The sequence below is a fragment of the Uloborus diversus genome, chromosome 10 (genome assembly GCF_026930045.1).
Source record: "Uloborus diversus isolate 005 chromosome 10, Udiv.v.3.1, whole genome shotgun sequence".
NCBI classification, from domain to species: Eukaryota; Metazoa; Arthropoda; class Arachnida; order Araneae; family Uloboridae; genus Uloborus; species Uloborus diversus.
This window is the reverse complement of record NC_072740.1, coordinates 61,137,074-61,425,431: the sequence shown is the minus strand read 5'-3', so window position 1 is coordinate 61,425,431 and position 288,358 is coordinate 61,137,074. Positions and strand designations below refer to the sequence as shown.

The following is a 288,358-nucleotide window of genomic DNA, read 5'->3' as shown; positions in this document are numbered from 1 at the left end:
CGGGTTTTAAAAAATTGTTATATTTTTTTAAAGAATTGTATTTAATAAATCAGAAATTATTCTTGAAATACATAAGGTTACTTTCTTGTGTACTAACGTTGATACTAATATTAGCTCTCTCTCTCTCTCTCTCGTTTGACTCAGGTTCCAACTTAACACAAAGTTTTTCACGATAAAAATAATTCTCTGAAATTCAAGTAATCATTTTAGATGAAAATAAAACATTAACTGCTCTAAATATGAAGTCGAGAAGATTCTCTGAAAATATTTTAGTTGTGCAACTTCACAATTTCAAAAACTGTGTTTAAATTCTTAAACATTTTCGGTCAATCACATATTTTCAATATGTTAGTATACAAACATAGGCAAAAAAAAAAGTGCAAATCTAGGTTACAAAATTTCATTGAAAAATGTATCTTGAAATTATGAAATGCAAAATTATACACTGTAAGAAACGAAATTTTATAAAATAACTATTAATTGAAAAAAAAATCAACTCTCGAGTAACAAAATGTTTTAATTCTCAATCATTTTTTAACAAATCAAAAATATATTAACCAAAAAATGTATGAACTTATTAAATGATTGATAACTCTATAATCATTTGCATCGAGAATAAAATCTTTTGCAGCTTTTTCTTTTGCGTGGAAAATAACGCACTTGATAGTTTCAGAGCTAGTTCAGTTAGGATACCACGATCAACAATGTTCAATAGGGTGGAGCGAAAAAAAACGATTTTTTATTTATTTATTTTTTATTTTTTTTGCGAGTTGCAATAGCACAGAAAAGTTGCAATTGGTGAAGACTTAAAAAAAAAAAAGAAAGAAAAAAGAAATTGGATAATATCTTCCAATTGTGCAACGAACCTGAAAATTCAAAAAAGTGGAAAATTTTATGTTTTTTCACGAATTTTTTTTAAACTTTTGAGTCTATGATGTTTTTAATGCTCTAAGACGGAAATGTTGCAAATGATGAAGTCTTCAGAAATTAAAAAGAAATGTTGAAATACAATAATACCTTCTAATTTAGGAACAGGCCTAAAATATGGAAAAAATTGAGAATTTCAGCTTTTCTTTGAGATTTAAAAAAATGGTCTTTTTTTTTCAGTAATATAGGGAAAACTCTTTTATAAAGCACTATTACACAAAAGCATTCATTTATTTATTGATTCTGAAGGTATCTTTTAGCCATGCAACCCCATACTTAACAGTAGTAAGCTATTTTCAAATATTGGAAGATTGTAAAATATTTAGCAAAATTTTTACCTTCTAGTAAATTAGTCTTACTTTTTTAAGTGTTACTTGTTGAAACGAATTTATAATCAGAGTTTTTGGAAACTTGGGGTTTAAACCAGGTTTTTTTTTTGGTTTAAACCGGGTTTATTTTGTTTTCATTACTATTTGTAAGAAAAACAATTTTATTTTAGGAAAATCATGAAGGTTTTATTATTAACTAGACGCCTGCGGCGACCAGCTGGTCCGCCTTTTTACGCCATTCGCCTTTTTACGCCAGGGATGCCGCCTTCGGTGACTGCTTAAACAAATTAGCGACGACATTAATCAATGTTTTTATCTATAAATCAGTATTATCATTCGTTTTTTTTACGCCAATGTTGCCGCCTTCGGCTGCTGCTTAAATAAACTTCGTGGCGGCGTCAATCAATCTATATCTATCTATATCATTAATAATTTGAATAAAATATTTTCTAGATCTGTCTCCAGTTTCGTCGTTTGAAATATTTTTAAAGGAGGGGGAGGGGAGACACAAACGACGTACTCTTCATGCAAATTTTGTCGAAAAATAACAAAAAGCACTTTCACTTTTATGTGAAAGCATTGTTTTTTCAAAGTCATGGTGTATGTGGAGGAGGGAGGGGGGGCCATTGACACCCAATGTGCAAGCAGTCACCTACGGCGGCTGTTTGGTTAACTTGTCATTTACCTTTTTACTTCAAGATTGCCGCCTTCGGCGGTTGTTTAAATAAATTTGGCAGCAGTATTAATCAATCCATTTCTATATTTTTTTTTTTGTGCCATTCACATTTTTACGCCAAGATTGCCGCCTTCGGCGGCTATCTACCTTTACAATCTATCTCTACATTTTCTTATCCATCTCTATTTATTTTGACCTCCTCGCTCATTTCCTAATAAAAACAAAGAACACTCAAAAAACCGCTTTTTTAAAATTTAAGTAGAGCAAAAAAAAAAAAAAACCTCAAACTCCCCGTAGTGTGCAAAAAGTAGCGTTTGACAAAGATAAAAAAAATCTCGCTGTTTTTATTGAATTAATGCGCACAACTATGAAATGTAACGTAATATAGATACAGCGAGCGGTCCAGCTTGGGGGGGGGGGGGTGGAAGAAGAAATAAATGCAATCCCTAAATAAAACAAGAAAAAGGAAAGAAAAAAAAGCAAGCGTTGCCAAAAAAACACGTGGTCATCACGTCAGAAAATGTAGAAGTAAGCTATATAGTAAAAAAAAAGATTAACATTGCTTGCGATTAAGATTCCATCGTAAATATCGAATCGAAACTCAAGTAGTGACGTCACAGGCATAAAAGATTGAAGAACGCTTTTTTCGACTGATGCGTGAAAGGACATGATGTGTTCAGCATTAAAAAAATTGTAAAAAAAAAAAACTATTGCGTATTTTTAAGAACTTTTTTCTTCTGAAGAGGGCGAAATGTTTTTACTATTACCAACTTAAATTTCAGAAATGAGGCTTTGATACTTCTCGCAGGATGATATTAGAAAAAAAATAAAACCCAGGAAAACATGCAAATTAAAGATTTTTTCAAAAATTCATAAAAAATACAAAAATTGCTCTATCTTCAAAATTTTTTTGTTCATCATATTTAAAATTAAACTTCCGACACTATAGTACCAAAAATATTTGTCTGGCGCGATTGGTTCGGGGTCTGTGAGGTTAAAAGTACTAAAAAGTGCTAAAAATCACATAAAACATTAGATAACTTTTTTTCTAATTAAAATATCAAAAATCGAAGCCCGAGGTGCAAAACTTCAGCAAAAACTACACCTGTATACCAAATTTCATCTTTCTAGGCCTTACCGTTTTCCCGGGATGCGCGCCACACACACACAAACATCTTATTTTATTATATGTATAGATTGTTAAGGAATGTTTTATATTCATATTTGTACCTAATTTCTTCGTAATTAATTAAATAGTTAAGAGTAAAATCTTGTAATATCATTTTCTCATACTTGGAGATTTCTATAGGAGAATTGTTTGAAAATCTTTAACTGTTATAAAACATACAATACGTAAATGGGTCTAGGTATAAATAATCAAATAAATAATTTACTGTAATAGTTCTTACATTATTAATTGCAAATAACCAAGAATAAATTCTTGCAAATTAATTTCCTCATAATCATAGCTATCTACTATAAATGAAAAAATAAAAGTAAAATTAAAATCACGCATTTTAAAACATGGAAAGTATTTTGTAGTATCTACAAATGAATCATAAGTTTGATGTACATTATACAACTTTAAAAATCAAAAGTTCAACGCATATTCTGTTTAAAGATTTTACCTAATGTATCAGTAACAACAGTTATAGAAACAGGAGAAGTAAGTTTTAAGAAAATTATTGTTTTTCATTGTAGACATTATTTCTCTTGGTTTAATGCATGTAACCAAAGAAAAAAAAATCATTTTAATTAAAAGCCTCAAACTTAAATGAAAATACTCTTTAAACATATTTTAATAATGAAGACTATCAAAAAAAAATAATGTTTATTGATTCTTCCACTATTCTGAGTACATGAGACTTCTTTTATTATATTGGGATAAAAAAAAAGTTCTTTGAAAGGTGAAAATGTAGCATTATTTATTTATTTTTTTCAAGAACACAGAGTTGCATGAATGTTTTCTGTTTTCGTTTTTATTTTATACATTTTCTTTTCTTGCTTTGACTGCATCGTCTATCGGGGATGCAAAAAGTGTGCAGGTATAAGCGCAATTTTATGCCTACTCTAAGTGTTCTTGGACTTAAGTTATTCTTTCTCTCTTGTCAAGTATTCTAGGGTGAAGATATTTTTACACTATGCATCACTTCAATGGTACATAGTGATTACTTAAGATTTGCTTGATTACTTAAAATTTATCCTCAATAAATCTTAAGTAATCAAGCAAATTAGGTAGGAAGATTTGGTTAAAATATGCATTTTGGACTATTTCGAAATGCAAAAGGCTGAAAAATAATGATAAATCCAAATAGCTCTGTTATAATTTTTATTTTTTTTTTCCATGTAATTTTAGCAAAACTTACATGGTCTGCCCTCTATATTTATGTACCTAATAGAAAAGCTGCATAGGTTTTTAAAAGGAAAAAAAAATGAAAACTATTCAGCAAACTTTCATTACATTAAAAAAATATAATTTCTTAATTTATTAAATCGGTAATTTATCTATAAAGCTTTGCTAGTTACTTTGCATTAATTAGATTTTACTCTTTGCAATCATATATTAAATTGATGAAAACATTTGGTGGAAAACAAGAAAATGGTTTTAAAAAAAACACTTGGTTTAAACCACGGTTTAAACCAAACAACCCTGCCTATTATGCACTATTTTTCTTTTACCAATAATAAAGCTGAAAGTCTCTCTGTCTGGATGTCTGGATGTCAGTAGGACCCCCCCCCCCCCTTTCTTTCCGAATCAAAGTTCCATTCGAATGAAATGACATGAAAAAAGTCTATTTTTTTTTGAGTTTTCAGCTTTTTTTTTTTTTTTTTTTTCGCGAAGTAAATCAATCCACTGAGCAGAAAATTATTTTTCGATAGATCACTAATTTTTACCTCCGAAAAGGAAGGGAGCAAGGAAGTCTTTACTTTTAGGAGTGAGGAGGCAGCCACCCCCTTTACGACCCACCCGCCGCTGGGATGTTCATTATACAAAATTCGTTAAAGGTTAGCTAAACTTAATAGCAGCTAAGCAGTTTAAAATGTATTGGCTGCTCTAGAATTAAACTAGTTATTTAATACGTTTTTAGAACGAACCAAACTCATATAAATAGTCTTCAGAATTAAAAACCATTTTGTGCATTTTATCTTAAAGTTTTTATCGTTTTGAAATTTATTTGTGGTGAAACTTCTTTAAAGGTGAATTTACCTGTTACTTTTTTTAAGTATAGACTTTCATTAAAAATATATATATATTTCGCTTAAAGAGAGAATAGCTCATGTTTCCCATTATCTGCTCTAAACATTGCAACTTTTTAAGCTCGATTTCAAAAACCATTTTGAACAATTATACTGAAAAAAAAAAAAAAAGAGACTGTTAAAAACGCTTTTGAAATGATTACTTGATTTGAATCACAGAAAGCTCAAAAACCTGCATCATTTGAAAAGTTTAATCCTCGATATTAATTCGTTAAATTCATTAGCTAAACTTTAATTTAAGAAATAGTCTTAAGTTAAAAAATAAAATGAGTGAGAACGACTATATACTGAATGCTGTGACTCATCTCTTATTTCTTTTCTATCACCCGTTGCACTGCAAAGAGCAGTTTCACGGTTTCCAAGAATTTTTGAAGAACTGCGAACAGAGAACACTGGTCCCTCTTTTGGAAGGATTGCAACAATTTGGCCTGTTATCCTTCTTCTTTTGGCGAGCGTCTATCCAGAGATTTACAATTTTGCGTGACCAGTAATGGCGAACGCATTGTACCTGCTTTTAAAAATTGTTTCTTTTGACAAAGGAAGTGTCTACAATGGATAATCTGACAGGTGACGTCTCCAGGGAGAGGAACTTGGGAAGAAATTGGATGTAGCCCTCTTAAGCAGGGGTGCGTGAAAAGAAAAGAGAGAGAGAAAAAAAAAAAAAAACACGTGTGTCCAGTTTTTACGATTTCAAAATGACGGACGTATCATTCATTCAATCTAACCTATTTAAGACGAAACTGTTTGAAATTTAAAACATATATATACTTGCTACCTATCCTTTTTTTGTTTGAATAAAAAAATTTTCGCTTAAAGAGAGGATTGTGTACCATTAGCTGCTCTAAAAGTTTTTGTGTTCGAATTTCAAATGCTAGTGAAAAAGAAAAGAGATTGCAAAAGTGCTTATAAACTAAATCACAGAATGCTCGAAAACCTGCATTATTTAAAAATTTTAAAATGGCGTATTAGTCACGAAATGTTTTTGACAAAACTTTAACTTTATAACATTTAGGGACTTGAGGGTAGGGGCACAGGGTTCCGAACCTCCCCCTCCCGGGAATAATTTAACAATACCATTAACTATTTTTCAATATACTAGGGAGCTCTGCCCCCCGCTCGCTAACGCTGACCAAGCCCCGAAGGTTGCTTAGCAATCTTATTTGATTCTCAACGATTTAAAACGTCAATTATAAAGAAACAGGTTAAAAATGCATTATGAGCTCTCTTTGGAACAAAAAGCATCCCTTTCACGGGTTTCAAAATAATTTGTACTAATTTGCAGAGCGATAAAGATTAGGAGTAGTGATGTTCCGGATATCCGTATCAGCGGATATCCAAGGGAAAGTAAAGATCCGTATCCGTATCCGCTTCTTTTTGACGGATCTTAAACGGATCTTTTCTATTCTAAAAATTCCTAAATATTTGAATAAAAAACTCTCCGTTTAAATAAGGTTTTATTCCCTTTTTAAATTATAAGGTATCATTTCAGAAGCAAATTTCTACCACCCGTTGCAAAACCGGAGATATTAATAAAAACAGACTTAACGTTTTTCAGAATTATATTAGTAAAAACTTACCCGTACGTTAAAAATATTGGCCTCAAATTGAAAGAACTAAGTTTTTCTTCATTTGATATTTGTTTGGAACTTCCAAGTTATATGCAGTAAAAGCTATAATCTTGTTAAGGAAATTTTAAATGCAATTCAAAGCCTTTATACGCGTGATAGGTAGCTATTTCATAGTCGGTAAGGAGAAAAAGTTCAATGATTTAAAATTTCTATCCGCTGTCAGTTCATATTTGTTAACAATGTGTGTTCTGACCCGCGAAATCCATCTCAATATCAGGTCGGCCCTCTGGGACATGTTTTTTTTTTTTTTTTTTTTAATTTTTAGTTTAATATTAGTTTCCGTTATTTATTTGGGGTTTCTGTTATTCTTCATTTTGGTTTTTCTAGGCATTCTACAAAAAAAGTGAGACTAAATTCTCTATTTACTGTTTGTAAAGGTGTTCCTGGCTCTGTTATTCTGTCGGTCGGAGTAAGTTGGGTGGAATGGGCCAGCGCTGCATTTATGCTGAAATAAAATGCGAAAAATTATTTCTAGCCTGTCCAGTAGCAGCTTTACACTCTTGCTCCAGTATCTTACATCTACCGAGCAAGCTAGAAACAATTTTTTATATTCTATTTAAGCATTAATGCTGCGTTGACCCATTCCTTCCAACTCTCCCTCAATTTTAACGGAGATTTCTTTAAAGAGTAAATCATAGTCTTAATTATATTTTCGCCGTAGATGACATTTTTTTAAGAAGCAGTGTTATTATTCTGACGGGAATACCTTCCGTAACAAATTAAATACTTGGATAGTTTAATTGGGTAAAACAAATTGAGATCCGTATCCGTGGATCTTGACACTAACGATCCGTATCCATATCTGCGGATCTACCTTTTTGACGATCCGGCACTTCACTAGTTAGGAGGCTCCTGCGCATTGCAAAATTGCAGTTGTATACGTTTGAAAAATCGCATTCATAATCATAATCTCTAGTAATATATTTTGCTCCTTAGCTCGGCGCTTGAATTGAGTTGAGCCTAAGATTTTCCGTTAAAATCACAACCTTAAAATTTGGGACTAAGAAAGAAGAAACAAACGAATCCAAAGGACGTAACTATGGCAACGCCAAGTAAAGCATTAATAATTTGAATGGAAATGAGATTTTTCGAACTTGATAAAAACTGCTTGTAACTTTTTCTTCTTTGGAGCTAGAAGCTAAGTTTTTCGACCATAGGTCGTGTTACATCTGGAGTAAAAAAAACCACTAATTCCAATGGTGTCCAAAAAAAAAAAAAAAAACTGTGCGACAATTCCTTCACTTTTTACTGATAAATTTAATGAAGAAAGTAGTGCCTAAATTTTAGCTTAGCCTAAACAAATTCGAGCTAAAAACAATAACTAGCGCCGTAATTACGTTAGAGCATTGAAACAAATTGCGTAGCACGCGGAAAATTCTACCCTTTCCAACGATATATAATATTTATATATACAAGTAATTTTTTCACCCTTTTAATAGGCAATAATAGGCGATTTACGCAAAGTTTGAGCTAAAGAAATTAATTACAGAAAAACTAATTAGACTTTTAAAAAACAAAACCGTAGGAGCAAACACCGGAGCGGGACTCGAAGTAATTTCGTACAAAATTTCAAGGCTGTAGGTGTGTAGGTGCTATAGGGTCTCCTTGACGCTGTCCCGCCACAGACTTTCTTTCAAAATTTTCTTTGATCTTACTTTTTTTTAATATAAAGAGATTTCTTCATAACATTACTCACAATTTTAAATTATTTCTTTTAAAACACACACACCTACGCAAGAAACAAATTTCAATAAAATTACGTTGGTTTGCTATGAGAGTAATATTGCAGTCGGCAGTGAATCTAAAAGAATACATAAGACTTGCGAATTTCGAAGTCAAGGGTAGATAGTTTCACGATTTGTTTATTAATTCTTCATTAATTCTTTAGTAAATGAAAAAAAAAGATAATTCCTTTTTATATATAAAGGGTGTCCCAAAATTAACGCAAGATTTGAATTTGCCACAATTTTTGCTCTGAATTGTTGGCAGCCACGGAAAAAGAACAATTTGACAGCTGGAAGTTTAGGCTTATTAAAAATGGAGTGTTATGCTATTATACAGCCAGCGAAACAATTCAATCACTGCATAAGGAATTTCCTGTTCGTGTACTCTCTCGTTTCGGTGATGTACCCTAGATCGTGTGATTTTACATCATTAGACTTCTCCCTATGGGGTTATTTGAAGTCAAACGTCTATGTCAGCAATCCCACAACCACCTGCGCATTACCTTATTGCGATATCGAGCGATAATAACAGTAAACTGCTTGACCCGCCCAAACTTTCATTATTTTTCAAATACTTGTTCGATAATGAAAACGCATTATAGAATCGAAAACGCTCCATTTGTAATAACCCTAGACCCTCAGCTGCCAAATTGTTCTTTTTTCAAGATTGCCCACAATTTATTGCAAACATGGCGGCAAATTCAAATCTTGCGTTAATTTTGGGACACCCTTTATAACCTCTTTTTTAATAATTATGACAATGATTCTATGTATTACTGAGCATTTTATGTCAGTTAATAGTTAATCAGCTTAAATTGTTTTTAAAAATATTTTATCACTACATCCGAAATGAATTAGTACGTAATTTTATGTACTTAAAAGTAGTTTAATTGGCTCTAAGAGATCTTTAAAAACATTTTAAAGGGACCTCGCGGGAATAGACCGGGATCCCGCGCCCTTTTTCGTTATTCGTTACTAACAAGCTAATTTTCCGTTTGTAGCTTCATTTTGTCGAGACGCCCAACATTAGCCAGTACAAAAATTTTGCAAGTGGTAGCTAACAGGGGTATAAAGGACATAGTTTGTTGATTTGGCGGTTATCAAATACTTATAACTAACTGTTTTTTTTATTTTTTATAATTCTCATAATAATTATCTAAATCAGCCGGAAAAAAAATCGTCCTACAAAATGCACGATTTGATCAAAGATGTCCCACTTTTGCAACATGTACTACTTACGAAGACTTACTAACAAGCTGAATTTTTTTTGGTCAGTTAGTTAATATTTATATAATTTAAGACACACATTGTGCTACAAATTGCGTGGTATGCTTTCCTGGTCCGACACTCCAAAATTGTAGTACAAATCCCAAATATAAAAATAATTACTATCAAGTTGAATCTTCGTGAGTAGTTTCGTTTCAATGAGACGCCTAACAGTTTCCTTTGCAAAAATGCTCGATTGTGGCAGGTATATAATATGTTGATTTGATGATAATAAAAAATGTATTACTAACTGGGTTTTATTTTTTTAATTCTCAAAATAATTATTGATATTAGCCGAAAAAATATTTGTCCTACAAAATTCAAGATTTTATCAACGAGGTCCCCCCTTTCTAACATGTATCATTAACGAGATCATGAAATATAATTACTAACCAGCTGAATTTTATTTGATCAGTTAGTTAATATTTGTGTGATTTAACACCCACATTGTCCTACAAATTGCGTGGTACGTTTTGCCGATCCTCCAATGTAATTTGAAATTCATACAATTGAAAATAGATTCATTCACTACATTTTGCTTGAGGCGAAAAATCCTCTTTTTAAATAAAATAATTTCTATTACTTAAAAAAAAAAAAAAAAAAAAAAAAAAAAAAAAAACTTAAAACTCGCAGAAACCACACTCTATAATAGTAAAATAATAAACTCTCACAGAAAAACATTCTAATTAACTGGAGTGCACAGACAGACGGGGGAGGGGGGGGGGGGTCCATATCGCAAATTGCGTCATTGGAAATTTTAAGGCAGTTTTTTCAAGGGGTATTTCTTTCTCTTTTGAGGGCTTTTATTTTGGATGGATTCACATAGGAAAACGAAAATAACAATTATTGTAGGACTAGGGATAGATACCTGTTTTTTCGTAGGACATTGTTTTATTTGGGCACAAAACACACTAATCTATCACGTGATATTTGTGTCCTACGGTTACTAAAAAAATGGTCCTGTGGTATTGACAACTTTGGAGTGTCGGACCAGAAAAGCATACCACGCAATTTGTAGGACAATGTGTGTTTTAAATTATATAAACATTAACTAACTGACTAAAAAAAAATTCAGCTGGTTAGTAACTATATTTCATGTCTTCGTAAATAGTACATGTTGCAAAAGTGGGACATCTTTGATCAAATCGTGCATTTTGTAGGACAATTTTTTTTCGGCTAATTTAGATAATTAATATGAGAATTGTAAAAAAAACCCAGTTAGTTATAAATATTTGATAACCGCCAAATGAACAAACTATGTCCTTAATACCCCTGTTAGCTACCACTTACAAAATTTTTGTACTGGCTAATGTTGGGCGTCACGACAAAATGAAGCTACTAACGGAAAATTAGCTTGTTAGTAATGAATAACGAAAAAGGACGAGGTATCCCGGTCTAGAACTTTTTTTAATAAAAAAAGTTTTTATGAAGGGGGCACTTTTTACTTTTCGGGGCCTCTCCCAAAAACTGTCTGTATCCGCCCCTGCCTTTTAATTACTGTTTTATTTTATTGTTACTGCTAATAATTAAAAAGCGGAAGTGCAGTTTAACCGAAGCGCCAAACATCGAAGCATCGGCCAAATGGTGACCGAAGCTTCGGCTGCTTCTTTTCTTGAATTTTTAGCCATGAATACTTGAATTCATAATAAATACATGCAATATGATACTGTACTACAGATATTTTAATATGTAAAGTGTCACAAAACATTTCCTGCTTACTGTCTTATTTTTAAACTAATTTCACTAAATCTTAACATTATACTTAATTTGAAATTTTTGAAGTCAAATTAAAATTGTTCTAGTTATGTACATGTATTTTTTCTTACTTTACTTATCTTTCAGAAAAAATTCTTTAAGTAAGAGAGTTAACGCATTTATTTTGGATCTAGCCCCGCTTAATCGAATAACGTCGGTTCCAAGAAATATTATTCGATAAAGCGGGTTATTTGAATATGCAGGAAAATTTTATTTAGCTTTCTAATTTGACAACATTTGTCTTAAAACATTATACTAATAATAGATAGATCGCTGCATAAAGAAATGTTATTGCTAAAATATTTTTGAAATAAGGTAAATTTAACAGCAAAATAGTTCAACAATTAGTACAATACATTACAAGTAGGCATGGATATTATAAAAAGTAACCTACAGCTTGAGTTATGAAATCTTTGTTTTGGCACTTTTTTTCAGTACGTTATTTTTTGAAAAATTCCATAAATTGCTTGTACTCAAGATCTTTTTGGGAACACTTTTCTGACTCCCTTTTTTCCCTTCTCGTCTACCGTATCTTACATTTAATATTTATTAATTCCTCATCATCGACTAAAGTGCGTATATTTATTTGCATTATTTAATTTCATTATCGACTGCTTTTTTTTGTAATGACAAAGACAAAAGAAATTTTTAAATTTCTTTCACTGTTCTTTTAAAAACATTGAAAACGTTTTCTTGGACTATGGATGTTGTTTTTCACGCCTTCAACTACAATCAATGTTCTTGCTTAATTTTTCTCTAATTTATTCAAAATTTTTCCCAACAAAATTATTTTCTAAAGCTGATTAATATTATTAGATTGTCCGGGGAAATTGTTGCATTAAGCGAGGATATTTAACATTGCGTCTACGTGGAAATATTCAGTTCCAGGAGATTTTGTTCGTAAACGCGGGGTATTTGCATATCCGTTACCCGATTAAGCGGAGCTGACGTACTTATTTTGAAAAAAAAAAAAAAAAAAAACAAGTAATCACAAATAACTATTTTCTTTAAAGTGATAAAACGTGGATGTGCAAAGAATAGTCTCTTTCTTCATATTTTGCTTTATAAAATACAAATAATAAAAATTCATTTTCAATTAACTTTTTTTTGCTTAATTCGTGGGATGTTTTATAATCCAGGACTATTTTTAATGATCTTGAACAATCTTTACGGGAAAATATTTTATGGAAGAAGCCGAAAAAAGTTTACCCCTCCCCCCCCCCATTTTTTTACTTAAAAGAAAAAAGTTCTCTTGAGACTCTTTTTTTTAAAATGTTTTAAAAGATTATCCTTACCTCCCCTTATCCTTACAGCCAGTGGCGGATCTAGAACTTGGACAAGGGGGGGGGGGGGGGCTAACTTAGGTCTGTTAAAAAAAAATCCAGTATAATATCGTTCAGCATCCTTTTCACGAGAATGTTACGACATTTGTTATTTAAAATAAGCATATGTTTATTTTTAACTTGTAAAACATGAAATACACTAAAAAATTGTCAAAAGAGTCTATTTTTTAAAATGATTATGAAACAATTTTTCAAAAACACAGTCGGTACATTAGTTGTAAGAAAATAAAATGATTTAATTTGTTACTCTAGTTTAAAACAAAAAAAAAAAAAAATACTTTAAACATTATTTGACATGTTCCCAGTTTTCCAAGCACATTCTCCTCTTCTTACTTTTGCAGAAGAGTTCAATTATTTTGTCGACAGATACATCTCTATCTCTTGCCACATTTGCTAGAGCAAGTCCATTTAACCGTACTTCTCCCATTGTGCTTCTTAAATAGGTTTTTATCCTTTTTAAGGTAGAAAAACTACGTTCAGCTGTTGAAGTCGTTACTGGGATTGTTGCGAAAATTTGGAGAAGAACAGCAATAGATGGGAAAAACGAAGGGTCTAGCTCTTTCAGTGCCCCGATAGCTGTTGTAGGAGGACCGCATATCGGCAGCCATTTATTCCTCCACATCTTGATTTCTGCTAATAGCAAGCTCAAACTTCCTAGTTCATCTGTAAAATTCCTGTATTTGTCTGCAGCAGTTATAATATTTTTGTCAGTATACCTCGACAAGTTCGATGGAATTAGACCTTCGAGGAGAAGCACTCCAAGAAAATCTCTGCTAAATCTGCAATCAATCTCGGAAATGAAGTGATCTATCAGAGGAAGAAAGACTGTTCGTCTGAAATAAACTTCTGGATTTTCTGGAGGTGTACAGTCTCGAGCACTTTTACGCTTTCCTGATCTGGGTATTTCTAACTCCAGATCCAATTCTTCAGCAATTTCAAGGCAGTTTTTGTAAATAGTTTGAAATTCGAGTTCTGCGTTTTGTCTTACACTCTGAAAAGTGTCCAAAACTTGAGACACATTAGCTAATGCAGAAGACAAATCCTGCTTCGGGCTTTGCAACTGCTGACTTAGCCTCAGTGTCAAACTGAGACAGTACACTGATATTTCGACGCCAACAATAAATTCACTCCTTTTTATTGAAGCATTTAACATATATGCTTTTGTTGACGCTTCGGAAGAGGCAGTTGTATGTAAACTTTCCAGCACAGTCACAACAGGAACAAGTAGTTCCTTTAATGTTATTAGGCTGTCATGCCTTTCTACCCACCGTGTAGGGCAAAGTGCTTTCAATCTCTTTTTTTTTTAGTTTCCGAAAAGTCTTGCTTTTCTACAACATCGATTAATGCATTTGTTCTGTGCGCAGAAGCCGAGAGAAACACAGAGACAGTCTCAACTGTTCCCATTACGTTTCTTATAACAGGAATTTGGCAGCTTTTTATGATGCACAAATTCAGGGAATGGCTGAAACAATGAGTATAAATGGCGAGGGGTTGCTGCTCGGAAATTAGAGTTTGAACGCCCTTAAATGGCCCAGACATGTTGCTTGCTCCATCGTAGCCTTGTCCACAGAGGTATTTGTAAGACAAATTCAGTTTTGTCAGTTCTTCGTCTATTGCGGATTTAATCGATAAACCAGTTGTCGCTTTGAGTTCCACGAATCCAAGGAAATCTTCCCTGGTTGTGAAACTGTCTATGTCGACATATCGCACACAAAACGTAAGCTGCTCCTTCTTACTTTCATCTGTGGTTTCATCACATATTATTGAGAAGTATTTGTCTTTTTGTATACTACTCGTAATCTCCGAACGGATATAATCGCCAATGCATTCGATTATGTCGTTTTGGATTGTTTTGCTGATATGTGTACTGTTTTTTCTGCAAGTGGTAAGGTGCGTTTTCAAATCTTCATCACCAACATCAATTCTAAAAGCCAATAGACTTTTGAAAACACCCTGATTTCCTCTTAATGCATTTTCTTGCTCTTCCCCGCTGTTCAAATTGCCATCATCCCTATGACCTCTCAAAGGCAGATTGTTATGGGCACAAAACAGTACGGTTTTTACTATAGGCTTCAAGCGTTTTAAATTTTGCTCTATTATAGAGGCTTTTCTAGCGTCTATCAGGAGGCCAACATGACTTACTGAACTTCCAGGAATAGGCTCCATGGATTGTTTAAAATGCAGGGCTTTTTCCACAGAAAATTAATGGTATTGGGTAGTTTGGTGATATTTTAGTTCTTCTGTAGCTTTCTTAAACTTAATCAACGGCTCCTTAAGGAATGTTTTAAGCACCTGAAAATAAATAAACATCTTATTAAACTGCAATATAAAAAAAAAATTGACGCTCAATTAATATCCCAATTAAGGTGTTAAGAACCGGGTGGAACATTAGAAGCAAAAGTCTTTCGAAATTATTCAAACTAATTTATGTTGATATTCGAGGTTTTATCTTTTAACAGTATGCATGAGTTGCTTATTCCTTTGTATTACTTGATTTCGAATTGAGGTAATTTCAATAATTCATTAAAATTACCATTCTTCCTATTTTTATGGACTTTGCTTAGACAATTAAAAAAATTTGTTATAAATAAATACAGCTTATGAATTTACTTGTCTAATATGATAACTTTTAGTTTACAAGCCTTAAACATATGTAAAAAATATGATGTATCGATGCCATCGACGTTAAAACTGTTAACATAGATATTTTGTCATTGATGTTTCAAAAATAATTAAAAATTAATTTAAATGAACTGTTTTAATAATAATTTTTCTATCTACGAGGTTGTTTTGGTCTATTTCTTCCTTTGGCTTGTGAATGATGGAAGCTTGATCGATATTGACATCGTGAAATGTATTCAGTGGGTCATGAGATTTGCGTAAAACCTAAAGCTGAGTTCGCACTAAGGCGCGGGGTTGCGCGATTCCCGTTTTTTAAAAGATCGCGGTCTTTCTTATCTTGAATTTTTCTATTTTTCAAATGTATTTAATAACGACAGTCAGTATAAATGAAATAGCCGAAAAGAACTTTTGACCACCACTTTATGGAAGAATCTAAGAAATAAACCAAAAAAAAAAAAAAAAAAAAACAGAAAAAAAATATCGAGAAGAGCGCTTAAACTATTATTTTGCCTATAAAGAATATTGACACTATTAAAAAAAAAAATTCAATTCAATTCTAAAAAATGCCACTTATGAACTGATGGAATTTCTCACCTGATTTCCAATTCCAGCTCCAGTTGGTGCAAACAGAACGCACATTTTACAAAATCCACCAGACGAAAGCTCACTGTAAGCAAGCCAATTGTACTGCTCCAACCATTCTCGTCTAAATTTACGGTTCTGCTTTCCTTCAGCTCTTGTTGGAAAGCTATAACTCACCGGAGGCTTCCATGTTTCATTTAAATATTTCAGCTTTTTATCGTCATCTAAAATCTTTCCAACAGCTAATCCAATATCATATAATTGATAATTTGTTAAAGATGTTATATCAGTAGGATTCTAAAAAAAAATACATTTATAAGTTAAGTAATTTAATATATTCCCTACAAATTATAATACATATTCCTATCTTAAAAATACATTCAAATAGAAATAATTTACCTGATACAAAAAATCTTGAATGTGCAAAACGGTTTAAATGCATTTAAAATGCAGTTGACACTCAATTTTACGAAACTCTATTTACGAACACTCACGATTTTAAGAATTATTCTCTAGAAAAAAAATTTAAAAACCTTAAATTTAAGCACTATAATTTTTCATTATTTTTTGTGGTTAAACCAATTTTCTGAAAACGAAACTATCTTTCTCATGCAAAAAGATAGTTATTTAATAATATATGAACAAATAAGATTCCTTTTCAAAGTTTTAGTAAATTTCAAAAAAATTTGTCTAATTCATTAGCAAACATTCTAAATTCACACCTTTATTTTTTCAACGTATGAGAGTCCCAATGTAGAAGAGAGAAAAAACTATAGTAGTATTGCAAAAAAAAAAAAAAAAAAAAAACCCTCAGTATAAAATGTTGAAACTTAACATGTGAAAAATAAATAAATGAATTAAAAATTGAACAAAGGCACCTGATTTTTATCAGATTGCTTTGAAATCACCTCATCTTTTGCCCATGTTTTGGGGTAAAAAAAAAAAAAAGATTTTTCAATGCAAAAAAAAAAAGTGCAAGCTTATGGATGCAGAAATTCGTTAAACGTCTTAGACTCCATAATCTCACACCTTTTTTTACATTGAAAAAGGGGGTTCCTGCTAACATGACCCCCCCCCCCCCCCATGTACCAGCAATCATGATTACTATTTTAATTATTTATGCTTTAAACGATAATTTTAATTTTATTTTTGTATATCAATATACAGTTGGTATGTTATAACATATTTAAAATACAGCTGAATTTTAAAGAAAATATATTTACTTGTTCTTTAGAAGTCTCACATCCAGCTGTACAGTTGTTCACATTCTCAACGTTAGATGTAGTCGGCATGCGTTGTAGTAGTCCCTTATTAGAATACGGCTGTTTGGAATCTGATGGTATTTTATCGATACTAACTCCATCGTGTCCTTGGAAATCATCAGTTATATGCGTATTGCTTTTACTAAAATAATCTGTAAGTCGACGCTTCATATTCACTCGACAATACTTATATTTAAAATATCAAAACAATTGCGAAATAAATCAAGTCAAACTCCAATTTAGCGCCCGCCCTTTAAAGCGCCAGTCCAACAAAATCGCCACATTTGTTTCTTAACAAAACTTCCAAGTGTGAAAAAACCAAGAATCCAAGTATGAATTTTAATACAAGCAATTCGTTAAAACAACAGTTCAATACTGCGACAACCGATGCCGCGTCCCAGAAAAACTTTTCCACAATTTTCCACCTTTTATTATTTTAACTATATTTTCGCTCTTGGTGTTTCCTTATCAGTAACCTTAGCATATTATGAGCATTACTACTTCGTTGTGCTATTGCTGGTTGTTCAAAAGAGGAGTACTCAATGTTATCTCTGGGCAAAAACAGCCTATTAAGAGTTCATTTACAATAAACATAAGTCCTAACGAGACACATGGTCAGCAATTCAACATTACAGAAAGGAACTATTGCTTTTTTTCTAGTCCGACTGCATATTCCTAATTCAGTGGGAGGGACTCTATTATCGGTTTCCGCGGAAATAGGGATGCACCATACCTGCTCCTGATGATACCTGTCAGTAGCCATTATGTATCGTCCTCTCCGGCTTGCTTAGTACACTTGCTTAATTTACTGCCTAAACGTTTTGAAAAGGATTAGTGAACGACAGGTTTTCATTCTGGATGTCGCGAGCTTCAAAGAAAGAACAGTGGTGTCCGTTGACAGGAAGAGAATTTAGTAAACATAATCCTAGCTTAAGTTTACAAAAGTGGTGTAGTAATGAAAATCGCTGAAATTTCATTTTCTATGAATGTAATTTTTAACCAAATGGTAAGGGTTGCTATAGTATCCTTAGCACCTCCCCCTCCTCCCCACTGCTCTACAGATCCACCATTGAAGCTGTATAAATTTTATGAAATATTACAAACTTAGTAAAAATATTGCAGTATTAAAAATATCTAAAACTGAAATTTTATCGAGTGTAAGTTCTGACCTCAAGGGGATACTATAGACCCCCTTAGCCCCCCCCCGCATAGATCCGCCAGTGAAATGTATAAATTTAATTTAATATAATACAAACATAAAATATCCATAAGTAGTGCAGTATTAAAAAATATAAAATTTCAGTTTTATCTAGTATAAGTTTTGACCTCATGGAGGTAGGGGGGGGGGCTATACTTTCTTGCCCCCCCCCTCATAGATTCGCCACTGACGGCGTTAATTGGAAAGTAATAACTTCAGATTAAAAACCTCGATAGCAGAACAAAGTTATTGTCTCGAAGACTTTCCATGAAATTACAAATCGCATTGTAATCTGTTGTAAGTTTTAGCCAAATGGGAGAAGGGGTCACAGTCCCCTTACTACCCCCCCTCCCTCCCCAAACTCGCCATTAATAAACCACCGTATATAGTGTACATATTTAATAAAATATAATGCATGTTTGTAATTCGCAGAAGTATTGACGTATTTAAAATCTTCGAAATTTCGGTTTTATCTAGTGTAAATTTTGACCTTATGGGAGAGGAGGGGGGGGGGGCTATAGCTCCCTTAGCCTTGGAATGATGTAAAATATATTACGGCTAACTTTCAGATTAAAAAATACCTCGATCGCAGAATGAAATTATTCCCTCTGAGCCGTTCCGTGCCATTGCAGATCACAATTTAATCTGTCGTAAGTTTTGACGAAATGAGAGAAGAAGCTACAGTCCCTTATGCCCTCTCCCCTCCCCCATGTATACGCCGCTCTATGTAGTGCTTCTATATTTATTTAAATATAATACAAACTTAAACATGTTACAATATCGCAGTATGAAAAATCTCTGAAATTTCGATTTTATCTAGTGTAAGTTCAGACCTCATGGGGGGGGGGGGCTATAGCCCCCTTAGCCCCCCCCCCCGGTGGATCCGCCACTGCTTACAGCCAAATAATCTATTTTAAAATAAAGAAACGCTACGTACTTATTTACTTCGAATATAGAGGTTAAACTTATTTTTCTCCAAAAACGTTCAAGTTAAAAAAATATGCAATTAATTTCTGGACAATTTCTGGTTCCAAGTGTTCAATACTTACAATCAATTTAATTAAATGTACTTATCTACTTTATTTCATTGTATGGCATAATTGCGTAAACTTAAAGGACACTATTTTATATAATTACAATTGTAAAATAAAACTGACAACATAAATCTTTATTTATTTCAACATAATATATCTGCTGAAGCGGCAGAATCACTTCTCATGATTCGGCCAGGACGATGCAGTGGTGAAATAGCCGAAACTTCGTACCATGTCTATTTATAGTAATAATTATTTTTCATTGTTTTTGCCAACCGGAATTAGTATGCGAGCATTATGACATAGAAAGTACGCTAAGAAATCGTCTTAAAGTTCTGTATCGGAAAATAATTTTAGCGAGAAAGACTATTGAAATTTGGGAAAAACGACCACATGAAAGCACCCTATTATTTACGGCTAGCTGCACACTTTACAAGGCACATTCCAAGAATTTTCCGGAGAACCGGATGCTCTTTCGAAAGGAGTGCAACAATTTGGCGTGTTATCATTCCCTTGGCGAATGCTTTCCGCGGGGATTTACAATTGTTTTCGTGACCAGTAATGGCGGACATACGGATTTGTATTGAACTTGCTTTTTAAGTTTCTTTCCTTGCACAAAGGAAGTTCCAGACAATAGTTACTCTGACAGCTCACCTGTCATCCTTATCAGCAAGGGGAAGAATTTGGATGTAGCCTAACCAAACATATTGAAAAACATTCGAACTCTCATGAGCTGCAATCTTCAAAGACATTTCAGTTGTTAAAAGACAACACATGTTTCTCCAACTCGTAACCTCTTTGTTTTCCTTTCTCCTTTCTGAAGGTTATAGCAGAGACACGCCGGGGGATAGGAACGCCTAGTAGAGTACAAAGCGATTGCCAATGGGGTTTTCGGGGAAATTCTTTCAATGACACACCACCCAATGAACGACAAGAAGGTTGGGGGGAAGACACTTGTTATCAGCTTTTCTTTTATCCGAGTACTCGATTGCCCAATTTGGAAGGGATACAAGAAAGCAGTTTGTATTTCCTTGTCCTCCATTCAGCTCAGAAAAAACATCCGATTGTATTAAATTTGGCTTTCGACAGTCATTCATCGCTTTCTATGGTCGAAGATTACGAGGACATACAAAACAGTTTAATACACTATAATTCATAATTTAAGTAGCATTTTTGAGTTTCAGATTTTTTTAACCATATTCTATACCAATATCTCTTTGCAAATCCCAAAACCATTCCCAGCTTGATCTGTATTTGCTATTAAAAGTTATATCGTAGATAACTTTGATATTTACGGTAAACTGTAACAGGCAAAGTTTAACACATCTTGTCGAATTATTGTATACTATATCTCTTCTACTTTTTAAATGTTGTGATATGAGGTACCACCAAATTTAGAATGGTTGTGTTAATACGCAAGTATCGAAATATTTAGTAGCTTCAGAATCAGCGGAAATAGGGGGAGGGGGCACGAAATGACTTTCATGCCCAGTGTCTTCAAAAATCTTAGTCGGGCTCTAGGGGGCCCTGAAATAGAAATGTGCCCTATGTCCAATATCAGAATGATCGGGCTCTGATACCAGCGGTCCCCAACCTTTTTATACCAAAGGGCACATGCTAACATGCCGGTCGCACGCAGAGCCTGATTACTGAATAGACTGACTAACTATAGAGCCCCCACTTTTTAGGGGCTTCCAAATGCCTTAAACTGTTTCAGCCAACGACAAAAATTGTGAGGTTTAGACTTATATACAAAACGGCCTAGAAAGAGCGTTTGACCTAGGTTTCTGATAACTTAATCGGGCACTGTGCACCCAGGGCTGCTCACCCCCTCTAAGAGTAAGGGCACACACCCCTAAATATCACAAAGACCCTCCCCCCCCCCAAAAAAAAGCAAGAGCCCCTTCCCAAATGAGAAAAATATCCATCAGAGCATCCCCCGTAAAAATTTTAATGGTGCAGTCTGCGCCTTGACCCCCCTTTTCCTAGGTGGGCACCCCTGGGGGTAAATTTTCTCAAATGCCTTTCGAAAAAATTCTTACATGTAAAATAAGTTTATACTACATAATGAAAGCGAACTATACGAAGGAGGAAAATGAATTGCAGTTCAAAGTCAATATAAGTTTCGGAACTTCATTTTATTGGTTATCATGGGCGCAGCTAGAAGGGGTAAGGGCAAGGGAAGGGAGGGCAGCTGCCCCCCTCCCATCCAAAATAAAAATTGTTTAAGGCTACAATAGAGTTTTAAAATGAGAAAAATCGACCAAAATTTGGATTTTTCATTTTTTCCCTTACATTAATCTTTGAACTGTGGCTCTAGCGCAGCCAGAAATACCTTCTGGAGGAGGTTTTTTTTTTTTTTTTTGATCAAAATACTTTCTGGAGGTTTTTTTTTTAAATGACTATCTGAAAAGGCATAAGCAAGTGCTTGTATTTTATGGCTCTGATAAAAAGACGCATGACCTTGAGAGAGTTCATTTCTGTGTGGAAAGAAAATATTAGTCGTGGAGAATGGGGACTCCTGGCAGAGACTGCACCATTGGTATAAAAAGGGGAAGGGGATTTTAGGAGATTTTAAAATCGTATTTGGGGGGGGGGGGAGTCTCGTTAACGGGGCGTGCTTTTTGCATTTGAAGGTGTGTGCCTTCCTCCTAAGGGGGGGGGGATATTTCTCGTTTGGGTGCAAACGGGGATAAAAGGGTAGTCTTTTTTACTTAAATTAATAGGGGGTAATTTTAGAGTTTTTTTAAATTTCATTTTAGGAGTCTTGTCATTGGAGGGCGTTCCTTAGCGTTCGAAGGAGCGATACGTTGCCCATCTACCCAAGAACGATGACACACCCTTTCCATTGCACGGAGCTCCCTCCCCCCTCCCAAAGGGGACTGCATGAAACAAGATCGAAAACCTTCTTCAATTACTCCCCCTTGAAAATTTCAATGTTCTAGGTGCTACACCTATCCCCTCTCCCCACTAGGCACCCAGACATAACTATCCGAAAAATCATAAGCAAAAGCTTGTATTTTATGGCTCTGATAAAAAGATGCATGACCTTGAGAGAATTCATTTCAGTGTGAAACAAAGCAGACAGCGAAACTCAAAGCGGGGCGGGGTGAATCCGGGTTAAGACAGTTAATCATTAAATCATGTCCCATGAGGTCAAATAAAATTCTTAAACTACCTCCTAAAAATTTCAGCACTGTCTGCACCAGGACCCCACTCCCCCCCCCCCCCACCCACCTGTTTCCTTTCACATTGAAATCAATTCTCTAAAAGGTCATACATATTTTTTATCACAGTCTTACAATTATGCTTCTTCGGATTGCTATATACGTTAGGAGTGACCACAGGGGGTGGGGGTCATAACGTAGCCTGTACCATCAACAATTTCTGGGGGGGGGTAAAAAAGGTTTTTGATCTCATTTTGTTGAATCTCACAATTGTAAGAAAATGCCATCTAAATGGGGCCGGGGGGAATCAAAAGTTTTAAAAGTTTTTTTGTTTTAATTTATTTATTTTTGATTAAAATAGTTTTTTTGAAAACTGTTTATACTTTTTTTATTTAGTTAGTTTGTGTGTCTGTGTATGTCATTTGTGTAGCACAGAACTTTTCTAATAAAATAATAGTAATAATTAAAAATAAATAATCATAAAATATTTTTTTAAAACAAATTTATTTAAAAAAAAAGAGCAAAAATAAGAAAGGAAAAAGGGTCGAGAAATTTGTTTTAGGGGAGGGGGTGATTTTTGTTCGTAAGCTTGGGGGGGACACCCCTGGATTTCATATGTTTAAAGAAAACTGCTTTCAGAAAGTTAGGTTTTAGCATCTAATGAAACAAAAAAAAAAAAAAAAACCGCATTAAAAGTAAAAAAAATACATTTGGCAAAAACAAAATGTTATCTGGTAAATGCACCGAGAAGAGTAAAAGAAGTTTTTAACGAAAATTTACGAAAAACAAGGACATTCTTTTTGTTTGAAATTATTACTTTAATTATCTGACCGGAATTTATCTCATTTTCGATGCTTGTTTTCCTCGCGCTATTGTGACTCAAAGGATAATATTTTTCATTTCCAGGTGTTAAGGGAGAGTATCCTGGGTTGCCTTAGATGCTTGAAAGTTGAAAATTTGAAAAAGTATGCATATTATAGCAAGATATCTAATAAGTTTGACAGTCCAAAACACATTGTGTTTGCCTGTCAGAGAGCTTTGTTGGCCTCGCTATAGGCGCCATCTAGGGGCGAAATTCCCTGCCCCTGTCCCTCGCTTTCGAAGGGAAAATTACAGGCTCTTCAAGCAACAGCACAGATTCTCGTAGTACGTCTATACCTTCCAAGAATAACCCTAAACCCAAAGAAGTTCCTTCCTTCCGGAGCGCATGAGGAAGAGAGCCTCAGGTAAAACCAAGGAGGATAGAAGAAAGGGGAGACGCCCAAAGCCGTAAACTTAGACCCCATTCACATGGCTACCGATCCGTCCGTCCGTTCCGATATTTTTGCTGCCAAACTGGTTTTCGGAATCCGTTGCCATGACAGCACGCCGAATTTCTCGGCTCCCGTCACGTTCTGGCGATGCTGGATTTTGACGGCCGTCCGATTCGGGGAGCGAATGTGATAGCCAATCAAAGGAGAGACGCCGTTTTTACTTTTGCGGGATTTGTTTCTCGTTTTGTTTACTGCTAGTTTCATACAATATTTGTGGTTATTTTTAAAAAGACAGTTGATGTTTTTCAAAATGAGAATGCCTAGAAGTTATATGAGGGTTACTACTCAATTATCTTTATTTTGCGTGGAATGCTTAATTAGATATAATTACGTGAAAATTTAGTTTTGCAATTCGTTTTTTTCGTTCAAAAATAATTCTACTGCTCATAGTAACTTGCAAAACCAGCTTCTAACGCTAAACATTGGCCGTGAGACCATTAACGAAACCCATTATTATTATTTTTTAAATTAGTCAGTATAAGTTTTTGAATCTTTGTTTGAATAGTCATTGTTTCGAAATGTGATGAAGCAAATCATATTTTAACCAAGCAAAAAAAAAAAAAAAAAAAATCATACAAGTTAAATCTTTTATGGTTACGCGTTAAAATTCAGTTTAATCCTGCTATATTATGGCACTTAGTTTCAAAAGTCGTCAGATTCTAATGATATTAAACTGTCTTAAACATTTGCTGGACTTTTCAAAATTTTGAATAAATAGGCTTTGCCACGAATTTATTCATGAATATAATATGTGCTATTTTGCCAGAAATATCCTGACTTTTTCAAAAATTGTCACTTTTTCGGATTTCTGGATAAATATAATAATCGAATTCTTTTGTAACTTTTGTCATTTTAAGAGTATGCTTTAGCTCACTTCCCAGTAAAAATTTAGTTACGCAACATGTTTAAGAATCCAACAACAAATTGAAGAAGCCAAAGTGTTTTATCGATTATCCTGAATCGTAAAAAGAGGAAATTTGTACCCAAATTTATCTCAATATAAATATTTTAAGAACACTGTTTGTAAACAGAGCCTGATTACCGCAGGGGCATGCGGGGCACAGGCCCCTCCTCTTAGATTTCAGTGGGACCCAAAACCCCCTTTATTTATCATGTTAATTAAAAATAAATAATAATTTCCCTCAGAATCTGGAGTATAATGATGTCATTGATATTTTTGCAAATGCTAAGCAAGGAAAAAAATCTCTTATTTGTTGATAAAAATTCCCCTTAAAATCTTGATCTCTGTGCAAATCCTAAAACCACTCCAAGTTTAGTCTGTATTTATTATTAAAAGTTATATCAGAGATAACTTTAATATTTACGGTTTACTGCAACGGGCAAAGTGCAACTACATCTTTAATAATTATTGTACACTATATCACTTCTACTTTTTAAATATATAGTACTATATTTTGATATGAGGTACCACCAAATTTTGCATGGCTGTGCTAATATGCAAGTATCGAAATATTTTATAGCTTCATTACGTAGAATAAGCAGGAATAGGAGGGGTGGGGCACAAAATGAATTTCATGCCCAGTGTTCTCCAAAACCTTTGTCGGGCCCTAAGGGGGCCCTGAAATAGAATTGTGCCCCATGTCCAATGTCAGAATGATCAGGCTCTGTTTGTAAATTTAAGAAATAAATAGTAATTCAAGTGAAAATCCATGTTTAAATATAGAGAACTCCTTTATTTAAAGGACAATGTTTATATATTTAAGGACATTTTTTTGCTATTTTTAACAACATTTTTTCAGTTCTTAAGAGCATTTTTAAAGATTTTTTAGGCCATCAAAGTACGGGACCTAATCATATAACGCTCAGTTATTACTAAACGATTGAAATATTAGACCAAATTTTTTTTAAAAATGTTTTAAGAGACGAAGAGTGCTCTGGCTTGAACTTATATGAAATATCAACACCTATTGTAGTAGCATCGAGTCAAAGTTTCAACTGTTGCATGCAGTGGCGTACTGGGTCGATAATGTGTGCCGGGAAAAAACACTTGACCGGCGCCTTCTCCTATTTTCGTAACCCCCCCCCCCCCCCGATCCGCCAAGCTCAACTAACAAATTAAACTTGACGAACTTCCTATTAGAGGAGTATATAATCCTCAGCCCTTTATGAGGACTGAAGCTTTTGCGCTCCCCCCAGTTCGTCGAAATGAGAGATTTCTTTTCTTTTTTATCTTCCTTGGGTGATATTAGAAAAAGGGGTGTTCTGGGTATTTGTGGGGGAGGGGGTATGCTCAACCCGAAGTTTTTAGAAACTGAAGTCCAAAACGCGATTGCGGGAAAATCTTAGATAACGTTAGTGAACGTAGAAGGAATGAGATTTGGGACTCTTCATGGAAATTTTTCGAAATAAGTCTCAAATGCGCAATATAGTAAGCCATCGTAGGTGAAGTTAGGAGGGTTGGGGTTCGGAAAAACTCCTCGGAAGTTTTCCGATATTGCAGTCCTAAAAACGAAAACTCAGACTGTTTTTAAGAATTTTGTAGCAATGCTGAGGTCTGAGGTTCTCCATCGGAGTGTTTTTGAATACTAGGTTCTAAAAAACGAAATTAATGATGTGGGGAGGTGAATTGTTCAGAACTTTTCCTCCGGATTTTTTTTAAATTAAAGCCCTAACGTAACTGTAGACTATCTTTGTTGACTTCAAGGATGAAGATTGGGCATTCTCCTATGAAAATATTTAGAAGTTCGAGTCCTAAAAAAAATAAAAGAATGACTATTTTTTAATAATTTTGGGGAGGGATAGAGTCGGGGACACACTCACTGAAATTATTCAAAATTGAAATCCTAATATATGCTTACGTCTGTCATCTTTGATAACTTCAGGTGAAAACATGGGTTTTGGGGACTTTCCCTGGGAATTTTTTTCAAAATTGAGGTCTTAAATACGAAATTTTAGACGATCTTTAATAAGGGAAAACGGTGCGTTTGAGGGGTTGTCCCCGAAAATTTTTTGATATTGAAGTCTTAAATACGGAATTTCCAGACTTTTGGCTATCTTTGATAAAACCTGAAAATGAAAAAATGGAGATCGGGTTACTCCTCTCCGGAAATTTTTCGAAATCAAAAGTTCGAACATCTAAAAATTAAACTTTAGACGAAGTTCTCTAAATTTGTGACAGGATTCTCGTGGACGTGGGAGGGGGAAGCTTTCCCACAAAGTTTTTTTTTAAATTGATGACATGAAACGCTGTTTTAGATGTTATTAAATGTGGGACTGTTACTGTTGCTACCTTTTTCAGGGGTCAACGATAGTAAGAAGCCTCCCCCCCCCTATGAAATTGATGGCCCATTAATTGTTTCAAACGTATTTAAAATTAAGAGAAAGAGAATGTCTTCAGCTTCTGGTTTAAGAGTCTGGTCATTACTACATCTAAATATTGACAATATGAACCTAATCATGAGAATAATATTCACTCAAAAATAGGTGTGGGGTGTGAGGACTTGTCCCCCGGAACTTTTATGATTTTGTAGTTTTCAAAATGCATTTTAAACGATTTTTGGTCATGTTAGGAGGAGAAGAGGAAAGGCGGGGCTCCCTCGTCCATTTTCGGGATTGAAAACGTTAAAATTAAAAAAAAAGGGGTTCTGAGGCTCTCCCGGGGAATTTTTTTCGAAACTTTGGCTCTTGAAACACAGTTTTAGACGATTTTGGTTGTATTATGGAAAGGAGATATTCGAGGGTCCACCCCGGAAAATTTTCTAATTTGGGGTTTTAAAAGTGCATTCTAGATTGGCTTTGGTAATGTTGGGCTGAAGATGTTCGTTGATGCTCCACGACCATATTTCGAAATTGAAACTTTAAAAACGCAATTGTTGATTATATGTGATTTTTTAGAAAGAGGGGGACAGAAACTCCTCACCAACCATGCGAATGCATGGAAGTGCTTCTCGCGGGACAGGAAGGTGAGTCTCTACTCTCTAGTTTCGCAGGCCGAGTCCCGGCTACAGAGCCGACACTACGCCCCAGTCAAGGGGTTTACCTACGATGAAACCAAACAATTTTCCCCGCCTGGCCGCCGGGTGGTGGGTATAGACCTACCACCGTTGCGGACGGGGGATTAGAAAGAGGGGGTTGAGCTCTCCCCCGATATTGTATCTGTAAAAACGCAGTTAGACTATCTGCGGTGATGTTATGGGAGGAGAGTTTCGGGGGTCCCCCCTCGGGATTTTTTAAACGTAACACGTATTTTTCGTAAAAACGTAACTGTAGTCTATCTTTGGTAACATTAGAAGGACCGGCAATGTTTTGACATTGAAATCTTAAAAACACGATTGTAGGTTGTCTTTGGTAACGTTAAGAGGACGGGCATTTTTGTCCGAATTGGAAGCTCTAAAAACGCAATTTTAGTTGACTTTCAATGATGTTAGGGAGAGGAGTTCTTTGAAGCTATACCCTGAAACGTTTTGAAATTCAAATCCTTAAAACAAAATTTAAGACAATCGTTAATTATGTTGGAGCGAGGGAGAGGATTGTTCCCCAAGAAAATTTTCGAGATTAGCTCCTAGACCGCAGCTTTTAGACGATCATTGGAAGTGTTAGCAGGCGACGACGTTTGAAGGCTCTCCTTCGGAAATTTTCCAAAATTGAAATTCCAGAAAAGAATTGTAGATTATCTCTGACGATGATATTAGGCAGTTCGGAGGCTCCTCTCAGAAAGCTTCAGAAGTCTCAAAAAAAAATCAGAAATCCAAAGGACGACCACCATTGGTGTATTAGAGGGAAGGGAGGGTCGGGAACCTCTGGAACTTTTAGAAATTCAAGTCCTAAAACCGAAATTTTAGGCTATCTTCAATGATGGAGTGGGGGCATTTCTCGAATGTTTGAGTGGGGGCGCTCTTCTGGAAGCTTTTTAAAATTTAAATCCTAAGTACGTTCGTAATTTTAGGCCATCTTTGATGACGGTAGTGTTGAAAACGCTCCCCCAGTTTTCCTTTTTTACACTCAAACCATTTGAGCGCTTTGGTTTTTCAATGAGGAAATTTTAAATTACCAGCCTGATAATTTTTATTTGTTTGAAATGCAAGCGTTTGCGACCCTAATGAGAAACTTTAAAGATGCGGTAGTGGATTTGTGCTCAGGCATTCTTGGACATTTTTAGACAATGGTAATAATGCATGGTGATGGACCGTCTTAAGAGATGACGGCGCCCAGGGCGAATATTTTCTGGCGCCCCAACCCTCCCAGACTCTAACAGAATAAGGAGCGTATAATGGAAAATTACCTAATATTTTATATTAATTTTTACACAGTTGAATATGTAGTTTGAAATTTATGTCTGTCATAATAGTAAGAAATTAAATCAATTGTGTTGGTTAAAAAAAAAGAATAATATTTAAAGAAAAAAAATGAAATACAATTCAGCAAGCCCTTCATATCTTGGGGCCCGAGGCGATCGACAACCTTCTTATTACTACCAATGCTTAACGGATGACTGTATGATAAAAAAATCCTGCCCAGAAGAAAATTCTGGTAGCACCACCAACTTAAGCCACTCAATACAATCCTCAAACAAAGCACATTTTAATCACGTACGGTTCCTGAATTCAGAATATGAAGCATATTTTAATATTTCCAGATTTTTTTGGGGGGAAGGGAAGTGCAATGCGAACAAGCTTCGAAAAAAAATTGTTTCAAGAACATTTAAAAAATTTCATTTCGCCCTTCTTTGGCACTCCCCCCCCCCTCGTGCTCGGCGCCCTACACAGTCGCATGCCAAACTCGGATCGGCGCTGTATATATACTATCTTCTATAACACAAGTATTAGACCTGTAATTTCGATTCCCAAACTGTTTAGGGGGGGGGGGGGGGGTAAATCAAGTCTTCATGGGAGCACAGCGCCGGCGCCACGAAATTTTTAATTACTTCACAATAATTAACGAAATATGAAACTGTTGTAATATTCCGCAGAGCTCCTGAATCATGAATAACACTAAAGGACTATGCAATGCTGTTTACCAAATTTGTTCATTTTTTTCCTGTTAGTTATGATTAGTTACATTAATGGCAAATATAGGGAAGGAGCTATATGTGTGTGTGTGTGTGTGTGTGTGTGTGTGTGTGTGTGTGTGTAAGGCTGCAGCCGCACTCCCCGCCCGCAAACTATAGTGAAACCGAAGTTTTTGCTTTTCTTTTGCTTCGCTGGAAGCGATATCAAGATGAAATAAAAAAAGTTTCGACCTCAGCCCATCCCCCCTCCCCGGACTAAAACATTTACTTTGCTACTGAGTTATAGAGAGAAGGGCGCCGTAGGAGGGTTAGATGTCCAAAATGTGATGTAGGCGCCTTGATTCTAAAAAATATTGGAACCACGGGAATTACCCAAAAATTTTAATCTAAAGGTTTATTAGTTTCTAATGAATTCAAGTCGGCGCTGAATGTTTACTTATTGTTGTTTTGACGATTCGTGAATTGATAGTTTTAAAAAAAAATCCTATGAAGTATATCACTTTTATTTTGAAAAAAGAGGGGAAAATTCCGACACCATTTTTTTTTTGGGGGTGAAGGAAGTAGATTTGGATGGGAACGAGAAAAACATTTTACATTAATGTTTTTGAATAAACCAATAAATGGGAGTTACTTTGATTTTAAAAAATCCTATTACGTAGTTTTATGATGTCAAGTCGTCTTATTCTGGCGCCGCAATATCCAGTACAAAGTCCTTAAAAAAAAAAAAAAAAAGAGTATGGCACCGGCGCACCGGGAATTTTCCCGGTATCCCGGCGGCCCAGTACGCCACTGGTTGCATGCCTAGATTCCTTTCAGACTAAATACATTTTTTTATGTATAGTTGTCATTAAATTTTTACTTTTTTGCGAAAATTTCAACCAGCAAATTTTTTCAAAATATTTGAACATTTAATATTTCTCTCATATATTCTATTGAAGATCAAAGGGGGGGGGAGGGAGGACTTGAATGTTTTACAGATGTTTTTTTTTATGTACAACTCTCATTCAATTTTTACTTTTTTGCTAAAACTTCAACCAACAAGTTTTTCAGAAAAAAAGTATAATATAATAATAATAATAATATTTCTCTCGTAAATTCTATTGAATATAAGAGGGTGAGGGAGGTGTGTAGACACGTTTTTGACAGAAATGTTGTAGACAAAAATTTGAAAAATTTTCTGTTACACTACTTGCTTACCCTTATCGTTCGGCCATTTTAATTTCTACTGCCCAAAATTCTTCTGAACGTTCAAAGTGATCCTACTAACCGCTTGCTTGACGTTCGTGACAAACAATAATGTATTTTTAAAAGGCTTATTGCAATCACAGCAGTAGCGCTTATAACTTCTTGTTAAATTTATTTTGATTAGGAGAGCGACAAAAGAACGGCATTAGATGCGCGCTCTTCATCCCTAGCGGGGGAACACCTTCACGTGGCTATCGGACGGAGCTAGTATGAATGTTGCAATATTTTCACACCCGTCCGTCACGTCCGATAAATCGGAACGGGCGGACGGATCGGTCGCCATGTGAATCGGCCTTTTAACTGTGCGCACTTGAAGCCGTGAACAGAGCGCGTAATAAGGGAGAGGGGAAGGGGGAAGCTCTACCCAAGAAAGCAATGGTATTCAATGTAGAGTAACAGGGAAAACGTTAAGAGAAATAAATGTGCGGCACTTTTATAAGTTTTATTGTCGGAGCAAAAAAAAAAAAAAAAAATGCTTTATTTATCACATACAACAATGAAAAAAGCTATTTCTTTCGAGATTTTTTTCTTATTTTTATTCATTTTTGTTGTTAGTGAATGCATGTTTGGAATGTAGAGTAGTTATTTATTTCCCCCCGATAACCACACAATTTCAGAAGCTTAAACGCACTTAATTAATGAAAAAGTATGTCTAAAACTGTGCTTAGTTAGAATTAGAGTATAAACACATAAGAAATAAATTATCTAAAAAATGTGGATGTCTTTAATCTTAAATTTTGAACATTGTTTGAAAGAACTACAGAATGTACCAAGTACAGAAAATGTTTTTATTATACACAACAAATGTTGACACATTGAAAGTAAAACACAGGTGTATGACAAAAATTTAAATTTCTTAAAAAATAACCTTAAAAGAGCCAAAAATTTAAATATTTTTTCTATTTACATTTTCTTTTGTCAAGAGCTCTCTTTAATAAGTTTAGTTAAAAAAAAAATCTGCTTTGTAGTTCAAAATTTATGTATTGCTTAAGCCATTTGCACAAATGAGACATTTTTACTAACTGTATTTCTGGAATATTAAACTTGTTCTTAATTGTGACAATTAAAATATGGTGAATCATTATATATCATAATATGATGTAGAAAATTTATAGTTTTCTTGCATTTAAAACAATATGTGCTCTACCCCCTTTTTTCTATGGTTCTAGTAGATATATATCGAACAAGAAATGAGTTTTTCAAGTTGTGTTGCCAGGGTTGGCCAGTACTTCGCCACGGGTGGAAAAAAAACACGGTTTTCCCCTTCTAGCAAAAATAGATTTTTTGCCAGTATTTAAAAGGGAACAAAAACTTATGTAGTTTTTTTTTAATTTTGCCCTCAGTAAATTAATAAAAGATATTAAACATGCTTTAATTAAATTCTAGTTTTGGTTTTCTTTGACATCTAGCTTAAAATAAATGTAATATTAAACCTGCTTAAACGAATGCTTCCAAAGATTTTTTTTAAATAAAAATTGAATTTACAATTTGTATTTAAGACAGGAAAATAAATGCAAAGATGATTGTCTAAAAGGACTAGACATTTACAGTTCTCAACTACTTTTCCTCAGGTATCAATTCCCTGAGTCCCGATTGCCAGTATTTAAAAGGGAACAAAAACTTATGTAGTTTTTTTTAATTTTGCCCTCAGTAAATTAATAAAAGATATTAAACATGCTTTAATTAAATTCTAGTTTTGGTTTTCTTTGACATCTAGCTTAAAATAAATGTAATATTAAACCTGCTTAAACGAATGCTTCCAAAGATTTTTTTTAAATAAAAATTGAATTTACAATTTGTATTTAAGACAGGAAAATAAATGCAAAGATGATTGTCTAAAAGGACTAGACATTTACAGTTCTCAACTACTTTTCCTCAGGTATCAATTCCCCCAGTCAGGAGAAAAAAACGTATTATTTCTTTAGAAAAAAAAAAGATAATTTTCTATATTATTTGACTATCTTCTGTCAAAATTAAATAGCTTCAAAATCGAAATGAAATCTGGAAAAAGAATAACAATTTAAATATTTGATGAGGTTGGTCGTCCTGCTAGCAAAGGGTTATTTTTGCCAGGATAGTGGCAAAAATTGGGAAAATAAGTACAACAATTGTACAATTTGAATACTCCAATTGAAATTTAAATTAAAGCAGACCAAGACTAGTTTCTTCAGAAATATAAATGTATAATAAAAACAATTTAAAGTAAACTAGGGGAAATGCATAATAATTTAAAACTTGCATATTGCGATGCAATGTTTAAAAAAATGTCCTGATATACCGGATTCAACTGAATTTGAATAAGCTTTGACAATTTTTATGAGTAATTGTCAATAATAAAATTTCATTTAGTATGAATTATACATTTTTATCACATTTATATTTCACACTATATAATCATAGTTGACCTCTTATAATTTTTATTACTCTGCTGGTATTGAAAATTTGCACTACTTTCCTGCTAAAAATTAAAAGATGAAAATTTCTTATTTAATAGTTAGGACAGTTTAATATTTTGTACCAAAGTCAGTGAGTTGATTTTTATTGCCTTTTACTCTCCACTTTCTTTCTGCATTCATAAAATAAAAAAAGAAAAGCATTTCACTAAAACAATGGATTACTGTTCCACTGATGCAATTTAATATTTTACAAAAACATGAAAATTATTAGAATGCAGTTAAAATTACTATGATATTAAACACGTTATATCCAATCCCCATAAATGAAGCAAATCTAGTTTTGCCACTTTGGCAAATGTGGGCAAAAAATAGTTTTGCCAGGACACTTTTAGAATTTTTTTTTCTACCTTTGGCAGAAATGTGCCAAGCCTAATTTTTTAAAAAATTTACTTATCTGAAATTTTATGTTTAAAAGAATTAGGCTCATAGAAAAATTTTACTGCATTATATTGCAACATGTTGTGGTGGAGGTTTAAAAGAATTACGTTGTTACTAAACGCAAATTTTGCTAATTATAAATAAATGTAATAAATAATAAAATTGATAGCTAAAAAATGTCATTCCTATATCTTTGTTAGCAGAACTCAATTCAACTTTCTCTAATTCTGTTCTTGCCATTTTTTCCACTGTCCTGGCATAAATGACTTCTTGCCTGCAAAATATCTAACCCTTTGTGTTGCCTAATATTGCCCTTTAAAGTGCAATAATTTTGAATATAATTGTTTAAGTGAATTGCTTCCCCCCCCCCCCAATACCTAAACCTTACATTCAAATATCTTTTATAATGGCACGAAAAATATCCCTGGTATCTTGTTTCCCGGTCTGTTTGTAAACCCGTAACACAAGCAGGCATTTTAGTTAAATCAACAGAAAATATTCAATATTAAACACAGCATTCTAGGTAAAATAGCATTGATAAAGCCCTTCAAAGCCGAATGTTTTGGGTAGACTTTTTCCCTCGGCAGTTAAAACCGGTTACGGTTTTAGCATCAGGTTTTGTCGCGTTGAGCGTCTCCCCTTTCTTCTATCCCCCTTGGGTAAAAAACAGACACATCTGGTTTCTCTTAAAAAGACTATGTGCAGCGACTGGAAGGGCTGAGTGACCATTATCGCCTGCGTTTAAAAAGAGCATTTTATTCCTTTACTAGCCGCCTGCGGCGACCAGCTGGTCCGCCTTTTTGCGCAATTCGCCTTTTTGCGCCAGGGTTGCCGCCTTCGGCGACTGCTTAGACAATTTAGCGACGGTATTAATCAATGTTTTTCTTTATATATCAATATTATCATTCGCCTTTTTACGCCAATGTTGGCTTCTTCGGCGGCTGCTTAAAAAATTTTGTCGATGGTATTAATCAATCTTTTTCTTTATACATCAATATTATCATTCGCCTTTTTACGCCAAGGTTGCCACCATCAGCGGCTGCTTAAATAAATTTTGTGTTGAATAAAGTATTTTCTAGATCTATCTCCAGTTATATGTCCTTTGGAATATTTTTAAAGGGGGGGGGGAGGCACAAAGGGCATACTCTTCATGCAAACTTTGTCGGAAAATAACAAAAAGCACTTCAACTTTTATGTGAAAGCATTGTTTTTTCAAAGTCATGGTATGTGTTTGTGTGGGGGGGGGCGGCTATTGATCCCCCGTTGAAGTTCCTCTATTTCTTACTGTCTATCTACTGTATCCACCTCTATATTTGTCCACCCTTCTTTCTCTCTATCTATCTATCTATCTATACGATCCATGCATATCTATCTCTGATAGTAATTAACAATCCTTTTCTTTGTAAAAAAAAACATTTTTTGCCCACTTAATATCATCTCTCTATCTACCACACCTAACCACCAATCCCTACAAAAATCATGCAAAAAACCGCGGGCTTTAATTATTTACTTAAAACTGCACGCAAAAAAAAGGCCATATGTTCTCCGTAGTGTGCAAAAAGCAGCGCTTGCAAAAGATAAAAAAAAAAAAAACACCGCTTTTATTGAATTAAAATGCGCACAAATATTTGACCAAAAATAAATATAGCAAAACGTCCAGAAAAAAAAGTTGGAAAAATAAAGGTATGAAATCTCTGAAAGTTAAAGGAAAAAAAAAGTGAAGAGAAAGCAAACGATTTCAGTTTGGTCACGTGATGAGGAAGTGCGGAACTCAGCCGGCAATGCTTACAGGTCGCGTCGCGTTCTGCATTAAAAAAATTGTAAAAAAAAAAAAAAAACTTTTGCGTATTTTTAAAAACTTTTTTCTTCTGAAGGGGGCGGAATGCTTTTACTATTACCAACTAAATTTTTGGAATCGAGAGCTCAATACTTTTTGCAGGATGGGTTTCGAAAAAAACTAAACAGAGAAAAAAATGCAAAATAAAGGCTTTTTAAAAAATTTATAAAAAATACAAAAATTGCAATATCTTCAAAATATTTTCAATCATCATATTTAAAACTAAATTTCCTCCATTATAGTACAAAAAATATTTGTGTGGTGCGATTGGTTCGGGGTCTGTGAGGTAAAAAGTACTAAAAAGTGCAAAAAAACGCATAAAACATTAAATAACTTTTTTTCTAATAAAAATATCAAAAATCGAAGCCCGAGGTGCATTTTTTCAGCAAAAACTGCACCAGTATACCAAATTTCATCTTTCTAGGCCTTACCGTTTTCCTGGGATGCTCGCCACAAACACACACACACACACACAAACATCTTATTTTATTATCCCGTTCGCACCCAGCGTCACGCGGACGCTACGCAACAATTCCTCTCTTATCAGCCCAGCGACACGTATCCGCTACGCGCTCTGATCGACGCTGACGTCCCAGCGTCACATATACGCTTTCTCGAAATGGAACGATTGAATTGAATATTTAAACGATAATAGATGGCGCTAAATGGCTGTAACTTTGATCATATTCGAGTCACATGGTATTTGACCTTCATGTACACGCTTTAGTTTCTTATTTGGACCTCTGTATGGGATAGATTTTTTTTAATGTAAACAACAGTGAATCACTGCTCTGCGCATACGATTTATGAGGTCTCAATTGCTCTTGTTTATATCTTTGCTTCTCTTTTTTACTTTCTTCTATATCTAATATATAGAAGAAAGTATTGGATTCGTGCAAATTTTCGAATTTCGAATTTTGACGGATTCGAACGTTTTGAGGTGTGCTGAGTCCATTTCGACTATTTTTGGAAAATGTCTGTCTGTCTGTGTGTGTGTGTGTGTATGTATGTGTGTCACGTCTGTGTGTGACCAGTTTTTTGTGGCCGCTCTACAGCAAAAACTACCGCATGAAATTGAACGAAATTTGGTACACACATGTGCCCCTATGTGAACTTGTGCCCATTAGTTTTTGGCGCGAATTCCTCCAAGGGGGGTGGAGCAATGGGACTTTTTTGAGTTACGCGTGCTTGCTATTCCTCAGAAAGTAACTGGCGGAATCAAACAAAATTTGGTCCATATGTTGCCCCTAACAGGAGCAGGCGCTGATTCAATTTTGGTGTCAATAGCTCAAACGGGGGTTGAGTTATAGAACGTTTTTTGTCGTCAATTGTGACTGCTGTATCTCAAGAAATAACGAACGGAATCAAACAAAAATTTTTTGACAAGTAGCCCTTAATGGGTATAAGAGCTGATTTTATTTTGGTGTCAACAGCTAAAAAGGGGGTAGCGCAATCGCCCGTTCTTTTTTTCCATTGTGAGTGCCCTATCTCAAGAAGTAATGCTACGTTCTGGTTGAAATTTGGAATATATGTGAATCCATACGTAAACAGGCTTTGGTTCAATTTTGACTCCAATCGCTCCAAGAGGTGTTGATTTTTTTTTTTTTTTTTTGCGAATAAAAATAGTTTTATTAATGCAACAATAAGAAAGATAAATCGTAATAGATTGTCGTCTGCGTATTTCTCGTGATTTTAATTGTATGGAAATGATCGGAAATATTATCTCAATGATTTAAAATTTTTAACTGTTGCCATCTTATGTTTGTTAATAAATAAAATACTTGTAATTAATTCAAGTAAGGCTTTTAAAGTAACTTTCAATTTTCGCTCTTTGTTTTGTTTTTACAATAATTCAGACACTGGGATGGTCGTCAAGTTTTTGCATGTGTAATTTTGTTTTTGTTAGGAATATTGCTTCCTCGTCAAGCATGGGGAGGGACCAGAAAAAGGAAAAATATAGAAGAAAGTTTCGTGATGGCCACAACATACTAGTTTGTTACGAGTAATTGAAAGAGATATACATCTAGCTGAATAAATTATGGGGGAGGGGAGGAAGGTTAAAATATTTTTGCGTATGTGTTCCAGACTTTTGGGATTCCCCGTTCGATGAGGGTACAGGAATGATTTCAAGCGGCACTGAAGTTTATGATTATTTTTGAATCCTTTCCGATATTGTTCTTCTTTATTTATTCTTTTTTATTTGGAGACTGGAACATTGCAATAAAAATGGTTAGCGAAGTGAGTGAAAGGGAATGTTTTCGAGAGAATTATGGAGCAATTTTGAGACTTGTTGCGTGGGAATTTAACTAGTTTAAATTCGTTGACCTAAGTTGTTTTAATTAAAATTACATAAGGAACATATTTTTTTGCTACATTTCTTTTTCTTTGATTGGACATTCACGATGTCTAACTCGAACATTGTTTTTGTGCACATATTATTTAGCTTTGTGCACATAGTTAAAGTTTTAGTATTCTACTTATTTCACTCCCTTCTAATAATGTAATAGTCTTTATATTAACAATTAGTAATCAGTAGTACATTGTTTAAGCAAATTTAAAATATCAAGTCATTATTTTGAAATGCTGATTTTATATGAATATTTTTGTTCAGTTAGGCTTAACTGCTGTAAATGCTCGGGCCGATGGCGGCGTTCCATTTCGGAACGTTCGGTCCCGTAGCTGCGCTTCGTTTTCCATGCGCTGGTCCTCAAGGGGTTATATGTACTAGCCGCCTTCGGCGACCAGCTGGTCCGCCTTTTTACGCCAGGGTTGCAGCCTTCGGCGGCTGCATAGACAATTTAGCGACGGTATTAATCAATGTTTTTCTCTATATATCAATATTATCATCTGCCTTTTTACGCCAGTGTTGCCGCCTTCGGTGGCTGCTTAAATAAGTTTCATGGCGGTATCAATCGATCTATATCTATATCATTATTAATTTAAATAAAATATTTTCTAGATCTATCTCCAGTTCCGTCGTTTGGAATATTTTTAAAGGAGGGGGGAGGGGAGACACAAACTGCTTGCACTTCATGCAAATTTTGTCGAAAAATAAAAAAAACACTTCCACTTTTACTTGAGAGCATTGTTTTTTCAAAGTCATGGTATGTGTATCGACCTCTGCATTTGTCTATCTATCTATCTATCTATCTATACGATCTATGCGTATCTACCTCCGACAGTAATTAACAATGTTTTCAAATCGTAGCGGCCCCCCCCAACCCCCGTTGTTGTTCTTTAAATAACGGGGTCTATCTATCTCTCACTGTACATCGACCTGTAGATTTATCTTTCTCTAGATCCATGGAAATTTACCTCTGATAGTAATTAACAATCTTTTTTCAAAGAAAAAAAGTATTAATTCGAGAACAAAATTAAAAAAAAAAAAAAAACATTTTTTTGTACACTCAATGTATATCTATCACCTATTCGATCCATCTCTAAATTTTCTCATCTATCTCTATTTATTTTGATCTAACCTCCAATCTTATTCCCTAACAAAAAGAAAATCATGCAAAAAAAGCGCGCTTACTTATTTATTAAAATGCACAAAAAATTGATGTCTTTGTGGTACCCGGAGTTTGCCAAAGTATAAAAATCATTGTTTTTATTGAAATTCAAAAAAAAAAAAAAAAGTGACTGGGACCAAAACGATCCGATGTGGTCCGTCTGGTTAACCGAAATCGAATGTTTAGCAAAACATCCGGGGGGGGGGGGGGAGAAACAAATGAAATACCTGGAAAGAAAAAAAAAGCGAATGAATCCTTGGAAAGGAAAGAAAAGAAAAAAGCAAGTTACGCACTTCAGTTACATCACGTGGTTGCGTTACGTCATATTCGCAGCGGTCAGCGGATCTTCGGTGAAGCAATAGCTCATATCTTCGTTCTGCATTTAAAAAATTGTAAAAAAAAAACTTTTGAACATTTTTGAAAACTTTTTTTTTCTGTAGAGGGCGAAATGTTCTGGCTACTACATAGTAAAATTGTAGAAAAGCGGTTATTATATTTTTCACGGGATGCGTTTAGAAAAAAATTAAACCCAGAAAAAAATGCAAAATAAAGGTTTTTTCAAAAATTCATAAAAAAATACAAAAATTGCTCTATCTTCAAAATTTTTTTGTTCATCGTATTTAAAATTAAATTTCGGACACTATAGTGCAAAACATATTTGTCTGGCGCGATTGGTTCGGGGTCTGTGAGGTTAAAAGTACTAAAAAGTGCTAAAAATCACATAAAACATTAAATAACTTTTTTTCTAGTTAAAATATCAAAAATCGAAGCCCGAGGTGCACAACTTCAGCAAAAACTACACCTGTGTACCAAATTTCATCTTTCTAGGCCTTACCGTTTTCCCGGGATGCGCGCCACAAACACACACACACACACACACACACACAAACATCTTATTTTATTACTAGCCGCCTTCGGCGACCAGCTGGTCCGCCTTTTGCGCCAGGGTTGCCGCCTTCGGCGGCTGCTTGGACAATTTAGTGACGGTATTAATCAATGTTTTTCTTTATGTATCAATATTATCATTCGCCTTTTTACGCCAATGTTGCCGCCTTCGGCGGCTGCTTAAATAAATTTCGTGGCAGTATCAATCAATCTATATCTATCTATAACATTAGTAGTTTGAATAAAATATTTTCTAGATATATCTCCAGTTCCGTCGTTAGGAATTATATTTTCAAATCGTAGTAGCGCGGGGGGAGGGCTTTGAAACCCCCCCCCCCCGTTGTTTTTCTTTAAATAACGGGCCTGTCTGTCTCTTGGTGTCTATCGACCTGTAGATTTATCATTCTCCAGATCCATGCAAATTTACCTCTTGATGGCAATTTCTATCTCTATTTATTTTTATCTAACCTCCAACCTTATTCCCTAACAAAAAGAAAATCATGGCAAAAAAAAGCGCGCTTACTTATTTTTTAAAATAGCACAAAAAATGGTATCTCTGTGGTACCTGCAGTTTGCAAAAGTATGACAGGGACTAAAATGATCCCGTCCCGATGCGGTCCGTCTGATAAACCAAAATCGAATGTTTAGAAAAAACAGCGATATTACCTTGGAAAAACGTCCTGGGGGGGGGGGGGGGGAATGGAGGAGAGGCACAAAAGGCATACTCTTCATGCAAATTTTGTCGGAAAATAACAAAAAGCATTTCCACTTTTATGTGAAAGCATTGTTTTTTCAAAGTCATGGTGTGTGAGGGGGGGGTATTGATCCCCCGTTGAAGTTCCTCTATTTCTTACTGTCCATCTACTGTATCCACCTCTATATTTGTCCACCTTTCTTTCTCTCTATCTATCTATCTATACGATCCAAGTATATCTACCTCTGATAGTAATTAACAATCCTTTATATGTAAAAAAAAAAAAAAAAAAACATTTTTTGCCCACTTAATATCATCTCTCTATCTACCAAACACAACCACCAATCCCTACAAAAATCATGCTAAAAAACCGCGGGCTTTATTTATTTACTTAAAATTACACGTAAAAAAAGGCTCTATGTTCCCTGTAGTGTCCAAAAAGCAGCGCTTGCAAAAGTTAAAAAAAAATCACCGCTTTTATTGAATTAAAATGCGCAAAAATATTTGACCAAAAATAAATGTAGCAAACAGTCCAGAAAAAAAAAAAAAAGTTGGAAAAATAAAGATCTAAGAAATCTCTGAACGTTAAAAAAAAAAAAAAAAAAAAAAGTGAAGAGAAAGCAAACGATTTCAGTTAGGTCACGTGATGAGGAAGTGCGGAACTTAGCCGGCAATGCTTACAGGTCGCGTCGTGTTCTGCATTTAAAAAATTGTAAAAAAAGAACTTTTGCGTATTTTTAAAAACTTTTTTCTTCTGAAGGGGGCGGAATGTTTTTACTATTACCAACTAAAATTTTGGAATTGAGGGCACGATACTTTTTGCAGGATGGGTTTAGAAAAAAACTAAACCCAGAAAAAAATGCGAAATAAAGGTTTTTTCAAAAATTTATAAAAAATACAAAAATTGCTCTATCTTCAAAATTTTTCCCTTCATCCTATTTAAAATTAAATTTTCTACACTATAGTACAAAAAATATTTGTGTGGTGCGATTGGTTCGGGGTCTGTGAGGTAAAAAGTACTAAAAAGTGCAAAAAAACGCATAAAACATTAAATAACTTTTTTTCTAATAAAAATATCAAAAATCGAAGCCCGAGGTGCACATCTTCAGCAAAAACTACACCTGTATACCAAATTTCATCTTTCTAGGCCTTAACGTTTTCCCGGGATGCGCGCCACAAACACACACACACACACACACACAAACATCTTATTTTATTATATGTAAAGAAGATAGAAGATACCCTTAGAAGTGTTTATCACGAAACATTACTTGCTTGAATGTTTAAAGAATTGGAAAGTAATTTGGGATTATTACTTCTGCTCAGTTAGGTTAGTTAAAACCTACTCCTTTCGGAAAAGCTTAAATACTGTTTTTCTCCTTCTTCCATCATAAGAATCTGCTAGACACTGCAATAAATTTTGTCATCCCGTTAAAGGCCAGCAGTCCCCCGCTAACCACGAGTTCGGCTCAGCAGAACTAAGTTCATTTTTTTTTCAAACATTTTCCCCGAACTTTTTAAAACTTTGAAAATTTCAGGGGGGGGGTCCTGACCCCCCACCCCGCTGGCTACGGCCTTGATCTAATGAGTAGGAACGTTATGCATCATGACGAATAAGGAATTTTTTGATAGATCAATCTGTAACTTCCCATCGGAGTGCCTCTGAATGTGAAACGTCAAGTTTGACAGTTTCATTTTCGGGAACACTTTTTTGCGTGTTTTCGAGTCAAAGAAATTTTGCTTCCTTTAGGAGAGAGGGGACGGCAGATTTCAAATCTGCCTAGAGGCGGCATGGAGCTAAATTCGGTCCTGTGTTCGTAAGATTGGAAATAGTGAGAATTTTTCTTAGCTTTTTGCTTCATTATAGTGTTCATGATAATACTCTTTCTTAAAATGTAGGATGTAGTAAAATAGAACAAAAGCAAGAAGTCTATCCCTGAAACAAGGATCAGAATATTTTATTCGGAAGATTCACACCAAAAAAGTGAAACAACTTGCTATCGGTAAAACTCTCAATACTGAAAAAAAAAAATGTATTTGTAAATCTTTGATGTGTATTGTCCTGAGAATAAAAAATTGGAAATACATTGTAAATTAATTGAGGTATAAGCATCTTTTGTGAAAAAGCAGAGACCTCAATTTGTGTGTTACCAGGTTCGGATACAGAAATTAACTTTTGGAGGGGGCCCAGAAATTGAATAGTTCATCCCCCAATACAATATGTTTCACACCAAAGTTTTCATAACTTTTTTTTTAGGATCACTTAAGGCCAATTGATCTACTTTTCGGTACATAAATATTTTGCACTAATATGCTTTGAATGTGGACGTAAAATAACATTTCAAGCAAATTAAATACTAAATCCAATATAATATCACCAAGAGGCTATAAAATGAAAGGCTTTAATTAGGAACATTGTCATTATGATTAACACGAGGGTAAGGTTATTAAAAAAAAAACCCGTACCTCATTTGAGTTTTTATAGATTAATTTATATTTTAATTATTAATTAAGAAAATCATAGCTTCATAACAAGTAAGTTTTATTGAAGAATTCAGATACCATTTCTTCGCGAATTTCAAAGCAGTTACTGATTTGTTTTTAAAGCCAGGATACTGTTGAACATTTTGATACTACATGCCGTTCTCACTAATATCATGGTTTTACAAAGAAACTATACCATGTGACTTCTTTCATTTTGCATTATTTATAAGCTAAAAAAGAAATCTATTATTTCGCAAATAGCTTCTGGATCGAAATGACTCTTTTAGGCACATTTATACACTTTTTAAAACTGTTAATTATTGATTCCATCGAAGAAGAATTAATGGATGAATCGCGATATTTCGTTCCCTTGAATTCGAAATCAGTGAGTTAAATGTGTTTTGCAGCTCTTTCTTCTGACTCTAGTATAACTTCTTTTGCAAACAAAAATGCTTCTACATTCAAAATATGCTTGTGTGTTTTTTTTTTTAAATACTGTTAAAAAAAAATAATATGTTGTAGAGAAGTCAATTAAAAATATAAATGAAATATTTAAATTAATTTATCCTATTTGGGGGGGGGGGGCAGGCCCCCTGCCCTCTTAAAATCTGCTACTGTGTGTTACGAAAAAAAGAAAGACTCCATGAGAAGAAGTCATTGAAAAAATTTAAAAACTCCTGAATCACGTGATCAGTCTTCGTCTCAAACCCAAACCCCTGCTTTTAAGTAAACAAAAATAATCTATAAAATGTCGACAAATTTATGAAAAACATGAATTATGGTCTTTTTTCCTATCTGCAAGAAATTATCTTTCCGTAATAACTTATGAATTGTTTCAATCAAAAGGGATTTGATGAACTTTCGCTTGAAACCATTTTTTTTGCCGTAGTAACTTGCACTTCTTCGTTCTGGCAGAACAAGTATGGTGCGAATTTCGTGCAAGCTGTTGGAGCTTTTGGTATTGTAAAAGTTCGATTTCGTTGAGAACTTCGTCAAACTTAGTGGATCAAGTTTAAATTTCTTTCTCAAAGGAAAATATAGGTAATATTGTTTTTATTTTTTTTTTAAAGTCGTCGATTTTCATTAAATCTTAGATAGTTATATTATCATGCTGTATTTCTTGGCTCTTGTTCTGTTCAAATTTCATCACCCGTTCGGTTACGAAATAGTGGTTTTAGTTTTTGTACTTTTTGAATATTTTTCATTTGATGCTAATCATTTATTTTAAGGACTGTTAGTGAAAGAACAGTATATCGATTGATGCTAATAGTTGTTCTGTTTCGATTCAGTAAAATGGCTCTCAGATTCAACTTCTATCACAATACTATTTTATAATGCCATTATAACTTTAATCTGCTTTTTTTTTTCCCACCTCATATTTTTATAGATCTAGTGAACAAAGCCTTTTGAACTATTTTTTTTTTAATTTAAAAAAATAAAATATAACTAATTGTCCGTTTTGGAAGGATTTTCTCCTCCCCCCCCCCAATTCATTTTTTAAAAATATGTTATTTCATTTTCATTACTGTTTATTTGTTCCTTAATTTTTTCTTGAAATTTCAAGGATTTTAAATCTTAATGCACTTTAAAGCTTGTATGTTCTGCATGCACAGTGAAACTTCTATGAGTACCTAATCATCAGGGTTTATGCTGAGTTCAAAAGTTCTTTAGTAAGGATGACAAAATTGGAAAGAAAAACTTTAGCAACTTGCTAAAATAAAGGTTAATGAATACATTTACATATCTTTCTTACTGCTGCAATAAATTTCATCACCAGTTAAAAACTAAATGCAAAATTCAGTCAGGACATCTTTAAAGAAATAAATACACAGTAGCTAATATATTTTGTTTTTTGAATTTAAAAAAAAACAAAAAACCCCAGAGAGAACAAGTTTGGTTTTTAAAATGGTACAAGTGCTTTCCCCCCAGTGTTTGTTGATTTAAATCAGCTTGATTTAAATCAAATGATTTTTTTAGAAAAATTTGATTTGAATCAAGTGATTTTTTTTAACAAAATCATTAAAATCAATTGATTTAATTTTTAAAAATTAATTTTATATTTTTAGAATGTATTGCTCTAAATTTAACTACACTGCATTATACTATCTTAAATTCAACAGCCAAAACTACATAGTTCCTTCTTTCTGTGTGTGTAACAGATTTTCACTTTTGCAATATTGCTTTTACTTCAAAATTACAGTTTAGAACAAAATAAAAATTTGCAGTTTTTCTTATACACCATGACTAATATAGTTAAGAAAAGTAATTATTCAACATATTATTTTACACTAAAAATGTGCATGAGGATAGAAACCTTATCTTTAAGCAAAGCGTAAAACAATATCACATCTTACCTATGCATTATAACATATTTTAAATCTTAAAAATTTATTGAATAGTTAGAAAACTTACTTTAAAACCCCCCGAAAGTAACTCCCCTAGCGATTATAGCCCCCTCCTCCTTTTTTGTGGAAAGTGAAATCATTTTAAAACCCTGAATATACCCCCCTCACCTGAAAAATTTTTCGATCATCTTCATTTGCTACTCCCTTCAAAAAAAAAGAAAAAAGGATAACATTTTCTGTTTTACTTGGAAAGCATTTACAGAAGCTTAGTTTTCCTCTCCATGTGCAGGTTTTCTTTTCTAAAAAAAGAAAACACAATAACTTGAACAGAAAAGAAAAAAAAATGGTCACCCTGGTTTATTCCTTGTAAAATGTCTAGACTCCTTTTGATGCAAGGGCTCCTTTTTTTTTTACATATGTATTATAAAAGAAATTTATATGATTGCACTGTTTTTTATTCATTTTGGAAAGCATTTTTGTTCTGACTGAAAATGAACAATCTTCAACACGATGCCATTTTGAAAATGTGACGCTATTTTGGAAATGCGTTGCTTAAAAAGTAGCGCAAAACTTAAAAGTAACCTTTTTTAAAGGAGAAATAAAGTAATTGAACGAGTCTAGGATCGGAAATGTATATTTTACTAAATCAAGTTAGAGTTTTGTCTGTTTTTACGTTCACAAACTTTGTAAAGCTCAGTTTTCGAAATTACGATCTTTGTAACGAATTTGTGGCCGTGATTGCGAATTTTGCTTCTATTCTGAAACAAGAACATTAAGATTTTGCTTCTTTTACTGTAACCTTATTACATTCAGTACATGATGAGTTTTCAAGCAATAATTTATAGGGGTTTTGCCAACTTAAAGTGAATATCCTTTCTTTCAAAAAAAAATGGCGTCCACATGTAATTTATTACCACTAGAATATTATGACAGGTTTTTATTAATTAATATCTCACTCTTCATTAATATTAATTCTTATTTACTTATTTCTTTTCTGTACTCTAAAATTAATACATCTAAAAACAATTTTTTGGCTAAATTTTCAAAAAAATCTCAATTATAACCCCTCTTTCTGAAACTAACAAGTTTTGTTTTGAAAATAGGGAGGGGGGGGGGATACTTTCGGGATTTTAAGGTATCTTAATTTTAAAAGTGAGCTGAATGAATTCATCTATTGTATGAAATATATTATGTTTGTAAATGTAAAGTAATTAATATCTACAGATTAAAAAAAAAAAAAAAACTGATTTAAGCAAAAAAAAAAAAAAAAAGATTTAAATTTAAAAAATCCAACTTTAAAAATAAAAAAAAAATGCGAAACCCTGCTTTTCCTCCAACAGTGCATTTATCGGGAGACATAATGCCCACATTTAAACATGTTAGCTAAGATTTATAATAACCTCCAATTGAATATTCATAGCTGCCAACTTGTACAATTGTACGTTCTTATGGCATATTTGTGAGATTTTTAGGTTTTTGGTTTCTCTGACGAGTTACATGGTGCATGAGGCATTCTGTCTGGCTATTATCACGCGCAGTGATGTGTCTGTTAGGAGAGTTACACTTGGTGTTCGCAAGTTTGATATTCTTTTAAGTAGGGCTAGACAGAGCTGTGCACTTCTTTATTGGATAACAGCATGGAGAACATTTTTTTCTGTAAGAACTTACAGAAAAACTATTATTTTAAACAAGTTTTTGATAGACAATTTTTGAAAGCTGCAAAGTCGGCAACTTTTCAAAGTTTAAGTTCAAAGAAATAAAAGTTTATTTATTTACTTATTTTTAAATTTATTTATTTATTTTTGCTTGTAAAAGCACAGATCAAGGTAAAGATTTTTTCATGCCTTATGTTCTCCCTTTATGTGAGCAAAAAAGTGAAAATGCCTTGCTTTAGTTTCATAATTTAGTAATTTCGCATTTTTCTAAAAATGCAACCATAGGAAACCTTGGCGACTATCTACATTAACTGCCAAATTCCTGAGGCACCGACTCCTCTCCCCTCTTTAAGTATTGTGTTCTTAGATAACATGTATATTTGTCTTAATTTTTGATATTTTTGTAACATTTATTCGCAATATTTATTGCTGTGGTTATATGTTTTAATGATTGTGTTCTTGAGGTATTTATTAATTATGAATTTTTAGCACAACATTCCTGTTAATACCGAAATACCATCGCGAAGAACGATGTACAAGGTATCTTGTTGTACATCGATATCTTGGCTCTAACAGGAAAAAGTTGCCGGGGGGGATATGACATTAGTTCCGTTTTTGCAGTCGTGTCAAAAAACCCTTTTTGACATGGTTTTTGACAAAATTGTCAAAAACCTAAATTTCATCCAAAACCTGCAAAAGTTTGGTATTGATTAACAAAAATACATTTTAACAAATTTATCATAGTTTTAAATTTTTTGATTTCAGATCTAGTTTTACCATAAGATTTTTTTTTTAAACTGAAAATTAATCAGGTAAAATGTACAATTTTAATTTTTTTCCACATAAATTAAGACTTAATATTAGTGTTAAAATAGGGGTTAGGTTCCGTAGATAAAAAACTACTTCATTCTAGTGATGACTAATTGTGTAATAAGTTTAATGTGTACTTATATCGATTTCTATGCACAACATACATAAAGAAGACATAAATTAATTTTGTGTTCTGTTTATAAACAGGCGTTTATGATAGTCTTTTGGCAGTCATTAAGAATGTTTCTCTGTAGTTCTTTGCAGAGCATTAATGCATCCATGATCACTTGCGTCATTTCCATGATAGAACCTTCCTTCACTAACAAATCAGAAAAATCATTTCTATTGTCTAGGAATGGCTCAAAATTTTTAATGTGAATTTTTTGGTTGTGTGTCGCCAATGTCGGTATCCTCGTTAGTTTTGTCCTCCTTTGTCACTCCTAAAAGCTCTTCTTCCAGAGTTCTGAACTGTGAGAATTTAATAACTACTTCTGGAAAGAGCTAGGAAACCAATCGCATAAAATGTCTCCAGTGGCCCATGCTTGATTATTAGCATGCGAAAATGCAGTTTATTATGTGTAATCTGCAATGTTTAGGAGTTTGGATTTTGAAAGAGGGGAAAATTTTATCTGTTTGCATTGCACATCCGCGTAAAACCGCAACTCATCCACGTAAAATAAAATCAAGGTATCAAATCTTAAACTGCATATACTTAAAACTGTGTAAAATAAACCCGCATAAAACGAGGGTCTACTGTAATTTAAATAAAAAACAACTTATTTTAATCGACTTTTTATGTCACATTTTTTATCAATGAAACATAAAATTTTATCAATGAGATATTAAATTTTTAAAAAATGTCAGGAAATAATTAGTGAGAATACTGGGCTAATGTTTTTTAAAGTTCATTACTATTTGGCTCCATCATATTCAACTGCAAACATGATTATGTACTTGGGTAAATCAAAGTCAAAAGCCCTTTTTTTGCAGAAGTAAGTTGCAAACCCTACTGCTCAGCAATGTTTGCTAGTTGTTTGTGATCTTTTTTAATTCCAGTTCACAAGTTAATTAACAAAGTATAGTGAAAGACCTTTATAATGTTGGCCTATAAAATGCAATTTTCTATAAACTGATATAAACAATGAATTTTGCAGGTGGAAAAAGCCCTCTATTCTGCCTCGCAAACCCAACAGTTCTTTGACGAATTAAATTTTGATTCACATCTTGCGTCTCACTAGAAAGCTTTTAAATGAAAATTAGCATTAACAGTAAATAAGTTTAGATCGTTCTTGAAAATGCAGCTGGTGAATTCCAGCTAACATGAAACCAAGAGGTCAGAAAATCAATTTAAACATCCCTAAGCGTTATATATCATTGAAAAGCTTATAACCCCTAGAACAAGAATCTAGTGTTGCTTTTTTCTCATATTAGGTTTATTTAGTGGAGGAAGAGATGGTAAAATGTCTATTTTTTGTGTTTTTTGGCAAGTAAAATGATCATTTTTGTACCTTATTAGTAACGCAAATTATGATTCTAAATTTAAATGGAGTAAATTTAATATTGATATAAAAACTATAAAAGTAAAATAAAACCATGTTTGGGCTTGTTTTGTACATAAATAGTCTAATTAGTGGCATAATTATAACATTATGTATTATATGTAACGTCCGTTACAAAAAGGTAAATAAATTCTCCTCACATTGTGAAAATTTTTTAAAAAAGTTTTGTTCTTAATTATATTCTCAATGGTACTTTTTTTCCTTGTAAGAAAATATGCAATATCAAGATGGCATCTCTTTTTACCAGTTTTCGTATCAAATGTGATGAAATAAGCAGACAGAAAGATTAAAATTGTAAATACAGTTTGAAGATAAATAGTGACGTACTCAATATTTGATTAAGCAGTTTAATTTTCTTTCATAAATAGGGTGCTAAGGGGCTCTAAGCCTTAGCTAAATTTAAATTCCGGAATTTAAAATCCGGAATTTTTTTAAAACTGAAGTCTTTTAAATCATGATGGTTGGCCATCTTTGTTAGTGTCAAGAAGACAAATTCGTGATCTCTTCCTCAAGCACTTCTTGATATTGAAACACCAAAAACAAGATTTTAGACGATTTTAAATATGATGCCATGGAAAGGGAGGTGTGAGAGCTCTCCCCAATCACATCTTTAGAATTGAAGCTCTAAAAACGCAATCGTAGGGACCATCTTTGAGATAGGAAAAGGAGAATGTTCAAAATTCTCTCCCCCTTGAAATGTTTTTACATTGAAATTCTGACCCAATTTTAGACTTTTTTTTGTAATGTTGGTTGTCAAAGCTTAAAAACTGGTGACAAGGCTTGAAGAGTAGTGAAACTTAGTACCATCCATGAATCTAATCACATTGACTCAAGTTTAAAGGTTAGGAGATTGTTCCGTCCCATCAAAGATGGAGAAACTCAAAACTACTGACGGGCAGGGACAGATTAAGAGGGGGTCCATGTCCCCCTCCCTCCAAACCTTATGAGCTTTGGAATTTTTTTCGGAGAGGAAAAAATATGTTTAAAAAAATGACGAAAACTAAAAAAAATTGTGAATCTTATCAGATGTGTTTTACTTTAAATAAATTTAACTCCTAGTCAGGGCAGAATTATTTCCTTTCCCTTGAAACAGAAAAATTGATCTTTATTTTTAAAATGCTCTAACATTTTTTCATGATGTAAAATTAGAGGCTCATTCAACTCAACTTCTGACCGGATGTAGTAACTCGGACCATGCATGGGGGGTAGATCAATGATTCAGATTGTGCCATTGATTTTTTGGGGGGGAGGGTATTAATTATCTATTTTTGGTTTGGGCTGTCTTGGGAGGAAGAACACCTGTGAGAATTGAGCTAATTTGAGAATGCTGCTGTGTGATTTTTATTATATGGTCTATAAGAAGTTAATGTATCACCTTTTCAACTATGAATTTATCATTCAGTACATGCATACACATGTCCGTGTCATATAGTGTAACATCCGTTACAGCCCATAATGTCCGTTACAGAGATTTTAAAAATTTTTATCACAAAAGAGAATAACTGAATTTTAATACCAAGGTTTTGATAAATTAGAGGCATGTTTTGTGATGTTAAATCAAAAAGATTTGAACAAATTTACATAATAGATTCACAGACTTTTTAATCTGATCATGCCATAGCACAAATGATGTTCCACTTTATGTAACGTCCGTTATAGTTAAATATTATTTATTTTTTGCAGCTTAAATACAAAAATAAATTTTGAAACCTGGTCAAAGTAATCTTCAGTCTTAGTTTTATCAAGAAAAAATAACTTGCTCCTATTTGGAAGCATTTATATGCATCTCATAATCTATTGATTTTGTGTGTGAATGTAACGTCCGTTACAACGGAATTCACCAGCTGTTATGCAAACTGTGAAGCTAGTGAACATGCAGGACTTTTGATTATGAAACATATTAATTTGTGAGTGGTAAATGTATAATAAAGTGCATAGTTAGAGCTTTAATACTCATGGTATTTAAAACTTTTTCTGATGTACAAGTATATTGATACATTCTGAATATTACTTTACAAAATTGTGAAATGATTATCTATACTAATACATATAAAGGTGAAAAGTTTGTTTGTTTAAATGCGCTAATCTCAAGAACTACTGGTTCAATTTTAAAAATTCTTTTTGTGCTGAATAGTACATTTATTGAGGAAGGCTATAGGCTATAATTTACATTGATATTTTAAGTAGGAAAAAAAAAGTAAATGTTATGATTTTCAGCAGTTTTTAGTACTTTTTACCTCACAGACCCCAAACTAATTATGCCAGAAAAATATTTTTTGTACTAAAATGAACAACATTCAGTTTTAAGCATGATAAATAAAAAGTTTTTGCAGATAGAGCAATTTTTGGATTTTTTATGAATTTTTGAAAAAACCCCTTCATTTTGCATTTTTTCCTAGGTTTAATTTTTTTAAAACTCATCCTACAAAAGGTATAAAAGCCTCTTTCCTAAAATTTGACTACATATTAGTAAAAACATTTCACCTTCTTCAGAAAAAAAAAAGTTTTCAAAAATATGCAATAGTTTTTTAAACAATTTTTTTAATGTGGAGAAAGGCATGACTTCTAAGCATATAGCCGAAGTTTTAGCAAACATCGATCTACAATAGTCATTTCTTCATGGCCATGTGATCCAACTGCAGTGCTTGCTTTTGCTGTTTTTTTTTTCATTTAGGAATTTTATTCGTTTTCTCATCCACTCCTGACGTTGTCCTGTTATTTAACGTTGCATATTTGTGCGCATTTGATTCAATAAAAGCAGCGAGTTTTTTTAAATATTTTGCACACTACGGGGAACATAAAGCTTTTTTTTTTTGGTGCTATTTGAAATAAAGCGTGTCGTTTTTGCATGATCTTTGTTTTATATATGCATAGGAAAAGATTGTTACTAATTACCATCAGAGAACAATATGCATTCATCGTATAGATTGATTGATAAATATAGAGGTCAATATAGGTAGATGGTCAGTAAGAGATGGATAGGCCTGTATTTAAGGAACTTCAACAGATGATCGACCAATGCCATGCCCCCCCCCCCAAACTTTTAAAACATTAAGCATTCACAAAAAAGTGGACATGCTTTTTGTTATTTTCTATCAATATGGGCATTGAGAGCACACCTCCCCTCCCCCCTCCCTTTGGGGCTGCTTGCATAGAAAGGCAAACCAGCTGGTCGCCGTAGGTGGCTACCTTTTTTAATGTGTGTTGGCTAATAGTTTTAAATTTCAAAGTAACTTTAATAGGTTTCCTGAGAAGGTGTGTATGCATTTTAGTTGAATAAAAACTATTATTTCACATCAGAAGGGGGCAGTGGCGGCTCGTGCCTTAATTTGGCGGGTGGGCTTGCTCTGTAAAGCTTTCACAGTAATATTTATACAGATAAAATGAAGAGAGCTATAGTTAGTAATGCTGAGCAACAAAATATGGTCCTTTTGCAGTCTCTTTATTTCGAGCTTCTCTTCAAGCGTCCAAGTTGAAATTGGTGTTTTAGTAAATAATTCACTTGATTATTATTTTTTTCAATTTCAAGGTAAACAACCTAAATTTAAAGACAACCAACCCATGCAACTAGTAATAAACAACACACAGCATTAATCAAACTACTATTACACTCTTTATACCAAAAACAATCAAGTTGATCGCGCAGTAGCATTAATTTCGATTTAACCATGCTTCCTTAAATCAAATTACAAAATCGGCAACAATATTTTATCCAGAAACAGTTTCCTTAATTGACAATTTATTCTTCTTGATTATAAAAAACCTTGAGTTTTTATTGTGTGAAACCACATCGCAATACCTAGGAGCCACATCACCATTCATAGTTCAATTCATTTTTTTTTCTGCATTTAAATAAAATGTGTAATTCTTTGAAATCTTTGCATGTGCTTACTGATTATTCAATAAATTTTTTTAATGTCATTAAGAAATTCAAAACATTTAAGAATATTTCAATTTTATAAAAGTTATAAGGTTTTTTTTGTTTTTGCACATATTTCAGAAATTGTTTTTGCTAAATGATCATAATAATCATTTCTTAAAAGCTGTGCATTCGTTTGCTTATCCTATTAAAAATATTCTGTCATTAATTATGTAAAAAATCATAAAATTTCCATAGTAAATTTTGTTTACAAAGATATAAAAAACTCTCAACATTTTAGTAATTTATAAAGTGCTTATAAAATGCACAATTTTGTTAAATAGTATACTGTACTGACAGCAAAATATATTACTTTGAAGCTGTATCTTCAATATAAAAAAAATCCCTAACTATTTCAATAATATGGAAATGCACAAAAAAAAAAAAAAAGGTTGACTTTTGAGATCTTGAATTCAAATTATGCTTTTCGCAATCGCAAATTGCGATAGGACCCTGATGCTCGTTGGGTTTCTTGTTTCTACTAATGGCTTTTATCGCAACCGTAATTTGAGTTCAAGACGTTAAAATTCAAATGAATGTCAGGGGCTGGATGTTGTGTACTGTTTACTGTTTTCATGTAAAAAGGATTGTGTGATTTCGAGAAGGGTCGTTTATAAATAATTTGATTCCGAAGCACATGGACACCTACCTTATAAGCATAGAAAAATAAAATCAAATGACGGATGTAATCCAACGGTCAAGTGAAAACAATAAGCAATTCGTGATTGCTCAAAAAGAAGTTCATCGAGAAAACACAAACTTAGCGTGAGTTACCTATAGCCAATATTTTTTTTTAATAATTAAGCTAGTACGTTGAAACTTCCATAATTTTTGAAACAATCTGAAGTTTTCAAATAAACAAAACTCAATAGTTTTGTCATTTTTGAGGTAATGTAGCTGCTATGTCTTTTAAGGACTGAAAGCGATGTACCGGGTCTAACAGAAATAATTCAAGTTTGATCCGCGATAGAATACTTTAACATAGAAAATAAATTAATAAAGCCTATTTTACGATTAGTACTTATTAACTTTAGCCAATTATCAGAACAAAGAAGAAAATTGAATATATCTCTCCGAATTGAAACTGTTTTGTAAAAGTTTCGGACAAATTCAGAGCTTTTATTAGCACCACACTTAAAACCGACTGATCTGAGCTACTCGAAAATAAGCCGTCCATTCAGAAATTCCGCTCATATTAGTTCCAAGCAGAAAAATAAATTAATAAAAATCTGCATGAGATGCGATAAATCCATAAAATTGTAAATCCCTTTCCGGATTCAAGACAAAAGCGGGACGGAGGAAAAGAAACCTTTTTTTCATTCACGTGGGCTCCCTTTCTTCTGCACTCCGAGCTGTTTTTTCGTACAAGTGACTGCTTAAAATCCTTCCCCCACCTTCTGCTGCCCTTCCATGGGCTAGAGAATTCTTGCCCATGGAGGATTAATTGGGGTGGTGTGTCTTGCGGTTTTGGTTTGTCTGGTAGAGTCGTCGTGATTGGTTAGGAGCGGAGGTGTGGCTGGGGCAAACCAGTCGAAGCCCCAAGAATCATTCTCAAAGCTTGCAAGCGCGAACGCAAACAGATGGAAAACTTCTAATATTTTATTAGCCACATGATAAATGTTTTAGAGATTTAAAATCTGTTTCACGCCCCCAATTCTTTGTTTTCTTAACTGAAATACAAAACGTTATTTATGAATAATTTATTTTTGGTGCACAATTTTTCTGGGGGGGGGGGGGCAAGCCCACCCGGCCCATAGTGACGAGCCGCCCCTGGAAGGGGGGGGGGGGTTGGATTTTTTTATTCAACAGACTTCCTTTAAATTCTTAACATGACATCAGCATGCAGGTACTGCTAGTATAACATAAAACCTCTGGTCCCAATGTGTGCTTTATAACATTCTTCTACTGAATTGCAATACTTTCGTTTCAATGTAATATTAGTCCAAGGTTTAAACTGAGTTTAAAAATTGTTTAGCAAAAAAGTTAAAATTGGGGAGAAGTCTTAAGAAAATGATAAAATTCAACCTTGACATCTTTGAAAAAATAAATGCACAATAGGAAATAATTTTTATAAATTATAAATGTAAAAATCAGAATTGTTCTTAGTATTGAGGGAGTTTTTTTTTAAACCCCTAATAATGCATTTAATGGGGGGAGGACATAGTGCCCATTAAGGCGAAATATTGTTGATCTTCTTAATAACAGTTTATACATGTTAGCTAAGATTTATAAATAAGATTAAGTTCAATATTGCCATGCTTGTTTTCTCTCTCGGATGGTGCATCTTTTTTCCCTTCTTTTTCATACTTTATTAGAGCAAAAAAGCGAAAATGCCTTGTTCCATTTTCACAATTTGGATAGTATTTTTGTATTTTGCAAAAAATGCAACCATAGCAGAAACCCTGTATTAGGCAGACTTTTACTGCAATTAAAATGTAGCAATATCAAAGTAATTTGGTATACTTTTTGAAAATTAATCACATTCGCCATACTAATTTTCGTGTACCCCAATGGGTTTGTGTACCACCAGTTGAGAACCACTTTTCTAAAGGTTCTTAATAATTTTCTTTTACAGTGTATTGCGTTACAAATTAATTTTGCCTAGCCAAATTAAAATATTTCAATTTTTTTCATTTGATTTCTTATAGAAAAAAATATATGCAAACTCGGATCTGTTTCTAAAGTTTACTTTGTATGTGGAGCATAATATATTGTATTCTTTCTTACATTAGTATTACTTGCGATTGAAATGGCCTCACTCAAATTCATCATAAGATGCAAGACCGATGCAGGTACTTACACAATTACAGATTTGGATGCATCTTCAACAGTGAAAGCGCTCAAAGATGAGCTGTACAAAGTAACCCAAATCAGACCTGATTCTCAAAGAATCCTGTGTGGATATCCGCCCAAGCCTTTAAATGTGCATAACGAAAGCACATCACTTTGGGAAGCGAACATCCATTCCGGAGACACTCTTATACTAGAGGCTTTGAAAGATGCAGTGGTACCTTGTATGCCTGAAGATGAAGAGAGATCTCCCGACTCTGTGATTACTAGTGTACCACTTGTTCCTACTACTTCTGATATGAATCAGCTTGCAGCATTTGAATCTGGTATAATGATGAGACATGTTGTGCCATCTAATAACTCATGTTTGTTTGCTAGTATTTACTATATTTTGACAAATGGTGATGAGAATGTAGATAAAGCTAATGAGTTTCGCCATGTTATTGCTAAAACTGTTCAAAAAAATACGGAGAAATATAATAGTGGTATCTTAGGAATGAATCCTCATGATTATTGTAGCTGGATCATGAATCCTAATCATTGGGGTGGTGGTATTGAATTAGCTATTCTTAGTGAGCACTTGAAATTAGAAATATGTGCTATTGATACATTAAGCTCAACAATGCATCGCTTTGGGGAGAATGAGGGCTATGATCGTAGAATTTTCCTTATCTATGATGGCATTCATTATGATCCGTTAGTAATGGAATTAAGTGATAATATACAGGGTGCATTCCTAACTAATGATAATTTAGCTATAGATTTGGCTATGGAGGTAGCTCGTGAGGCCAAGTCTAGCCGCCAATTTACTGATGTTGCAAATTTTACCCTTAAGTGTATGACATGTGGGCAAAAAATGCGAGGAGATTATGAAGCTAGGGAACATGCTAAGCAAACCAAGCATGTTGACTTTGGAGAAGAGTGATTTATTCCTCTATTATTTGTAATGATTTTTTTTTAAAAACTTTTAAATTCCATTCTGTGTGATTAAAACTGATGATGTAAATTTTTTTGCTTGTATATTTCTTTTTTATTTTCTATGTGTGCAGATTTTTTTTATACCTTATGAAAGTTTGAATTAAAAACCTTCTGTTATATTTTAATATATGCTGGGAACAATTTGAGTGCAATATTCCTGGTGTCTATACTCATACAAATAATAGAAATGTTTTTTGGTTATACCATTCAAGAAGTTTTTAAACTTTTAAATTATCAAGAAACATACTTCATGCAACAAAATTTAATCCCAATTCATGCAAATTCATATTACAAGCATACCTTTTATATTTAAGTATGTTTGATTTGTTTGGTCGAAAATTTTATCCTCTCATAAATTAGCATCTCCAAGAAATGTTGAAAATTATGATTTGCCAGGGATTGTTGTCTTATCAAGCTTTCTACTCCTTTAATAAGTTCCTTGTACAATATAGAGATTTATTTCCAGGTTTTAAAACCAATGTTTAGTGAAGTCAGTTATCCATTTTGCTTTTTTCATGTTGAAGCTGCGTTATGTATTAAGCTATATACAATACTTTTTACTGTTTAGTTATGCCTAGATAAGAAATAGGGATTCTCGTTCAATATCCTTTTAGCATAATTATTGCTAAAAACAATTTTTAACTAGGTTTAAGTTGCTTATAACTATTCAGAAGTATTTTTCATAGTTTCAGAATTGTTTGTTACCTTTCTTCATTTTAAATGAAAAAAAAAATGTAATTTTACATCCAATTTCAGTAATTTTAATTAGGCATATTTTCCTTGTAAATTATATCATTATTAGTTGGACAGTTTGTTTGTCCTCCCCCTCCCCTTAAATTATGCTATCTGATGTTTATTATCACACCTGAAACTTTTCTACTTAAGGATGAACAATTCCATTAAAATCTTCATTCTTATGCCGCATCTTATTAAAATTACGAGTCACATTTTTATGATTGATTTTCTTCTTTCCTAAGCATAAAAGAAGACAAATGCAAATTCAGTAAACATCGAAATTTTGTTTCTAATTTGGCATATATTTCAATGTCTTGTTCCTGATTTTAGTGCAATCCATTAGATTTATCATATTGTTTTCCGCTTCAGCTCGATGGATTGTTTTAAATAAGCTGAACTTGAAGAATATGGATGGTTATACATTGTAAAATGTTCCTTTTCAGTATTGGTGGGGAGAATCCTTCTTATTATTCGAAAACCTGATTTTTTACTGCTGCTAAAATATATTTTTTCAGTCAAGTTCAGCCATGTATAACAAAAAGTATGCACCTCATATTATTGCTTAAAAAGCAACATACTATGTTCAATAAAAAGTAGACATCTTGACTAAAAATTATTACCAAAGTTAGTTTCCTGCAATTTGCAATCAAATTTCAAATCTAGTTATAATATAAGTATAAATACTTGAAAAGGTTTAAATGCTTTGTTGTTAAGCAGTTATTTATTGCATTTCATTTCATTCATGTATTTATATTCATTTTTTCTTGCACATACATTTACTTTTCTTATTAAGTAGTTCCTTCATGGGTGTTACTACTAATAAGTGAAAAGAATTTAAAAGTTTTGCATGTTCTTGTGATATCACTTTTTCTTTCATAAAGCAAAAACTTATCAGTGTAAATAGATAAAAATCAATATGCTGAGAAGAATGTCAGCTAAAACTTAAGACAAACTTTTTGATATAAAGGAACTAAATGCAGCTTATTCCTAATACCCAAGTTCTTTAATGAAAATGGATGCCGTCCATGTGCATAAACTTTCAAAATCTTCAACAATTGACCTTGCATTTCTTGTAGCATTTAAAACATGTTTGCTGATAATTTGATACCTGTTACTGGATTTTGTTGAGCTTTCAATGACTGAAATATTGTGGACATTTTAAATTTAATTTTTTAAACATTAAAGAGTTGCCTGAAGAATTTTTGAAGTTATACTTTATAAATTTAAAAATCCATATGCTTTTAGGATTCCTCTAATTTGTTTCCATGTCTATCTTCAAGTAGAAAATGATTTCAAAATCTTATCAAAGTTCTTTAAAAAGGCATAGGTTTAACCTGTTGTGGTATTTTTTGTTGTATAAATGCCAAAGATTGCAATGTAATTGATGCATTCAGTTTTCTAGCTCATCCAAATGGTGAACTTTCTTTTTGTAACATGAGAGGACTTTAATGTACATAGTCATGTTTGACAGCTATATACATATGTAACTATTCGTGTGCAGAAGCATTTTTAGCTAATCTATTTTAATACAAAAGTTCTATGAAATTCATTTATTTTTGTATCAAATTGTATAAGAAAGCAGTAAGATGTTTAATAGTACTAGATTGTTTCTTGAGTAATAGTTTATAAGAAAATACAATAATCCCTGAACAATCCCAAGCTGTAATTACTCAGCAACATAAAAATAGAATTATACCCCGGGTAGGTAAGGTATTTTGATTGTGCTACAGTATGCAATTTGATTTGTAGTTTCACAGAAGCTACTTTGTTTATAACATCATTTGGATTTTAGCGCCATAAGTTCTGCCAAACTACAAAGTGACTTATTTTGTTTTCAAATAGTTGCTTTAATTGTTAGAAAAGTATTTTTAAATAATTTGCTGCACAAGCCAATTGAGAGAAAGATAAATTTAGACCTATTTTAGAAAATCTATATAGACTTACATGAAACTAGACTTGATTTAGTTCTGGAAGAACTTTGTGTTTACTCTAGGAAGAGAATTCTAACATTAGGGAGGTTATCTTGGAATCTAAACCTCTTGAATGTGTAGGGATTATTAAAGGATTACTGTATTAAGATATGTATCCTTTGTGTCTTTTTTACACTTTACATATTTTAATTTGACATGAAAATTTCCATATCTTCAAACTTCATAAATGAATTTTTATTTTTTGTTTCTCTCCTTTTTTTTTATATTGTCATAGAACGTATTTGTGTGTAAGCTTCATTTGTACTTAATTTTTACTTAACTTGCCCAGCTGATTTAATATTTGTACTTTTACAAAACTTATGTACTTCTGCAGCCATGAATTTTTCATGTAATGTGCTCAGGATCAAATAAAAAATGTACGTTCTTATTTGTTTCTTTTTTTTTTTTCGAATTTAAGAAAAGCACATGAACTGTGTACTACCAAAATTAAAGTACTAAAATTGATAATACGAAAGGAAAACATTTAAAATGTTTCTTTGTTACCCATGCAGGGCTCACAACACATTTTAGCCATAGAAAAGTGTAAAAGAGGACCACTTTTAATTAAAAAAGGCATTAAAGATGACCAGTTAGGATTAAAAAGAGGACCTAGGGAGGCACCAACAAGCAAATTAACTGCCTGACCATAATAATGATTTTTAATGACACAATTCCTTTATCAGCTTCTGTACAACTGAACTTTTTATCCATTGAATTATATTATTTACACAAATATTTGTAATGGGGGTGGCAGACAACGAGCAAGCAAACAGAATAATTTTAATTTAAAAAATAAATTTTCTAGTAATTAACAGGTGAAAACTGGCTGATTATAAATAATCCGCTAAGTGACTGATAAATCAGTGCATACCTAGTTAAAACCTTACAGTTATTACAGTAAACATCTTTTAGCACATAGTCATTTACAAAATTTTTCATATAACCAGTTTAAACAGAATTTATTTTGATATAAGGTACTGCAAGACAAGATATACTTTAGAACAGTGGCAGATACAACGGGCAAACCGTCGACAGTATTTGAATGTTCGCTTGAAAAAATAAAAACTTGATCGAAAAAATAAGAAAATATATTCTTTTTTAAATTCAATTTTTTAGGCATTACATGAAGGATGGGGGGGGGGGGAGGTCATGAGGATCACGATCTCCCCCTTAATCTGCGACAATACTTGCAATCATTATAAGGTTCATTGCATTTGAGTAGTGAAAATGATAGCTTGAAAAAAAAAAAAAGAAAACCTTAACGAAACCAGAAGAAAAAGTAAAATTTGAAATAATTTTTTGGTTGTTGGCATTTCATGTCATTTTTCTATTTATATATTGCTTTGCTTGAGACAGTTTTTCTGCGGCGCTGTCATCAGACGCCAGTTAAATAAAAATAAACAAAAAAGTGTCTGCCGCCCAATTACCTTTTATGCAACAAATTTAATCGACGAGATTTATTGCCAAACTATTTCCGAAGCTGCAAGGCATCGTTTCAATTTATATAACATATGAGCGCGCAAATATTTTTTCTGTGAAGTCTCTAAATTATTTCTTTCTGTTGTGATTTTTAGACAGTTATGTGTTTGTTCATGCTGAGTTTATTTGTCAATGTGCAGTAAATAGTTAATTAGTTTAAACCAGTGTTTTGGATTTAGTGTCGTGCAAGAAATGTAAAATTTTAGTTTCGTGTTTACGTGAAACCTCGTTATACGATGGTTCCCAAAAATTAGCCCCTCGTATTCGACAGAACCTGTACTGAAAAAAGTCATTTTGTCAGAAAAGGACTACCTATTACAAAAACAATGAAACTTTTGGGTAACAAAACATTGCTGTCTTTTTTTTTTTGAAAAGCTAAAAAAAACTGATGAACCCAAATCCGATGGGAACATATCCCAAGTTCCTATATGAGACTCTGCGACAAGGAGGTCCTCGTTCACCTCCGATTTTTCTACAACTGGAAAAGAGTCAGTCTGTGAGTATTTATCAATGTCTGAATTACATTCATAAAATATTTAATTTTTAATTAGGTTTTCGCCGCTTTTTTAAAGTGAAGTTTTAATAGTTTATTTCTGCATACAAGATGCATGTGCGAATGAATTAAACCTTCTTTACGGAGTTATCAGTAGATAAAATCTAAAAAAGTGCAGTGTCTGTCATAAGAAGCTATTATATTAATGTTTATTTTATTATAATTAATATGCAATAACTTTAGTTACGTCAGTTTGTTAATGTTAACCACAACTTTTATGCTTAACAATCCTTCACTTCACAGGCCCAGATCTATAACTTTTAGGCTCCACTACAAATCTCAACAAGCCCTATATGTTTTTTCAACTTGAATCTGAGATGCCCATTATATTTTAAGTCGCTATGTAAATCTGAATAGGAATTAAAAAAAATTTTCAGTACAAATTCAAAGTTCACCGTTAGAACAGGAAATATCATATTGTTCCTTCATGGCGTTTACAAGAAGAATCCCAGAGGTCAAACCAAGTGATTTATTTTAATTATTATAATTTTAATTAAATTTAACCTAAGTTCAAGAAAATAGTCGTACGTGAGACTCCATTCTGAAGCATGAACAAGGAGTGTTCGTGATCCAAAATTTTTGAAAAGCTCGGGTTACCATTTCCAAAAATTTAGGGCTAACAACACATTCTAAACCTGAAAAAATTTAAAAAAAAAAAAACCTTTAAAAATGGTCATTTACATGATTTTTGTATGCAAATTTGAATTTTTTTACGTGAGAGGGGGGGGGGGGTGTTTAGCTTCCTCATAGTTACCGAAAATTTCAGACTGTTTTCAGAAAATGTTACTTGAGTAAACCATCACCCCTGACCATGACCCCCCGGAAAATGAAATCCTGTATCCGCCCCTGCATGGCACCCCTCGCCTCTTTCTACCGCACCCAGTTTGAGAACCCCTGCTTTAGCAAGTGAAGTTGTTTTTTTCTGCAATTAAAAATGTTTTGTCAAATATAAAAAAGAAGACATCAAATACGTACTTACTTGCCAACCTTCGAAGGAGAAAAAAAACAGTAGATTCCATTAAACATACACAGATGATTCACCAGTGACATATTTCACATCAAAATTATATAATGCTTTTAAATGCCGTTAATATTTAATTTTTCTATCGTTTAAGCTACTAATATAGTTACTAATACAGTTACTAATATAGTTACTAAATAGTTACTAATACAAAAAAAAAATCAAAATACTGCAAATGAAAAGTCAAATAATAAGGAGTGCATTTGCTTAAAATTTTGTACATTCCCCAATATCTATCAAAAGAGTAAACTACAAAAATTAAAAAGCTATAATCCGGGGCAAAAAAATAAAATAAAACAAATGATATATTGGTAGGCAGAGTCAGATAAATATATGAAGTATCTGCGCACGCAAGCTATAATAATTGTCAATCACGGGAAAAAAAGGGGGGGGGGGGGGGTTCGGATTCTAAAAAGAAAGAAAAAAAAAATATTTTTAATCATAAGAAATAAATACATTTTGTTCATGTTCGTTGGCTAAGACAACGTCATAAAGCACAAAATTGTAATTAATTGCAGGTATAAAGTGTGTGTCCCAAAAGTTTAGAGACAACAAGGTTTTCATGTTTAACAAGTTGAAAAGAGAAGTAACGAATTCAAAACAATTTAGAAATATTAAAAATATCAGTACAATATTAATACTTTATTTTAAAAAAAATATACAACCGGACTTTGATAAAAATGTAAACTAAAATTTTACTAGTTTATAGACAAATCATTATTTTACTTTAATGTTCAAAATTTTAAGCCGGACAGGATTTTTGAAACAGGATATTGAAGAACTGGCTTTAATGAAAACCAACTGCACTCAATTTGCAGTCTAAGATATTTAACTGTTGTAAACTGCTTCCTATTAGTGAATACATCTTGACCTAATATTGCCAAGAGATTCGTTATTGGGTTTAGGCCAGAACTAAAGGCTGGACAGTGCATAAGAGTTACTTGGTTTTGTGTAAACCACATCATTGTAGAGTTAGACACGTGAATGAAGCAGTTGTCTTGTTGGAATTTCCATTGGTTCTCACCAAGCAATTTTCCAAATGGAAGTAACTGTTCTTCAAGCATTTTCCTATAATCTTCGGAACATTGACGACCTTTCAAAAATGATATATCGGTTGTTCTATTGAAAGAGAAGGCACCCCAAAAACTTGAGTGAACCTTCCCCTTTTTGTCTGCTGAAAAAAGTTCGGGGTTCCTTGCAAATATCGTACCAGTAATATGCCCAATCATCAGGACCATCTAAATTGAATTTCTTTACATCACTAAAAAGAACACTTAACCATTCATTTGTCCTATTCATGTGATTTCGGGCCCACTGAACACGAGTATCTTTATGCAGTTTTGTAAACTTCGGCGAACGACAAATTTTGCGATTAATAAGAAATACACTTGCAGTTGTCGACGTACTGTTGATTTTGACACTAGAAAGCTTACTTCTTTACAAACTGACCGTGTTGACAGGCTCTGTGTTGAAACTAATCTTTTCATCTCTCTGTCTTGTCGTTTAGTTATTTTCTTTGCTCTTCCAGAACGAAAGTTTGCTTCAAAACTATTCTTTTTTGACTAAATTTGGTAAATACCAGCCCTACTGCATTCAATTTTACTTGCAACGTCAACCACTTTCCATCCACACCCTTTCAAATGATAGATTTGCAAATTTTCCTTTTTAGAGAACTGCACATTGCGGAACATCTTGACAATCGTTCAGAAACGGAAACGGACGTTCGTTTTTATGTCAAAAAACTTGTGCGTCACAAGAAAATGGCTTTGTAGTATGCAAATTTTGAGTATCAATACTAAAACCAGGTTTTCATCGATTGTCTTTATACTTTAGGGACAGTATTTTTTCGTTTATATTTTTTAAAATAAGATCTATGATTGATGAAAGTTGTTTGAGCGTTTTATCCTTTTTATATCATCATTTGTTATTTACATAGCTTCTTTCGTCTTGCTTACTCGTCTAGCTAGCCTGTAGTTTCAATAAAATGATTGTCTATAAACTATTGGGACGAACTTTATAATTTGAGGTTGCAAAGAACTAATTTTCATGCCAATTATGTGAGCCTATGGATGCAAAGACTTAAGTTAAAATTTCAAAACTAAGCTTCTTTTACCAGATATCTTTGCATTCGTAAGCTCAAACATTTTTGGGAATTATATCTCCACCAGGGTTGCCAGAATTAAGAACAGTAAATACGGGACTGGCTTCTAGGAGTGAAAGGGGGCGGGAGATATTTTTCAGACGTCTATTCATGATAAAGTTGAAAAATTCAATTGCAACAAAGCATTAAACCCTCGCAAAATGTCGCTTTTAAAAGTATAATTTTTTTTTTTTTTTTTGCGATTGACGACGCATGCGCAGAGATTATATTTCCAATATAGTCAATGAGCAAGGCCCCTCATGGTCTGCCGCCAAAACAAAAACAAGCAAACCAAATCAAAAAAGACATAATTTTTGCGTTTGCTGCCACATGATTTTCTTATTGATCATTTCATTTTTTGTTTCACTTTATTTTTTTCCCTTAAAATAATGTCTCGTTCTGTAAAATATTGTTGTCAGCTAGAATACGGGACTTTAGGTGTCCCGTATGGAAGTTCCCCGGGACGCGGAACAATTTTTCAAAATACGGGACTGTCCCTTGAAATCCAGGACGTCTGGCAACCCTAATCTCCACTACAGATCATATATTGGTGGGACCTTTCTCTTTTTAAGCTGTCAAGTCAAGAAATCAATAGGATGCCCAAATTTCTGAGAACAAAGAAAAAACTGCAATTCACTTGTTGGAAATGCTCTGTTGAGGGAGGGGACAAAAACAAGTGCAGACCCCGAAGAGTTCCTATTTTTTAGAGCTCTCTCCTTATTTTCCTACTTTTTCCTTTTTTTTTTCCTACTTTTACTTTCTTTAGTATATCACTTCTAATTGTGCATTGATTCTTATTTTTACAATGCCGCACCGATATTTTTTTGCATGTCTCAATTTTGAAAAACAAAAGAAACAAGCGGATCCTGAACTTTTCATTGACTGACTACAGTAATTTCTGGAAGGAACGCCGCGGCGTCTGCGAGTTTAAAAGTTAAATTTTCGTGACTTTTTTACCCTTGCTGCGTTTATGATCGACTTTTCTTTTTATCGCCCTGACTTCAGTCCTACTGTTTTAATGAAACAACAAAGAAATGGATACCGGCACATTCTGATGCAATTATATATTACTTACCCGTCAATTAAGAGCTTTAATTAAAGTAAACGGTCGACTATTCAGAAAGTGCGGGAAAAGCCGAATTTCCAATCACCAATTTTTTGTATAGATGATTACAAAGGAAATGGAGCTCCATTTAAACAGAAAGGCAATGTAAAACCTTAAAAGGAAAGTAAGGAAGCAAAAAATGAAAAACCTGTACACTTTACATATTTTCTTGATGTTAGACTTCTTTACTAATAATACAGCTGAAAGTCTCTCTGTCCGGAGGATGTCTGGATCTCTGCGACGCGCATAGCACCTAGACAGTTTGGCTGATTTTCATTAAATTTGGCGCAAAGTTAGTTTGTAGCATGGAGGTGTGCACCTCGAAGCAATTTTTCGAAAATTCGATGTGGTTCTTTTTCTATTCCAATTGTAAGAACAAAAATATCATAAGATGGACGAGTAAATTGTGAAATTATCATAACGTGGAACCGTAACATGGATGCAAGCCAATTGGCGAGAAAATTCACCATACATTATTTGTAAATATACAGACAAACCAAAAGACCTTTTAATTTTTCTATTACAGACAAAGCCGTGCGGGTACCACTAGTACAAAATAAAAGCGACATATGACAGAATTTCGAAAAAACGGAACGCTTCAAAAATAATCGCAGAAACTAGTTTTTTTCATACATAAATATGATTATTGTTCATTCTAAATAGGAAACACGATTATAAAATTCATGAAATTTCAATTTCTTTCCTTGCAAAGAGTGTATTTGAAAAAAAGAAACTGGGCAAAAACGTTCCCGATTTTTGGGGAAAAATCGTAAATCAATTTAAATGTGAGATTCCGTTTTTATTTCTTCACATTTTTAAAAGTTAGGGGGGGGGGGGGGGATAGAGCCATAAGCAAATATGGACTGTATTTCTTTTTCTTTTTAATGGGTATTTTCTAATCTAATACATCATCAATATCGAGGAGTCGCTCGCCCCCCCCTCACTCTCAATTTTGTGAACAATTTCTGGATGAATATTTTTGTTGTATGTGAGGATTGGGTAAAAATGTTATGTTTACCATGCATGGATTTTTCCCTTTTTTCCGTGACAAAAATTTTGGAAGAAGGAGGTAAAGAATTATCAAACTAATAAAACAATATTCGTTTTATTGCTTGATTAAAATTAAAACTGGCCCGTCATTTTGATTTTTCCTCTGGGGATGGCTAGCTAAGTATGTATACTGAATGCAAATTTTGTCTGAAAACAACAAAAACTGCAAACTTGTATAGTTAAGCTATAATTTTCTAAAGCCAGGGAGGGGAGAAATTGACCCCACTGACCCCCCTAAATGACGTTCCTGAAACAAAAATTTTGTTGAATGCTAAAAATATACAACATAATACAAACCCTTTAGTTTACTTTTTTCGTTATTTATTTAGTTTAATTATTTTATTATAAATTTTATGTCCTATATTTAAGAACAAATTTATTTTAGTTCTGCATTTTCAGTCTTTTTCCTTTTGTTTTTCAAATTCAAACATCTGCCCCTGTTTATGCAAGAATGCATGTCATCTGCTGATTATTTTTAACTAAAACTAAATTAATATTTACTTTTCTTTTTGTATCACAGTTTATGACAACAGGAGCTGAAAGTGTTAGTATTTTCAAATAATAAATGGATGCTCTCGAAGGAATGTTTTCGTTTTTGACAAAACAAATATAACAAAAATTGTTTTACTGCACCAAAATATGAGTTTTATTATTATTATTATTAGTTTTAATTATTTATTCGTTTATTTATTTTTTTGAGATTGCTATATTGCATTTTATTCTTTCACACTTAAAATTTTTATTACTGTATTGTTGAAAGGTGTTTCTTTGTTTGGATTTAATTTTCATGTTTTTGTATTTAGTATCTTTGTTTCCACCACAGGGTGGCGACAGAAACTAGAAAAAAAAGTTCCCTGACTTTTCCCTGATTTCCCTGATTAAGTTCACTAAATATCCCTGATTTACGTTACCAATGATAATGGTTTCCTTCTTTGCCCCTACCTGAAAAGCATTGCTTATTTTTAAAAAATGCAGTGTTTAGAACGGTTTAAGCTGTTTAATTTTGAAAAGATGTTCCTTTTTCTGTTTTGGTAAAATAGCATATTAAATTATTGACAGAGAAATAGTGTAGGAAAGGAAATCCAAAACAAATACTTTACTTCCAGGTACCAGTTAACATAAGAATTCTAAGAAATTATTAAAACCACTCTTAAAGAAATATATGTAATCTGATGTGACAGTGTATAATACCATGGCAAAAAAAAAAAAAGATTTTCAGTCAAAGTTCTACTTTAGCAATTAAACTAAAAATGCCAAGTGATAACTTTTAAGATTTTTTCAGCATTAATTTAAAAAACAAAGATTTTTTTCTTGAAATCGTGATAACAGCATGCTAATTACTTCAAGCCAATGAGTAAAGGCAAGAGAGCCAAGTCATTAATGACGGCTTCCTCTTTGCCTGTAGGGTTGTTTATTTTACGTATCTTGAAATGCTTGAAAGGAAAATTCAAGCAAGGTAAAATAAACAACTTTACAGACATAGAAGCAATATTAGGAAACTCATCCTAAGATTGAATACTTTGACCTTGAGGAAAAAGATGAACAAATATGCGCCACTGTATAATCACACCTCAATGATTTTACTTTTTTAAAACAAATAATTGGCAGAAAATTGGTAGTGAATCAAAGTCCTTCATTTTGCAAGGAAGAAAAAAAAATTTTCTTCATTTGATCAATTTTCCCTGAAATTCTGTTATTTTTTTCAAAATTCCCTGATATTTCCCTGATCTGTCGCCACCCTGCACCAGTTTATTTTTCGTACTGAAAATTGTCAGCTTGTTTCTTTTGTTTTGTTTTTGCAACTCGATCTTTCATTAAATCCCTTTAATACTTCAAAAGTACTGTTAGTTTATTTTTGGGACAGTTTTAAATCAAAAATACTGTTAGTTAATATTACATTAGAAATAGTTTACGCTTAATGTGTTTCCTTTTGACGTGTGTTCAGTCCTATCTCTTCCTATTTTTTCCTACATTTTTAAGTGATTTTTTTCCTACTTTTCCTAATTTTTAAATTTTTTATTCCGTATTTCCTACTCCCCCCCCCCAAAAAAACCACTTCGGGGTCTGCAAGTGCAATAAATCTAGTAGCAAGAGTGTTATTTATGAAGATGAGATATACCAGGGGTAGAAGTAGTCCTATATATCCTATATTTTCAAAAAAAGCATCAAAAGTGTCCTATATTTCCTATATTCTTATAGTTTATGAAAAATTGTAGAAAATTATCATTGAAAAGCCTTCTGGTCACTTGATTCACACTTTCTTTCACAACTTGACAATTCAAGACTGCTTAAAAACAAGATGCTTGTTTAAAAAAATATTTTTTTTGGAATCTTTGGCCAGCATCCGTCTCTTTAAATTTTGTAGAGTATTTTTGACAAAATTTTCAATTTGTTTTTAGAGAAAGCTTCAATGATCTATATTTTATGAGAAGCTCTCCAAACTATTGATGAAGCACTTTGCCAATGAATTTTCACTAACAACAAAATGTGGGGAGATTATTAATGTTAAAAAAAAGTTCTATTTGAAACATTTAAATGTAGGTAATTATGCAAAAAACCCTGCCTGGATTCAAAATTTGAACTTCTTACTAAAATCAAAATTTTACATTATTTGAACACTATATTTTTAGCAGAATTTGTTATAAAAAAAAGGCTTTTCAGAAATTTAAAAAAAGAAATAAAATTTTTACAGGATCCTTCCATTGATATGTCACTATCTTGTTAAAAATTTTGAGGCATGGGGATTGGATATTACTTGGATGTAAATTAATTCATTTTGAAAAAATGCTTCGTAATGATAAAAATTGATCAGCTTTCTAGATGCAAATACTTAGGTTTTTAGTAGTGAAAGTCTTTAGCACTTTAGACTTCAGTTTTTCTCGCAAACAAAAAGATACTGACGTAAGAAAGATCATCTTAAAGCATTGACTCTATAATAAGAGTTTTAAGGTTAATTAAGGTACTGCAGTTATGAAAGCAGTAAATTATGCATGCATTACCAAGGAAAGGGTTCTGTTTTATCATGATTTATCATAGTACTAAATACAAAATTCATAAAGAAATGGGAAATTCTTGTAGAGATGCATAGCAATCAGAGGCAAAGAAAAGCTTCATGTATCTTCTACAAAAAAAAAAGAAACTTAGAGAAAAAATTGAATTTGCACAGTCTGATTAATGTAGGCAGTCAAGGCATAGAAAATGGCCTTAAACGTAAATACATATGTATGTATAAACTTTTTTTTCTTCTTGAAGCTATTCTTTAAGATCTGCAGACTCATTCTAAGTAAAAGTTACAACTTTTATTAGGGTTTTTTAACTGTATGCAGAATGATTAATTGAAATTATTGATAATAATTTATGCAAGAATATCTAGGTTATCTATACTATGTACTGTTGGTTTTTTCATATCAGTATTATTCATAAAACTTGTCCTGTATTTGTCCTATATTTTTCGTGGAAAATGTCCTATGTATTAAAAGTTGACCACTTCTACCCCTGGATATACCAATAGGAGCAAGCCCCCCATCTGCCTTTGATCCCTTATAGCCCAAGGCACACAAAGATTCCAAAACTATACCATATTTTTGGGCCCACGCGCCGCAGCGCTTACGAGAAAAAAAAGTTTATAAATTGCCAATGTGGCGGATACAGCAGGGCAGCGCATACGATTTTTTTTTACAGTTTACAATATTTTACAGAAAAACTATTTTGAAAAGAAGGAAAATAAAATGTTTGGAACTTTCTTCAAAATGATCGGGATTGTGCCCAAAATGTGTTTTGAATAAAAAATAACAAAATTTTCCTTTTGAATGTCTGGTAGCATTATCAAACACGCTTTTTTTCCCAAGCGATTAACTATGCAAAAAATTGATGAATTCACAATGGGCGTGTGCTGCCTTTTTCTCACAGTTAAGCATCTACTGTACTTTAATTCTTTAATTAACGGGAAGATAATATTAAATTTTGCCAGAATGTGTTTTATTGTTTTAATTTTTAGTTAAAAGGATTGAGCTAAAATCGGAAAAATGTCCAAATTTTCGAGTATAGATCAGGGAAATTTTCGGAATTTTTATTTCGCGGTAAAGTCCGAATCTCTTGCTTTAAGCATTGTTTCTTGGACTAAGGTACAGAAATTAAAGCGAGTTTATCCTATGAACATTTATTTTGAAATGATTACAACTTTTTTAAACATCCACAAAAGCGATCTTTCAACAATGTTTTCATGCACAATGTCAAAATTTTCAGCAGCGATCCAAAATTCGGCAAAGTCCGTGTTGTCGGATTTAGGGTAATTAACTATCAGTAAGTTGTTAAGGATTTTTTTTTTCGAAATAGTTAATCTGTTTAAATTGCATACAAGTTTTCTTTCACATTGTTTGTTAAACTTCAAGCGGCACTTAGCCGGGTGTGGCGCAAACTTTCAAAAATACGGCAAGTGCGAACTTGCTGGCCCCATATGATAAGCTTTAAAGCCGCAGGTGCTTTTGTGATTTGATATGAGCGCCAAAACAAAAAGAGGAAAAAAAGAAATACTAAGCTACATGAAAAGAATTGCTCAGTTATCACCATTTTGATGAATAGGAGAAAAGAAGGAATGATTAACATTTTAGTAACTTTTTAACAGATGGAAAAAAAAAGGACAGGTGGGAAACTAGAACATTACTCGCGTCTGTCTATGTTATCTAGCTATGATTACTACGTTTTACATTAGCAATATAAATTTTAAACAAATTAGAAGTAAAGGAGAACTTGAATGATTGTCATGAGATGCACTTGCCTGCCAAGGGTGTGCATATGGGGGGGGGGGGCAAGTGGGGGCTCAAGCCCCCCCTTAGAATTTAGACCTTCCTTGCTTTTAGTATTTTTTTCTTTGCAAAAATGTAAAAACATTTATTCTCCAGCCGTTAATGAATAAGTTATTAAAAATGTCAAATTTTAATAACTCTAATCTGCACTGAAATCAGTTTCCATGGGGAAAATATCTGAGCCCCCCCTTTACAATTTTGCATATGGGCGCCCTTGGTGCCTGCAATGAATGTATCCGCACAGCAAAGAATATATTCACCTTACTCGCTTGCGTATATACTATCTATTAATATTTTTTACAAATCAATTAAATAATATCAGTTTAAAACAAATTAGAAGTGAGGAGTAAGAACTCGAACGATTATCTCGACATGCGTGCGGCAGCATCGAATGTATCCACCTTACCCGCTTACGTATATATTATACATTCATAACATTTACAAATTAATTAAATAACATCAGTTTAAAACAAATTGGAAGTAAGAATTTGAACGATTATCGCAAGATGCGAGTGCCCACAGCGACTGTATCCGTACAGCAGCCAATACATCCACCGAATGGACGGCTGCATATACTGTCTTGTAATAATTTTTACAATCTTAATAAATAATATCAATGTTCTTGTAATAATTGTAACTACTGTCTCTACTAACTACTACTACTAATCTTGTAACTACTGTCTTGTAATAATTTTTACAATCTAAATAAATAATTTAAAATGAATTAGAAGTTAAGAGTAAGAACTTTTACAATTATCGGATGACATGCAACTCCGCGGCGAATGTATCCGCATGTTAGCGGATGTATTCTTGCATGGCCTGCGTCTACATCAGTGTTTCTCAACCGGTCTGTCCCGGTATTTTAGGAGTTGTAGAAAAAAGAAAAGCAGTGATGTATTTTACATTCATTATACCGAGAGCCTGGTTATCCCATCATGAGACCGCAGTTTCGCCTTGTTTTGAACTCATTAGTCTGGAATAGGGAATAACCGAGATAGAGGCAGATGACATCTCATCATGTAGTTCTGCCTTAGGGGCGGTAACTTACTACATAGAGTTGTATATTTTACTTGCGCTAGAGTTTAGATATAATCTAGCTAGTTTAATCAATTGCTTAATTGCCTTGAAAACTGCATACTAACGGGGAAACATTTATTTTACCAGCGTGTAAAGAAATCATACGGGGAATAATAGCTTCTGATGCAATTATGAGGTGGTTAGAGTGTCAATTCCAGATAATATTATCAGGCATCGAATTAATGAGATGACGGATAACTACTCTTGCTAATGAGGTGGCATTCAAGATCATTATATTTTCTGAAAAAACCTTTCTCAGCTTGAGCAATTGGTTATGAAATGTTCAGCGTTACACCTAAATAAATAAAAAGCAACAGGATCCAATGTTGCAACTGCATATGCGCTTGCAGTGATGGAGCAGTTGCAATGACCGGGAATGTCAAAGAGTCTATATAGAATTCAAAGAATCGAATTTCAATTTTTGAAATCAGTTTGTGATGGTAGAATTTTGGTCCGTTGACGCATCAGCAAAGAGTTTCTTAAAAAGCACAAGAAAAAGTTACAGACCTCGGGTGCGACCGTTCGCTAATACTACTAGATTCCTTTGGACGCATATTGGATGTTAGTAAACAGCATAACTAAAAATCTCTGTTTACGTTATGCATGACCTGTTACTGTTTCCACTTTAAAGATGACATGATATTCTTAGTATTGACACTTTTAAAGAACAAATATCATGCCTCGATTCTTGATTTAAAAACTTCGTCTAGCTATTCCCAACATACAGCTGAATATCAAGTGCCACAGTTCCTCAAGACAAAGACAAGTGTCTTAGTCGTGTTAAGCAAAAGTTTCGGACTTTCTGGCCGTAATAAGCACTAAAGTTCATGAGGAATTTAAATTAATTGTTATATCCTTATGGAAATGTGTTTTTTTTCTCTTTCTTGTTTTGACTAGAGAATGATGAAAGCATTGTTCATATTGACATACAAAATTTAGTTCAGTGTGCCGCAAGGATTGAGCCAACTACCAAGTGTGCCGTAAAGTAAAAAAGATAAGAACTGTACATTATCTAGCTCTGTCAATATCAATTGGTTTGCCATCTATGACCAATCCATTGCAAGTGAAAGGGTCCCTAACATAAAACAAAACCCCACCACCTCTTTTACCTACTCCATCTAGTCTAAATAAATTATACCCAGCAATCTATATAAATAAAACAAAGCATATGTCTGTATATGTGTATGTTCCTTACACAAATCCAGTTTTCGTCAGATCTCGACCAAATTTGGCAGGGAGGTACTTGGGCACCCGAGAAGGAACGTAGGGGAGGGGGGGGGTTCGAAAGTCAAAAAATAACCGAATAAAGATATTGTTCTACTGATTATACATTCATTCTAATTCTAGACTTTCTACTTTTCAGGTTGATTGGATCATCATTCGGTTTTCTGTTTAACTGAACATGGCATACTATCTGAGAGAAGTTCCGCCTTATTGCAATAAGGCCCCTCTCATCATTAAAATAACAGGCAGTCAATGCAGCATAGGAAGAGAAAGCTGCATTGAACTAAGAAATCGTATGAAAGTTTCGCGAAAACATGCATTATTCAACCGTACAAGAAAAGGATTATTATCTGTCAAGGATTTAGATAGTACATATGGCCTCTATGTAAATGGAAATCGAATTAATAGAGACCAGAACGTTGACCTTAAGGTTGGTGACACGATCGGATTAGGTGTAGCAAATCAATGTTGCTCATCTCTCGGATATTTAGGAAAACTCCGTAGACGAAGGCCCGAAGACAGAGAAATTACATTATCTGATGATGACGATTCCACTACAAAAGAAAATAATGAGTCAACTGATCAAAAAACTTCTGAAGTAAAAATTTCTGACGACAATGATAAAATGATCAGCGATTCCACTACAGAAGAAAATAATGAGTCAACTTATGAAGAAAATTCTGAAGTTGTCACATTAAGTGATAACGAAGAAGAAAATAAATAATGATCAAGCTTAATGCTGAGAAGAATGTCAACTAGAACTTAAGACGTGGAGGTAGTTCCTGAGGCCAAGTCTAGCCGCCAATTTACTGATGCTGCAAATTTTACCCTTAAGTGTATGACATGTGGGCAAAAAATGCAAGGAGATTATGAAGTTAGGGAACGTGCTAAACAAACCAAGCATGTTGACTTTGGAGAAGAGTGATTTAGTCCTCAATTATTTGTAATGACTTTTTCTTTTACTTTTACATTAAATTCCGTGTGATTAAAACTGATGATGTGAAATTCTTTGCTTGTATATTTCTTTTTTATTTTCTATGTGTGCAGATTTTTTTATACTTTATGAAAGTTTGAATGAAAAACCTTCTGTTATATTTTAATAAATGCTGGGAACAATTTGAGTGCAATATTCCTGGTGTCTATACTCATACAAATATTAGAAACTTTTCTTGGTTATACCATTCAAGAAGTTGTTAATATTTTACATTATCAAGAAATATATTTCATACAACAAAATTTAATCCCAATTCATGCAACTTCATATTACAAGCATACCTTTTATATTTAAGTATATTTGATTTGTTTGGTAAAAAATTTTATCCTCTCATAAATTGGCATCTCCAAGAAATGGTAAAAAAATATGATTTGCCAGGGATTGTTGTCTTTTAAGCCCATGTTTAGTGAAGTCAGTTATCTATTTTGCTTTTTTTATGTTGAAGCTACGTTATGTATTAAGCTATATACAATACTTCTTACTGTTTAGTTACGCCTAGATAAAAAATAGGGATTCTCATTCAATATCCTTTTGCATATGCATTTAGCTAATCTATTACATAAGGATTACTGTATTAAGATATGTATCCTTTGTGTCTTTTTTACACTTTACATATTTTAATTTGACATGATGATTTCATTATCTTCAAACTTCATAAATAATTTTTTATTTTTTGTTTCTCTCTTTTTCTTCGTACGAAATAGGGAGCGACCGATGACAGCTATGTCATGTGTGATGTCAATTCGAGCACAAATCTGCATATCCAAAAACGGGTAGAACTTTTTCACTCACCCAATAAAATGTAAAAAGTACATTTGTATTGCAGTTTGCTCTTACTACATGTGCTACGAGGCCTGATAAAGTGAATAGAATTTCTAAAGAAATTATTAAAAGAGAATTCTTAACATTAACTTTTATAACATCTTCTATTATATTAATAAAGAATATTTAATAGAATAGAAGATCTCATCCAAGCTCTACTGTTATTAGTGCAAGAGCACAGCATTTTTCATGCAAAGATTTCATGGATTTACCAAGAACTATTAATGGGATTTCGTCAGATTCATTAGAATTGCAACAAAAAAGCATAGTTGATTGTTCTTTATGCTTGCCACCATGTTTCTCTTTAAATAGGGGTGCCCACCTAGGGAGGATCATGGCATAGACTGCGCTATTGAAATTTTAGAGGGTGTTTTGAGGGGTATTTTTCTCATTTTAGGGGGGCTCTAGCTTGTTTTTTTTTTGGGTGGGGGTCACCCGTGTTTTTGAGGGGGGAGGAGTGGCACCCTTGTTTTAAAAATCCAACTTTTGTTCAGCCAAAAAAAAAAATCCTGTTTCAGTGTAGTTAAACTCAAAGATTTGGAATCCATAACTGATACTTCAACAGGTGCAATTTTTTCACTCAAGGAATGACTTGTCAAACAATGTTTTTTTTTCTTAAGTTTTTTGAGGAAGAAGGGAAATAAAATTCCAGTTTTCAAAGCTTTTCCTTTAGATAGCTCATTTCTGATGCATACATTAAACAATTTCATTTCTCTAGACCCTCAGTATCTAAAACTATCTTGTCTCAATTCTTGATTTTTTTTCTTTCTATGAGAATAATATTCACTTAAAAAAAAACATCCTTCTTTTTCTCAAAATTCCTTTTGGCAGATTTTGACAAGTCAAATTTTTGTGTTAAACATATTTTAATTGTTCGGGAACATTATTTTACTGCTTATAAAACTTTCATTTTGAAAGAAATTGTCAGTGCTTTTCACTTTCTCATTTTTATATTGAATTAAATAACAGTTGCACCTTTACTGTTCAACAGCAATAAATTGAAGGAATGAGCTGCACAAAGGAAAAGTTTTGATGAGAGAGATAGAAAAAAAAAACCTATAACTGAGGAAGACAGGATGTACTGAAAGTTAAACACAGCATTTCAACACCTGTAGAGCAAGTAAAAAAGGAGCTTTTTGTACTTGATACACACGAAAAGCTGTTTAAAGATAACAGAATGGTTTGCACTTGACAAACTGGGAAAACTTTTGCCATTTTTTTTTTATTTTAAAGGAGCTTTTAAACAGACAAAATACGAGTATTTTCACGCATAACTGAGAACAATGATACAAAAAGCAGCTTTTAGGCCATAGATTTATGATATTAATTTCCCTATTCTTTTGGGCTGAACCTAACAAAATTTGTGGTTAATTGAGTCAAGTGCATAAATAAAAGATTATTGCACTCGCAGCACATGACAGTGCTCAAAATTACTTCAATGCGATGGAAAAAAATATATTTTATTAATCAGGGCCGAAACTAGATTTTGTTTTTGGGAGGGCTCTTTGGTTTTCCATTCATTGAGAAATCTATAAATTCAATCGATTAAAAAACTAACAATTACAATTTATATATATACAATTTTTAATCCATAGGAAGACCTTGCTTTGTGATGGATTCACTTATTATTTCCACCAATTTAATTTCATTATTGCAAAAATAGATTCCAAGCAAATATTTTGATGATCTACGCAAGGGATCTAGAAAATTGCATTACATTTTATGCAACAGTTCTACCTGAAGCAGTTATATTTTACTGAATTTTGCAAGACAGTCTAAGAGCAAAGTAGGTATGGAAAAATCCAAGTCCTTTTCTCGAAGTGCAACAAGGTCTATTTTCCAAATATTTATAGGCTTCTCTAAATTGTCTGAATTGCCTGTCTTTAATGAGCATTTGTAAGGATATATGCATTTAAATATTGATGATGTTATCAACAGATTTTCAAAACTTAAAGAAAAAGGAACTATTATTTTATAATAAATAGTGTTTGTAATAACTACAATAAAAATAAATGTAGCAGTGAGTTGGTACAATTTTTCGATAATGCCAACTTATTTTAATGTCGATAATGCCAACTAAGTTTTTCAAATGAAATTAAAAAATATTTTTTTCATCAAAAAAAGTACAATTAAAAACAATATTTGTAATAGCTTGGCAAAATTTCGGAAGGGTTTGAATACTAAAACCCACCCCCCGTTATTAATTATCTCGGTCTCTTAAGATAAGAGGGCTCATTGATGTGGTCTCAAAAGAGTGAAGCAAACGCAACCCTTTCATCTGTGCATAAATCTTACATAACTCCTTAAAAAATAAACCTTAATGTGAACATTCACTTAGCCCCTCAATTAGAGGGGGGAAAGTACATTAGTAATGTAATATTAAACTTTCGTATTTAATTCAATTCCAACTTACCTGTGAGGACTGTATGTGCTCTTTACAATGCATATGCAAAGTAGGCACTTTAAATACTAATGGTAAGGTTCCAAATAATAGATTTCTTTTTATGTGTTACAAGAATACTGATGATTGACACCCATCTGACATTGCACCGAGTTATGGTTAAGGCAGATTGGCACAATGGCGTGATGTTTGTTATAGTGAGAAGTGTGTAAATTCAAATTCAAACAATCTTGTATGATTCAGAATCAATTCAATTTGATTTGATTTGCTATGAAGCTGTATTACACAAGCAGACAGATATAGAATCAAATTTTGTCATCTGGTCCCTTGCAATACATTTATAAAGGCTTAACGTATTTTAATCGCTGAGTGATTAAAAAAAAAGACATAGATTTAAAATAAGCTATTGAATTTTATAAACTATTTACAGGTTAGTAACTAATTAGTGACAGGTATGAATGAACAAATTCTATCTGTTCTATGATAAGCTTACAGACTTTCTTTTAACTTTCAGGTATTTTTGCTGATTGATGCTGTTAAATTTTAATTTGATGCCTTTAAGAAGTTTCACAACTCCAGTGATCTTTTTGACATATTCACCTGTTCTTTCAAAATTGATTGAAATCATTTGTATTGAAACTTTGAAACCTTCTCATACCTCCTTGTCCAACTTCTAATTAGAATTGGAAGCTTAAGTCCTCAAGCTAGGGGAAAACATTTCAATGTTCAACATCCTTTTGTGTCATTACTCTCAAAAAAGTTGTTACGTGTCATTTTGAGACACATAACTAAAGGGGAAGTAGCATGAAATTTAGATTCAATATGTAAAATGTCAAAATTTTGAGTTATAGATAGGGTTGGTTGGGGTAAGTGGGTCACCCCCCAAAAACTAAAATATAGATTAAGTTTTTAAACTTTTTTGCACTGATCATGTTAAATTTCATCAGTTTTGTATGATCTACTTCCAACATTAGAAGTTGATGATACAAGATATACAGTACATGCATTTAAATATTGATGATGTTATCAACAGATATTCAAAACTTAAAGAAAAAGGAATTACTATTCATGGGTGCAAGACCTTCCGTCACAGGACCGATTTCCGTCTTGGACAAAATTTCCGAGACAGAGGTCGAGACGGAAAGAAATTCGAAGACTTTCCTTCAGTTTTTTTCTTAAAAGTGAACAATTGAGTGCTTGAAAAATATGCTTTAATTACTGGACCATTCCATAACCACGATTTTACATCGACATTCTCTCGATTTTCCACCATGGGCTTGTTTTGTTAGCAACGCTTAGGATGAGTGACTTTTAGACTAGTGCCATTTGACTTTTTTTTAGGTAGCTCTGTTATTTCTAACTCAATGCATTGCAGACCAAGGAGTTGCTCACTATTCTCCTTGATTTTTCGAATTAATCGCCTTTTCTCTTGCTATTTTCGATCATCCTGTAGGTTTTTTTTTTCATTCACGTTTTTTTTCTTTTTTGCAAACTTGACACGAATAAATGAAAGTTATGTGCGCTCTTAAATTGTCTTAGAGTTGAATCTGAATCACCGATTCGAGTGGTTGCTGACAGGATGAAATGTTTAAGCCACAGCAAAGGGCGTCCACGTATCAGGTAAAACTTGAACAATTGGGGATTGTGAAGATTTTAATGAAAATGGGAATTTTGGAAAGAAGCGGGATAAAATTTCAAGCTGGTTTGAAACACCGATGGGCAACTGTTCCTGCACTTTTGACATGTTTCTAAGACTTGAGGAATCACTAAATTCCAATGTGTTTCAATCTAACACTCGCTAGAATGGAAATATGGGGGGGGGGAGACGAGAAAAATAATGGCAGCACAAGTTTGCGAAACAACGTTGCTCTTGCAATGAGGGTAAGTCCGCAAATTAGCTCACAATACTGATGTCTTTAAAGCATTATATTTTGGACAATCTAAGGAGGGGAGGTTGCTACTCAAGGGCTCCAGAATAAAATATCGAAAAACCATTTTTAAAGCTAGGAGTGTTTTGGGATTTCTCATCTGGGAACTCTTAAAAATTTATAAGTCAAAAATGTTTAGTCTACCTTTAATGATGTAAAAGTGGGGAGGGGTAGGTTTTAAAAAAAATTGGAAACTTGAGTCTTAAAAACACTAATTTAGGCAATCTTTGGTGAATTTTTTAGAGATGGTTTCGGTGTTCTAACTTGAAAATGTCTTATAGCTAATGTATTAAAAACTATTTGAGGCTATGCTTAAATGACTTAAGAGAAAGGGAATTCGGGACCCTCTCACGAAAAGTGTTTGTAATCGAAGTCTTAAAACTTTTAGGCTATCTTTGGCAATATCAAGAGGGGGGAGAGAGCTCTCTTTAGGCGAAATTCTGAAACTGGAGTCTTAAAAGCGAAACTTTAGACCATCTTGGGGTTCAGAGTTCCCTTTCCCTGAAAAATATTCAAAGCTGAAGTATTCCCAACTGTTTTAGGTAATTTTTGGGGGACTTAAGAAGAGAGAATTCAAAGGCTTTCTCTCTATACATTTTGGAAATTAAATTCTTAAAACTTCGGTGATGAAAAGCAAATTTAAGTCAAATTTAGTGAACTTAGGGGAAAAAGTTCGGGGGGCTCTCTCCCCAAAAATTTCTCTATGCTGAAGCATTGAAATGCTGTTTTGAGTGCGTTAAGAGTTAGGGAATTCGGGGATCTTTCTCGAAACATTTTTGAAATTGAAGTCTTAAAACTATGAGTTGTCTTTGGCCATGTGGGGAACAGAAAAATAAATCTTAAACACAAACTAACACTGCCTTAGTAAAGGAGAGGGGGGCATTCCGCCACCCAGCCAGAAATATTTCCGTTTCTGAAGAAATTTTAAGAACTCTGTTTTGGGCTATCTTTGAATGACTTAAGGAGGATGGGAGTAGGAAGTTTCTTTCAAAAAGTTTCCGAAATTAAAGTATTAAGAGTTTTAGGCGGTAATAAGTCATGTATATAGGTAAGGGGGGGGGGGGGGGGTACTGTTCCTAGAAAAAAATTTAGAAACTCAAATTAAAAAACTCATTTGTGGTGAACTCAGAAGAAGGGTTTCGGGAGTTCTCCTCCGAAAATTTTTAGATGCTGAAATATTTAAAACACCACTTTAGGTTATTTTTGAGTGTCTTAAGAGGGATGCGATTCGGGGGCCTCCCTGGGGTGAGGATTCAGTTCTCTTATTGCGTATTTTAATTAATGAATATTGGAAAGTGTACCTCGTTTAAAAAATATATCTACTTCACTGAAGCGATTTTTTATTGCTAATTTCACCACCTGTTATCTTATAAAATAATTCTTTTTCAAATGAAGACTGTATGGGGAATAGTGCCACTTCATTATCATCAGTCGCCTCTCCTTCTTTTACCTTTCCTTCTTTTCTGGTTTGTTGGCGCTAAATTGAGTAAACTTTCCGATCAGAACTGATTTATGTTGCAAAAGTGAAAATCTTGTGCGCAAAGCGATTTTATTCCTGCAATAAAAATGTTTACGATCGGCAAAAAAACTAATGGCGGGAAGCCCCAAATGCTTTTCCTCCTAATGTTATCCAACATTGTCTAAAATTGCGTTTTTGGAACTTCAATTTCGAAATATTGCCGAATTAGAGATCCTGAACTCCATCCCTTCGATAATGCATTCAAAAAGCGTGTAAACCTTATGAAAGATGGAATGCAAGTTCGTTTTTAAAGTTTCAATTTCAGGGTCCCCCCTCCCTTGTTCTCTAATATTTTTGGAGGTCGTCCAATACTTTGATTTTGGGACTATCAGTTTAAAACTGATGTAAGAGTCCCTGAACCCCTCCTTTCCCTGAACTTTATGAAAACAGCCTACCATTGCGTTTTTTGGACTTCAATTTAAAAAAATATTCTGGAGGAGAGCCCCCAGACTCTCCATTATGCGCGGTTTTTAGGTTTTCGAAATTACGATATCAAAACCAGGGTTGCCAGACTTCCCGGATTTCAAGGGACAGTCCCGTATTTTGAAAAATTGTCCCGCGTCCCAGGGAACTTCCATACGGGACGGCTAAAGTCCCGTATTCTGGCTAATAACGATATTTTACAAAACGAGACATTATTTTAAGGGGAAAAAATAAAGTAAAACAAAACATGTGAAATAAAGAGCAATAAGAAAGTCTCGCGACAGCAAACCCAAAAATTATTTTCGTATTTTCAGCTCTTATTGTGGTGCATGATGGCTACACAAAATACTAATTTCTATTTTTTTTTATTGTTTGTTTGGTTTGAAAATGTAATCATTTATTTGTACCATTACCACTCAACTGTGTATTTAATTTAATTCAGCTATGATGCTTCCTTCATGGAGTTGAAATTTTCACAAACAGGAGTGTATATTAACTTTTATTTAATCCAATTCTCATATAAATTAGAAATCAACTTTAAAACCTGAAAATTAGCTTTAATCTCAATATTAATTAGGAGCAATTAATGATAGGCTAAGATCGCTTCCTTTTTATCGAACCCCCCCCCCCCCCCCCTAAAATTTGCAACTTTGATGCATGGAGGTTCGACTGAACTTCTGAAAGTATTCAAGGTCACATAATGAGTATCATGACCTTGAAATATTAATGTCACTAACCTTGCCAAGTGACATATAATATGAAAGACTATTCAAAAGCTTTAAAATGACACCTAGTATGACACTCTAGTTCTCATAGAAGCTGAGAAAAAAGAATTTCGTAAGTACTGAAGTTTCACTTTTTGCCATTAGGTCTCGCACAAAAAAAAAAACAACAAACAAAAAAAATATGAAAAAAAATTATTTTTTTAAAAATCAATACGTGGGTAGAATCAAACCTGAAAATTTTGTAGAAATTGATGATGATCAGGTTGAGAGCCTTGTTGATTTGGTGTGGTCTTTATGATTCTGATCCCTCTATCTAGTTTTACAATATCATAATATTTTACCTTTATTAAATTTGATGGCAAAAAACTTACCAAGATATGATAATGGCTAAATTCAATAACAAATATATCAGCAGTGAAAGGACTTAAATGTTAGGCATTGCAAAAATAAATTGCCCAGAACCCTTTTTTGGAGTAGGACCCCACTCTGTACGTAAACCATAAAAAAAAAAGGTATAAAACAATAAAAAATTAGACTATATCAGAGCTTGAAAGATATAGTAAGCTTCAATTGTGAAACATATCTAAAACTTTTTATTAATTTGAAGGAACAGTGAAACATGTGAATTATTAACTTAATGATTTATAACACCAGTTTAATGAAATTCATTATGAGAGTGACAAAAATTAAGCTCACAAGGCAAACTTCACAGACTTGTAATCATTTTCATTATCTTCCTTGAGCTATACAGAAATGATTTTTTCAAACCTAGAAACAAATGGAACAAAAGCTTTAGAATTTATTAAAACTGTTTTACAAATTTATTGGTCTTGCACCCAGAAGTAGGTTTCTATCATTATTCAGTTCAAATTTCAGGCTAGCATGAAAACTTTTCAATTTCATCAACTCTTCATGAATATAGACACACTCATTAAAGTTAAAAAAAAAAAAAAAAACTGAAAGGGAGTGTTTAAAAGCAGTTTTTGTCTCATATTATTATTGAATGGGGTAGATTTTCGAAACAAAGAACGTTTTCTGTTTTCTTTAGTGGAAAGGAACCAACTTTTGTTACCAATAATATCTCGACAGAGTCATTTGAAGGGAGTGAGAGCAGACTTAAAAGTCTACACTTGCAATTTGGTGACTAACCGTTCTACTTTGGGGACAAACTAAAATACTCAAACTGCCACTTTTGAAAAATCCCACTACACACTTTCAGTGGGTTGCCAAATTAATGCAGACAATCAAAAAATTCAATGATTTCCTATTTTACGTAATTTCGCCTGATTACTACTAGTGGTTCAAATTATGCAAAACTTAATTTTAGTATGTAAACCGATTATAGTTTTTTGTACCATATTTTCCTGTATATTATCTGCAGAGGCGTATAATCCGCAGTTCCTAAAATTGGCCTGCAGAAAAAAAATCTTCATATAATTCGCAGATAATACAATGACAAAAAAAAAGTTTTGATGTAACATACAATTTTAGCATCTAAATTAAAAACATGAAGAAGTAATAACTTTTGAGGTATATTCAATATTAAAAAGCAAAATAATCTAAAAAATAAAGATTTCTTCTAGAAATGTTCATTATAGTATGCTAATTACTTGATGACAAAGAGTCAAGAAGGTACAAACAGTCTAATCTGGTGCATATGAAAGCTTCATCCTTTATTGTATGTTATTTATTATACATAGCCTGAATCGCATTAAGAACATTCAAGTTATGTAAAATAAACAACATACAGGCAGAGTAACGATTTCTAATGGCCAATCCTGCCGTTAATATTGAGGTTCAATGCTTTGGTGTTGAGAAAAAAAAATGCACAGATAATCCGCGGCAGCGTACAATCCACACCTCATTAATTTTACACTTCCTTAAGAGATAATCTGTGGATCATATGTAGGAAAATAAGGTAAATAATTATTTAGTTTTAGTTTTGTTCATAATTTTTTTGAAACTAATAATTTCAATTTCAGTACTAAAATGCAAAAAAAAAAAACTAATTGCTTAATTATGACATTCTAACCTTTCTGTTCCGTTGGTTCTAAATTTTAGCCTCACAAGAGTTCTCACACTTACAGTAAGAGGTTTTCCTTGCTCAATATCATTTTTTTTCAGAATATTTTTATTTTATTGCTCAACAATTATGGATTCAGGTACAAATTTTTCTTCACAGAAAAAATCCAAGATAAAAAAAACTTCAATTTCTGATACAGATTACTTCCAAAGAAAGATAACAAAATACAGTAGAACCTCTCAATAAGGGACCAGACATTTTGTCCCTGAAATAGAGGTGTCCCTTATTTAGAGGTGGATGAATTGATGCATGCTGTGTTTAAGTAGTATAATATCACAATAAGGATTAACTATAGGCACTTAAGATTAAATACTGAAAATGTCTCATTATGTTAAATAAAATTCATAATTATTCAAATTTCTAAGTTTATATTATTTTATTAATTACAATTTAATCAAAAATTTTGTAATGGCAAAGTTTTGTAGCATACAAAAATAATTTTGAAGTAATTCATTATATTTATTTGCTTTATGCTATGTAATTTACAATGTATACTATTAATTACAATAATTGTTCAAATTTTTTAAGTTTTATATACAAAGCTAATTAGTTGCTGTGCGCTTTTCTTCGGCCCTGAACCTACTTGAATAAATTGTTAAGAGGGCAAATTATGCATGTTAATTTCAGCAAGTTTATTTATTATACATTACTTGTTTCATTCACATATGTTTATGTCAAACTTACTTCAATTAATTTGTAGAGGAAAAGTGAAACTTGAATTCTAGTAAATTCACTATTTTGTATGTGCTTTAGGGTGGTCCTTATTTATATGGGAATTTTTTTTTTTTTTTGGAATTCAACAAGTGACGCCCCCTAGTTTTGTGACACTATAATAAAAAGTAATCGGTGCAAAATTTGAACTCGATCGGTCAATAATGACACGTGCCTCTAGGACGTTGAACTTTAACATTTATTTTTAATCTTCGAGTTTTTACTTCAGACCCCGTACATTGTTTCTCCTATGTTTTCAAAATATTTTTACAGCGAGGTAGCACTAAAATTAATCTTTTTAATTACTTTATATCGTCTAAAGATTTTACATTGAATAAGAATGAAGTAGTGCTTTAGAAACTTTACATTAATCATACGCTTTTCTCAATGTATCTCATTCGTGTGCATTTTTTTTCTCAATAGTCTTGGACTGTCTCTAAAATACTAAATTACTTTTGTGACTCATATTTGGTAAATTGATTGTGAAATTCTACGATTAATTGTGCTCCTCTTTCAGTTGTATCATTCACAACTTTCAGCATTTTAACGATATCTCTTCCCTTTAAATAGCTTCCTTCATTTTGCCATGAATCAGTATCAAATAGGAAAGCAGCTTTTGGTGTTTGTAACCTATCAAACAGTTTTCTTGACTTGTAATTGATTCTATAAAGAGGAAGATCTTTACTAAGAAAGTATTCCAAATAATCTACCGCTATCTGAAATTTTTTATACAGTCATCAGACACGTCTCCCTATTCAGCAAGCATTTTTTTTGAAGTAGTCTTTTCCTATCTTCAAAGTTAATTCCTTCATTTAATACGGAAAAAGCTACTAGTTCATCCCCTAAGTAATTTATACAGTACCCTAAGTGATTTATGAATTTTTCAATCACTGCTTCTGCTGCATGTTTATCATCATTTTGTATGCTGCAGGTTTTTTAGACACTAGACTTTATATTAATTTAAAAGGCCTAGAAAGGGTTGCTGCGAAAAACTATATCTTCATACAACATTTAACTGTAAAACAGCATTTACGGGCATTCTCTTCATGTAAGGTCAATTTAAATTGTTTCTTAAATATATAAATATTCAAACAATAAATTCCTTTTGCCACCCACCTGTCTCAGGCATAAGCTCCAGGTTGCCGAAAACATATAGCTGTAGGAGGGAGGACTTCACCAAGAAATATTATTACACGTTATGAGAATTCTCTGTAATATTTCTTAATTCCGCTTTCTACGAACAATAATATGTCATCAAATTCTTCTTTTAGAATTTAAGTGGTATGTGTACTTTTTGAATTTTGAAGCGCTTAAATAATAGATATCGAGTCTAGAACTAAGAAAGGCAAGAACTTCTTTAAAGACACTCTGCAGTACGATTTCAAGTGCATGATGATAGCAATACAAATGCAATATATCACCGTTCAGCTTTTGCTCTAAAAAATTACATGCACAATTTATACGGTTGGTATTGCAAGTCGTTGTATCAAACACTACAGCTTGAACAGTTAGCAATAAAGAGCAATCATCTAAGATATCATATACCACTGAAAAAATATCTCAGAAATTCTGAGTAGCTGTTCAACATTGGGACCTGAAGCTATCACGGTAAGACTATCGGCATTTTTTTTTCAGTTACATATGGATGTAGCTTTATATCCCAGGGAATAACTAAAAAATCTAAATTTAAATTCATGAAATCTGATTTTACCTCTCAAAGATTTTCTCTTGCTCTCTTAAGGGATGTACAATTGATCATAAGGTTATTTGGATTTAAATTTACTGCGTCTACATAGACTGTTTATGAACGAGCAGCATCTTTGTTCCTATTATGGCACTTGTCTAACATTGATGAAATGCAAGTAGATATCAATAGTTGTCAAGCTTTTTTGCGTTGTGGTAGACCAGATATAGAAAAAAGGTTCAACAGGTTAGGATAGATACCCATTTCGGATCCTAAATCTCGTGAATTGCAACAGGAATTTGATGATACTAAAGGACTATGTACTGAAATAGAAGACAGTTTAAAGTACAGATTTTACATTATTCCAATCTGGAATTTTTTTAAATTCATATTTTAGATATGGAAAATCGAGTTTATTTTTATGGTAGAGTAATCGAGGATTTTTCAAAATTTAAATTATAAGACTGCATAAACATTTCAGCATGTAATTAAAGAACAGTGAATTATGATAGTCATTACTTATACTTATAGCATGGAAACCTAGTGACCGTATTTGCCACACCTATTACATACACAGAAAATTTTCTAAATCAACACCCCCAAAGCCTGAAGGAGGCAATTTGTTGTTGTCAAAAATCATTCATTAATGACCTTTAGAATCCCTTGTGGCCATCTTGGTGGAAAGAAATGTTACCCTGCCGCTTGGTTTGAAACGAGCGCAAATAGCGGTACGCCTGTCCCAAGGCCATTGGGGTACATGTACCCTATGTAATATGAAAAATTTTACAGAATGAAAGTCATAGAATGGTTGGTCTGGAAGTAGCAACATCTATTGAGATTCAAAATTACTTTAAATATGAAACCTAGGAATATTTTTACATAAAAATGAGAAAATCCGCAATTTTTTCTTCGAAACTCAAAAAAGGGGGCCCTAGGGGCACGTGTTAATATTCATGGATTGACTTAAAATTTTGCATGGATCATTTATTTGTATAATGGAACAAATTGAGGGGGCGTCGTGTAAAATATCTACAACTTCAAAAATAAGGACCACCCTAATGTGCTTATATATTATTTCTTGCATTTTTTTTTGTTTTTGTTTTGTGACTGTCCCTTAAACAGAGTCTCTCTTAATTAGAGGTAAATACATGGAAGTCCTTATTCCAAGGGACTGGGACCAGAAAAAGTGTCCCTTAAATAGAGGTGTCCCTTAATGGAGGTTCTACTGTATTTCAGAGTCAGTTTACATGTCAGATTCTTAACAAAATATAACTTAATTTGCAAATCTGTTCTGCAATTTCTACAAAGCAAAAAGGGATTTATCACAGGAAATGCATTACGCCATCATGTTCTGTGAAGGCAGTTGAAATTTTTGTTTAAAAAATGTAATAAGATGTGCTACAAGACTAATAAAATTCATTCAGAGATTTGAATTGCTATTTCAAGAAGAACCACCAAAAAAACAGCTTGCAGATAATACATTGTCAGGGCATCTTTCTGTAATAATAATAATAATAAAAAACAGAACAATAAATTACTGAGGAAATCAAGAAAGAGCATCTTGCCTGGGATCTAGAGCATTAGCATGTGATGTTTAAGAACTGAATTAAAGTAGTAAATGAATAGCTTCTGTGCAGTGGTGAACACAGGAATTTTGCAAGGAGAGGATCAAAAGATTAAAGTCAAACTTTCATATCATACTCCCATATGCGGTCAAACATATTAACTTGATTTTATTGATTCTCGAAAACAGAAAACAGTAAAAAATAAATTATAGAATAAATAATTAGCATTAATTAACAAAAAAAAATAATACAGTGAAACCTGTGTAAGTTGACCACTTGCGGTGTACTATTTTAGTGGTCAAATTAAACAGGTGGTCAACTTATAGAGGTTGAATTATATGACATAGTTCTAATTCTGTGCCTGAAAATGGTGGTCAACTTAGAGAGGTGGTCAACTTACAAGGGTGGTCAACTTTATAGGTTTTACTGTAACAGATGCTGAATTAAATTACCAGAAAGCAAAAGAGCTAATGCATTTACTTTTCTCATCATTTAAGAATGAAAACAGTGAAGCAAACATTCACGTGTAAGAAGCACCAAGTCTGAAGACCAAGAAAATCTCATTTTAATATGTAATTTACGAAACTGAAAACATGATTATTACACTGCATTCATTTACAGTCACCAGTCTGCCTATATACTGGTTTGCCGGCTTACAAAATATCCTAGAATGAAATCTAATTTACTAGTTTATTTTTCAATTTTATTTATAATTTCCTCAGTGTGTGATGGTGAAATTCAGAACGGTGCTAAATTCAGCAGTGTACAAACCTCCTTAAGTATATTTTTAGCCTTCTCAAAGTCAAGAAAGATTAAAAAAAAAATATCTTTTAACTTGAGGATTTGAATTTTTTACTAATTAGAACTGAAATTATTGTTATCTTTGTTTGGAAATATTTTATGTTTGAGCTGAATAGCTTGATCGGCAGAGCGTTCTCTTCGAAATCAGGAGAATACGTGTTCGGGCCCACGTCCGGACAATCTGCAACAAAAAATTAGAGAAATATCGCACATTACATGAACACTTAATTAAGTGAATAACCACGATGAAGGAATAGAATAAATGAGAAGGAAATGCTCCTTGCTGATATGAAAACTTGAAGCGACTTTGTGCTAAATTACTTCGGAATTGTACGTTTTTCTACTAATTTATTGCATTTCTACGACAAGGTCACCTCAGCTTTAGATAACAAAAAATGTGTGGATGTTGTTTATATTGATTTTCAAAAAGCTTTTGACAAGGTACCGCATGTTGCTCTTCTCAGCAAGTTAGCTGACATTGGAATAGGAGGAAAAACTTTACTTTGGGTTAGAAATTGGCTTACTGGTAGGAAGCAAAGAGTAGTTGTGAGAGGAAATCATTCTAATTGGAGTGATGTTTTAAGTGGGGTTCCTCAGGGATCAGTTTTAGGGCCTCTTTTGTTTATTATATTTATGAATGACATCAATGAAAATATTTCTGGAAGCATGAATTGTTTTGCTGACGATGTAAAAGTTATGGGGATTGTCGAAAATGAAGAAGAAGTAAAACAGCTGCAAGAGGATTTAGATCATATTACTAAGTGGGCAGATAAATGGGGTATGGCAGTTAATGTAGGGAAATGTCAAGTGCTACACTTAGGTCATGGAAATAAGCGTATGAGATATCGTTTACAGGGTTCAGTCATAAATCAGGCAGAAAATGTTATGGATCTGGGTGTCTTTATAAATCAGGACTTCAAGTTTAGTCAACAGTGCAGTATTGCTAGTAACAAAGCCAACAAAATGCTTGGGTTCATCAATAGATCTATTTCAAACAAATCTAAGAAAGTTCTTCTGCCTTTATATAGAAGTTTAGTAAGACCTCATTTGGAGTATGCTGTTCAGTTTTGGTCGCCTTATCTGAAGAAAGATATTTTTGTATTGGAAAGGGTTCAAAGAAGGGTAACTAAATTAGTAAGGGGACTCTCAGATTTAGATTATGATACCAGACTTAATAGGCTTAACATGTATAGCCTGGAGCAAAGGAGAGTCAGAGGGGACATGATTCAGTTATTTAAATTTATCAAAATGAAAGATGTAAATGGATTAAATTTTTGCGGGGAAATCAGGACAAGGGGTGATTGTTTTAAGCTTTTTAAATCTCAGGCTAACTTGGAAATCAGGAAAAACTACTACTTTAGCAGGGTCGTGGGCACTTGGAATAGCTTACCGGAAGAGGCGGTAATGAGCAAGGGAGTGGATAGCTTTAAGAGGGCCATTGATCTTCATTGGGGACTAATTAATTGACTAGGACCAGCCTAGCTGGGCCAAGAGCCTGTTGCTGGTCGTCACATTTGTATTTGTATTTAAATACATATCATAATCAAATGGAAAAAAGTGCAAGAGCTATGGTAGGGGTCCGGACCCCCCGGATCCCTCCCTTGTGAGCGCCACTGCTTATGTGCATTCTTATTCCTTTTCAACTCTTTTTCAAGTATTAAAAATTATGTTTCATTGATTTCATGCATGCTTTGCAGAAGAGTTCACATTTGAAATTCAGGCAGACAAAAGTACTTTAGTGTAGCAGCTCTGCAGGAAAATATATCATTCTAATTGAATTTTAAAAAGGGTAAACAATCCAATTAAAGCAGTATTGTGCTGTTGAGTTATTTCTAAAGGAGCTGGATGCTTTTATATTGTGTAAAAAACCATGCAGCAAGACTTAGAAATATTGCTAACTTGCCTCATACCACAGCTTCCAGAATAGACCCTGAATCGCAAATATTTTACTTTTATGGCATGAAGAAAGAAGAATTTTAAAAATTAAAAAAGGAATTGAAATCCTAGTTTTGTGCTTTCTAGGTAATATTCCAGACATACAACCAATTATAACTTTATAAGGAAGTCACAAAGCACCAAATTTTCATAGAAAATAACACAACAAAGTGACATTCAATCAAAAACTGAATAAATAAACAGTATCCCAATACTCAGATTTAAAAACAATGTACAAAACTCTGTATAGAAAGCATTTCCATGTAAATTAAAGCCTTATCAGAGGCCAAATGAGACACTATCAAATAGTGACAGAGTACTCTTTAATTCTTCATTCAATCGTTTCATCATTCTATTCTTATTTTTATTTTTTTCAATTTTTTTCCTACGCCAAGATATCTTGGACATAATCAAAGTTAAATATGGCTGAACTGGTATGTTTTTTGAAACAAATTTCAGTACTATTTCATAAAACAGGGTTCATACTCTTCAAGAAGAAAAAAATTCAATCACTTTTCAAGTACTTTTCAAGGGGATTTTTTTTTTTTTTAAGGCAATATCATAAATTTATACAACAAATACTGTATGCGGATTTCATGGAATACAAACATTACAGATAAATAATAGGCAAGGATACAAAAAAGTATAGGAAAACAAAATTGCCTTTTCTACAACAAGAGACACTTTGATAAAATATCTGTGCTGAAAGTTTTTCTGAGTATTATTATTGACATTTCAAGCAGGGGGTCAGTCATCATAATTGGAGATTTTAATTTTCCAGGAATTGATTGGAATAAATTTTACCATAGTAATAGCAGAGAAGAGGAATTTTTGAAAAGTAATTGGTGACTGTTTTTTAGATCAAATTGTAGCTCAGGGAACTCGATAGGACGTGATTTTGGATCTAGTTTTCGACATGGAAGGCTCTGTTCAAGGGTTATGTGTGGGGGAACACATTGGAGATAGTGACCACAACAGTATTAGGTTTGGGATTAAATTTGATATGCACAAAGAGAATTTTAGATTTGTGTCCAGTTTCAAAAATACTGATTTTGTGGCACTTAGGCACAGTTTGAAAGCAGTTTTTTCTTCCGGATTGGACAATAGCGATGTGAATCTTCAGTGGGCAGAGTTTAAGGAAAATCTAGAAAAAACGGTTGAGGATCATGTTCCCTTTAGGAGAAAGGGTGTCAACACAAAAATTTGGCTGATGTGGTTCTCCAGGGAAACTAAAGATGCTCTAAATTACAAGCAAGCCGCTTTTCATAGATTTAAAGAAACTGGTCACTGTGCAGATAGGTTCCAATATTGTAAAGCAAGGCGTAAATTTAAGGGTGCTCTTCACTGAGAGTGTGAAAGCTTCGGATCCAATGCTAATCTACGGGGAAAGTTGAATGTTATTTTACAAAATTAGTGAAGTTTTCGGGTCAATTTTTCAAGACTATGTCTGTGTATTTTAGTTTTTACTTTTTTGATACATCCATTCTTCGATTTTTTAAAATTCGAGAAAAAATGAATTTCTTCGAAAACAAGGTACTGTTGGACCTTTTGCTCAGTAAAAAAGCTGCAAATCGTGCTATCGAAATTTTAAGAACGCCCCAACACGCAAAATATTTCCAGCTCTCTTTTGAGACTAAGTTTGAAATGATGCGACCATTTCTAAAAAAATATTGGGGTTCCAACCATCTGAAATATTTTCGAAAAAGCTCAATTCCTCTACTAAGCCACGCCTCCCACCGGTCCCTCCTTTCTTGAGGGGAAAAACCGGGTGAGGTGTATAAGATTTACAATCATTATCGCAAACGACCGTTTCCACTCCCCTCTTTTCCGGAGGCATTTTTCAATGAAGGAATGAATGAGTGCTTTTGAAAGTGAATCCACATGCTCGGAAACATCTTCACGATTTGATTTGTGTTTAGAAAGGATATAGTTTTAAAGAGTACTTCTGAGATAATTCTTGTGAATTCTTGTGCTAAATGACCTCCTGAATCCAAATATGACCACCTTTTTCCATTCACATGTCCCGCTTTTTTGGAAATGTCGCCCGCAATTTTTTTCAGTTTTACAAATACAAATACAAATACAAATGTGACGACCAGCAACAGGCTCTGGGCCCAGCTAGGCTGGTCCTGGTCAATTAATTAGTCCCCAATGAAGATCAATGGCCCTCTTAAAGCTATCCACTCCCTTGCTCATTACCGCCTCTTCCGGTAAGCTATTCCAAGTGCCCACGACCCTGCTAAAGTAGTAGTTTTTCCTGATTTCCAAGTTAGCCTGAGATTTAAATAGCTTAAAACAATGACCCCTTGTCCTGCTTTCCCCGCAAAAATTTAATCCATTTACATCTTTCATTTTGATAAATTTAAATAACTGAATCATGTCCCCTCTGACTCTCCTTTGCTCTAGGCTATACATGTTAAGCCTATTAAGTCTGGCATCATAATCTAAATCTGAGAGTCCCCTTACTAATTTAGTTACCCTTCTTTGAACCCTTTCCAATACAAAAATATCTTTCTTCAGATAAGGCGACCAGAATTGCACAGCATACTCCAAATGAGGTCTTACTAAACTCCTATATAAAGGCAGAAGAACTTTCTTAGATTTGTTTGAAATAGATCTATTGATGAACCCAAGCATTTTGTTGGCTTTGTTACTAGCAATACTGCACTGTTGACTAAACTTGAAGTCCTGATTTATAAAGACACCCAGATCCATAACATTTTCTGCCTGATTTATGACTGAACCCTGTAAACGATATCTCATACGCTTATTTCCATGACCTAAGTGTAGCACTTGACATTTCCCTACATTAACTGCCATACCCCATTTATCTGCCCACTTAGTAATATGATCTAAATCCTCTTGCAGCTGTTTTACTTGTTCTTCATTTTCGACAATCCCCATAACTTTTACATCGTCAGCAAAACAATTCATGCTTCCAGAAATATTTTCATTGATGTCATTCATAAATATAATAAACAAAAGAGGCCCTAAAACTGATCCCTGAGGAACCCCACTTAAAACATCACTCCAATTAGAGTGATTTCCTCTCACAACTACTCTTTGCTTCCTACCAGTAAGCCAATTTCTTACCCAAAGTAAAGTTTTTCCTCCTATTCCAATGTCAGCTAACTTGCTGAGAAGAGCAACATGCGGTACCTTGTCAAAAGCTTTTTGAAAATCAATATAAACAACATCCACACATTTTTTGTTATCTAAAGCTGAGGTAACCTTGTCGTAGAAATGCAATAGATTAGTAGTACAGGATTTACCTTTCCTGAAACCATACTGCAAACTAGTCAACAGACTATTAGTCTCTAAGAACATCATGATCTTAATTTTGATCAAAGTTTCGAAAATCTTACAAATCACCGAAGTCAAACTTACAGGTCTATAATTCCCAGCAATACCTTTAGACCCCTTCTTGAAGAGTGGCGTTATGTTAGCCAGCTTCCAGTCCTCTGGCACCGTCCCCGAGTTATAAGAAGCATTGAAAATAATCAAAATAACATCCACTAATTCCTCTGCACATTCTACTAAAATTTTTGGATAAATATTATCTGGTCCCGGAGCTTTAGTTGCTTTAATCTTTTTCAAATGAAATAAAACCTCCTCCCTGGAAAATACAAAATCCTCAAGCTGTATAATAGCTTGTGTCTTGTTAGTGTCAACTGTTGAGATACAGTTATCGTTAAACACACTGGAAAAAAAGTTATTTAGAACATTTGCAATATCCCTATCGTTTTGGATTAAATTTCCATACTCATCAACCAAAGGCCCAATTTGACTGTTTCGAGCTTTCCCAGAATTAGCGTAAGCAAAAAACCTCTTAGGATTCCCATCAATGTCATCTGCCAGCCTTTGCTCCAATTCCCTTTTCTGAATCCGTACCAAATACTTAAAATTTCGCCTTGCCTTACTATACTGGAGTCTCTCTGCACTCTGACCAGTTTCTTTAAACTTACGAAAAGTGGCTCGCTTATAATTAAGAGCTTCTTTAGTCTCCCTGGAGAACCACATGGGCCAAATTTTGGTACTAACACCTTTTCTCCTAAATGGAACATAGTCCCCAACGGTTTTAGCAAGTTTATCCTTAAATTCCGTCCATTGCTGATCTACGTCGCTATTTTCCAACCCTGACGAAAAAACCTCTTTCAAGCTCTGCCTAAGTGCAACAAAATCGGTGTTTCTGAAATTGGGCACAAACCTAAAATTATCATCTTTGCACACTTCAAATTTAACCCGGAACCTAATGCTGTTATGATCACTATCTCCAATATGCTCCCCTACACTCAACCCCTGAACAAAACTACCTATGTCACAAAAAACTAGATCCAAAATTTCCTCCTCTCGAGTTCCCTGAGTTACAACTTGATCTAAGAAACAGTCACCAATTACTTTTAAAAATTCCTCTTCTTTGCCATTACCAGAATAAAAATTATTCCAATCAATACCCGGAAAATTGAAATCCCCCATTATGATAACGGATCCCTTACTGGACATGTCACTAATAATACGGTACATCTGTTCATCTTGTCCCTGGTTTGAATTAGGTGGCCTATAAATGTTTCCAAACCGTAGCTTTTTGCCCTTACTGCTCATCAACTCCAGCCAAACCATATCAATATCAGTAGGCTTATCATTTATGACCAATTCATTGCAAATAAAATTGTCTCTAACATAAAATAAAACCCCACCACCTCTTTTACCTACTCTATCCTGTCTGAACAAATTATACCCAGCAATATGTAATAACTCTGCATCAGATTCGGTAGCCCATGTCTCTGTAATTCCAATAACATCCAACTTCTCATCCATAACTATGCTTTTCAATTCATCCATCTTGTTCCTAATACTGCGAGCATTGGTATAGAAAACTTTAAGCATGCCTAAGTTGCTTTTATTTAACACCCTGAAATTTCCTAAATTACAATTGTTAACATTACTACTCTTGTTCATCACTTTATTTCCATTTCTAGCAATACCCAAAAAAATTTCATTCTCTCGATACCTGATGCTTGAACCATGCCCCCCATTCCAACTTAGTTTTTTGACTCCGAAGCCCTTAAAATTAATCCACTAACCATTTTGACCCCTGTAGAGCTCAGATGCAGGCCATCCCTAGCAATCCAATCCCGTTTACAATGACTCCATACATCAATAAACCTGATACTGCGCTTTTCGCAAATTGACTTCAGTAGCAAGTTCATACACCTCGCACGTTGATTTAGCCAGCTCCTATGCACTCCATACCTGGGAAGCAAACCAACCACTTGGACATTCGTCGAAAAGCTGGTTGCTTTATCCAACAGGGATTCCCATTCCCTAGAAAACTCCTCATTTTTACTGTGGCCTACATCATTTGTTCCCACCCACAAAGTAACCATGTCCTCCTTATTCAATACTCCCTTCTTTTCAGCAACCATATTAACGTCTTTTACCCGAGCCCCTGGTAAACAACACCTAGCCACCTTACGCTTTACTCTCCCAACTGTGTTACCCACCTCCCTTACCATAGAGTCCCCCAAAATTACACCCTTAGTTTCCCAATCTAACTCCTTATTTGAAACTTCCCCCTGAATCTCTGGAACATTTATACCCTCTACAACTGGCTTACACCCTAATGCTAACTGGGCTTCCAAAACTAGCATCTTAAGTCTTAAGTCTGAGAGTTCAGCACATTTAGTGCAAATATAATCCTCCTCAAAAACAGACTCATTTTCCCCCTTATACAGGCAGAACATATGACATAAATCACAAGAGATCCACCTGTCCCCCTTCCCACTCTTTACCTCTTTCATAATGCATATAACACCCATTTCTACTCAGTGAATATGTTCCAAAAGGCAAAACAGAAAGATAAAAATGCAAAAAAACACAGAATAAATACTAAAAACAGCAGTAAATAAACAGAGTTGCTACACCCAATAAAGCACACAAGATCAAAAACCAGGAGATCACCACATGTTAGGCTTAGCTCCAAAAAATGCAAAAACACTTCAAGAATACAATAACAGCAAAAATGAGCCCCCAAAACACAATAAAACTAAATTACATGATAAAGTGAAGTAAAAAAACCTAAAACTAGACAGTAATAATGAAAAATTATAGTAAGAAAACACTTATCAAATCAGCAGCAATAACACTCCCTGCATCACAGGCGCCCTCTAGCGGCCCAGTTGACAGTTTCATAGCCATTATTTTTATTTGGAGGGGAAGGGATCGTTATATTATACATTAATACTTTTCTGAAGGGCTAGAGAGGTGCTACGTTTGTACGCAAGAACATATGGAGGAAATTGGTTGACTCATGGGGGGGTATTACCACTTATTATATTTTTAAAATCATCAAAACCCATCCTTTTTTCTAGGGGTTTGTTTTACAATTTTTCCCTTATTTTTTGACATGTAACCAGAGTATAGGACTCACACCTATAAACCCTATGTCCGGAAAAAAAATTTCACGTTGTAAATTTAAAAAAAAAGGAAGTATCGCATTTTGCGTAAAGTTGCATCGCAGACCTTCAGTGAAGAACCTTTCCGTGTTACTCAAATTAATTCACAGATATAATTAAGATTAAAATGATCTTAAGTATGCTTATAATATATCATTAATGAATATTTCTATTTCTGGGGATGTTCTAACCCCATTACTTTTCACTACATCAAGAAGGCATAAACAATGGAGCTGGTGCATCCAAAGAAAGATGTATATTAATGCTACTTTATAAGCAAATTTAAGGATGCTTTTCACTGAGAGTCTGAAAGCCTACGGATCCAATGTTAACCTGCGGGGAAAGTTGGATGAAGGTTTTACAAATTCCTTTGAAGTTTTCATGTAAATTTTTTTCAGAGTTATTTTTCAAGCCTCTATCTGTGTCGTGTACTTTTTGCTTTTTTGAAATATCCATTCTTTGATTGTTTAAAATTCGAGAAAAAATGAATTTCGTTGAAAAAGGTGGTAGGTACTGTTTGACATTTTTTTCCATAAAAATCTGGCAAAATATTTCCAGCACTCTTTTGAGACTTAGTTCGAAATAATGCGACCATTTCTAAAAAAAAAAAAAAAACGGGGTTCCAAAACCGTATTCCAGATACTTACTAGATATTTGGAATCTATTTTTGTCTATATTATACTATGTTACTACAAATGTAAACGCATAAAATGCTTTCCACAGCTCAACAAACATTTTTGAAAATAATTTCTCCAGCCAAACTCGTAAAAAATTCTTTACAAGGTATGTACACATTGATCATGTAATTCATGATACAGTGAAATCCAGTAACAATGAACTTCAAAATCGGGACTGAAAACTTATTTGGTTGAAACGGGTATTTCGTTATACTGATATACGTTGTAACAGGATTTCACTGAATTTTTCTTTTGATAACTTTCTAAAGAGAAAAATGATACATACCTGCATTTCTTTAAAGCATGAATGAGTATAAAAAAATTGTTTTAAAGCAGGGGTGGGTTTCCAGGGTCGTGACCCCAAATGGGGTCGTGTAGCATTTCTCATTCGGTCGAAACATTATTCCTATTACAGTATAGTTGGGGGTGGATCAAATCTAACATAGCAGTTTTGTAATGTAGGATCTAACGTAGCTTTCACAATGTTGCCACACCTAGCGATACTTTACTGACATGTAGGCTACGGGATCACAGGTCCTTTACTTGGTCAAAAAAGGGTCGCAACGTGCAAAAGATTGGGAACCACTGGTTTTAATTTACAGATAATTAGAGAACTGATGGGGGAAGGGGGAGAACACTGACCATTTTGTTTTTAACTGGATGAATACACAATGTTCTAAGAATCTTTCGGTAGTCGTGTTACACTGAAATTTTCATAAGCTCAGACAAATAATTTGTCTGACGTCTAAAACATTTCCCTGAAACCTAAGGTTTTTCAATTTTAGCCGGTCTTTATCAATATATATTTGTTGTATGCACTGTGCAGTTGCGCCTGTTCATAGTGAAGTCTAAGGAACCGAATAACAATTTCGTTTATAGCCTCAATTTCGTTATAAAAAGGTAAACAACAAGAAGGGAACTGAACCATAAATACAATATATACGGCTTGAATATTAGTACGAAAAATCAAATTTCTAGTTGAATTTTAATTCAAAGTGTCAAAGGTCAAAGTTTTTTAATATCCTGGATAAAAAAACAAATACATAGCCACAAGTTTTCAATCAAGCAAAGCATTTTCTACACTTATAATTTACATCTTTTACTTGTGCTTTTAAGACGTTGTTTTTGACTTTATCTATTTCTTGCACAAAGCTCATGCTTTTTAAAGTGCACATTTTATTTACAATTTATGCATTTAAAAATTTAAGATATTTTGGAACACCTGATTTAAAATGGTGTTAAAGCTTCATTAAAACATTATCATTATTTAATATTATTCATAAATGTGGGGGAAAAAATTAATACCAAACAGAAAAGAAAGAAACATTTAGCATCCAGCCCATAGCTTTCATTTGAATTTTGACGTCTTGAATTTAAACTATGTTTTTCGCAATCACGAATTGTGGTAGAACCCTACTCGTTGGGTTTCTTATTTCTACAAATGGTTCCTATTCAAATCATATTTGTAAAAGTCATGATTTGAATACAAGACGTCTACATTCAAATGAATTCCAGGGGCTGCTGGACGTTGTTGACTGAATGCTGTTTTTGTCTGAAAAGTATTGTGTAAAATCGAGAGGGTCGGGAATAAGTTAAGTCGACGGCGGGGGACATGAACTTCACCGCCCAGGAGGAGGGACATGCTCGTGAAGACACGTGGAACAGATGAGTTTGCATTAAAAGCATAGAAAAATAAAGTCGAAAGAACATCAACTACGGACAAGTGAAAACAGTAACCAACTGTGGGCGCTCAAAAAAAGAATATATTTGGTCTTGGTCAAGCAATAATAAGGTTTTCAAGGGCGAATGATTGGTATTAGTCTCATGCAACTTTGCACACATCTCTCAACTTTTGTTGATTTTAAATGTTAACATTTATTAACATAGAAATTACACTATTTTAATGTACAAACGTGCAAATTAAATTACACTTGTTTCGGGGTTACTAAGAACATCTTTATCAATAGAGATAGATACATGTGTTTCTGTCTTTTACATCATTCAAAAAGTTTTTATTGGGCCTGACAGATTTCTCTTCCACGTTCTAGAGTTATTTGAGTTACACTAATTTTGCTAACAGTTTAAAATTTCCCCGGGAAGTCCAGAAGAGATCAAAAAAAGAAAAATTAGAGCAATAAATGTTAGTATACTCAACAATTTATAAATTCTGCTTCATGAATACTTTTATACAAAAACAGAAATATTTTTTTTTTTTTTTATTTCCAATGGCTGGCAGGAAGAAAAGGTTACAAAGAACAAAATAGCAAAAACAAACACAATACACAGAACAAGGAAAAATACAGAAACAATAGGGTGAAATATTTAGCTGCCGATACGCTCTCTTGCTTCCCAATAACGGTCACACAGGCTACGTCTGGAAAGCTGGGTGCAAGTGTGCAGGTGACGAATGTCCATTTCTTCGTTTGAATTGCAAAGGGGACAATTGGGACTCTTCACAATCCTTAAGCGGTAAAGATGTTTTGGTAAACAGTCATGGCCAGTTAAAAGTCGAAACAAAGCCACTGACTCTGCTCTTGGTGCTGAAGGGACAAAATCACGGTTTATAAACCAAGCTTTGTGGTTGCTTCTAGCTTTTAGGTCTTGCCAAAAAAAAACTCTTGATTTTTTCCTCATATATAACTTTATTGCATTGAATGAGACTGGCTCATTTGGTAGTTGAATAATAGCAGACCCCCTCTTGGCCAGAGCATCAGCAAGCTCATTTCCTCTAATCCCACAGTGTGCAGGGATCCACTGCAACACCACTTTTATATTCTGCTGCACCAGATCGTTAAAAAACAGAAATATTAAATTGAAATATTTTTTAAATTTAAAGGATAGTATACTAATGTGTGTGATTTGCAAATGTCAGATTATATTTTCAATTCTGATATTTTTTTCTGAATATAAATTACGTATGTAAGACATTTTTCACGTTCTTACGAGCAAACAATTGACATAAGTAGGGAATATTCCGCGTAATTGTTACGATTGTTTGATTGATTGATTGCAATAATTTGCATCAATGAAAGCTTGATTGAGTGCAGCTATCAAGTTTAGGACTTCGTTTGCACGAAGCTCTCAACATTGTGTGGTAATAAAGAGGTTTCATTTAATTTTGAAATGCGAGAATGAATGAATTTTCTGAAAATTGTGCTTTTAGCCGTTACTTTTCTCACCATAGTATCAGCAGAAAGGAAAGCATTTCTGATTATTGTTATTACTACTATTTTGAATCGCAGAAAGCAATGCATAACTAATGTAACCGAAAATTGAAAACCATTAGAAAAAAAAGACATGAAAAGAAAAAAAAAATCAAAAAAAGTTTTAAAAACTTATTTTATTCCTAATAACATTTTGCATTTGAATAATTCGAAGTACATTGTTCCAAGTGTACTGCAAGTAAACTGCAGCTTGTATTTTTAATTTAAGTACATTATTGCAAGTAATTCCCTGTTGCTCGTGTAATTCCACCCACGAAATATATTTTCAAATTCACTGGCAGATAACATAAACAGGAATCCTAAGAGGATTTTTGCATACGCTAATTCGGAGAAATTTCGAAATAGTCATATTGGGCCACTGGTTGATGAGCACAGGATTTTAATTCAGGACGATAGTGATATTGCTAATGTTCTTAATAACTTTTTTTCGAGTGTTTTTAACAATAACTGTATCTCAACAGTTGACACCAACAAGACACAAGCTATAGTACAGCTTGAGGACTTTGTATTTTCTAGGGATGACGTTTTACTTCATTTGAAAAAAATTAAAGAGACTAAGGCTCCGGGGCCAGATAATATTTATCCGAAAATTTTAGTTGAATGTGCAGAGGAATTAGTAGATGTAATCGCAAACATTTTCAATGCTTCTTATAATTCGGGGACAGTGCCAGAGGACTGGAAGCTAGCTAACATTACACCGCTCTTCAAGAAAGGGTCTAAAGGGAGTGCAGGAAATTATAGACCTGTGAATCTAACTTTGGTGGTTTGCAAAATTTTTTAAACAATGATGAAAATTAAGATAGTAAATTTTCTAGAGACTAATAATCTATTGACTAGTTTTCAGTACGGTTTCAGGAAAGGTAAATCTTGTGCAACTAATTTATTACATTTCTATGACAAAGTTACCATGGCTTTGGACAATAAGAAGCCTGTAGATGTTGTTTACATTGATTTTCAAAAAGCTTTCCATAAGGTACCGCATGTTGCTCTACTTAGCAAATTAGCTGATATAGGAATAGGAGGGAAAACTTTCATTTGGGTAAAAAATTGGCTGACCGGAAGGAAACAAAGAGTAGTTGTAAGGGGAAATTATTCTAATTGGAGTGAGGTCTTAAGCGGGGTTCCTCAAGGATCAGTGTTAGGGCCTGTTTTGTTCATTGTCTTTATGAACGATATTCACAAAAATATTTCTGGGAACATGAATTGTTTTGCTGATGATGTCAAAGCTATGGGGACTGTAGAAAATGAAGAACAAGCAAATCAGCTGCAAGAGGATCTAGATCATATTACGGAGTGGGCTGATAAATAGGGCATGGCTGTTAATGTTGGGAAATGTCAAGTGCTACATTTAGGGCATGGAAATAAGTGTACAAGTTATTATTTGCAAGGTTCAGTCATTAGTCAGGCAGACAAAGTTACTGATCTGGGGGTCTTAATAAGTCAGGATTTAAAGTTTAGCCAACAGGGCAGCATTGCTAGCAACAGAGCCAATAAGATGCTTGGGTTTATCAATAGATCTATTTCAAATAAATCTAAAGAAGTTCTTCTGCCCTTATATAGAAGTTTGGTAAGACCCCATTTGGAGTAGGGTCTGGTGGGGTAAAGTGGTCATAAAATCGTAGGTTTTCAACTTAGGTGGATAATGAAAACAATAAATTCTTTAAACATTTCAACTTTTTTTGTTGTTATTTTACATTGCATTATTAAAGAACACGGTACATTGCATTTCAGGAAAAAAATATTGAATTTAAGTAGTTTTATAACACTTTCATTTCCCTTTGTATTTATGACCACTTTACCCCATGGGATGGGGGAAATTGGTCATAGCATGGGGTAAAGTGGCCATAGTTTAAAAAAAACTGCAAAACCGTTACAAATAACCCTATTTTTTGTATATTTCGGTTATTTTTATCGTTAAAAGTATATGTATGGGTATATACGGGTATACACGAGTCTACTATATGTGTCGTGTAGACATGAGTAAACACGTTCATATATGAATAGATACATATATACATCAAATGCATGCACATGCCTACTCAAGTATATACGTATATACTCACGCATGTATACGTGATTAGCTATAGGAGTGTATACGTGTCTACACGAGTATATACGTGTATCACATGTATATGCGAGTAAAGCGTAGAAAAGAACATCATATGCGTGTTTTGCGCTTGTATCTCGAGTATATGCGTGCATACCTGAGTATATACATGTACAGTCGACGTATATACGCATAAATAAGTGTACATACATACTTATACGAGTATACACGAGTTAATTCGTGGATATATCCAGTGCGTGTTTGTACGTATCTACTCACGTAAATATATATGAAAGCACGAGTATATTCGTATGTTTACGTGTAAACACGATTATATACCTGTTAGACGTATATACGTGCATTTACGTGTAAACACCAGTACATGTATCCACGTATATCCACGAGTATATCCACTAATATACATGTATGCTTACAGAATGAATCCAAGATTTTTTGCAAAATCTAAGTGGTGTGAAAGGGGAGGATAAGAAGATAAGATTCATAAGGAACTTATGGTCGCTGACGCGCTACATGCACAAAAGGTCAGAAACTGACGTTAGCAAAACAGGTCACAAATTTGTTACACAAAGATGATTTTACCCGACATTTTAGTTTTTAAGACATATTTAGAGCAGTTGTTAAAAATTACGGCCTGTAGTAGTTCCAATACACGCATCGCAACGAAGAAAGTTTTTCAGAAGTCTCGTAATTGCAACAGAGTGATTGCGATGCATGTATTACAGCTGCCGGCCGCAAATTTCATCAATAACTTTAAAATTTTCTTAAAACCTAAAATGTTGTGTAAAACTGTCTTTGTGTAATAAATTTGTGACATGTTTTGCATCCATCAGTTTCTGGCTTTGCGTGCATGTAGCGCGTCAGCCTTGAGTTTGATTCTGGATGTTTCTTATCATTCTTGCTTCTTATCCTCCCGTCTAACACCTTTTAATAATTTGACCAAGAGTTTAGACTCACCCTCTATACATGTATATCATATGCTTGTATGCAAGTGTCTACTCGAGTATGTACGCGTATATACGTGTTTCCCTGAGTATATAATTGTTCGTATATATACGAGCATATAAGCGGGAATATACGTGTATAGTCGAATGTATATCTGTATAGATAAAAAATACTTGCAGGTACCCAAATACGTGTTTATTGGTGCATTTATGTGAATACGTATATATATACGTGCTTACACGAGTATATGCGTATACATACGCATATACTCGTAAATTTAACCCTGTTTATTGTAAAAACAATACATATTAAGTGAAATTAAGATTTAATTTATATCTGAGTTATACTTAAAGATTTAGTGACTTTAGAAGAACAATATTCGTTAAGCCTAATATTATGACCACTTTACCCCATCTTACTTAAATTGTTCTAACAAATTATTCAAAATAGATTCAGCTAACTGCTAATGAGTAAGAGTTCTTGAGACATGTAGGAAACTTCCTGTACAGTCAAACTGTTCATAATTCTAACAAACAAAATTTCCCAAGGAAGTTAAAAAAGGTGTTTAGATTTTAAGAATTTTCATATTTACATAAAATATTTTTTTTACCAAATAAAATTTTGCCAATTGTAAAATTTTGTATTCAAAATATAGTTTATAAATGCACTACCCTAAAATAAAATTTTCACATTTATTCGAACATTAATTTCCAAGCTATAGCCATTTATTTGAATTATGACCACTTTCCCCCACCAGACCCTATGCTGTTCAGTTTTGGTCTCCTTATCTTAAGAAAGACATTAATGTATTGGAAAGGGTTCAAAGGCAGGCTACAAGGCTAATAAGTGGACTTTCCCACTTAGATTATGATTCCAGGCTTAGAAGGCTAAAAATGCCTGGACAGTCTTGAGCAAAGAAGAGACCGAGGGGACATGATTCAGCTCTTTAAATTTATTAAAACGAAAGATGTTACGTGGCTAAAGTTTAGCACTGAAAACAGGACAAGGGGTCATTGTTTTAAGCTATTTAAATCTCAGGCTAACATGGATATTAGGAAAAATTATTTTAGCAGGGTAGTGGAACCGTGGAACAGCTTACCGGAAGATGTGGTAATGAGCAAAGGAGTAGACAGTTTTAAGAGGGCCATTGATCTTCACTGGGGATTGTAAATTGACTAGGACCAGTCTAGCTGGGCCCAGAGCCTGTTGCTGGTCGTCACTTTTGTATTTGTATTTGTAAATGTTCTGAAACGTAATATAACTGCGTGCTTCGAAAATACACTTCAATAAAAGACTTACCAACTACTTATTACTATAGCCTGTTGCACTTTTCGTCTGATGCGTAAAATATTATTATTATTATTATTATTGTTATTATTATTTTTGAAAAAGAATTTCATTTTTAAGAAGTATATTAATTATTTAGTCTTGTGTATATGCTGCTCTAGTCACCATGCTGATTATCTATGTTTTTGCGGGATGATTTGTTTACTGATAGTAAACAAATGCAGCCCTGCGCATGACGAATCACCGGAAAAATATAAATAAATATCTAAAATATTAATTGATTAATTAACAAAAATGTCAGTTCAGCGTTGCATATCCTCCATTGAATTGCAGAAGTATTCCTTTTTCGACCGAATATATATATATATATATATATATATATATATATATATATATATATATATATATACTAAAAATAGCGGGATCCCCCCCTCTTTGAAATGTAACCATATAATAATCAGAAATTGTTTTCTGATTACGCCATTTCTGCCGTCCTCCCAATAATTAAAAATTAAATCAGCATCGTTCCACCTCTTTGACTGTAAATATCCGATAACCGATGTGTAATCATCCCTCCTCACCCCCCACCCTTTTTTTCTGGGACTACACCACAGTTTTACACTAAGCTTGTACCTCTTATGTTTTTTTTTATATATATAATCATATCCTAACACAAAAAATTGCATTCTTTAATTAAACTTCAGACAAGAAACGAATTAGTTTTATGAACGAAATAAGATTTGGACGTGGTAATTGAGAACATTGTTTAAAAAAAAAAAGACAATCATTTTTCCTGTTCAGTTTATGATAAATTTTCATTTTGTTCATCAATTTTTCATGAATATAAAATCTGGGAATGCATATCCAAAAAAAAACTTTGTTTCAAAAATTACCGCAGACCCTTTGGTACTGACTTTATTTTCTGTTCTGTTCAACCTTCGCATCGGTACTGTTCAAGTGGGGTTTTGGCCGCCAGCTAATTTCCTTGATTGCTCTTCACGACGGGGGTCATTTAGGGGTTCCTTTCCCTCCAGAACAATGACAGCTGTGACAGGTCACGTGTTCCTGCCTTACATCGATTACCGTCCACTCCATTGGCCGTTGAAGTGTCAATCACTTGATTCAGGTTCACTCCTGTCGTTCAAGGAAGAAGGCCATTTACACCCTAACTTCAATGTTTTCCCTCACTGAAGAGCAGCCTTAAGTATTTGGTATGGATTCAGAAAGAAGAGTTGGAGCAAAGACTGGCTGATAACATAGACAGGAATCCTAAGAGATTTTTTGCTTATGCTAATTCGGGAAAAGTTCGAAACAGTCATATTGGGCCACTGGTTGATGAGCACAGAATTTTAATTCCTGACAATAATGATATTGCTAATATTCTTAATAACTTTTTTGGAGTGTTTTTAATGACAACTGTATCTCAACAGTTGACACCAGCAAGACACAAGCTATAGTACAGCTTGAGGACTTTGTATTTTCCAGGGATGGTGTTTTACTTAAAAAATTAAAGAGACGAAGGCTCCGGGACCAGATAATATTTATCCAAAAATTTTAGTTGAATGTGCATAGGAATTAGCAGATGTAATTGTAAATATTTTCAATGCTTCTTGTAACTCAGGGACAGTGTCAGAGGGATTGGAAGCTTGCTAACATTACACTGCTCTTCAAAAAAGGGGTCTAAAGGAAGTGCAGGAAATTATAGACCTGTCAGTCTAACTTCGGTGGTTTGCAAAATTTTTGAAACATTGATAAAAAGTAAGATAGTAAATTTCTTAGAGATTAATAATCTATTGACTAGTTTTCAGTACGGTTTCAGGAAAGGTAAATCTTGTGTAACTAATTTATTATATTTCTATGACAAAGTTACCATGGCTTTAGACAATAAGAAGTCTGTAGATGTTGTTTACACTGATTTTCAAAAAGCTTTCGATAAGGTACCACATATTGCTCTACTTAGGAAATTAGCTGATATAGGAATAGGAGGGAAAATTCTCATTTGAGTAAAATACTGTCTGACCGGAAGGAAACAAAGGGTAGTTGTAAGGGGAAACTATTTTGAATGGAGTGAGGTTTTAAGCGAGGTTCCTCAAGGATCAGTGTTAGGGCCTGTTTTGTTCATTGTTTTTATGAACAATATTCATAAAAATATTTCTGGGAACATGAATTGTTTTGCTTATGATGTCAAAGTTATGGGGTTTGTAGAAAATGAAGAACAAGCAAATTAGCTGCAAGAGGATCTAGATCATATTACGGAGTGGGCTGATAAATGGGGTATGGCTGTTTATGTTGGGAAATGTCAAGTGCTACATTTTGGGCATGGAAATAAGTGTACAAGTTATTATTTGCAAGGCTCAGTTATTAGTCATGCAGAAAAAGTTACTGATCTGGGCGTCTTAATAAGTCAGGATTTAAAGTTCAGTCAACAGTGCAGCATAGCTAGTTACAAAGCCAATAAGATGCTTGGATTTATCAATAGATCTATTTCAAACAAATCTAAAGAAGTTCTTCTGCCCTAATATAGAAGTTTAGTAAGACCTCATTTGGAGTATGCTGTTCAGTTTTGGTCTCCTTATCTTAAGAAAGATATTAATGTATTGGAAAGGGTTCAAAGGCGGGCTACAAGGCAAATAAATGGACTTTCTCATTTAGACTACGATTCCAGGCTTAGAATGCTAAAAATGTAGTCTTGAGCAAAGAAGAGACCAAGGGGACATGATTCAGTTGTTTAAATTTATTAAAATGAAAGACGTTACGAGGCTAAAGTTTAGCACTGAAAACAGGACAAGGGGTCATTGTTTTAGGCTATTTAAATATCAGGCTAACATGGATATTAGGAAAAATTATTATTTCAGCAGGGTAGTGGCCCCTTGGAACAGCTTACTGGAAGAGGTCGTAATGAGCAAGGGAGTAGATAGTTTTAAGAGGGACATTGATGTTCACTGGGGATTGTAAATTGACTAGGACCAGCCTAGCTGGACCCAGAGCCTGTTGCTGGTCATCACTTTTGTATTTGTATTTGTATAATCCTGGGCACAAAGTCCCATGCATGTACAATAGGTTTGAGCCCACCTTGGAAGTGGGGGAAAAAAGAATGAAATGCAAATGAATGAAATTGCAGTTAGATCATATATTCCAATATTTTCTTCAACAGCTGATCTTTAGATCTTTTAGACCTTCTTGTTTTTGAAATATATATATATATATTATATAGTTCAGGATAAAGCAGCTACTAATGACAAAAAAGTGGCCACTAAACTTAAAAAATCTAACTAAAGATTTGAATTTTCAAGTTTAAGTGAGAGCATAACAAATGAGCCGCCTTTACAATTTGGAATTTTGTAAAGGGGCCGCTTTTATGATGTGAATTTTATGAATGGGTACGCTTTTACAATGAATAATTTTGTGAACAGAGATTTTGATCTAATTCTAAGACAAAGTGAACATAATTCTGATCTGAATTGACTCCTGCATTCAATATTTTGGCTCATCCAAGTTTGCATTAAAAAATCTATGGCATAAGACAGGCTTGGAGTCAATTACGAGGGAATGTAATCGATTACGATTATGATTACGGGCACACAAAAAGGGGGATTACAATTACGATTACAATCCTCTGACAAAACGTAATTATGATTACAGCAACTATCCGATTATGGAGAAAATGTAATCGATTACGATTATAATATGCCGATTATGATTTTGATTACAGACTTACATTATAATGCATATATGTCACTCATTTACATCAACAACATGATAGTTGAAAATTATGATTTTTGATTTAATATTAAAGTGTAGTATTAACTTAAAGATTTTATTTTGTATTACTGCACTGTTGCAGGAAAAGAGCAATATATGATAGATAAAAAAACATCTAGAAAATTCAAACTGCGTACATTATACAATGCTACAATGACTGTACAGCACACTCTTATTCAAATGTAGACACAGTGCATATTTTTTTTGACTCAGCTGGTCATTATTATTTTGCCATTGCAGTAGTTCTGCCTTAGCCCTGGCTTACGGGCAAAAACTTACTGCTAAACTGCTCAACATTTTAGAATTTATAATTTCTGAAAATTGTGTGGTACATTTCAGCATTGTATTCTCAATTATTTAGTATATTATCAGTTAATTTAATATGCAGTTATTAAAGAAAAAAAAAACCTCCTATGGTTCTTTATGCAGAAAAACTGCAATGTAATAAAATGCGCAGAAAGTGTAAATAAAAGATACAGAACTGAACAATTGAAAATAAAAAAAAAGGAATTAAATGCATTTGAGTGTAATTAATACTTTAAAGATGTCTGTTTCTTTTTTTCTCATTCTTTGAGAAATGAAAAAATTTCCAGCAATGCTAAACAATTGTTGAACTGGAGCAGATGATGCAGAGATTAAAAAAATACTTGAGTAGTATTATTTTTGGCAAAAGGATACATATGAGTGTTTGACCCCCTACAACTCTACAGGACCAATTTTATGATCATTTGCATATGCTTTGATTTCATTCTTTAATCAATCACTTACTAAAGAAATTGCACTTTTACAAGTGCTAAAAGGTTTCAACTTAACATTCATAAAAAAAAAAAAGATTGGGCATAACATGTTTATGCTATGATTTCCACTTTTATACATTTTTTTTTTTTTTTTTTGCATAAATGAGTATTTTATAATTATATTTATACATTACAGTTTTAATGCAGCAGTGAAATGCAATTTTTCTCACTTTAAAAATGTGGCAATAAAAGATAATTAAATTTCAAAATTTGTATTAATTATTTGATACCAATAAAACGTATTTTTTTATTTTTTATAAAATCTATCAATGCAAATTTTTTACTTTATACATACTCATTAATTAGAGATAATATCAGTTGTAAACATATAAACATACATTTAAGATGAAACTATTCAAGAAATTATTTTGAAAACGTGCAAAAAAAAAATCTTATTCACCAGGCTTTAGATTAGATGTCATGTAGCAAAAAATAAATGCAATACGTGTAAAGGCAAGAGTGTTTAAGATGCGTATTTGGTTTTCTTTTGAAAAATCTTTTTTCAGTCATTCACCACTTTCTCATAAAAGCATAACAAAACCAAAAGCTTTCTTTTGCGCGAAACTTAGTTGTACTTTTTATATCATTTTTTTTTCTGCTAAAGTACGATTTTGAGGCGGCAATGTGCTTCGCTTGATTGCCTAACATTGACAGATGAATGGGAAACTGATGAATGACCAATTGTAAGGATTTGGGAAGACATTCTCAAATTTCAACAGGGTGCTCAATGACTCCTCAATTTAACATGAGCCATAGTATAGAAAATGTCACAAATTTAAAAACTATTTCCCCACCCCTTTTTCTCTTTTTTTTTTTTTTGTAAATAATTATTTTATTGCAATGTATATGCATATTACTTGAGCAAATTATAAAATGTAGCATTGGTTTTTCAGTTCAATGTATTTTTTAACCCCCTCCCCATACTTATTACGTTTGGGGAAGGGGGTTGAGCACCCTCTTTCAGTTGAAATAGGAAGCTAAAATTCTTCCAGTATATTACTACCCACAAGTCTAAAAATATTGAGGGGTGTCCTGTTATCTAAGAGAAACTTTTTTTTTGCATGTATTTTTGAACCACCGTAATGTCTATATTGTATTCAAACACTTTATGAATAAAATGTTAATGATTTTAGTAGTCTTTTCAATTCATCAACTGTTTTTGAAAGTAAGTATTTAAAATACTACTTTTTTCATTGCTTGTGAAAATAATTTGTAACATCTATACTTGTTCTGGGCCAATTTGCTGCTTTTTATAGACACCTAAGCAGGCATGACCCCTTTAAATGGTAATCTGTATCCGCCCCTGTACCATATCATTCTCAAAACATAAGAGTATCCACTATTTAAAAAATACATTTTTAATACCTTAATTTTTGTAAATTATAATTAGTACAGAATCATTTCTTAAGAGTAAAATAAAAATAATAAGATTTTATGAAATAATTGCAGGACCTTTTTAGCATTAATTGCTTAAGAAGAAATTAACTTCAAGGACTTGAACTATAAAATAGAAGACTTTCAGGGACATGACATGAAATTATTTGCACAATCAAGTTTTAAAAATAACAGTTCATGCAAGTTGATATTGGCTTACAGTTTTCTAAAAAGTATTTTTAAATATAACAAGCAACTTTCTGCTAAGCACATGTTCAGTATTGGCATGTTTCAATATTTTTCATATATTTGATTCTACTTTCAAAGTTTCTCGGTAAACATTTTACTTTAAATTAAAAATAAATGAAAATTCAAACTAAGTCAGGGGTTCTCAAACTGGGTGTTGCGGCACCCTGGGGTTACGTATGACTACAATAAGGCGAGGGGTTCCACGTCCATGTTATCAATACATATGGTAGCAGGGTTTGACAAATTTGGTAATATAAACCAATAAGGTCATCCCTCCATTTTTTGATGTAGCATTGTAAAAATTCGCTAGATCGTGACTTCATTCTCCTCAGAAACCTAACTGGTGATAATGGGTTACCATCAAGCCAATTTTAATAACCAGGCAAAATTGTAGTAAAATTTATTACAGAAGAGGGATGTAAAAACTATCTCATCTTATTTTGCTGTAAGTTTCTGCTTCTACAAGGTTCACCGTAGGTTACTAATATTGGGTTGTTCGGAAAGTAATTTCGTTTTTTCCCGTCAGAGGACTTAATTACGTTTTTTCGAAACCAACTTCACACTTAAGCCGCATAACCATTATATGTTTTGAGAGCTGATATTGCAAGGCTTGTGTGTGAAAAAGTTCTATTAATTCTACGCAGTTGTTTTTGGTTGGTGCCCTTTTAAATATGGAGAGCAATAAGAAGCATTTTCGTCATATTTTACTTTTTTACTTCAGAAAAGGTAAAAATGCTGTCCAAGCAAGAAAAAAATTGACGTTTGTGTATGGAGAAGGCGTGTTAACAGTACGCCAGTGCCAGAACTGGTTTGCAAAATTTCAATCCGGCAATTTTGATGTCGAAGATGCACCACGGTCTGGAAGGCCGGTCGAAGCTGACAAAGATGCGATAAAGGCATTAGTTGATGCAAATCGGCGAATAACCACACGAGAGATCGGTGAGAGATTAAATTTGTCGAATTCGACTGTTTATGGCCATTTGAAAGGCATGGGCTTAACCTCGAAGCTCGATGTGTGGGTGCCCCATGTCCTTACGGAGCGAAATTTGTGTCGTCGCGTTGATGCGTGTGATTCGCTCCTCAAATGTCAAGAAAATGATCCATTTTTGAAGCGGATTATTACTGGGGACGAAAAATGGGTTGTATACAACAATGTTAAACGCAAGAGGTCATGGAGCAGAAAAGATGAACCGGCTCAAAGCGTGTCAAAAGCCAACATTCACCAAAAACAGGTGATGCTCTCCGTTTGGTGGGATGTCAAAGGAATCGTTTTTTTTTTTTGAGCTTTTGCCGGACAATACAACGATTAATTCAGAAGTCTATTGTCATCAGCTGGACAAATTGAATGATTCACTTAAAGAGAAGAGGCCCGAATTAATCAACAGGAAGGGTGTAGTGTTCCACCAGGATAATGCGAGACCTCACACAAGTTTGGTCACTCGCCAAAAACTTTTACAGCTTGAATGGGATGTACTGCAACATCCACCATATTCTCCAGATCTGGCGCCTTCCGACTACTATTTGTTCCGGTCCCTGCAAAATTTTTTGGATGGCAAAACCTTTACCTCAAATGAAGATGTCAAAAACCACCAGAACCAGTTTTTTGCCAGCAAGGACCAAAACTTTTATGAGAGGGGAATTATGTTACTGCCAGAAAGATGGCAAAAGGTGTTGGACCAGAATGGCCAATATATAATTTAATAAAATATTTATTCATTACACGAAAACTGTCTTTCATGTTCCCCAAAAAAAAAACGAAATGACTTTCCGAACAACCCAATATATAAAAAAGTTTTTTATTGTTCCTGTAGTAAGTCTTTAAGTAGTTGATGAATGCAAAGATAAATGTCGCTGTGTACCATTATCATTTCCCTCCAATTTGATAAGCTAGAAAAGTAGATTGTTAACTGTTAAGCTTGTGGTTAGCTTTCTTAACACCTCGGGGTCCATATAATATGACACCAGAGTATCGGACGGAGGATATGATTATGGGTCATTCTCCAGAAAACATAACTTTTAAATGCGAAAATTTCTCAATTTCGAAATCTTTTGCTTTTTTTTAAAATTTTTCATTCTTTCATGAAAGTGTTACCTACTAGAAGTAACCATAAACATTGGCCCAGCTAAGTTCCAATTATTTTACTCGTAAATAAAAAAAAAAAATGCCGTGTTCACGGAAAAAAAAAAAAAAAAAAAATGAAAAAAACTTTTATTATTTAAAAATTGAGGCCAATTTAATACCAAAGTAGTAACTTTGTTAATTGTGCATACAATCAGTTACTTTAATGATTAGTGGGAATATAATATTAAGCTCTTTTAATTAAAGTGCAGCTTAATTAGTAGTTTAAAATGTATGTTAAAAAATAGTACTTAGTAAATTTGAGGATATACTGGCAATTTATAATTTTGGTAGAATGCCTATAATTGATGTATTGCCCCTCCATCATTTATTTTCACCTCAGAAATAATGACACTGATAAGGGTCTGTCACGAGGTGAGGAATTTGCCAATAATCTAGGCCTAATAGATACATTTTTCAGGAATTTTTTTTTCTTTGTTGATACAATCTGCACATGTTAAGCATATGAAAACATGTTCACTTCTTTTTTTTTACATTAATTTACATCCCTGAAGTTCAAGTTCACAGAGGTGAGAAGCCAGAGTAACCAAACTAAGTTCTTAAAGCAAAATCTATCTTCTTGTTTTTCGACAAGAAACTCACAACTTCAACTATGGCTGAAAATAAACAAAGTATCATGGTCCCTTGTATCATGAAAAATCGATGTCATTACTGCCACGTGTTGATGAGGAATGGCATTTTGAGTTTAGGAAGCGGAGGTGAGAATTTTTTGAGTGGCATCTCATTATCCTACTAAAACGAATTAAATAATAATAGAAAAAATTTAAATACACTTGAGCATTTAGTGTTTAAAACACTTGTGAGGAAAAGTTATAAAAAAATAAGTTTATTTCTTTATTTAAAGAAGTTATTGAGCATCATTATGAGCTTAATAACTTGCTAATGAGCCAGGTGTGTGACATGCCAAGGAGGTGAGAATTCACATGTTGTGAAACAAAGAAATATTTAAAAAAACTTTTTTTCAAAAAATGTTGAGATTTAAATGGATACATTTATGGGGAATGCAAAAAATATTGTTAAATGAACTATTCTATAAAACTTTTACTGTAAAGTGCGTGTGACTTAAAAGTTACACTTATTGGAGAATGACCCTTATGTGCTGCATATTAGGATGGGCCGAAAAAAGGATATTTTCAAGAAGCAATTTCTAATAGCATCAAACAAAAGTTGTGCATTGCCATCCTAAACATGGATGAAAAAGAAATAATTTTTATATCTTCAGCTTGCCCACTGGCAGCAAAAATTGAAAGAAAAAAGGTGAAAAATGGTCAATTTTCAAATATTTTTATAAAAATCCAAATGTTCAAAATTTTTGTTCTAATATCATTTACATGATTTATTTTAATATTCTTTTCGTATAGCTTTGAAAATATTAACATTCCTTTGCAGTTTTTAGTTCGCACAGAAGCCGCAAAGTTACGAGTGACTAACCAAAAATCAACATTTTTAGATTATTTTACAAATACAAATGTGACGACCAGCAACAGGCTCTTGGCCCAGCTAGGCTGGTCCTAGTCAATTTATTAGTCCCCAATGAAGATCAATGGCCCTCTTAAAGCTATCCACCCTTTTGCTCATTACCACCTCTTCTGGTAAGCTGTTCCAAGCACCCACAACCCTACTAAAGTAGTAGTTTTTCCTATTTTCCAGGTTAGCATGAGATTTGAATAGCTTAAAACAATGACCTCTCGTCCTGCTTTCAGTGCAAAAATTTAATCCATTAACATCATTCATTTTGATAAGTTTAAACAACTGAATCATGTCCCCTCTGACTCTTCTTTTTCTCCAGGCTATACATATTAAGCCTATTAAGTCTGCTACAGTATTTCTTCTTTTAGATCTCACTTATGTATTTTTTTACAGTAAATGTGCACAAATCAGCTCTTGGCTAGAAATGCAATGATATTTCATTGCATTAACAACCCAGAATCCATCACAAGCAGGTTGTTGTACTTGTACTTTGTGTTTCACCCTGCTATTCTCAAGAAGAGTAGTTATTTACGGGCCTTGTATATTTGTAAAGTAACTTACATTCATAATGACTATAATAATGGTGGTAATGAGCAAGGGAGTAGATAGTTTTAAGAGGGCCATTGATCTTCACTGGGGCTTGTAAATTGACTAGGACCAGTCTAGCTGGGCCCAGAGCCTGTTGCTGGTCGTCACTTTTGTATTTGTATTTGTATTAAATGAAAAATAACCACATAAGCTTTGTGCTACAATATGATTAAAGTGAAAAACCAACGTAAATAAAGCAAACTTTGAAGAAAATACAGCATACAGCTATTTCAAGCCTACAATGGAGCATCTTCATCAGTGGCAAAAGCTCACCAATGCAACCGAATGTCGCGTGTGAACTGACAATGACCACGTGGACACCGGTATTTATACCAAAGAGGACTAGTTAATAGGAATTCAGGACACAAGACAACAAACAACCAATCAGCAAACGACATGTCAACCCCAGGCTCAGAGCAAGGGGGAGAGACAACCAATCAGAAGCCAGGAGACATAAAGAAAGAGAGTCAATGAAGAAACCGAAAAAGCAATTGACAAGAGAATGAGAATTTTTCCAAATATAGTAAGTTTCCCAGAAATCAAGGTCATAAACAGAAGAACATTTACAAATAATCTCTGCAGATGAAAAAACAAAACAAAGACCAGAAGTCCAACAATGCTGAGCGATGGAAGAGCGAGCAAGTTTTTTATGTTTAATGTAATTTTCGTGCTCTTTCAGATGGTGCTTGAGAGCACATTTAGTCTGTGCAACATGACCAAGTCCACACTTGCAGGAGATGCTATAATAGCATCTTCTGATTTTATACCATCTCCTGCAAGTGTGGACTTGTTGTTGTGAAAAAACAGCGTTTTTACCAATTTTATGATTCCCCCCCCCTCCCCATGAAAAAACATTTTCCACACTGAACGAAGATGGTAGTCTAAAGCCCCTATATGACAGTTTCATTACATATTTTTTCTATTTTGTAGATGCATACAGCCTTGGGGAAAAAAATTGAAATTTTGAAGATTTAAAAAAATAACGAATTTTGAAGTGAGATAACTCAAAAAACTTTTAAAAACATAAAAATTGGTTCATTTGAATTCCTTTTAATGCTTAACAAGTGGATATACACCACATCACGTTTTTTTTCTCGGAAAATGTTTTATAATTTTTTGAAAGTGATCATATTGCCTACGGCGCTCATGTGAAATGAAAATGTCTAATAATTTCCTTTACTGAAATTCTGATAGATTAATGCCTCATAGTTACAATACTAGTGTAAGTTTTTAGTTACTACCAGTAATAATGTTCTTTGTCAGTAACAGCTAAAACCTTATTGATTTTAAATAAATATATGTGTAACGAACCACTTATGATGATCCAGTCAATTTGTCTTATTGTATGACTCTGCCTAATTATAGAAGAGCCTTTGGTGACAATCTGACTTTGTTATTTATGTAACTTTCTGCTGATCAGGGTTTAATTTGCATGGGAACTTAGCTCCCATACTTCCTTTTTTATTTGATGCAATTTTCTATATTTTTGACTGAATTCAGGTCACTTGAGCATAAAAATCAGTTCTGAAGACTAAAGGGTTCCAGCACTTCTTTTATTAGAAATTGAGCTTTGGCTATAATACATTTATGGTCATCTGTTATGTTACCTCTTATAACCATCTTCAATTGCCATAGAACAAGTAGGTTTTTAAAACTCTTAAACTGTAGGTGAGTTTTGCACTTTCAAGTAGGTACTAATACATAAAAGTAATCACATGAGGCTGATCCAAAAATTCTGGGACAACAGTCACAAATTAATACCAAAGCACTTAATTAAAATAAATCATTTTAAATGTTGTGCTGCTCTTCCCTATGAGCTTGGTTGGTTTCTTCTGTGTCACATAATTGAGTTACACATTGTAATTGAAAGAGAAAATTTTTGTTTCTTTGCGGCATTTAAATAACATCAAACGGATAACTTTAAAGACAAAATAAACAGTGTATCTGCTACATTTCAAATTTTGAAATCCATGACTTTCCCTGACTTTCCATGGTTTCTGCTTGTAACCTTCCATGACTCACAAGATACAATTTTTCCAGAAAAAACAATAATTTTTCACATGAATATCTAAATTCGTGTTTTGTGAAAATTAAATTGCAACCATCTGATCTATGCTTTGGACATATGTTTATAAAAATTCAAATTGAAGTGATATGTAACTAGCTCAGCTACTATTATAACTAAAAAACAATTTATGCAACAATGACTAGTGATACAAATAAAATGGAGTTTCGATCTTAATTATTTTGCTACCAAGGACTATGCATTTATAAATCTAAAATATAAATATTTTTTGAATTCCAATAAATCATACAAAATTTTTAAATTGGTACAAATTTACATGAAAACAAATTTATTATTATTATTTTTAAAAATCTGATTTGATACGCAATAATTTTTCAATCACTAAAAATACTAACAAATAGTTTTAGTTGGAAAATGATTTTTTTTAGATAAAAGAAGCTTCAAACATGCACAATAATATGTATAAATACTGGTAAACAGCAAAGCATTGATTTTTTTTCTTTTGCATTTTTTTAAATATTTTTTTTTTACAAACAAATAATGAATCTAAAACTTATTACCTTTTTAAAGCTAGTAGTTTTCTAAAAAATCTGACTAGCAATAATTCAGTAAATAATAAAATTATGTTTACAATAAATAAACAAGTAATAACAAAATAAATAAATAAAATATTAAATTAAAGTAATTAATTATAAACTTACCAAACATAACCAGATATACTACCACCAAAAATTTTAGGATAAACTACAAATACTGAAAAAATTCCCTGATTTAAGTATTTTAAAGATGTTCTAAACGTCCTTAATTATTTCTTTAGACGAATTTTATTTTCTAAAATGTTCATTAACTTAAAACAGTGCTGAAAATTAAGGAAAATTTTTTTGAGTCTCTTGAATCAACTTGGATGCAAATGATTTAAACTTTTTGAGTCGCATGAAAGCGGCAAAATTAGAAATATACAAGTCCCCAACTCACAATTACACATATAAAGAGGTTAAAAATAATGGTAAGCACAAAATTACAAGCCTCCAAAAGGTAGAATAACATCGTAAAGAAAAACGAGCGATTATTATAGACGCGGATGCAATCGGATTTCAAAATGTGTGAAAAATCGGGACTGACGCGTAAAAGCTCAAGAAACGGCTAAGATATGTAAATTTTGCATCTAATTTATAGAATTCGATAAATATGCATGTTCTTGAACCCAAAATCCATAAGCATATGTCAGTTTCTGTGACTTTTAAGTCGCGGAATTTTTGCTGAAAATCATGACTTTCCTTGACCATTTTCGATCCATTACTTTTCATATACACGGTCACCCTCTAAACCAATATTGAAAAAGGAAAGATTTTAGCTGTTACTAAAAACGTACACTATTATTGTAACTATTAGGCATAAATCTGTCAGAATTTCAGTGAAGGAAATTATTTGACATTTTCATTTCACATACACACCATGGGCAATATGGTTACTTTCAAAAAATCATAAAACATTTTCCCAGAAAAACACCGACTTTGGTGTGTATCCACTTATTAAGCATTAAAAGGGGTTCAAATGAGCCAATTTTTTATTTTTAAAACATGGGTTTTTCGAGTAATCTCATCGTTAATTTTTGAAAATTCTCAAAATTTCAAATTTTATTTCCAAGGCTGTATGCCTCACCGAAATATAATAAAACATGTTATGAAACTATCATATAGGGGCTTTAGACAACCATCTTCGTTTAGTCAAAAGAACTTTCTTTTCATGGGAAAAAAAATCATGAAATCAGTAAAAATGTTGTTTTTTCACCAAAAAAATATTTTTTTTCTCTATCAATAAACCGGACAAAATTTTCAAAAACAATGTCTAGATGATATATTATATGGGTTATTTATTTTTAGAAAAACAAATTATTCAAATAGGTTAAATACTTCTGAAAAAGCGCTCCATTTAAATCAAGTGTTTTGCTGTTTTTTCCCAAAATGGCTGATTTTGAATTTGTGCAGAATTTTAGTAGAAAAAAAAAAAAAAAAACTGAAGAAAAAAAAATATTTCTTGCAAAATCCTTCTGGGATACTTCATATGCCCTTTAGTTGTAACTACTGAATTTTTTTTTTTAAATCGGTGATGGTCATATGACACTTTTCATACCTGGCTGCATGATTTGAAATGGAATGACTCTGAAGTCTAATTAGGACACCAGACAAAAAATGCAATACTGGTATTAGGTATTTTTTAAAATGCAATAACCAGTAGTAGGAAATTCTCATAAAATGATCGGAAACATACTGTTTTAATGCCATATTTCATAATTTTATGAAAATGTATTTGAATAAATATAAAATAAAGGAACAATCGTCATAATAAAACATAAATAATAATAAGAAACATAATAAATGCATATATTAAATTGTCTCTAAGCCTGGAACTAGTTTTAGTGCACGAATTTCCTGCGGTTGAAAATACTTTTTCTGAAGCAGGTCGGTGGTACTTTAAAATTACATGATACACCTCCTCTGATTGCCTCAAAGTCCTTTGTCTTCAAACTATTCAGTCTCTTGCTTGAATTGTGTGTAGTATTAAAAAAATTTTTATAGATAGTAGTAATTCATCCCCCCCGAGATGATACTTTTGCAGTATTAACATCTTCAACGATTTCCTCTTGATCAGGATAGGTTTGTCTGCTTTTTATTAGCCCTTTGGTTTGAAGTTTATGATGAACCAAACCAAAATTTGATCTTCTTAGATTCTTTTTTTGTTTTGTTTTCAAAATTCATTACAATTATAACTGTAAATATCTGAAATTATGTTCCAGTTGATCATGTCTTACTTCTATGCAAATTTACAAGAACTATATAAGGTACTATATAATTTATAAATATTAACTTGTCAAGTACAAAGCTAAATAGCAAGACAGGACAACAAACCAATACCGGGGACAACAAATTATCATTTGTTATACTAACAAGAAAAAGGTTTTGTCAAAATTGCAGTCGAGACATATATTTTTTTAAAATTATCATAAAGTAGTACTGCAATTTAAAGTTGTAATAAACTATTCATAGGAAAATTACATTCAAAATTACATTTCAAATTAACTTTCACAACAGAGATAGTGAGTAATCAAGGAAATGGAAGGAAAAAACATAGTGCACCTAAGCGCACGAAAATGCAACTATTGTAATAATGAAAATATCATTTTGTAATCTTTCTGCTACTTTTATTTAATGATATTCTATTAGTTCATGCTTTTGAAGCAAAATTTTTACGTCAAAAGATTGATTTTGGTATTATATCATGGAAAAAGAAAGGTACATTTCAAGTAAAAGTAGATACCTAATAAGTTGCATTGAAACTCTTTAATTAAAACCATTAATTAATTTCAGTTAATACCAAAAATACCAGTATTTTACCTTAGCAAATACTGATATTACAAAATTGCAAAATAGCTTGAACTACTGGTATTGCAATTACTAAGTCTAATCTATCCACGATCATGCACAAAAGGAGGAGATATGACCTTAACATTCTCTCTCATATAAAAATAGTTAAATAAAAGCTATAGATATGTTTACTAATCTAGTCCTATAGTTATCATTTTGACAATGTCTCTAATTATTACAGCTTAGAAATATGGAAATTGGTGAAATTAAATGTAGGGGCAATTATTTAATTAGCTTAAAATGTTTCTAAAAACATTCCAGCATTCTGTTTATATAAAATTTATGTCAAAATATTAAACGTTTCTTCGGCAAATACTCAAAAGCAATAAGCTTGGATTTGAGTTGCCACAATGATAACTATTATTTTTTAAATTTTTATTTTATGTGCCTATAGTAGTAAAAATTTAGCAATTCTGCCATTTCTGAGTGTGTGTGTGTGTGTGAGAGAGAGAGAGAGAGAGAGAGAGAGACAGAGACAGACAGAGAGAGAGAGAACAAACAAATCCACGTAGTAATCCACATTCATAAGTATTATATGGAATCACTTTTGAATTCTATTGAGATAAATATTTTATGCAAATAAATAATTCTAAGTTCATTATTACCTGCAGTAACTATGCCTTTCAGGCTTTGAGTAATACTTGACCACCAAACAATGGTGTTTATTGCTAAAAGAAAATTTTCCAAATTAAAAAGTTATAGAATGAAAGGAAACATTTTAGTCATAAAAAACATGAAATAAGTGACATTCATTTTGCATAGCACAAGTGTAAGGCAAACAAGAATGATTTTTCAGTGATTTATTAGTATGTTAAAGTGTGTTAAGAAAACATTTAATTTATCATGGTAAGAATGAGTTTTAGAAGCTAAGTTACAACAACAAACTAAAAACACAAAAAACAGAAGGTTCATTTTTTAGCTGTTTTAATTTTTCATGTTATTCAGTTTTCAAAATTTTACTCAATTGCTCCATAATTGTCATTATCAGAAAATTTTTAGTTCCAATGCGTAAAAGGAAGTATTGGATTTGTGAAGTGAAACGTTTCGAATTTTAATGGATTACTTGCTTTAATTTAAGGTGTGCTGAATAAATTTTGAACATTTTTGGAAGATCATCAGTCTACTTTATAACTCAACTTTGCAAAAGTTGCAAGAGGAAGCTCCCTAGATTCCTCCAATTTGTGCATGAATGATGCCATGCAAAGAAAAAAAAAATATATATATAGTTATATAGTTTGCTTGCTATTTCTGTTAATGGATCCAGACTCTTGACAAATTCTACTCAATAGAAGAGACCAACAAAAATATTGTTAACCAGGGGGGAAATTCTGGAGTCGAGATAAGAAAACTTTCCTTAAGTTCTTTTATGCAAAACAGTTAGATTGTGCCTCATGTATTGTCATGCTTTTTAAATCTCAGCTAAATTCATATTGCCAAACTATGACAAAACCCAAAAAACTTCTTGCATACACCTTATTTTTTTACTAACTTCAAAAGATTGGATGGTTATCAGTTCAGAAGGTTTTTAATTTAGGTTTGTATGTCTCTATAACCATTAACTGAATTTCTCAATGAGGTCATGGGCATAGCCTAACCAGAGGGGGGCAGGGAGGGGCAACTGCAAGCAATGGAAATTAATCCTTCAATGTACTGCTACATTATAATGATTATAATTTGAACTTTTTTAGCTGTCCAATTAGCAACTTAAAAAAAAAAAAAAAAAACTTTGATATTTATCTGAAGTGGAAAGTAATTATAATTAGAGAAAAAAAGGCTCACGTAAAAGAGCAAAGTAATTCATAAGCGCATTACAGAATAAGAATTGAAATTTTCTTGCGCCTAGTGCCATAGTGGCTGAGAATTCAAAACAGTAAATAACATATCCTACTCACCTCCAACCTAAAAGCAATTTTAAGAATGAAAAGAACATTAAACAATTGATTAAACTTTCTATATATAATGTAGTACAGATTTCTCTACTTTGTACTATCTTTTATTAGTACTCAGAAACTTTGGTGAAATCATGCAACATTCAAAAAAATAGATAAAAAAGGACATTTGTATGAAAATTAAAAAAATTAGTTTCAGAAAAAAAAGTAAGATAATGAGTAAAAAAATGCTACACCAAGAGGCAACTGCTCTTACTTATTTGAACATTTCAAACTATAGAATTATTGCTTCAAATGTAAATGAAGATTCTGTGTTTACATATAAACAACTTGAAAGGAAAAAAAAGAAAAAACACAATTAAAAGAGAAGATTTTTCTTCAGCATCGTAAATGAGAATATAACTTACAAATGTAGTATAGGATGTGCTTGATAGCAGGGGCAGACACAAGGGGAGGGTCATGGAGGTCACGACCCTCCCCTCCCCTCTATACAGTCCATATTCATTTTAAAAAGTTTATGAATAAAATGTTCCCAATTTCAGCAATCTTTTCAATTCATTAACTATTTGGCTAAGTAAATGCTTGAAATATAATTTCCGTTTATTGGTCATGAAATTGATAAGTAACATTTGTGCTTAACTTAGTGATTTGTTCCTGACCTATTTGGTGCTTTTTATTAACATCCAAGCAGCATCAGAAATTTTTTGTATCCAAATCTGTAGGTTCGTTTATGGGGGGGGGGGGGGGGGGGGGGGCATTGTTCAACATGTCCCCCCTAAAATGCTAGTTTGTATCCACCCCTGTCATAGATTAGATATTATAGATTACATCAATTGTTAAAAATGCTGCTTTAAAAGATATAGGAATAATTACCAAAGAAGATTAGTCCAAAGTAGTCAATCGTAGCAAAATCAAAAGAAAAACCCCATTAGCTTGAAAAGAAAAATGAAGAATAATACTCTTCATCACAATATGCTGTACTTTGACGGCTGAAGGGGCAAATTCTTTGATTCAAATTAAGTACTGAAGAAATAAAGTTAGAAAGACAACATAAGAACAAGTTGTTTTACTCTTATAACCTTTATCAAAGAATAAAGTTCTTGCCACTCCAATGTCTGGTTGCTCTCATGACATTAAAATAAGCATATTAACTTTTTAAAAGAAAAATATGGATACTTCTAAGTTAGGAGCTATAGGTTAAGTGCAAACAGTGATTAATACAGGTTCTTAAAAATGAAGTCATAAGGAAAATTAAGATTTTTATTGGACATTCTTTGGAATGGTTTACTAGTTAATTACGTACAAAATAATTACCATTATGACATTTACTGCAACATTTGGATAGGAAAACTGTCAGGCCAAAAGGATATTGTTTAGAAATCCAGAAAAAAAACTAATCCTATGAAAAGATAGCTGTAGTAAACTTTAAAAAAGTAGATGTATCTTTGGCAGAGGTAGCCAATCAAAAGTTTTCGTACACAGATGGTATGTCTACGAAATGTGGAATGGAATTTCAAACAAAAATATTTCATTCAGTTTATTAAGAAAGAATACAATCATTGCAGGAGGTTAACAGCAATAAATAAAACTTTTGGTTTATATCTTTCAAGAAAATGCCCATCAGAGAATGAAATTTTCACTAAATATGTTATAAGAGTATGCTCTATTATAATAAATTTTAATCATCACATCGTATTGGAAGTGATATAAAACAGTGTGTATAAAACAACATAGTCATGTGAAGGAAATATTCTAATGTCAATGCTGGATAAATACAGAAAAAACTTTTTAACAAAAAAATTGAACCGCCGAAAAAACTGAAAAGCAAAAAATAATAAACCATTTTAATTAAACCTTAATAACTAAGTTCTTAAACTGATGTAAGTATACCTAAGTATATATTTTTGTAATAATTTAGAGTTTTTAATTAACCTTAATAACTCAGTTCTTAAATTAATGTAAGTATACCTAAGTAGTTTTGAGTCGGTGCCAAACAAGCAAATTAATTATTTTTGTAAAGCGTGAGGCGCAGTGGTGGCGTATGGCGACACGCTCCTTCGCCGGAAAATGCCGAGCATTCACGAAGTTAAACCCGAACGTCGTCGAGTGGTCTCGAAGAAGCACGTGTCGAGTATTTGGCTGCTACTGAGCTTTTGCCTCATATACAACAGTCAAAATGTTTATATCATTGTTCATCATACTGAAGAAGGATTTCTCATCTTGTTAAAAGCTCAAATAAATGGTTTTGTGGGTCATAGTATTATTCAGCGTAAGTATGGCATAACAACTGTAGCCGTTAATTGTATACATGATCCTAAAGATTTTTCTCACTGGTTGTTTGCCTCTCTCGTGCGAGGTCTCAAAGGTTTCAAAGCTCCAACGAGAGGTACTTTTTGTTGTATACGATCTACTAGTATTCATGATTTAATGATGGCATGTGGAGGGAGCATTTTTTGAAACATTTATGTTTATCGCCGGACATTTCACATTATATTGCTAATTTTATTTGGTTATTTCTTTAAATTTAGGTAATTTAGGGATCTTTGTTTATTTATTGTTTCGCACGGACTCAAAACTACTTAGGTATACTTACATTAATTTAAGAACTGAGTTATTAAGGTTAATTAAAAACTCTAAATTATTACAAAAATATATACTTAGGTATACTTACATCAGTTTAAGAACTTAGTTATTAAGGTTTAATTAAAATGGTTTATTATTTTTTGCTTTTCAGTTTTTTCGGCGGTTCAATTTTTGTGTTAAAAAGTTTTTATTTTATATTTTTTTGTGGCTATAAGCTACTAATGTGGCTATAATCTGTATGCTTATATTTTTGAATACTTTTAAAATAGCTACCTACCTTACTTTAGCTATTAACACACACACACATATATATATATATATATATATATATATATATAACCGTATTTTAACAATTATCTGTTGTGTTATATAAATAATTTTAAAAAAGCAGGCTTTATATACTAACATAGGTAGACCTACAAAAAATGCTGCTCGGATGAGGAAAAGATGTTTAGAAGAATCTATTAATGAGAAAGAAAAAAGGTTGGAAGCAAACAGAAAGAGAATTACATTAACACGTTCACAGGAGAGTTTAGGTCAGCGCGAGGAAAGACTGTCCAGAATGAGAAGCTACAATAACGATAGGTTATTGCAAGAAAGTGATAAGCAGCGCGCTCGTTGTTTAGATATGATAAGAGAGCGACTTTCAAATGAGAGTGAAGGGCAACGCGCTCATCGTTTAGATCTGATAAGAGAGCGAGTTTCAAATGAAATTGAGGACGAACGTATGCTGCATTTGGATGCTGCTCGTAACCGTTCAGCAATGGTGGTACTTCACAAATCTTCCGAGGAGAGAACTAATCGTCTGAGCGCCATGCGACAAGCAGCTCGCGATCGAAGAAACCAGTGTAACGCAGAAAACTTTAAGAAATCAATTAATGTTTATGCTGACTTGTCGTGTTCAATATGCAAAAAAAATTTGTATCCTCAGCAACGTAGGAAATTGCAAACTAAAAATTTAGGCTCTATTTTGCCTAACGAACTGGTAGCTTTAGGTAATATAATTACTTGTTTAGATGCTCAAACAATATTAAAAAACATAAAACTCCACCCCAGGCCTATTGGAACAAAATGTCGGTAGCTGCAATACCTACAGAAATTGATGAGTTATCGGAAATTGAGAAACTTTTTATTTGAAGAGTAGTGCCATTTCTTAAAATAATAGAAGTTCAACATCGTTTGAGCCAAGACTGGTGCAAAGGGCAGGCAATCCTTTTTGCTCAGGATGTGGTCGAGCTAGCGGAACAACTTCCGCTTGAACCTAGTCAAACTGGATTAGTGCTCGTAGTAGAAAGTCGTGAAAATTTAGAACATTCTAGGGAGTTTCAAATTGATATAGGTAAACTTCAAGTGGCATTGCAGTGGCTCCTAAAGAATAATGCACTGTATAAAGATGTTCGTGTGCATTTTCCTACTGTGATCGATATTTGTACGATAACACAAATTGCTGACGAATTTGCATTTTGTCATCTATTGTACGTTAGCTTTGTTGTACAAACTAACTTATTTGGTTTCCGCTGAAAAAAATATATAACTCCAACATTTTCTCATTGTTAGTACTACTGAATCCAACACACATTTCTTCAAATATCTCGAAAACTCATTTCTGCAGATACTGCCGCTTACCTGCCCACGGCAGTACACACGAGAGACATACAGGTCTGAAGCTCATTCATTTGGAGCTTTTTTTTTTTTTTTGTAATACCCAACTCAGAATCAAAAAATCTTGGAGTAAACAACTAATCACCCCCTCTCCCCCCCCTTAGGGTAGGAATTTTCCCCTCAAATTTATAGGGGAATTACTTCAGGCTATACCCTTTCTAATAAAAAAAGAATATTCAAAATCGGACTATTCTGTAAAAAGTTATGTGTGGTCATACATTAAAAAAAAAATATACGTGTCGACTTGAGAACCTCCTCCGTTTTTCGTCGGTTAAAAATAGTATGTCACCATCACTAAACTTCGCCCTATTTTTTCATACAAATCCTGAATATAAAAAATGTTTGACGACTGGCACTGAAAACTAACCCTAATCACAAGTAACAGAGATTGAGAGGTCTACACTGCCGTGTGCAGGTAAAGGGCTATAACTGCAATTTTATCTTTTTTTTTTTTTGCATTTTGTCATCATTGTTTGTACGTTAGCTTTGTTGTACAAATAAACTTATTTGGTTTCCGCTAAAAAAATATAATTCCAACATTTCCCAGTTGATAGTACTGAATCCAGCGCACAATTCTTCAAATATCTCGAAAACTCATTTCTGCAGATACTGTCGTTTACCTGCTCAAGAGAGTACACACGAGAGACATACAAGTCTGCATCTCATTCATCGTGAGGTTTTTTTTTTTTTTTTTGTTATACCCAATTCAGCATCAAAAAATCTTAGAGTGAACTACTAATCGCCCCCCTTTCCCCACCCTTAGGGAAGGATTTTTTCCCTCAAATTTATATAGGAACAACTTCAGGCTATACCCTTTCCAATAAAAAAAAGAATATTCTAAATCGGACTATTCTGTAAAAAGTTATGTGTGGTCATATATAAAAAAATCTGTGAGTGAACAACAAATCTCCCCCTTTTCCCACCCTTAGGGTAGGAATTTTTTCTCCAAATTTATATGAGATCAACTTCAGGGTATAACCTTTCCAATAAAAAAAGAATTATCAAAATCGGACTATTTTGTAAAAAGTTATGTGTGGTCATACATTAAAAATCTGTGAGTGAACAACAAATCACCCCCTTTTCCCACCCTTAGGGTAGGAATTTTTTTTCAAAATTTTTATGGGACCACCTTCGGGGTATACCCTTTCCAATAAAAAAAGAATTAGCAAAATCAGACTGTTCTGTAAAAAGTTATGCGTGGTCATACATTAAAAAAATATATATATACGTGTCGAATTGAGAACCTCCTCCGTTTTTTCGTCGGTTAAAAATACATAATAGAGCTTTAAAAGGGAAAAAATGTCTTAATTCGATAACCATCTTCAAGAATTCAAGATTACTAGGATAAATTTCAATGCAGACATCGATTTGACTTTAATTCAGTAGCATATATAAAAATTGATGCATTCCTCATTCACTTTGGTGAAGAAAAATCTTGACTTATAATTGTGTGTTTTTCTTTCTTTTCATGTTGTTTATATGTAAAAACAGTGTCTTTATTTACATTTGTAGTTATAACTCAATAGTTTTAAATAATTTAAGAGAAATAGAATACTACTTTTAAGAAAATCAAAAACAACGAACTAGAACGAAGAACGCAGTTGAAGCAGTGAACAGCAAAGAAAGGACAAACAGAAGCTGGCAGAGCATCTGCGATGTTTGCACTTGAAGGCATTTCGCAATTTCCAAGGCCATTTTACTTATTATACATTACGTATTTATTTCTAGTTTAATTAGAGTTTAATTTCAAGCATTCATAGATTCAAATGAGAGATTATATTTTATCCTATTTTCACCAGTTTGGTTAAAAATCCGAATAAATACTCAAAATTGAAGTCAAATGGGCAGCTAGAGATATTTGATTTAGCTGAAATTTTTCAGGATAAATAGGCTTGGTAAGAGGCAACTTTCACAAACAAATAGGCACTGCATATTTCTCAATTTCATTTTTTTTCACTCCATCCTAATGAATAAACTTACTGTTGCATTGCACTTAGCAGTCATTAATCATTTTTCGTTGCAGCTCTTTGTAGGGCATTAACACATTCCAGATTTCGTAATTCACATCCCGTCCAGTAAATTCGCATGAAGAAATGCAATTTTGCAATTTTTAAATGCCTGTGTGTCACATTTCATCAGATGTACCTATGTGTGCATACCTGTAACAGGCCGAGGACTGCTGATGGCCTTTGAAAAAAGTGAGAAAGGTGACCAATTTGAAAACAAAGGTGACTAAAAGGTGATAAAAAAGTAACTAAAAGGTGACCAAAAGCAAGTTGTTAAGAACTCAAAAAACAGAAAAGGATTATCCCTTTTTACTGACTTTTACCAAAATAGCCTATATGCTTTTCGTAAAGATTTCTACAGTTTCACTTTCAATAGATGTTTTAATTTTTTCCATTTTCTTAGTTTCTTCTTCACAATCCTTTCTTTTTTGTTCTTTTTGCTTCTGTTTCAATTCCAAATCCTTTTTCTTTTTACATTCCTCCATGTATGTTGTGTAATTTGCGTGTGCTTGTTGTGCACATTTAATCATTTCTGGACCGATTTGTAAAGAAAGCAAATGAGGATTTTCTTTTACAGCGTCTTTAACTATAAGTATGCTTATGCTGTTTAAAAATCTTTCAGTTCTTGCTGTCTTATTTTCACCAAAAAGGTGCTTTGAAATGGAAAATAGTCTTTTAATGTCAGCATTACCACGTGATAATGCAAGTGAAGCTTTTATCACCTTAGAAACATTAGGAAACTTTAGATCATTGGTAGTTGAGTCCTTTTTTGAAATGTGCTGCTGCCAGTAGATATCAATGGTTTTGTTTTCGGATGCTTCATCATCTTTTTCCAGCTGCAAAAGTTTCCATTCATCTTGCAACCTATCGAGTGGAACATTAAAAGGCATGATTTTGGCAACCTTTATCAAATCCTTACAGCTTCTAGATTTACTTATCTCTTTTGAATTCAAAAATTTAAAACTTTTCAGTAAACCTTTTGATATACAACTTTTTTTCTATTACATACTTGTATGCAGTCACACAATGCTTTTTAACAGCTCTTAAAAATGTAATCTTTTCATTTTCTTTCAGTTTTGGCAGTTCATCTGTCACTTCTCCACTAACAACGAGATTTCAAGAGGTAGTCTGTTACCAACTGCAAACAGTTCATCCGTGTCTACGTTTGAAAAATCAACTTTCTTTATGACAAAGGCTTTTATAACCCGAGCCTTAAAAGTCTGAACAATGGTCTCTATTTCTTGGTACAATTTATGTATCATAGGCGCTTGGCATTGAAAGTGTTACGTGAACTGCATAAACAAATCAGCAGATGAAAAGATAAAATGCAGCTCAGCTTTTATAGAATGTCTTTTTAAAACATTTGCAACAGCTTTATCTGACCTGCATTGCATAGCTGAATTCTTTTTTAAAGGCACATGTTTAAAAAAATAATACTGAAGAGCATCCCACTGTTCCAGTAGTCTGTTTGCTGCAGGTCCAAGGGTAAGCCAATGGATAGTTGTGTGCTTCAGGAACTTGTGATGAGGTGTGTTTAGTTGAGCTTGCACTTCATCGAAGTCCTCATAACGGGAAGGCCAACCATCAAAATAGCTATAAGTACTAAGAAGAAGTTCAGATGCTTCTTCACCTAAATACTGCAATGCTTTGACATACGCATTATGAATTGTATGAATACTGCAAGTACCAATATTTATTAGGCTTTTTTCTTGTGTCTCAAGGATAATAGTGTCAAACAACCTAAAAACCTTTTTATTAACATAAGGACCATCCAAAGGAAAGCATGAGACATTTATTCATGGATAATTACTCTCGGTAAGTGCTTCACATAGCTTCTCAATCAAAATTTCACCAACTGCTTTGCCCAAGAAGAAAGTTTTGAGATGCCTTCTTGTGATGCAACATTGGCTTTCAGACCAGTATTTTATAAAGTAAGAAAAACAACGTTAAAAAAAGCAAATTTGCCAATTAGAGCAGACACATGTTTCAGCATTACAGGGAACGCCTTTTTCAATGCAAAAGGTAATGAGCTTATGGATGACAAGACATCCGACTTTTGTCGGATGTCTTTTCATCCATAAGCTCATTACCTTTTGCATTGAAAAAGGCGTTCCCTGTAACGCCGAAAGACGTGTCTGCTATAATTGGCAAATTTGTGCTTTTTTTAACGTTGTTTTCTTACTTTACTGTTCTGCACAAAGGTATTTATTTATTACAATATTTTATTGTTCGTTGCAGTTCTTTTTTGTCTTTGACATTGGTAGTTTCATCAAAGCTCAAAGTATAATAGGATAAACATGCTTCTTTTAACATACATTCCCAAAAATAAGGAGCAAGTCCATCTGTAGAAGGGATAGAAAGACTGGTTCTGCTCATAGAGTGCAATTGCAAGCGATTAAAAAAATTTCCTGATTTCCCGGTAGCATAGCTATTTTTCTTAAACAACAACAAGGTGGGAGGGAGGCATATTTAAGGCTATTTTTTAAATTAATTTCACTGTTAAAGCTATCATTCAGATACTTTTCAAAGATTTATTTTTAAAAAAATTCTAAGACACGTTTCAAGAAAGGTGAGAAAGGTGATAAAAGATGCAAAAGGTGACTAAAAGTAAACAAATTTTCAAAAGGTGACTAAAGGTGAGAAAGGTGACTGACTCCTCGGCCTGCACTGTAATTATATGATTCGGCAACATTTGGAGCTCCATTTGCCAAGTTCAGATTTTCCATCCTTAGAAAAATTTAAATTTGGGGTGCCCCTGGTTTAATTTCTCAATGCGTCCGCTGAAGTACTCACGTAAGATTTGCACTAGTCAATATTTGTCTGAACCTTAGACTTTTCTTTTCAAAATTTTATTTAAAAGCAATTTCCAGAAATCACTACAAACTACTTTTTTTTATATTGCACAACTCGCTACTCTAAATTTTTTAAAAGTAGTGCAATACACTAAAATTTACTAAAAAAAAGAAGCTACTACAGTAGCGTCCCTACTTGTAGCGTCCTTCTTCCAACCACTGGTTACACTTAAATATGCTATTTTTAGCACTTCAAAAACATTTTAAGATGTATTTTCGTATTGACATATAAAAACAGCAATTAATGTACATCTAAATTACTCATTTCATTGAATAATCAAAGTAGATTTGTTTGAAAACATGAACAAATCAATACTAAGTAACCCTGTCAATAAGAGATCATGTGCATCAATTATTACCTTTTTCAACTAACTTTTCACAATCAGGATCACACGATATTGTTGACAGAACTTCCTCCATATCTCTGTATTTCCCATCTTTATTCCATTCAATCAGTAAGTTGTGTTGAACCATTTTTGGTAAGAGATTTAAATGGTGTAAAGTACTTTCATTGCTACAATCTTGCTAATATAGAGAAAAATGTTAGGGACTTATTGTTACACATATTACAAAAATTTATGCAAGAAGGAAAATGGTGGTATTTTGGAACAAGAAATCCTAAACGAAAAGAGTTGAAGTACCCTGCTGAGCTATCTCTAGCCTGAATGTATGAGGCGAGCATTGAAGTACAGCTGTCTTGCACGATGTTCCACGTCATCTTGTGCCTCAGCTACTGCGAACATGCCACTAATTTGATCAAACTCATAGGCTCTCCCACTGTCTCAAGTGATCCCAAATATGCTCAATTTGTGACAAATCTGAGCAATATGCAGGCCAGAGAAGTTGATAACCTCAATTAGTCGAGCTACCATGGCAATGGTTTTACACCATTCCTAGCATTATATGTTAGGATTCAAGTCAAAGTAAAATGCTTTCTCATTTTTTATTTTCAGATAAATCATTGCAGCTGAAACAGGAAATTAAAATTGGAATATTGGTGGTACTTTTAACCATAAATATAAACAATGGAAGTTTAAAACTAATGTCAAAAGACTTTTAAAAGAGAAAAGCTTTCATACTGAATTTTATTGACTAAGAAATTAAAGACTGCAAAAAGTTTTGGGATGCACAATGCACACAGGAATCTTGAATGAAAAATTTCAATAACATATACCTATTTATTATTGTTCAGTTTGCAAACACATAATTTTAAATATTTTAATTAAAACCAACATTAATATATATTTTATCAGCAGTTTTTGTTGTTTCTTGTTTTACGCATAACAAAAACCTTAGTTCTGATTAATAATAGCATTACTGGAACCAATTTTTTTACTATATTAAATAAAGAATGCATTATTACAGATCTTTCAATAACATTTACTACGAAAAGTTTCCCAGGTTAAAAAAAAAAAAAAAAAAAAAAAAAAAAAAAACAAAAATAGGAAAACTTTGATTAGCAAAAAACTATAAGTTCAAACAAAAGAAAATTTTGCTTTCATGTTTCATGGGATGTCTGAACAAAACTTAAAAATAAATTAGCAAAAAAAAAAGTATCGTCCCCAATAATTAGAAATTTTATTGCTGGGGCGGTAAAAGGAAGGAAAATTATAAAATATTCGGGAAAGGTGTATTTTATATTTTTACTGTTAAAAAAAAAAAATCCAAAATTTTACTCTCAATTACACCAGAAAATAAGTGAAGAACATTGTGAAAAACAAACTAGAAAAAAAAAGATTGCTTTGATGAATTTAAAATATTTTTAGTGGGATGTACCCCTATAAGTCTCCCAACTGGCTACAAATGTTAATGCTCATAAATTTTTCGCCAGCTTCCAAAAAGAATAATAATATAATGCTCTGTTGTTCTCCTACAAATAAAAACAATGGCAACAAATTTGTCAAAAACTGAAATAAATGGGGGAGGGGGGTTATCATTTCCAAAAAGTGGTGTGCGATGGGGAAAACGGTGGTCATACTTGGATTAAGGAGGTCATTTTACTGTGAACCAGCAGGAGTACTGCCAGAAGCATTTTTCATGCCTTTCAATGTAATTAATTTGTTCATAATCAAAAATTTAACTAAAAAAAAATCCTTATTTTTGAAAACTATGTGGGAGGCCTAAATATTGCATAAGAGCAAAAGTTTTTTAACAATATTGTTTGACTTCATTGTTTACATCAGTCAACTTGAAATATTAAAAAAAATTTCATTAATTAAAAAAAAATACATACAGAAAAAAAAAATGATTTTTTGAAGGAAATTATAAATTTTTGGCCTTGTGCCCCCACATACCTAAATAATTTTTTATTTGAATAAAATTTTTGTGGTACATGTGAGTTTGTAGGAGAAATTTTTACCAACTTGACATGTTGAATTTTCTAAAGTTTTTTTCGATACACTCTAATTTACATATAAATATACAAATACAAAAGTGACGACCAGCAACAGGCTCTGGGCCCAGCTAGACTGGTCTTAGTCAATTTACAATCCCCAGTGAAGATCAATGGCCCTCTTAAAACTGTCTACTCCTTTGCTCATTACCACCTCTTCCGGTAAGCTGTTCCAAGGTTCCACTACCCTGCTAAAATAATAATTTTTCCTAATATCCATGTTAGTCTGAGATTTAAATAGCTTAAAACAATGACCCCTTGTCCTGTTTTCAGTGCTAAACTTTAGCCCCGTAACATTTTTCGTTTTAATAAATTTAAACAGCTGAATCATGTCCCCTCGGTCTCTTCTTTGCTTAAGACTGTACATTTTTAGCCTTCTAAGCCTGGAATCATAATCTAAGTGGGAAAGTCCACTTATTAGCCTTGTAGCCCGCCTTTGAACCCTTTCCAATACATTAATGTCTTTCTTAAGATAAGGAGACCAAAACTGAACAGCATACTCCAAATGTGTTACATTTTTTTTCAAAAATTTTCCTTGAATGAGAAGAATCAATATATTATGTTGGTCTGCTGAGCAAACTGGTTTGTATTGTAATATGGGGAAAAATTGAAATTGAGTTAGAAATTGGCTTAATGGGAGAAAACAAAGAGTAGTTGTAAGGGTTTTGCATATGGGCATCCATATGCAAAATTGTAGGGGGGGGGGGTCTCCAATATTTTCCCCATGTTTTAGCAGGATATTTTCCTCATGAAAACTGATTTCAGTAAAGATTAGAGTTATTAAAATGCAACATTTTAATTAACTTATTCATTAATGGCTGGAGAAGAAATGTTTCTACAGGGTCATTCCATACAGATTCAACGAATGAGTGCACTCGACCATTTTCAATTTTTTTGAAACTCATATCCCAAAAAGATGCATATGAATGATGTTTAAAACCACTTTTATTTTTTCTCTAACCATAACCCTTGATTTTTTAGAGGTCATCAAAAGTCATTCTCGTAGTCAAAAATGGGACTTTTAGACCTTTGCATTTCGGCCAAAATCTATTTGAATTACATTTATGGCAGTTAATTTTACGCTTTGATGTTAAAGTGCATAAGATTATAGTCTTACATGCTGAGTTATGTGGCTGTAACTTAATAGTTAAAATAATGGCAACAGGTTCAGGTTCAAGGTCAAATGTAAAAATTTTACTCATTTCAAAGGGGAATAACTCGCGAAGGGGGCGGAAACACAAAATGCAATACGGCAAAAACTAATCACTGGAACTATGCTTATAAGAATATGTAACTGTTTCTGTGTGTTTTTTCATCCTTTACAGATTACAGCTTTTCAAAAATCGGAAAAATGACAAAAATGACGTTTTTAGACCCCTGTAGACCAAAATGGTATGAAATTAAAATAAAATTTCTTGGCACAATTAAATATTCTATTCAAGTACTGTACATGTTCTATGTATTGTTTTGTGTATTTGGTTTGTAAAAAAGATACAGGTCTTTGAAATTGAGCACTTTTACTAGTTAATTCACACACTAAAACAGAAATAAAAAGTGAAAACTTCATTGCACCTTCCTAAATTACGTAAATTGTGCTCTATATAATATATTATACTAAAAAAACATATTGTAAGTATAAAAAAAATGTCTAAATTTGATAACATAGAAATATTTGAACATGAATGAGTAGTTCATACTTGATTTACAGCTTAAATAGTGAATTTATAGACTATACTGATAATCTACACACACACACACACACACACACAAATTTTCAATGAATACAAACATACTCATTAACTTATGTAACTGTTCATTAACTTATGTAACTTGTCTAAACATATTCAAAAACATTATCTACATAGTTCAAAGGAAAAAATAGTGCATTTTTCATTTTTTGTGTCAGTGCAGTTTTAAGAAAATGAACTCACACAGTAGTACTATAGTTCTGATGGTGATACAGTATGTGGCGTATACTTTACTCAAATATACAACAAAAATAGAAAGAACTTTGTTAATTTATGTAATCACGAAACGGATGTCAACTTGAGAGCTGAATGGCATTTCTATGCAATATTACATGGTAATGGACAATGTAAGAGAATCAGAGGAATCGTAAAAAGAATTGATGCTACTAAGACTAGTTTGCAAGGAGAACTACTAGAAGTCACATTTTAATTCCTACAGAAATGTATACCTTCTACATTTTTGCTACTAAACATTGCATGTATTCTTGTGATCACTCCGTATATTAAACTAGCTGAAAAAATGCTGCAAGGAAGGTTTGACTATGCAAATAAACTTCCCTATACAACATCTAATCACTGCTTTATGACACCCTATTTAAATATTATCACAGTAATATTATTTTCCCCTAGCAACAGGTATGAAGAATAGTGTGTTACTAAAAAGACTATCAAAAGAAGATGCCCATTATTGTCAAAAAGGTTATTACATAGCTTGTGTTGATCAATAAATTTAGAACCCCTGTCATTGTCTTGGTCCTGGTTCAGTTTCAAAGTATCAAATTATGAATGTGCATTGGTAATGCATTCCAAAACGTCATATACTTGAGTCACCATTACAACTATAGGACTACTAGATGAGTTCATTTTTTCAAAACTACACTCAAACAAAAAATAAAAAATGACTTTTTAAAATTTAAATTTTGTACATATAATGTTTTTGCATATGTTTAAGGCAATTTGGACCTGCTTATGTACAGAGCATATGTTTGTGTGTATTGAAAATTTGTGTGTGTAGATAGTCTATAAATTAACTGCTTAAGCTGTCAATCAAGTATGAACTACTCATTCATGTCCAAATATTTCTAAGTTATCAAATTAAAATAATTATTTTTATTTGATATGTTTTTTCAATATAATATATTATACAGAGAACAATATATGTAATTTAAGATGGTGCAATGAAGTTTTCACACTTTTTTTTTCTGTTTTAGTATGTGAACTAACTAGTAAAAGTGCTCAATTTCAAAGACCTGTATCTTTTTTACAAACCAAATACACAAAACAATACATAGAACATGTATAGTACCTGAATTGAATATTTAATTGTCAAAAAATTTTTATTTTAAATTCCATCCCCTTTTGGTTTACAGGGGTCTAAAAATGTCATTTTTCGCAATTTTCTGATTTCTGAGGGGCTGTAATTTGTAAAGGGTAAACAAACACACAATTACAGCTATATATTCTCATTAGTGTGACTCCAGTGATTAGTTTTTGCCATATTTCACTTTGTGTTTTCATCCCCTAACCGAGTTATGATCCTTTGAAATGAGTAAAAATTTTACATTTGACCTTAAACTTTGGCCTGCTGCCATTATTTTAATTATTAAGTTACAGCTACATAACTCAGTGTGTGAGACTACTATCTTATGTACTTTAACATCAGAATGTAAAATGTTCTGCCTTGATTGTTATTCAATTAGATTTGGGACAAATTGCAAAGATCTAAAAGTCCCATTTTTGACTATGAAAATGACTTTTGATGACCACTAAAAAATCAAGGGTTAAGGTTAGAGAAAAAATAAAAGTGGATTTAAACATCATTCATATGCATCTTTTTGGGATTTGAGTTTCAAAAAAATTAAAAATGGTCGAGCGCACTCATCCATTGAATCTGTATGGAATGACCCTACATTTTTGCAAAGAAAAAACAGGGTTCATACTCTATTTGGATGAAAAAATTCCATGACTTTTCCAAGACGTTTTCATGACTTCAATGAAAATTTTCATGACCTCGTTACACGAAGAGAATAGCACTATTTAATCTAAAACTTGGTAATATTTGTAAATGAGCATTAGCAAAACGTCTATATGAATGCCACAGCCACATTGAAGCACTTACTCGTAATGGAAAAAATATAAGTGCACACTTAAAAAACTAAACTATTCTTATTTGTCTTCATCATATACGTTTAAGTAAAGTAAAAATGCAGTGAAGCGAATATGATGATGCTGATATGTCTGATATATTTTTTTTTTAAACAGGCAGAATGATATTGAATGGGACAAAAATTGAATGAGTCATCACTAAGTTTCAATAAATTTGCTTCAAAAGTTACCTTTTAGTGTCAACAGTGCTTTTATCATTCACTTCTTTATGTTTCCAAACCAGATCTTTTTTGAAAAAACCATTCAGTAATGAATCAATCTTCTGATTTAAAAGTATATTTGTTTTGTTTACAAATTTGCATATTTTCAAATGCATATAAATTAATAGGTTAAGAAATTTCAGAACACGTTTAATTCCCAACATTGAACTTAGCAGTGGATCGCATGGATTAGTTTAGCGTGCCGTATGTTGGGCACTACTGTTTTAGAGCATTAGAATAAATCTTTTTCTGTATTCTATCGCCTGACTTAAGATCTTTATTTTCTAAAATATTCAAAGATAAGTCAATTAAGATAAACCTCTGACAAATTCAATAATAAAATCCTTACGAGTGATGAAACCAAACTCGCATGCAATTGAATTGCTTTTTTTTTTTTTGAGTGGGCGTGGACTAATTTCACTAAGAACGTGAAATTTTGCTACTACAGAATATGAAACATAAGAAGTGTTGAAAATAACAAAAAATTCAAAATAAGTGATGTCCAGGCAGTAAAATCCCACCGCTAAAAATGGCAAGCTGCTGCGACAGAAGTGGATGCAACGAGATTTCAAAATTCAGATTTGATTTTTAAATCATTCAATTTTCCACTTTTAATAGCTTTTATGTGCTATACTGTTAAATCCCTCAAGATTTCTAATGCTCTTTTAGCTACTGTTCCTTTCTCTTTGTCCAAGACATTTTTCCATGACTTGAAATAAATTTCCATGACTTTCAATGAAAAATTCAATTTTCCATGACTTTTCCAGGTCTGAAATTCTGTTATTTTTTTTCCATGACTTTCCAGGATTTCCATGACCCGTACGAACCCTGAAAAAAGTATTGAAAGCAAGGCAGTTCTAATTTATAGGGGGGAGCACGTGCCTCTCCCCAAATGGGCGCCTATGGTAAGGGGTAATTATTGTCAATGGACTGATTTTTTAAGTGAGGTTCCACATGGTTCAGTTTTGGGACATTGCTGTTTATTATTTTAATTAATAATATTAGCGATTGGCTTTCTGCGAACATTAATATTTATGCAGACAATGTCAAAGTCCTGGGGGTTGTTGACAACATTGTAAAAATTTTTGTGTAACCTTACTCTATAAAATAGGTGGTAACAGCTGACACCACTACTCTGGATTTTTTTAACTGATACAACTGGTGTACAGTTACACACTGCTTGTGGAAGGTTACACAATAGTAATGTAACTATAGTATAACTTCTCACTAATTTCTGCGTAAGGTTACACCAGAATTTTCTGTATGCTTTCAGAGAAATCTCTTGAACGGTTACACATTAGCAAAAATTAAGCTTTCATCTGACTTGAACAATTTAACAAGTTCATGCTTTTTAACAACCAATATACACCAATTATTTTAATATACAGTATTTATTTATTTTAATATACAAAAAAGACATTTTTACAGCACAAAGAGAGGAAATGACCTGAGTGGTGTCTGATCCCTGAACGAGAATCTCATAGACGAGAGGGGTCACGAAGCAAGAGTGTTTTACCGCTCAGCTAATAAGGTCGGTTTTCATTTCGCTAATAAGAGTTTACCTGCTCTGCGTTGATTCTGATCGTTATGCATGCACTTTGAATTCTACTGAAACCATAGTGCAAGGTTCCTCCAAAAATTTAGGTTTCTAAAACAATCATTGCTACACACTTCAGAATCAGTGTAATGTTACAACCATTAATCTTGGTAACCTTACACATTTTTTTTACAGTGAATGAAGAACAAGAGATAAAGCTGAAAAAGGATTTAAATCTGTTTTCTAAATGTGCAGCTAAATAGGGTATGTTGTTCAATTTTGAAAAATGTCAAGGGCTTCATTTAAGTCATGATAATAAGAATACAAGATTACGGGGATCTATAATAAACAAAGCAATATACCTACAGCTCGGTCATGCCATCCAAAGACTGCAGTTTCTTCCTTGCTATGGACTCATCAGCTTGAGATGTTCTCTCGCATAAATGTTTTGGGATTGTAGTTTTAAAAATGCCATTTTAGTAGTGTTTTGTAAACGTTTGAGGAACGGAAAAGAATTTCAAGGTTGTCCCCATAATATTTTTTCAAAAATAAAGTCTAATTACTAATAATAAAATTGAAGAAGTTAGGACTGTCTTTGGTAATGTAAGGGTAAGGAAGGCTCTTCCAGGGAAAAAAAAATCTTAGAGTGATGTGTTAAAGATGCAAATGAAAACTATCTCTAGCAAACTTAGAGCAAGGGGTTTAAGGTTCGCTCCCAGAAATTTTACAAAGTTTAAAATGTCTTTTAAAACATTCTTTCAGACTTCTCTTTTATTGACTGAAGGAGGAACGAAAGAGTTCGGAGGTTCTCCTATTTTTTTTTTTTTTTTTTTTGAACTTATGAAATGCTAAGAAAACAATTTTTAACTTCCTTTGGGGCTTTCAGAAAAAGATCTCCGGATTTTTTCCCCCTTTCTACATTGGAGTTTTAAAAACGCAGTTTTACGCTATCTAGAGGGATTTGTTTTCCTGATTTTTTCCCTCAAACTGGAGTCTTTATAATGTAAATTTAGGTCATCCTTGAATTTAAAGGAAGGAGGGAGTGCACTTGGAGATTTTCTCCCGGAAAATTTTCAAAATTGAAGCTTTAAAACTGAAATTTTAAACTATGTTTGGTGACGTTCGGGTCATCTCACCCAGAATGTTTTGAAATTAAAATCTTAACGTTGAGGCAATCGTTGATGACATAAAAAGTGCAGGGGCGGTCGCCCCCCCCCCCCCCCGCATTACCATGACTGCCATCAAAAATCTGCAGCGATGGTGTGGTTTAACTCGTCAATTGAAGGCAAAACTTGTGTATTAAACAGTAAGTTACCAGCCAGGTCACTTACTGCTTAAAGCAGAAACAGTTGTTGATCTGGGTGACTCAATCAGTTGGGACTTTACATTTAGTCAGCAGTGCAGTACAGTAAGTAACAAAGCCAATAGAATATCTACAGGTCTATGTCACAAACTTTCAAGGAAGGTCTTCTACTTTTATTCAGAAGTTTGTAACGGCCTCATTTGAAGTTTACTGTTCAGTTTTGGCCTCCTTATCTTAAGAAAGATAGTAATTTATTGGAAAGGATTAAAAGGAGGATTGTGAGGCTAGTAAATGTGGGCTTTAGTCTAGATCATGATTTCATGCTTGCTTAATATGTGCAGTCTTGAGCATAGAAGAGTAAGAGGGGATATAATTCAGAAATTTAAGTTCATTAAAACAGAAGACATTCATGGACAAAGTTTCTGCACAGATTGAAAAACCAGGAGTCATTGTTTTAAAACCTCAAGCTAATTTTGAAATCAGCTACCTCAAGAGGGTCGTAGACATCTGGAATAGCTTACCAAAAGTAGCTGTTACTTGCAATGAGGTAGATAGTTTTAAGAGGGCTCTAGATCTTTATTGAAGAATAATAAATTGACTATGACCAGCCTAGCTGAGATCAGTGCCTGTTTCTGGTTTATATTTGCATTGCTGGTTAGTCTTGCATTTTCAGTTTAAAACAAATTTACAGAAAAGAGTAAATGAAATATACAAAATGATATTTTGTCCATGACTATTTCTTACGGGTTTTTTGTGCTTGCTTTTTCTGGGGTGGAAAAATCGGGCAACCCTAGTGCTTACAGGGGTCTGTCCAGGATTTTTCACAGGGTCCGTTTTTTGCGAAAAATCAAATAATTTTGTGAAAAATGAATTAATTTTGTAAAATATCAAATAATTCCGCAAAAAAATTTTTTTTTGTTGTTAAAACGAAACTTTAGAATTTAGAGATGGCACAAACTTCATCATTTAAACTTAAAGTTGAGTGTTTTCCTCTTCTATGTCGAGAATATCATTCTAGAGCGTTTTTCTAGTATTTGGCGAGGGGAGGGGGGGCGGCCTCGCTCTCTCAAGTATCAGTATTTTATCTACCCTTCTACATTATGTTACTTTTTTCTTGAAATATTTCTGTACAGTATTTAAAATAATTGTAATTGTAACAAAAAAATCAGACAAGGGGGTTCAGCATTTAACTTTTTGACCCAAGATGCTCTTAAAAAGCACAGAATTTCGTTTATAAATTATAAATTCCGTGATTTTAACAAAAATAAAAAGATTTTATTTGTTTACCTCTTAACAAAGCGTACTAACCACAAAAATTCGAAAAATCGGATTCCTATAGCGGATGCAAAGAGATCACAATTCTCAAAGTGAAGGCATCAAAAATATAACAACGGCTTGTAAAAGAAATATTTTTGATAAAATTATTTTAAAATTGCATTTTAGAGTCTTATGATAAACATATCATTAATAATCGATTCAGCATTTTAATTTTTAACTCATAAAAGAAAATGGAATTTTGCTTTTAAACTTGAAATGAGAGTTCTAACGAACATAATGAGACTTTTCATTTACTTGCATCCTAATAAAGTGAAGTTAGCTTGAAAAAAGAACAAAATATGATTCTCATATCGGATGTTAAAAGATTGTATTTTTCAAAATGCAATCACTATCACCTAAAGGAAAAAAACGGTAATTAAAAGAGTTTATTTAAAGTTAATCATCCTTGTTAGCATCAAAAATCAAACTCCTATAATTTTCTCTCAAAATAACAGTTAAACATCGCACCTTACCATAAAAACGCAAAAATTGACAAGCTGGTAAAATGATGAGAATATTTTCTAATCAAGTCATTATAAAGGTTCAATGCCAGTCACTAAATGGTGATAATTTTGAAGTTGGTAACCCTATCTGAAGCGATCATATTTTTTCTCCACCCTTACTATCCCTTTGCAGCTCTAAGTTCATTTCGCTGATATATATTATTATTGTTTATTAAATCATGAGCGGGGAGAAAAGTGCTTACCAACGCCTTTTCAGAAAAGTTTACAACAACACCGCTGCTAATTAACTGTGATAAAACAAACAAAATTATTTAAAACCAAGCTTTCAGCTGTTAATTTCTTTCGAAGAAACAAACAATAAGCATTATATTTATTTGGCAGTAGCAATTATTTATCCCTTGCAGGAACATCGCAAGAGTGCCGATCTTTTTTTTTTTTTTTTGCAAAATTAGCAGATTTTGTATAAGCTAATCCCTCTAATTTGACTTCAAAAAAAGGTTCCAAAAATTATCAGTTTTATACAAGGAAAAATGGCTTTTTTTCCTTTCAGATTTGCTCTTTCAATAAACAATTTGTGAAAGATCCGATCTTGTTTATCAGAATTTTGTGAAGGGTCCGTTTTGGTTGATCGGATTTTTGTGAAGGGTCCGTTAACGGACCCAAATATCCTCTGGCCAGACCCCTGGCTTATGTGTAATTTGAGAAGCTTTCTCAATGAAGACAAAGATATCATAGTATTTTTAATGGCTTCGTATACAAAAATGCTCTTGGCCTCCCATTATATCTATTGGCATACATGTTAGAGCAAGAATGTCTCATTTTTCAAGAAATCGAACAATAAAATGTTTTAAAATGATATTTCATTAAATAATGTTTTTTACCAATGCAGTAGTTATTTTGAGACTAAATTTTCATTCAGTTTTTCGGAACTTTTGTATTGCATAATGCTTTACCAATTTTCTAAATTTATTTAATACTTTTATTACTAAAAAAGGTTACCTCAAACATATTACGACTCTTTATCCAGTGCAAACCAGGCATGGATTGTATGTGCTCACTGTACAACTTTTGAAAATGAGGAACTTGATGTTTGACAATATTAATTATTTTTCTCTTGTCTTCACCAAAGTACATTCTGAAGTCACCTAATAAAAAGCTAATATAAAATATGAATTTACACAATGAAAACAGAAAGCTGCAAAAAAGTTCATTTATCTTCTTTCAGTATCATTTATTTGCTAGGGCTTAGCTACTAGTTTATAACTTTATTTATGGTTAAACACTAGGGTGTATCAAAAAACAATTTTTGGAAATTCAAAATGTCAAGTTGATAAAGAGTTGCTCCTACTCACATATTAAACAAAAGTTTTTATTCAAATCAAAAAATATTTAAATGTGTGCACTATTCCTTAAATTTATAATTTTCAACAAAACATTCTTTTTTCTATATATACTTTTTAAATTAAAATTTTTCCAAGTTCACTAATGTAAACAACAAAGTCAAACATTATTGCTATAAAGGAAAACTTTTGCTATTAAGCAAGATTTGTGTCTCTTGTATAGTAGGGGAACATGGGGCAAAGTGAAATAGCGGAGCAAAGTGAAATGGTGAAATATTTTCTGTGCTTTTAGCTGCACCTATCTGGTAATATTTTAACAATGTAGTACCATATGTAGTCTATTCTAGTCAGGAAAAAACACCGCTGAATATTAAAGCATTTGGTAATACAGGTAATTTTTAAAAAATGATACTCATATTGTAATATTTTATTGTAAGTCAAAATTGTTTTTGTTATTAGAGAATGAAAAACTTATTGTTACTAACATTTTAAATATTAATTGAGATCTCCTAGTATTCAATGAATTGTAATTTAGTTAAAATTAAGCTTATTTGTATTTTAAATAAATTGAACAATTAGTCAAATACATACGTGGCAAAATGTATGGGGCAAAGTGAAATAATTTGTTTCATTTACTCATTCAATCATTTAATATAAATCACTTACATTTTCATTTGTTAATTAATTCATTTACATTCCTTCATTTACTAATTCACTTATTTATTCATTAATTCACTTTTTTCTTATTCATTCACTCTTTTATCCACTTATTTATTTTTCTTCATATATTGACTGATTTATTTATTTAATTATTCATTTATTGTTACATTATCTTTTCATTTATTCATTCAAACTTCTATTTACTGATTCTTTTGATCAAAAATATGTTTTATAATCGAATAAAAAATATTTCATTAGAAAAATGTTTTATTTTCTGCTTTGCCGTATGGAAAAAAAAGGGAAATTTTTCCACTTTTTTTTTTTGAAGACTCAAATTTATTGCCAAAAATAAAAAATACTGTTTCAATGCAAGTTTTATTATTAAATACAATGTTCTTTCTTTATGTACTGAAATTTTCAAAACGAATTTCAGATTTGATCTTTTTGAAAAAACTCAGTCATTTTAACCATTTCACTTTGCCCCACATTCCCCTACTCAAAAATAAGGATTTTATAAAGTTGAAGTTATATTTTTCATCATGAACAAATTACACTGAGAGGCATGAAAAATATTTCTGACGCTATTTCTGCTGGTCCTCATGCAAAATGACCTGCTGAATTCAAATTTGACCATCATTTTCTCCATTACACACCACTTTTTGGAAATGGCGCCTCGTTTTTTTAGTTTCGACAATTTCACTGTCATTTTTATTCAGAGAGTATTATATTAACCGTTAACATTTTTCAGGGGAGTTAGTTAAGTGAAAAGTTCAAAAGCATGAACATTTGTAGCAAATGCAGAGACTCATGGGGGGGGGGGGTACCCATGAAAATCCCCACAAAATATTTAAAAAGTAAATAATATCTTTTTTTGTTTATTTCACACTATGTTCTTCATTTATTTTTCAGTGTAAAACCAGAGTATAAGCTTAACTTGTAACCCCTCCAAATCAAAATAATGAGAATGAAATCATCAAACACTGAAAATAATAGGAGGATGCCATTTTAAAAAGTGGAGGGCGATGGGGGAAAATGGAGGTTATATTTGGATTCAGAAGGTCATTTTGCACAAGAACCAACAGGAATGGTGTTAGAAGCATATGTATTTCTCTCAATGTAATCAATTTGTTCATAATGACAAATTTAACTTAAACTTTAAAAATTCTTATTTTTGAGTATATGCTTAAGACCTTAATATTGCATAAGAGCAAAAGTTTTTTTCAAACAATAATGCTAGACTTCATTGCTGACATGACTCAACTTGAATTTCTTTTGAAAAATTTTGGCTAATTTTAAGAAAAAATATAGAGGAAAGAATTTTCTGGTATAAAATTCAAAACTTTTGGCCTTATACAGCATATCTAAATATTTTTTGATTTGAATATAATGTTTTGTGGCAAATAGGGGTCTGCAGGAGCAACTTTTTCATCAACTTAACATTTTAAATTTCAACAAAAAGTGTTTTTTGATACACCTTATTAAACATTTGTTCTCAAAAAGTAAAAGTCATGGAAATGCCTGTTTTCAAATCTTCAATTATTTGGCAACCCCAAGAAAAGAAAGTTGAGACAAGAAAAAAAAAGTACTGGCATACATTCTAAATACCTTGTAAAACATATCCCATACGCATTTAATTTTTTTTTTTTTTTAAATTAAGAAATTGAAACATTTAGTAGTTACTTAGCTCTTGCATGGAATTTTTCGCAATATATATATATATATATATATATATATATATATATATATATATATATATATATATATATATATATATATATATATGGTAGCCGATTAAAGGGCGAGAAGTACAGGGGGCGTGTGACACACCTAATGGGATAAAATTTATTTAACTATTCTTTTAAAGGGTTTTTAATCCACTTCTTCACAAAACATTTTTTTTAAAACTATTACTTAAAAAAAAAGTATATTTGAATAAAATCACTTTTGTTTCATGTAGGAGTATTATTGAAGTCAGAGGTCAGTATCAAAGAATACATTCAACTCACCTGGTTTCAAATTCAAGGACTCATAATAATACAAATCTTATTTTAATTCTTCTTATAATGAATAATCAACACTTTAAAAAAAAGTGTGTATATTTAGAATGAAGAGTCATTTGAATCAAAGAAGCTAACTGAAACTGTGGATCTTCTTTCCAGCTTATAAGAAATGAAAAACGGGCAAAGCCACAAGGTACTTTCTTGGCAAAACCATATAAGACTTATGTGCTATGAAGCTTTGATTTTCTTAATTACATAATATTCAATAGTTTATAAATCCAATGCATATTTGCTTGTCCATATCGTTGTAAGTGTGTGCATGAGTGTGTGTGTGGGGGGGGGAGATGCATAAAAACTCAATATGAAGCTATGAGTCTGCTATTAACCTAATGTCTTCGTGCTCTTACCACCATGACAATATTTTCAATTGATTAACCGTCATTGTGATAGCATAATTGTGAAAACCTGAATGTGCAATACTAGGTGCTGTTGTTACGAGGCGTATCCGGAAAGTAAGTACCGTTTCGCTCTAATGCCGCTGCAGCGCTGCTGTCGGCGCTCAGTGCATGCGTACTTGTTTCCTCTGTTCATCGGCTACAAACTCGCGCCATTACGGTTGATTTATCTTGTGTTTTGCGTTTACTGTGGCCGTATATAATGTTTAAAAAAATCGATGATCCCGCCGACTGTGAAATTCATTCTGTGATCCGGTTTTTGAATGCAAACGTAGAGGAATGCTCAGTGAAGGAATTGTGTTGCTGCATGACAATGCTCGGCCCTATACTGCTCGTGACACTCAAAGACTAATTGAACAGTTCTGTTGGGAGCAGTTTAATCATCCGCCGTACAGCCCAGACTTGGCACCGTCTGGTTTCCACTTGTTCCTGCACATGAAACGAGAGCTTGGAGGTAGGCGCTTTGCTTGTGATGACGACACAAAAATCGCTGTAAATTTATGGCTCTCTTCATTGGCGGCAAGTTTCTTTGAGGCAGGTATAAATAAGCTGGTGAGCCGCTACGACAAGTGCCTCAACAATGGTGGAAACTATGTTGAAAAATAATTTAAGGTATGATCTTTCATGTAAACATTAAATAATCTTTAAAAAAAAAATTATAGCTTTTTTTTCAAAACGGTACTTACTTTCCAGATACGCCTCGTATGAATATGCAAATCAAGTCTTATAAATTCCAATAACGGCATGTAACATACTTGGATTTTCCATTTTCAAAAAAGACGTTTCTTTGCTCAAGTTTGATTGTACTATTTCTTTATTTATAATTATAACTATCTTTTACAACTACCAGAAAAACATTGTCCTTGCCATCATCCCAAAAACGTTTTTTCGAACAAATCATTTTTAGAGCTGCTATTATTAGTAAAATGGCCATATTTCATACTCACAATAACTGACATGATTGTAAAAATTTTGAGATGAAAATAAACTTTCCATTTACATTCGAAAAACTAATAATTTTTCCAGACTTTTGCCTCATTTTGTTTTAGAAGAAATCTCCTTAACTTCAGAAATCTCTCATCTTCCTAAACTTTTTCACTAATCAGATAAATTATTCTACTAAAATCTTCATAAAAAATATCTTTGGTAAGTCTGGTAAGCATGAAGACCAAATTTGGTGAGTGATGTTGACTAAAGTTAACTCGGAATGAACTGCATAGAAATTTCTTAATAGACTTGGCAAAATGATGAGTGTGTCAGCCCGTACAAAAAACAAAATATTAGAAGGGTTGAAAATAATAGTACCACTAAGTTATTAATGTCTAAGTGGTAGAATCGGTCACAAACAAAATTGAAGGAGTGTTACGGATGCAACCGGACTTCAAAATGTGAAAATTGTGAATGACGAGTAAAAGCGTTATAACAGCTAACCAGTGCAAGAACAGCTTTAGTATTTAATCAACTTAAAATGTTAAAAGAAAGATAGTTTATGCCTACACTTGAAGTTAATTAGTACATATTTCTAAACATCAAATTAGGTAATTTGGCTCTAAAGGATCTGAAAAAGTTTAAAGAATCTCATAAGAACTTTGAAAAATTGTATAAGGGGGAAGGACACGTTTTACTCTCCGGTGCTTCTTTTGGAAATATTTCTATTTTGTCCCAGTATATATAACAATTCACATAACATAATACACTTTCCTTAGCAAAACTAATTGACAATTAAAGGTGCTTGTTTCAAAACACTTTGCAAAATGTATAACATGATTATGTACTGATGAAACATACAAAATTTTCTAACCAAGAAAAAAAAAAAAATCACTTCAGATTGAAACTAAATCATTAGTCAACAAGTCTTGAGGAAAGTAGCAGATTTTTTTCACTGACCATATGTTTTGCTAATACAAAAGGACTATATTAATTGTGAAAATGAAACAAAAGCATAAATATATAAACATACAATACATTTTCACTTTTCTTTTAACTCATGCCACTGAACATTCAAGTTAAGTTTGTATGGTAAAAGCAACCATTAATTAAATTTATATTTCAAATTTAAAAAGCTTCTATTAACTGTTGTGAGTTGATAACTTTTTAACACTATTATGGGTAAATTTTAAAACTCAGTTCACAAATGAAAATGAAATACTGGATGTTGGGGAAGTCTTACACTAATAAAGTTAATTAAAAAAAAAAAGGAACTATTTCAGATTTAGACCAAGATTCCTTTTTTTTAAAAAAAAATCCATATTTCATAAATTTTTATTTACTGCCTTAATACATTTCTACATGTGATGCTATCCTATTCTGACAAGATTAAGATGAAACTGAACTTTGCACCACGCATTGCCAGAATTTATCTATTGTAAGGGTGGAGGATTGGCTATAACCCTCTTTAGATGGATCTAAACTGCGATATTAGATTTAACAATACGTGACAAAACCAAGTGTTCAATAACGAAAAAATACCTTTGTACTGGAAATTAAAATAATCAGTTAGCCAATGTTTTGAAGCACAGAAAATGTAAATTACTGCAGACACATGTTTCAGAGTTACATGGAACATCTTTTTCAATGCAAAGAAGTATGAGCTTCTGGATGAAAAGTCATCCTAGAAAAGCAACATGGTGGAACAGGAGATAGTATAAATACTGAAAAATAAAAATTAAACAAAACAAAAAAGATAAAACGACACCTGGAGCCGAAATTTATTGTGAAGCCACTGGCTTCAGAACTTCGAGAGGTTCTCTACAGCACAGATGCGTTGCAGCTAGCGGACGCAGTCTTGAAGACACACGGAGCCATTTAATTGTCCATGGAGACGACAAAAAAAAAATGTGATTCAATTGTTTACTCTCTAAATATCACCAACAGTGGCCAAATTGAAACCAGATTTAAAAAAAAAAATTTGTTGCCAAGTTGGCGAAAAAACTTGGCGACAAAAAGACTGGCGATATATCGCAAAGTGTCCGCCAAATTACAACACCACTTAAGACACCACGAAATTAACGATGATTTCCCCCCCAAAAAGGGGCAAAAGACCCCTTAGGAACATCCAAATGCAACCAAAATGGAAGGTGCACAACTAGGCCCCACTAGGAATCTATGTACCAAATTTCAACTTTCTAGGACATACCTTTTTTGAGTTATGCGAGGCACATACGCACATATATACGTACATACAGACGTCATGAGAAAATTCGTTGTAATTAACTCTGGGGTAGTCAAAATGGATATTTTGGGTGTCTGTAAGTTCTTAGACACTTATCCACGTCTGGTCGGGTCGAAAAAAAACTCAACATTCGTTCAGGGGTGAGAAAAATGGAAATTAAGGCTGCTTTTTGAGTGAAATATATTTTCGTGAATACAATACTTCCTTTTTTTGTAAAAGGAAATAAAAAACTGTTAATAAATTTCCAAGAAAACCCATAAACAATGCAAATACAGTAGACTCCCGATTATCCGCGGGGCGGATTATCCGCGAATCAATCGACAGTCACGAACATGTATTTTCGCAGTAAAAAGCGAATACCAGTGGCTGTTTTTTTTTTTTAAATTGTAAATTTACACTCAATTGTTTTTGCTTGATTGATTAATTTAATTTAATTTAATTTTTTTTTTTTTTTGTGCGTTCTTCATCGTACATACACTTGTTTGTTATTGATGTTAAGTTCGGTTGTGCAAAAATCCAAGCATTTGTACCGTGATATCTATATATTTTCACTGTTTGCAGAAAGTGTTGTGCATCAATACAGTTAAGAATTTGAGATAGGACAATTTTTACCTGATTTGTCCCCCTTTTTAATCTTTTTGCGGTTATCCGCGATTTTTATTATCTGCGGCACTTGTGCCACCCAATTTCGCGGATAATCAGGAGTTTACTGTAGTCCAAAAATGAAACCACTCTGAATAAATTTGCAATAAATTTAACAATGGGAAAAACTATGTATGGAAGAATGTAACAAATGGAGAAATGCAGAAAAAACAGTGAAGGCTAAACAAATTGGAATTAGTTGATCACAAAATGAAATAAGAAAGCAAAAAATGAAAAAATAAAAGTAAGAAATGTATGACGTTTACATAAAAATAATAGAATAACTAAACCAATTTTTAAAAAGAAGTCCACACAGAAGAAAAATACGGAATTGCAGTAAGAACATTAACTAAATTTAATCGGTTCTTCAGGATGTGGAAAGATTCCCAAAAATCAAGATCCAATAAATTGGGGGCATTTTTTGATAATTTTATAAGAGTCAAAATCAAAACAGTGATTTGATTCCCAACAGTGTTGGGCAATACTGGATTTATTCAACTGTTGTTTTTTCACATAGCTTTGATGTTCCTTAAAGCAAAATTTTAAAGAATGGCAGGTCTGTAAGATGTATCCGAACCCACAATTGCAAACAATTTTATAGATCCCACAACAATTAAGAGGGTTAGAATCTTTAAGAGAAGAGAACGAAAGTTTATTAATGGAAGAAAACACCACTTGGAATTGGAATCGCTTCAGAATCTTAGCAACCTGAAAACTAATACCTGGGAACATGGGTGCAAGTTTGGTGATGTGTTCAAGACGGAAAATATTTTCAGCCCCCCCCCACCGCCCGTAATTGTATAAATGTTGCAGATTTTAACAATGTCAGTTTTGCAATCTGTTTGATTTAAATTTTAAGCCTTAAAATTGTAATATTTAAATGTTTTGACATCATAAGTCCAAAAAATCTAAAATCCGGCAATAAGGGGGGGGGGGGGGCTGGGCGCTCTCTCCCAGAAAGTTTTTCAAATTGAAGTCCAAAAAGCGCTGTGGTAGGCCATTTTGGTAAAGTTCAGGGAAAGGAGGAGTTCAGGGACTCTTACATCAATTATTTCAAACTGATAGTCCCAAAATCACAATATTGGGCAACCTTCAAAAAATATTAAAGAAAGAGGGGGGGGGGAGGGGACGCTATGGACTTTCCCAAAATCGAAGATTTAAAAACGAAATTGTAATTTAAATTTCATAACGTTTATAAGCTTTTTGAATGCACTATTGAAGGGATGGAGTTCAGGAACCCTCCTTCGGCAATATTTCGAAATTGAAGTTTCAAAAACGCAATTTTAGACGATGTTGGATAATGTAAGGGGTAAAAGCGTTTGCAGCACCCCACCATTAGTTTTTTGCCGATCCTAAACATTTTTGTTGTAGCAATAAAATTGCTTAGGACATAAGATTTTCACTTTTGCAACATAAATCAGTTCTGATTCAAAAGTCTACCCAAAGTAACGCCAACAAACTAGAAAAGAAGGAAAGGTGGGGGAAGGGTAAGGCCGACTAATGATAATGAACTGTCACCATTCCCCCACAGTCTTCATTTGAAAAAGAATTCTTTTATAAGATAGCAGGTGGTGAAATTAGCAATAAAAAATCGCTTCAGTGAAGTAAATATATTTTTTAAACAGGGTACCTTTCCAATATTCATTAATTAAAAAAAGAAATAGGGGAACTGAATCCTAACTCCAGGCAGGGTTCCCGAATCGCATCCCTCTTAAGGCACTCAAATATAGCCCAAAGTGGCGTTTTAAATATTTCAGCATCAAAGAATTTTCGGAGAACTCCCGAACCCCTTCCTCTAAATTCAGCACAAATGTCCAAAATTTCAATTTTTAAGGCTTCAGTTTCTAAATTGTTTTGTAGGAATAGTACCCCTCTTACCTATAAACATGACTTATGATAGCCTAAAAATTTTAATACTTTAATTTTGGAAACTTTTTGAAAAAATCTTCCTACACTCTTCCTTCTTAAGTCATCCAAAGATAGCCCAAAACAAAGCTCTTAAAATTTCAGAAACTAAAATATTTCGGGCTGGGGGAGCGGAATACCCCCCCCCCCCCTCTTATTGTGTTTATTAAACGCAGTGTAAGTTTTTGTTTAAGATTTATTTTTCTACTGAGAGTGCACCTCCCTTCCACACATCGCCAAAGACAACCCAAAGTTTTAAGACTTCAATTTCGAAAATGTTTCGAGAAAGACCCCTGAATTCCCTAACTCTTAACTCACTCAAAAATAGCCAAAATAGCATTTCAATACTTCGGGGAGAGAGACCTCCCCCCCCCCCCCGCGAATTCTTTCCTCTAAGTTCACTAAATTTTACTTAAATTTGCGGTTTCCCCTTTTCATCACCGAAGATTTAAGAATTCAAATTCTAAAACGTATTGAGAGAAAGCCTTCGAATTCCCTCTTCTTAAGTCTTCCAAAGATTACCTAAAGCTGAGTTCTGAATGCTTCAGCTTTGAATATTTTTTGGAAAAGGAGAACCCCAAACCCCAAGACTGTCCAAAGTTGAGCTTTTAAGACTCCAGTTTCGGAATTTCGCCTCAAGAGAGCCCCTCCCTCCCTCTTGACATTGCCAAAGACAGCCTAAGAGATTTAAGACTTCAATTACAAACACTTTTCAGGAGAGTGTCGCAAATGCCCTTTAACTTAAGTCATTTAAGTATAGCCTCAAATAGTTTTTAATACATCAGCTATAAAACATTTTCATGTTAGAATACCAAAACCATCTCTCATAAATTCACCAAAGATCGCCTAAATTAGTGATTTTAAGACTCCAGTCTTCGATTCTTTTTTAAAACCCACTTTTACATCATTAGAGACAGCCTAAAACTTCTTGACTTTTAAACTTTTAAGAGTTTGCAGTGGAGAAATATCGAACCACTCCTAGCTTCAAAAATATTTTCAATTCAGTTTTTCGATATTTTATACTGTAACCCGTGAGTAACACCCCCCCCACCTCCTTAGATTGTCCAAGATATCAACGTTTTAAGACCTCAGTATCGTGGGTTAATTTGCGCACAGATTACCCTCTTTGCAAGAGCAGCGTTTTTTCGCAAACTCGTGCGCTGCCGTTATTTTTCTCCTTTCCTTTCTCCCCCCCCCACACCCATATTTCCATTCTAGCGAGTGTTCGATTCAACGACATTAGAATTTAGTGATACCTCAAGTCTTTGTCAAAAATGCAGGAACGGTTTGCCCATCGGTGTTTCCAACCAGCTTGAAATCCCCCCCCCTCCCAAATATTTCCAAAATTCCCATTTTCATTAAAATCTTCAAAATCCTTGATAGTTTCTGTTTTACCTGGTATGTGGACGCCCTTTGCTGAGGCGAAAATATTTCATCTTGTCAGCAATCACTCTCAAACGGTGATGCATTCACCTCTTAAGACATTTTAAGAGCGTACATAATTTTTATTTATGCGTGTAAAGTTTGCAAAAAAAAAAAAAAAAAAACACAAATGAAAAAACGAAAGGATGCTCGAAAATAGCATGAGAAAAGGCTAAATTTTCAATTAGAGCCGATTGCTTCGAAAAATCAGGGAGAATAGCGAGCAACTCCTCGTCCTGCAATAAAGTGAGTTGGAAATAACAAAGCTATACCTAAAAAAAGTCAAACGGCGCGAGCCGAAAAGCCACTCCTCCAAAAGCACGTTGCAAACAAAACAAGCACATGACGGAAAACCGAGAGAATGTCGATGTAAATTCGTGGTTATGGAACGGTCCAGTAATATTAAAGCATATTTTTCAAACACTCAATTTTTCTTTTTTCATTAAAAATTAAAAGAAAGTCATTGAATTTCTTTCCGTCCCGACCTCCGTCTCGGAAATTTTGTCAAGACGGAAATCCGTCCTGAGACGGAAGGTCTTGCACCCATGCCTGGGAAGAAGATGAGAATGAACAACTAAATTCTTAGTGTTAAACTTCTATTAAGAACAATATTTTGAAATTATTTTGCAAGTTTTTTTTTTTATAAATGGATCCACTAAGATGGGCGGATAGTCTCTATCAACAGTCACATCTATATATATAAAAATGGATGTATGTTTGTGGGTGTGTGGGTATGTGTGTATGTTCCTTATACAAATCCAGTTTTCGTCGGATTTCTTCCAAATTTGGCACAAAGGTAAATTTTTGCTCAGGAATTCATATAGGCGGGTTTTTGGAATTTTAAAAACACCTAAAGAGGTCTAATTTCATATTTTGAGTCATAAAATTGCTCTTTTCTGTACAAACTAATTTTTGTACAGTTATGAATTTAGTCTAAATGAAAAGCCCGTAAAAAACTGCCCTAGATGAAGTTTCTTTAAAGATTGACTTTAATCATTAAATTTGTGAACCTTGGTTCAAAGCAAATGAAAACGGTTATCAACATATAACCACCAGGAGCTATTTTAAATGCAATCAACACAAAACGTATCCTAAACGATGGCCGTCAACGCCGTTTAGCGATGAGCGTTGAAGCATGTTTGGCGAGAAAGCTGTAGATATAATAAATGATGCTGTACATCGTTTCTTAAACTGCGACCTACGAGACCCCAGGGGTCCATTTTTGCTACTCATGGTGCTACTTAATTTGAATGCTACCGTTTAATTATAATTTTTAAATATTGTTTAATTATAAAATCCACAACAGTATGGCTTCGTGTAATTTTTGATCAGTGTTTATCCCGTTAATAGCAGGAAAATACAAACATGAGTTAGGTAATAGTATTGCATTCAATATTGACGTACAATCTTCGACAGTTTCAACATTAGACTACTTTTATTAAAACCACATCTATTTCATCCTTGCAACAGAAATTTCATTTAATGTTCTATGATCCTTATCAGACCAATTTGCAATTTGTAAATTTTGTTTACACTATTGCTTGATTTACGTCGAATCTTTAAGTAATTTGGTTCAACTATATCGGTATTTGTGAACCTTGGTTCAAAGCAAATGAAAATGGTTAACAACATATAACTACCAGGAGATATTTTAAATGCAATCAACACAAAAGTATCCTCGACAATGGCTGTTAATGTCGATTAGCGACAAGCGTATAGCATGTTTGGCAAGAAAGCCGAGCGAAAAAAAAATGCTGTCTTTCAGTAGTTTTTAAATTGCACCCTGCAAAGACATAGGGATGCATTGAAATCACCATCGGTGGTTCTTCTTCAATTTGCTTGCGCATTTCGCTAATAAGTTTTCAAGTAATAATAGTGTAACAGTAAACGAAATTTTGATCTGTACTTTCTATACATAAACAGCACATAAAATAACAAAATGAGATAGGTATTATCGAAGTACAATCTTCAACAGTTTTACAATTAGAATACTAAATTTATATTAAAACGACATCATTGCATCGGAAATATAATTTAATATTGTATTATCCTTAAACAAATCAATATGTATATGTTATTTATACTATTCCATGATTTATCTAATTCAGTTTACCTAAGTTTCACAGAAATCGCTCCAGGTTATCAGAGACCAGGGGTAAAAATACTAATATGGCTAATGAATTGCAAAATAATCATTTTTGTTCATAGTAGCGTAGATTGAATTTATCTTTCAAGGGGGAGGGAGATAGTCATGGGGTTCATTACATGTACATAAACTATCACACTAGGATTGCTAATGTGTGGTAGAGTAAAAGGCTGTGCACCTTTAGACTCGAAACCACACGAAAATTCAATACGGTGGAATTCTTAGTTTTAGAAGGGTAAAAGTTTAAAGTTTGAAAAATGTAAAGAAATATTAATTTACATTTAAACTTTTAAAATGCATAAAATGTCTCCATTTTTTACGTAAACAAATTTCTTAATAGTTTAAAATTTTATATTATTTTAACGCTCAAAGCAATAGTACACCTGAAGGAGCATCTTCGCTGACTAGCAATAATTTTAAACCAGTTAGCGGGTATGAGGCAACTTTTGACACGAAGAGATTGCTACTGAAATGGGCATGATGAAATATTACGCCACATTATAAAGTTTTTTTCGTTTTAGTCTTCATCATGAAATTAATTGAGCAAAGCTCCATTTCCAGTTACAAGACTCTCAGTTCGATAACTTTTATTGTAAACAATCGAAAAATATTACTGTTTGTAACTACCACTAAGTAATTCAACCGTCATTGAAAAAATGCTGTAAGATAAAAATGGATTAGTGTTATAGAAGCAACTCTGTTCACAGTGGAGGGATAAGGTGAAACAATTTGTATCTCACGTATATCCGCTAATCGCAATACATCATTCTTTAAACTTCAAGAAATTAAAATCTCCAGTAAGACTTAAGTTCTGTATCACGATCAATAAGTCAGAAGGGCAGGCTATTAAGTACTTTAAATGCACGTGAAATTTACCTATTTCCCATATAATTTTATGTTGTAAGCTTAAGGTTGGGTTCATTCAAAAATGTATTTCATTTTGCTGCTAGAAGGGGGACTAAGAATTGTATTTAGGAGCAAGATTTGAGTTAAATTTAAGAATTAGAAAATTTTGAATAATTTAACTTTTTAGTACTTGGATTACGTTTCTAAACGTGGAAATACATTTCCTTCGTTTTGAAGCTGCGGATATGGGGAACAGAATGTGCAACAAGCTTTTGTAAAACATGAACAAAAGAATTGTCTATTATACAGTTGTAAGTAGAAACTAGACATTTTTTTTTCTTTTAATTTCATGGCTTGCAAATAACTTAAAAAAAAAAAAAAACAACGCGGATGGTGACCAAAATGTACACATTTCTTTTTCTATAAGGCAGTTCAATTGACGGGTTTTATATATTCATTCCATAAGTTCGCGTCTATGTACTCCATTTTTAATGCTTTATGTATCTTAAAATAATAACTGTAACTGTTTCTATGGTAACTATTATTCAGTGGAACCATTCCTACCCCCAATGACGACTGTGCCTCTGCAAATTAAAATTTCGATATTCTCAAAGGAATACTTCAGAGTAGCAAACTTAAATAAGTGATCTTACTACCTGCATCAGTTTGAGTTATCATGTACAACATTTACGGCAAGTGTGAGATTTTAAAAATTTGAAATAAAATTTTAATCTAGACAAATTTTGAATCGTTGCAAGACACCAATATTAATATCTAACTGTAATTTTTACCTACGAAAATAGAAATTTGACATAAATATAGGAAATAAAATGTAGTTGACGAACGTCTTTTTATGCAATTTACACTTATCTAATATTACTCCATGGCATACTACTAAATCGCTACGGAAAGGGCAAACAGACACATTTTGTGAAGTTATTTATACTAAGTGAACGTTTTCTACAGAATGTGCTTACATTCCTGAACGCTTACAAAAAATTATAAAATGAGTCTACCTAACACGTGTAACCTTGAAAGTAAAAACACCGCCAATTATCCGTAAAACGAAATGTTAACGGCTATTAATAACAATGACCGAATTCCTTATTTTCTGTACAGTGGACTATCTGTTTAGCTTTTGGGCCAATGAGGATGTTTTTCATATCTGAAAATATTGTAACGGTGGCATATTTTGCATATATTAGTAACTGAAAAAAGCCATTGAATTTATTAACGACTCTTTCTAGGAAAACACTCCAACATTTTTTTTTTCCAGAATAAAATGTATGTGAAGAGTACTAAAAGCATGCTTTAATGTCTTGAGGTATACAAAACCGGCAAAGGCAGCACAACGGTTTTCGTATTCGAAGCACCAGGCAAAAGGTTGTCCCACAAGATATGCAAGACAATCATTTGTCTTTGCATTAAGACATTGGATGTACCGCCCTTCTGATTCAACCGCAGACAACGTGCCAGTGGACACGGCAGAACCAAAGAATATCGTTGACAGAACCCCGATAACATGTCTCATTGCTTTTTCGTTTTTTCTTGATGCTATTTTTCCTGCAAATGCTCAACTTTCTGTGCTATTTACAGTCTTTTGAAAATTTGAGCCTAGAGTGGTGTGAATGCAGTTTTTTTACTGTCATTTAGATAGAATTCATCCATTTAATTATCTGAATGATATGTTGCATTGAGAAGCACCCGGGCAACGCCGGGTAATAAGCTAGTCTTTTAAATAGTTGAGTTCCCCATTAAGAAGCTCAGGTGAAGAACAAATATTCATTTCACGATAAACAAACATGTTGAAAGCTGAATATTTTTCATTAGGAAGGTGAGACGATAATCTATGTGGGGGTAAGGAAACAGCAAAATGTTTGCGATAAACTGTAGTTTCAAAACTGGACTCAGTTCGAGAAACGAGAACATCCAGAAATGGAAGGCAATTATTCTGTTCTTTTTTTCAAGAGAACTGAATATAAGGAACAATGGAATTTAAAATAGATAAAGCTTCATCAATGCTGAGTTGATCGTGGTTCGTAAGAACTTGACAGTTATCAACATAGCGAACATAGAATTGAAACTGTAGCTTCTGAAACAACTTGACCTCAAAGTAATGCATGTAAATATCACAAAGGATGGGGCTAAGTGGGTTTCCCATAGCTAGACCATCTGACATGGTATAAAATTTACCATTAAAAACAAAGGAACATTGCTTTAGTTAAGTATGAGTAAGAAAAACTAAATCCTCAATTTCCTTCGAGGTAAAAGAAATTCAGAAAGTCTTCTATTCTGAAGGTATAACAATGAACCCTCGACCAGAACATTCGTAAATAATGAGTTCACATCAAAAGAAGCCACAAAAGAATTATTTGGAATGCAATTCTGAATTTTTTTTGACAAAATCGATAGATTTTTTTTTACAGTGAATACATTATGACTCATAAGAGGAGAAAACACAGAGACTAAATATTTTGCAAGTTTATAAGAAGCGGCACCAATATTGGAAACAATCGGCCTGAAAGGAATTCCAGCTTTTTGTACCTTGGGTAAATCATAAAATGTAGCACAATTAGCAGTAGAAGGAATAACAGAGCATTTAACATTTAACGGAGTAGACTGAACAGGACAGCAGAAGCAACTCTTTCACTAGTCTTTAACTCATTATCACTAGGATCTTTAGAAATCTCGAAGTATGGACCAGAAGAAATCAAATCATTAGTTTTGTCAACATAAGTTGGTTTGTCAAGAACAACAATTTGACCACCCTTGTCAGCTTTGGTAACAACAATATCTGAATTAGAAGTTAAATTCTTTATAGTGCGACTAACAGTATTAGTAAAGATGGGATTGGAAATTACTGAACACATTAGAACCAATAAGACGCCTCACGCCATCTTTTTGAGTGGATGATAAGGCACTAAATTTAAACGCTTTCACAATAGGAGCAATAAGCTTACAAAAAGAAGGTTTGCTGGCCAGAGCAAAATTATCATTGCATTTTACAGCATTAATTTGAGAGCTGTTTAAAACAACACTAGAAATATTAATGACAACATTTCTATTTACCACTGGTAAATTTTCCGATGGAACAACCATCGAATTTTTACAAAGTTTAGCTAATTTCTTTTTCAAAACAACTTGATGATTCTACGAAGAACAAAGGGTTCTAGACCAAGAAGTTCTATCAAAATATATCAAAATCAGAAACAGAATTTGAAATAGAGAGATGAAAATCATATAGAGCTCACGTTCAATAAACGAGAGGCGTTTCCTAGTTTCTTGGATCGAAGCTGTAAGTAAAGCCAATTTCAACCAAAAAATAACTTTATCAAATTTTACAGAACGTGGTGAGTTACATTTCAAAGAAATAAAATTTGGAATAATTTTCCAGCACCTACATTCTTGATGAAATTTTAAATGATTCAAAAAGCAAAACTTTTTTATACGAGGATTGCAAAATGTATTGATTTGAGACATTACAAAAATAAAAAACCGAAGCACATAAGAACAAATTATTATCAAAAATACAACAAACTAAAACAATAACAAGGCAAAATAAGAAAAACGAAGCAAAATTTAAAACTAACAGATACAACAAATACAACCAAAATTTAAAACAAGAAGAAAGAAAAAAGGAAGTAAGAATGAAAAAGTACGGAAAGTTTAAGCCAACAAAATGTATGGAAGAATGTAACAAATGGAGAAATGCAGAAAAAACAGAGTGAAGGATAAGCAAATTGGAATTAGTTGATCACAAAATGAAATAATAAAGCAAAAAATGCAAAAATAAAAGTAAGAAATGTACAACGTTTACATAAAAATAATAGAAAAACTAAACCAATTTTAAAAAAGGAGTCCACACAGAAGAAAAATATGGAATTGCAGTAAGATTGTTAACTAAATTAGACCAGTTCCTCAGGATGTGAAAAGATTCCCAAAAATCAAGATCCAACGAATTGGGGCATTTCTGGATAATTTGATAAGAATTAAAATCAAAAGACTGATTTGATTCCCAACAGTGTTGAGCGATACATGGATTTACGCCACAGGCTAACCCTCACAGGAAAAATAATACACTCAGTTTTTACTTGATTTTACATAGTAAAGGAAGTATAGTATTCACAAAAAAAATTCATTCAATTATTGGTCTAAATTTCCATTTTGCTCACCCCCAAATACTTGTTGAGTTGCATACCTGCCAACATCTACTGGAAAAAAATTCAGTAGGTGATTGAGACACACAGCAATATCACATTTTCCATTGTTTTTTAGGGCAAAATAGAACCTTTTTACTATCCATCAACGTACAATATTTCATCATTTCCCTTTCCTGTAATGGGCACGTGTACATAATTGCACGTACCCAATTTTTTACGATTACTACTACTTACGATTATGTAACGTTGGATAAGAAAGTTATAAAATATGTTCCAATATTCCTCTTTTAGAGATACACATTATAACCAAGCATTTGTACATATTCTCATCTATAAATATAAATTCAAATTCATTTGTCTGTTTTCAGTATTTTCGAGTCTCAACACTTATATTGCGACACATTTCCGCCAAGGTAGGAAGTAATAACTTCATATTATAAAATATAGCTTTTCTTGAGCTCTAAAGAGGATAAATTGCAAAGTGTTTTCGCCAAGACAGATGATCATTTTGTTGCCAAAGTGATATATTTTCTGGAAAACAAATGCATGGTCTGGTACAAATTGTTTTTTACCCTAATAGGATTAATTTATTGTCTTACATGCAACAGATGCAATATAATTTAGGATTAAATCGCAGCCGTTTTGGAAAATGTAAATCACCTTCAAAAACGAGCTGATGACTTACTTTTACTCCATTACCACATGACTTAATTTTACTCCAATTTAATGTTATTTCCTCATTATTGGCAGTTTTAATGTGATTCAATAGTTTACTTTCTAAATATCACCAACAGTGGCCAAATTGAAATCAGATTTAAAAAAATAAAATTGCCAAATTTGTTGCCAAGTTGGCGACCAAAAGACTGGCGATATATCACCAAGTGTCCGCTGAATTATAACATCACCTAAGTTTATATCGAAATTAGCAATGATTCCCCCGCCCCAAAGGGGCAAAAGACCCCTTTAGAAACACTTGAATGCAACCAAAATGGGAGGTGCACAACTAGACCTTACTAAGAGTCTAAGTACCAATTTTCAACTTTCTAGGACATTCCGTTCTTGAGTTATGCGTCATACATAAGCACATACTTACGCACATACAGATGTCATGAGAAAACTTGTTGTAATTAACTTGGAAATCATCAAAATGGTTATTTTGCGTGTCTATGCATTCTTAGGCACTTATCCACATGTGGTTGGGTCAAAAACAAAACTCAACATTCATTCGGAGGTGAGCAAAATGGAAATTAAGTTCGATTTTTGAGTAAAAACTTTTTTGCGAATACAATACTTCCTTTTTTGTAAAAGGAAGCAAAAAAAAAAAAAAAAAAAAGCTGCTAAGTTTGTCTTGCACCAGATTCATAGTTACAGATGGAAATTTCTTTAAAAGACCAGAACACATAGGCGGATTTAAGACTGAGTTCCTGGGGGGGCTGGATTTTTTTTTGGGGCAACATTTTTAATTGCCCTCCCCCCCTCTCCCACGTTTCTGTCTGTTTTCTGTGATGCATAAGGCCATTCTTTACTTTTTTATGTGTCGTTTTCATTACTGTGTGTAATCATGCTGTCCTTTTTTAATTGACCTTAAAAGAGAGGGGGCTGGTATTAAGAGAGTGACACAGGGCTCCCTTTTAAGTGGGTTATAGAATATCTCTAATTTTAGGGGGCCCGGGGGTTACTCCTCCGGAAGAAATGATATAAAATGGATATAAAATTCTGCATTTTGATGTCTTATAAGGGTTAATTGGAAATAATAGGCAAATTTTTTTTTTAAGTTTTACGCTTTAAAAATGCTTTGTGATGTAAGTTAATACTTCAAAAGAAATGGTGCACACATTTAGAGAATAGGTATATCAAGAGAGTAACATACTACCCGTTTGAACAATTCTTATTAAATCTTATTACACTTGATAAGAAATAAAATTGAAGCACACTTTGCTTAGAAGTTTCAAAGACTTGTCTAATTATTTTCAAGGTTTGGTTGGTTAGATTGGGTTTTTTGCTCAAGAGCCCTGGTAGACTATACTGCACCAATTCTTTTCAGGGATTTTAGAACCAATCAATAATTTGCACTTTCCAATCTCTGAAATTGAGTAGTAGATTATACAGTTGTACAGTATTGTTCTTTGTAAGAAACAGCTATTTTAAGTTTAAAAGAAAAAACAATTTTTTTTAAATTTCTCATCACAACTTTTTTTTAATTATAAGTAGTACAGAAAACGAAAAGGAATAGGGGTAGTGTATCATTTTTTTCCCGGGCTAGACAGATTAACAATATGCAGTAAAAGTAAGATAAAAGCAATCAATACAAAAGAATTTCCAAAATTCTGCATTCGGGAATAAATAAATAGCAAGATATGAAGAATGTGAGTCACAAAAATTTATTTCAATTAATATGTTACAAACGCGAGAACCATGATTTTTACATTTTTGATGCAGGATGTAGCAAGGAGCTGAATTTGACACATTTTGGCATTCCTCCCCCTACAATTTGTTAGAAATTTTAATATTTAAGGTTTGTAGCCACACGTTTCCAAATATTCAAGATTTTCAAGTACTTGAAAATGAAATTAGTTTTTCAAGCACTTTCCATTTTTTAAGGAACGAATCACATTTTTTTGGGAGTTAGGGGCCCACTTCAAAGCAGGGGCCCTAAGTTATAGCTTGTTTATCTTATAGACAAATCTGGCCCTGCATGTAATTCACTCTTACCTGCAGATTTTTGTTTGATTTTTTGTAATTGCAACGAAAATTCGTCAGATTTTACAGTTAAAGGATTTTTAAGATTTTACCAATCTGTGTAAGGAATTTATCTGTTTTTATCAAATTTCAGCAAATTTTTCCAAAACTTTTGATGACTGAAGTACTCAGATTTCAATAATGACAATAACTGTCTCATTTAGACTTAGATGATTATGACTTACCTTAATTTTTAAACAGTATTTAGAAAGTAAGGAAAATGGTACTTTCCCTTTAAGTAAAAAGATTCAATTAATCAGAACGTCCAGATAACTGAAGTTTATTCAGTTTGCAATACTTTACTTTTCTTTCTCAAAAAAAAAAAAAAAAAAGATGAGCCGATAATTTTCCAATTGCATGAAGTACAGTTCTAACTGTTAGTTTCATATATACAAATTTTTTCCTTTAAAAAATAAAGAAAACACAGTTATAAAAACATTGCATCAGGTAATAATGCGATCTTACAAAAGTTGTGCAAAACTTTCGTGCCGGAAATATATCTCCCTCACTTTTTCTTTTATTCAGACGTTTTCCTTACAATGTATGTTTCTGGAAAATCAGAAATTTAGTTTTGAACTGCTAGGGATTGAGATTCCTATTTTTTTTCACCTAAAAAATTAACGCATTGTTTACAGTGACTTTACGTTCTGTTTGTTCAATGGTTGGACAATTTTCCCAGTTTTTTGTTTCATTGTTACAACGGACGGTGACAATGAAACAAAAGTTGTTTCATTGTCACCGTTGAGTACGGTGATAACTGTTACATTTGTTGAGTACGGTGTTAACTGTTACATTTTATAGTATTTTGCTGTACAAAAACCTTTTAGCTATGTACTTCTTTTGCAATAGCATACATTTCAAATCAGCCAATTTCATTTGAACGTGTGAATCCAGAAGGTTCTTCAAAATCTTTCGTCTGTAACAACCCAAAACATCTAGTTTTTGAAATCACGCAAATTGAAAATAAACATTCTGAAAAGAGAGAAAACAAATCATAATGAGTAGATCGTTCTGTTAGCGCAAATTACGAAGGGGGAGGGAGGGTCCCAAAAAGTGTTGCAGCTGAATGCATAGCTCGTTTAGCCTATATTTTCATTCATATACTTGCCCAAATGGTTTTCAGTCCAAAATAGTGAATTTAGACCAATTTTCAATACTCCAGTGACAGCTGTACTATTTGTATTTAATGTTCGGTTTTTTTCTTTTACTTTTCTTCCTTCAGAAAAGGACATTCGCTATTCTCTTCATTTTAATTGAACTATTCAAAAAAGAAAAAAATTATGATTTTTTTGTTATAAGATTTTGGAAGATAAGTTGTTACTACATAAACGCCTCCCAAAACTGGGGGGGAATTGCCTCCTTTGCCCCCCCCATAAATCCACCCATGCTCTTCTAAAATATTCAAAAACAAAAAAATAATGATTTTTTTTTAATTTTTGGAAGATGTGTTGTTACTAAATAAAGTCCTCCCAAAACTGGGGGGCATTGTCCCCTCTGCCCCCCATAAATCCGCCCATGCCAGAACAGGCCTATTGTTTAAAGCGTTTTAAAGAAGGGAATGTCTTCAAATTATGTTTATATTACACTTAAAAAAAACATACATGTATATATATCAACACCTTTTACTTCTAGGCCCTTACATATTACACAGCCAACCCTGAACTTTGGTAGGAAAATTTCAAATACACTTAGAAATGTTTCCAATTTTTGCCAAGTGTTTTGACACTAATCATCAATGCATCAAAAAATAATCATTGCGCTTAGTTTGCAAAGTCTCAAATGTCGAAATACATTCCCAAACTTTGAAAAAAAAAAAAAGACTGTTTGGTAAAGATTTTTTAAAACTTTTGATGGATTTCAAAAGTTGCAAAAAGACAAGCTTAAAACTTTGGATAAAATGCACAATAATCTGGTAACTAAATAAAAAAAGCCATTAAATCAAGCCTACTGGAGACTGCCACAAATCTTAGAGAGAAGGGGGAATAATCTTGTGGGCCTAGGCCAAACTGGTTAAACGCCATTTTAATTAGCGCTAAGCGATGGGAAATTCCTTTCGTCCAGTATAGCACCATTTAGATTTCTTATGTTCTTTAAATTGCATATTGGCCAATTTTTGCAAAAATTATCATATTCCACTTTATTTTTTTCATGCCATAAGCTTTCATTATGCTTTGTATTTTTAAATACTTTTATATGGATTTAGTTTTTTGTTACCTTTTTTCCTTTGCCTTAGTTAAAAATTTTTTTTTTTTTATGTAAAGACATGACCTTAAGACTTATTACAGTATGATAAATTGATATGGATTGAATTCTTTTAAATGTTTTATATGTTCTTAGACCCTACTCTCTTTATTTTTAACGTATGAGGATACGCTAATTCACTAATTTTATGCTTTAATGAAATCGTAAATGATGTATTCATCAGTGGCGTATATATGTTTTTATTTTGGAGGGGGCTCATATAATCAAGTTTAGTTTCCCCCCCCCCCACACTTTCATTTTGTAACTTCAATTTTTTGAGGTGGGGGGGGGAGCAACAATGCCCTAATCTTTTCCTTTTTTTCTAGGGGGGCAAGGACTGCATACTGTCACCCAGTAACGCAACCAAAAACTAGTCTTAGAACGACATTTTAAAAAAATTCTAGCTTCTGTTGGGTAGGGGGTCTGGGGTTCAGCCCCGGAAATTTTTTGGAATTGTAGTCCTAAGAATGCAGTTTTAGATTGTCTTTGGTAATAAATGGTTCGTGGGACCTTCTGCAGAAAGTTTTAGAAATTAAAATCTTAAAAATGCCATTATAAGCTATATTTGTTGACGTTGCTGTAATGAAAGGAATGGGGCTTTTTGAAGTTGCCGTGATTGATTATTTTTAAAAATAGAGTGAAACCTATCATTCCTCCGCCCAAACTTTTCGAAATTGAAATTCTAAAAACGCAGTTTCAGACTAACTTCATTGATGTTACGGTCAGGGCGGTTCTGGGGCTCTCCCCAAAAACAATTTTGAAATTTAAGTCCTAAAAAAGGAAGTTTTCAAGAGATATTCAGTGATACTAGGTGGAGTGATTTAAAAGCTCTCCACCACGAATTTTTCGAAGCTGTAGTTTTTTTTCATTTTCAAGTTTCGTGCGGCAGCAGTCGTACTCTTGTCCGAAATTTTTTCGTAAATGAAGTCTTAAAAGCGCGACTGTGGACTATATTTGGTAAAGTTAGGGGTTTGGCCATTTTTCAAAATTGAAGCTCCATAAAAGCAATATTAAACGATTTTCGATGCTTTCAGAAGGCAAGGCATTTGGCATTATCCCCTGAAAAATTTTCGACACTGAAGCCCTGAATGCGAGGCTTGAGAAGCTCTTGAATGATTTTAAAGTTTTAATGGGTGGAGGGGGTTGGCAAAGTGTAGTATTTTGAAGACTTTCTTATTTTTAGACCGACTACTATGAAAAGAAAGAGCCCGGAAGGCCGGGGGGGGGGGGGGGGTAAAAGAAACAAGAGGTGTTGCCGAAATAACCTGATCAATAGTAACTTTTGAATTTTTTTATTTTAAGGTTCTTTCCAAAAGAAATTCAGATTTTTTCCTAGCATTAGGCAATCTATGGAAAAGAAGGGTTTGAGAATCCTCCTTTGAAAAGTAAAACGCAATTTCAGGTCATCTTTGGAGACGTTTAGAGGTAAGGGGAGGTTTTAGGGATCTTCCTCAGAAATTTTTCAAAATTGAAATCTTAAAGGTACAATTTCAGACTATATTTTGTAGTAACCTTAGTGAAGGGGTGTTGGTTCAGGGACCCTCCCCCAGAAATGTTTTGGAATTGATGTCTGAAAAAGGCCTAAATAAATACGTCTTTAGGACATCAATGTCCACATAAATTTCCATCATTATTCCAACCGAACAACAAAAACTTATTTTAAATTTCTTGCTGGGGACGAGAGTTAAAGAGAGAAACATTTTGAAGACCCTTCTTTTCAGACAGACTAGGAAGGGAAAAAAATGAGGGGGGTGAAAGAAAGAGAGAACTTAATTTGCTAAGCAATAAGCTTCATCTGTTACCAAAAAAAAAAATAATTTAAAGATTTCTTTTTGAAATAATTGATATTTTTTTCCCAACAATTTTCGCTTTTCTTTGTTGAAATAATTTCGCTTTTCCAAGACTTCTTCGTTCGACGACGCTCTTTTCTTGAGTAAGGGGTACGGATCCCTTGACTCCTTCTAAACACCATTGCCTAGTACCATCTAAGGCAGGGTTCCCAAAATTTAATGATTCACGGCACCCTTTGATGAATTAGAATTTTCTCACAGCATCCTAGTCTGTTTTTATACAAATAAACTCTATAACAAAAACGTCAACGCACCAAGAAGGAGTTGTCTGACCTTGTTGTTTTGATTTTTTTTGTTATAGAGTGTATTATTGTTACCATGGTCACTCCGCAGCACCCCTCACCTCTTCCTGCGGCACCCAGTTCGGAAATCTATGATCCAAAATGTGTTAATTATTGTTATCACTATCATATTTATTTTTTTTTTTTTTTTGTAGCTAAAAGTTTGGAAATTATTTGTGAGCAACTAAACCAAAAACAACTACCTTTAATAAAAATTTTCCCCAGATTTTAGTGCGGGCCCGAGCCCCCTCAGCCCCTCCCTTATATATGCCCTTGGGATTCATATTTAAGAACTGACTTAGTTAATCTTGCAACGTTTATATGAGAAAACGTTTTCATATGAAGTAAATGAAAATCTTTTAAAATGAATGCATGAAATATAATTTTGCAAAATTATTATTTTTTAAATTGTGAGCAACTCACTTTCCTTCAAAGTATCTGTCAGTATAATACAATTTATAACATCAACCTGAATATTGATTTATTTATTGAAGATCGATGCTGATTTTTGTAACTACACCAAAGAGAAGGAAAACAATGTACCCTTTTACAGTTTTCCTGGATATGCCGTACATAAAATTAAAAATCACTTGCAGCGTCACTCTTGAGTTAAATTTTTTGCATCAAACAAATCAGTTTTCTTTGATGTGGCAGAAGAAACGACAAAAAATTATCTGCTTGACATTAGCCCGGGGGGGGGGGGGGGGGGGGGGTTCGATTAACCTACCTAATACAGAAATTTAGAAAACTTGTACATGATTGTAAAGTCAAGTGCTGCAGAATAATATTTTTTGATATTAACTTATAAAGTAAGAAAAAAAAATCTAGTTACATTAATGAGGGATGAAAAATCATTTATATGCCTGATAAAGTCTCATCGAATTCATAAGGGGTGGGTGAGAGCGCAAAGACTAACTGTACCTACCCGTGGAACCTCTCGGGAACTTTTTTTTTTAAGTAGATAAACATGACTATGGCAAATATTAACATAATTAAAAAATGCAATTTGAAATGTTAAAAAAGCACTAAAGAATATAGGTTTTATATTCAAAATAGCATGTTAAAGTTTTTATTTAATTCTAGGAACATAAAGTTTGCAAGAACAACAATTGCTAATTATTTAACTGAAGAAATTATTCATCGAAAAACAAAACTTTACCAAAATGTTGCTCAACGAAACGTAAAGTTCGATCGCTTAACGAATCGCCCGTTTTGCAAAGACCAGGTCCACAAGATTCCCCCCCCCCTTTCTCTAAGATTCGCGCCGGTCCCGGCCTGCCCCCTCCTCCCAATTGCCGTCAAAGAAAGATTTATTTTTCCGCAGGAACAGTCAAATACTTCTGTTCGGAATTAAAAAACATATCTTATGAATTAGATTAAGCAAACATTTTACGTAGTTTCTTTCGCCAATGTATGGTAATGTGGTCCTTTTGAGATAAATAATGGATTTTGATTTATTCCTTTACATTTTAACACTGTTTTCAATTCAATTGCAAAAATAAAAAAGGAAATTAAATAAAATTATTTTTAGAATTTATTTGATGGGCAGTGTTATGACAACGTAGTTGTGACAAGTGTTCAAAAATCTTGACGCTACAGCCATTACAAAAGTTGCATTAAAATGTGAAAATTCCACCAAATTAATTTTGGTACAAAAATCATTAAATACTATAAGGTATTGAAGTTAACATTAATCCGGCAAATTAGTAAAACAACACGCTCAAATAACATTAAAGCTACTATTAATGTGTAAATTTACCCGCCAAGTCCATTTTTCTTATCTCCAGTCTTGCCAGGCGACTACGTTAGTGCATTGCCGAATTATTTTTTATGAACTGTTAATTTTCATTTTTCTTTTTTGTGTGTGTGTTTTTCAGGATTAATGATGCTAATAAGGATTTTGTGAATTAATATCCATATTTTAATGGCAACAAAGGAGAACATTGTTCTATTTTTTAAAGTTTGTTTTTTATGCTATCTGACCTTTTAATGATGAAGATTTTTGGAGTTAATCATGACGGAGATTTTCAGAAGGGGGTTGATGTTATTTGAAAACGCTGATATCACCATTCTAATAGAAACTTTAGGAAATGTTTGTCTTTCTGAAATGTGAAGTTTTTTGTACTATTGTCCTCATTGAAATAGGAACTTAAAAAGAAAAACTGTTGTGCTTACTCTGATTTTAATGGTATATTTTTACTCTGAACTTTTTGGTATTTCAAACAGGACCGTTGACGTTATTTAGAAACTGTTGATTTTCTTCTGATGGGGATTTTAAAGATTTGATGTTCTCACTAAAGAGACATTATAAGAAAATCAGTATTTGTAGTGACTGTTGACCTATTTTAGGATGATTGCCATTTTAGGCGTATTTCTCTTTATTTATTCAGGAGGGACATGCGTCATCTGAACTCCAGTCCTGTCTCCGGCAAGAAGCATTTGCAATAATTTAGATAGCCGGCATAGAGCTGGACACCATTTGGTGGGTATTAGGATTATAAGGTAATTTTTTGGGTGTCTCCCCAGTTTTGTCGACATTTTATGTACACCCCCCTAGATTTTCAATTTTAAACATACTTTTTGATATATTAAAGGGGGGGGGAGGAAAGTTGAAATGTCGGCAAAACAGGGGACAAACCAATTTTTAGTAGTTATTTGATCCCTGCCTGTGTTGACCATTAACCTGAATCAATTGAAAAAATCTACATCAACCTGAGTGAAGCTGCGGTAAAAGCTAGTTTTCCTATATTAATTAGCTGCCATTTACAATGCAAATTAGTTAAAGTTAAAAAGACAAATATACTCAACTAAAAATGGAAACTTTTTCACAGTCCTATGGAAAAAAATCAAGACACATAAAAACAGTAAAACTTCCGTAACTCGACACGCTGATAACTCAACTATCGCCGTAACTCAACATTAATTTTTTTATGGTAGGCCTAATGCAAGTTTCAGTGGGTGAAAACCTTTCATTTCGACAGACATTTAAAGAAATCCCTATAAGTCGACATCCAATTGCTATTGTAGTTCAATTTTTGCTACCAACATTCTTTCATATTGACCTCTTCTCAGAATTTTATGCTGTTTCTTGGTCAGTCAAAGTCTTTTAGAGAGTTCTATCCTTTATCTAGGGGAGTCAGCCACTACACTCTGTGCTGTTAGTGCAACTCTAAAAGGCAAGGAAATGGTAAGATAAATGTACCCATGGAAGTCCTCTAGAGAAAGAAGGCACAACATGTTTTGCACATACTGTTCCAAGTTGTGAGCAGGACATTTTATCCTTAACAGATCTGACTGACATGAAGCTTTTTCACCTCTTTTCAAAAATTATAGATTTATTCCTCACGAGATATCCAAATATTATTTTATTATGTGCTATTCAAAAAAAAAAAAAAAAAGAAACAAAAAATTTGTTTTCTGAAATTAATTTTATAGTGTGAATGTTAACATTAGTAAGTAGATAACATAGAAACTCTTTAGGAATTAAAATAATGGAACCTCAGTAAGTAGATATCTGCTTAAGTCGACATGTTTTCATGTTCCTTTAGGGTATCGAGTTATCAAAGTTTCACTGTATGTCAATTTATCAGGAATGGTGTATAGCATACAAAATAAAAGAAATTTTGCTAAGAAGGCATATTAACATCATCCTCATTTTCAAAACTTCACCATACAACCATCAATTTTTATCAACTTATTATCAGCATCAAAATTCAACCATAAGTACCAATTTTTGTGAATTTGGTTCAGAATATGTTTCAAAATTAAATTGAGAAGGAGATAAGTAAAGTTGCAAATTAGAATATTTTAATGTTTGAAGGAATTTGAAATGTAACAAAAATTATTAATTACTGAATACACAGCTGATTACATTTAGAGTAATAGACTCATTGAAAGAGTGCATTATGCTATAAAAGAAAGCATTGCCTCTATGTCCAAACAAGTTTTCTGAGTGGTCAATATCATTATTTCTTCCCAAATAATTATTCACTATTTTTTTTTTCAACAACACAATTATTTTAATCTTGAAATTCAGAAAAAATTACTACTTTAACCAGGGTGTAAATACATTAGGACTATTTTAGTGAAAGCAGATGATCTTTCCAATTGGAAGAACTGTTTTAAGAGGGCTCTTAATCTTCATTAAGCATTACTAAATTAACTAGGTTCCAGACCATGTTGCTGGTCAGCATGTTCATGCTGGTCAACATTTGCATTCAAAAAATACATTACAAAGAAAAAAAAAAGATAATCGTTTAGGGCGAGTATCATATTACTGTCAGCAGCAAAATATGTATTTTAGAGTTGGAACAATAAAAGATGTTCTTATTCAAAATTTGATGCTTTCATTTGAATATAATGCTAATTATTTATTAGAACAACCCAAGATGCACTTTTAAATAGGCTTTCTGCAATGCTTCTATGAAAGATCTTAACGAAATACAAAACAAGCTTATTTTGCTGACTGCAGCCGGGGAAAATTTTGTGGCTGTTAAAAGTGTCACAATTGATAATGCCTCTTCATTTTGAGAGTGTCTTTCAGAAATAAAATAAAAACTCCTCTTTTACAAGGTCAAATCAAGAAGAAAAAAATCCAAATACATTATTAGAGGTAAAACAATATTTGGTGGTATGGAGTGGTGGATAATAAATAAATTATAAATATATTCTTAACTATAATTAATAAATATATTCTTAACTGGTGGAAAATAAATGCAGAAAATTTCTTCAACTTAACAAATTTTACAAGAAAGTTTCTTTTAGCTCCTGCAAACACTGTCTAGTATCTATGGTGAAAGACTATTTTCAGAAACAGGAAATGTATACAATGGAACCCTGATTTTATGTTTCTTGTGGGGAAGGAGATAAAAAATGTGTCAAGTGAGAAAATGTAAAATCGAGGCATATTGTTTAAAAATTGATACTTACCAATGAACTAGTGAAAAAAACAAGTACCTTTATTTGTCTTTTGTTTTTAGACACAATTTCATTTATAACAAGTTCCATACTAAACATTTTTAGAAAATTTGCTTCTTGGTTGGCATTCACAAATAAAAATTGATTTAAGAGTTTTCATGCTTTGAATTGCTTTATTAGCTATGAGGATATTTCTTCTTCCATTATTTCCTCGTCCTCTTCACCACTATCAACAGAAGCTGGTATTAAATCCCATATTGAAGGAATTCGTGATCTTACAACACAATACAAGTGTCATCAACTTCTGGAAGGTTTTCAAGAAAAAAGTCAGCAGCTCTCTGGTCCTCAATTGTTGTGAAAGAAGATTGGACAATCAAAGCGAAGTGCTTGAACAGACAAAGGTCAATAAAATAGAACAAAAAGAATGCCACAGCGGCCTGAAACAGTTATTTAAGAAACTTATCTTTGAAAAAAAAAAAGAAATCTTATTTTAAAAAGAAAAAAGTTTGCATGAGTTGTAGGAAAAAAAATGATTATGATCTGTTTGAAGAAAAACGTATTAAGCGGATTTTCTGGCAAAAGGTAATGCAAAATCCGAAATCTTTAAGCATTGTCAGTACAACCTTTTTTAGGACCAGCAGGAAATGTTATTGGAAGTGGCATAATGTATGAAATGGACAATGTAAAATTGGGGTTCCACTGCACCACGGTTTGTACACACTTCTTTAAAACAAAATCAATGACTTATAAGGACTAAAATACCCAAAAAAATAGAATTAACAACAAATTGGCACACTAATTTTTACATAAAATGTTTCATTTTCTGGAATTCAATCTATTAGAGGATGATCTACAATATAGAACATAAAAGATCTAAAGAATGTAACAACAAAATTCGTAAAAATGTAATGAAATAAAATGACAGAAAGAAAATAAAAAACTAGCAATAGATTAACTATCTTTTAATTCAGAACATTTTTCTCCTTGACTTTCAGTAAGTGTTTTCCTTAACTTAAATGATTGAATAAACGAGAATTTTCAACCTCATCTGCCAAATGATTTGCTTTTACATTTTTTCCATAAGATCCTTTAGGAGAAACATTTTCTTGTTTTTTTTTTTTTTTTTTTTTTTTTTTTTAATTTTTTCCATCTAAAATGTTTTTTATTTCACTTGTTTTGTTTCATTCTTTCAATTTGATTTTGCATTTTCCAATTACTGAGTTTATATTCTCTAATAGATGCAGCTGCTGTCCTCAGCTTTTGGTAATTTGTATGTCATTAATTGATCCAGACAGCTTAATAAATACATTAACTACGTGCTGGAAAACGTAGGAAACATATTTAAAATTTTCTATTTCTATTAATTGTTAAAATGAAAAATAAGGTTTCTAGTCTTTGGTAATGCACCTTAAAATAAATTCCAACTGCACAAAAAAATAAAATATTTACAAGATGCAAAAGGATCGAAATCTCAAACACACAAAGCAATTTCTCGAGACTTACATGTCAAATGTTGGAATGTTTCCAAAAAATTACACATTAAAATAACTTTCAACTGCACAAAATATTGAAATATTTACAGGATGCAAAAATCTCAAGCATGGGAAGCTATTTCCACTGATGCCCATGTTTAATGTTAGCCTCTAATACATAAGTTTCATTGAAAAAGATGATTATTTGCTGTGTAATATTGGAAAAAGTGTAAACAAAGAAATGATCCGAGATACGCAAAATTCAAAAATACACAAATCACATTGTCTTAAGCTGATTGGGATGGAAAGAGTTGACTGTACAACATTTTTACCACCAAAATATAAATTTATAGTAAACGTACAATCCTTTAGTGTATTCAATGCATTTGATGAAAATCTACATGAATTATAATGACTTATAAATGTCATTACAATGTAAAACAGCATTAGTTAATTACACTCCACAAATTTTACCTACTAAGGATAAAATAAAACTTTTGTGTCTAAACATGAAAAAATTACTTAATAGTTATTTCAAGAATGCAAACAACATTTGGCTGTCTGAAACCTTTGAAGGAAATCCGTGGCCAAAAAAATTATTTCTACATGAAACAAACAAAACTCCAGGAAAACTAATCCTCCATAATGAAAAAAAAAAAAAATTATTTGAAAAATGAATGAATCTTCAGCACTTACCATTATAGGATAATCCAGTAATTTTTTGATATAATTCCTCTTCCGTGAAAAATTCACCTAAACAAAGAAGAGCAGCATGCAAAACACTTTGAAGATTTGTATACAATGCTTTCTTTAATACATTATTTTTGGCTTCTCTAATGGTTTGTACCTGCAAATAAATATTTACATACCTTAAAAAATTTAAAAATCACTAGTCATTTCTACTTGAAACATTTACCAAGAGATAAAGATTTAACAAAATGTATTAATTGAAAAATAAAATGAGTATAAAGATGGTCTGTGATTTCTCTTTTAAAAATTATTTTCCTTGAAAAGAATAAAATTTTTGTGATGTCATGAATGTGCTTCAAAAATGCATATTCAACAGCTTTTAATACATGAATATGAATAAATAACATGGCATTCAAGTAAATATAAACATGGCATAGCTCTCCATTATGGAGAATGAATATTTGGAAGGTTTATCGTGTCCATTGCAAATCAGGATCATACGATTTGATTTATTTTTAATTTATTATAAACTAGCCGTGTCGCCCGGCTTTGCAAGATTTACCTCGAAAATAAAAGGTATGTGAAGTGATGTGTGTTTAATAATCAGGCTTGAACAAAAAAAAAATATCTGTAAAATTTCCCCGACAGATCGTGGAAAAATAACCAAATTGGAAAAATTTTAAATCCCTTGGTTACAGGAAAACCCTCAAAACAAAAGCAAGAATTTTATTTGTTCACAGTCGAAAAAAAATGTCACACCAGTGAATGAAAACAGCAGTCTAAGTTGACCGCTATTTTCAGGCACAGAATCAGATCTATATCATATAATTCAACTTTTATAAGTTGACCACTAAAGTAGTGCACCGCAAATGGTCAACTTATACGGGTTTCACTGTAACATATTTTTTAGCCCATCACTTGAAAATTAATACACTTTCTTCATAAATTAGCTTAAGTTTATGTAGAATTTTTCATTTTACTTTACTCTCATTTTTTCTACCATTTTCAAATTGACCGTTCTTTCAATTTATCATTAGATGATTTTTATAAAACTTTCAATGACGTTAGGTTCCACTGTTGGAAGTAGATCAGTTTGTTCTTAAGGTATTTTAATTATTTTTCTAAAATCATTTTTATTTTTTTCTGTATCTGATATGTCATAGAAGGAAGGATTAGATTCCTGAAAATTTTTGAGTTCTGAATTTTGATTGTGCTGAATAGCTGAATCAATTTTGGGGGTTTCTGAAAAACATCTGTTATAGTGAATTTGTGCGTGATCCATCTTTTTTGGATATGCGACTTCAATTTTGGTAAACATCCAGGTGAGCTCCTCCACTGTAACATTCAAAAAACGCCTTCTTTGCCATTAAGAGTTATCTAAAACTGAGTTTCTAGAACTGCAATTTTGAAAAATTTATGGGGAGAGCCCTTGAACCTTCCCTCTTCTTATATAACAGAATCAAAGACAATCTGCAATTACCTTTTTGGAGTTTCAATTTTGAAAAATTGCAGCGGGAATGCCACCGAACTTCTCCTTCCACTAACAATACCAAAGATCTATCAAAATTGCATTTCTTAATCAACAGCATTTAAGTGGAACATTTAAGTGGAGCGCCCCTCTCCCTTCCCCCACTCTCATCAAAATCATTAAAGATCAACTTAAATTTGGTTTTCAGGCTGCAATCTCGAAAAAAATTTCTGGGGAGTGCTTCCCAAAACTCCTTTTCCTAACATCATGAAGGGCAGCTACAAATGTGATTTTAGAGCTTCAATTTCCAAAAAATGCCTGTCCCCTAACCATAGATGACCTGAAATCGCAATTTTAAGACTTTAATCACGAAAACTTTCAGAGGGACACCTCCCGAATCTCTTATCTACCTAACATTACCACAGATAGTTTAAAACTGCGTTTTTAGAACTACTATTTTAAAAATATTTCGGGGGAGAGTCCCCGAACCCCCCACTCTCCTTTACATAACAGAAGAGTATCTACAAATACTTTTTTATATTTCAATTTCGAAAAAAAAAATACCGGGAAGGGACAATTGAATCATTCCAGTTGATGCCACCAAACCTTCCCAATTAATGTCTAAAACTGTGTTTTTATAACTACAATTTCAAAATTAAAAAAAACCTGGACCCCCCTATCTGACTGAATATTATACTTCCGACAAGGTTCAACTTGCTTACATCCAGTAATGACTTTATCCCAAACCAGAAAGGTGAATCTACTCTCTGTATTTTTTTTATTTACGATTAAAAAAAAAATCTCTAAACTTTTTTACTCAAGGGCCATATTTTAAGTTTTTTGAGGTGAGACATTTCAACAATCTAACGATATTTCGGTTCATATGGCAGTAGTTGGCGTTACCCCCCCCCCCTCCCCGTGTTAGGTTGCCTGGGAATTAGAAACTCGACCTTATTCGAACCTTATTCGAAAGTGAGAAAATTTTTGGGAGGATTTTGCACTATTGAGCTTGGGGGGGGGGGGGGATGGGCACCCCTGCTCCTACCCCCCCCAACATCCTTTGACCCCACACTTTTTTGGTGCAACAGAAACTTTTCCTGTGTAGGGCTTCAAACATTAAATCAAAAATAGTTTTCTGGCAAAGAAAATTTAAGAAAACAGCCTTTGTGCCATGACCCTTTTTTTTAGCTAATTACTAAGCAAAGAAACTACTATGTTTAGAAACAAAGTTAGGAGAATAGTAATAGAAGAAGAAAAAACTTTTTAAACCAAATTTCAAGTAATGATACAAAACATAAAATAAAATTTTGATTTTGTAGGAATGGTAAATATTTATACAAAGAGGAAACTGATTTAATATCTTCCTCAATGCGAATGTTGAAAAAATAATTGAATGATTGCATAAATCTAATAAAGATATAGTTTTTCAAATTCATCTAAAAGCTAAAATCATTTTCAAAACCGTGTCTTCTTGGCACTACTAATTAGTGCACACTTTCCTGCAACTACGTGCAAGCAGTAGAGACATAAAGTGATGAGGGTGCTTCTATCTGCAAGGAAAAATGAGCATTAGTGAGATTTCACTACCCCTACTGGCTCTGTATCTTGAAAACTAGAGCTAATCTGAACTTTTTATGGTGATTTTTGTGTTTAGCGAGGCAAAATACTTCATATAGTTATTTTTGAGCCAGATGCATTTTTGATGTTGGGAATTGCAATCATTTTGAAGAAGAATTTACTTATCTAATGAAAAGCTAATTCAATATAAAACAAGGCAATCTCTCTTATAAAAAAAAGGGATCTAATTGAAGCATTATACTGCTTGGGAAATCTCCTATCGGTGAAGTGCAGCACAGAGCGCTAAACCATTTTTTCGCAATACTTTGGAGAATGACTTTTGAAGCTAAACGCAAAACAAGAAGGAGACTTTTTCCATTTCTTTTTACAGTTTCTTATACATTTTAATCAATTTCTTTCATTTATAGAAGCAGGTGTGATTCTTCTTTTTCTCAGTGAAAAAAAAAAAAAAAAAATATGTGACCAATAAATAATTCTTTGACTTTTCCAGACTGAAGTTATATATCCTTATTTTTTCTTAATCTTCAATAAACTTTTTACTTCATTTCACTTTTTTATGCCTTTTTAATTATAACTTCCATGATCGAAGTTTTGCGACTGCACTTGGTTGCATGAACTCAACGCTAACTAATCAACCAAACTTCTTAAAATAAAACATTTAACTGGATTACATATACTCCTTTTTAGCTTTTCCTTAGTCTTAAAATTTGGTGATCTGTCAATTAAAATGTTGCTATCAATTTCTTAAGATGTAGCAGCAGTCGTTAAGCAATATATGCTACAATAGAACAGAGGAATGATTGAAACTCTGTAAAAAGAATTTTGTCAGACATTTGAAAGGAAGTTTGGTCATTTGAAGGTTGCAATACTAAAAGTCAAACAAGCAAATATTGAGAGAAGATACTAAAAGGTTGCTGATTATTTCTTTGGGGAAAATCTCAGGATGTGAAATACTTATATTGCTCCAGATATGTTAAACACCTAAATCAGTCTTGTAAATCCTACTAACTGCATGTAACATACCTGTATACTCAATTTTCAAGATTTTTTGTAGCATTTGCGTATTTGTAAGACTACTTCTTATAATTACCAAAAAACCATTGTTCTTTGCCATTAATAGTTACAGACCTACATTACTGATAAAGCTACCATATTTCCTTATTATAAGAACGGATATTACCAAGAGGTTAAGGTCTAAAAAAAATCACTGCACAGGTCCATCATTTCGGAGGTCTTTTATCCCCTTCTCCCTCCTGGCATTGAAAAATCAATATTTTTACACATAAGTCGGCGTGGTTTTTGTTGTTTTCAGGAAAAAAAACATTAAATATACACCCCCCCCCCTACTCAAAACATTTGAAATGACGGGGATGTTCCTGCATTTAAGAAAGTCTCAAATCTTCTAAGCTTCTGCCTACTTTTTCCAGAGAACAATAGAACTGGTTGACTTCCGGTATCTATTGTCATCTATATTTAATACTTCTCAGAAAAAATAAATTTTCTTCCATTCTTCATAAACTATTTCATTAGTAAGCAAGGTTAAAAATAAAGGTAAATTTTGTACACAACTTTGGCTTGAATTAACGAGGATGAAACCAGAAAAATAGTTTGAAACAGGAATGGCAAAAGATGAGTGCGCAAGTCCTCAATAGAAGATAAAATAGAGGAAGGGTTTGAAAATAATCATCAACACAAAAACATTAATGTCCAAACTGCAGACAAAAAAGGGTGAATGTTGCAAAAGCGGAAGCAATTGGATTTTTAGAAGTAAAAAATAGGGATGGGTGCATAAAACCGTTATAATAAATAAAATACGTAAATTTTACACCTATTGCAAAAAAGTTGGCAGGTATGGATTTTGACATGAGCAGAGTAAGGACTTGGAGCTAATGAGAAAACTTTCCATTATACACTATGTACAGCAATTTAGACCAATATACTTCCATGCAAAGCAGAAACACGAGATATCAAGAGCTCTGACAGTATATAAACATATTATTTAACAGAAACTTTGAATTGAATTTAGCAGAGCAAATTTAGATATTTTTTTTCCCCATGGCAAAAATACCCATGCCTTAAATTTGAGTTAAGTGATGAATTTCTAGAAATTTGAACCTTTTTTCCAAATTTTGATGATAGCCATTGTGGAAAAGGTGTCATTGGTAGAGCAAAGTGCACATAAAAACAGAATTTTTTTGGTCAATTTCTTGATCTGCTCCAACTGTGTTAAAGTTTCGAAAAAATGCGTATTTTTTATGTTTTAAGCAAAATTAGCAAAAAAAAAAGTTTTTTTTAATTTTAATTTTGATGATGAGTTGCGCAAAAAAAAAGAGGTGTGTGGTATAATTCATCTTTTGCCGCAAATGCATAAAAGTTATGGCAAATTTCTGTTTTTTCAACATTTTTAATAAATTTTGTTGAAACCTTAAATTTTTTTTACCGTATTTATCTGAAATAATTACACAGTTTGTATTACATGATGCATTTTTGGATTTTTGATACATTATAAATTAACTGCTTATCGCTTATAAATTTTAAAATTTGAAATGTGTTATTAAGAAACTTTGTGCAGCCCTGTTTCTTACACTGGCTGATCTTTCAAAATAAGAACAAAGTTACAATTTCTTAACTACCGTATATACTCGCGTATAAGTCGAGAAATTTTGTCCAAAAAATGAGATCAAAGGAAGGGGAGTCGACTTATACGCGGGTCAAATTTTCCGAAATTTTTTTTCCGATCAACGAGAGCCGGGAAGCTACGAGAAATGCCGATGTGCGGTTACAGGTAGTTGCTGATAAGTTGATCGTGTGAAAAAGTAAACTTATTCAAAAATAATAACTAAAAAAACCTAAATAATACACATAAATAAAGATAATTTTATTCTTCTTTATTAAGGATCAAATCAGCATTTAACAAATATCGTGAAACGTATGAAAATATTTATCGTCAACAGTCACGCCATTCAGACTCAGAGTGCGTTCGACGCGCACGACCGGGAGCGACCGGTTAGTGAATCACGTGACAGCTAATGATCACGTGCTCAAATCAACCAATCAACTGCTTAGAATGGTAACCGCTGCGGTAACCGGTTGATCATAGAACGCCGCGGTTAGTAACTGGTTACTTACCGGTTTACCGGTGAGGTTCGTCGAACGCAACCTCTGATATCATTGACGATTTTGCAGCCGCCGATGTATACAATGGTTGCGTTCGACGAGCTCAGCCGAGAGCGACCGGTTAATTCATCACGTGACAGCTAATGATCACGTGCTCCAATCAACCAATCAACTGCTCAGAATGGTAACCACTGTGGTAACCGGTTGATCATAGAACGCTTCGGTTAGTAACCAGTTACTTACCGGTAGACCGGTGAGTTTCGTCGAACGCAACCGATGACGACGGAAGCGGACTTTACTGAACTTCTTTTTTGCGTCCGACTCGGAATCCGAGTTTGAAGGCTTTTAGAAATGTTTTCCTATTTAATTCCTATTTTATTTGTAAATAAATGTGTTCATTATTTTGAAATTTCTTTGAAAATAATTTGCGATGTTTTTGGAAAGTATGGGGATCGACTTATACGCGGGTTTTAGATTTTTTCTGGATTTTTTCTCTGAAAAAGGGGGGGTCGACTTATACGCGAGATCGACCTATACGCGAGTATATACGGTAATAGCAGTCAGGTGCACCAGCAGCCCTATAAGAACAGGGAAAAAAGTGCCACTGCGGGTGTTGCAAAAAAAGAAATACGAGGGTTGCTTTCTTTCCAACCTCTGATCATACAGTATAAAGGCCAGGCATGCAGCAGGAAGTTGGTGTGCATAGTAGGCGACTGGGGCAGCGCTTCCAAACTGATGGGGAACTCAAAGATACTGTCACAACTCAGTTCCAATCATTGGGGGCAACACTTATGAACAGGTTATTGCAAAGATTATTTACATATATGACAAATGCCTTCATCCTCAAGGTGATTATATAGAGAAATAACCTGCATTGTACATTACTTTTGTTAGTAAAATGTTTTTTGTTTATTTACCCATCTTTTCTTTACAGCCTATCGGAGGTTGAAAAAAAAAAACCTAGTAGAAATAAAAAAAGAACTGCAAAATTTGGTGGGCATTTTTTATACCAATGAGCTCCCAATCTGACACCTGATAAATAGGATAAACTACTGAATTTAAGGACTTTCTGGTCAAATCAAAGCGAAGTGGTAGGAAGCAAACTTATGCTACCATTCTAGGCTACTCCTCTCATGTTACACAGGCAAAAGAAAGAGATTATACTTAAATGAGCATAGATCATAATTACGTACTACGTTGAGCAACTGTTTTAATTCGATTGAGCCCTCCAGGGTTTCAAGACAGCAAACCAGGGCATGTTACTTAGTGTTGGTTGCCCAAAGAACTTCTTGCTTGCACTTTAGCACCTCAAAATAAAAAAAAAGTCATATCTCACACTGTTTGTAATAAGAGATTTTCCTGTACGATTCACGTATGAAACCACCAGGGCAAGCAAAGGGATCTAGGAAAATAAATAATATGGCCATCCTGAGATTTCTCGAAAGTGCAACCACACCAATGACAACAGATGAAAAAAAGATATCAAAACATTGTTATGAAAATTATCTGCAAAAATATGCCACAATTCAAAGAAAAAAAAAAAGGATGAACAAATTCAAGATTTTAAGGTAACAAAAGTCAAGCATTACGGAATACTACAATCTATACGATTGGGTTCTCAATCTTGAGTCATGGAAACTTTTGTCAGATTATTTTGTCCATACCCAGATCTATAAATTTTGGGCCCCCGCAACAAAATCTGTAGGGCTTCTTCCCAGAGGTCATCAGCGCATATTTGCAATGTTAACAAGTCTTAGTGCTTTTTTTTTTCAATTTCTCAGGCTGTTGGGCCCTATAAGAACGTGCCCCCCTCCCCTGCGGGTGCACAGATCTGGGCCTGATTTTGTCAGTGTCTGAAACGATTTTAGAATCTATAGTCGGCTCTTTACCAGGTCATTTACACCAGTTGGAAATAGAAATACTATTCAAATAGTAACAGAAGCTACAAATGACCATGAAGGGAGAGCAGCTTTCATTATAGCAAAGCTGTAATAGAAGTAAAAGTACTAAAATGAAGAAATTCAACTCAAAAAAAGCTTTTATTGCCTAAAAAAGTAAAGATGAAACACTCTGCTGGAAGGGCAGGCAAAAATTATTTTGGTGACACCCAACCTTAGTTTTGAACTCAAAGCAAACAGAGCTGCACAAATTTCTAAGTTTACTTCAAATTAAAAAACATTATAAGCAATAATTATTTAGTTTATGAAACACCAACCCTCTAAAAATACATCCATATGTGACAAACTATATAATTATTTCAGACAAATATAGTGATTACAGCATTTTAACAAAATTTATTTAGAAGTTACAAAAAATAGGAGATTGTGGAAACTTCTACACATTTCTGAAAAAAGAAGTTGTACCCCACAATTTAAATTTTTAAGGGGAATTTAGGGCCTAGTGGCACTTTTTCCACACAACCCACTGTCAAAAATGCAAATATACTATTTTTTTTACTAATTTTGCCAGAAGTATATTTAAAAAAGAAAAAAAACAGCATTTGGCCAAAATTTCTATGTGCACTTTGCTCTCTTAATGGCACTTCTTCCACGCTACCCATCTTCGAAATGAGAAAAATAAGTATTTTTCAGAACACCCTAATGTTAGGTGTCGAAATAATTGAAAATAACAAAATAAAAATAAAACAACAGTTTTCAAACAGACAATTAAAGAGATGTTCATTCTCTTGTCTTTAATATGAAACTTTCGCAGTAAAACTAAAATGACATTCCTCATTGTTATTATGTTATTTTGAATATAGTGTACTAACGATCCATATTTTATTGTTCGGTGCTGGACCAATTTTTAAACAATTATGAGAGAAAATAAACAGTATAGCACAAATGCATATAACATATTATTTGCTTATTATGCTACTCAGAATGTTACAGATTCAAAGTATTTTAGAAAAACAAAGTTTCATTGAAATTTTACTTACAGGTTTATGTAAACGGCCACTAGGATACATTGTTTGCCAATCTAACAAATCTTCAACCAAGTGATCAGTGCTAATAACACCATATTTAATGAGCTAAAATGCGATTAAAAAAGGATTTACAATGATGCAAGAATTTAAAGAAATGGAAAGTTGCATACAACTAGTAAAACTAAAGCAAGGTATATTTTAAAAAATTAATATAAAATATCACATCTATAAACAGTAAGATAAATGGGAGTTTTCTCAATTTGTTTACTTTTGTGTAGTAATGCTATATCTTTTAACTAAACATTTATTTTCAATATTTAATGACATATTTTATTTGAAATGCTCACACGGAGTATTCGAAATGTGTGTCAGCAACATTTTGTGCTTAAATTTAACTTAAATAAAATGTGGATGAAATGTTGTTTCTGTCCCCTGTCCTCAACACATATTTGTCAACAAATTTATTATAATATGAAAAGGTCATAAAAAATAAATACTTATGTATTATGATATAGTATAATTGTCTACTAGAGTGTGGTGCCATAGCAATATTCTTCAAATTATTTATGAAGTTCGAAAAATACATCATTTTGTATGTGTCCCCAGGTTCTGTGTTAATACAACAGTATCCGTCCACACTGTCTTCAAACACTTTGTGTAAAATGTTAACAATGAGTTTTTTTTTTCAATTCATTAATTAGTTTTGAAAGCAAATATTTGAACTACTACTTTGTTTCATTGCTTATGAAATTAATTTGCAACATCTAACTTAACTACTTGCCCTATTCCTGCCAGATTGGTGCTTTTTATTGACCTCCAAGCAGTTTCAGAAATTTTTCATACCCAAAACTGTAAGTTTGTTCACAGAAGGGGGGGGGGGCATTTTTTAGCATGAATCTCCCGTCCCTAAAATAGTTTTCTGTATCCGCCCCAGGATAGATGCACAATATGAGTCTTTATTTTCATATTTGGATTTTGTTTGATTTTTATTTTAAAAAATGCTCTTGTAAAGCAAATCAGAGTTATAGGTTAATGAGGGCTGACCTGCATTTATTGAGAAGCTGATTTAATTTGTAAACATTATGCATCGAGTGCAACGATAGTTGATATTTTATCCGCTAAATAAAAATACCTAAAATTTATACTTAAATATAAAAGAAAGAAATAAGTTGCAATTTCTTGTAATATAACAAATTTCGGTCAGTAGGTTGCAGTTATTTGGCAGAAAGTGGTATCCAGGTATGCATTGTGATTGACTCATCAAAACTATTATCCTTATTTTTTTTACAACAGTAAATAGTTTCTAGAATAGCATTTAAAATTACATTTTCTAAGGCCTTTAGATGTTATAAGACAATGTAAAAAAACACAGATCTTTTATCACATATTTCATGGACTTTCAAGGGGAAAACTACTTATATTGCCTAAGATAATAGGCACTATAAATAGTTCCCCCCTGTACTATAAATAGTTTAATTGAGTTTATCTTATGCACTATATATTTATGGTGCATAAACAGAACTTTCCTGAAAACAAAACTATGTGTCATATAAATACACCAACTTCCTCCCATTTTTACACCATAGACAATTTAAATGAAATAAACAAGATATATTCTGAAATTTGAAGGTGATATGTACTATATTAGATTATTATGACATGAAACACAAAAAAAGAATTTTAAAGCTTTCTTACAGTTAATTGTCATTTCTGTCCCCAAATCCAAAATTTGAATTCAAATTAACGAATATTATTTTTATTTAAAAATATTACTTGTGTATTTTTAAAATTTTGTACTACTTAAGAGAATATAAAAAAATAAGTGATGCATTGATGTTTGTTATTTAAAAAAGTAAAGATTTTTGTGAAAACAGAAATATTCCTTCAAAATTCTAGACATATTCTATTTCTTTTTTTTTGTTGATGTTAAAATTTTTATGAAATGATTTTTTAATGATATATTTTGCTTTCTTTTTCATTACTATTTAATTAAATAAAAGGTTCGAAACATCTTTCTGAGTTTCTGTATTCTTGTGTATTCTGTGGTTCTTGTAGTATTTAGGTAAGTGAACAGTAATTACATTCTTCCTTGCAATTTAAATTTCAAAAACTCATTATTTTTTTTCATTGGTGATCATTGATTTGTGTCCTTAAATGTTTTGTCTTAATGCAAAAATTAACAACTATCAATTAGTTTTGAGATGAATTTTTTCAACTTGTCACCAGCAAAAGTTAACGTGTTGAGAAAATCACCCATATACACATAACAGTCAGAAGTTATATATTATGGGGGGGGGGGGGGAGCACTCATATATGATCTAATATCAACCAGGATCAGGACAAGGGGATATACTGTGTCTTTAGTAGAAATTTTTAGTAAGGGTTTGTCCACCATTAGTTAGGTACAATACTTTTCAAGATAATCTCCCAATAATATAACGTTTAAAATTAAACTGATATTTTAAGTATAAATGTAATGGAGTTTCATGAATTATTAAGTAAAGTTTGGCACCCTGAAATGCAAAAGAAAAAAGAAAACGTATCATAAACCTTGTGGGTTTAAACCAAAAAAAAAGGTGCTTCGTTGGATAAATTGAACCCATTTATTTTCATTACTGCTCAAAAGAACTTTAGTTCTTTATTTCGCTTTCTTCTGACGGGAGCAAAAAATATATATTTTTTTTTTTAATGTTATTTTTTAACAAAATCAAATAGTAATCTTTGCTCAATAACTAAACCATATATTGTCTTTTAACTAATTTAACAAACCGGTATTAAAAAATATCAGTTGCAATTTAAAAAAAAGACTTATTTTTGAAATAAAGTTTTCAAACTGGTAATATACTTTTAACAAGTAATGCAACTATTTTCCAGTAATTTTAACAACAGTTAGCACGAAAAAGACACACACTAATATACAGCTGGAAGACCCAGTTTTCTAGGAAGGATGGTTTATTTTATTTCCAAAGAATTAATGCAACTAAAGATCTCAGAACTGATTATACTTCTCCAAAAATTTTTGTAGAATGTGCAGAGGAATTAGCAGATGTTACCTAAAATACATTCAACTCTGTTAATAACTCATAAGCAGTGCCAGAGAAATGAGAGTTGGCTAGTTTTATGCCGCTTTTCAAGAAAGCTAAGGCTGATAATTAAGGGCGTGTACGTCTGAATTTAGTGGTTATAAAATTTATGAAAGATGAAAATCAAGAAAATAAATTTCTTTAGGACTACTGCTTTGTAGCGGCCATGGGCCGATTCAGGGGAGGGGCCATGGGGGCCTTGCCCCCCCCCTGAGAAAAATTCAAGAATAGTTAAAATCCCCTTTTTTTGAGAAAAAATGCAAAACATTTCCCTTATAATGCATACAAAGTCTAACAATAAGGAAAACAGTTAGAGACGGGGGGGGGGGGGGGGATGGCCACATTAAGAAAGTGTCAAAAATAGTTAAAAACTTTTTTTTGAGTTGAATATAAAAAAATTATTTTTATTCTTGGAAGTCTAACATGAATATACACTCTATAACAAAAAAATCAATGCACCAAGAAGGAGTGATCTGATTGAGACGAAAATTAGCGGATAGGAAGACAATGCACAGAATAGTAAAGGATTATATTCTCAGAACAACTGAATAATTTATGTCAGGGTTACAGTAATAAGTTCAATAAGGTATTGACCCGCCTCTAGCCTGGATACAAGGTGAAGCACGGCTTGACAAACACCGATAAAGTTCCCGGAGGGTGTCCTGCGGTATTTCCCGCCAAATTTGCTCCAATTGTCGGAGGAGGTTATCAACATTCCTTGCCAGATGCAATCGCCAACCCATCATATCCCAGACATGCTCGATAGGAGAGAGATCTAGTGATCTAACAGGCCACCGAAGAGTTTGACAAGTTTGCAGACATTTCATAGCAACACGTGCCGTATGTTATCAGGCATTGTCCTGCTAAAAACCAGCCGAGGGTACAGCAAAAGGAACAGCAGCAAAACAGGTCTTAGGATGTTGTTGACGTACCACTATGCAGTAAGTGTACCTCTAATTGTTACCAAAGAGGTCCAGTTATCAAAGGAAATAGCACCCCAGACCATAATGCCTTGTTGAGGGCTAGTGTGGCATGCAAAAGTGAAACTAGGATCCCCCCTCTGCTCTGGGTGTCTAAAAACACCTCTTCGATGATCATAATGACACAGTTGGATGCGGGATACGTCCCCAGTCGGCACCATTCCAATCAGATCGAGTTATGCACCACTGTAATCTGGCTTGGCAGTGTGTAGGCGTTAGTGGCAGGTGGCGTAACGGTCGGTGAGAGCATAGATTTTGCTGTCCCAATCGTCTGTAAATGGTCATGATGGACACTGGTGTTTGGGTTGAACACCTGATGGTTCATAGAGATGAAGAAAGCGCTGTGACAGCTGATCGGACAATCACTCTGTCATCACGATCTGTTGTGACCCGAGGTCAACTGCTTCCATCCTGATGCTGAACTCTGCTATTTTTCAGCCATCCTTGCCAGCATCTTCAAATCGCCACATCGCTTCGAATCATATGATGAGAGATTCTCCGATTTGACAAACCGGTCTCTTTCAATCCAATGATACAACCTTGTTTAATCAGTTTAGAAGAGGTTGTATTATTGGATACAACCTCTTTGACAGTTACTTGAAATGAGCATGAACCACGCCGTGAAGCATTTTTAAGTTGATGAAAGGTAATCTGAATTGCAATCAAACCGAAAGTTTTAACAACTGTTGAAGAACTGCTATTTATATTTATATATTACAACTGCTTATTATAGTTGTTGTCCAACTGGAATGAACTTTATCAGGTTGAATAATGGACTTGGCTGTGTTTATGCGGATTTCAAGGTAAGACAATTTTGTTATAGGCAGGTACTGTCCCATGGATGGCTAATTATTGGAACTTGTTCTCCTAATTAGTCGAGGCGAAACGCCCTGCTTTTAGTTTTAGGTTTGAGCTCTAGTTTATTGTTTTTAGTTTAGCAAGTGGTGCTTTTGCCAATTGTTACTCTATATTGCAGGTACTAGAGCTTAAACATTCTCTTTTAGTTCATAGTTAAAAATTTTGGTCTTTTGACCATATTTAATGAATCCTCCACGGCTGATGAGCTCTGGATTCACACTTTATCTTTTCCTATCTTATCTTTTCCTACTTAATAGCCGTTTGCATTTTTCTTTTTTATCATCATTAATTATTTATAAATTGTTTAATATTTGAAAATCTGTTTGCTTAATTTTATATATATATATATATATATATATTAGGGTGGTCCTTATTTTTGAAGTTGGAGATATTTTACGCGACGCCCCCTCAATTTGTTCCATTGCACAAATAAATGATACTTGCAAAATTTAAAGTCAATCCATGAATATTAACACGTGCCCCTAGGGCCCACTTTTTTGAGTTTCGAAGAAAAAATTCCGGATTTTTTCATTTTTATGTAAAAATATTCTAACGTTTTATATTTAAAGTAATTTGAACCTCAATAGGTGCTGCTACTTCCAGATCGACTATTCTCTCACTTTCATTCTGTAAAATTTAACATGTTACAGAGAATAAAATGTACACCAAAGGCCTTGGGTCAAGCGTACCGATCTTCTGCGCTTGTTCCGACCAAGCGGCAGGGGAACGTTTCTTCCCATCAAGATGGACACAAGGGATTCTATAGTCCATTAATGAATGACCTAGGCCATTAATGAGCGATCTTTGACAACAACAAATTGCCTCCTCCAGGCTTTGGGGGTGTTTGATTTACAAAATTCCCTGTGTAATAGGTGTGTCTAATAGAGTCGCAAGGTTCCAATGCTATAAATATAAGTAATTGCAATTATATTTTAATTTGCTGTTCTTTTGTTATAAACATACCTAAATGCTTATGCAATTTTTAATTTTTAAAATATAAATTTTGAAAAATCCTCGATTACTGCTAACATAAAAATATACTGTATTTTCCATAGCTATAATATAAATTTAAAAAGAATATCCAGATCGGAACAATGTAGAAATCTATACTTTTAATTAATTTTCTTCTATTTCAGTACATAGTCCTTTATTATCATCAAATTCTTGCGATTCACAAAATTTAGAACCGAAATGGATATATATCTGTCCTAACCTGCTGAACTTTTGTTTTCTACAGCTGGTCTACCACAATACAAAAAAGCTTGGCAACTATTGATATCTGCTCGCCTTTCATCACTCTTAGACAAATGCCATATTAGGGATGAAGATGTTGTTCATTTATTTACAGCCTATGTAGATGCAGTAAATTTAAATCCAAATGACCTAGTGATCAATCGTACATTCTTTAAGAGAGCAAAAGAAAATCTTCGAGAGGTAAAATTAAATTTCATGAATTAAAATTTAGATTTTGTAGTTATTCACTGGGATACAAAGCTGCATCCAGATGTAACTGGAAAAAGAACGCCGACAGGATTACTGTGATAACTTCAGGTCCTAATATTGAACAGCTACTCGGAACTCCTTAGATATTTCTTCAGTTGTATATGATATCTTAGATGATAGCTCTTTATTGCTAACTGTTCTATAGCTGTAGTGTTTGATACAACCACTTGCCATACCAACCGTATAAATTGTGCATGCAATCTTTTAGAGCAAAAACTCAACGGTGATATATTACATTTGGATTGCCAAAGTTCAGTTTTAGAGCATTAGTAAATCATTTTGCAAACAATAGGGACCTTTATGATGTTTTTCCTGTTGTAACCAACATTTAAAACTGTTATATATTTTTAAGTGAACCACAAAATATGTGTTTTGAGTTGTGTTACTTTTTTTGTGCATGAGCGATATATTAAACATTGTTTTCTGTAACCTGCCAACTATTCAGGAGCATGTCCTAGAAGGTGTTATGCAAAATGCTTTTAGTTTTTAAATATGACTGGTAAAAGAGCTAAAAAGTCTTGCACAACATGTTTCTGTTTATTTCAAATCTTAAGAAAAATGAATTTGGGTTAAACAAGGTTGGCAAAAAACCCGGGTTTTTTTTAAAAAAGCCCATGGACCCAGGGTTTTTTTTTAAAGTAAAATCCAAAAAACCCAACTAAAGCTGGGTTTTTTAAATGAAATGTGGGTTTTTTTGTCTTTTTTTGGGAAAAATGTGGAGTACTTGTAGCATATTGCAGGGTAAGTATATGGACAAAGCACAAAAATTGTCTTGGGGTAAAAAAAGCTAGAAAATTCAGCGTTTTCTGAAGTAAAATATAAAAGACCACAAAACCCAAGAATGGTGAAGTTTCAGATTTTTTAGTTTCCATGATTACCAACAGTTAAGGCAAAGTTACTTCTCGAGTGATAAAATCTATTGTTCATTTTTAATTACTCCTTTTTTTTTTACATTTTACTTTCTTGTATTTCATTTTGTTATGCAAAACCTTAGTAGAACCTTAAGTAGTTTAAATTAATTTTTACTGAATTCTAGCTTAATCACAACATTTCTCCGATTTGACAAACCGGTCTCTTTCAATCCAATGATACAACCTTGTTTAATCAGTTTAGAAGAGGTTGTATCATTGGATACAACCTCTTTGACAGTTACTTGAAATGAGCATGAACCACGCCGTGAGGCATTTTTAAGTTGATGAAAGGTAATCTGAATTGCAATCAAACCGAAAGTTTTAACAACTGTTGAAGAACTGCTATTTATATTTATATATTACAACTGCTTATTATAGTTGTTGTCCAACTGGAATGAACTTTATCAGGTTGAATAATGGACTTGGCTGTGTTTATGCGGATTTCAAGGTAAGACAATTTTGTTATAGGCAGGTACTGTCCCATGGATGGCTAATTATTGGAACTTGTTCTCCTAATTAGTCGAGGCGAAACGCCCTGCTTTTAGTTTTAGGTTTGAGCTCTAGTTTATTGTTTTTAGTTTAGCAAGTGGTGCTTTTGCCAATTGTTACTCTATATTGCAGGTACTAGAGCTTAAACATTCTCTTTTAGTTCATAGTTAAAAATTTTGGTCTTTTGACCATATTTAATGAATCCTCCACGGCTGATGAGCTCTGGATTCACACTTTATCTTTTCCTATCTTATCTTTTCCTACTTAATAGCCGTTTGCATTTTTCTTTTTTATCATCATTAATTATTTATAATTTGTTTAATATTTGAAAATCTGTTTGCTTAATTTTATATATATATATATATATATATATATTAGGGTGGTCCTTATTTTTGAAGTTGGAGATATTTTACGCGACGCCCCCTCAATTTGTTCCATTGCACAAATAAATGATACTTGCAAAATTTAAAGTCAATCCATGAATATTAACACGTGCCCCTAGGGCCCCCTTTTTTGAGTTTCGAAGAAAAAATTCCGGATTTTTTCATTTTTATGTAAAAATATTCTAACGTTTTATATTTAAAGTAATTTGAACCTCAATAGGTGCTGCTACTTCCAGATCGACTATTCTCTCACTTTCATTCTGTAAAATTTAACATGTTACAGAGAATAAAATGTACACCAAAGGCCTTGGGTCAAGCGTACCGATCTTCTGTGCTTGTTCCGACCAAGCGGCAGGGGAACGTTTCTTCCCATCAAGATGGACACAAGGGATTCTATAGTCCATTAATGAATGACCTAGGCCATTAATGAGCGATCTTTGACAACAACAAATTGCCTCCTCCAGGCTTTGGGGGTGTTTGATTTACAAAATTCCCTGTGTAATAGGTGTGTCTAATAGAGTCGCAAGGTTCCAATGCTATAAATATAAGTAATTGCAATTATATTTTAATTTGCTGTTCTTTTGTTATAAACATACCTAAATGCTTATGCAATGTTTAATTTTTAAAATATAAATTTTTAAAAATCCTCGATTACTGCTAACATAAAAATATACTGTATTTTCCATAGCTATAATATAAATTTAAAAAGAATATCCAGATCGGAACAATGTAGAAATCTATACTTTAAATTAATTTTCTTCTATTTCAGTACATAGTCCTTTATTATCATCAAATTCTTGCGATTCACAAAATTTAGAACCGAAATGGATATATATCTGTCCTAACCTGCTGAACTTTTGTTTTCTACAGCTGGTCTACCACAATACAAAAAAGCTTGGCAACTATTGATATCTGCTCGCCTTTCATCACTCTTAGACAAATGCCATATTAGGGATGAAGATGTTGTTCATTTATTTACAGCCTATGTAGATGCAGTAAATTTAAATCCAAATGACCTAGTGATCAATCGTACATTCTTTAAGAGAGCAAAAGAAAATCTTCGAGAGGTAAAATTAAATTTCATGAATTAAAATTTAGATTTTGTAGTTATTCACTGGGATACAAAGCTGCATCCAGATGTAACTGGAAAAAGAACGCCGACAGGATTACTGTGATAACTTCAGGTCCTAATATTGAACAGCTACTCGGAACTCCTTAGATATTTCTTCAGTTGTATATGATATCTTAGATGATAGCTCTTTATTGCTAACTGTTCTATAGCTGTAGTGTTTGATACAACCACTTGCCATACCAACCGTATAAATTGTGCATGCAATCTTTTAGAGCAAAAACTCAACGGTGATATATTACATTTGGATTGCCAAAGTTCAGTTTTAGAGCATTAGTAAATCATTTTGCAAACAATAGGGACCTTTATGATGTTTTTCCTGTTGTAACCAACATTTAAAACTGTTATATATTTTTAAGTGAACCACAAAATATGTGTTTTGAGTTGTGTTACTTTTTTTGTGCATGAGCGATATATTAAACATTGTTTTCTGTAACCTGCCAACTATTCAGGAGCATGTCCTAGAAGGTGTTATGCAAAATGCTTTTAGTTTTTAAATATGACTGGTAAAAGAGCTAAAAAGTCTTGCACAACATGTTTCTGTTTATTTCAAATCTTAAGAAAAATGAATTTGGGTTAAACAAGGTTGGCAAAAAACCCGGGTTTTTTTTAAAAAAGCCCATGGACCCAGGGTTTTTTTTTAAAGTAAAATCCAAAAAACCCAACTAAAGCTGGGTTTTTTAAATGAAATGTGGGTTTTTTTTGTCTTTTTTTGGGAAAAATGTGGAGTACTTGTAGCATATTGCAGGGTAAGTATATGGACAAAGCACAAAAATTGTCTTGGGGTAAAAAAAGCTAGAAAATTCAGCGTTTTCTGAAGTAAAATATAAAAGACCACAAAACCCAAGAATGGTGAAGTTTCAGATTTTTTAGTTTCCATGATTACCAACAGTTAAGGCAAAGTTACTTCTCGAGTGATAAAATCTATTGTTCATTTTTAATTACTCCTTTTTTTTTTACATTTTACTTTCTTGTATTTCATTTTGTTATGCAAAACCTTAGTAGAACCTTAAGTAGTTTAAATTAATTTTTACTGAATTCTAGCTTAATCACAACATTTCTCCGATTTGACAAACCGGTCTCTTTCAATCCAATGATACAACCTTGTTTAATCAGTTTAGAAGAGGTTGTATCATTGGATACAACCTCTTTGACAGTTACTTGAAATGAGCATGAACCACGCCGTGAGGCATTTTTAAGTTGATGAAAGGTAATCTGAATTGCAATCAAACCGAAAGTTTTAACAACTGTTGAAGAACTGCTATTTATATTTATATATTACAACTGCTTATTATAGTTGTTGTCCAACTGGAATGAACTTTATCAGGTTGAATAATGGACTTGGCTGTGTTTATGCGGATTTCAAGGTAAGACAATTTTGTTATAGGCAGGTACTGTCCCATGGATGGCTAATTATTGGAACTTGTTCTCCTAATTAGTCGAGGCGAAACGCCCTGCTTTTAGTTTTAGGTTTGAGCTCTAGTTTATTGTTTTTAGTTTAGCAAGTGGTGCTTTTGCCAATTGTTACTCTATATTGCAGGTACTAGAGCTTAAACATTCTCTTTTAGTTCATAGTTAAAAATTTTGGTCTTTTGACCATATTTAATGAATCCTCCACGGCTGATGAGCTCTGGATTCACACTTTATCTTTTCCTATCTTATCTTTTCCTACTTAATAGCCGTTTGCATTTTTCTTTTTTATCATCATTAATTATTTATAATTTGTTTAATATTTGAAAATCTGTTTGCTTAATTTTATATATATATATATATATATATATATATTAGGGTGGTCCTTATTTTTGAAGTTGGAGATATTTTACGCGACGCCCCCTCAATTTGTTCCATTGCACAAATAAATGATACTTGCAAAATTTAAAGTCAATCCATGAATATTAACACGTGCCCCTAGGGCCCCCTTTTTTGAGTTTCGAAGAAAAAATTCCGGATTTTTTCATTTTTATGTAAAAATATTCTAACGTTTTATATTTAAAGTAATTTGAACCTCAATAGGTGCTGCTACTTCCAGATCGACTATTCTCTCACTTTCATTCTGTAAAATTTAACATGTTACAGAGAATAAAATGTACACCAAAGGCCTTGGGTCAAGCGTACCGATCTTCTGCGCTTGTTCCGACCAAGCGGCAGGGGAACGTTTCTTCCCATCAAGATGGACACAAGGGATTCTATAGTCCATTAATGAATGACCTAGGCCATTAATGAGCGATCTTTGACAACAACAAATTGCCTCCTCCAGGCTTTGGGGGTGTTTGATTTACAAAATTCCCTGTGTAATAGGTGTGTCTAATAGAGTCGCAAGGTTCCAATGCTATAAATATAAGTAATTGCAATTATATTTTAATTTGCTGTTCTTTTGTTATAAACATACCTAAATGCTTATGCAATTTTTAATTTTTAAAATATAAATTTTGAAAAATCCTCGATTACTGCTAACATAAAAATATACTGTATTTTCCATAGCTATAATATAAATTTAAAAAGAATATCCAGATCGGAACAATGTAGAAATCTATACTTTAAATTAATTTTCTTCTATTTCAGTACATAGTCCTTTATTATCATCAAATTCTTGCGATTCACAAAATTTAGAACCGAAATGGATATATATCTGTCCTAACCTGCTGAACTTTTGTTTTCTACAGCTGGTCTACCACAATACAAAAAAGCTTGGCAACTATTGATATCTGCTCGCCTTTCATCACTCTTAGACAAATGCCATATTAGGGATGAAGATGTTGTTCATTTATTTACAGCCTATGTAGATGCAGTAAATTTAAATCCAAATGACCTAGTGATCAATCGTACATTCTTTAAGAGAGCAAAAGAAAATCTTCGAGAGGTAAAATTAAATTTCATGAATTAAAATTTAGATTTTGTAGTTATTCACTGGGATACAAAGCTGCATCCAGATGTAACTGGAAAAAGAACGCCGACAGGATTACTGTGATAACTTCAGGTCCTAATATTGAACAGCTACTCGGAACTCCTTAGATATTTCTTCAGTTGTATATGATATCTTAGATGATAGCTCTTTATTGCTAACTGTTCTATAGCTGTAGTGTTTGATACAACCACTTGCCATACCAACCGTATAAATTGTGCATGCAATCTTTTAGAGCAAAAACTCAACGGTGATATATTACATTTGGATTGCCATCATCATGCACTTGAAATCGTACTGCAGAGTGTGTCCTTAAAGAAGTTGTTTCTTAGTTCTAGATCAGATATTCAATTACTTAAGCGCTTCAAAATTTTGTGGAAAGATCTCCATCATTCAGAACTTACAACATTTCAATCAAGTACACATACCACTTAAATTCTAAAAGACGAAGTGGATGACATATTATTGTTCGTAAAAACAGGGTGGCGACAGGAACTGTGAAAAAAAGTTCCCTGACTTTTCCCTGATTTCCCTGGTTAAGTTCACCAAATTTCCCTGATTTACTTTACCAATGATAATGGTTTTCTTTCTTTGCTCTACTTGAAATTCATTGTATATTTGTATAAAATGCAGTATTTTTAACGTTTTAAGTTGTGTAAAGTTGTTGAACTAAAGATATATTTTCAAAAGATGTTACTTTTTTAATAAAATGGTTAAAAAAATGTATCAAGTCAATTTTTTGGGGGGGGGGGGGGGGGGGGGGGGGGGGACCTACAAAACAGTATATTTAATTTTTCTAAAATGGAAAGATTATAGAAAATTTAAAAAAAAAATTACTTCACTTCCAGAAACCACTTAGCATAAGAATTTTAAGAAACTATTAAAATTCCTCTTAAAAACATATGTGTATTTAAGAACTAAAAAGTAATTAAAACTATTTTGAACTAAGTTTTCAAACAGTATAATAATTGTTGTAAGAATCACAAGTAATAGTGAAACAATAGAAGTAATGTAGTTATTCTTATATAAGTAATTGATATATTTATGCAAAACAGATGAAACCATTTGACATCCATTCATAGGGAGCTTTTCTCTAATCAAGAACATAGGTTTTAATGAATGAATACAGCATTTTAACAAAAAAAAAAAAAAAAATATTGACTTAAGTACACAAGTTAACTCTATTTAAAATTATTTCAGTATGTAACGAAAAAAAATCTTAGATTGCTTTTGTAACAAACAACTTTGAAATGCAAGAAAAAAAAGCAATTAGTTAATTTCAAAACATATAAAAGAATACAACTTGGTTATAAAATTAAAGAATCACTTAAGTCTGAAGAAAAGAAAACCTTTATATTCTGCGGTGACAACAAATAGTATGATGGCAAAAAACAAAGTTTTTTTAATTCAAAGTTCAATTTTAACAATTAAATTGAAAATGCAAAGTAGTGATAACTTTTAAGCTTTTATAGTATTAATTGAAAAACCAAAGATTTCTTCTTGAGATCGTGATTACAGTACGCTAATTACTTCAAGACAATGGAATAAAGGCAAAGAAGCTAATGCATTAATGAAGGCTTCCTCTTTGCATGTATGGTTGTTTATTTTACGTAGCATTGAAAGCGTAAAAGGAAATTTCAAGCTAGGGAAAATAAACGTAACAGACACAGAACCAATCTTAGGAAGTTCATCCTGTGGTTAATAAGTAAGATTCAATACTTTGACGTTGAGGAAAAAAGATGCACAAATAATGCGGCAGTGTATAATCACACGTCATTAATTTTACTTTTTTTTTTTGAACAGATAATTGGTGGAAAATGCGTAGGGAATTAGAGTACTTAATTTTGTAAAGCAAAAAAAAAAAAATTTTTTTTCTTCATAAAATAATTTTTCCCTGATTTTTTGTTATTTTTTCAAAATTCCCTGATATTTCCCTGACTTTTCCCTGATTAATAAAGTTCCCTGACTTTTCCCTGATCTCCCTGATCTGTCGCCACCCTGAAAAAGATGAATTGAGAAAGATTACAGAGAATTCTCATAACTTGTAATAATATTTCCTGGTGAATTTCCTCCTACAGGGATATGTTTTCGGCAACCTGGAGCTTATCCCTGAGTCACATGGGTGGCAAAAAGAATTTTTGTTTGAAAATTTTTATATTTAGGAATCAATTTAAATTGATCTTACATGAAAAGAAAGCCCTTCAATGCTGTTTTGCAAGCTCTTTTACAATTCAATGCTGTATGAAGATATATTTTTTCACAGCAACTCAATCGAGGCTCCTTGTATGTCTGAAAAACTAGCAACATACAAAATGACGACAAACATGCAGCAGAAGCAGTGATTGGAAAATTCATAAATCATTTATGGTATTTAGGGGATAAACTAGTTGCTTTGTCCGTATTGGATGAAGGAATTAACGTTGAAGGTAGGAAAAGACTAGTCCAAAAAATGCTTGTGATAAGGAAGACGTGACTGATGACTGTTTAACAAATTTCAGATAGCAGTAGATGATTTAGAATACTTTCTTAGTAAAGATCTTCCTCTTTACAGAATCAATTACAAGTCAATAAAATTGTTTGATAAGTTGCGAATACTAAAAGATTTTTTCCTATTTGATCCTGATTCACGGCAAAATGTTTAAGCTATTTAAAGAGAAGAGAGATTGTTAAAATACTGAAAATTGTGAATGATACAACTGAAAGAGGAGCACAATTAATCGAAGAATTTCAGAACTAATTTACCAAATATGATTCACAAAGCAATTTATTTTACAGACCATCCAAGACTATTGGAAAAAAATGCACGCTATCGAGATACATTGAGAAAAGTGTACGATTAAAGTAAAGTTTCTAAACCATTATTTCATTCTTATTCAAAGTAAAATCTTTAGATGATATAAAGTAATTAAAAGGTTAATTTTAGTACTACCTCACTGTAAAAATATTTTGCAAACCTAGGAGAAATGATGTACTGGGTCTTAAGTAAAAACTCAGAAGATTTGTGGGAAAATTATTGAAAGTGTTAAAGTTTAACGGCCTAGGGGCACGTGTTATTATTGACCGATCGAGTTCAAATTTTGCACACGTTACTTTTTATTATTGGGTCACAAAACTAGGGGGCGTCACTTGTTGGATTCCGAAATTTTTTTTCCCATATAAATAAGGACCACCCTAATATATATATATATGAGATGCAGAATATGCCTTAACACTTGAACTAGGTTTGGAGGAAATTTTTGCAACCGATATAGATAAATAAATAGTAATAATAAATTAAGCGACATTTCGTCACATTTTGATGTCATGCAGGGACATATTACTAGGTTATAAAAGACTAGGACCTTAAAACATTTATGTTTGCTTTTTTTTGTAACCAGTTAAGCTTTTTACTTTTTGTAGAATGGCTTTTCATATCTGAAATTTGGCTATCAATATTGATTAGGCATATCCAACACATTTAATGTGAATATCATATCAGATTGCTAAGTTGTTTCACGCAATAATTCTTTAAATATGCGATCAAAACGCACTTTTTGGGCAAAAATTTATTGTTTTGTATATGGTTGGTTATATATATACATAGTGGAATACACACAAGAAAGTATTTTAGTTGAATATAAGTTTTTGAAATAAATATCCAAAATGGGTATTTATCTGGGTATATACCCTAGGAATTTACCCCTAAAAGTAAATACCCAGGTATTTTACATCACTATCCTTATATCACGAAACGATTCTATTAAACTGCATTTTTAGATCTACAATTGCAAAACAAATCTGCCGGAGAACCCCTGAACATCCCTTTTCTTAACATTATTGAAGATAATGTTTGCGTTAATGGGCGGGGGGGTGGGGGGGGGGCACATGAGCCCTTAATATTACGAAAGACAGTTAAAATACATTTCTAAGATTACAAATCAGAAAAATTTCCTTAGATGGGCCCTCAAATCTCTCCCCCCTCTAACATCATCAAAGATTGTCTAAAACTGCATTCTTAGAGCTACAATTTTGAAAAATAGACAGGGGAGTGCAACCGAACCTCTCCCCCCCCCCACACATTACCAAAGATTGTCTATAATGCGTTTTTAACACTAGAGATTTGAAAGTTTTCGAGAGGAGAAACCCCTGGGCTCCCTTTACTTCAGAGTTAATACAGGGGTGTCCCTCGTATAACACTGTTAATTTGCCCTGTGTAGTATCAAAACCATGTTATTATAAGACTTTTTTAAAAATAATATTTTTACTTATTTTTAATACTTATGTATGTGCATTAGAAAAATCAGGTTAAGATATATCATGTTATATTCAAACTGCGTTCCGTGTTACATCAAAAGTGTGTAACAAGACATAGAAATAATGTAAATCAAGCGATGTGTACCATGTTATATCGAAACCCAGTTTCATAAAAACAAAGTAAAAACTTATAAGTGTTATTATCAAACATCAACGGAATGTATTAAACAAAAATGAAATTCCATAGTTTTAAAACATAACTTCTGTGTTTTATCAAGACCATAAAGTATTAAATTCAAGTTTTGTACCATATAATACCGAAACCGTGTTGTAGAAGTACCGTGTTATATGAGGGACGCCTGTATTACACTTACGGTTAGTTCATATTTTCTTCCTCTTAAATCAGAAGTCCTATACTGTTGCCTCAAAACGAACAGTACTGATTACAGGAATACCACTTTGAGGAGACGATATATGCATATGTTTGTATATATACCGAAACCGTATAATACCGAAACCGTGTTGTAGAAGTACCGTGTTATATGAGAGACGCCTGTATTATACTTACGGTTGGTTTATATTGTCTTCCTCTTAAATCAGAAGTCCTATACAGTTGCCTCAAAATGAACAGTACTGATTACAGGAATACCACTTTGAGGCGAGGATATATGCATATGTTTGTTTTGAAAAACGAAGAAAATTATTGGGAAGGTTACAGCCTTTGTGTTAAACTTGTGTCGCCTAGTGAAAAATCCTTAAAAAATGCTCTGGTTAAAGACGGGCTCTCTTTACATTGATATTTGTAAAATTCTTAAATTTCCAAAGCATCATATTTTTCCAAAGCCATCACCAGACTGAGTGGATAAAGGGTTCAAATGAGAACTACTAGGTTAGAATGTTGATTTTAAGATTTAGATTAAGATTCCAGGCTTTAAATGCTAAATATGTACTTTTGAACAAAGATGAGTGTGGGGGGGGGGGGGGTCTGATCAGTGATGTGGAAGGGCAAATACTCAGTGGTTAGGTAAATATTTTCTGTGTATTTACTCTACGCCAGAGTAAATACCCAAAAACTAGGTATTTCAGAAAAAAAATAATAATGGTGAATAAATGATTTTTAAAAATCTATATAGGAAAAAAAGTATAAAATTGATCATATATATACATATATATAGTAGGGATGCGTGGTTTTTTGAATGAACGGGTGTAAAAGACCGAAAAATGAAAGGTACAGCACAATCTCCTAAAAAATGAACGATCCTTCTTTTGAATATTTATTTCATATATTTCTCTCTTATTTAATTTCTCCATATTATTAACGCTTCTTTATATCTTTTGATATTATTTTCTTTTAACAATCAGAATAATTTTTTACTTTATTTTCTCTTTTCAAATGTTTTAAAGGGTGGTGAATTTTTTTAAAAATTTAGTTTTCAAGATCAAATTAGCAAAATTTTTCGAGGTCCAATCAGTTGTATTAATGTTTTATTAAATAAAATTATTTACAGTATAATATCGATTTAACAATACCTGATTTAATAATTTCCACAATTTAATGATACATTTCATTGGTCCAGATTTGGCTGCATTGAATGTCCATGCTCCTAGATTTAACGATATCCTTGATTTTACAATAACTTTTTCCAGTCCCTTGACAATAGTTAAATTGAGACTACACTAAAGCTGAAAACTGGGAAATTTGGTTAGTAGCCAGTGACTGGTACACTCAGTTTTATTAGTGGCCACTTTTTAAAACTGCAATTATGTTTTAAATTTTTATTAATTATGAAAAAAAAAATCATCAGAATATCGCTCACACACGAGAAAGGTGACACAACCCAAAAGCATAAAATCTTTTAGTACAGTGCAAAACAAGGAAAAAGTTCAGTTTTAGAGCATTAGTAAATCATTTTGCAAACAATAGGGACCTTTATGATGTTTTTCCTGTTGTAACCAACATTTAAAACTGTTATATATTTTTAAGTGAACCACAAAATATGTGTTTTGAGTTGTGTTACTTTTTTTGTGCATGAGCGATATATTAAACATTGTTTTCTGTAACCTGCCAACTATTCAGGAGCATGTCCTAGAAGGTGTTATGCAAAATGCTTCTAGTTTTTAAATATGACTGGTAAAAGAGCTAAAAAGTCTTGCACAACATGTTTCTGTTTATTTCAAATCTTAAGAAAAATGAATTTGGGTTAAACAGGGTTGGCAAAAAACCCGGGGTTTTTTTAAAAAAGCCCATGGACCCAGGGTTTTTTTTTTTTAAGTAAAATCCAAAAAACCCAACTAAAGCTGGGTTTTTTAAATGAAATGTGGGTTTTTTTTGTCTTTTTTTGGGAAAAATGTGGAGTACTTGTAGCATATTGCAGGGTAAGTATATGGACAAAGCACAAAAATTGTCTTGGGGTAAAAAAAGCTAGAAAATTCAGCGTTTTCTGAAGTAAAATATAAAAGACCACAAAACCCAAGAATGGTGAAGTTTCAGATTTTTTAGTTTCCATGATTACCAACAGTTAAGGCAAAGTTACTTCTCGAGTGATAAAATCTATTGTTCATTTTTAATTACTCCTTTTTTTTTTACATTTTACTTTCTTGTATTTCATTTTGTTATGCAAAACCTTAGTAGAACCTTAAGTAGTTTAAATTAATTTTTACTGAATTCTAGCTTAATCACAACATTTCTTTGAATTTTATGTTGCCTGTTTTTCTATTTCTGTGGACAGAAATATTAAACTTTTTCATAAGATAATGAACATACTGTACATCCTATTCTGTTTTCTGTCTGACCGTTTGTAAAACCTGTTAATTTCTAAAAAATATACCTTTTCTTATTCGAGATTTGTGACGTGTTGGTTTGCAGAAAATAACTCACATGAAAGTCTTTTAGCTAGAGTAGTTTCTTCTGTGGGTAATTCTCAAAAGGCGGGAACAAAAACATTGCTTTTGAGCCATTTTTAAAATTTTGGAATTTGAAATCAATTTTGCTTTTATTGCATAGCATGTACACCTAGAACATCATAAACAAACATAAAAAGACAGCAGGTATTTATAAAAATTAATAAATAGCAAATTTAATGAGCGGTCTGTAGGTAACAGATTTTGGACATCATCATAATGAAAGTTTCAGTTTTTGAACTTTTCCAATGAAAATTTTATCTATTTTTAAATTTTGCAATGAAAAATAGAGGATTTATAAAGTTCATGAATGACTTTATATACTAATCTTAAAATAATAAAACTTTGTTATGGTTTCGTAGAATCCGAAAAAAAAAAACATCCATTTTGCCAGCGCAGGTGATAAAGTCGCCAAAACCGACGCTGTTGGCGAAAACCTGAATTCATCTCTGGTAACCCTTTGCTTATTGTACGCTGTGAGTTGTCGCCAATCGGGGTTTGCTTGGCGATTTTTGCCGCCTTTGTTTACTATTCGTTACAATCATAACTTGAGTTTCTACTATTATTTATGTAATGTTTAATGCAAAACTTATTAATTGTGCAAAATATGAATGGATTAAAGAAATTAACATTATAATAGCCTTTTTTATTAAGGTTACAAGACAGAAGACCATATTATGATATTGAAAAAAATGGATAGAATTATTGGCGTCTAGATCGTAACGCAATTTGGACATCTCACATATATGTTTAAGAAAAAAGATTTTGCTTCAAAGATACTGCATAAAAACATATGAAAACACTTTAAAATGATTACTAATTGATTTTGAGGATCGAAAAATACCTTTAAAACATATAAATCATATATTTAGTACTCAAAAAATAGCATTGTCAAGATCGTAACTTTTGGACATACATAAAACTTCCAACTTCCTTTTTTTCTAAATTTTTTTACACAATAAATAATCTGTCTTTAATTTTTTAATTTGTAGAAAATATTATCAAAAAAACATTCAGTTTGAGATTCATACTCTTAATTTTGTTTTGAAACATTTGGTACTAATTAAAAAAAAATTTTTTTTTGATGGTACATTTGCTCAGTTAACATTTTGAAAGTCCAAAATTGTGCCTTTTAGCAAAGAAAATATTTTTTTAACGGTAGTTGAAGAGCATTTTTTCCATAATTTATGTCAATTCTTGTCTCTATACAGTATTATTATTTATCTCAAAAATTTTTGAGTCAATTAAAATGAAAGTTATTTGTTGTTGAAGCTTCAAAGTTGAGGTCTGTGTTTGCTCCCACCTTTTGAGAACTGCCCCTGTACTATCTACAAATATTGAGAAAATCAGATGTGTCAAGATAATTTGAGTTATTTATTGAGAGACCAGTTAAAGAAAAAGTTAAATATATTTATTCAAACCTTTGAAGTATTTTTTAATGCCGTTAAGAGTTAAGAAATACTATTAAAGTTCAAAATTCATTTTTTATGTCTATTGTCTGTGGTGAAGAACAAAGTGCAAAAGTATTTAAATTAATTTTTTAAAAAACAAAAATTTTAAATAACCCAAAAGTGGGTTTAATAATGGGTTTTTTCAAAAAAAACCCATTGGGTCCAACCCAATTAGGTCTAATCCAGCCAACCCTGGTGTTAAACATTCACACTTCATGAACTTGATAACAATGAAACTACGATATCCAGAATAAAATATATGAAATGAAATTGTTCATACTTGTAGCATCGCACTAGACCACTAGAGTATCATTAACTGGTATTTGTTGAATAAGATTGATGATTTAAAATTTCCATTAGCTCACTCTCAGTATTTTAAAGTACATTAGTTGCTGTTTAACAGGATATGCAACATGACTAATTTCAGAAAATTTTATGCTTATTTCAAGCATAGTCATGATTAATTACTACTTACTAAACCATCCCCAGTAAGAAAACCCTATTTAACTAGTCAGAATCTGAAAAATGTCATTATTTCATAAGTCCAATTTTATTTAAAAATTCATAAAAATATCATCCCATTGAGATCCCCACTTGAAACTTTGCAAATAAACATAAAATACACACAAAATTTTGAGAATTTTTTTAAAAAAATTCATTATACCTTTTCTGAGAAATTTAAATTTAAAATTTAAATTTCATTTTTTAAAAATTAAAATTTTTCTGAAATTAGTCATGTTGCATATCCCGTTAAACAGCAACTAATGTACTTTAAAATGCTTTTTACCAAATCTTTCAATCTATATTTGGTGCTGAGTTATCGTCCATTTTATGTTCAAGCATCCATGAAAAAAAGAGGGATTTTCGAAAAATCAAAGTGTCATAAATAAAAAAAAATAATAGAGATAAAAATCTAAAACTTTGGACTTTTTATTACCTTGAAGGGTACAATTAATGAGCCAAATTTCAAAGAAATACAAAAGGGTGAGGGAAAAAATTTCCCAAATTTTGGATCACTTGACATGGAATGACCCTAAGTCGAAAGTAATCAACCAGTTTCATACTCTATTCATAATATTTTACATTTTATATGGGGCAAAAACGTGTATTTATCTGGCTCTATATATATATTTACTGATTATTTTGAAAACAACGTATTTTGAATTGATAAGTTTTAGTTAACAAACAGAAACATTTAAAAATAGAAGAGTAATAAATAATGCTAAAAACGGGAAACCAGAGTTAAATTATTTATTTTTAAGTGACTTCTCTTCTTCAATTTTGCACTTTCCACTGCATGAGCAGCCATCGCAAGGCAGGTAGCACGTGCAAGGTTCAAAGTGCAAATGACGGTACATTGCTGCAGCTGAATTTCTCCCTCTAGTGGTGGGGAAAAGAAATACATTGGAGTAGCTTGGAACAGAGGGAGGGGAATGTGGTTCGATAGGGAATGCAAGTAGAGTGACTGAGCAAGAGTGGCGACCGGAGGTGGCGATTGATGACACATTTTTTAATTGCCACTTTTGCAACTTTAATCGCCACGTGGCAAGTGGCCACCACTAATTTTCAGCTTTAAGTTATACTGTACTAAATTTTGTACCAGGTAGGAATTGAGCCTGTGAGTTTTCAAATAACATGTCTTATCACTTGATTACGAAGAAATTGCTTACAAAATGAATTATGATTATACTTTACACACCTAAATCTAAGTAAAATATTTCTTGATTAAATTTTATTGGTAGTATATTTTCTAAATGTTAGGCAGTTTTAGTCGTTGGGGGGGGGGGGGGGATATATGACATTAGTTCTGGGTATTGCTTTGTGAGGGCTCTAAAACTCCACTGGAGATTGATAAATTGAATAGCATCAGCTTAGTTTGGCCTAGTGCCTCCTAATGGTTGTCATTTTTGCCTTTATATATTTGTATTTATGAAAATTAACTGAAAAGAACATTGTTTATTTACCTTCATAATGAATTTAAGGAAACATATCTTTACAAAAGGAATAAAATTAGCAATGAATTAGAAAATATCTTTACCTGATTACCAACAGGAACAAGGGTATTAAAATACATTTTAGCTCCATATTCTTCTTGAAACAGCTTTATAACTTCAGGACCAGCAAATTTAAGGATAGAGTAGTGATTACGGTTCAGCTGAAGATTGGCTTTATGCCAGCTGAGGGGATCATCCACAACAAAGATAAAATCAATCATTGAACTCTGAAACAACTAAAACAATTTCAAACAAAGTATTGCAACAAAGGAGCATCAACAAAAGATCACATAAAAATGTAACAAACACCTAGATGTAACCTGTATGTTTAGGTAAACTTATAAGCAGAGCTCATAAAATACGGTCACCTAGTCCCCATTGTCGACCAATATATTGTAACTGACATGTTTTCAGCTTTTAAAAGAAACTCAATACATAAAAGAATATTTTCATTAAAGTAAGTGTTATGTTATAAGGTGTTATGTTGTCCCTTTCATGCATTTTCCCACTTCCAAGGTTCTGTTGAGTCATGAAAATTACTTCTTTGATAATGTTAAAATATTTTGGATTTCAATATTCAGAAAGTACTCTTGATGTGTTTTTCTAAAAAGAGATCAAAACTATTTTCTCTGACCAAGACAATTTCTTTTTCAGAATTTTTTTCAAGATAAATTTATTTCAGGTGTTTGAAGCTGCTATGTAATTTTTTTTGTTCTATCTTATTGCCCTATTCTCTTTCAGTTGTAGGCCAGAAGTTTCCTCCAACTGTCCGATCACTAGAGAGTTTCTTTGCAGCATAAAAAATCATTTTTACTTCAAAATACAAGCACTTACTACTTTCTGAGGGATGTTATTTTAATTTTTATATAAACAAAAAATTGTTGCCACATTTATAAAGAGGAGATTAGCTTCTTGTAGCTTGTAGATACCATGGATTTCAATTTCTCTTGTGTTTTCGACTGTGCTTTTCCAGTAAGACTGGTCTCAATTGGTCTCTGTAAGAGTTCATTTCAGCACCATTCTTTTTTTCTCATTTGTTAAAACTCAGTCACCAAGTTTTTACCTAAATGAAAGGCGTCTCAATTCAATGCATTAAAACTCTAAAACAATTTTTATTTGCAATTAAAATTCAAGAAACAAATTCTGTAAACAAACAAGTAAATATTACATATTTCTCTTACTAGTTCATTGGATAAGTGTTAAATTATAAACAATATACTTTGATTTTTACCTCCATCTCTGGTTTTACGTTTTACTGCTTCTTGCTTTTTTTTTTTTTTCATGTGCTGCGAAATTGGAAAATATTTTCAGGTATTTACATAATCATAAAGAATTTGGATGTGAAAACAAAAACAAATAAAAGAAGCTATCAAAATCAAATTTAGTTAAGTTCATCGAAAATTTTGAATCAAAGGGTAACAAAAAAGGAAAATCACAAACTTATCCTGATCAACAGAAAATCATTGAAGATGATATTAATATTGGAAAAGTCTCTTGAAGAAAAATTACAGCTAATTACAAATAAAACACTCTGCACAATACGAAACACAAATATGGTGTAACCAAAATCAGCACACAAGAGACCAAAATATTTGAAGATAAAGACTGCGAGGCAATGAGAGGATGTGTACCGTACATTATTAACGGTACCACCAACCAGTATGAATTCAATAAGAGTATTTTCAACCGTAGGAAAGTTACAGGACTGGCAACAATTCAATAGATGTATTGTGTTGAGCTTAATATTATTGATTTATTTTAGTAGAACATTAGCTCCTTCATTTTATATTTGTTCACAATAAATAAATTATCGTAACTAATAAACGTTTTGCATAAAATTATGAACTATGGCAATGAAACAAGATTGCTTTTGATACTTTTTTGAGAAATTTCTAATGTTGGTCTGATATCATGTTAAAAAATATTAACTACCAGTATTCAGAGCTGGCCTGAAGCCGATTAGAGCAAAAGTGTCCAATTGGGCCCCGAGTCAAAAGAAAAAAATCTTTTTTTTTTTCAAAGAGAAAAACTGTATGAGAATAAAAACAGGGGTAGAAGTGACCGACTTGTCACACATAGGACATTTTTCGCAAAAATATAGGACAAATATAGGACACATTATATGAATAATTTTGCTATGAAAAAAGAAATAATACATATATATTATTTATTTATTCTTATCAATAATTTTGTTTTAAAAAAATCCTCAAATAAAATTATTCCTTACAACTGAAATGACTTTCTTGTAGTTGAAAGAATAATTTTTGAAAAAAAGTGTACTTTATAGACGAAATAATTAAACAAAATTTGAACGAAGAAAATTTTTATTTTTTCTTCCTAACTCATGACCCAAGTACTAATTCCCCTATTCTTTGATTTAATATCTAAACTGAACACTTTAACGCATGTGTTCAGAACAAACAGAGCTTGAGAAGGATCCTCTTGACGTTTTTCAGAGTCTTCTTTATGTTTGAATGTTTTAGCATGCTGCCTCAATTGCGAAAACCCACTATTGCTTATCGGCACTGAACAGTTGCAAAAATGGCAAAAAGCGGTAAAATCATCTTTTCCTTTGGAGCACCATGCACCAAAATTTGTAGAATTAATGTGCTCTTGGTTCAACAACAACAAAAAACGGGAATATAGGAAATATAGGACGATTTTGATGCTTTTCTTAAAAATATAGGAAATATAGGATATATAAATTTTCTTAAGCTAACTTTAAATTTGCTAAAAGCTTCAGGAGATAAAGTTTGCAAAATATATTTCCAAAACTACTACCTAACTTGACAGCGTTGCAACGCTGTGTTTGGGATCTGCGAAGGCTTCTTCGGACCGAATTATGCGTGGGATATCAGCTATGAACAGAAAAAAATATATTTTTAAACAGAATTCGTAAATTTATGGTCGACTGTCGACTAGCAACTTTTCAAAAAAGACTGCTTGTAAATTCGAAATCTGCAAAAACTACTAGCACTACACTAGTATTACATAGCTGTTGCATGTGGTGCGGTTATCGCGTTCATACGTTTAAAATGATTTCAATAAAATATTATTACTTCGGATACAAGCTTGTGTTTCTGAGGAAAAACTGAAGATCCATATGCACAAACATAGGAAAAATTTTGAGGAAACTTAGCTAATAAACTTTCAATAACTTTCCCGGTCAACCCGGCCATGATTAAATCTAAACGTCTATTTTCATTTCAATTCATTTGGCGCTAAGGTTCTTCAGGTAAAACGTCTCTCCTCTTCAATTTGCATTACCAGGATAATTGATCGTACCCACGGCATGGCAACGATCCATTTGGCCGGAGGGTCCTGGTTCGAACCTCGATGGTCGAAGACCCACCGTCGTCATTAAAGGGGACTGGGCGACGTTAAATATGCTCGTGGTCTCAATGTCCTCCAAGTGAAACGATACCTCTGGGGGTGCTAGTGCTAGGTAGCTATTAGCTCCTGGACTAGTTCTAAATTCTCATTAACTGCTCGATCCGGTGATGGTGCTGCCATCTATCGGTAGATAAAATAATGGAGGCAAGGCACTTAGTATGCAGTCCTCGACATAAATACAGTTGTTGTCAGTTGTGACTCTGAATAGGAATAGGAATGGGGTACTTTCACGTGACGTCACAGCAGGTTTGTTTTGCATAAGACACGTGACTTTAGCATAGGACACGTGATCTATGCAGCTTTTGCTGCTTTGTTTTGGAAGCCATTGCTGACCACCCAGCTTCAGCTACTTGTCATCACCAGTGAAAATTTGGGTAAAACTAGCATTTTATTAGTCTCGCCGTAATATTTGAAAGATTTTAGAACAATAGAAATACATGATCATTCTGAAAACTTCAGCAAAATTTTTTCGATGCATACGAAATGAATATGATTTGCAAAACCAATGAAAGGCTTGGAAGTTTGTAAAGAAAAGTTTGTTTGGAACCAGCATGTAAGTGAACTACGAATGGAAATAATGAAAAGTTATTTTTCCTGAGATTCTGCACCGTATTTTATTTATTTTTTAATACATTACAGAAGAATCATGAAAGGATATTAAGTGTTTAACTAAGCAAACATCCTTATAAAATAAAAAAGAACTGCAGGTGATCAAAAATAAATAGTTGATTTTTTGTTCCTAACCAATACAATGTTTTTTTTTTAGAGTTCTAGATCGATATATAGAAGTAAATAGTGCATGAGGTTTCTTATTTACTCTATGTACAGTGTCTTTTTTATTGACGATATTCTAAGCATTAAAGAGTCAGAATTTTGATTTTATGATGAAATGGACAACTAATAAACAAGTTGCCTAATTTTCTCTGCTGGTTTTGTCCTTCAAAGTCAACCAATTTTTCTGTTCTGTAACTGGAGTAATGAATGACATTAGGCAGTCACATTACAGTGACATTTGGTGATTATCCATCCCTCGGAAAAGCAGAAATGTTTCTTTTATGACCATACAAAACAACTGAAACAAACTTCACCCTTTCCCCTTTGAAATGGAGCGACATCCCTTTCAATTTTTTTCTGGCTACGCCAATGTTACAAGGACTTTATTTCTTCACAGTCGAAAAATTCAAACTGCAGTGAATGATGATAGCAGATCATTATCATTATCCCGCAGACTGTTTTTTGCTAAGCAATTTTCAATCTGTTGCGAGAACCCTCAGTTTTCTTGAATTTAATGTGGCTTATGTTTAGGCGAGCCAGATTTTTGTACTGTTCAAACGGAACATCGAAAAACTCCCCCCACCCTTCAGCGTAGCAAGTATTCAAAAGGGTAGGGATTTGTCGTTCATGAACAAACGAGTCAAAAAGAACGAACCCTTAAAATGAAAGATCCGTTCGTTAACTAAAAAATGAACAACCATTCCTTTGAACGGTGAGCATTTGGAAAATTTTATTGATGCACTTGTGATAAAATCGTATTTTTTAAAAAATACTTTCATCTTCAATTTTTTAATGGGCAATCAATTTCAAATTTCCTTTTTCTCAATGCAGTACAATATCTTCTTTTCGAACCTTTTTACTTTCTGCGTTATTCATCATTTTTCTTTAACCATTGCAGTTAATTTTCTATTTTCCAATGTAGTTAAATTTACATTAAGCAATGTTTTGTGTAACTGGTTTGGGCTACTAGCAAAATGTTTGGACATTCCATTTCTTGTCCCAAGCACCTGCTGAAATCCTTCTCACGCTTTCTGTCACCAAAGTTATTTCTAAAAATAATTTTTATCACTTTTCTGGTGATCATTTTATCTTCTATAACATTCCTATCAGCTATATTCTATATTGATTTTAATTTATTTTTAACTTGCTTGGCGATTTTGGAGTCGCTTATTTTACATTCAATATCCAGGGATTTTTAATGAAGATTGTCTAATTAGTCCCCCATTTAAAAAAGTGTTGTCTTTTTTTCTTCTGTTCTCATCGGTACTGTGGAATAATTTTGAAATTCTCTAATATTTAGGTGAGTACCTTTTTTTTAAATTAAGTTCTTCGGTACTCCGGCTGAGCTACCAATACATTTGTTGTTACTTTTTCGTTTCGGCAACTGAGAAATGACTTACAAAAAAAAAAAAAAAAAAAAAAACTATAATTGCTATATACATCTAAACCTGAATAAAAATTTTTGATCAATCTTTCATAGGCATTTTTTATTATACTTTAAAATAATTTTAGTTATTTTTTCTTTAAGAATATTACTGATCTTATGAAACCTTTCGAGTCTAAGCAAGGCCGACTAGAGGAGGAGGCCATGTAAGAAACAGGCAGTGAAAACATCGCGCAGGGGAATGCCGTCTGAATCGCCTACCACCCACTCTCTAAATTTCCCCCAACCTTTGTCTGCATTCCCATCATTCATTGCGTGAAAGTGGAGAGGGAGTCCTTTGTTTATGTTTTGCGGAGCCAAGTTTGAATTCTCTTGCTATTTACTCGTGTTTTTTAGTATCTACTATGCTTAAAATTTGTATTTGAAAACTCAAACATGCCTGATAGGTGTTGTGTTACCGGTTGTAGATCAAACTACGATGGAAGTACGTCGTATGTTTCGGTATTTAAATTTCCGAAGCAAGCAGAACAACGCGACCGTTGGTTGAAAAAAATCCCGAGGAAAGATTTGATAGTTAATTCTCGAACTGTTGTTTGCGCGAAGCATTTTCCGGAAGAGCAGATTGTTCGAGAAGATGAATTTCCACTAAAGGATGGAACTACGTTGAAAGTCCCAAGGAAATATTCTAAACTTATTGACAATGCATATCCCTCCATTTTCCCGGGATGTCCCTTCTATCTCACCGAAACTTATGAAAAGAGCCGGCAGTCAAGAGAACAAAAGTTAAAATGTTTGGATGATGCAGCATTGGCTGAATACCATGAAATGGATAAAATCGAAAGTTTTGATGCATTTTCAAGTTCTGTGAAGGATAAGCTCATTCATGCTGAGGAGGGAAACATAACCATTGTAAAAGCGTCAGGTACTATATTTATTTTGATTTTAGATTTTCAACCTGCCCCTAAAATATTGAAAAGCATTCAAATAAAAAACGACATGACTGTAGCAGTATTTCATGGTGATAGTGAACTTCCCACCCAATGTTTTAGTCACATTTTGGATGGTAACCTTTTGAGCAGATGGAGCCAACTCGAAAATATAATAAGTTCTGGGGTCGCATCATTTACCCCGCTCACTGAGAGCAATTCCGATTATGAATTAGCTGTTAAACACTGGAGAGCATATTGTGATGCAGATGCATCTGAATTAAATTCTTATAACAAAAAATTATTTTTGCTTGAGCAACTACAGTTATGTGAAAAACAGAGAATGTCTAGAAGGTATAGCACCAATATTATTACATTTGCATTCTCTCTATACATTAAATCAGCAATTTCATACATGGTGCTTTATGAAAGTCAGCTTTTAACTATTCCCTCCATAGATTACTTTAAAAAAATATTAAATCTTATCAAGTTAAATCACTCCACTAGCCTTGAAACAAATATTGAATATATTAAAGGAAAATTCTTAAAATTGGATGAAAGTGACAGAACAGTGAATTTAATAATCGATGAAATACATGTCAAAAAAAATGTAACTTATAAGGGACACTGCATTTCAGGATTTGCTGAAAATAATCCTAATTCTGAAGCAACTTCAGTCCAAGCGTTTATGATTTCCTCTCTGTATTCGTCTTATAAAGAGGTTATAGGACTTGTGCCTGTATGTAGCTTAACAGCTGATGATTTGTATAGCTTAACAGTACAAGCTCTAAAGCTTCTTGAAGAAGCAGGCTTTACAGTCATTTGTTTAATTTCTGACAACAACAGAGTAAATAGAAATATGTTTGAAAAGTTGGGAAATGGAACAATAGCGAATTGTGTTAAAAATCCTGCAAATGAATCCAAAGATCTGTACTTGTTGTTCGACACCGTTCACCTTTTAAAATCTATTCGAAACAACTGGCTTAATCAACTTGACTCTGAAAAAACCTTTATTTGTCCAGATTTTCAAGATAAAACTAATGCTTGCATTTCTCCGAAATTTTCACATCTAAGAAAGCTCTTTAACCTAGAAAAAAATTCAATCATTAAATATGCCCATCATTTAAATTTTAAGTCTTTATATCCATCTACTTTGGAACGTCAAAATGTTAATTTAGCTGTAAAAATCTTTGACGAAACGAATTGCGCTGCTTTAGAAATGAGAGCGAATGAGTTACAAATTGACTGTAAGGACACTATCAAATTTCTGAAACTAATTAAACAGTGGTGGGACATCATGAACATAAGCCATGCAAAAAAAGGTATTTTCACTAGAAATCCGAACAGTGCTCCCTTCAGATCTGAAGAAGATGAAAGATTAATTTTTTTATCCAACATGGCTGAATGGCTAGAAAACTGGAAAGCATTAAATCATCCCCCTCGTTGTGGAGGATTGAGCAATGAAACATTTTTTGCTCTTCATCATACAACAGCGACCATCGTTTTAGTAATAAAACATTTGCTAAACAATGAAGCAAAATATGTGTTAACCTCCAAGTTTCAGTCCGACAATTTAGAGTCAAAATTTTCTCAGTATAGGCAGATGTCAGGAGGAAATTATCATGTATCGGTCCAGCAGTTACTTGAGTCGGAGAGGAAATTACGCTTAAAAAGTATTTTACAATTACATTCAAACAAATTTGGAAACATCCCAATCAAGAATTTAGTACTTGAAATATGTGGAAATGAACAAAGTGAATCAATTGAAGAAAGGTGTGATTTACTTTATAGTGATATCTTTGAAAATTTTGACCACACACAAGTAACAGCGGATGATATTGAAATTTTAACTTTTATCGGTGGATATTGTGTTCACAAGTTAAACGTAGAGTGTCCTCAATGCAAGATTTATTTCCAGTCATCCAAGAATGTATCACTTGAAGATAATATGGAAACCAATAGTAACTTACTTTCTGTCAATTATTTTACTTACATCAACCGAGGAGGATTAAAGCTTCCATCAGAAAAGGTAATAGAAATGCTGTCATCATGTTTTTTACTATTTCAAGCTCTCATTTCAGAAAAATATGAAATTACTTTTATGAATTCAAATACCAAACAACATTCAATAATAGTGCACATTTCAATGAATTACATTCAAGGCAATTTTTTCAAAGATAATCCAAAAGAATGTGACGACTGTAAAAAATCTCTTTTATTTTACACTGAAAAATTAATTAAAACATTTAGTAATATCTGTTTAAATAACTACACAAAAGTTCTGAAAGATCGTCAACAGCAAATATTTACTGACCGCAGGAAGCTGAAAAAATTCAAAAGTGATATAAAAGAAAAAATAAATACTACTGTAGTACTTTCTGATACCAAATCTATTAGGAAAGAACCAGAACACTCAAGCAAACTGTGTAAAGATACAAAGTCACAAAATGATAGTCAAACGTCTTATTCTGAAAAAGTGTTTGGACAAGCTAGCAGCGGCACCAATCGTTTTAAAGCCGCATATTTGCAATGTTTGTCAAAAGAGTTTTGCCCAAAAACAGTACCTTAAAAAACATGCTTTAATCCATAGTGGTGTAAAAACCCATGTTTGTGACATTTGCTCGAAAGCATTCGCAGATAAAGATAAACTGAAGAGACATTATCAGGTACACACCGGTGAGAAACCTTTTACTTGCAACGTGTGTGAAAAGAAATTTTCCCAAAAACAACATCTGAAAAAACATAGTTCTACGCACAAGACATAAAAAGAGGTTAGTCTTTCATTTGTTTTAATTTTTAGCATTAATTTAAAAGCTTATTTAATCTTATAATCTGTTTCTTTTTCATTTTAAATTATTACGAAGTCTATTTTTTATGTTTTTCAAATATTAGGTCAAAAAAATTTATTAATAAAGTTAAAAAAATATATTATCATTTGATGATTGTGCAGATACTCATGAAGTTAAAAATTTATATATCATTTGATGATTGTGCAGATACAAATTTTAATTTTTGATGAAAATTTTGTTTAAATTGACCTTTTACATTATAGTTGTGAATATTCTTTTAATTTTCACCAATATAAGATTCCAAATGTATAAATAAGATGAATTATTATGTAGAAAATTTGCAACCTGAAAACGCGCTTTTTTTAGATTCTAATTACTTTTAAAAGATATTTCCAAGTATTTTTCAGTTCAGTAAAATACCTAAGAACTCAAATTTTTAAACGAAGTGTCACATTTGTTCGATTTAAACAGAATATGTAAATTAAGAAAAAGAAAACTTCTCGTTAAGTATAAAGTATAATTGTAATATTAAGGGAATAAAGCATCATTGGTTTAAACATTGCTTATAAAAGCAGCAACTTGTTCATTTTCTTAACAAGACAGTATTTAGTTCACTTTTAGCACAAATATTTTACTTGTTAAAATTAAGTATTTTATACGTTAAGATTTTCTTTTAACAAACTACTAAGTGTATTTTTTAAATGTAAAATTGTAATGTGTTTCTCATTGTCAACCAAGACAAACGTATTGGTTTCATTCCGTGTCGCCGTTCAATGCGGCCATTGAGGTAAGACGACTTGTGTGACTCACTCGAAGCTTACCCGGCCTCCCCCTCTAGTCGGCCTTGGTCTAAGTGAGTATGTTGTGCAGAGATCATCTGCAATTTTTTCAAATGTACGAAGTAGTTCAAATGAACGAGTTGAATGAACAATCCTCTGATGTGTGTGTGTTTGAACAGACATTAAATAGAATGACATTGCCCACCCATGTTTTTTTTTAAAGAGTTTTAGAGGGTGGTTCATTCTCAATGCCAGGGGTGCCCATTCCCATCAAATTCAATGGCGCAAATTCCCCCCCCCCCCCAATGTGACCAGATGTCCTGCCAAAGTGTCTCGCTTTGTCGAAAAAGTCCTGCTTTTTTTGTTTAAATTCTGTCACACAAGAAATATAACATACAATCTAGATTTTTTAAACGCTTTTTCGATTTTTTGCTGTCAGTAAACGTAAGAACGCCATGTAAAATGTTATTCTTTAATGTTGAATACGCTGCAAGTACAAATGAAAATAATAATTTTGATTAATTAATTTGTTGTGTGATGCAATATTCTTTACATCAATACTATTAAATTATTTTCAACTTGAGTTCTTTATTGGTACATTTGAGTTATTTCTTGGCATTTTTCTGTTATGTAAAATATTAAGCCTGTTGGAAAAAAAAGCTACTCAACCCCCCCCCCCCATCATGTGTCCTGATATTTAACTTGAAAAATCTGGTCACATTATCCCCCCCAAATTTTCTCAACCTTCTTTCCCCCCTTTTTTATTTTCTAGCTCTCTTTTTTTATGTTTTATTTTTTAAAAATATGTTAATTTATTTTTTTAACATTTTTATTTATTTGTTTATTTATTTATTTTTAATCATTCTTATCATCATTATTTTATTAGAAAAGTTCTGTGATATGCCAATGAAAACACACATACACATACAAACTAAATAAATAAATGAAATGAAATATAAACAAAATAAAATAAAATAAATAACTTGAATCAAAAATGAATCAATAAATAAATTTCAATAGAAAAATTAAAAAATCCCCTCCAAAAATTTTGATAGCGCAATTTGCGCCATAATCCCGCTCTGTGGGCACCCGTGCTCAATGCCATGAATAAATTGTTACTAATTTTAATGATAAATCAGGGGTAATAAATAATACATGATGTAATCAGATACATTTAAATATTTTATTTCCTACATGTTAATATTTTTAAGTTACTTTAGTAGGAAGGAAAGCTTTGAATGAGAAATAAAAATTTGAACTATATTTACGCATTCTTTGCATTGGCCAGGACTGTTTTAGAAAGTCTTTTTTGTTTTTAATCTCGCTGTAAAAATTCCTCACAAACTAATCCAATATTAATTTTACAGGTCAACTTTACCTCAGAGCAAGACTAACTTATGTCCACAATCGCTACTTTATAGGAAAAAAAAGGAACATTTGTCTGGATCATTCAAAGGATAAGGGGTGCGCTCTTTTAACACTGGTAAATAATTACAGTTGATTGTTTTTTTTTTATTTTTTAGAATTACGTTTGCATGACTCGATATGGACTAAGATTATACATACAATGCAGAAAATCGCAATTTATAGACTCGTGTCAGTCTGGCTTTGAGGTACAGAAATGAGTTTTTGGACTTTTTCGGTCATCTGTAATCAAATTTATCTTTTTCCGCTACGTGAAGTAAACCAGCCGGGACGCGAATTTAGAAACACAACCGCGTACGCAGGTCGCACAGATGGCGCTACGATCGATTGGCGAGGAGAAAAGTTCGGGAAGGGATTCATCGCCAACCTTCGAGTCGCACGCGCAAGTCGCGATTGCCGCAGGAATGTTTGCTGCAGGATAAAAATGGACTTATATTGCCCAATAGTACCAAACTTAATTATATCGATAGGCATGAATAAGCTAAAATTGCTTTAGATCCCAAATGTCCCGCTCCTAATTTTTTTTCTTGACTTAACTGAAACATCATCTCTGAGATGGAACTTAAAAATGTCATATTAGACAGTGAAGTCAATGAAAGCAGTGACACTCTTGACTATAAAGAAATCAAAAACGAAATACAGGCTCCCTCTATTAGTTCTCAAATTATTAATGCTTCAGCTGAAGATAAGCAGTTATTTGTACACGAATTAAAAAGACTAGTGTCATATGAAAATATTGACAAAACAAAATTAACAAAGTTGGCTATTTGATCAATATCATAACGGGCACATAATTGAATCAAAAATTAAATTTAATAAGTAAAATTTTTTCACCCAGACGGAAAGGTAGAAAAATAAAACTTAAACCGACATCTATTTCAAGAAAGGAATGCCTAAAGGGTCAAACAGAATCCCCGCAGGAGGACCCTTTAAGTGCAAAGCACAATATAAAGCCAAAAGAAATCGTAATCTAACTCAAAAAATAAATTTTAATAGAGGTAATGCAAAAAGCCATAGCTTATTGTATTATTATTATTATTATTAAATAAAAGCATGTAGTAATACAATTATTTGTTTCTCCTTTTTAGTAATTTTGAAAAACTCTAGCTTGTGCACCGAAAAGAACATTTTTTCCCATTTAGAACTATAGATCACAATAAAAACAAAAATATACATGTGTTATGACTTAAAACGTAAACAAATATATTAGATACAAAAGGCAAGCAATGTAAGAAGAATTTTCTAAATCATAATTAACAATTTCTAAAAGCACTTTTTAATAATCTTGCAAGATATATGCAGCATTTAAATCTTTTATGTGCAATTATTACATGGATTTCAATTAAAAATTCAATGGAATTATAAAATTAGCATAATAAATTAAACAATACATTTCTCCCTCTAATTAAATAATCACTTCATTTTTAATACATTCTAAGACAGTTATTTTTCCTTTCTCTCTTAGAACCATTTTGTATGAGATAAAAGGAATATTGTTTTAAGTGTAAATTCTACTAGATGTAGGTTTCTACTTGATATCTATTATTTGAGAGTAGATAAGTTAAAAAAAAAAAAAAAGAGCTATTTTATCTTAGATGCACAGAAGGAAAGAATGGGATCCTCATATCATAGGATGCTAGAAACAACTTGCTAATTTTGTTCAAGGTTAACTGCTAATGATATTTGTGTGTGTACACCCTCGACTATGATTTCCAAAGACAATGAACACAAAATTAATTTGGTGACCTGTTCTGCTTATGCTAAAATAATAAAATGTTTTGATATTTATGTATTGATGCACCCAAATTAAATTTAGAGTTATAGTACCTGTACCTCTGAGCTAGACTATCGTTAGTCCATTTCCGCTACTTTTCAAGAGAGAGCGAAAACGTTTGTCTGAGGCATAGAAAGGATGGAACTTGCGCTCTTTAAATGCAGCTAAATATTTGTGAAGGAATATCTTTCATAGAATTAGGATCTCATATGTTGACACAGAATGATATTCTACATTCAATGCAGTAATAAAGTGAAGAATCCAAATTTTGGACTCATGTTAGTCTGGCTCTGAGGTGTAAAGTTACGATACAAGATATACGACATACAAGGTGACCAAAGAATATGGAAAAGCTTTGAAAAGGGTCAGAAGGGCATATATAACAGCATCACAGTCCAGATATGCGATATGAAAGAGGTAGCGGGTGACATTGTGTAGGACAGTTAAAACACGAAGGCTTTTTGTTGGTGGGGATTCATAGAGCATGCTGTATTATAGTATAAACATCTCATTACTGTTCAATAGAATGCAATCTGCATCAGCATAAACAACATGTTCTGCATTTCTTTTGTAAAATCTCGATGCAGACAGCTTCTCAGTATATTTCTTCTCAACTACCCAGCAAAGTACCCTCTACAACTTTCAGCCTGTCTCAGCACACCACAGAAAAATACAAGGGAGAGGTACATTCCCACTGGTAAATTTTTAATATTCAAAAAAGTTCAAGAAAGTCCTTTTTAGGCTACCTTTGATGCTAACAGGTCAAGATATGTAGTAAAGGATACGTAATGAAATCAATCGCCCCTCCCTTGAAACATTTGTCCTTGCAACATGCTTTTTATTGTGCAATGTTCTCAGTGCTCGTTTCAAGCGCCCCCTTTTTTCCCTTCACACTTCATTCAAAACTTCGAGATAAAAAAAATATTCGAGTAATAAGTTTCGAGTTATCGAGACTATATGATATTATTACAGCCCATTTCTAACCTTGGTGATGATTTTTATTTTATTTACTGTCACTGTGTTTGGTCATTGTCCTATCGAAGTTACTCACAGTCGAGTCTCGATGATTCGCAGAGTTATTACTCGAATACACCAGGGGTGCCTACCTAGGCGGGGGGTGGGGGTAGTCGTGGCGCAGAGTGCGACATTAAAATTTTTAGGGGGTGAGGGCTGTTTTGAGGGGTATTTTTAACTTTTTTTGGGGGGAGGGGTCTTCCCGATATTTAGGGGGAGTGCGCCCTTGCTCTTAGGGGATGGGCACCCCTGAATATAACCTTCACCTCAAACTTTTCACTGGGCCCCAAAATCTTGAGAATACTGTAGGAACCTCTTATAACTTGAGCTACCAATAACTCGAAGCTTTCTACCGGTCCCTTGAGACTTCGATTTATCGAGATTTGACTTTACTTAAAAAACAGTAAAAAAAAAAGAAAGCAGTTAAAAATACAACTAAGGGTTTTAATTCAATCATTTGAGGCTGTTGCTGAAATGTATACGATATACATAACCAGCTGAGTACCTTTAAATACTAATGAAGTATGTCTACAAACTAGATTAAGATTTTCTTTTTTTTTTTTTTTTTGTTGACACCTCAATTATACTTCAATTGCTGAAAATTCTACTTTCAGTTGACACTTTAAACGTTTAAAATCACTACTTTTGATAACCAATCAAGAATTAGAAATTAAATTAATGAAATATCTCCAAATAATTATTTATTGCATACATGCAGTTTAAAACGTGGTTTTGAAGAATTAATTTCTAATGTTAAGCAATTTTTAGTTTAAAAACTGAAACCATCTTGATTTTCATCGCAACGGCAATCCAACCCAGAACTTTCCGATGCAAAGAAGAAATTCCCGGAAGAATATTACAATGTCAATAAAGATATGTCCGCAGGTCAAAAAAAAAGCAAATGTTTGTAGCAAAATAACTCATTTTGACACCACATCCATTCAAACGTGGTTTTAAAGAATTTTAATTTCTAATGTTTTGTAATTTTCAGTCGAACAAATTGAAACATTCTTAAGTTTCATCTCAACGACAGTCCAACACAGAACTTTCACATGCAAAGAATAAATTCACAAAAGAATATTTCAGAAATACAATGTCAATAAAGTTTTGTTCGTAGGTTAAAAAACATCAAAGTTTGTAACAAAAAAACCGATTTTGACCACACACCCATTCATATCACATAATCAACAAAATATGTACCAGCAACAAAGGTAAAAAAAAAGACATCACATCATTACGCACGCGCAAGTACCTCAAAAGCGAAATCGCTTTCTTGGCGCATTTACGCGAGGAGTCGAACCGCGCCAAATGAAATGCGCTCGTAGCGCCATCTGTACGACCTGCGTACGCAGTCGTGTTTCTAAATTCGCAGCCAGGACACCGAGATATTGTTTGAAGACCGAGACTGTCATGGTTAAACGAGGACTTCTGGCAATCCTACTTATAGTCTACAATTTCACCATCCAATAATGACTTAACCTTCCGAAATGGCTACTGCATGATAGATTTTTCTGTATGTTGCAGTGTTATATTTTGTTGCTTTTATATTTTTCCTAAATCTTATAATACCACCAACTTTAATTTTAAAACTCATATATTATTGCTTATTACAAGAAAAAGAAAGGATTATTTTCTCATAGCATGAGTATTGGAAAATAAAAATCTGTTTATTGAAAACTAGTATTACATTAGTTTTTATGAATCGTAAGGCAATCAAATGTAAAAATAGTACATGTCTGTATCATTGTATTGTTTAATAAAAATATTTGTTTGCATTTAATGAATTTATTTTTTCCATTTAAATCCATATTCACTTTAAAACAGCCTAGGCTGATACCACAAGAAGTTATGATTCATTAAGTTTGCTTCAGATATTGAACCAAAAGTGAAAACATATAAAATGCATTAAATTTGAACCGGAACAAAAGAGCTTAACTTTAAATTTACATTAATGTCATACTAAGTACTGGTTTCATTTCAATGTATATTGTGACTCTGATAAGTTTAAGCTTGACCTTGATAATGTTTATATTCTTTTGGAATATCAAGGAAGGGTAATTGGCACCAAATTGAGTTGGGTTGCTTTTGTAGAAGTTTCAAAAGTATTCCAACCCAAATCCGTGCAGCAATTACACGTCCCTTTTTCATTGAAGTTCCCAAAAAGAAGTAGTCAAGGTCAAGCTTGCATTTATCAGAGCCACACTATAATTTTTCTTTCTCAACACCAACTTTTTAATTCATTTTATAACTTTTGATACTGGACTCAAAATTCATGATTTTTTGTATCATGATTTAATTTTTAATTGCATTAAAAAATTTAACTGCTATGTTACAGATTCATCATTTACACAGATTACACATTTTATTTATTATTATTAAGCTCAGCGTTTTCGATTTGAAAATTTTAATGTACTGAAAAAAGGTGGATAGGGCGGTTTTTTCCAGGGTGGACAAAATCTGACAACCTTGCCTTTCGGTGATATTCCGCATAGCTTTGAACCCGACATTTCTTTGAAGAAACTTCTCAAGATACCATTTAAGGATTTTTTTTTCCTCTACTAAATGCTTTCACTTGATTCATAGCATATTATAGGATTCTAATAGAGAATTTTATCAGTTTATATTGATTGTTTTCAGTTGTAAGACGTGAATTTTTTGATAAGTTGACCAAAAGTTTAAAAAGATGTGATATATGGAAATTCACTGTATAATATTGTTTACATTTTGTTTCACTAGCTGTGAAACTAGCTAGCCGACGAGTGACCGAAGCAATGGTTCGGTCACTCGTCTGGTCATCAGTGCTGATTCTACATTAGCTACCAGTTTGTTTGGCACTTAAGGCTTAAGAGGTTTTCCACCTCCATCTCACTCACTTCCTATGCCGGGCTGATGAGTGCTAATAAGCATGAAACTGCAGTCCTCGGCTGGAATTGACTGAGCTGGCGGTGTATTTCCATGTATTTCCGCCTTAACCCTGGCTATAGGGCGGTAAATTACTGAAAAGTATATATGGACTTTCAATATTTTACCCCGCCATGGAGAACAACATAGTGGCATGTTCTAAGTATGAAATCTGTCACTACACAGCAAATCATGGATTATACAAAGTATAGTTTTACCATATGGACACATCAAGCCATTGTTGCGTATATATAGATTATTGTGTGTGTGTGTTGTAATATTTTATTTTACCTTATCCTGGTAAACTTTGCTTCTTTAATAATAAATTGATAAAAATTACCCTCTTATCCATACTATTCACTACTTACTACTAATCAGACTGCCTATTGTTTGGGAGGAAAACTTTTTGACGCTTAAAATACATATTACTCATTAGTCTTAAAACCAATTTTGAATGTTCAACAGTTTGTATAAAAAATAACAATGACACATTCAAATAAAATAATTTTATTTTCAAAAAAAAATCCGTTGTTTTTATGAAAATCAGCCTTCTTGTGTGCAAAATTTTTCGCTATGCCAATGAATCTGATGGGATGTTAGCCACTTCAACTGTGATAACCTAGAAATATATGTTGCATGCAAATCCTTCTCATTTGAGTATGAAAGGTTTTTTAAGAAAGATAAAGTTCTGCATCAATTTCCACACTACCTTAAAGTGGCATCCAGACTGGAGCATCATAAAATAGCTTCTGAACATGACCTAAGATCAAAAGCACTCTAGTGTGGATGCCACTTTGGAGGTATGATGCAATAAGCGCATTACCCCTTTTTGCAGAAGCAAGGCGGGTTCCCCAGGAGGTATATTTCCATCACAGAAAAGAAAAGCTATTTGCTACTATTTTTAAAATGTCATTAAGAATTGATGGTGTAATAATCATTTACAAGAGTTGTTAGATAGTTCTAACTAATGGGAAAATTTTATACCAGGTATGTATCCAATGAAGGTAAAAAAATTGGAACATTTCTCCATTTATAAATGTTCATCCATCTGAAAATGCAGCAGGAAACTAAAAAATACAAAATTGTGTTTGGAAAATCAATAATTTTATGTAAGGACATTACACAAATATTTTATTTACTTTGAAAAATAAAAAATCATTTATAAACAGAAAAGATATTAAAAGTAATACCTCTAGTGTGATACTTAAATGTCCAAAAGAAAAACATTTACTTGAATTGACTGGTTCTCAAAAATATTCATGGATGCAAGCCTTCATTGAGTTAGCACACTTTGTCCTTTGCCTAATATTTTAAATAAAAGAAATGAATAAAATTGTAGAAAAGTTATCAAAATTCAACATTTGACAAAAAAAAGAAAAATTAATTTGAATTATGAAATTTTGAATCCAAATTATGTTTTTCGCAATCATGAGTTGCGACAGGACCCTACTCATTGGAGTTATCGTTTCTGGAAACAGCTCCTGTCCCTCCAAGCCAGCCCCTTCTCCTGGGCCTGGGCGGTTACGTGTTTATAGTTTTGTGTATGTAGGCGTGCGTTCGTGCATGTGTCAGCTTGTGTGTGTGCGTAGACCTGTGTGTATGCACAGGGCCGATCCTAGGGTGTTGGCCGCCCGTGTGCAAAGACCTAATGTGCCGCCCCTCAAGAGTAATTTGCATATTTTGACTCATCTTTAACGTCCATATAAATCTTTCTTCAAATTTCTATACCAAGTTCCAATTTAAAAAAGAAAGGAAAAAAAACAGAAGAATGATAAACTTATAAAAAGGAAGAAAAGTTTTATAGTAAGAAACTCCTTAGGTAAAATTTATATCTTTGAAGAAAGTAATAGATACCAAAATTTGCTAGTCTTAAAAACGCATTTTATAGTCTGTCGTCGGTGACATCAGAGGAAAGACGGAGGAGGGGGAAGCGGGGGGGGGGATCAGGGGAGGGGGAATTACTCCGAGAAAATTATTGAAATTTGTGTATGAAAAATAGTTTTAGGTTATCTTTGGTTGTGTTCGGTTGCAAGGACAAAATAGTCGGGTATACTCAAGGTGCATGGAGAAATTTTCGAAATTGATGTCAAATATCGCAATTTTAGGAACTTTTTCGAGACTTCAGGAGATAGTAATGTTGATGTTCTTTCCTAAAATTCTTTTCAAATTGAAATCAGTTTGAAGCTATTTTTTGTGACCGTAGCGTAGGAAAGATCGGCGCTCTTCCCGAAAATTTTCCGAAACTGAAGTTTAAACACGCAATTTTGGGTTACCTTTGTTTAGAAGGAAGGGTTTTGTGGCTCCAAGCGGATGTTTCTAAAAGCGCAATTTTATACTGTCTTTGGTGACGTTAACAATACTGGGAAGCTTCAGTGGATCTTACGTATATTTTTCGATATTAATATCTGAAAAATACAACTATAGACTTTTATCCGCCTCTCCTCAACGATTGATGGGTATGCACTAGCGTGGTGAAAAGTTACATAAGCCGAGCAGTTCTCCTCCGGAATTTTTTAGAAACTGAAGTCGCAAAAACGTATTTTATTCATTGTTTGATAACAATGGGACTAAGAGCGGGCGGGGGTTCAGTGTGCCCTCACGAACTGTTTTTAGAAACTGAAGTCAATTTCATGCTAGTTTAGGCAGGAAGGGTTCTGTGGTTCCACGGAACCGTCTAAAAACGAAATTTTGAGGTATAGTGATTGCATTGGAGAAAAGGGGGATCCGGGGTCTTTCCCGAAAGTTTTTGAGACTAATGTCTGAAAAACGCAATTTTAGTTTGTTTTTCAGTAAATTAAGTGAGAGGTGTGGTATTAGGGGCTTCTCTAAAGACGCTAACTGAGACTGTCTTTGGTAGTAATTGCAAAAAGTCCATCGCAAAAATTTTGAAAAAGAAATCCGAAAAATGTCATTAAGCAATTTTTGATGACATTAGGAAAGGCTGTTCTTTAAAAACATATTTTAGAGTTCGAAGCCAACATTTTTAGGCTATGTTTGTTTAAGTTAAGGTGGAAGGGGTGAATCAGAGATTTAACTGGGTTCTTAAGATCGGTGGTTCAACCAGTGAAATGTTCCGAAATTCAAGTCCTAGAAACGCAATTTTAAGCCTTCTTTAGTCTCGTCAAGAAGGTCATGGCATCCTTTTGCATCTGCGTTTAAACTTACTACCCAGGGCAAGAGCCCTGTCCTCCTACCTGATCTGAAACCGAGCAGTTCATTTGGGAGTTTAATTAGAAAAAATTGCCGCCAAGTGGGAAAATTACAAAATTTTAGTTCGTCATTCATATTTATTTGACTCTCAAAGGAGCCGCAATTTTCCACTTCCTTTCCATGCATCCACGATTATTGAACACAGATTTTGGTGTTTGAAATGCTTATGATGAGAGTATCTAATCAGTATAGCTTTTTTTTTATATAAGTAAAAAATGTCTTCATTGTTTAGGTCTATAAAAGCTTGGAGTGTAAACATTAGTGGCCGCCCTCGGTGCTCCTTTTAGAAGACACCCTTTCATGCTTCAGGAGGAGGCCATTTCCTTCATTTCCCCTCCCCTGTATCCATGCCTGATTACCGGTTCTGTCACAAATTTTGCAACCAAATGAAGCATGTGTGTAAAGAGTAGATATTAATGGACAATGAACTAACACAATGTTCCCAAACATTCTATTTTTCTTAAACTGTGCTATATGCTGTCGGGAAATCGACACTTACTTTGATAATTGAACATTTAAAATTCAGCATATTTATTCCACTTATTATAAGTTATCTTGTGAGAAATTTTTGAAGAATTTTTCTTGATTATAAGAACTACGTGATGCGGCCTGCGGCCGCCCCTTGCTTCGGCCGCCCTTGTGCGGTGCACACTCTGCACACCTGCTAGGATCGGCCCTGTGTATGCATGAAGGCGCGTGCGTATGTGTGTAAAAGCGTGTGTGAGTGTATGAGCGTGTGTGTAAGTAGGACATGAACACCACCGCCGAGCTGATTTTAGAGGACAGTGGTTAGGACCAGAAGAGCTGTGCCTGCAGAGGCTCCCGGTCCAAACTGAAAAAGGAACCACAACGCCAAGGACGGTCAAATGAAAACAATTAGCAATCGTTATTGCTCAAAAAAAAAAAAAAAAAAAAAAAAAAAAACACAAATAAGCAATTGTTGAAAATGCAAGAATATTAATGAACAACAAATGAGCGATTTCCGGAAAAAATGTCCCGTTCGTAACGCTGGAGAATCAAAAATCAGGATACTACGTATAAAAAGCGAAAGAGATCCTTAAAGAGGCATAACAATTTTGTATCGGGATGGAAAAAAAAAATATGTTTTGTTACAAAAATTAGAATTGTTTACAAGACATTTAAAAACATATGAATAATTTTCCACATTACAGTCAAATCTCAATAACTCGAATATTCCTTTATCTCGAAGTTTTCATCAGATGCCAACTTTTGAGACTGTTGTGAAAATTCCCCATAACTCGAAGTACCAATAACTCGAACGTTTTAGCCCATGGGACTTCGAGTCATCGAGAGTTGACTGTATTTCCTAACAAAGAATTAGTCTACTTATCTTCTGTTTCAAACACAAGTGACATGGTCAATGAAGCACGGTCATGAAAATGCTTCATTAATAGATCAAAATATAAATGGAATCTTTCTTGCACTCAGAGTTATATTTTTACTTTCATAACTTAAAATTATATCTATGAAAAAACAGGATTTTTAAAGAAATTTTTAAATTTGATTAACGAGACTACTGTACTGTACATTGGTTTGAAATGCACTTCTTAATTTCACTTCAACAGCTTTGTCAAAAATGTTTGTATTCTCGTTGGGCCTTCACACCGAACATAGTATAACAGTAAAGCAGACCTGTAGGTACTCAGAAAAGTAGTTTTGCATTGAAGGTGCACTGCTTGGCATTCAATTTATGGTACGAGATTTGGCGAATCACATAATATGTATACAGTATAGAAAATATGTTTAATCATCCAATGATAAATATAGAATGATAAGTGTTCTTCATCTCTTCAGCAGGAAATTACTAAGATTTAAAAGATATAAATATGGCACAGCTCCAAAGACTAGTTTTAATCATTAAAATTTTGTACAGTATTTATATTACTTGACAAATATCACATGAATTTACAATTAATATACCTGAATCAATGGAATGCATGAGCTGTATATGAATGTTGAAAATTTATTTAACCTGAGAACTAATGTTCGGGGATGAAGGAAATAAGAATAAATTCAGGTAATTGCAGGACTAGTAGAATAAACCTTTGTATTCAACAAGAGAAAATAATTTATAGTTTTTTTGCACTTGGTGGTATAGTTTTTTTTTTTTTTTGTACTAATAGTGAGACAAGTTTACAACATTTTTTAATACTCAAAGCTAAAAAAAAAAAAATAACTGAAAAAAAATGAATGATTTGTTTATAAAAATTCCATTATTTGATTTTTTTTAACGGGAATAAATGAAAATTCAAGAAGTATTATACATATCATTCAACTTTACATGGGCAAAACTGATGTAAACATAACGACTATAAAGTGGAAATTAATGACGAAATAACTTACTATGCTTCAGCAGCTCGAGGCATAAAATTTGTATTCCTCCTTCTTACAAGATGGCTTGCACAAAAAGAAAGAAAAAGTTGACACAGCATCAGTTTTCAGTACTCTTTTTTAGTCCAATAAAATCCTTGTGGTCATACATGGCCGTTGTGACAACCTTGAATATCGTGATTTGACATTGACAACCGATTTATTTTTTTAGCTCTGTAGTTGTATGTGGAAGGATTTTGAGGGATATTTCCTGCTCCTTGCATTCTTCTTTATCATCATTATTCGTTCATCTACACACACAACCGCTTGTTAGCATTTTTCTTTACGAAAAAACCTAATTTCGACAGCTAACGCCACGCTCCCAATACCTTTAACATTACCATATGCGTTTGTTTTGCATAAGGAGCCGTATCCGCGGTGTTCTTCTTCTCGGCGTGAAAGTATCCCATTAGTCCTCAATGAAGATCAATGATCCTCTTACACAGGGATTCAAGTGAAACACGGCCGATCGCAATGCACCGATGCGATCGCTATTTCCCCAATTTGAATTCAAGTGTAACATCGCGATTGTCTTCAGTCCCGATTCCCTCGCAAAATTTGCAATTGCTCTCGAGCTCTCACAAGTCTGGAAAATCCCTCGCAGGTGCAGAAAAACATCAATGCGTCTGTTTTAAGGCTGAGATTTAAATAGCTTGAAACAATGACCCCTCGTCCTGCTTTCCCCGCAAAAATTTAATCCATTTGCATCTTTTATTTCGATAAATTTAAATAACTGAATCATGATGTTCCCTCTGCTCCAGGCCTACGTTTTATTTTATAATTAAATACAAATACAAAAGTGACGACCAGCAACAGGCTCTGGGCCCAGCTAGACTCAATAAACTTTTGCACGATGAACACGCGTAGAATTTATGCTTACAATTGTGAGAAAAGTGATAAATAAAAAGAGAATAAGTTTTCGCCAATTATGTGATGATGAACCACGAGATTAAAAATCAGGACGATTAAAGAAAAAAAAGTAATTTGTGCTAAATGAATCGTTCATCTTTCTCGTACAACGTTTCTGAGTTACATTTTCAGGCAACTAATTTTGCTTTCATTTGCAGTAACTTTGTAATCACTTTCTTATATGAATGTTGTCCTTAAACGTATAACGTTTCATTTCATTAACTCCTTCTAGCTGGATTTTCTTTGTTATACAGCACAGTCGAACCACTGTACAGTAAACAGAGTAATTATATTCGTTGCACTTTTTAATTATTCAAACATGTCGACAGTCTTTGCCTTTTCTTTATTTGTCAGTAAATTTCTCTTTTTCTTTCCATTTTCAAAGTTTAGAAAAACAGCGTGCTTAGGGGAAATTATATTTCATTTACTTCATGATTAGAATGTAAATAAATAAATAAATAAATGAATAAGTAAAAGATGCGGAGTGGTTATTTTTTTACACTAACAAAGTGATGTTTATGCTAGTATTAGTACGGTGTAGGAATTTCCACTTTTAGTGATGCTCTAGGGCAGTGCTTCTCAACCGATGTGCCTCGGCACACTGCCGCGACAAGGTCTTTAGTGTGCCACGGTATTTTTGGAGTTATAGAATAAGGAAGAAAACCTATTTTGCCTGCGCAAGAAATCACATATAATGTTCCTAGTTTCTTCAATTGCTGATAGTTTCATTAAATTAATACCAACGGTGCGAACATTTATTTTATCAACATGTAAAGAAATCGTACGGGGAACGATAAGTTCCAATGCAATGAATGAACTAATCTAAGTGCCAGTTCCAGACGATGTTATCAGGTAACTAATTAATCACACGACGGAAGACATTAAAAACAGTGGTTGATAAACTACTTTGAATTTTTTTTATTGAATCAACACATATAACAGGTGCACTATTCTTGCTGATGAGGATGGCATACAAGATCATTTTATTTAATCATTAGAGCAAAGAATGTTCGCATCACGCAACTGGTGATCAAATATTCTGCATTATAGCTAAATTTAAAAAAAAAAAAAAAAAAAAAAAAAAAAAAAAAAAAAAAAAACTGGATCCAGTGTTACAACTGCACAAGTGCATGCAGTGATGAAACAGTTGAAACGATGGGAAACTTCGAAGGGTTCACGTTGAATGCGAAAAATCAAAATCAAGGAGCTCAAATCGGTTTCCTCCATCGTGAAACTGTCCTGGCAAACAATATGACATATGAGCTGAAGTTAACCACGGTTGAGGCAGTAAAAACCTTCAACTTCATACAATTAAGACCACTTAATTATCTGTACTTTCGGAAGACAGTCATTATGAAATGGGGGCAGATCATCACTCCCTGCTTCTTAACACGGTGTTCGCTCTTTTTTGAAAAGCAAGTTTCCAGCCAAGAATTTTTGAGTTGGGGGACGAGGTACAAATTTCTGATGTTTCACGACGAAACGAAACATACCAGTTTATTACTAAACAAATATTTTCTGGGAAAACAAACGCACGCGGCTGATATTTTTTAGAATCTTAACGAATGAATCGAAGAATTAAATGGACGCGGTGAGTATCGTGTTCATATGTATGCGCAATTAAGCGGATTTAAACCAAAAATTTAGCAGTGAAGATAGGAATTCGATCGTGGCCGACATGTGTAAACGGACCAATTACAATTGGAGCAAACCTAGCCCGGCAGTATTATTAAGGCTACACTAGATTCGAATTACAGCATTATGATGCTGCTAGGTTAAGTTTGCCCAACTATATACCCACCTTGAAAGAAAAGCTTAAAATTGTGGTAGAACATTTGGTCATGATTCAAAACAAAGTTTAAGCACTACTTCAAGTTGATTGGCATAAAACAATTATGATTGGATTCGCCTTTCTTTGACGCATAAGAAATAAAAATTGATTGATCTCAGAAGCGACCGCTCTTTAAAACTGAGGTTTAGCGCCTTAGGATGGATATTGGGGATATTGGCTGTTAGAAAAAGAGCATACCTAAAAATTTTTGATCAAGTTATTCATGAGCTGTTACTGTTACCATAATTCTTCGCTTTTCAAGAACAACAAAATATTGTGGCTAGATCCTCGATTTAAAAACTTCCTGCAGCTCTTCTTATCATAGAGCTGAATAAAAAACGACACTTTCTCTCAAGACAGGCATAACTTTCTCAGTCGTGTTGAATGAAAGTTCGGGACTTGCAGGTCACAATAATCACTAAAATTCATGATGAACTTCAATTCAATTTCTAAAGAAACTGAAATATTTAAAAGATGAAATGTTGAATCCATATGGAAACGCTGTTTTTTTCCCTTCTTTGCTTCGATCTGCGAATGATGAGAACATTGTCCATATTGATATATGAAATTTGGTTTAGTGTGCTGCAAGAATCGAGCCAACTATCAAGTGTGCCGTAATGTAAAAAAGATTGAGAAGCACTGCTCTAGGGAAAATTCGTAAGGATAGAGTGTAAAGCAACAACTGATATCAGTTTCAAGCTTCGGACCGAATTATGCTTGAAATATTAGCTATGTACAGAAAAAATATATTTTTAAACAGAATTCGTAAATTTATGGTCGACTGTCGACTAGCAACTAGGGCTGGGCGGTATCCGGCTCTCAAATCAAAATTTTGAGAGCGGATATCCCAAACAGCACAAATCGTCCCAAAATCGTAGAAGTAATGTAACATCAACGTGATCACATGTACCGAAATCCTCTTAAATTCGTAGAGAACTGGTTGAGAAAAAAAAAAGAAAAGGGTCCGTCCAGCACAGCGATTTCACGTAAAATCGCTATAGATATGATATGACTTTCAACATTTTTGGGAGCAATTATCAACGTTTTTTGGATGCTTACAAAATATCAACGATATTTCTATTTTGGTTATATTGTTTTCTGGAGGAATTTTCAACGGATTTTAGAGGTTAAATGGATTTATATACTAATATTAGAACTAACGACCTGTTTCAGAGGATTTATCAACGATTTTCTCATGTGTTCGTGTCACGAAATATCTACATAAACTGCATCTTGGTACATTAATTACCAATAATTTATAGACTGTTTACACACTTTTTGAAAGTCTTAAAAACTTTTTTACCCTCAAACTTCTTAAAACAGTAATATACTTAAGATTTTTTAATCATTTGAATGAAATTCAAATTTGGAATATAACTCAATTAAATAATTAAGAAAGACAAGAAAAATGAAATATTTTTTGATTAATTTCAAATATAAGTAAATATGTATATTTTATTTAAATAATTTAAGAAAATAACTATTTTTAGTGTTTTAAAAAAGTAATTTTAATGATTTAAGACTTCCAAGAAACATGTAAGTAAGCTATGAATCATTGATAACCTATTTTGTGTTCATATTTAAGTAGACAATAAACCATTTCTTTTGTATGCACAATCCACAAATTTTATTCCAGCAATAATCTGAACAAACAAACAAAATAATAATAATAATAGTAATAATAATATGAGAACTTTTAATTCAAAGCTATCTCTACGTCGTTTTGACGATCAGAACATTGTTTCTTGAATTTAGAAAACATAATTTAAAAAAACTTAAAAAGCAGGCTATTATTTACTTCACGTTAATACAAGAAATCGCTAATTCATTTACACACTCACACTCGCAACAATACACAACGAGACAACTGACAACGTGGAAACATACTACAGTCAGTAAATAGCCATTTTTCTAAACTGAAATTGTTGCGCATGAGCAGATTAAACAGTTTTCAGACATGTAAAAACTCGTCAAAATGATTACAAAAATTAGAGATACGCTATATACTATAAATGTAAACTTTCAAACATATTTTGGATTTATTTTGAAACCTGTGTCATTTTCGTACTTTTGTCAACCATATTTGGAAAAGCCCAACTACGTGAGGAAATCTACATTGCGTCGATATCCGTTTGTGATATGTCATGAGTTTTGCACCAGTTCAACGATATAACAACAAATATTAGAAGATCTGTGCTGTCTGGGATATCGCTCTCAAAATATCAATATTTCTATTTTCGATACATCGATATATTTAGATCGTTAAATTCAGCATTTCCACTGGGGGGGGGGGGGGGGAGACTGCAAACCCTATTACATAAGTATCTGAAACAGAGAAAAGGCATAGGTCATCTTGACGAATAAATATTTTAGCAATTTAGATTCTAATAAATATAGCTACAGCAAGGATTCTCATGTGTTTGTGTCAGGGGGGGGGGGGGGGGATCATGAGGCAGATTACACCCAGGGCCGCGCCGTCCCTATGTGCAAGGTCGTGCGGAGCATGACGAACCCAGAGCCCAAAGGGCGCCGAACTCTACCGATCAAAAATGCTTCAAATGAAAAGGGAAAATAAACTCTAACCAAAAAGTAAAATAGAATTCTTCATGACATTTAATGGAGGCAGTGAAATTATACTGCTCATTGAAACAATCAATCCGTCTCGCTGAGAATCTAAAAGGAAAAATTATCGACTTGTTGTGTCTAAACATGCTATTCAAAATCGCTATCTTTCACACTGAAAACAAGTGACATTAATTAATGCATACATTAGCATTTTCCTTCTTAAGGGGTCTAAGGACCCTTAACCTTCAAAAATTTCAATTTTCTGGAAAAAATATATGTTATGCATAACTTAATTCTGAACAATTTGATACCTTATTTATTACCATACGTAAAAAACTTTTCAAGTTATCGTGAAAATGCGTAAACTTTCCCCATACAGATTTATGTTTACAGCAGTTGTTTAAGCCTCTTTTTTTCAAGTGCCGGTTTCTCGTTTTGCGCGCATGATATCTTAGAAAGTTTCTAATATATTTCCGTAAAACTTTTCATGCATGTTTGTCTGGTTTATTTTTATGATCTGAACTAAATTTTAACTAAAAATAAAAGTTAGTATTAAAATAGAAAAATATTTTCCCCAAAATTTTGGAAAATTTTGATATTAACTTATAAAATTTCAAAAATAAATTAAAAAAAAAAAAACTTCAGATCATAAAACTAAACCAGACAAGCATGCAGAAAAAGTTTTACGGAAATATATGAGAAACTTTGTGTGATATCATGCGCGCAAAACGAGAAACCTGAGAAAAAGAGGCTTCAACAGATGCTGTTAAAATAAATCTCTATGGGGAAAGTATACGCATTTTTTCGATAACTTGAAAAGTTTTTTGTCGTATGGTAATAAATAAGGTACCAAATTGTTTAGAATTAAATTAGCCATAACATATATTTTTCCCAGAAAATCGAACATTTTGAACGTTAAGGGTCCTTAGACCCCTTAATGTGGAGCTATGAATGCTATTTCGGTATGTCTTTATTACACAAGGTTGAGCATACGAGGAGCAAGAAATTTGCTTATCCCCATTTTGGTTCTTGAGGTGAATATCTTCTATTATAATTTGTGCAAACGTAGTCTTTTTGTAATTTTTAGTTCGTTGTAATTCCACTGCTTCATGTTATCATACATTAAAAAAAAAAAAAATACAGTAAGCACATTTGTATATTACTTAGATGTGTGTAATATTTATACATTGTAGACAATAATTTAGGTTAAATTTTTAGTTCCGAAAAGTGTTGACCATAATTACTTGATTCTCCTTTCCCCTCCCCCTTTTATCTTTTTAACATTTTGTGCATTAAATAAAAAAAAAAAAAAAAAAAAAAAAAATTGGAGAGACTATATATTTATTTTGGATCTTAAATTCAATGCCTTTTGTAACAGTTCCGTATTTTAAAACTTTTGATTTTACCGGAAAAGATTTCAGTTTCAGATTTTAAGGAGACATATACTCTACTTCAATTTAGAGATCTATTCAGTACTCTGTTGTCATATTTTGACCGGCATAACACTTTAAATAATTATTTATTAATTAGAGAGATATTTAGAGCGGTGTTAACTTTGATGTTCAAAATATTTTCTTTTTTCAAAAACGTATTAGCATATCTCAGGTCGGATTCGTCAAACCAGGTGAAAAAAACCCGCTATCTCGGTAAAGTAGGTTTTTCAGAATTTTCTATATTTTGAAACATTCTCTTCGGAAACAAACTAAATATCGATCAATATAAAGTCCAGAAATAGACATCTTGCTTTCTGGACAGTATATCAAATATTAGAAATTTAAGCTGCATACTAGGAAGCAATAATTATTTCGATCACATTCTAAGATTTGTTTTTTAATTGTAGGAGTAAAATGCTTTGATTAACTGAAACTGGCCATCTCTTTTTTAACGGCAGCTCAATGCAAGGTTTCCAAAAGAAAAAGTCAGATTTCAAAAGTCAGTTTCAATCGCCCGTCCCTTACACCCGCTCATACTCGAAATAACTTAGAGATTAGAAGTAAACACGTACACTGTGTTCCAAAATTGAAAATTTACAGATTGTTTTTGTTTTAATAAATTAAATGCATGTTATTTAAATGTATTTTTTTCCATGTTGCATTTGTTTACAAAACCTGACCCTAGGAATTAACTATATTTTGCTCGAGCGTCACTGCATGAAGGCGCTCAAAAGACATTTGCACGACGACGCCGATCAAGCTTGGCGCGGCCCTGATTACACCACAGAAACATTTGGAGAAATTACTTTAGAAGAATTTAAGTCTTTTTATTGGTGGGTCGCAATTCTTGAAAGAAAAGGGGACTTGGTAAAATTGAGGGGTGCCATCGCAGTCGGGGAGGGGGGAATGGGCATCCCTAATTACATCATCTGCATATTTAGATATGCTACAGAGAAATAACATTGGACATCTTGAAAAGAAAATATTTCATCGTTCTATTCAAATAATAATACCTAAAGCAGGCGTGCACATTGGGGGGGGGGGGGGGGTCTTGATGCTGAGTATACAATTGAAATTATCAGAGAAGTTATTTTAAAAGGACTTTAGTCTTTTGAATAAAAGGTCGCGTTTTGGGGGAAGCGCGATAAATTTGAGGGGGGAGGGGAATTTATGCGAATAATAGTAGCAATAGCAATATAAAAGAATAATAACAGCCCTTGCAGGAGGGAGGGATGTCATGACGCAGACAATGCCATTAAATTTTTTGCAGAAGGATTTTAATCCATTAAAAAGATGGTGGCGTTTTTCTTTTGTTTAGGGGGTTGATAAAATTGAGGGGAGCCACCGCAATTGTGGAGGGAAATTGGCACTCTAGCTACATCACATACATTATAAGATCTGCAATACAGAAAAGTAATCGAACATCTTGATAAGCAAATGTTCCAGCAATTTAGACGAATAAAACGCCTAGAGCAGGGTACCAATTCGGTGAGGGGAGGGGGAGGGTGTTGAAGTTCACTATGCCATTGAAGTTATCAGGGAATTTATTTTAATAGAATTTTAGACTCTTAAGTCGGTACTCTTGTTTTTTTTTGGGGGGGGGGGGGGCTCGGTAAAATTAAAAATGAGGGGGGTCATCGCAGCTGATGATAAAGCTGGGGTGCCCGTTTAAAAGGGAGGCATGAGGCTGACAATACCACTGAAACTATCAGAAGAATTATTTTAAAAGGATTTTAGACTCTTTACTAGAGGAGCCCGTTCTTTTTTTTTTTTGGGGGGGGGGGGGGATGACGCTTAGTACAATTGAGGGGTGTCGCCGCAGTTGGGGGGATGTGCTTCCATAACTATATAATTTGTGTGTTGAGATCCGCAATGGAGGGAAGCCATCGGACATTTTAAAAGCTAAATATTAAAGTAGTTTATTACCAATAATAATTGCCAAAGCAGGTATATGCCCATGGAGGAGGGGGGGGGGGGGGCATGAGGCAGACTATGTAACTGAAAGAATCAGAAATTTCAAAAGGATTTAGCCTTTTTTTTGAGGTTCCTCTTTTTTTTTGGGGGGGGGGGGGTGGTGAAATTGAAGAGGGGGGGCAACGCACTTGGGGAGAATTGGCACTCCCAGCTACATGATCTGCAGTAGAGAAAAGTCATCGTAAATCTTGATCTGTAAATATTTCAGTAATTTATTCTAATAATAATAGCTAAAGTAGAAGTGACCTTCCTTGGGGGGGGGGGGGGGGAGATACATGAGACAAACTATACCACTGAAATAATTAATCAAAGTTTTTTAAACGGATTTTAGTCTCTTTAATGAGAGGTTATGCTCATTTTTTGGGGGGGGGGGGTTCGTTTTAATTGAGGAGGTCATCATTTGGGGGGTGGCACTTAGACATAAGGGTACTTGAAAAATTTCAAGCCTTTGTGAAACAGACCTCATTATTGGGGGAATAACAATTTTAGGGGGGGGAGGAAGGTGCCATGTAAACTTTCGAGGAGGGGGGGGGGGTAACACCCATATTAAAATCATCTGCACATTAAAATTTTCTTCCTTTACATAATTTTCAAAAACCATATAAGTTCAGAAATGCAAGTTTATTCTCGATTTTCTACGACAATCGATGTTTCGCAGAGAACTGGATATCCTAGTATATGCTACCACAATTCCGCAACTTATGTTTGATAAGCCATATCAAATGCAATATCTGATTTTGAACGAAAAAGATATAACCCCGTTAGTTTCGATACCAGGTCATCGTCAACACTCAATAACGCAATCGGTATTTTCTTGAAATCAAACGTGGGAAAAATGACGGATCGAAAGGCTTTACTTCTCAAATACGGAAACTTACATGCATTTTCGAAGTTCTCAAATCTCTTTAGCAAATTTATCTTACTTTAGTAAAAACTGCTTAAGATTCCGGAATGATATTCATCCAATGAAACAAGCCTCTCTTGGATTCTATCTGAACGAAGCAAGTGAATTCTGTTACGGCAACCCTGGCTTTAGACATGGCGCGGTGCTGCATTAGCGCGTTCTTTGTGCCAAAACTGTCGAGATACAATTCTTTTGTTCTGCAAGGCACAAAAATACTGGAAAATTTTGCTCGTACTCCGGGCCGTCGTCAGGTACATTCGTTTGGGAAGGTGTTGAAACTGATTTTGTCGACTGACTCCTAACATTTTGCCGACTTGACAGATACATACATACACACATTATATATATATATATATATATATTATATATATATATACAGTGCTCGATTTCTAAAAATTGAGGTACCGGAACTCTGTTAAGGGCGGACACACCGGGGGGTCTGAGGGGTATCCATACCCCCCCCCCCAGCTAAAGGGGGGGGTCCGGGGGCTCTCGGAAAATTTTCAAAATTTCAGTTTAAAATTACGCATTTTTAGGCTGTTTTTACTTCTCAATCAACAATAGTTTAGTGTTCAAAAAGTAAGGCTTGAAACAAATATTTTGACTAATCAAGTAAGAAGAAATTTCAGTCAGCAACATCAACACTTTAACACAGTCAATCAACAAGTCAAACTGCCAACCACGTAAGAAAGGGAGTATTCGGTTAAAAAGAAAGAAATATTTTATTGAACTCAAACTTTTTAATAAACATAATGAAAAGCAGTAAAACAATACAACATAACTGTTTCAAAAATTGTTCTTAAAATATACTCCAAAACTTCATCATGTTTTCTTCGTAATTCCTAAAATCAGTTTTTTGAAAATTAGTCCAACAATCTGGCAAGGCATTGTCGTTACACTCAACCTTTTGTCCTTGTTCTTTAGAGTGATGTTCGTCAGAATCTGAACTGGTTACCTTTTCAGTGCTAGTTGACAGTTGTAAGGTCGTTGAAGATGGTTGCGTGAGGTTGTCTTCACAATCAATGGTTCGCTTAAGTCTCTTAGTATCACCCGAGGGTAAAAAAAAATCGGTTAACTTTTTGTTCATCTTATTTCACAACAATCACACTCGCATACATTGATAAACTTCAACACAACTAACCTAAGTAACGTAACAGAGATAAATAAAAGACGACCGTGTGTGCAAGTGGGTAGCGCGTAGTAGAGTACAGTACAGGACAACACGGACTCCTGACTACGGGACTACGACTGAGCAACTGAGCATCTAGTGATGAACGAAATGGGGAATAAACGCCAGACGGACGAGTCTATCTCTAACCTGGAGGGGAGGAAGCTATACTGCACGTGCGCCGCGGCGGATGAGTCTACTCACTGACAAAGAATTTTAACTGTTTTCAAATAATTTAGTTTTTTTACAGAGAGAGGTTCCGGAACGCCGTTCCGCCGCGTTCCGCCTGAAATCGAGCACTGTATATATATATATATATATATATATATATATATATATATATATATATATATATATATATATATATATCCAGGGTGTTCCGTTTTAACCTTTCCGTTTTGACCTTTATTTCTCAACCGTTAGTCCTAGATGTAAACTTCCAATTGCAAAAATGTTGTTCAACATAAGATCACAATTCGATGCAGGATTAAGATATTGAAAGTTTGAAGTGAAAATAAAAATGAGTCAAAAAATGCAAAATTTAACATTTTATACGGGCCCCAGGTCCCCTAACTTATACTTTGGGAAATAATATCCATTGAAAAATAATTTCAACACACAAAAAATGAAATTAGTACGACTAATATTCACCGAGATATGAAATGCAGCATTTTGTGACTTACACCACTTTTCATTCGCCGTCAAAAACACTTTTGGGGGGAAAATATAGTGATTAACCCGTTCGGGACGGCAGTCCGCAGAAGATAGCGCTCCCTCAGGACGGCAGCTGTTACACGCGGACTGTGCGCACAAGTCGGGGCAATTTCTTCCGCCTAATTACGCAATTTCGGAAAGCACGCATACATAATAATGGATAAAATGTATACTTTAAGCAGAAATGAAATATTTTTTAATATATGATAAAATATATCAAAATTTCAATCATAACAAAAAATGGGATGAAAATAATTGATATTTAACAATAAAAATGCAAAATATATTGTTTTTTACAATAACTAAAAGTACCAAAATTAAACATTATAATTTTCTACAAAACAGGGTAAATATTTGCGCTTAATATTATTAGGAAATTTTGGGCTTTCTTCTAGAAAGGGTGGTTTAGGGAGTTCTTCCGTAGAAATTTCTAAAAACAAAGATTTTATGCCATCTTTATTGACGCGAAGGAGGGGATGTTAGGGGCCCTCCCCTGTAATTTTTTGGAAATTAAAGTTTTAAAAGCGCAGTTTTAGGCTATTTAAGGACACTTAAGGGGAGAGGGGTAGGCAGTGCTGGATCTACATTTTTTTCCGAGGCGGGGCAGATCTCGGAACTGCAGCCCCTATCCATCTTCCATCAAGTTTTAAAATTGAGTTTCAACGAAAAAAACATAAAAATAATGTGAATTTGCCGCTTCCTAGAAGGCGCCGGCAGGCCCCCCCCCCCCCCAGATTCGGCACTGAGAGTAGGTATTTACAGATTTCCACTGGACAGTGGCAGATTAGCAAGAGAAAACTGCAATAAGGAATTACAAGGAATGTTAGAGGAGATATTCTGAGGAAATTCGGGGGAAGAAAAAAAAAAAAAAAAAACATATTTTTTTCATATAGAGAATTTACCACATAAGAATATTTTCTACTCAAAAAGTTTTATATAACATAATGGTGAACTGATGATGTTGTATATAAGTATTTTTGGGGGAAAACCCTGATGGTAATCATCCGTTTTGGTATCTTTGAGTACCTTGATTCTGATTGAACATTTCCATGTCGCACAAATAATAGGGATTTTAAGTATACAAATCAGAAGAATTGCTTTGCATGAGGAGAAATAGAGTTTGGAAAATGAGTAATATAATGCTAGTAGTGTAAGGCTAGAAATAGCGGTGTTCGGGGGGTTTCTGCCCCTGAAGATTCTAATTATGAAACTTGAGACAATCTTTGACGATGTTAGGGGGAGAGCAGGATCGGGAAAATTTTCGAAATTGAAAACTTAAAAAGGCGATCGTAAGTCATGTTTGGTCCCGCTGGGCTCAGGGGCACTCCCTGGGCAATTTTGTGAAATTAAAGTTCCAAAAGGCAACCTAGAGACCGGTTAGTGATATTAAGGAAAGGAGAGGAGAATGACATCTTTTAGTGTTGTGGGAAAGAGTGGGATTCAATGACTCTCCCCAGAAATTTTCTGAGAATGAAGTTCGAGAAACGTATTTTTACGTGATCTGCGATGATGTTCGGGGGGTTGCCCCCCCCCCCGGAAAAAATTTAAGAGCGTAAGTCTTGAAAAAAAAAAAAAGAAATTCTGACTCCGTTTTTTCTTTTTTTTTGACCCTCGAACCTGTGCGCCTTTGTTTTCTCTTTTTTTTTGCTCCCTCAAATCCGAACTTCTTATTTTCACCCTTGAGCCTGTGCGCCTTTATTTCTTTTTGCGCCCTCAAACCTGTGCGACATCGTTTCTGCCCCCCCCCCTTTTTTGTACGTTCCAATCAATGCACCCTCGTTTTTTTTTGCAAACTTGATCCTGAGCGCATACTTTTTTTTGAGTCCACAAGCCTGTGCGACTTTTTTTTTAAAAAATCTTATTTGTGTCGTCGAACGTGTGCAACCCCCCCTTTTTTTGCTCCCTTGAACCTGTGTGTGTATTTGTTCCTTTTTGTGTCCTCAAATCGGAGCGCCTTCGTTTTCTTTTTTTTACTTCCATTTACAAAAAAGGAAGTATTGTATTCGCGAAAAAATTTTCACTCAAAAATCGACCTTAATTTCCATTTTGCTCACCCCCAAATGAATCGCCAAGTTTTGTCGCCAACTTTGGCGGATTGATTTTTATTTTTTAAATCTGGTTTCAATTTGGCCACTGTTGGTGATATTTAGAGAGTAAACTATTGAATCACATTAAAATTACCAATAATGTTAAAATGACATTAAATTAGAGTAAAAGGAAGTCATGTGAGGCACACATCAGCTCGTTTTTGCTCATTCAAACCTGTGCGACTTCTTTTTTTCTTCTTTGCGCCCTCAAACCTGAGCTCCTTCGGTTTTGCTTTTGTGCCCTTGCCCCATTGCGCGCATTGTTTTTTTCTACACACTCCAATCTTTTTTTCTTGTGCCCTTTGGGATTCAAAGTTGGTGCCCTCTTGGGGAACCCAGTCCGCCCCTGGTTATAATTAATAATTTGCAGTCTACTGTGAAAGAGGCAGTTAGCAAATTTTGAAAAAAAAAAAAAAGGTTGTAAACGGGAAATTAGGCTCGTTTAGATCTTGAGCGACCTTTTTGTTGTTTAATTGTATTTATTTTGTTTCCTCGCCTGTCATGTATTTATATTACTGGTATTTAAAAGAAGTAAATGTTAATGAGGCATGGTCCTCATTAGTGGTGCCAACGGGGGGGGGGGGGGGAGGAAGGAGGATTAAGGCGCAAGTTGGCGCCATCAAAATTCTTGGGGGGAATTAGTTTTTTTTTAAATTTATTTATTTAAACTTATTTATTGATTTATTTTTTATTTAAATTATTTATTTTATTTTATTTAATTCTGTTCATATTTTATCTCATTTATTTATGTAGTTTGTGTGTGTGTGTATGTCATTGGTGTAGAGCAGAACTTTTCGAAGAAAATAATAATAATCATAGTGATAATAATAATAGTAATAGTAATAATAATAATAATAATAATTAAAAATAAATAAATGTATAAAGTAATTAATTTATTAATCAATATTTAAAAAAAATAAATAAAGTAAAAAAGAGACCTGAAAGTAAAGAAAAGGAAAGAGGGTTGAGAAAAATAGGCGGGGATTTGCGCCATTGAACTTGAGGGAATGCGCCCCCCTGACTTCAATATTTTTTATTCATTCATAAAATATTGTTTGACGAATAAAGTGATAAATAAGGAACATAAATTCTGCCTTTAAAAAATATTTTGGAGGTTGTAGAAGAAAAATTAAGCCCCTTCTCTTCTGAGAGCAATGAAACTTTTGCTAAACCCTTTTTTTTTAATTCTTGACCACTTGTACAGCTAGTCACTAGATGGCAGCATGAATAAATTTCTATCTTTTTCTTTCTCTCTGCTTGCGTTCGACGAACCTCACCGGTCGACCATTGAGTAACCGGTTGCTAACCGCAGCGTTCTTGAGAGCAACCGGTTAAGTGGTTGCTTCCGATGTCGTCTATGAGCCTCACCGGTTGACCTGCGGTTGACCGGTAGGTCAACCGCAACTTAAGATGGTTCATTGGTTGATGGAACCACATGACATTTTTGACCAATTATAAGTATTTCTCACCTGCGTGTTATTCGTCTGCGCAAGTAACCAGTGATCAACCGAAAGCGCTCGATGAAGCATTGGTTCGTGAACAACCGGTTAGTAACCGCTAACGTCATTGTTGTCACGTGATTAACCAACTGGTCGCTACCGGTCGTGTTCGTCGAACGTAAGCTCCGTAGCCAGAACAAATTTTCGAAGGTGGATGTGGTTAAGATCTAGTTTTTGAGGCCAAAAAATTAACATTTCTTGTTTTCGGAGCGGGATATAGCACCTGGATATGTCACTCTCCGGAGTTTTAATTTTGTGTTGAGACAACTGAATATTATAAAATTATTGTACCATCATGTATATACAGGGCCGTCCCAAGGAGGGGGGGGGGGGCGATTTTAAAGGCTAAAAAGTATAACCATATTTTTTTCCCTGATATGTGACTCAATGCTTAGTATAAATTGAGGAATTGGAAGATAAAACACAACTTTTGATCGCTGCCGGGTGTTTAGAAATGCTTTTTTCCACCGCATAAGTCAGTAAAAACATGTTTTTTTCTGGTTTTTCATTTGAAAAAATGGGTTTTAACGGTCTTCACACATCTCCCGTGTAAGAACAAATATATTTTAACTCTAAACCACAACTTTTCATTCATTTTCTAAAATATCGCTGATCCTACCACTGTCCACGAGAATACATCTGTGCAATAGCGGCAATTTTATCCTCTCTTACATAAATAAGTATTTAAACATATTATGTAAATTACATTTTTAAAAATTATTTTCCGTGTGTAAGATCAACAAAGCAGCATAAATTTTAATATAAATTCAATAAAATTTTATAATAAAATTAAAATACATGTCTTTACTGTTTTCTATACTTTTAAAGTGAAAGTTAATGGACATATATTTGTAAATATTGTTTTTTTAAATTAAATAGAGTGAAGTAAAATCATAATTTTAATAATCCATTCAGTCCTGTATTATAACCTATAACTGTTGTTGTTAGGAACAACACTAAAAGGGTTCATCTGAGCATTAATTGTTTAGTTTAAAACGCATTAAAATTTTAACATGTGTTTTTACGTTTTAAGTTAGAATTCCAACAAAAAAACTTATGTAAAAGAACATACCCCTGTTACACAATTCAAATAATACGATTATTCCTAGGAAACAGACAAACATATTCATGGGTGCCCATATGCAAAACCCTGTGGTTTAGTAGGATATTTTCCATCCATAGAAACCGATTTCAGTAGAGATTAGAGTTATTACAGTTTGACATTATTAATAAAATATTCATTAATGGCTGGAAAAGCAATGTTTTTACATTTTTGCAAATAAAAAAGTACTAAAACAAGAAAGTTTTAATTTCTAAGGGGGGGGGGCTTGAGCCCCTCCCCCTTGCCCTCTATATGGGCGCCCTTGAACATACTAGTTTTGTATCGACACATTTGCTCAACTGTTACTTTAGTGCAATAAAATTTCTTAAAAACATCAAAAGCATTCGGAAATTCTAAATGTAAAGGTCTTTATTCGAACACAGATGATTTATTCTCGAAATTTGAAAAGGGAAAATGACTTAGTGAGAAGCAAAGGGATGTAAGTGGACTGTCGCGTAGTGGGGGGAGAAGAGGAACAGGCTAAGAAAAACATTCAAAGAACTTGTGTGCGGCCCGTGAATCCGTATAGTGGTGAGCGTTTAAATAAACAAAAGACATTTCAAAATAAACCCAAGAACGGTGAATTCACCCCGCGACAAAGTGAATCCACGAATAGTTTGATTTGATTACTTGATCATACGATCTTATTGTTATGGGAGAACTCTAACTCAGAAATAATATGAACACACATTATGAAACTAAATACTTAATTTGTGAAGTGGCATTACAACAGGAACTGAGACCGAATATTTTACGAAGGTTACTCACGTAAATTTGAAGTTCTCATGCCGCCGGGTAACGAAGGGCTGAAAGTCCAAACGAAGAATAATCCAAGAGAGTTCGTGAACATAACCGATTTATTGTCCCAACTTTTTCACATTACAAACGGGAAGCAAGGTTAACACTTCGCACAAAAACGGTGGCAGGACAAATGTGTGAATACATCATATCAGAATATCGTGGCACAGCAGTAAATCACAATGAGCGGCAATCACTCATCAAATTCAGGCGCACAAAACTAAAATGACCGCTTTGGAGCCATACTCGGCCGAGCGATTCGGGCCAAGAACCCTTCGCTCTTCAACACGGCGTTCCGATGCAAGCAAAAAATATGATCTCTCCCTTAAAAAACGTTGCATGGCCTTTTTATCAACATTTCCATGGAAGTTTCTGGAACAAATATTACATCATCCAAAAACCGACTCGGAGCGGTTCCGCGTCCAAAACAATCAATTCTAAACCAAAACTTTCTTGCGGTTGGCTAAAAGTTCAGTGACCTCAGAAATGCGAATCAATGACGTCATCAGAAAATTTCAAGATCGCGAAGAGAGAGGATTCCGCAACGGCTCTCAGTCGGTAAAAAAAATGACACGCCGGAAATCGAAACCAAATGAAACAGAATGAATGTGGATTACACCACATTTCCGCCCCTTGACAAAGTTTTGAAAAAAAAAATTCCGGGCAGCCAAAAAAAAAAAACGTCAAGTACAACCAGTACAAATAGACACAGGCACACAGCAGACGCTGTAAAGTTGCCTTTGAGAGCAGGTGTGAAAAAAAAAATTGCCTGAAGATGGAGATCAAAAAAAATTTATGTGCATCAGAGTCATCATAACCCAAAATGTTCAAATTCTTAAAAAAAAAATGTGCCACACAAAAGGGACAATCATTGGGAAAACAACTATTTACAAAGGCTCAGATTTTCAAAAATTTTGCAACATGGCAAAAACCGCCTCAAACTTTACTAATTCCAATTGAGCCTGAAAACTTCCCAAGAGAGCATCAGTAAACGAAACTCTTCAAATTTCAAAGTTGCCACAAATTTTCTTTTTAAATCAAATATGTACAATGGCATCAAGCATGACCTACCCTAGAAATTTTCAAAATGCCATACAAACAAACAGAGAGCAACATGGCCAAACAATTTCAAAGTGTAAAAAAAAAAAAAATTTCGTTTTCAAAGGTTCCACAAAAAGGCCAAAAAAAATTTTGCAAAGGCTCTCAATTGTATCCAAATAGAAAAAATTTTTCACTTTCATTCATCTCCATATGTACAAGGATACACAACATTTTTCAAACCAGCATGAAACAACAAAAATTTGATGCATTAAATTTTTGACATGTCATTTCACAATATCAAATTCAAAACTTATTTCCAAAAAAACACCTTGCTTCAATTTCAAAAATTTTCTTGAAATTATTTCAAAATATTTACACATCATGCAATCAAAATAATTCAAATGCAATTAATTCACTTTATACATACAGTGTTTCAGCTAACACAGAACATGGGTGCATCAAACCTTCAATCAAAATCAAAAAAAAAAAAAAAATTACACTTGTGAAATGCACAAAACTTTTCATTCCAGTCAAAACAAAATATACAAAATGGCCATATTTCAATTCTGCAATATTTACAACCACTAGTGGATCTCAAAATCAAAATGTGTGTACACACTGCATCTACAGCATTACTTCAACCAAAAAAACATTAACAGCATTAACTCTGATCAGAGATGTTAACTATTCAATTATATCAAAAAAAAAAAAAAAAAAAAAATTGCATGCTCTAAATTCACTTCAAAAAAAAACATGGAATTTCACAACCAAACAAAGCAAATGTACATGTTGACGCAGAATGCCTATCATTCAAATCATTCAATTCAAGCTGTCACACATCATTCAATTGGTACTCAAGGAAGGTTACAATTTAGAATGAGGCACGAAGAAAGATTTTTCCTTCACATTATAACAAATCATTTTTGTAAAAAAAAATTCCAAATGAGTAAAATTTTGAGGTCGAAACGAAAAAAAGAGTCAGTACTGAACAAATTTTGATAGCCAAAAATGTACCTCTACAACACAAACCAAAACAGGGAAACATCATCATTAGGTGCACCAATTTCAACAGGGCTCAACCCAACCAAGAAGTACCATCAAATGAACCATTCACATTCAGCAAATCATTTCAACCAGTCAACCTGCAAAAAGGGCAAACAAAAGTGACAATACACAAGTCAAATATTTACATCAATGCATCAAGAACAGCATGTACAGCACTTGAAATCAATTCAATCACTCTGTTATATATATAACCCCACATGGCTGTCAAATTTCATAATACTCCATACACTATCTTGACACAAGAAACGAAAATAAAAAACAAATGAAATTTTTGAATGAAAAACATATGATCAAAAAAAAATCACTATGACAACTTGTTTCATTCTTCCCAACACAAATTCACAGACCACTCATTGCAAAAATCAACTTATTTTTGCAAAAATGAAACAAAAAAATTTCTTTGTCAAAAAACAAATCAGAAGACGTTGGTGAAAGCTGCACAAAGCAGAAAGAACAATTCTTGAGATGCGGGGACTAGTGCCGGTTCCAATGAAAAAAGGGGACCCACAAAATTAAAAGAAAATGTACGGCCGCGATGGACAAGCAGAGCTTTCAAGAAAATTAAAACCAAACACAACTGCATGCACAATCGAAAACTACCATTTGCAATGACAATTTTGACCTCTCGAGACGATTCTGAGGCTGCACAGCAGTCCAACCATGCATGACGAAATGATCAGAAATGATCTCATCCAGCCCGCATACTATTTGCATCACAAGAAGAGGTACACTTTGTACTGAAAGCAACAAACTAACTTCTGAAAAAAATTAAAAAGGGACAAAACAACTTTCAAAATCAAAAAGAAAAAATTTTGTGTTTTTCAATAAAAAAACACCTTGACACTTTTTTTTCTTTGTTAAAAGAAAACAAACTGAAACAAAAAAAAATATTTTCCCTAACCAATATTTGTTTGTGTAAGGAGTTATCCTAACCATGAATCACATACAAAAAGAATTTTACAATTTCAACAAGCAGCCAAAATGAATTTTCCGCCACAGCATAGGTCAACTCATCATGCACATGGAACTCCAAACCTACCAAGAAAGTACTGCAATGCAAAAGAATAAATTATGACCCAAAAAAAAAAAAAATTACAAATATTTGACCGTGAGAGTAAATTGAAGAAAGTTCCAGAAGAACACAAATTTTACTTGAATTTTTCAGGAGACCAGTCCAAAATTTCTTCATTTTTTTTTTGTTCTCTTTCTTGAATTTTGAATTAAAAAAAGTTCTTGCTGAAAAAGAAAAAAAAGTTCGTGAGGGTGTTATACCAAAAGAATGTCGTCAGCTACCACATGAGGACATCAAACAGGCATGGCACAACACCAGGTGACAGGAGGACACCAAAGGCTCATCAGCAGCTGGTTCAGACACGGTCAAACACATCATTGGGAGCAGGCGATCACATCTGAAGGGCAGGTCAGCCAAAACATCAGGCAGGCAGCAGATCTCATCAAGGCAGTAGCACGCATGGACACAAGAAGAGGCACTATCGGCGATTTCTCAACGGATAGGGACATCTCATGTTTGGATCAGGAATTGAAGCTCGAGGACTGGGAGGCACAGGAGGCACCGGAGCATCACCACAGGGACTGGTATCTCGGGAAAGGCAAGCAGAGGGCACAGCATCAGCATTCGGACTCTGATGGGGCGACAGGACAGGCGGCTCAACATCCAGTCGATCGACACTCACTTCAGGTGAAGGTGGTCGCAACACGGGTATGTCAACAGGCTCATCAGGAACAGGGAGTTGATACGGTTGAGGCGAATCAGGACGCTGAACAACATCATCGTTTGGCAACTGATTTTCTTGAAGATAAGGAAGACGTTTCTGGACCTTGATCAATCGGTTGATGTGTATCTTTTTCAGAGGTGCCACTTTGTTATTCAGTTCTTGAATGAGCACAAGAACAGGAGATACTATACGTTTACAAAAGAAAGGTCCACTAAAGGATGGACGAAACTTATTTTTCGACTTAAGATACAGCCAGTCGCCTGCGTTGATCTTTCGAGATTTACAATTTGAATTTTGGGTCTCATTTTGTGCCAACTTCTTACTTACAGAATTCTGGTAAACCTCCCGATAAACAAATTGCAATTGCTCTAAAAGTTTGTGCAATTCAAAGGCCGAATCCAAAGGTGGATTAATATTAAAATTAACAATGTCTGTAATTAATGATAATTCACGACCGAAATGAACTAGATTAGGAGAGAATTCAGTAGTTGAATGTGTGGACGCGTTATAACAGGCTTTATGAACATCAACAGCATAATCAAAATCAAGACCTGATGCTAGCAAAGCTTTAATCGAAGTTTTAATGGATAAATTCACTCTCTCACTCAGAGTGTTAGCTTGGGCATTAGCCGACGTAGTGTGTCTTAACTGAATATTAAAAAGCTGATTAAATTTAGCAAATAGTTCACAATTGAACTGACGACCAAGATCTGTCAAAACTAATTCAGGTCTACCAAACAAAGTGACGTATTTAAAGAAAGACTTAGCAACTGACACAGCAGTTATATTATTCACAATATACAACTCTAAGTGTCTCGAAAAGGCATCAATGACAGTTAAGATATATTTGTTATTGCCGAGAGGTCCAACAATGTCGAGTGTCACTAGTTGATTACATTTAACAGGTGAAAAGGTTTCCTGAAAGGGTGCTTTGTTTATACGATGAGGCTTTGCCTGAATGCACTTAGTACAACTAGCACAGTAATTTAAACAATCAACATACATTCTCTCCCAATAAACAATTTTAGTTAAAAATGCATAAGTCTTATTTATGCCAAGATGTGAGTGATGAGCAATACTTAAAACTTAAGCTTTTAAAGAATCAGGAATGACAATTTTCAAATTTTCCTGATCATCATTAGATGAATTATTTTTGCACATCATTAAAACCAAAGTTTCAGGATGAATACAAAATTTGTTATGTTTTTCAAGAGCAACTCTATTAAGAATATTATTATAAATGACAGATAATTTAGGATCTTTTAATTGCTCTTTTAAAATTGTCGACTGAGTTACTTGCAACAAAGGATCTTTCTCCTTTTCTCCAACATCAATTAAACTCAACACATTGACACAATGTTGTAAAAGTGTACCAGAATTCTGTACATTATCAACAAAATTAACATTTTGATCAAAACCATCAGTGTTTACACAATTCCCAGTATTATCCTCATACACTTCAACAATTTCCGGTAAAACTTCCCCCTTATCGAAAGTTGTGTCAACCACAGGGTTAATTCGATTATCTCGCAACAAAGAAGGATCTGATACTATATCAACTTGATGATTTGTAAGGTCTGTGCGAGAGAGCATGTCAGCAAATAAATTTTTTTCACCAGCCAAATGTAAGAAGGAATAATTGTATTCAGATAAAGTCATTAGCCACCGAGTAGTTAAAGATGCAGGAGACGAGTTTTTACTGTAAAATTTCAGACTTTTGGCATCACATAATAAAAAGATGTGGCGATTAAATATGTATGACTTGAATGCTTCGAGAGTCTTCACAATTGCCATCAATTCTAGCTTTATAGCAGGATACCTTGTTTCAGCTGGAGAGAGCATTTTCGAAAAGAAAGAAATTGGGATAAACAAACCATCCCTCTTTTGCAAGAGCACACCACTTATTGCCAGTCCACTTGCATCTGTGTTCACATAGAATTTCTCATTCCAATTCGGTTGAACAATATATGGATTCTTGAAAAAAGCTTCTTGCAATTTTTGAAAACATTCATTTACTTCATCTGTCCATTTAAAAACTGCTTTAGGATGGGTCAGCTGATTCAGTGGATGAATCAAATCAGAAAATTTGTATATGAGTGTTCTGTAATATGAGCAAATACCAATGAAACGCTTCAGCTGCTTCTTTGTTTTTGGCGGAGGAAAGGAAGTAATTTTTACAATATTTGACGAGATTGGCAAGACTTTATGTTGGGAAATCTGTAATCCCAGGTAATCTAGTTTGTCCATGAAAAAATGACATTTCTTTGGTGACAGAGTCAAGTTAAAGTCTTTAAAGACTGAAAACAGTTTCTGAAGCTTAGCCTTCATCTCATTAAAGGTTCTGGAACCTACGATCAAATCATCTTGATAGGAATACATTCCGTCCATGTTTGTTTGTTCACAAACAGTGTCAGAATAATGTTGTTGTATGCTCGCTCCACTGGCCACGCCAAAAGGAATTCTGTGAAAAGCATAAGTACCCCAAGGTGTTGTGAAGGAGAATTTGTCTCGGTACTCTGCTGGTAAATCAATTTGATGATAGGCAGCATGTAAGTCCAAAGTTGAAAAATATTTGTATTCTGACAATGAGTTGATCAGGGAATGGATCTTCGGAAGCGGGTAAGATGAATGAACAATTATGGCATTTAAAAGTCTTAAATCTAAGGCCAATCTGTACTTTTGTACACCTGATCCATCATCTTTTTTCTTCACCAGGAGACAGGGGCAGCCATAATTAGATAAATTCCTAGAAATCACGCCAGCCTCTTGTAATTGATTTAATTGATTTTTAGCTTCTTCTTGAAGACTCTGAGGTATGGGGAAAGGAAGCGCCTTATTTGGATAATCATGAGTGAATTGAAAATCAACTCTGATTCTGTCTGAATGACCGAGAGAGTTCAAAGAACTTGAAAAACACTGAGTATTTTCTTTCAGCAGATTTTGCATGTCAGACAGTTGATTATCCTTTAAATGAGCCAAATTAAAATTTTCCAAGTTTCTATTTCTATTTCTATTTAAGAGTCACAACTGACTACAACTGTATTTATGTCGAGGTCTGCATACTAGTGCCTTGCCTCCATTATTTTATATACCGATAGATGGCAGCACCATCACCGGATCGAACAGTTAATGAGAATTTAGAACTAGTCCAAGAGCTAATAGCTACCTGGTACTAGCACCCCCAGAGGTATCGTTTCACTTGGAGGACATTGAGACCACGAGCATATTTAACGTCGCCCAGTCCCCTTTAATGACGACGGTGGGTCTTCGACCAGCGGGGATTGAACCCGAGCCCCTCCGGCCCCGAGTCCAATGCCCTACCGATCAGGCTACCACGGCCCATTTTCCAAGTTAAATTCCTTTTCTCTGAGTTGCACAACTTCATTAGACGCCTGAATAAAGTTCAGTGAATGCTCATTATTTTTATTCTCAATCTCCTGAATATGGTCAATTTGACTCAACTGCCCCAAAGTCATGTTTTTATTGAGATGAACTTTTTGGGAAGAATGGTTCTCAACATATAAATAAAAAGAATTTTTTTTGCACAACTGCCCATTCGAGTCCTCATCAATAGAAATTATTGACTCTTCAATTTTAACTGAATTTACCGAATTACAAATTGTAAACAAAAAATGTGATTTGTTGTCTAACTTCCCATGAGCAAAAACTTTAATGAGAGTAGTTTGTTTTGGTTCAACAAACTGTTTAGAAAAAACCTGAACTCTATTCATTGCTTCCAAACTGGGAGATGTGTAAGCACTACAATTATTACACAAGTTCACATTGTTGTCAAGTTCATGAGGGCTCCTCAACAAAGAAAATTTGTTACCATCATAAAATAATACATTCTCTTTAGGGAGAATATACATGTTATGTTTAGTTAAGAAATCATAACCAAGAATTCCTACAAATGGAGAATTATCTCTGATATTCATTGTGTAGAAAGAATGACGAAAGAAATTACTTTGAATTTTAAATGAGAATTCTACACATGAAATAAAATCTACACTGGAATTCACAGTGGATACAGTTATTCTTCTTCCTAAATTTTTGATTTTGACAATTTGTTTAATTTTCTGGACAACATCATCACTCAAAATGCTAAGACTAGCTCCAGAATCAATTAAAAAAGGAAAAAACAAATTAGAAATTTGAACTTTGACTAATGGCAACTTATTTGACAAGTCCTCATGATGTGAACTTTGTAATCTTACATTTACCAGAGCTGCAGGAATAAATTCCTGAGCTTCAACCGACAATGATGACTTATTTTTCACAGGAGAAGTTTGAGTTGCAAGAGTTTTGCCAATTTTAATGACACCGGTGGATTTTTGAACAGGTCTCGAGTAAGTATGACCACTAGAGCGAGTCAGCTCTGACATATTACCACCACGAGTACAATTATTTTGGCCAGAAGGATTTACATTATGAAAATTTGGCACCGAGTTATTGAAAATAGGTGGTTGTGGTACAAAGAGAATATTATGAGGTGTAAAAGACATATTATTTTGAGAAAAATTATGAAAACCAGGTGGAGGAGGTACATTAAAATCAACACCACAATTATGATACTGATCATTAGAGTTCATGGTAGCATTTTGTGTGGCATTTATGACACTGCTTTGATTTACAGTACACAAGGAACTCATGTCCTTTGCATCATGTACCATACGAACATTTGAATTACCACCTGGACAAGAATTAACAACATTTTTGTCTTTGTTTGGACAGAAATTATAACTGTAATTAGGCAAAAACTCAGCAGTATGGTGAACTGGTTGAGGAAAGTGAAATCTGGGCTCTGGGTTTTGTACCAACAGACTTCTATTTTGAATTTGATGATCAGAGGTTACCACTGGTGCACGATTTTGAAATGACAAAAATTTTTCTGATGCCTGTGGGTCAGATTCATTGTTTGAATACACAAAAGATGTTTGGGAAGCATTAACACACTTAATGGGAGAATACTGTGTACCCATATCATTGTATTGAATTTTATCTTTTAGAATTCTCGAAAAACTCAGACAGTTCACCTGATGATTTCTGGACCTGTTATCAAACCTCTGATTTTGACGATAATTATCATTTCTGAAATTATATCTAATGGCTCTAGAATTCGATTGATTATCAGTATTAGAAAAATTTCCCGACACAGGTCTTTCAAAATAATCAGAACGGCCCAAGGGCTCAAAATTTGAATTATGAGATTGGCTGAAAAAATTGTTTCGACCACGAGAAATATTAGACCTAAGTCGTCGATTTTGAAATCGAGCATTGTTGTTCATTTGTTTTAAATACACAAAACATCTTTCTTGCACATGACCAGCTTTACCACAAAATCTGCATAAAAGTTTTCTTAATTGACGGTTTTGAGGAAATTGTCTTGACGACACCTCAAATTGTTTAGATTCACAAGCAGAGTTACTAGGAATAGTGTCCAAATGCTCCTGAGAAGCAAACAATTTTTGTTTTGGATAACCATCATTTTGTTTAGCTTTAGACTGAACACCCCTTTTATTTTGATCCAGTTGCAGTTCTAGCGAAACAATTTCTTCCTGTAGTGCCAAAACATGTTCATCAGAAAATTGAGGATTCTCATAAGATTTAACATCATCTTTCAACTTTTGCAATTCCTCAATTTTTTTTACAGCCAAGTCAAATGACTTGATGTCAAGTTCTAAAATTTTGACTCTAAAGTCTGACGGAATGGTAGACAACAATTTTTGGTACATTATTTCATTTTGAAATTCAGGATTCTTAATTTTGAAAACACTAGTGGTAATTAATTTTATTCTATGAGCCAAATTCAAAATTGACTCTGATTGTTCCATGTTAATGGAGTGAAAGTCCTTCATAGAATAAGTATTAGCCATCGGCTTAAAAAATGATAACAATGCATCAGTTACTTTTGTAACCGAATCAGAATACCTTAGATCTGGTGTATCTAAAATATATTTAAGTGCTGCTCCTGATAATTTACTTTTAATGTACAAGACACCTTTTTTTTCAGACCACGAATTAACACTAATTATATCTTTAACCTGCTCTACAAAATATTGTGTTTGAGTGGGATCTCCACTAAAATTAGCAACATTGAGCATGAATGGGGATCTGCCAGAACTGTAAGTTCTACAAGATGCAGCATTTTGAGGGGTTTGTGTCACACTAGCATTAACAACAGTGTTGGACACGGCTGACAAAGTTGGTCAACCTGACGGGTTTTCCTTTTAGCAGGCATGGTAAAAGAAAAATTAATGCACAACCAGAAATTTCACTTGACTTAGAATGACAAAAATTTCAACAAGAAACAATTTTTCAACAGTAGATGTACAAGCAAACAATTTCCACTGAGCGTTAGAGTTCATTCCCATAATATCAAGTGTTACAAATTTTTTTTTTTTTTTAGAGCTCGGTTTCACAAGAAAAAGAACTGGCACAACGCCAAAGATGGGACTGGTCACGCACCAAAAATGTCGCGTAGTGGGGGGAGAAGAGGAACAGGCTAAGAAAAACATTCAAAGAACTTGTGTTCGGCCCGTGAATCCGTATAGTGGTGAGCGTTTAAATAAACAAAAGACATTTCAAAATAAACCCAAGAACGGTGAATTCACCCCGCGACAAAGTGAATCCACGAATAGTTTGATTTGATTACTTGATCATACGATCTTATTGTTATGGGAGAACTCTAACTCAGAAATAATATGAACACACATTATGAAACTAAATACTTAATTTGTGAAGTGGCATTACAACAGGAACTGAGACCGAATATTTTACGAAGGTTACTCACGTAAATTTGAAGTTCTCATGCCGCCGGGTAACGAAGGGCTGAAAGTCCAAACGAAGAATAATCCAAGAGAGTTCGTGAACATAACCGATTTATTGTCCCAACTTTTTCACATTACAAACGGGAAGCAAGGTTAACACTTCGCACAAAAACGGTGGCAGGACAAATGTGTGAATACATCATATCAGAATATCGTGGCACAGCAGTAAATCACAATGAGAGGCAATCACTCATCAAATTCAGGCGCACAAAACTAAAATGACCGCTTTGGAGCCATACTCGGCCGAGCGAATCGGGCCAAGAACCCTTCGCTCTTCAACACGGCGTTCCGATGCACGCAAAAAATATGACCTCTCCCTTAAAAAACGTTGCGTGGCCTTTTTATCAACATTTCCATGGAAGTTTCTAGAACAAATATTACATCATCCAAAAACCGACTCGGAGCGGTTCCGCGTCCAATACAATCAATTCTAAACCAAAACTTTCTTGCGGTTGGCTAAAAGTTCAGTGACCTCAGAAATGCGAATCAATGACGTCATCAGAAAGTTTCAAGATCGCGAAGAGAGAGGATTCCGCAACGGCTCTCAGTCGGTAAAAAAAATGACACGCCGGAAATCGAAACCAAATGAAACAGAATGAATGTGGATTACACCACATGGACATTTTCAAGTTTTGAGTAAAACGCGTATGAAGATAACGTCCTAGGTAGGCCTTCACTGATTTTTTTTTCTAAATCATGCAGTACAGCAGCACCTACCAGGGCTACTAGTACCATTATACCGATGCGATTCCACCACTTGTTTGCTATTTTTGATTCAATGTGTGGGGTCGGTCTAGAAATTCTTTCCCAGACCACACTCATCGTGAGAAAAACATGTTACGCGGGTGTTTTATATCTGTCACCAGTATGGGAGCTGGATAAGTATAAGACCACACGTAAATACGGTTTTTGCTCCCCTTTTCTGAGAAATGTTCGAAATTAGATCTTCAGAATAGCTGAATTCTATCCGAAGCTGGACATTTGTTGTGCACATAAACTTTCTCCGTTTGGTGTGATATGATGTCTGTGACACTATAGGGAACATTTTTCCACCACCTTGTCAACATCGTCTGACTGTTGTAAACAGGGGTGCATTCCCCGCCAAACGAATCCCCGTATATAAGAGAAAGTAAATAGGTCAAAGTGGGAGACACTCGTAGGGCAAAGAGCTGATGAGTCGCGGAGTGTGGCTCTCGCAGTTCAAAATATCTTTGTAACATTAAATAATCTGTAATTTGTAATATAGCTGTAAATATTGATGTCATTAAACGTCTCTAAAAGACCATGCATTCGCTTGTCGTCTTTACACAAGAAGTGGGATCGGTACACCATGTCTTTCTCCAAGACAGAGGAGAGGTTCTCCTACTATTTGTACTGGTTATCTACAAATTTTTAATTTTGCCACGTACATCCCTTTGCTTCTCACTGCCTCATATAATCATAAGAATTTCAAATTTGCTAAATAAATATTTGAAAAATAATCGTCTGCATGTTCTTAATCGTCTGCGGATTTCATGTTTGTCATATTTTTCTTTTAAGTTTTTATATTGGCAACAGCAACAACACAAAGATTGTAAATAAATGTAAAAATTTTAAATAAATGATGAGTCACATTGTAGCTGGCTGCTACAGGAAGTAAATTAATGTCTTTTGTTTCGGAGAAATACAAATAGGTAATGAACGCATTTAATAGTCAAGAAAGATTGCAATTATTCTGTTCAATACCAGTTTTATGAAACGTCAAGGCATGTGTATATATATATATATATATATATATATATATATATATATATATATATATATATATATATATATATATATATATATGTGTGTGTGTGTGTGTGTGTGTGTGTATGTGTGCTTGTGTTTGTATGTATACATATAAAATAAGCTGTTTGCCGCTATTGCACAGATGTATTCTCGTGGACAATGGTAGGATCTCTAGCTGAATTTCGGACTTTGAGCGATTTTTCTGTGTTTTAGAGAGGATTTTACCTTTTGAACTTTGGAAATTGAAAGAAAAGTTGAAGTTTAGAATTAAAATATATTTGTTCTTGCTAGCGGGAGACGTGTGAAAACCGTTCAAATTCATTTGTTTAATGGAAAAACCTGAAAACTCTTGTTTTTAATGACTTATACAGTGGAAAAGAGCATTTCTAAACACCCGGCAGTGATCAAAAAAGTTGTGTTATATCATCCAATTCCTCGATTTATACTAAGCATTGAGCCACGTATCAGGGAAAAAATATGGCAATACTTTTTAGTTTTCAAAATCGCGACTTGGGTCCATTCTCAGCTCTGCGGGGCTTAGGGGTTAAGAAATTCAAAATTGTAGCCTCACTACGAAATAGTTGAAGAACTTTGCAGCATTTTGGGCTAGAATAAAAGATTCTAGCTCAAAACCCGCGAGTTTGGTGGATTTTGGCTCACTATGCCACCACACTGTGGGGCGCCTTGCGGCGCCCCAAATCGTATAAAATGCCCCCATTGGATTAAATTAGGGGGCCTTGCGGCGCCCCCTCATTTCGTGTATCATAGATACACACAAAGTAGAGAATCATTGCAATGATTCTCTATTTTTTGCTACGGCAAGAAAATATTCCTCTCTGTAAGTCTCCAAAACTTTCGTTTCCTTTGTATCATTGAAGCAGATGCAATTTCTGAGAATTTAACTGTTTAGAATCAAACAAAAGGTGCATCTCTTTTGTCTAGTTCCTCACCAAATTTGCTTGAATTCTGCCCCTGTGTGCAGTGACGGAACCATAAAAAAGTTTTAAGGGAACACATTAAAAAAAAATAAATAAATAAATAAAATTTTTTTTGATCGTATTTGAAAAAGGGTCAAAAGCTGTCCTTTTAAAATTTTGAAACTTTTAGTCTTAAAAACGTGATTATAGCCTTAAAAACGCGACTATAGGCCATGTTCATTGACGTTACGGTAAGGGAGAGAGCTCAGAGACTGTTTCCGATCGATTATTTTTTTAAATAGATTGAAATCAATTCCTTCTCTCCCAGCGAGTTCTCGAAATTGAACTTTCAAAATCCTAACTTTAGACAAACTTTGAAGATTTTATGGATAGGAGGATCTGGAGCATTTCCCTGGTCCCCAAATTGGTCAAAATTTTGGTTCAAAAAATTTAGCAATGTTTTACATTCAGGGGCTATTCAACTTAACGTTATGTAAGTATCGTTTAAAAAACCAATTGCTTGTGATATTAAAGAAAGGCGGCATGGGGACTCTTGTACGAATATTTTCTTAAACTCAAGTCTTAAAATGCAACTTGTAAGGCCATATTTTGTAGTATTAGGGCCAGTGATTTTTCGAAATTAGAGCTCCAAAAACGCTATTCTGAGAGATTTTCGATATTGTTGAGTATTTGTGGACTTCTCCCTAAACCTTACAAGTATTTGATGCAAAAGAATAACATCTTTGTTTATAACATATATGAAAGCTGGTATAAGTTCGTACAAGTAAAACCAAAAAACTCTTAAAAAGTATCATTGGATGAGTCCAGATCGAAATTTAATTTTGACGTAATTAACTTCGATAAATACATTTTCTATTTATAAGCAGCAAATTATTTATTCGCGTTCTTAGTTTGATCAATATGAAAAACCAACTCAGTTTAAATTGTTTGTTTTTTATGTAGTGGGATAACATTTTACTAGATAAATATTTGGATTTTCAACATTTCCATTTTTCGAAAAGTTTTTGGGCATTGATGTTTTAAGAATATTCGAAACAGATTCATTGCTTGTGTTTTAATTTGTATTATGCGTAGCCTTCTGATTGTTCTGTTCATTATTATGAAAAAAAAAAAGGTACGAATTATGCATTAATCTTATAACTAACTTGATTTTTTTATGTGTTAGGGTGGGGGGTGGGGGGGGGGGGGTAGGAAACTTTCGCCCCGGGCACCGTCAGCTCTTCGCACGGCCCTGTGTATATATTAGTGTCCATAAAGTATTGATGTGCCACAGTGCCACAGTCAGGGGTGCTTTTCCTCCAAGGGGAGATGACACGTTTTAGAGGGGGGGAAGGGGAGATGGCACTTTTTAGAGGGGGGGGGGAGAGGAGATGGATTCTTTTTAGTCTCATATTCTTAGTTTTTTTCAGCCAAAACTTCAACGCTCTTTAATTGAACTCGTTCTGTACTCTGCACAGCTAGATTGTGTGCATCTGAAAAAGATGGAAATAAAATTGTTAGATGTGAAATTTCAACTCTTAATCTGCATATGAGTACTATTTTATGTACATCGTTCTTGGTTCTTCTTTATTCTTGGTATTGCTGATATAGAAAGAAAAATACAAATATTTTTATTAAGACATTTTAACTCATACAGATATTCTAACTTTTAATTGTTAAATATCAGTTCGTTCGTTCTATCTTTAATATTATTACAAATTTTATAAATAGATGTCATTTTTATGTTTTCATATGCTTAGTTGCTTGAAAACTTTTTTAAATTTGGTGTTTATTCTCTTATTTTTATTCGAAATTCCGTAGTTTTGGAAGTTTTACTTTAAGTAGTTTTTCCTCTTTTGTGGGCATTTTAGCAATGAAGCCTACGGGCTTTGCAAAAAAATTGAAAAGGTATCGCCAAGTTGACATCACTTTTGCTACCAATTGTCGCCAAGCTTGGCTACCTCTCTAAAATGATAAATAACTCTAGACTTTACTCGAATATTGCAGTATTTTCTTCCAAGAATATAAATGGGAATTGCTCGGATAGTTTAAGACTTGTTAGATGTGAATTCAGTAACAGTAGAACTCCAATGATACGAATAGATTGGAAAAGAATCCCATTCGGATAATTGAATTTTTCCGAAAAAAAAAGATCTCTTCGCATGTATGTTGAAAATAAGAGAGAGAGAAAAAAAAACTTTCAAAGAAAAAATTGCCATTAATTAAACGAAAGAGCACGCCACCTACCCAATAATAACTGCACTATGAAACGGTGACTAATCATCCGAATAATCATGGAATTATGTCGAACAAAAGAAGAGCAAGAGCTATAGTCTTTGGAACATATTTTCATGCGGAAACAGCTTAAAGTTCAGCAAAAAATTAAAAAAAAGTACTAAAGAAAGTTTACCCAAGTAAGTTATTAAGTTGAAAAACAGAAAGGACAACAGCGTGTGTAGAGTAGACAGAATCGCTATTTTTTGGAAAAGCAGTACGTTTCAGTCTTTTTTTGAGCAATCACGGTTGCTTATTGCTTTCATTTGACTGTTTTTGGCGTGCTATCATTTTATTTTCCCACCGCCACCCTCCGCACCATCACCGTCGACCGGCTCCTCACGATGCTGCTCCTATAGCGAAAGCCGTCTCCAGGTTGCATCCATGTCCTACACACACGCGCATACATACACAACTACACACACGCACACACACAGACACCTACACATACACAAAAACATACACACACGTACACACAACTACTCACCCATTCATGCCTGCACACAGACACAAACACATATGCCAACACACACATACACATATCCCGCCCCCACGCACACACACATTCATACACACAACTACCCACACACTTATGCCAGCACACAGACACAAACATACATGCCTACACACACGTACACATACCCCCTACACACAAACACACATAACTCCCACACACAAACACACACCAGTTATTGCGAAAAACATAATTTGAATTCAAGATGTTAAATTAATTTTTCTTTTTTTAACTTTTTTTTTCTTTTTTCAGAAATTCTGAGAGCGACTCTGATATTCATCGATTCATATAGTGAGAGTTCAAGTAGTTGGAGTACTAACTTAGATTTGTGCTGTTTAACCTGTTATTTTTGTAGTCTTGTTTTATTATATTTGGAAGTAAATGCGTGTTAACTGTTATGTTGACTGTGTTTTTTATGTTATTTGTTATTTTCTGGATATTTTAGAAACTGTAACCGCTTATTTGTAAATTGCGTAAATAAATTTGCTGTGTTTTAAAAAGTACAGAGTCTCATATTTTCAAAAATATCTGGAGGAGGACTCGTAATAATGTAATTGGTCATAATTAATTATAAATTCATAAAATTTTCCCAGGGATGAGGAACCGTCTGATTAGTGTATAAATTAGATTTCAAACTACGCATTAGAAAATGTTACTCTCGAAGAGAGATCTGAAAAAGTTGTAGTTTTTATTAAAGAACATTAAGAAATTAAAAAAAAAAAAAAACCATTTTAAAGACAAAACTCTATTTAGTTCTTTAAAAAAATTATATATATATATATATATATATATATATATATATATATATATATATATATATATATATATATATATATATATATATATATATATATATATATATATGTGTGTGTGTGTGTGTGTGTGTGTGTGTGTATGTGTGTGTATGTATATATTTAAATAAATAAATAAAAAATCAAACTGAAGTTTAAAGAAGAAGTCAGAGAAGCTCAGATTTTAGAATGTTTCCTAATTAAACAAAATGGATGATTTCACTATGCAGGGTGTTTCTGAAATCTTGGGATATCTTTAAGGGGTGATAGTACATACCAGAACAAAAAATATAATGGCAAAAATAAGGGTCCCAAATGTCTTCCGAAGGAGATAGGCGCCATTAAAGTTTAGGGTCCAAAATTTCAATTGATCATAAAAAACGGAAAAATGGGTCGATTTGTTTGCTGTTTTCGCTAAAATTATTCTTTTTATTAGTGTTTTCTTGAAAATAAATTTTGAAGATGTAGTTTAAAAAATGCCGATAGAGGGTGCTTTAGACCTTTTAGTAACGAACAATTTAATTTTCCGCTATTTTTGAATCTCATTAGGTTTTCTCTAATGCTTGAACTTAAACTTAAATTTTCAGCTCAAAACCAGAATCTTCGGGCTTGATTAAGTCGAGCACACTGAACTGTGTTCAGAAGCTGAAATACACTCTGTCACAAAAAAATACATTAACCCAGAAGGAAACAAGCGATCTTCGCGAAGCTTGGAATGTATGTAACCTGTGACAAGATAAGGATATGATTTTAAATTCAGAACGTAAGATTTTTTTATTAAGAAGTTATGACACAATAACGGCTACAAAACCGTAAGTTGTATGTATCCTCCTCTAGTAGCTATACAAGACAAAACAAGGCGTAATAGGGAGTGAAATAGGTGGGACTGGGGGTGGGGGGTGGTTAGTGACCACTGGGACTAAATCGGGATTCCACGTTGAAGATAACATGCCTTCTGTCTGTCACAACCCAGATAATCAAGTGCGGCGAAAATCCAATCCATCTCAATGGAACGCCGGTTCGAGATACCAGCGTCTTTCAGTCTACTCAGGATTGTTTTTCTTGATACCATCAGTTTCTTGGAAGGTATTAAATGGCATGGAACTAATGCTAGCGACCTTGTTGGTACGGTAGTGGCCGCTCTTATGATGTGCGATCTTCGCTCTCATTTCTGTTTCTAGAATGCCTTATCCAACCACAATGGAGTGATTCATTTATTTTTATTTACACTTAGCTACTACCATATCGCTCCGACCGAGGTAGCGGCAGATACGCGCGTACAACCAACATGCTTCTCTGAGACCTACTGTACGTCCCTTTAAGACCCCTTGTACGTTCAACAATTGTTCGCGTACCTCTTAAAGGTCGTCCGAGTCCCAATAGCGTCCTTACAACTCGACAGTTTCGTTTGCAGTGCCCTTTGACACACGCTTTCACACTTTCAATCGTACCTATCTGCGCATCTTGTATGCGCATAGCGCGCTTACCCGTTCGTCACTGGTGACGAAATTTAAATCATCTCTTACCAAGCTACATTCCTGCAGAGTTTGTTGGTTGCAGCTCAATTTATTCTTGATGCATACATGTTTTTTGGAACAAAGTATATTTCAACCTATGAAGACAGTTCAGTTTTCACTAATTAATCACTTCCAACAGTTCAGTTTTTTAGCTCAAAATTTAAGTTTAATTCCAAGCATTATAAAACAATAAATGAGATTCAAAAATTTCGGTAAAAAATAGTTGTTCGTTGCTCCAAAGTCTAAAGCGCTCACTCTCAGCATTTTTAAAACTACATCTTCAAAATTTACCTTCAACACAATACTGATAAAAAGAATAATTTTAGCGAAAACCACAAACGAAACGACGAGAAGTGGGTTCTTTTTAATGATCCATTCATCAGAGGATCGTTCATTGCATTGATCCGTCCATTCAACTCGTTCATTTGAACGACTTCGTTCTTTAAAAAAGTTGCAGGAGATTTCTCTGCCCGACATGCTCATGTACATTCGATATGTTTCACTTGATCACTAATATTCTTTGAAGGAAAGATAACTAAAATTATCTTAAAGAAAGAAAATGTGCCAATGAAAAATGAATCAAAAAACTTTATTCGGGTTTCGATGCATAAAGCAATTGTAGTTCATTTTGTAAGATGTATCTCAGTTGCTGAATAGAAAGACAGGTTTTCCATTCCAAAAATCGCTGGTTCCATTTCATCGTGTCAAAAAGTTAAGTTATTAAATTCTTCCAGTTACAGGACTGCATATATACATTTAGTATTACAAATAGACCATGTATATCACCAAAAAAGTAACAACAAATACATCGGTAGCTCAGCCAGAGTCCCGAAATACTTTATTTAAAAAAAGACTCACCTATATATTAGGGAGTTTCAAAATTATTCCTCAGTACCGATGAGAACAGAAAAAAAAAACGCAACACTTTTTTAAATGGGAAAAAAATTAGACAGCAATAATCCTTTTTACAATCTCTAGATATCCTAATGTAAAATAAGCGATTTGGAAGTCGTCAAGTAAGTTTAAAAAACTGAAAAAAAAACCCGCTTTCGTTGCAAAATGAACTAAAAAGTAAAAACTAATCTTTGGATGATAAGCATTTAAAGTAACTGACCAAACACTTAATTTTAATGCAATTAAAAAAAAAAAAAACACGAAAAAAGAAAAAAAAAACAACCGTGGGGTGCTCTCTTTTTACATTTTTGCTCGGACAACAAATGAAAGAAATTCAAGACAGCTGATCAGAAGTCCCCCAAGCTTTTTGTGATAAATTAAAATTAAGTGTTTGGTCAATTACTTTATATACTTATCATCCAAAGATTTTTTTTTTTTACTTTATAGTTCATTTTGCTACAAAAGCGTGTTTTTTCTTTAGTTTTTTAAACTATTATTTTCTTTTTATTATTATTTTTTTCAGTTTAGTTTGACTTGTTTTAGGAAAAAATATTCATTTCAACATAATTCAAATCTTTTATATTCATGAAATTTGTCCCCCCCCCCCCAAAAAAAAAACGACTAAGGGTCTCGGGCAGCATTCGAAACGCGGTCTCTCGAACTCCAAAAAGAATAATTATACTCCTTAAAGTGTAATAGCTGAGCTCTAAAAACATTCAACTGCGCCGATTAATTGCCTGTTGAGTAATTGTCTAATCCATCTCAGTCATCGATGTATGTGTCCGGAAATAATATTTATATTTGAAAATTTGAGATACATTTGTATTTAAGTATTGTTCAACAATGACCTGATCAACAATGAATTGCCAATTGAAGGCTCACCTAAGTTTTGGCATAAAATTAGTTTAAAAAAATTATAACTCATGTTTTAATTACCTCGGAACATTGGAAAAAATTTCGTCTGATGCAGAAAAATCAAAAGTTTTTTTGATATTTTTATTTTTTGTGAGCATTTTTTAATATTTGTCTTTTTAATTTTTCTTCTTCACATTGTTGGATTTATGCCAAAATATTGATTAAAATTGGAAAAAACTAACAATTAATAGTTAATTAATTAAATTGATTATAGAATATTGCATTGTCATCGGATCTGAGGTCGCGTGCCAAATTTCAAAAGAATCCGATCGCAGGAAGTGGGCGAAATTTGAGTTGCAAGATTCCGTTACAAGATACATACATACCTACATACATACAGGTGAAGCTAATAAAAGCGTGGTAATAATATTTTTTTTTTAAGTAAAGCCAAGTAAATATAGATGGTAGTTGATAGGGCTGTTATAGAAAACAAAAGGACGGCCAAAAAAGTGATAAAAAGTATTTTCAGAAATAAGTTTGGCTACAGAAAGCGTGAGAAAGACTTTAGGAGTTGCGTGAGACAGGAAGTGGGTACTTTGTGCCCAAACAAGTTACACAAAACATTACTAATGGATACTTTGGAAAATTGCAAATGAACTGCAACGGTTGTAGAAAAATAATGAATCAAAAGCAAAAAGTAAAAAGTTTTGAAGTGAATACATTGTACTGCAGTAAGAAAAAGGAAATTCAAGATTGATTGAGGGTTAAAAATTTGAAGATGAATATAATTTAAAAACAAAAGCGATTTTTTTTATCACAAGTGCATCAATACAATGTTCCAAACTATTCACCGTTGAAAAGAATGATCGTTCATTTTTTAAGTGAACGGACGGATCCGTTCATTTTAAAGATTCGTTCTTTTTGACCCGTTCGTTCATGAACGACACGACGTTTGGGACCCATATTTTTGCCAATATATTGTCTGTCCAGATGTGTACTATCCTCTCTTAAAGAGAACGAAACTCTGAACCCAAGAGTTCAGAAACACCCTGTATAGTAGGGTGGGCCGAAATAAGCCGAAATTTTTTTTTTCGAAATGCATTCTTGCATAGCGTGCAAAAGTTGCGTAGTGAGCTAATTAGCACTCACAAAAAAATGTCTTGGATATTAAAAAATATCTAGCCGGCCCTATTAGACACTGAAAAACCGAAAGAAAAGAGAAAAATGAATTTTTGTCAAATTTTTTTTTTTTAAAATAAATTAAAATATTTTGATGGAATGCAACGAAAATGTTATATAATGAGCATGTTCAAGCCCATAAAATGTTTTATTGATTTTAATGAGCATTTGACCGCACCTTTCTAACATCAAAAATTGAAGGAAAATGAAAAAATATTGGATTTTTTTAAAAATCAATATGAAAATTATTTTTCAAAGTTAATCCATGAACTGATTAATTAAATAGCACGATTAATTATAGTAATTATTATCACGCAATAGTATCATACATTTTCTGGAATTACATATGGAGAGAATAAAACTTTGGAAAAAAAATCTACAAATGGGATTTATAAATACTTCATGCATAATGAATATTTTTTTTCGAATAATATTGTCCCTTCTCATCAAATGATGGAAGTTCTTTCCTAGCTTGAAGGTAGGCACGAATATATCCATCTCGTGCAGTTTCACCACTAACTTTTATTGCAGCTTCGGTTATTAGTTTCACACAACGTTCCACAGCCTGCGTGTCACAGGGAAATTTCTCGAAAGTTAACAATACAGGCTGTTCTTTGCACATTTCTTTCAAGTCTTGGTGTTTTAGATGCATTGTAAGAGGTGCCTTTGTTACAACACAGTTTGCCCAATCAACTAAATCAACACAATCAACGGCATCAAAATTGAGTTTAGGACCTGAAAAAAACGTACACCATCTGAGCTCTTCGTCTTCTTGTTTCTAGAGTTGAGAATGCTCCTAACTGCTTATTCTCGAATGTATTTTCTAGAGTCAAACAACATTGTCAACAGTAGCTGTTCGGGATGAGCGAATTATGCATTATTTGAGAAAACTTTGGAAATTATCTGCTTAACGTTGTCTAAAAATTGCCTTGCAAGAGACAATTTCCAAAAATGTTGGGCACCATTCTGGCAGTTTAGTTTCATTTTTATTTCTAACCACATTGGAGCATAAACTAGCATTACATACTTTACAAGCACTGTAAGACTTTCTGATGAACTTTGAGTGCCTATATTTATAAGCGTAACAAACGGTTTGTAGTTGTCAGCCTGCATTGTGCATGACTGAATTTGCCTGTGCTACTGTCATACACGCTAGAAGGGCAACTACCATGTTTTACGGCAAGACAAATTCGATACAAATACTGTTGTTCAGTACTTAAATTTTTTATATCTTCCATATCCAAAGCCAGAAGATTTAAGTCAATTTTTTCAAATTTGACCACTGGATTTTTTTCAATCTCTAAGGAGCTGTCCGATAGCCTAAGAATATGAATGTGGTTCTTTGTGCAACCGTCCATTTTCAGAATCAGATGCCTCAGTGGCAACTCATTAGTATACAGGAGGCATATGTTCCACTGTAAAGGTCTTTTGACATATGTCTCAAGTAAACTAATTACTCCACCTTTCCATCCCGTATTTACAGTTGTTCCGTCACATCCAATAAAAGATTAGTTGAACAAGCTCATATTACATTTTTTTGCAAAGCATATAATAAGGTAGCGCACCAGTAGTGGCCACAGTTAAGGATATTTTGTGTGATTTTCAAACCGTGGATCTACAATATCAATACTAATTTCAAAACTCAATGAACGTATTATAGCCCAACTGTCCCTTAATCGTCCCATTTTACAAAAATGCCAGAATTTAAATTTGTTCAACTTTTTATTAATTTTTCCCTAAACCTTGAATTTGATCCATTAGTGGCCACTCCAAAATCCGAGATTTTCAGTAGTGGCCACATGCATGAGTCAGTAGTGGCCATCTGACATCCTTTCCTTAGAATTTACATTACTTGCTTTAAATTCAAATAACTGATGAATAAAATTGATTCAATATGATAGTTACATTAAGTACCAATGTACAGTGAAATCCTATTACAACGAATACCAGTACAACGAAATATTCGTTTCAGCGAAAGAACTTTTCAGTCCCGACTTAATTTCTGTTGCGCTACAGGAATTCCATTACATCGAAATTCTCGTTACAACGAACAAATTTTGCGGTTCCTTGAAGCTCGTTATAACGGGATTTCACTGTACTAATCACATTTTTATAATACATTCTTCAAAGTACATAAGTACTTAGGATAAAAGAAAAAGTTTTTAATAGAAAATTTGCATTTGTAATTTTTATTCGCTATTTTAAAAAATAAATTAAAAGAAAATGTATGTACTTATATAAATATTATGCATATAAACTTTGGTAAGTATGAACTGAATAATTACCATCACATCAAAATCATTCATAATTAATAATAAGAAAAACACACTATTCAATGTAATTCTAGGACAATTTGTTTCCTACAACTTACGAAGACACATCAATGGATATCGGAAATTGGTAGCATAAGTTTTCAATGCTACTAAAGGCAGGGTGTCCGCGCACCTGGAAAGTCATGGAATTCGGCTATGATCGAAAATGTTCATGGAAAGCCATGATTTTCGGCAAAAAATGCTCAAAAAGCATGGAAATTGTCTATTGGTCATGAATTTTGAGTTCAAGAACATTTTGAATATTTATCGAATTCTACATATTAGATTAAACATACACATCTTGACTATTTTTTACGCTGTTACTTGTCAATCCCAATTTTTCACACACTTCGTAATCCGATTGCATCCACTTTTCTAATACTCGCTCGTTTTTCTTTTCATGAGATTTTACCATTTGGACAGTTATAATTATGTATTTAGCATTATTTTTTACCCTCCTTATATGTCTCATTGAGTAGTTGAGAACTTTTAGACTTCTAGTTTTTGCTGATTGCATTCAGTGAGAAAATGTTAATTCATCCGTTTTGATTCAAGAGACTCATAAAAATTATCATTAATTCTCAGCTGTGTCTTGAGTTAATGAAGATTTTGGAAAATAAAATCGGTCTGAAGAATTAATTACGGACGTTGTGGACATCGATAAAATACAGAAATCAGGGAATTTTCAAAGGTAATTTTTTTTTTTAAATCCGTAAATGTTACATATTTCACATATTCGGAAGTTTTACGATGTTTGTAACCTATCCTAATACTTTGGCGGTAAATATCTGGTATTGTCTGGTAAATTAATTTTTAAGTACTTTGATTTAATATTTTATTTTCTTCTTATTATTTATGTTATTTATTGCAAACATAATTTTAGTAAGCACTAAATTATTGCTAGTCACAGATATTTCAGAAAACTGTTAGTAGTAAATATTCGCATTTTGTTATTCGGTATTCGGTTCGTCCTCATTCCAAAAAATGTTTAATTTCGGGTGCTCCTGACTATTAGCAGTCATTAATAAATATGAATCAGTAGATTATTAATTGCAAAACACAGACTTACTGACATGATTTAAAGACTTCCAAAAGAAAAATGGTTCCTTAAACAAGCTTTCATAACTGAAAATTTTATATATCATGGCTTTTACTAATTTTACGATGTGTGACTTACTTCTTATAAGAAAATCTGTATTTTCAAGAAATGCTTTCTTAAACCTAAGAAATTAAAAATTATCTGCTTTGATTAGAAAAGGGATTACCTCGATCAAATATTAGGCCCCCCTTCCCCCTGCATTTTTTTTTACCTGCTCAGCAGGCAAGTTGCAATCGGTTCTAGTTGAATTTTTCTCCTCTATATATACTAGCGCGCCAAACTCCTGCTTCTTTTTTCTTTTTTTTTACCAACAAGCTATTTAATAATTTTTCCCTCTGTGATATGCGCCCATAGGCTGGGGCATAGGGGATGGCGTAATGAGTAATCCTGGCCTGTTCATACAAGAGGTAAACGCACCTAGCAGTTGACACAGTGAAGCATATTTTGTGGCTTCTTTAAACTGTGGGGCTACAGTATTAATTACCATATTTGAAACTAAATGAGCATATTATAGCCCTATTCTTCCTCAATTGTTCTATTTTTCAAATGCCAGAATATCAATTTTTCACTTTTTCCCCAAACCTGAAATTTGATCCATCAGTGGCCATTGTTAATGAATCAGTAGTGGCCATATTGCTGTTTAGAAGTGGCCACCGGGTGGCCACTACTAGATCACACAATAATTTTGCATTAGAAATGAGGCAGGTTATTATGTAAAGAGATTACAACTTATTAAAAGGAAAATCGAGATGATTTATGAAAAACCTTCCTGATTCAGTAGTGGCCACTCGGTGGCCACTTTTGAATTTTCTAACATTTTTGGTACCAGTAGTGGCCATATAAACTGTCAGCCGAGAAAACAACTATTTGGAGTTGAAAACGTTCCAAACATGATCTTTCACATTTCATAACATGGTTACAGCTCTAAAAATACTATTTTTGAGCATTGTTGTATTCATAACACAACTCAATGTTTTTATACCTCGTTATGGAGAAGCGTTAGAAGACAGCAGAAAAAACATGGACAATCCAGACGACCGTATTAAATAATTTATAACAGTTTTCCATGATGCTGTACCTACTCCTCCTTGGACTGCTCACTACAATATAGTCTGAGCTTTATCTCCTGTAAATTTGAATCCATTGGGAGACCTGGAATCCTTATTTTTCAAATTTAAACCTTAAAGTGGCCGCTACTGGAGCAGTGGCCACTACTGGTGCATTTACCTTACCTTGCGAAATTTCCTTTGAACTTACCCCAGCTGTTAGCGATATACAGTGGCTCCCAAAAGTCTTCGTACACCTACGACTTTCAACGAAATAGGCCCCAATCCATTGGTTAGAATTAATATTTCGGAATAGGTATTTAATTATAAGATCTGTGAACAATTTTTAACAAAATTACCTGAAATTTTTTTAAAAAATATTAAAACTTAATTTTTTAAAAATCAAAAACCAAAAAGTGCTGGAAATTTTATCTCACAAAAGTCTTCGTACACTTTATAAAATGTCTATATATTATTGAATAATTTAAGTTTCGATTAATTTATTAATTAGTAGAATATCGTACAGTATTCATAACACCTTTTAAACGTCTGGGAATAGATTTCATTCTTTTTCTATCTTTTTTTGCGTAATTTCTGAGTAAGTGTTCTACCACACTTCGAGTCCTACTGTTTCTAGCTCTATTTTTGTTTTAAAGCCCTATTTTTGTAATCTAGCCTCCAGATATCTCTAAATACATTACATTAAGTTAAAATCTGGAGTTTGAGGGGGTATTTTCTAAACTTTAGGACAATTTTCGAGGCACTAGACGCAAACGTTCAAAACCGAGTGCTTCTTATCGTTATCTTGATAAAAAACAAAGTTGTTTCCAATAACCAAATTTTTGGCTAAGAGTACAAAATTGGTTTTTAAAATATTTAAAGGAACGGCATGATTTATTATTTCATCAAAAAATTACAAACTATCAAGTCCTGATGCTGATATGCACCCTCACACTAAAACACCTCCACCGTCCTGATTAACTGATTCAACTAAGTTCTTAAGATTAAGTTCCTATTTTTTTTCTTCTACTTACAGTTATACAACAATTTAACCAAAAATGTTGAATTAATTTTTATCTGTAAGTAAGACGTGATTCCAAAACGTTTTTAGCTTATTTATCATTGATTTTGCGACGAAAAGCGTAAGCTTTCTGTTTTTCGCACGACCAAGAAAATTTCTGCGGGAAGAGATCCCATTTAATACAGCTAATCAGAGAACTTGGCGAACAATTTCAGGTGAAAATTAAATGTAAAATGTTTCATTTAACTCGGCAGAAACTTTTATAGTACTCAAATGTGTATTTTTCATAAATTTTTTAACTTTAAATCTACGATCACGTTTTGTCAACTTTGCCGGTTGACCTTTTCTTACCTTGTTTTCGGTCCGATTCCTTTCTTTAAAGCATTTTATCAAGCACTTTACTATACAAACAAATAAATTAACTAATTTAGAGACATTTCAAACCAATTTAAAACTACTGTGGGAAAAAAAATTCAAAATTTGAATGGTATTTGCGGTTTTGTACGAATACCAGCCATTTTACAGTAATAAGCACAATATTAAGGAATAAATAAACAAAAAATTAAAGCCAAATGACTTATAAATGTCAACATAATGCAAAAATATCAATAAAACGGCATATGATAATTTTAATCATGAATTTATTCGAAAATATTTGAGTGTACGATGACTTTTGTGGCGTGTTATTTCTCTGTCTCTTCGCTTTCTGACCCAGTTCAAAAAGAAGATCCGTCAATATTTTGAAAAAAACCAATGGGTTGTATTTAGAATGACATAGGAATGATGTGAAAAAATATTGGACTTTATATTCGAATTCAGTTTCGAGTTATTTTGGTTTTACTAAAAAATTTCAAAGTGTACGAACACTTTTGGGAGTCACTGTATATCTAAAATAGTAGTAAGCTACTCTTAGGAATAATAAAAGCAGTTGAGCGCCTTTTTTTAAAACCAGGAGAAACAATTGGAACCGCAAATTAAAAAATTTGCATCTTGTATAACTATTTTTATTTAAGTGTGTGCATTTTTTAAAATTGACGAACAAATGTCGCAAAAAATTAATTGAATTTTCAATGATATTTTAAGTAACGTATTGCGTAACATTTCAGTATTAGCACTTATTTCAAAACTACTTTTAAACCAATGTTGTTGTTTGTTTTCATTTTCTCCACGTTTCTGTCTTAGCCGCAGCTAAATATTCTATGAAATGTATGAGGTTACAACTGATTCACTGACTGATACTTCTACTGTTTGCTGGAACTAGTTTCAAATTAATTTATTTTTCGGACCCCCCTCTCCCCTCTTTTTTTTGAAAAAGAGGACATTTTTGCCCCTTTTTTCAATTTTTCAAGGCCAAATAGGGCGGGCCAAATATTAAACAAATTTAGCAAAGTTTTTTGAGGGTGATAACAGACCCATATAGCACCTTTTCCACATTATCCAAAAAGAGATTTCCAAAAAATGTTTTTTCGATCTACCCTACTGTATAGTATAGTATTTCCAATGATAAAACTTAAAAAGAAAAATTTAATTCGTAACAACTTAAATCCAAAATAAAAATTCTACATTTAATCCACGATTTATTTCCAAACTATAGTCTTTTATTTGATGTATAACCACTTTTCCTCATTGATCACTTGACCGTACCTGACCCTAAACCAGGCCAGTCATTTGGGGAATCTCTGGATTGTGAAAACATAATGTGATTATGCATTTTTGATTGTATTTTGATGATTTTTTCCTATAAATTGCACATAATTCATATTCCCCCCTGAAAAACTTTGAAATGATTAGCTTACCTACTACTTAAAATTGTGGAAAATAAATGGGATAAAACACAAATTCTGAAAATGTTGACAATAGGGATGCAAAAATCACTGAAATTTTAAGAAATGTGAATAAATCCGGGAAGTTTGGATAATTAACAAGGAGACAATTTTGGAATCCTTGGGAACCTTGATGGAAAGAAACCACTTTAACAATGAGTATGATTTTGTGCAGATACGAGTTATTACAATCTTAAAAGTCAAAGCATTGCATTTGGAATCAAGTAATTCAGAGGAAATGCAACTGTTACTGAATTTAAAAAAAGAAGAAGGGGGAAAAAAAAAGAAAACGATATTTAATGTATTTTTTGCAGAATTAATTTTAGCTTTTGCAATTTTTGTTAATTATCTGCCAATTGACTGCTGTTACTGAATTTTTAAATGTTTCTTCCTCTAAAGCTGAAGCTGATCATTTTCAGATGCTTTAAATTTGTTTCAGAAACCTCCTAATTTATGCATTTTTTAATTTTTATTATTGTGTTAAGGGGAATGTTTTTTTTTTTTTTTTTTGATAGGGTGGAAAGTTAAGATTTTATCTTTCAATGAAATCTACTTGCTACATTTGTACTTGTGATAGTTTGGTGTAATATCCCTTCCATCTTCTCAAAGAAATAGTTATTTTTCTTTGTCAGTTAATGCATGTCACTTAAAAAAGAATTAAAAAAATCTTTGTGCCATTGTTAAAAATTTAATAATGCGTTTGAAAAATCCTTTTGTGTTTTGGAAGTTTTCCAAACTTTCTTCCCAAAATAGCGGGTTTATTCCCGGATTTTTCTCTCCCTTCAGATCTGTAGTCGACAATACAAACGATTATGAAACCTCTTTTCCTGTTTGAATAAGATTTTTTACTGCAATATTTTCAGAAAACTAAGCTTTATGTAGAACAAGGATGCTAAAAAAAAAAAAAAAAAAACGAAAACACAAGCATTAATTGTGTAAGTGTCATATTTCATATGGTGAAGTTATTAACGGTTTCTTTAACTGGTAGATATTAGTAATCAAAAATATATTATGAAGATAAAATTTTTTCTAAAAGAAAAAATGAAGTTTTCCCGTTTTTATGTAAGCAACCGAAAATGGTTTATAAACATGACCGCTATCTTTGTTCCGAATAAAAAGGTTTACTTTATACTACAATAATATAGCGGAGAAAAAAAAACCTTTAAAAAATATTTTATGAAGACATTTAATTTCATGCCTTGAGTGAAAAAGCAGGGCTGCGGAGTCGGAGGGTAAATTACCAACTCCGACTCTGTGAAAATTTTAGAACCTCTGACTCCGACTCCTTTAGCCTAAAATCAGTTCGAATCCGACTCTTCACGCACTGGCAGAGTTGCGAACTTTCATTGAAAATGACCGACTCCGACTCTTGGAACTTTAAACTATCGACTCCCAACTCCGACTCCTTCGCTTCAAAATCAGTTCGACTCTAACTCTTCGACTCCGACTCCGACTCCACAGTCACATGAAAAAGTCTTAATACAAAAATGTATTCATATTATGAAACACCAGCAAAGAAAAACATAAAGATAGCACGATAAGTAATCGATTATTTTGAATAAAACCAAATAGCTTCCCGACATACACACAGGTTGAGGTTTTGTTTTATTTTTTTTTTAATGCGACTAGAAATAAAACATTTAACGGCTTTGCAAAAAAAGTCAGCATATTATTTTGCGGCTGGTTATTATACTCTAGATACCAATACAAAGAAGATCGTAAATGGTGAATAACGCTGCTCGGTTAAGATTTACTGCTAATGGCGTCTGAAGATGTTTTTTCCTTTTATATCCGCTTTATTTTCTCAGTGGACTTGCATTACACAGGAAAAAAGAAACAGTCCAAGAAAATGGAATAACCGCAGTAAAAAGTTTAAAACCAAAACTAGACAGAGAAAGACAAACTTAAGACATTTTCAAATCATCCGCTACAAGAGAGCAGTTTTAAGTACATTTTACCTTTATAACAGAACATAATTTGCATTTTCCGTTTATGGGAATTGCCGACGAATTCATATGCAATTTTCCCCATCGTTCTTTTCACAATCGACGAAAGTATGTTGGATGGATTCTCTGTGTTCATGAATATTTCGATTTTGCATCCAAAAAGCATAAAACTTGGAGCCTTGTATATAATTCAGTAGAGGCTTCCGAATTCATATTCTGTTTTAAAGAGCTGGTCTCTTGAATCTGGTGAATAATTCGATTGCCTTTTTTATTGTTCTGAATCCAGTAAGGTTGCAAGTTTTTTTTTTCGGCTTACGTTAATGCTATTTTGTTTTTTCCTTTGAATGGGTTTTTTCCCTTTCGATTTTAAATTCTGTTTCTCGACTTGTTGCTGTAAACATTTCCTTAAAATCTCACACTATAATGCATTCTACCAGATGACGCGCATTAAAAAGTCCATATTGCAGTAATATGAAGGTTAAAGGAAAAGAAAAATCGTTATACACATCCCCCCCCCCCCCAGTGTTGAAGATGTAGTTGAAAAATCAATTTATTTGAGTTCAGTAAAGATAGAAAAAAATATTTATTATTTTTCAAATTCCAAAATGTTTAAATCAATCAGCAAAAAGTTGTGTCCATCTAATAGAAATATGTTTCTAGCTTCAGTAGTAACTCTCACTTTAAAAATAACACCGTTAACAAAATATTGCTCTTTCACAAAATATCGAAAAATTATTCTTTTCTTTTATTAACAACCCTGTTTTATCAGAAAATATTAAACATTTGAGTTGTTGCTAATAATATTCCTTGAATTGTATTCTCAAAACATAGTTTAAAAAAGGTATCTGTCATTTTATTAGTTTAAAACAGTTTTCATTCAGCTGATTCATCTCAGAAACAAGCAAATTCTTTTACTAAAAAAAAATTCTGTTATGTAATTTTTTTAATGTCTTTGTTTTACACATTTTTATTGCTTTTTATCAATAGTGAAACTACTAAGATCCTGAGATATTTTGTATCATATTGGACTAAAGGCTCACTGCTCGTTGCTCATTGCTTAAAAGTTTGGCCAAGAAGTAAGACTGGTGCTGCCATTACTTGAGAATTTTTCAAGATGTTTTGCTTGACATTTGTTCATGGCAAAACATGGAGAACACTTGCCATTCACAAATTTCAAACTGACTCGAAAGGATCTCGCACTTCTTCTTTCCTCAATGAATTTGATAATCCTGATAGACAGTAAAGGAGTATTTGTAGATTACTACAACACAAATAATGTTTAAGGGGGGCGTGGCGTGAAATTGTGACTTTGTGACAAGGGGGAAGAAAAGAGTAAGAAGTGTAACATCAAGTATTTTTTAATACGAATATGTTTATAAAAATTAGTTTATGAGGAGTACTTTGTGCCAAATGGGAAGGGGTTTAAAAATGTTGAAAAAAAGTGTGACATTATTTAAGAGGGGGGGGGGGCGTAAAATTGTGACTTTGTGACAAGGGGGAAGAAAAGAGTAAGAGGTGTGACATCAAGCATTTGTTAATAAAAATATGTTTATAAAAACTAGTTTATGAAGAGTAATTCGTGACAAATGGGGAGGGGGTCAAAAATGTTGAAAGAAAGTGTGACATATGTGTGGACAGCCCTTTACCAAGGAATAGGACGAATATTTGCAAAATTACGTATATGCAGAATGAATTGGTGGACTGAGGACATGCAGAAAGTCAGCATTATATATACTGTTTAAGGAAATTAATAACGACATTGATTTAATTTAATTTGAATTCGTTGTTACTGAATATACCTAGTCTACAAAACTGTTAGGCAAAAAGAGACTACTGTATAAACCATACGGACATCAATGTCAGTGAGAAAATTGAAACGACGGTCAAACAAGAAGGTTTCTGTCCAACTTTCATAATAGCAGTCAGCTGACAAATCCGCTAATGCTGAAGCTGTTGAAAAACGAGGCAAATATAAGCTCCGAGCTTTAACTGATGTTGACGTTGATATTGCGAAGACGGCTATCATCAAATGGTAAAATTCTTCGATAGCTATCATTTGAGAGGTAGTCCTCCTGGTTGTTCGCATGATAGCCAAATACCTAATTGATCAAAACATTCTCCTGTCAAAATGTAACAGAAATCTAAAATCATACAACATGTATCTAAGGTTTTTATCAATAGTTCTTCCTCCCCTGAATTCATTGAGATTGCTGTGGTCATATGTATCTCTCACGGTATGGTGCTCTAGCCACAAAAAAGTCCCTCAACGAGTTCCGTTACAGATCAAAGTAGCTGCAAACATCAAGACTGATCTCTAACTCTGCCGTACCACCAGGTACACCTGTAGCTAGGAACTTAATTTTGAAGTACCGGATTGGGTGTTTGGGAAAGGAGGAATGACCAACTCCTGCCGAAACTCTCGGAATCGGATGTTGCTCCTGATGGAATTTGGAGAGGATTTTGACCGATTGCTTTTCTACAAGTGACTGGAAGGTCACTTGCAGAAAATCATCGTCAAAATGCTCTGTCGCAAGCTTGCATTGCAAGGGCAGTTGCAACAACAGAATCAAAATATTTATCCAGGACGAAGGGAACGACGATGACATCAATACATTACCAATTTCTTAAAACAACTTTTCCACTGTTGGTGACATGACCCTTCTTCCTCAGAATAAAACGAAGATGTCACTTTAAAGATGATATTTTCATTTTCTTTTTACTGTCAGTCCATATTCCATATAAACACTTTCAAAATATGAATAGTAATAATGTAATAAAAACTAGAATTACAAAAAGGTGCTGCCGACCAGCTACATAAACCTTATTTCTATTACTAAAATTTTCATTATTATGCTATAGCGTCACATATTCATTTCAATAAGAATAACGAAATTGAGTACATGCTAGAACTTCATAGTTTTTGATTGCTTGTCAGTTGGGTGTCGCGGTAATTGGGCATAAGCTTCGTATTTCTTTGGTATCAGGTTTGAATCCGCAGTTCAAGTGTTCAGCCGGTTGATTTCCAAGACACAGAAAACCGTCAGGGTCCTTGTCATATGATTGCTGCACAAGATCCCTTGAACGCCTGCTTGGCACAGACACTCTGAGACAAAAAGAACGAGATAATTTTATTTTTTCGAAAAGTATTGGTTTTCAAGAACGCATACCTAAAAAACCACTGGAAATGTGACATATATGTATGAAAACAATTTAACAATAAATTTAGTTTACTTTCACTTTTATTCCGAACACATTTTTTTGCCGTTTCCGAGATATAATCGAAAACCACAAAATTTGGCTACCCCTTCCCACCCCTCCCCACCCCCTAGGGTCGGGTACTTTCAGTATGTTTACTTATTAGTTACTTCTAACAAATTTCTTACTGAGGAAGTGCTGGCTTTCTAAATTTCCGTAGTTCACTTTTGTTAAACAATGCCATGGGTATGGAGCTAAGTCATACTGCATATACGTAGTTCAGCAAATCTCCGCTCGATTTCTTGGTGATGGGCTGTCCAAAAAGGATGTTACACTTTTTTTCAACATTTTTGACCCCTTTCCCATTTGTCACAAAGTACTTTTCATAAACTAATTTTTATAAACATATTTGCATTAAAAAATGCTTGATGTCACACTTTTTACTCTTTTCTTCCCCCTTGTCACAAAGTCACAATTTCACGACCCCCCTAAACATCATTTGTGTTGTAGGAATCCACAAATACTTTTTTACTGTCCATCAGGATTATCGAATTCATTCAGGAAAGAGGAAGTGCGCGATCCTTTCGAGTCAGTTTGAAATTTGTGAATGGCATGTGTTTCATATGTTGCCTTGAAAGTGCGTGTTTGAAATTCTGTAACTTTTGATTGATTGAATAAAATATAACAAAATAGCATATCAAATTGAAGGAAATTTAAAGCTCTGCAACTTTGTCCTTGACAATGTTCATGAATACGGATCCTGGGAGGCAATAGGAGCAAATGTTTGACAAAAAGGGAGAATTTTTCCGAAAATCATCGATTTTTCATAACCCAAAAAATTATAGGAAATTTGACAAATATGTGTAGAAACAGTTTTATATGAAGTTTATTTCGCTTGAATTTTTATTTTAAACGCATTTTTTTTCACAGTTTCCGACATTTTCTTGAAAAACCCAAAATTTTCTTCCCCCCTCCATCCCACCTTTAGCTCAGCCCCTAGGGGCGGGGACTTTTATATGTTTGCTTACTAACTATCACTAACAATATTCTGAAGTCACAAATTATCGCATACTCCATGCACGCTACACCCCTGTTTTGAGCACTCATTGACTGGACTAATATATATAAAATAGCTTGTCCTGACTGACAATCAACGCACAGCCAAAACTACTAAGGCTAGAAAACTAAAGTTTAGAACATAGGTTTATTTTATAACCTAAAAGCGTGCTAAAAAAGGATTTTTGAAAATTTCCATTTTAAAGGGATGAAAAGGGATGGGGAACGTTGTACACTTATATGCGGAATTCTCAAGAACGGGATCCAGTTCAGATTGCAACCAGGTATTAAAAAACTTGAAATTTCACGAAGAGCACAAATATCCCTACCGCAACCACGCAGGACGCTAAATAACGGAGACATTAATTAAAAACTCAATTTTACATACACTTGAACATACGTCTATGCCAATAAATAGTCAGATTTTTTCGGTGTTTGTACTGTTGGAAAGCCCATAAAAAATAATCATTACGAAAATATCCGCAAGGACTAAAAACAAGGACATCGAAAAATGACTATAAAAAAAGTTATAAGCATTTGAAGTAAAAATTAATTTATTTTAAAAAGAAATTTCTTCCTCCATTTTTTGCGCGAGATTAATTTTAGCTTAAAGAAAAGCTGAAGAATATTATTTGTTGCCATTTCTTGCTTGAGTATCTAGAAGTAAAATTTCTTGCAATCGGTTTTTAATGCATTTAGGCCTTATCTGTAGCAGGGTATTCAAAATATATTTCCCTTTTGATTAGGTTTTCGCAAGTCGATGTTTTCTTGTACGATTATAATGGAAGTGTAGTCTTTAAAAAATTCTAACTCTGGACTTGTTTTGTTAACGTTATTTTGAAGGGTGAAATGAGGTTTTTTGAAAAGGTGGTGTAACGCATTTTAGTTACAGAAAAATGATCATTTCACATCAGGGGGGAGGGGATTTTTTTTTTAAATTCAATGGACTTCCTTTAAATTCTTCGCTTATATATATATATATATATATATATATATATATATATATATATATATATATATATATATATATATATATATATATATATATATTAGGGTGGTCCTTATTTTTGAAGTTGCAGATATTTTACGCGACGCCCCCTCAATTTGTTCCATTGTACAAATAAATGATCCTTGCAAAATTTAAAGTCAATCCATGAATATTAACACGTGCCCCTAGGGCCCCCTTTTTTGAGTTTCGAAGAAAAAATTGCGGATTTTCTCATTTTTATGTAAAAATATTCCAACGTTTTATATTTAAAGTATTTTTGAACCTCAATAGGTGCTGCTACTTCCAGATCGATCATTCTCTCACTTTCATTCTGTAAAATTTAACATGTTACAGAGAATAAAATGTACACCAATGGCCTTGGGTCAAGCGTACCGCCTCTTCTGCGCTTGTTCCAACCAAGCGGCAGGGGAACGTTTCTTCCCATCAAGATGGACACAAGGGATTCTATAGTCCATTAATGAATGACCTATGCCATTAATGTACAATCTTTGACAATAACAAATTGCCTCCTCCAGGTTTTGGGGGTGTTGATTTACAAAATTCCCTGTGTATGTAATAGGTGTGTCAAATAGAGTCGCAAGGTTTCAATGCTATAAATATAAGTAATTGCAATTATATTTTAATTCGATGTTCTTTAGTTATAAACATACCTAAATGCTTATTTAATTTTTAAAATAAAAAATTAATTCGAGTTAGCAGTTTTCGAAAAATCCTCGAATACTGCTAACATAAAAATATATTGTATTTTCCATAGCTAAAATATAAATTTAAAAAAAATATCCAGATCGGAACAATGTAGAAATCTATACTTTAAATTAATTTTCTTCTATTTCAGTACATAGTCCTTTATTATCATCAAATTCTTACGATTCACAAGATTTAGAAACCACAATGGGTGTCTATCAATCCTAACCTGTTGAACTTTTGTTTTCTCACTGGTCTACCGCAATGCAAAAAAGCTTGACAACTATTGATTTCTGATCGCCTTTCATCACTGTTACACAAATGCTATATTAGGGATAAAGATGTTGTTCATTTATTTACAGCCTATGTAGATGCATTACATTTAAATCCAAATGACCTAGTGATCAATCGTACATTCCTTAAGAGAGCAAAAGAAAATCTTACGTAAAATTAAATTTCATGAATTTTAATTTAGATTTTGTAAGTATTCATTGGGATACAAAGCTACATCCAGATGTAACTGGAAAAAGAACGCCGACAGGATTACAGTGATAGCTTCAGGTCCTAATATTGAACAGCTACTCGGAATTCCTTAGATATTTCTTCAGTTGTATGTGATATCTTAGATGATAGCTCTTCATTGCTAACTGTTCTATAGCTGTAGTGTTTGATACAACCGCTTGCCATACCAACCGTATAAATTGTGCATGCAATCTTTTAGAGCAAAAACTGAACGGTGATATATTACATTTGGATTGCCATCATCATGCACTTGAAATCGTACTGCAGAGTGTGTCCTTAAAGAAGTTCTTTCTTAGTTCTAGATCAGATATTCAATTACTTAAGCGCTTCAAAATTTTGTGGAAAGATCTCCATCATTCAGAACTTATAACATTTCAATGAAGTACACATACCACTTAAATTCTAAAAGACGAAGTGGATGACATATTATTGTTCGTAAAAAGCGGAATTGAGAAAGATTACAGAGAATTCTCATAACTTGTAATAATATTTCCTGGTGAATTTCCTCCTACAGGGATATGTTTTCGGCAACCTGGAGCTTCTCCCTGAGCCACATGGGTGGCAAAAGGAATTTTTGTTTGAAAATTTTTATATTTAGGAAACAATTTAAATTGACCTTACATGAAAAGAAAGCCCTTCAATGCTGTTTTACAAAGCTCTTTTACAATTAAATGCTGTATGAAGATATGGTTTTTCGCAGCAACCCAATCGAGGCTAATCTGAATAATATAATATGTCTGAAAAACTAGCAGCGTACAAAATGACGACAAACATGCAGCAGAGCAGTGATTGGAAAATTCATAAATCACTTATGGTATTTAGGGGATAAATTAGAAGCTTTGTCCGTATTGGATGAAGGAATTAACTTTGAAGAAAGAAAAAGACTAGTCCAAAAAATGCTTGTGATAAGGAATACGTGTTTGATGACTGTTTAACAAATTTCGGATAACGGTAGATGATTTAGAATACTTTCTTAGTAAAGATCTTCTTCTTTATAGAATCAATTACGAGTCAATAAAATTGTTTGATAAGTTGCAAATCCTAAAAGATTTTTTCCTATTTGATCTTGATTCACGGCAAAATGTTTAAGCTATTTAAAGGGAAGAGAGATTGTTAAAATACTGAAAATTGTGAATGATACAACTGAAAGAGGAGCACAATTTACCAAATATGAGTCACAAAGCAATTTATTTTACAGACCGTCCAAGACTATCGGAAAAAAATACTCACTATCGAGATACATTGAGAAAAGTGTACGACTAAGGAAAGTTTCTAAAGCATTATTTCATTCTGATTCAACGTAAAATCTTTAAATGATATAAAGTAATTAAAAAGGTTAATTTTAGTGCTACCTCACTGTAAAAATATTTTGAAAACCTAGGACAAACGATGTACTGGGTCTGAAGTAAAAACTCGGAAGATTTGTGGGAAAATTATCAAAACTGTTAAAGTTCAACGGCCTAGGGGCACGTGTTATTATTGACCGATTGAGTTCAAATTTTGCGCACGTTATTTTTTATTATAGTGTCACAAAACTAGGGGCGGGGGGGGGGGGGGGGGGGCACTTGTTGAATTCCGAAATTTTTTTTTCCGATATAAATAAGGACCACCTAATATATTAGGGTGGCCCTTAGCTATAGGGTATTTTTCGAAAGTTAAAATTTTATTGCTCCCAACCTCTTATCTTGTTCCAATGAATAATAAAGCAGGCTGTGTAAAATTTCTCTT

General features: G+C 33.2%; 2 protein-coding genes across 5 annotated transcripts; one reads left to right on the top strand and one right to left on the bottom strand.

Annotated features, from left to right (window-relative positions):
• The first annotated feature begins 44,439 nt into the window (after positions 1–44,439).
• LOC129231289 (ubiquitin thioesterase OTU1-like) lies at positions 44,440–75,854 on the top strand. Of its 2 annotated transcripts, none has more exons than XM_054865577.1 (2): positions 44,440–44,581; positions 56,561–60,688. In XM_054865577.1, exon 2 carries the CDS (start codon positions 56,578–56,580, stop codon positions 57,541–57,543), a length of 966 nt encoding a protein of 321 aa, XP_054721552.1. In that variant the 5' UTR covers positions 44,440–44,581; positions 56,561–56,577; the 3' UTR covers positions 57,544–60,688. The 2 variants fall into 2 exon arrangements, 1 of the variants encoding a protein (XP_054721552.1); XR_008581233.1 differs by lacking the exon at positions 56,561–60,688 and adding an exon at positions 74,895–75,854 and having other exon boundaries at positions 44,452–44,581.
• Positions 75,855–84,149: 8,295 nt separating this feature from the next.
• Positions 84,150–212,983, bottom strand: LOC129231461 (phosphatidate cytidylyltransferase, mitochondrial-like). Of its 3 annotated transcripts, none has more exons than XM_054865783.1 (8): positions 212,853–212,983; positions 209,838–210,029; positions 186,989–187,081; positions 177,894–178,044; positions 145,949–146,094; positions 134,182–134,347; positions 123,436–123,498; positions 84,150–84,335 (listed from the first exon to the last, which is right to left on the bottom strand). In XM_054865783.1, the coding sequence occupies exons 1-8, from the start codon at positions 212,970–212,972 to the stop codon at positions 84,274–84,276; spliced, it is 993 nt and encodes a 330-aa protein (XP_054721758.1). In that variant the 5' UTR covers positions 212,973–212,983; the 3' UTR covers positions 84,150–84,273. The 3 variants fall into 3 exon arrangements, with proteins under 3 accessions (XP_054721758.1, XP_054721761.1, XP_054721760.1); XM_054865786.1 differs by lacking the exon at positions 212,853–212,983 and adding an exon at positions 210,723–210,846 and having other exon boundaries at positions 209,838–210,020; XM_054865785.1 differs by lacking the exon at positions 212,853–212,983 and adding an exon at positions 210,723–210,838.
• Positions 212,984–288,358: the final 75,375 nt, after the last annotated feature.

What these genes read in the sequence shown, in the direction of transcription:
- LOC129231289 (XM_054865577.1), top strand. Translation starts at nt 56,578, where the DNA reads ATGGCCTCACTCAAATTCATCATAAGATGCAAGACCGATGCAGGTACT.
- LOC129231461 (XM_054865783.1), bottom strand. Translation starts at nt 212,972, where the DNA reads ATGGCCGGGTTGACCGGGAAAGTTATTGAAAGTTTATTAGCTAAGTTT. An exon ending in AACACAAGCTTGTATCCGAA is followed by an intron (nt 210,030 to 212,852) that starts GTAATAATATTT and finishes AAATTGTTTTAG; the next exon opens with TTGTTTCAGAGTTCAATGAT. An exon ending in TGAAAAGTTAGTTGAAAAAG is followed by an intron (nt 123,499 to 134,181) that starts GTAATAATTGAT and finishes ATTTTCTTTTAG; the next exon opens with CAATAAACACCATTGTTTGG.